General features: G+C 42.2%; 2 protein-coding genes and 1 pseudogene across 6 annotated transcripts; all 3 read right to left on the bottom strand.

The window, feature by feature from the left end:
- Window positions 1-34,004: 34,004 nt before the first annotated feature.
- CHRM1 (cholinergic receptor muscarinic 1) lies at window positions 34,005-181,209 on the bottom strand. Of its 5 annotated transcripts, XM_069968302.1 has the most exons (5): window positions 181,063-181,209; window positions 167,032-167,091; window positions 105,058-105,170; window positions 37,348-38,985; window positions 34,005-34,503 (listed from the first exon to the last, which is right to left on the bottom strand). In XM_069968302.1, the coding sequence occupies exon 4, from the start codon at window positions 38,915-38,917 to the stop codon at window positions 37,352-37,354; it is 1,566 nt and encodes a 521-aa protein (XP_069824403.1). In that variant the 5' UTR covers window positions 38,918-38,985; window positions 105,058-105,170; window positions 167,032-167,091; window positions 181,063-181,209; the 3' UTR covers window positions 34,005-34,503; window positions 37,348-37,351. The 5 variants fall into 5 exon arrangements, with proteins under 5 accessions (XP_069824403.1, XP_069824402.1, XP_069824405.1 ...); XM_069968301.1 differs by lacking the exon at window positions 105,058-105,170; XM_069968304.1 differs by lacking the exon at window positions 167,032-167,091.
- Window positions 181,210-207,273: 26,064 nt separating this feature from the next.
- On the bottom strand, window positions 207,274-226,125 carry LOC138789581 (solute carrier family 22 member 6-B-like). The gene is made up of 10 exons (XM_069968300.1): window positions 225,751-226,125; window positions 220,905-221,008; window positions 218,579-218,733; window positions 217,177-217,345; window positions 216,382-216,505; window positions 213,405-213,523; window positions 213,104-213,318; window positions 210,702-210,810; window positions 210,424-210,624; window positions 207,274-207,603 (listed from the first exon to the last, which is right to left on the bottom strand). The coding sequence occupies exons 1-10, from the start codon at window positions 226,123-226,125 to the stop codon at window positions 207,540-207,542; spliced, it is 1,635 nt and encodes a 544-aa protein (XP_069824401.1). The 3' UTR covers window positions 207,274-207,539.
- LOC138790184 (U2 spliceosomal RNA) lies at window positions 218,334-218,542 on the bottom strand (annotated as a pseudogene).
- Window positions 226,126-260,693: the final 34,568 nt, after the last annotated feature.

Below are 260,693 nucleotides of genomic sequence, written 5' to 3'. Positions count from 1 at the left end.
GAGAGTGAAAACTTATGTATAATTATTCGCAACTAATTTATCAAAAGCTGTCAGCCTCTTCCCGAAAATTGCGACCTTCCAGTGCCATATATCTGCTGCATCCTCTGGGCCTGGAACCTACACTCTTATTGCTTACTAAATGCTTTCAACATTGAAAAAGTTGCAATATTCATTATTTTTCTAGATACATATATATTTTTTTAAATACCTGGATAAAAGGGGAAGTGGCTGATGGGCATTAAGATCAATGATCCCATTTCAGTATCCAGTTATCAGTATAGCATAGGAAATTTTAACTTAAAAAAATAAAATCATTGTATTTAGCAAACTAGATATCATCATTTTTTTTTTCTCTCCTTTTCTTGGTGAACAAGTTATGAATTGTACTCATGTCAAAATGTCTCAGAACTGTCACTTCATGTTGCATGTTCACCAGAATAAGTGGCATTTAGCACATGATCATGGGCTCTTAGCAGGAAAGTGTCAGATTAGACCTTTCAACCAATTCCATGGAAATAAAGGGAATCTATTGTGAAAGAAGAGTATTTTTGTAATGTCAGTTTATTTTAGTCTGGGGGGGAGGGGGGTTGTTTTTGTTTTGGCCTACAAAAAGGTTTTGGTTTTTGGCTGACTTTCATTGTAAGATTATATCAGCAATGCCAAGCACTACTGGTTACAGAATGGAAACTGGGGGTATGGCCCTTCATTCATTATAAAGTATTGTCTCTGATATAGTGCTCCCGAAGTTCCTATCTTGAAGGTTAACACTGCAGCTATAAGGACTGGTTTACACACTGAATGCACTGCTATTATCTTTTCATTACATATAGGAGTAATTTACGAGTTGTAGACTATGGATTGCTTTTCTCCCCTTTTTGTTAGCAGAGTATTTACAAAGAGGGAACATATAAAGTTGCTGCATTGACTGCAAGGTGATACGTGAAGAGAAATTAAATCAGCAAGCGCCTCACAGCAAGGAAGCAAGTTTCCGTACAAAGCAGCCCTGGTCTAAGCAATAAACTGCAGACAAACTAAAGGTAGAGGGAATTACAGAAAGTAAGGAATTATATTACAAAATCAGCCCTGGTCTAAGCAGTGAACTGCTGCTGATGATAAACTAAAGGGAGAGGACTACAGCAAGGAAGGAGTTATATCACAAAAGTGGTGAACTGCTGATGGCAAGCTACGAACAGGACGGCTGTCTAGAACACGTTATAAATAAGAATGGTTTGATTTTCCATTAAGGCACGGTATGGACCCTCTGGAGGAGGCAGACAGACTCAGTATGAACAGTCTTGTTACTTTCCTGCACCTACCATTAGATAAGCTCCCCCACTGTTCTGACTGCATGTCATTGCTACCAGACGCTGAATTCTCCTAACAAATAGTGGGCAGGAAAATTAGACACCTAGTAGCCAAGACTTAAGAGGAGTAGTCATTTTTGGTTAACAAAGTGATTTACAAATATGTTAGAAGTCCCATAAATGAAGAGAAGAATTTGGACCAACAGTGACCTAAAATTGTTCTTTTCCTAAGAACCCTCTGCCTACTAATATGCTGCATGCAGTTACTTTTGGGGATTGGAGAGCATATACGATATAACTTTTACCCACCCTCCTCTTTTCAGGAGCCCTCAACTACAATGCTAGGTAGTGAGTACAAAGCATCTTTCACCAGTACTTACTTTTTCACTGCTGCTTTTGCCACTCTATCACAAATACTAAAAACACTGGTGCAGATTTAGCCAGAATTTGCAGTAGTCAATCGGACCCATTCTTGTCTGGCCCAAGTGCTAAGTGTTAAAGCAGTTTGGCGTCTCAGGCAGCGATCAAATGACCATACACATTTAACAACTGGCAGCTATTTCCTTACTCACCTTACTCCTTACTCACATGAACCCTAAGCAGTTGAAATAAACATGTTCAATCCTTCTCTTCTCCAATAGATGCTGTTGGGAGGCTGCCTTAAATATCATATACTGTAGAATGTGTCAAGGGAATATTTCATTAGAAAATAACCTAAGTTTTTGTGCTGAACATATTTAAGAATTTTTGGTGGGGTTTTTTTCTCTCGAAATTTTCCATTTTACTGTCTATATAATGAAAGCTATAAAATCTCTCAGCTGGGTCTAAAACTAAGTTGTAAATAGTGTAAAGTAATCTATATAGTAACAGGTGACACCAATAGATGACACCACTATTAAGGGCCTTTGACACGGCCGATTATCGCAAACAAAAGTTCCTAGTTATAATGTAGTTTATAGGCTTTAAAATGCTTTAAAATTGCTTTAAAAGACCTACCATGTAAAGGTGAACATTTTGTTCTTCACATTTTGAAGGGCCCTATAAGAGCGCTAGCCAGGAGCAAAGACTTGGAACACTAAACATGGTAGCACATTGACAGAGATTGAGGTCCAATACTAAGTGGCTTATGCGACTAACATGTAACATATTTTAATACATTAAACTCTTAGTTATTAAGTTACAGGAAACAGGTCAGTTTTAATCTGTTGTGGCTTTACTTTATTAAGAACTAAATGCTCTGTGCAGGGTTTTTTTTTTCCAATTGCTGCTGGTTTCAAATCCCAAAATGAAAAATTAATCTTGGTGGATTTATCTGTATTACTTAATATGGAAGAAAGTGGCCAGGGGAAAATGTGTGTAAAATCTCTGGATATAAATCATTGCTGAAGCCACTATTTGTGGACGTCAATGCTTTTAATACTTAAAATGAGCTATTGAAGGCTGTTTGGCCATACAGTAATTTAACTCATAGTTCCTTGTAAAGTGGCCACATATTCCAAATATTTAGTCCAAACTTTGAAGGAGAGGTGGTGTCAGAGGTGGACCTATCACTTGTGCAGCCTGTTCAGCTGCACAGGGGCCAAGGACAATAGAGGGGCCCGCCGGGCTCAGACTCTAAAGTGTCAGCTCAGCATGGTACTTGTCTGTAGTGGGCCCCCCAGGACCCGGGCACAATGCTCTTGGGGGGCCAGTTTAGTGACTGGATGCTGTGTCTGAGCTGGTTCTCCTTTCCTCCTGCACGGTGCTGCTCACACCCCCTCCTCTACTCCACTGTCTGGCATACCTTGTATGAGGAGGAGAGAGCATGTAATGACAGACCCCCCAAACCCCCCCCCCCCCCCCCCTCCTGTACTCCACTTTCCGGCACACCTTGTGTGAGGAGGAGAGCGAGCATGTGATGACAGGGGCTCGAGCAGTGGTGTCGCTAGGCATTAAGATTCTGAGCCAGTGCCCCGAAAAGGAAATTGTCTGCCCCGAATCTTTTGCCTTAGGATTTTCAGAGTCTGCACTCTGGGGCTTGATCCATCCGGGTGCTGTGCTCAGTTGCCACCCGTCTTTTCAGGAGGGGGGTGGGGGTGAGGAAGGATTCAGCAGCCCTGGGCACAGTATGAAAAGAGAGGAAGAGAAAACCTGCGCGCTCACCCTCCCTCTCTCCCCGTCACTGTGAGGAGAGACTCCATTATCTGGCCTCTCTAATGACCTCTGACCCCCCTCTCCTGACGGGACCTCTGACTGCACTTCCGTAAGTATATGCAGCACATACAGCACACTATCACTGATACAGTGAATTTCCCCATATTACCTTATCTGATTGTATAAAACACAGAAAACCGACCAGTAATTTACCCCATGTACCCCAATATGACACCTGTATGGCGCTGTTATCCAGTTACAGTATGTTGGTATTGGTTAGGTCTGGTGTGGCGGTGTTATTCAGTCACAGTATGGTGGTATTGGTCAGGTCTGGTATGGCTGTGTTATTCAGTCACAGTATGGTGGTATTGGTCAGGTCTGGTATGGCCTTGTCATCCAGTCACAGTATGGTGGTATTAATCAGGTCTGGTGTGTCACTGTTATACACGCACAGTATAGTGGTATTGTTCAGGTCTGGTATGGGGGTGTTATACAGTCACAGTATGGTGGTATCCGGTCTGGTATGATGGGGTTATCCAGTCACAGTATGGTGGTATCAGGTCTGGTACACGGGGCCTATACTATACAGGGGCACAGCAGGGGCCTATATTTTATCTAGGCACAGAGGGTGCCTAATACTATGTGGGGGAGAGAGGAGGCCTATAATATATGGGAGCACAAAGAGGGCATATGGGCACAGAGGGGGACCCATTGTATGTGCTGGAGCAAGCATCCTAAAATGTTTGTCTGGCAAATTTTGCTAAAAAGAGTTGTGGCTTGGGCCGAATGGAAAAGAAATGTGAGGCAAGAAAAGATGTCAACTGTGAGTCCCTGGATATGTCACGATTTCAAATACTAGTCTGTATGACCATCTGTTTAAAGGGAACCTGTCACCCCCCGTGCTGGGGTGACAGGCTCCCGACCCCCTGTTAGAGCCCCCTATACTCACCTAATCCCGCCGGGTCCCGCTTCTGGAGGTGGTCGGGTGATGAAGATCTCAGCCGCTGCAGCCCGACGCGCGCGCTGAGAGATGAGTCCAACACTCATAGAGAATGACGGAGCGCTGGACTCTCCTGTCATTCTCTATGGGTGTTGGACTCATCTCTCAGCGCGCGCGCCGGGCTGCAGAGGCTGAGATCTTCATCACCCGACCACCTCCAGAAGCGGGACGCGGCGGGATTAGGTAAGTATAGGGGGCTCTAACAGGGGGTCGGGAGCCTGTCACCCCGGCACGGGGGGTGACAGGTTCCCTTTAAAAACATAAAATAAGTTCTGTATCTTACAGATGGGGAAGTCCTGTAGTGAAGTGTTTCTGTAATGACAGATTCAAATAGTTTCCCTGCTCCCAGTGTGATATTGATACATTATGCCAGGTGGGGCAACACTCCACTACAGGGCTTCCCCATCTGTAGCATCTGTAAGATACAGGACTTTGGATTAAGCCCTAAGTAAAAACACATATACACATACATATGTATATATAAATAACATCAGTGCAGACATCTCCCCCATGATCTACTTATATCAACTCAGAGGGCCCGTGCCCCGGATGTTTTAGGACCCTAGCAATGCTGCTGGGCTGGAGGGATTCTGCAGGGTTATGGTTGCCAGGGACAGGACTATGAGGAGGAGCAACAGCAGCAGCTCTGCCAGTGAGTAATTGTCAGCGTGTCTGTCAGGCTGCTAGAAGTTGTAAGATAGGGGATGGACTGTGTAAGAGAAAGCACAGAGTCCCCCACCCCCTCTCTGGTGCTGTAAGTTTTATTGTAAGTTTATGCCTTTTAGCCAATATCTGTGCCCCCCTCCCCCCTGCAGCTTGGTTGTTTTTCTCTTTCATCTCCCCCCTAAGCAGCCACATATAGTACATGTGTCCCACCTGTGCAGCCACGTACAGTACGTGTCCCACCCGTGCAGCCACGTACAGTACATGTGTCCCACCCGTGCAGCCACGTACAGTACATGTCTCCCACCCGTGCAGCCACGTACAGTACATGTCTCCCACCCGTGCAGCCACGTACAGTACATGTCTCCCACCCGTGCAGCCATGTACAGTACGTCTCCCACCCGTGCAGCCACATACAGTACATGTGTCCCACCCAAGCAGCCACGTACAGTACATGTCTCCCACCCGTGCAGCCACGTACATTACGTCTCCCACCCATGCAGCCACATACAGTACATGTCTTTCACCTGTGCCCCAACAGTAATTAAGGGCTTTTTGTTCTATCCCCTATTACTGCTGTTCTGGGGTCACTTCCACACTATAAGCTATATATTCTCATCCCCCCACACAGCATCCAGTGTATAATGCACCAAGGACCCTCCAAGTACAACAGCTGTAAACACTACAACTCCCAGCATTTACTGCAGTCTGAAGTCCTCAGGATGTGCTGGGATTTGAAGTACAAATGAGCAGACAACTCAAGGGGTTGTCCTCTCGGAAACTACAACTCCCAGCTTTCTCTGAGAGCTTCATAAGTGTAAGGCATTCTGAGAGTTGTAGTTATTGTTATTCTGGAAACTGTGGTCACCGATACATCAGTCCAAGATGGGACAAGGTCAGCATGTGGCTTCTGACTGGTTCTTTATTTGGGTGCCCCTATGATCAGTTCCTGCACAGACTGCAGTACAGTCCTATAGTGAGCCCTGGCATCTGTGCTGTAGGGCCCTCCTGAGAAACCAGGACACATGTACCGGATACCCGGGCGTACATATATGTGTGCGCCTTGAAGGCAGAAAGGTGGAGAAGCGGATAGGTTATGGGGGCCCAAACACATTTTTTGCACAGGGGCCCTTTGCAGTCTGTGTTGGTATCTGTATAGCTAGAAGCTTTACCTTCAAGTTACTTCAAAGTTTACCTTCAAGTTTCTTCACAGTCTCCAAGCTGAAATCCATTTTGGGGTCCTATAACTAACACAGTTGCTATTGCAGATGAGTTTAGAGTGTTGCACTGTCAGTGACCACATGTTGCATGAAGGTGAACTTCACTGAAGAACATTTCATTTAACCACATAATATTTCAGGGCTGAACCAATCCGGATAAACAACAGACTCTGTACATAGTATGTAAATGGCAAGAAGTTAACATCATGTAAAATATCCTATTGTATGGGCTTAAAGGTAATCTGTCAGCTCCCGGGCCCTACCTAAGGTGCTGACATTGTGCTCTACCTGGCTGTCCCCTTGTGAGCATGGTACCTTTTGGTAATTTGTTAGTGCAGCGGATTATAAAGAGTCAAAGTATTGTTCTGTGCCCCACTCTGGCACACCTCACCACTCCTTCCTCCTCCTCCCTCTTTTTCATGAATAATCAATGCTGCCCGGCCTCCTGCTCGCTCAGCTGTCAGCCAGTGTCTCTGATTGCAGATCAGTCCTCTGTAGGCAGGTTCTGTCTGAAAGAAACACTCAGATATAGTTAAATCTCTGATCCCAAATGTGTTGGGGCTGCGGCCTAGGGGTAACTCACTTGTCCAGAGACCTTCCAGCAGTTCATTCTTTGGTACAGCACACTGTCAGCACCTTGAGTAGGGCTGGGGAGCTGACAGATTCCCTTTAAATATGGAGACTTTTCCAATTGTTTGTTATTCATGCTGGCTAGAAATCAATTCACACAGTTAGAGTGCCTTGTATGCTGGCGACTTCCCATCTACGGAGAATCGGCTAATATTTACTGTAGATGATATCACAGCACACCGATTTGTGGCAATAAATCTCTTTCTAATCAGAAATATTATAAAACAGCATGGCCTATTAGATAAAGAGAAGAAGTGTTTGCTGAGACAACAATCTCCTGTTCATGGTGTAGCTTAACATAAACCAGATGTTATTGGGTTGTATACAACATGGCAAGTTCATTTCAGATGTCACTAAAGATAATTCAATATTATAAGAAAAAAGTCTGCACATTAATCTCCATCCAAAATAATTCATATAGCTGAATATGAGTCACCTATAAATAAATTATTACCTGAGATTGGCATTTCCTATTCCCTTGTGGCATCCTTATTTGCTGAAGTGGCAACAGGAAGCGCTGCTGTTTGGAGTGACTGCTGAATTTGTTTCTTGATAGAAGAGTAAAATAAAGAGTACCGTGTTAGCCAGAAAAATCCATATGGTGGTTAATGCTTTTGATCAAAGTATTTTAAGAGTGATACCTTTATTGGCCAACAAACAGACAATTTTTTGTTGGCCAATAAAGGTATCACTCCTGATATACTTTGATCAAAAGTATTTACCATCATATTGATAGAAAAGCAAAAGTTTAAAGGGGTTATCCATCGCTACAAAAACATGGCCACTTTCCCCCCTCTCTTGTCTCCAGATTGGGTGGGGTATCAAAGTCAGTTCCATTTAAGTAAATGGAGCTTAATTGCAAACCACACCTGAACTGGAGACGAAAGGGGGAAAAGTGACCATGTTTTTGTAGTGCTGGATAACCCCTTTAAAAGTTAAGGTATGCAGTCTGTGTAGTAGGCTGGTGCTGGAGATCAAGGGTGGTGGAAGAGTCCGAGACCTGGTATCCGTAAGGCCACATTCACATGTCCGTTATTTTGTCCGCAATTGCGGATAGACCATAAAACCAATTTTTTTTTCAATGGCACCGTTCACACCTCCGTACGTGTATATAGGGCCGCGATCGATGCTGCAAAAAAAAAGGACATGTTGTAATGCGGACTGTTTTTGTGGCACGGATTGCTAGGGTAATGAAGTGTGAATGTACAGATGCACACTCGTAGTGTGGGCCATGTCCGCGGGCTGCACTACGGATGTATGAATACAATGAAGCTGGTCATGCGTTTTAGAGTGCTATCTTTCCAGATAGATAGATGTATATAGAGAGAGCATCTGAATTGCTATATACCTAGAACAGAGGTGGGCAAGGTGAAATTTACCATGCCTAACTTTTTGAGTTGTGGGCGCTCCCATTATTGGTTGGTTGATCCTGCTAAAACAGCTGTTTTTACGACTTTAATATTTATGGTCAGTTCAAGATTTGAGCAATTAATGCTTGAACATAGTTATATTTCCAATTCTGGCATGGAGGTGTATCTTCAGGTACATTTTGATCCCATGTTTTGTCTTGATTCAAATGTGAACATATTTTAAGAGTATCAGAATAGAAAGCATGGGCCATTGCAGCACCGCAAATGAGCGGCAATCAACACTTATTTGCAAAGCCTTTAGGGTATGTTCACACAGAGTTTCATTGCAGTTTAATGCTATGAAGGACGACAAAATAAAGATGCAAATAGGTTAAAGGTTAATAGCAAATATTCTTGTGATCTTGAATGAGTCACTAGGTTTATAAGCAATAGTCTAGGATAGAGGTGGGCGAATCTCAAGCATGCTCGAGCGTGCAGGATTCGATTTACAGTGGCAGCAGAAGGTGGCTGCAGCCCTAGCTAGTCCTGGAAAACATGGATATGGCATATGGCTGTATCCAGGTTTTTTAGGCAGCCGTAGGACTGCACCCAACTTCTGCTGCCAACGATAATCAAATGCTGCACGTTCGGGTTCAGATTTGCTATCTCTAGTCTAGGGAAGTTCATGTTCTCACAGCATGTTGCAGGAACCACAAAGAAGATAATTAGGAAAATAGTGGTGGCAGGGGAGTGGGCCAGGTGAGTATGCTTCTCCCTTCCCACCCGGACTACCCAGTTTAAGGCAAAATTGTATGTCTGGAGTCAGTTTAATCCAAATACTGTAGATCTAAAAATTAATGCTGATGCTAATGAATTCCCTGAGTAATTTCATATTGTTATAACCAGTCTACTTATTCACCCTTACAGTCTTTTTACAGTCTTCGTAGTCATCTTGTAGTCTTTCAGCCCTTCCAGCCACAGCAATATTTGGTGAGTGCTTTACCCCATTTTATTAAAACCATAACTTTTCACTACTTTCTATTCTATTCTTCTATTTCTCCCTTCTTAACACACACTTCTTAAGGGTTGCCCCTTTTTACCTTATGCAAAGAAACCTCACCCCTCACTATGTAAAAAGAAGCAGAACTTTACAAACCAGAGTAAGCATATTCTGTATATCACAGTGCAAATCAAATAGCAGACAAATTCATTAACCTTATGGTTCGTTTACACAAAGCGATAATTTGCCCAATCGATCGTTTAACGATTTTGAAGCAACTATTTGGTTTTTTATAACGATCAGCGTTTAGACAAATAAATAATTTGAATAATCGGTAGAAAAATAATTATTGTGATCGTTTTTAAGATCGCTTAAGCCCATATGTTGAATCTTTGAAAGACTGTTTACACAAAACCATCTGCAATTTTTTTGCGAACGGCCAACGACGATTTGAGAACATGTTGAAAGATCACAATGAACGATTTCTCGCTCGTTGCTTGATCGTTTGCTGTGTTTGCACAAGCCGATTATCGCTCAAATTCGTTATTGCGAAAATTCAAACGATAACACTGGTCAACAGCCAAAAAGGTTCCGACATGAAAACAGTTGAACCCAACTAATTTTGGGGTGCTGAGATCGAAAATGATGTTCAAATTTAGAAATTGGCTCTAATTTTCAAGATATAGACGTACTTTCTATACTGCTCACAGCCTGTGATACAATACTAGGAAAAGTTTGTATCATCAGTATTGCATCATCAACTGGTATATTGCATCATCTTAGAATAACCAATAGTTATGGTATAAGGCTAGGTTCACGCTGCGTTTTTGCTATCCGTGTTTTTCATCCGTTTTTTGCGAAAAACTGATGGAAAAAAACCCAGATGCATTTGTGTGCATTCATTTTGATCTGCTTTTCCATTGACTTCCATTGTAAAAAAAAAAAACATCAGTTTTTTTTTATTGGACATAAAAGTAGTGTCAACACTACTTTTGTGTCCGTGAAAAAAAAAGGATCCGTTTCGATCCTTTTTTTTTTTTTTATAATGGAAGTCAATGGAAGAACGGATGCACACAAATGCATCCGTTTTTTCCCCCAAAAACGGATGAAAAAAGAAACGGATTGCAAAAACGCAGTGTGAACCTAGCCTAAGGTATCGCGGTAAATGGAACCCATCAATGCTTCCAGATTACTGTTGGACAGTTATCAGCGACAATCCCATGTATGAATACAAAAGACATGTGTAAATGCACCGAGTAGCCATTGAATTAGGACCTACATTCCAGAGTTCAATAAACATAATTAATTTGTAAAAATTCTTGGATATGCCTGTAAATTGTAGTTCATTTCAGATAGAACTAAGTTTCCTATGAATATATTTCAAAAGTTTATGAACAGTAAACTTGCTTCCTTATGATTGCAGAAGTAATAAAAATGTCGGCTATTATACTGTATTCTATACAATTCACAAAACAGTAACATGAGAACTCTTCCATATCATAGAAACTAGAGCCAATTCACATTTTTCCTTTTGATATTTGAATTGAGCACATAAAAATCATTAAGAAATGGATAATTTTTAATAACTTTTGAAAATTTATTGACCAGTGTAATCGTTCTGTGTAAACGCACCATAACATTATAGTTACTAATATCTATGTCCACATACACACCACTCAACACTTACGGATACAATATAGAAAATTCCCTGCTACCCAGCATACATGCAACTAACGTGCCTACATGCACACCTTAGGAGAGTAGAAGGACTATAGGATAGGGATACTTATCAGCCTGTTGGCTACAGCTCTTCCCCTCGCTCCTGGTCAGTGGTGGTTTCTGCTATAGACTCTCTCAGTTGGTCATGTATCTTCTATATCCTTTTTGTAACTGCACACATAAGGTCCTCCTCCTGCCCCCTTCCTGTCTGCAGACACCTTTATCATAGAAGTCTTTGATCAATCTACTATGCGCAGGAGGAATAAGGAGGCCATGCCTTCCTCATTTGCACACTGTACACAATCACAGGCGCACACCATGGCCGTCTGTTATCACACCAGGTTATCAGCTGAAAGAAAACTATGCGCCCTCCAGCCTATGACTAGTGGTGACAGGATATACCTGTTTCTACAGCACACACATGATATACAGATATACACCTATACAGAATACACACATACTAAAGGCCCTATTCCACGGAACGGTCCCGTGGAATAGAGTGCAACGATCAGCCGACATCGTTCGTGTCGGCTGATCGTTGCAGTCACTTTTTTTTAACATGTTGAAAAACAAGCGACTGATATAGCAGCAATCTGCTGTCGTCGCTCCGTTGAATAGGAGCATCGGCAGCAGAGGCATCAGCGATCACCAGGCAGCCCTCCCGCACTCACCCGCTCGCTGCTGCCGCATTGCATAGCGGCAGCAGCGAGCGGGGAACGAGGAGCAAACGAGCGCTAACAACGCTCTTTTGCTCCTCTATGACGACCCGTGGAATAGGGCCATAATACTAGCAGCAGCATATAATGTGTTAAAGCATTCCTATCATTCCTCTGCTTTTTTTGATCTCTCAGGTAACCATAGATACGTCCACGCCGGGTAAGTTTTGTACACTAACTCTATTCTGATTTAGTAGGGTTTGTGCAGGGAACTCACCTGTGGACGTATCCATGGTTACCGATGTTCTGGCAGCATGAGCCAGTCAGCGAAAGCAGGTCCGCTTTAAGACACATACTCAGGGATGGGCAACCAAAGCTTTGGCTGTCTGGGCATGATGGGAATTGTAGTTTGGCACCCCTTCTCCACCCCTGCCGTAAATGGTCTATGGACTAGTGTGGCACTATGTCTGGTTTTTATCTGATAGCAGCCAAAGTGTTCTGTCAGGATTAGGCAGAACAAAAAACAACTTCTATACAAGGAGCGCAGGTAGAGGTACCACAAGTCTCAGCTAGACGAGTTGATCATACACTGTAGGTAATAAGGAGAATCTAAACTCAAAGACCATATGGGTGGAAAACGGAAAAATGTTTATTTGCGGCAACGCGTTTCTGCCCCCAAATGCAGTGGGGCCCTTCTCAAGCACATCCTTGAGACTTGTGGTACCTCTACCTGCGCTCCTTGTATAGAAGTAGGATTTTGTTCTGCCTGGTTCTGACAGAACACTTTGGCTGCAATTGTCTCATCCCCAACGCTGCTGGGGTCTTCTTAGGAGCTGCGATACACCTAAATGCCTTCATTAGAGTTGTGCCTACACTTGCAAGGTGAGTAAACCTTCACTCTGACTCACTCACTCTTGTTCACATTGGATATATTGCACTAGGAAGCGTCCTTCTCCTTTTTGTTTCTTCACTGTTTTTTTATATGGACTTAGGGCCAGGCGCAGAAGCATCTGGGATAGCAATCACCGCTTTTATGACCCCAGAAGATGCATGATGGCACCTTCATTGTGGCATCAGCCAAAAACTTCTTAAGTAGAGATGAGCGAACCTCGAGCGAACCTACATCATTGGCTGTATCCATGTTTTCCAGACAACCTTAGAGCTTTATCCAAGTTCAGCAGCCCCAGCTAATCAAATGCTGAACGTTCGGGTTTGGATCGACTCGAACCCGAACCCGGTTCGCTCATCTCTATTCTCAAGGACTTCACCTCTTTTATCACCACTTGTTTATTTTCTTTTTGTTGTACTCATGAAGATCTTTCCGGTTACAATTCCTTTTTTGTTGCTTCTCTGTGTTTGGCATAGCTTATTTTCCGCTCTTCCTTTGTAGTGATATAAATTTTAATTTCCTGTCTTGGGAAGATGTTTTTTTTTTTTTACTACGCTGTAAACATTATGCAGAATAAAAGGTTTTGTCACGTCAAGTGCCAGATCTAAGTCAGAGATTACAATTTACTTTGACCTCCTATTTACATCTTTTTCTACATGTCAGGCTATAAAAGGTTTTTAAGGAATCATAAAATGCGCATATTATGTCGTAGTCGAAGGACTTCGTTCGTTCCTAAACATAGAGACCCTTGTGTCTATATAACGAAATGCTATATGTAGTGTTTGTATTGAGTAATAGACTAACTTATTAGAGTGCTTATTCCTATTAGGACAACCCAGTTTCTAACATCAAATCCCCAGTGATCGGCAAAGTCAATGCAGTTCAAAGTCAAGATTTAGAGCAGGGATGAGGAACCTTCCGTCCTCCAGCGGTTGCAAAACTACAATTCCCATCATGCTTTAGCTTTGGCTGTCCAGGCATGATGGGAATTGTAGTTTTGCAATAGCTGGAGGGCTGAAGGTTCCCCATCCAGGGCCGTCTTACCCATTGGGCATGGTAGGCGGCTGCCCGGGGGCCCTTGCGTCCTAGGGGGCCCCTGCCCGCTGTGCCATCTATAAGGGGGGAATACGGGGGAGCCATCTATAAGGGGGGATACAGGTGGGAACCATCTATAGGAAGGATACAGGGGGGAGCCATCTATAGGGGGGGATACAGGGGGGAGCCATCTATAGGGGGGATACAGGGGGAGCCATCTATAGGGGGGATACAGGGGAGAGCCATCTATAGGGGGGATACAGGGGGGAGCCATCTATAGGGGGGAATACGGGGGAGCCATCTATAAGGGGGGATACAGGGGGAAGCCATCTATAGGGGGATACAGGGGGAGCCATCTATAAGGGGGGAATACGGGGGAGCCATCTATAAGGGGGGATACAGGGGGGAGCCATCTATAAGTGGGTAATACAGGGGGAGCCATCTATAAGGGGGGATACAGGGGAGCCATCTATAAGGGGGGGATTACAGGGGGAGCCATCTATACGGGGGGGATACAGGGGGAGCCATCTATAAGGGGGGGGGGATACAGGGAGGAGCCATCTATAAGGGGGGGGATACAGGGAGGAGCCATCTATAAGGGGGGGATACAGGGGGGAGCCATCTATAAGGGGGTAATACAGGGGGAGCCATCTATAAGGGGGTAATACAGGGGGAGCTATCTATAAGGGGCCAATACAGATGTGCAGTGTGTAGAGAGATGAGGATGGTGACAGAGTGTGGAGCCTAATATGTCTGTCTGGCAGATTCTGTGGATTCGTGGCTCGGAGAAGTTCTCATAATGGCACAGGGCAAATGGAAAAGAAGATGAAAAGGGAAGAACTCCGATCAGAGAAGACGTCCCATGTGAGTCACTTGATGTATCTGCACTGTAATGTATATGGTGTACAGAACCTGTGTAGAGCTGGGTACCTCTATATGACTGGATGAGGTGATAGTGATCTGTGTACAGTGGATTAGTCAGTAGCAGCGGTGGTGTTAGTCAGTATGCGGTGGTAATATTTGTTGCTTGTTATCTGGCATATATATAGAGAAGGGCAAAACAACATGTCTCATATAGACAGAGGAGCAACAACATGACTATTATATTATATATGAACCATGTTGTTTCCCTGTATTCTGTATACAGGGAAACAACATGGTTCATATATAATAGTCATGTTGTTGCCCCTCTGTATATATGAGACATGTTGTTTTGCCCTTCTCTATATATAAGCCATGTTGTTTCCCTGTATATTGTATTATACAGTATACATACAGGGAGACAACATGGTTCTCATATATAATAGTCATGTTGTTGCCCCTCTGTATATATGAGACATGTTGCACTGGTGTGACAATAAACCCTGCAGATTGCTGTTGGAAGTGCTGTCTCCATTGCGTTTTTTGGATACTGGGGCCCAATTCGCACCTCTGCCCAGGGGCCCATAATGCTGTTAAGATGGCCCTGTCCCCATCCCTGATTATATGATGTCTTATGAGTTACAAAAACTGGTTTTCTGTGGCTATATAGTGTATTCCAGTATATAATGTGACAGGTCTATTGACTTTAATAGCCCAAATGTTATCTACTAGTAACTTTTTGTCTTTTTGACGCATGGAAACTGTTTTGAAATCCGTTGATGTTGAAGCGCCCCAAAATGGTAGAGCAGGTTTACTGATAACATAGTACATTTAATAGATGTGAACATAGCTTGACGTGTCGTAGATCCTGTGATATTAAATATCTCTTTATGATACTTGTTGCCTGATGTGGCTGTACAATGTGCACTGTTTACTTTGGCAAGGTTTTATCTCCCATCAATGTCCTCATAATCAGAATGTGTCTGAGGTTGCGGAGTTGACTGTTCTCATTGTTAAGCATACTGAACATATATATATATTGAGTAAGGTTACTATGGTATACAGGCTTGTGAGCTTATTCTAGGCTCTGTCTTTGGACTTTGTATCACACAGGCAAGTACTGACGGTTCTGATGTTTCAGCCTTTATTTTGCACTGCAATACCAAAGTTTAACAGTAGAGGTCATGCACTGCCTGCCCTCTGTATTATGTGTGCCAAAGTCCTGGTAGCGATTAGATTACTGTTAACTATTAGAATTTAACAAATTTTATTGGCCACTGATGGCTGAGAACAGTGTATTTCACTGCCAAAAGAAGGCATCCCCAATCTGGTATAATTGTATTACAGGCGTCAATAGATATTTATAATTGATTGAAATATGATTAATGTAACATAACAGGTTATACCAGATAAAAGCAAATGCGCACATGCGCACATACACCTGGGCATGCTTGTGAGCAGCATAATGGCTAGCACTTTTGCCTTGCAGAACTGGGCCCCTAAATGAGGACAGGCAGGTGCTTCCAAACATCAGAGGTGCCAAATTTATTAAGAAGCACTTATGTCTTAAAGGGGTATTATGGTGAATGAAAGTTTGGGATGTTTTTTTTTTTTTACATTTCTGTAAAAAGTTATATAACTGTAATATAAATTTATTAAAGAATGAGAAGCAGCAGTAAGGAGCTCTGCTGCCACCAGTGGCTGTGTCAGGAACTGCAGAGCTGCTGAAGCTCTGGCCCTGGAACAGCTACAGTACTGCACAATAAGAATTGTGGTGAATGGAGAATGATACATAAGTGATCTTTTCATTAAGTCATGCTAAACTATGAAGAAGGCTCCAGTGTGAGATGGAACATAGGCTGCCTCTGGAATCATTGCTGCATTCTCTGAAAATCCAGGCGTATTAAGTTGTGCATATATAGAGAAGTGCATGCCAGTGACACTGGAGCAATCACAGCTGTGATACAGGAACACAGGGAAAGCTATATGTCAGCTATGCGGAAACAGATGGAAATCGGAGTGACTGGAGCAAGGATAATCCAGCCAAGTCTTATGCAGGTGTACAGTGACAATGCTCACAGACATATACTTAAAGTGACTAAAAAAAAATTTAATTAATTTAAAGGGTGTTCGGATGGAAGCACCCCCTGATCTACTACATGGAGTGCATAACTGAAGAGAATCACATTGCAAAGATGTAATGTCTCTTCAGCTACCCATGCATTACTTTATTTTGGGGGAAATATGATGATGGACTCTGTAGAAGATTTCTATGATCGTGTGCATACTGGTGGAGCTCCATTTTCTCATACAGTCCTCCTAATGTCGTGATAGACATAGATATAAATAATAATACACACGCTGCCTGCAGCCAAGAGGAGGGGTTAAGAGCTCACTATATATTCCTTTATATTTTCCTTGTAAATTAAAAATTATATCCAGGATTAGAAAAACATAGCTCTTTTTTTTCCAGAAATGGCGCCACTCTTGTACTCAGTTTGTGTGCGACATTGCAGCTCAGTTCCCTTTAAATGATAAATAAAGTTGTAATTTCCTACCTAACCTGAGGACGGGGGTGGTGCTGGTTTTGGAAGAAAGAAGCTATGTTTTTCTAATCATGGATAACCCCTTTAAACTCATTAATAACAGCATGCAGTAGGCTCCTAATCTCAACACAGTCCTTTTAATCCCTTGTGTCACTTAGCTTCACATTACAAGTAGTTTAGTGATCATACTTGCTAAAACAAATTATATATGATGTGAAATAATGCTGTTTGTAGACACTTGGTACACCATTGGATACAAATTAGCCATCCTCCAGAAGGAAAGAGTATAGTTTTAATTTGCGGAGGTCTCCAAACTGGAGGTATCATTTAATGCTTAAAACATGACTGGGACTATAAGCCAAGCCAGAATCTCCTCCAGAAGGAAGAATTGCCCATTTGTTGGCGTTACCCCTTTGGTCCAACAGATAATGTTTCTCAGCCAACCAGCCAGAACCCTGCTCTGTATCTGAAATAGCTAAGGTAACTCTTCCTTATTGAGGAGCATCTGACTTGCTAATGATGCCAATGATGTTTCAAGCAGGGCCGTATTTACCACTAGCCACCCGTGGTCCGGTGCCTAGGGCAGCACCTCGCAGGGGGGCAGCACCAAGGAACAGGGGAAAGCAACTTTTTTTTTTTTTTTTTTTTTTTTGTCTCCCACCTCCCATTCAGACTTGCAAGTAAATCTGGTGTCTTTTCGAGGGTGGGTAGGGGGTGTATGGTGGAATTGTTCAGGTCTGGAATGGCGGTGTTACCCAGTCACAGTATGGCGGTATTGTTCAGGTCTGGCATGGCTGTGTTAAATGTGACGCCTGGAGCTATTACCTACCAGTCCTGTGGTGAGAATTCCTTTAGACAATATGCAGGCTGCTCTAATCATTGATTTAATGTGGAAATTTGTTTATGTTTATGTAAACACAATTTAAACAATATTTCTACATGTAGGGAAATGCATGTGAGCGAAACCACTCTCCCCCATGCTCCCCAAGATGGGGCGTCTTCAGGTTTAGTGCCTAGGGCAGCAGCAGCTGTTATTACGGCCCTGGTTTCAAGGCTCTTAAACTTAGCACCCTTGTCCTCAGGTTGTGTGTGGTGTGACAATTCAGCTCCATTCAATTTAAAGGGGTACTCTGGCCCTTTAAATTTTTGCTACATATTGCTGCCCTTATAATAAACATAATTAAAGAGCCTATTCTAACCTAACCACACTCACTGGGGGTCTTCCTGCACCATCTTGACTAGACACACCATGACCAATGATTGGCTGAGAGGGCTGTCGCTGCCGACTTGGAAGTGCCAGCAGGAGTGCTTAGCAGCGAACCCAAAGACTCCTGGGGATGTGTGTTTAGGTAAGAATAGGTTCTTTAATATGCTACTGTGGTGTCCCACCACGGGTGTTTCTAGTATGGGCACCTGTTGTAAAAGTCCTGTACTATAGGGTAAAGTGGTAATGAAGGTGCATTCTCAGGTTTTACTATGAGATGTCACTGTATATATTTATGTATGTTGCACAGCTGTAGTAAGTCAAGGGTTAAAGGACCCTTTAATGCGGCTGAACTGCTAAACCACACCTGAACTGAGGATAACAGTGTTGCTGTTTCTGAAAGAAAGCTGACATGTCCTTATAAGTCTCTTTAACCACTTAAATTCGACCACTCCCCCAAAGGTAAACCAATTTATGACATGTGCTTCATTCCTGAAAAATTGCAATTGAACATCACAACTAACCATACATTGTGAAGTACGATATGAATGGCCCCTAAATGAGCAGTACAATAAGGTGTTAGAAAGAACTAGAAGGATTCATATACAACATACCAAACCTAATTTACAACTACTCAGATATGAAACCTTTTCTAAAATCTCTATTCTAATACACAATTATTAAAATCTGCTTTGTGTGGGGGCGAGGCATGGCCTAAACTCTGTATGACCTGTGACCCTCCAGTGTTAGGATCCTGGCATAGAGATGCCTGTCAATGGTGACATAATCTTATACACTGCCAATGATGGTAAATGACTGGTATATAATTTATCGTTCACATTGTAGCCATTACTCCAGTGTGACAATGGGAAATTCTCGGAGATGATCCTTCATTTATCATGTTCAGATGCTAAGTGGATATTACAAAATCCTTTGTAATTGTTTTAGCAAAGCAGAAATCTATTATTCTATTTAGTAAAGCAGATACATTGTCTTTTTTTGTTTGCAAGTCATACAGAACACTAATATGTCTATTACTAAGGGCCCTTTTACACAGCCTGATGTACGCCGCACAACCAGATCGGCGCTGCTTTGCAGAGTCCAATAATGTGGTTGTATGAACAATCACTGCATTTTTTGTGCGGCCTATTCACCTCATGATAGTTGCCCTCAAATTCCCGTTTACATGGGAAGATGTGTGGGAAATGTGTAATTCTTGTAGTATTTGAAATAGAATCCTCTTTCACATGTTCAGTGATTTTTCTGGCCCACCAAAACTCCCGCTATTTTTTTCTCCGTAGAAAATCATCTGTAATTGCATCTCTTTCCGTTTCTGTATCCGTTTCCGTAAAATGTGAATAGTACTAGTTTTCATAGATTTGATCTGTGTTTTTTTACAGACGTCATGGATGTCACATCCGTGACGTCCGTAAAAAATATGGATCCTATAGACTTCTATTGGTAATCCGTATTGCAATCACAATCCGCACTAGGACATGTCCTTTTATTTTTAAGGAACAGATTACGGATCAAAATTAACACGGACTGTGTGAATAGCCCAATATAAATCAATGTGCTCTAAGTTGAACCGTGATTAAGGATCCGCAATCACGGACAACTTTACGGGACGTGTGAATAAGGCCTAAGTGGAATTGCTATTAAAAACCTAACTTCTAATGGATATATATAAAGAATCACCGCAAAAAAGTGTATGGTCCCTCAACCAATATCTACACAGTGAAACCTGTGTACTGGACTTCACAGGTGCCACCCAGGGCCCAAAATGAGCCAAACAACGGTTATATATGAATGTATTCCCGCCAATTTGTAGTAGTTACATGTAGTCAGTATGGTCTGCGGCACAGGAAGCACTCTATGATGGAGTCGTGGACGTCTCTCATGATGGGGCTAGTTGATGTTTCGCCTAGCATACATCCATAATATGAAAGCATTTCCTGTGATCAGTTTCTGGTTGGTGCTTCTGAAGTAAAGTCTTCTAATAGCCAATATATCATGTCATAGCTGGAAGGGCAAACCTCTGCAAAGTTGCAATTGCTATTAGCTAGATTCATTGATGAATGGATGTATACATGAATAATGTAGTCTTTTGATTTCCCAGTAACACTTATTTCCACACATAGTGCTTCCATCAGTCTACCGGTCAGTATTTTTTCAACCAAAACCAGGAGTGGGTTAAAAACACAGAAGCTGTGCACATCTTTCCTTTATAATTTTGCCCTGTCAGTTCCACTCCTGGTTTTGGCTACGAATACTGACCAAAAGACTGACAGAAATACTGACCAAAATACAATGTGTGAACATAGCCAATACCTGTTATTCTTACAAACATGATAACCATGAATTTCATTGCCACTCTATACAATTTTACGCACTAGTAATGCCCTCAGGCATGGTGTATGTAAGAATTTTTATACTGAGACTCCATTTTCACTAAGCCTTCTCCAGGACCTTAGTTACACACACACAAACACGCACTCAAACATGCACAGATCCGAGAGCAAACACTCAGTCCCTTGTCCCGTGTGAAAACTCTGTTTCCTGACACCACCTCCTACCTTGTGTTTGCAAAGTGAATCAAGGAGCCTACCAATACTAATGATTAAGACAATTGCCGGGTCACTTCATGTAAATAGCTTGTTTCTGTGGGTGTGACTGCACGCCCCATCTGGGGGTAAGAAATGGTGGAAGTGATTTACAAGTGCAAATAAATATGGTTGTTGTCCCTAACTACCAAAAACTACCTGTGTGTGATTTTCTATGGGAAATGGTATACCTTGGAGTATAGGAAGCTTTGTCTGTGAGTTTCTCCTTAGCCTTTATCAGCATCTCCATTATCGGTAAAGATAACTGACTGATGGACACAGTTTTCCTCTGACTGTTGTCCTCAAGATGTTTTAGTCTCATGCAAAAACAGTACACAGGCTTTCATGGCGGGGGCCATTACCAGCATGGCTGTTAAATCCCACAAAAAAATCCACCAAAACCCTTTACGTTAGATGGTTAAGAGCAGATTTTGTGCTGAAGACACAGAAAACTATGTGAGCTGCTCTCTCCATCTCCCTTTCCCTTCTAAAACCGCTGTCTCTGGCCGGCTGTCTGCACTCTTGACCTCAGATTAACCCTCCCAGAATTACAGACTGCAAAGACAGCAGGCCAGGGACGCTGTTTACGTGAGCCATCTCGTTGGGAGGGGGGAGGAGGGGGTTCAGAGTGGAACAGCTCACACACAATTTTCTATGTCTTCAGCAGAAAGCAGCAGGTTTAGAACTGGGGGAAGGAGATAACAGATAAGTATGAAACAAATTATTAGTCTCCAGGATTTACAATGTATTTTACCTGAGCAAAATACCCCTTTATTGCAAAATTTGTAATAGGACCAACATGTCTTGCTTCAATTTATTGCAATAAATAGAACTGGTATCCTCCTATGTGGCAGAGAAATCATTGGGCCTCTAAAACCCAGTTCTAGGTTAGAACTTCATATATTACTGCTATGACATTCACATGCTTAAACAGGGGACGTGAAAGGTGTTGGCCCTAAAGATACATGCAGTGATGTCATTACATGTGAATAAACTTATATCACAATCACAACTCGCAGGAATAAAAAGAAAGACCTCAATCCTCAGTAGTTAAAGACTTTTTACTTAGTAGTTAAAGACTTTTAAGATTCAATCAAATTCACGCAAGCTTTTAAGGCTGCCCAGGTCTATTCATCAGACATGGTTTATTATAATGTCTGTATTGTAACAAATGTATACATGACAGAACATAGTGAGGCAAAAAAAAAAGTAATGTAAAGCAGAACCATCAGGATGTAAAGATTGCCGTATACATGAGACTTTGATCAGCCACACATGACCAATTAAAGTCCTTTGGCATCATTCATACGAATGATAATGCCCGCAGCACTAAACTGACAGATCGTGTCTTACACTGTCAGACATGTCAGTCATCATAATCAATCACTTATGCATCATTTCAAAGTGATTGTCGTTACCCCCCTTTCTTTATCTCGTTCAATCCCTCCCTATCCCAGTACCCCGTACCTATTTCACATCTGCTCAACGTTTGCTCTCTAACTTCCTATGGTCCAATAAGACACCAAGACTGGCGCATAGACACCTGATCCTTAAGCGCAGAGATGGAGGGTTTGGCCTTACAGACCTGCAGGCTTACTACAAGGCCTCTATCCTAAGTAGGTGTTGTGGACTAGGGAAATCTTCTGGAGTAAACGCACCTCTATGGACAAATACAGAATTGGCACTGATGCCTCGCGCCAGCCTCGCATGCCTTTGGAAACAAGGCCCAACCCCACTAGACCTCCTCCCGCACTACTCCATTCTGAGCGCCTCGTTCAAAGTAGCATACGCAGTGTTTAAGAGCCTGTCGCCCTCGCCACTTCCATCTCCTGAGATGCCAATGAATTTAGTACCAGCATATATGGTGGGAAACACTACTCAACAGCCTCAGCTATGGAACCACCTCCCTACTGATCCCATTAGGGCCTATCCAGTCCAAGTCTCATCTAAACTGGAGTCTCTCATACCCTCTACTCTGAGTAGACGTATAGCTCACGCAGTAGCTTTAGACGATCTCTCATCCTTTGGTAGACAATTTGCGACTCATTACTTGCCGTGCCACCCACAAAATTGGCCGGACACCCTAATCTCCAACCCCGCACTCCCCAAGAAACTGCTCTCAAAAATTTATTCTTCTCTGTAGCCCCCCCCCCCCCCCCCCGACTACCTTTAAACCCTCATATATCCTAGCCTGGGAGAGGGAGCTGAGAAGAACCTTTTCCCCGCAAATGTTAGCTGCTATAGGAGTGAGTTCCCATGGGTACTCCTGCTGTGTAAAAACCCAAGAGAGCTCATATAAGCTCTATACTAGATGGTACTCCCTCCTTCCTCTTCAGGGCAGGTATCGCCCCCACCGACACTTGCTGGAGATGCCATCAGAGCACAGGCACATACAAGCATATATGGTGGGGTGAACTCTGCTTTATGAAAGGACTGTCGGATAGTGGTCAGTGTACACTGTTTTGGTTTGTCATCCCCCCCCCTCCCCCCCTTGACCTCTTATGTATTACTACAGGCTGTGCGAATTATACGCTGTTTGCATAAGTACATATCCCATGTTCAACATTGTCGGCTTTTAACCTGTACTTACTTATATGCCATACTTCTTCTCTGTACTGGATAGTTGAACCCTGTATTTTTCTGATAAAACAATAAAATTTGATTTGAAAAAAAAAAAAAATAAATAAAAGTGATTGTCATTTAAAATGGACAAAATCGTCCATTTCAAGTGGCTGTTATGTTATGGGTATGGCTGGCTTAAAGGGAAACTAGCAGCAGATTAAACAAATCTAACCTGCTGATATATCCCTATTGTGCAGGAGATGCTGAGGATGAAGGTATGTGTCTTACCTTCATCCTTGGTACTGCTCCGGTGCAGTTAGTCGTTTGCTTCACCGTATGGTAAGACCATAAGGAGCACTGCCCTGCCTACCTAGCCCCCAGTGGGCCCACCCCTTTCTAATGAAGAAGGCCAGCTCTGGGCAGTGCTCCTAACAGTCTTACCGCACCATGGAGCAAATAACTGCACCGATTGAGAATAAAGGTAAGAGACATACCTTCATCCTTGGCGTCTCTTGCACAATAAGGGGCAATTAGCAGCTTAGATTTGTCTAACCTGCTGATAGTTATAGCAGTAAATACTTGGAGAAATTCATAGTCATGAATGGTGGAAGTTTGGTCTATAGTTGTGATTCTGCTATGAGGGTCACATTCCTATAGGGTGCCTTCACACCTACCGGATCCACAGCGGATCTCACTTCTGCGGATTTGAAGCGAGAACCTCTGCGGATCCGGTACCATTCACCCCTATTATAGCACATATTTGCAGCGGGATTGACATCCCGCTGTGAATATGTGCTTTAACTCCCTGGTGCCCGCAGCCCTGCCGGCGCATCCCCCCATCCCGGCCACATCCCCCATCAGCCCACCCCCAGCCGCCCGCATCCCGCCGCCGAGAGCATACAGTACCTGCTTGGCGGCACGGCTGCAGTGAGGCTGCCGGCTCTGGTCCCGCTCAGATCAGCTGAGCAGGACCGGAGCCGGGAGCCTCACTGCAGCCGAGCAGGTTATGTATGCTCGCCGTGGCGGCGGGCCGGAGATGGGCTGATTGGGGGATGTGGCCGGGATGGGGGATGCGACGGCGGGGCTGCGGGCACCAAGGAGTTAAAGCACATATTCACAGCGGGATGTCAATCCCGCTGCGAATATGTGCTATCATAGGGGTGAATTGATACCGGATCCGCAGCGGTTCTCGCTTCGAATCCGCAGAACTGAGATCCGCTGTGGATACGGTAGGTGTGAAGACACCCTAAAGGGAATTTGTAAGCAGTGTATGACATACAAACCTACTGACAGAGCCAAATAGGGGACATGTTAATGAGGTCCCTTACACTCAGTACACCCACCAACTCTTCTGGTAACACCCAATGAATTTTAAGGCCACCCCTCCACAGTGTCGGCTACTGCAGAAGGGTGGCATTGGCATTCATTAGGGGTGTTTCGAGAACAGTGGAGAAAAGTACTGCCCCCCAGTGTACATTAACATATTAATAATATGCTTATTTCATACAAACAGTGCACCAGAAGATCGTATTAAAGGTACTATGTGCCTCTTATGTGTCATGTTCCCTATTAGGCTCTAAACTTTTAATAGAGTCTTTTTAAGTAGAATGACTTGAATCCATGAAACACATTCATTCATGTTCTGAATCTTTTCCAGGGATATAAAAATGTTTGAAAAGGGCTCAGGCTGGTTTTAAAAAAAATAATTTTTCTGCCATTCCTACAGTGCATGGTCCCTGCTGTTCTGCGCTCATTTGGACAGGCAATGCTGACTCACTGGACAGTCACTGACCACTGTGGGGAACTGCTTTAGCCACTGATTAACATTTTAAGGTACCTATACACGTTATCTTAACATTAATAACAATGGCCGATTTCTACCAAAAAGAAAATTTTTTGCAGAAATTCAACAACAAGCTATTGTTTTACACCGCTGTATTGGCCATCATCAGTCCTCTGTGCTTGGTATTGTTGTCCGATAATGGGTAGTCAATGGAGGACTTTTACATTCCTAAAACAATCTTATATAGATTGTCCATCTTTGCTACAGTGTCAGTGATCATGTATGACCAAAATGGATTGCAATGTGAATGGCTGTGTCTCCAAAATCATTGTTCATTATATATGTGTTCATCTATTCAGTGGTTCGGCCATCAGCCTACTAATATGTATGACCACTTTTACTGATGCGAATGTTCACATAGATTTTCTTATTTACCATGTTAAAGGAACATACACACATGTGAAAGCTATGGGTCAAACATCCATTTAGCTAACCGCTATCTTATATGATCCCTCCATACGCTTAAAGTGTTCAGCTTGGTCTTATCACGCAAAAAAAACAAAAGGATCAGGCAGGTGAAATCCGATTTGCCTGATCCTTCAGATAATGTTGGGGAAGAGTCAAGGCCTCAGGGCCTATTCCCTTATTCCATGAAACACAGACTCCCTGTCGTGGAGTCTTTCCCTGTGCGGCATGATGTATCAGTATCATGCCGGGAGTGGGGAAAGTGTTTGAATATTCGCGGCACTGTTATGACACAGCCGCGTGGCTGATGGTACAAAGATGTATTTTGTCTTTTAGGAAAGCGATATTGCACATCTCATAGTATGGAAGTAATGTGCACCACAGTGAGGGGGGAATTTATCAATGGTTTTTGCGTAGGCTTTGGTGTAAGATTCTTGCAATTTTTTGAGCAATTGTTCCTAAATTTGAGATGTTTTCTGCGTTTTGCACAAACATTTGACACTAGTATTCTGGTGAAAGCATTGATAGATTTCTCTCTGCATTTTCACAGCACTGATATTGATATTAACTTGAGGTGTAACTTAAAATTCCTGGTTGGCAAAGCAAAATATAAGACAGGGCCCCCAACTATCATGCGTCATGTATAATACTAGCATCTTCTTAAGTGGCAGCGAGTTATTTGGTCTCCCATCGCCATCTGTGCACTCCCTTACACACCTTAGGGCCCTCGTTCGAATCTAAACGATAATCGTTTGGTTAAAATGCAGTATACGATTAACAACCGAACGAGAAATCGTTGATCGCTTTATAAGACCTGGACCTATTTTTATCGTTGCTCGTTCGCAAAACGTTTGCAAATCGTTCGCATTGAATAAGACATCGTTCGGTCGTTCGCAGTAGATACGAACGCAATAGCGAAGAAATAGCGAAGAGAAAACGATCACAAATACGATCATAAGTAACGATTATCGTTCCATGGAAATGAATGAACGTTTTCAGGTCTTTCGCAATAGCGGTCGTTTGAGATCATTAACGATTATGCAAACGATAATCGTCTGGTGGAATAGGGCCCTTAGACCCTGGTGCAACTGTGACCCATGCATCTCCTATAGCTACACCTCTGGCATCTTGATGTCAGCTCTGCACTGCAGCACTGCATGGACTCTGTACAACCTCATGGCTGGACTATGTGCATGAGATCCTAGAGAATTGCTTTAAATAGGGCCCTGAATACTGTTCATTTATCTTCACTAAGGGAGAGTCAGTTTATTAAACAGTAGAGCATGTAATAGATTATCTGAATACATGGTCAACATTTACAGTGCCTGCACAGGCAACGCAAGAATAAATAAAGAGGCAAATAATGTAATGGTGCTGGTACCTGTAAAAGGACAACATGGGCCCAATATATAACAGCTGTGGGGACAGAAAGAATAGCCGGTGTTCTTAGCAATGTATCTGTTACTTAGGCCTAGGATAGGTCAGGGGAAGACCTCCCCCCCCAGGGTCCCCCCAGAGTGCCTTCACTATAGGGATGGCTTATCTACTGGCAGCCACTAGTACAGTGGAATCCCCCACCTAGTTTACCACCAAAGTAAGGATGGCTTATCTACTGGCAGTCACTAGTACAGTGGAATCCCCCAAATCCCACCAAAGTAGGGATGGCTTATCTACTGTTAGTCACTGGTAAAGTGAAATCACCCACCTAGGTTACCACCAAAGTGGGGAGGGCTTGTCTACTGGCAGTCACTAGTAAAGTGAAATCACCCACCAAGGGCACCACCCAGGTGAGGAGGGCTTCTCTACTGGCAGCCCCTAGCACAATGGAATCCAGGCCAACTGCATCCACATCCTCATGAAACTCTTTCCTCTGACTTGGGAATTGGGAGTCTTCAGCAGGAGGCCCTCTTTATGTCATCCATATGGACCTAATATGCGATTCCCGCAATGAACTTGTTCAGGTTTACGTTCATGTTTAAGGAACAGGTTTCCTTATTACAATTATGTACAATACACTCTGAAATGCTGCTGTGCAGGTTCCCTTTAATAGTCAAGTATTAGGTTATACTTCCTCCATTAACGCTACACAATATGAAGTGGTCTATAATGAAAACATCTTATGAGCAGGATATGGCGTCTTGAAGTACTGTATGCTGGATGTCACAATTGCCATTATTCACAGCAGTGACAATGTTTAAGCACAATTGTCAGAATAGTGAAGGTCAAAGTCACTCTGTATCATGTAACACACCGTGTATGTTATACTTGTCAGATTTACCTCCTAACCTAACATCTTACTCTGTCCAGACATTTTTATACATATGTTTCTGTTAGTGTTAGAGCTAAAGAATTTTTGAGCTACAGAAGTTCAGGAAATGTTGCTATTTCATGAAAAGCGTCATTCCTAGTAATGACTGGAGCTAAATCCAAGTTTTTAGTATTTGGCAGATATGGTCATTAAGAAGCCATACTACTACTACTACTAGTACTACCACTGAAAATACACTGTCAAATTAGTTTATCAAAGGATTCAGCTACCCCATATCTGCTAAGACCTCCACACTGATACCAAGAATGAAGAATGGAGTGTCAGCACATATGCCCAGCCACCACTGTCTATGGAGTTTCCAAACATGAGTTCAGCAACGTTTAGAAGTCCCACAGAGAATGAATGGAGCAGTGGCCTAGCATGTGCACACCCGCTCTATTCACTAGGGGGACAAGTGACCCTCGTTTTTGTTATCAGTGGAGGTCCGGCCACTGAGATCAGTTGGTAACCTTCTATTCTTTGGATAATGGGATAACTTTTATACTTTGGAACTTTGAAATTTTTAGTCCAATGCACATACATTGAAAAATAACCCACAAAGATACAATGCTCTCCTGTGGCTAGACTCTGGTTCCCAATGATGGGGCACTATAGGAAGCTGGGACTGGGTACACCTGATGCCACCAATGCATTGTTACATTTTTGCACCATTTAATTGAAAAAAGTTGTTTTATAGAGTAGGAGGAGCTGAGTGGTTTAATACAGATTTTGGTTGGGCATACAGGGATAACTGTCAATCACAAAGTAGCACTTCCCCAGTAGAGCTTCAAATGTACAAATTACTAGTTCTCATTTATTTTCCCTAAAAAAATATATTACATTCTTATTTTTCCTTAAAAACAAAGAGGGAGATTTATCAAACATGGTGTAACAAGTGAAACTGGCTCAGTTGCCCCTAGCAACCAATCAAATTCCACTTTTTATTCCTCAAAGACTTCTTGGAAAATGAGAGGTGGAATCTGATTGGTTGCTAGGGGCAACTGAGCCAGTTTCACTTGTTACACCATGTTTGATAAATTTTCCCCAGAGTGCCTGTAGATTGGACTACATATTTAACTTCACAGGTTGGAACAAATATGCATTACTCCATATGAGGCATCAAAGCACCTTCTAAAGCATTGAAATCCTTCCTTTCTTGATAATGTCGCCATTGTTCCTGAATTCCAAGGATGCCCTGAATATTTCGTTTTCTTCTCCCAGACCACCAGTTTGAGTATGATAACTTTATTCTTCTATTACGTCAATAATTTGTTCAGCTAGAAAAGTAAATAATTTTTTGCTATCCATAAATTGTCCATTTATTGAGGATGATATAGTCATTGAGAATGGCACAGTCATGGTAGCAAGAAGCATAAGGTGACAAACTTGTGCCTGTATTGGCTAGAAGTGGCTTTGGTGCCTCCACCACTAAGCATCATGGTCCCAAAAATATAATATCTTCTCTACCACGGTAATCTCCTCAGCACACGGAGCACAATGACCTGCTGGTTGCGATTGATGGGTTGCTGACCACTTGTTAACACCACAGGACTTACTAGCTTTTACACAAAACAACATAGAATATAGTGCCATATAGTGCTGCTGATAAATCTGCTGTACACATTGACAGATGTCCATTTTCGGTGTTGTGGGGTAGGAGGACTCATGGTCCTACTATCAGTTTGCTATATTCTTTTTTTATTGGCTACTATACATACGACAAGATATACTTGTGCTGTTTAGTATAACAGCTACAGTAGTCATTATCAATGGGCAGGGTGCTCCGATGACAGATCCTCTTTAAGGATAGCTTCACACATACCGCATTGCAGCTAATTTTCTGCTGCGGATCCGCAGATTTTGCTAAATGAATAAACACAGCATTAAATCCACAGCGGATCCGCAGCGGATTTTACAGTGCGGATTTAATGCTGTGTTCATTCATTTAGTCAAAACTGCTGCAGATCTGCTGCGGATCCGCAGCAGAAAATACGGTATGTCTGAAGCTACCCTTAGGCTATGCTCATACACTGTAAAGTAAAGGAACAATACAGCCTTTTTTTCAATATAATAATGCACTCTATTGAAGTCAATGGGAAATGGAGTGTCAGTGGATAGAATAACAGCTGTAATTGATTACAATTGTCCAAATAAGAAACATGCTCATTATTTACCACCTGCTTTTGCAAAATATATATTTTTTTCCACCTCCTGTTCATTTTCACTCAATATCACTATATTTTGATATATGTTTTACTGTGTGTGAACATAGCCTAAAAGTTATCACCTCCTTCAGACATCATTTCACAATTTCTATATAGGATTAATCTGTTTCCACATAGGATTATTCTATAATTATGTAAGAACATTACACTACTTTTGTTTTATTGTCCAGAGCGGCATTTATAATTCTGCCGCCTTCAAAGAGAAAATCTTGTCACAGTACAGTCTGGTACTCTTTAGGCAATAGGATGATGAGATTGTAGATGATTGATGTCATGAAGTGTAATGACACAATACACACAAGTTGCAAGGTCAAACTCAACTGACCCTGATGATGTGTCAGGCCATTTATTTAAAGTGTACCTGTCGTTATAACTTTACAAAATCTAAATCAACAGTAGATGTGATATACAGCAAGTTTGCAATTTACATTCTTTTTTTTTTATCATGGAAAACACGGCACTTCCTGTGTTCTGACAGTTTTTTCCCCAAAAGAGTCAGAAAACAGGAAGTCCAGTGTTTTTCAGCTTCTACACTGGCTGGGACTTCATGTGTTTAGTCTGTTTTTTTCAACCAGCACAAGCCTAAAAATCTGCCTTCAGGAGACTGGACCTGGATTTCTGGTAAGTTCAGCTTTGTTTTACAGCATGTTAACAACAAAAAATAATGAATGTAAATTGCAAACTTGCCTTATATGACATCTACTGTTAGTTTTATATTTTCAAAGTCATAATGACAGTGACACTTTAAGCAAAATCTTATCATACTTAGGCAGGTGCAGATAGTGTCAACGTACCTTCTTTGTGGTCACCCACTTTTTGGAATTGGCAAGGCGTCTTCAGAACATCATCCGGACATCATTTAGGCGCAATTTATTTTGTAATATACCCAATATATTTTCATATACATCACACATTTTTTGATGATTTGTGACATGTACAGTACATAGCCTTTAAGGAGCGATGTAAGAATTTGGATGGTATTAAGGCGAGTCAGTTTTTAATGCTAACCATATTACGCTTCGGTTGTTCATATCTTTTAGCTGCTTTTATTATTTAATTTTGTGCAGATTTGTGCGGATTATCTCTGTAGCAATGTAATATTGCTGTAAATTTAATAAGCATATGTATATTTAGCCAGATATTGTGTAGATCCCTGTCCTTTGTATATTGCCTTTTATCCCTCATGTTACATTAACATCAAAGGGATCCAAAAGAAAATTGCAATAATACAAGACTGACATACACGTTAGTCCCTCTCATTCCAGGGCTGAGCCTTTGTTTCTGGACTGCTTGGTAACTTGTAGTGATGATAGAAGCCTTCATGATGAATTAGGCCGTATACTCTAGAACATGGCTGCGTGCGCCTAGTAATGCTGGCCAATAGGTTTCATCACATATTTATTTGAGATGCTTTTACTTACGTTGTTCCTTACATATTTAATGCCCGTGTCAGTAATGCAGTAATCCTGAGTGTAAAAGGTCTTTCATGTGTCACAACAAGTTCTGCAAAATATACGTATACCTGGTTACCTTTACTTAGTAGGATCCAAGCTATATTTTATGGGCATTCTGGAGGTGTCATGCCGGTCCGCACATAGTGACTGCTTCTCTGCATGGTCCATTCAACAATGCAGGCTGCCATATAGAGGCCCTGTCATCTCTCCTGACATATACATCTGCTTTACTAAATTGTTTCAATGCTGGAGCACATTTTATTAGAACTCAACTCTGTGTTGTATCGTTCCTCTGTTATTTCGCCAGGAAATATAGGAATACATTGACAACTGGGTGTTACCATGTTAGGGCAAAAACAACATGGCCACGTGTGGCCCAATTGCGGCAGATGGTTAATGCACTAGTTTGCGGGCTGTCTCATTATGGCCATATGTGTCAAAAGATCATGTATTTTCGTCCTTAGGGTATGTTCACACTGAGTAAAATAGGCACAATCTCCGCGGCGGAATTACGCCTGTCTCAGTGTGTCATATCATCTCAATGGCAGAGCGCGCGCCCTCCCATTCACTCACAGCGGGACATCAAGCACGTCGGGATTCCGCAGCGGAGAGGTTCGCTGCGGAATTCAGCCGTATATGCTCAGTGTGAACATACCCTTAGGGTATGTTCCCATTACGGAATACACTTGGAAATTTGAAGCAGAACCACGCGCCAAACCCATTGACTCAATGATATGACCATGCTTGAAATTTTCATGCATATTCCATAGTGTGAACATACCCTTACATTTCAACACACCTGATCTTTTTGTTCTCTGAAAGATAAGCGGTCACCAGAGGAATCCAGCAGCTTTCTCTCTCTGTACCCACAATCTACACCCTAAACCGCTTGTACCATCAGATAGCTGCTTTTAATCCAAGATCTGTCCTGGGGTCTGTTCGACAGCTGATGCAGTTATTGTCCTAAAATACAACTTTTAAACTTGCAGCCCTGTGTCCAATTGGCCTGGCCTAGAGTATCTGTGCCCTAGGTCAGCAATGCCTCTCTGTCCCTCCTCCCCAATAGGAATGCCCCAGGCAGGATTTCTCCTATTCATCACTTGTCTAAACACTGCAACTGTGCTGGATCGTTAAGGCCCATGTGCAGTGTTCAGATGAGTGATGAATAGGAAAAATCCTGCCTGGGGTATTACTAATCATGAGGAGGGCGGGAAGGAAGGACGGAGAGCACGGGCACACACACTCTAGGCCACGCCAATTTGAAACAGGGCTGCAAGTTTAAAAGTAATTTTTTTAGGACAATAACTGCATCACCTGCCGAACGGACCCCAGGACAGATCTTGGATTAAAAGCAGCTATCTGTAGGTACAAGTGGTTTGGTCGGGGGGGGGGGGGGGCAGATTGTGGGTACAGAGTCGCTTTAAAGTGTCATTGTCGTTCTAACTTTCAAACTCTAAATCAACAGTATGGGGGAGATTTATTAAGAGGTGTAAAATTTAGACTGGCGCAAACTGGCCACAGCAACCAATCACAGCTCTTCTTTCCTTTCACCAGAGCTCCAAGCTGTGCTGTAAAACAAAGCTTAACTTACCAGAAATCCAAATCCAGTCTCCTGAAGGCAGATTTTCTGACTTGTGCTGGTTGAAAAAAATAGACTTAGCAGAGAAATTCTGGCCAGTACAGAGAGTCACGGCTAGATGGCCTGGGATACACAGGACTTTCTGTTTTCTGACTATGTAAATTATAAACTTGCTTTATATCACATCTACTGTTGATTTAGACTTTGAAAGTTATAACGACAGTGACGCTTTAAGAATACATCCATACTTGGTTGAACTAAGTGTATGTGTACATCAGTAAAGATAGGAAAGTATCTGAAATGTCTGACCAACTTTAGAGACCATGGGGGGAGATTTATCAAACATGGTGTAAAGTGAAACTGGCTCAGTTGCCCCTAGCAACCAATCTGATTTCACCTTTCATTTCTCACAGACTCTTTGGAAAATAAAAAGTGGAATCTGATTGGTTGCTAGGGGCAACTGAACCAGTTTCACTTTACACCATGTTTGATAAATCTCTCCCATGTCTGTAGATTATGTGTAAGGCCTCATTTACACAGCCATATTACAGCCACATTTTATTGTACCTGTTATGGCCATAAGGCTTAGGCCACCCATCTTAGATCACCATAAAATTTTATTGAAATGCTGAAACCCAGGTCTTGCAGCCATAATACAGGTGTTTAGTGAGGCCCCCTTAATGCCATCTGAACGACAACAAGTGACAACAAATACAAAGTTAAAACATGAAAAACTGATGATGTCACCAAGACAAATGGATCCATAGCTTTAGATTACAATTGTAGGAGCTCCAAGTCGCAGTGAACGTTTGTAGATGGAAGAAATGGCAGAGGCCATCACGTGCGCTTTTTGTAGTATCCGGTTTTTTTTTATTCACTTGAAATCAGAATAAATACACAGCCCTTCCCCTTAAAACTCTGTTTGTAAACAATAGAAAACCTTACCATGTTCTTTGGCCTGTCTCTTTGTTTGATTTGGCACAACAGGGATATCCCGTGAGTAAGAAAATGGAATATTATCCCTGGTACATTAAGACTGGCCTTCCCTAATATCCCCTCCTTCCCTTAGTTCAGAATAACATGTACAAGACGTGTTAAAGCCCAAGACAGCCAGACTTCATTTAGGAAAATTCAAATGGATCAGTCATAGAGTCCTTGGTGAAGGGCGCACTCCATTGCTTCTTCCTTCTCTGTCCCTATTTTCATCACAGGGATAGCATGTTCTTTGTAGTCCCACTTAGCCACACATGCAGGGGACGCCATGTCATCCTAGGACCTTATAGCAGAACTTGTGTCTGACAAGATACTCTGTGTCCTAAAGAAAAAAATATATTATTAGGATAACAACATAATAGGGCAAACCTGTCATTAAAAATCTGCAGGCATCATATTACAGACTTGGAGGAGCTGAGAAGATTGATGTCTAGTTTTGTGTGAAAAGTCCCAAGATAACTTGTCATTTATTAACAGAAATCTCGGCTCACTTTTGGCTTTGAAGTCAAGTGGGCGGTCCTACTCAGTGTATAAGTGACAACTATCTCTATACAAGTGTGCATATACAAAGCTGTACACGGTGATTGACAGCTCTCTAGATGCCTACTTATACACAGCTGCTAATCACTGAGTAGGACCACCCACTTGACTATTTAACCCTGAATGAGGAGCAATTTACATAAATAAATAACAAGTTATCCTGGAACTTTCCACCCAAAATTATAGATAGATAGATAGATCAAGCCACCTGTTCTAAAACAATAACATAAAGCCTGCAGATGTAACAATCTGCCATAGGGCAACACACATGGGCATGTTAAAGATCCAGGATATCCAACATACAGATTCCTATCTAAACTACTATCAAACTGTGCTTACAATTCTAAGTTTGAATGAGAAGAAAGGTCATAGCATATATAAATATATATACAGTGGTACCTTGGTTTAAGAGTAACTTGGTTTAAGGGTAAATTCACACGGGCGGATCCGCAGCGAGTTTCCCGCAAAAAAATCGCTGCTCAAATCACACAGACATCCTATGGTCAACAAAAAACGTTACAAACACGCTGCGAGTTTTAATCTGCGGATTTATCGCAACTTTAACTCGTGGCAGATCCACCTGTGCAAATTTACCCTAAGAGCGTTTTGGTTTAAGAGCTCACATTTTTTCAAAATTGTGACTTGGTTTAAAAGCATTGCTTTGGTTTAAGAGCTCCCTGTACTGGGTGGGAGGGGGAGTGGGGGAGGGGCATGGTCTGCACTGTAGGGTCTACAGCCCTGTACTCTGACCCAGGAAGTCTCCCTCACCTTCCAAATCATAGCAGATCCATAGCAGGCTGGGGCTTACATCAGGGGACAGGACTGTGGAGGTAATCTCTTCATAGCTGTAACCCCTCTCTCACCGGACAGAGAGTGCTGCTATACTGTACCCACATCTGTCCTGCTCCTTCCTTCATGCTCCCTGCAGTCTCTGTCAGCCCTTGTGTTTCCCATCCTCTCCATTACTGTACAGTAACTTATAATATCACATATTCTGCTGTTTCTGAATGTTTGTTTCATCTGTTATTATGTTACATGTTATTCAGGAAAAATTAATCATTATTTTTGTGGTGTGGAACCAATTGTCTGCATTTCTATGACTTCTTATAGGAAAATTTGCTTTGGATTAAGAGTGAATTTGGATTACAAGCTCGGTCCCGGAACGAATTATGCTCGTAATCCAAGGCACCACTGTATATATATATATATATATATATATATATATATATATATATATATATATATATATATATATGCCTATGGCTCTATAATATTGTGCCATAGTAACTCCAGTTGCTGTTGTACATAGTCTATGCATATGGAAGTGAGGGTCTGTGGTAGAATTGCTATAATGCGTCTTATAGCATGTATTTATTATAAATTACAAACAGTGGTGGTATTACACACAAACAAAAAAGAAATAACATATAACACACAGTAATATGATGCATATAGTTTCAGAACCATTGGACATTCAGAATAATTGGACATACCCGCACCCACTCTCCCAGTGTAGGGTGAGTCCCTCCTGGAATTTAGGGACGCCTGAACCAGGGGGTTCCAAACTAGAGATAGGCAGGGCCATATAGGGACAACATATGACCTATATGCATCATATTACTGTTTGTAATTTATAATAAATACCTGCTATAAGAGGTATTATAGCAATTTTACCACAGTCCCTTCACTTCTTTTGAATACTTTCACTATAGGACTGTGGGGATACTTACCCTTAAACAATCTAAGATTCCATAACCCAGTCAGTCATAGTTGTGTAGTGATCAGCATTTTTTGCGGATGGTGGTGGCTCTAATACATTTCTATAGGGAAACGTGCTCTAATTGCGGTCCGCAGTACAACACATTCACTATTATTTTTGGGTAACACAAATGCAGAGACAAACAATGCGGAGGTGCGAATAGCTCGATTAGAGGCAATGTAATCTATCTTTGCCCACAATTGCGGATCCACAAATTCGGACACTTTTTGCAGCTGTGTGAATGAGGCCTTAAATGCAGGTTTCTTTATAGGTTCTTAAAGGGAATCTGTCAGTTCCCTACCCGGTGCAGAGCTGCAGATACAGGCAGATAGCGGTTGCACTTTAGCTTCAGGCCCTATTACACCAAAATATGTCCGACAGATTATTTTACAGATTTTTTCAGCCAAAGCCAGGAATGGATTTGAAAAGAGGAGAAATCTCAGTCTTATCTTTAGGACCTATTCTCTGTTTATAGTCTGTTCCTGACTTTGGCTGAAAAAATCTGTCAGTTAATCTGTCAGACATCTTTTGGTGTAATAGGGCCCTTCCACAGAAAAATGCAATTTTACAACTCTGCAAATGGCTATCGCCAAAGACAAAGGGATAGTTTGTTTTATCTCCCTATCACCTATCTTTCTGTGTCTGCAGCTCTGTACCTGACAGATTCCCTTTAACACTGCAGGCAGTAACACAGCTTCCACACATCATCAGGCTGTACTGATGGAAATGCCAAAATGACGCCTCTTCTCTTCCATCTTTACATTATTACAATATTATTTAAAAGGTTCTCTTTAACAATTCGTTATAGTAGCTTTGCATCATCATATAAGCTCATTGTATGACAATAATCAGACTTATTGCACCCACCCATTCACTGTGATGGGGTCCTGAAGAAAGCTGCTGTGTGCCTGTGTGTCCTCCATTTCCGCTTGTCCCACCGGCAAAGTAGAAGCATTTTGAAAGTGCGCCTGAATGAGCGGTTGCAGAGTGCATAACACATGGGGTTGACAGTACTGTTAACATAGCATAGCCAGTAACCCAGCTCCCACAACGTTGTTGGAATACAGTCTTTACAGAATGTGGACACTAGCACCATGATATTGTAAGGAGTCCATGTCAAAATAAAAGCAAGCAATATGGCACTTAATGTCCTTGCTGCTTTCTTTTCCTTGATGAGTGAATTACTTTTCCTCTTTACATGACGTGTTTTTTCCACTTTAGCTCTTATAACTGTTGACGGCAAAGCTATAGCCAGGGATCGGGATGATTTCCTAGATACCTCCCTCTTTCCTCCATTGGCTTCATTCTCTAAATCGCCCCGCTCAAGGGTGTCATTGGAGCCATGAGAGCCTGTGGGTGTCGCAACAACAGTGCTGACCATTGGTAGTCGTATGACGGCTGAGCAGATGCTCTTCATTTCATATGGATGTTCATCTCCATCAGAAGAAGAGGAGAGGGAATCTGCAGAGGCAGCATCTTCCATAGTATTCCAGCTCCCGTTACTTCGGTGTTGCGGATAGCTTCTTAGTGATGGACTTGCAGCAAGTTTACCTGGAAAACAGCATGCTCTCTTGACCCTTGGCACTGTCATTTGGGATCTGGACAATCTTTCTGATTCTACCATCCCACTACTGCTACCACTTCTGACACTCCCCAAGGGACGAACAATGTTTTCTGTCTCCGAGCCTTGCAAGCCGGCCAGTTCTCTGCTTCTATTCTCTGTTTCTCTGTAAATCCTCCAGTACAGTATGATCATGATAGTTACTGGCAAGTAAAAGGCAGCAATGGCAGTGCCAAACGTGATAATAGGTTGTGACAAGAACTGGATGTAACATTCGTCAGGTTCTACTGTTCTTTCCCCAACAATATACTGCCAACACAATATAGCGGGTGCCCATAATATAAATGATATAATCCATGCCAATCCAATCATAATAGCTGCTCGTTTTGGTGTTCTCTTAGCCCTGTAGGTCAGTGGCCGAGTAATTGAAAAATAGCGGTCAAAGCTTATAATCAATAGGTTCATCACAGAAGCGTTACTTGTGACATAATCTAGTGCCAGCCACAGGTCACAGGAAATACTACCAAGTGCCCAACGGCCCATTATAATGTAGGTTGTGTACAAGTTCATAGACACCGCACCAATGACGACATCAGCACATGCTAAGCTAAGTAAGAAGTAGTTATTGACAGTCTTTAGGTCACTGTTGACTTTGAAGGCCAAGAGAACCAGGATGTTTCCAACTACAGTGATAAAAGAAAGGATTCCTGTTGTTAGGACAATAAGCACCACCTCCCATATGGCGTGGCCTCCAAAGGGGTCACGGTATGGATTCTCCGTAGCGTTAGGGGTCAGCGGGTCAATAGTGGAATTGTTCATGATTGGAAGCCAGTTGGTCACCGATTCTTGCCCAGCATTCTGATGCAGGGCTAACATGAAATCTTGGGGTGCAGGGGTGCAGTCCCCTATAACCAAGGTGTCTTGACCCTCTTATCCACTGTGACCTGCAAGTACAAGAAAAATAAGAGTCAGTGGCAGACAATGCCAATATATTTTGACAGTACAGCTAACACGGCTACAGGCATAGTATAGAAAGGTGCAGCACTTTGCTTTACCACCTGTTGCACCTCGCATTACACCGAGGTGTCGTGGTATCTCTTTCTGTCATGTCTTCTCGTTTGCTACTCCTAAATTTTTTTTCTTATTCTTTCATCCCTAGTTCCTCCCCTCTCCTGCTACGTGTGTCTCTAATCTATAACTAAACAAAGCCGGATTTATGTTTTCTGTTGTTCATTGCTGAAGGAAGAAGTTGTGTTACGGTAGGAGGGACCCCTCCCCACCCGCGTGTTACCTAAAGTAAGGAAGGGAGAAGTGGTTGGACAGGTTTAGTTTTCGCAAGCAAAATGAATAAAAGACTGAGGAAGTGAAAGAAGAAAGAGATATGGAGGGGAGAATTTTAGAATGAACCATATGTTACCAAAACGGCAGCTCGTCTTCTGTAACACCTCCTCTAGCTACGCCTGTATTTCTGCTCCTCTGTCAGTACGCTGCTCCAAGTATCCTACCCTGTGACTCATTCCATAGAGCTATTTTAATTACTTTATTGCTTTAACTAATGTTAATTGGACCTAATCCTCCTGATATCCTGCTCCACTTGTCTGATTGTCATAATTATTATTGCTGATATATAGTCACAGTCTGTGGTCTAAAGCCAGATTAGGGAGATGTCTTCAGTGGGACTGACCATCCATCTATTGCATATGGTAGCCTCTTGACTCTCCCCATGGCAGATTTTGGGTTTCAAGTGCCTTTTGTTCTTGAAGAGAGCTTTCTCTCTTCTCCCCGCTGAATACATGCACCCTCTGCTAAGGTGAGTCAGGTGAACGCGTCAGGTGAGAGAACTATTTGCTCAACAGCCAATGTTATAACCCTGAGTAGGTTCTATTCACATCTGCATTGTGTTTTCCAATTCTAACAGAAACCATAACACATTGCTGGATCCATATTTTGAGAGTTATCACTGGCATGCCATGGACCCTAATATTTTATTATGAGGGTTTGGGTTGGTGATGTGAACATAGCCTTATTTGAATAGTAAAACATTTAGTTAAAACATTTTGTAACTAATATATATAAACTTCACAACGTAAAAAAAGGTCAAATGAATGAAAACACAATATAAACTAGAAACATCACATGACAGAGCACAGCCCTACTGAGCAAGCACACCGTCTGTAAAGTAAGGTTACAAATAATGACACAGTCATAGACAGTTGTTTCATCCCTGAGGTCTAAAAAGAGTCGATAAAGTTTGAAATGCGTTGGGGTTTTTCCTGTGTTCTTATTGTGCGTTGATATGACAAATCTTTCTGTGTTTTATTCCTACCTGTAGCATTCTACAATAGTAATGTTATTTTTAAATGTATAGCCTCATTCACATGTCCAGTGTTTTTCAAGGACTGTGAGTCAGCTTAGTGAACCTTGAAACACAGAGTTGATTGTATCTGTTTGGATGCGCTGGGTTAGGAGGCACTGGTGTTGTCCGGGGGAGGAGTGGGGGGCTGACAGGAGCGGGGGGAGACAGGAGCGGGAGAGATGGGATCGGGGAGAGACAGGAGCGGTCACAGGAGCACAATATCGTGCCACAATACGTACTATGACCTGTCCTATTTCTTCACGGGAATGATCACGGCACGGATGATGGCACGGATGGTGTGAATGCGCACATAGGATTTAATGGGCCCTAAAATTGACAGTGGTCACAGATCTGCGTGTGGGACGGGACGTGTGAATAAGGCCTTAAAATTGACAGTGGTCACAGATCTGCGTGTGGGACGGGACGTGTGAATAAGGCCTATCTCTTTTACTTCCTTGCCATTTTCACTATTTGCTCTCAGCAAAGAATTTAAAGCTGTCCATAGATTTAATGTATGCTAAACTCACTGATTTTAATCTAATGGCCCCCTATTCTCTCACAAGGGCAGATGACTGAGGATAGAGGAATCAGGATGTTGGATTTCGACATACCTGATCCTTTTGTTCCTGGGGAACTAAGTTGCTGGCAGAGGAATCTGGCAGCAGCTTCCTCACTCCTTCCCATTCAGAATACACACATTCTCAGTTAAGCAGAGCATATATGTGTGTGTATGTAGGGATCAGGAGTGACAGCTGATAGCTATCTGAAATACATTAAGATTACAAACATACCTGAATACGACTGCATACATTAAAGCAAAAACTGTGAAACACATTAATGTACATCACATGGGTAGCCTCTAAATAAGTCCCTAAAACACCAGAAAAAAATCCCTTCCTATTACAAGTAAAAGTTTAATCAATTTACTCCATTAAGTTAAGTCATTCCTACTATAGGAGAAAAAAATAGTGTTTACAGAAACAGCGCCACTCTTGGTAATGGTCTGTGTCTGGTACTGCAGCCTTTCTACAGGACATCAGATTCAATCTATTTGTACCCTAACTGGAATGTAATCTTGAAGTCTTGCCTAGATTATAAGAATAGGATGACATCCAAGGTCAAACTTTCATAGATACCAGCAGGGAGTAAAAATCTAGACCTTTATTTCCTATTGCTATTAAGGCCCGGTATTTCCACAGTAGTCTTATTGGCCAGCAGAAGCCATTGAAGGAAGAAACCTTCCTGCTGGAGGCGATGAATGGCACAGCAGGGTCTACGCTCTACAGACTAAGAATAACAAGCCATTCCCCGACTACGGTGTGCCTAGTTATATAAAGAGAAACTTCTGGCATAGTTTAAGCATGCTATACTGTTTCTATGGATCATGGAGTTTGTATTTGTATCTCTACCTATCTCTATCTTTTCTCTATTGATATATACTACAGGGATTAAGGTATCTAGTAATCAAGAATGCAGAGTATCTGCTGTACATTCATGGCGAAGCCACCTTCATCATCATCATCATCATCATACTTATAAGGATGAGGTGGCAAGTGCAGTGATTACTCATTCCTGTCAGGGCCATCTGCTTCACTCACTTCCCCTGTATCTTCATACCTTGACGAAACAACTCCTCCTCTTCAAGTAAGTTTAGGTGACACCTCTACTAGTTCCCAACAGTTCCTGGAAGGGAAGGAGTTATGAAGAGTTCTTGTTGATTCTCCACTCCCCGTCCTCCCCCTTGAAGTCTGTAGGTAAATAGGTGATCTTGGGGCAAACAGCGATACGAGACAGGTGTACACAGGACAGGCACGCAAACACCCTGTAACTACAACACTCAAATCTATAAAGCGTTGTGCTTAACCCCTAAGTAGCCAGATCATTAACTCTTAATATGCGGCATCTGGCAATCTACAACTCTACAAGCGCTCCTATAGGAACAGCCAGCCCTATTACAACCCCTATCATTGCATCAGCTGGGTGGTAGAGCTATAGCAGAAGAACATCATATACTCCCATACATAAAGACAATGGCGATTCGGTCATAAAGACAAAGCCATGATGAACTTGCATTAGGGCAAAGGACTTAAAGAATAAATTAGAAACTATGTATGGAACCGTTCCAGTGCATAACTATTCGGTACAAGATCATGAAAACGCGTTTCTGTTTCATGAAACTATTCCTGTGTGAGCTGTAAAACCTATGAGAGTCCTGGCTGGTTAAATTATTCATCCATCATCGTCAAAGAAATAGGGTCAATGTTTTAAAGCTGGTATGTTGTAGTCTTGCGTCTTTCTAGGTGTTAGACCACTGGGCAGCTCAACGGTTAATGACAGGTCGATTGACATTGATGAATTGCAACCTAAAATGGGTTAAGTGGTAGCCTGCAGATACATATATTGGAAAGCTGCCTTATGATAAATGCAAGACATGGTCGTGGGGGGGGGCTGGCTTGGGTGGGCTTGACCGATGTGAGGATAACATGGTGCTGATGGCGTCAGGGTGTTCTTGCAAGTGATATTAGATGAAGGGTTAAATGAACTTCTCAAGAGAAGGGTTAAGTGATGCTCTGTTTCACACAATGACACAATTCTGCCAAAGCGTATCTTGTTTTACATGACAACCCATGTCAGCTTTAATAAGAGATACAAAGACAGGGAGAGGGACAGTGTCACCCAGCAGTGGGAGGAATGTTCCCAGCTCCATTCTCCCTATCGCTGCTGACTGGCCCAGCTTTCTCCCCATTATGTCACTGTCACCTGCTATAAAGCACCGACTGTCCTCACAATCGTCACCAGATCACTCATTGCTGCTATTTGTGAGGCCTATACATGGATGAGGCCTATACCATCTTGTATTACACCCCACTTACCTACACCATAAGGGTTAATCCATTTCTCTTACCACACCAACGCCACGTATAACTTATTAATGAAGATTTCAGTTTGTATCAGCCTTCGCTTAACTGCACCGTGTAATAACTTTGTTCTTTTCAGACGCTATATGCTAAGCAGCGACTTAACACGCTTATCAGCGCTCTCTGAGATCACTCGGCCATGCAACAGCTACCATAGCATCTTAATGGCTATTTCATAATTCAAGCCAAGAACAGTACAATACATTTTTTTTTAACCAAGCTAAGGTGTTATTGTCGTATAAAAAATGTAAGTGAATAGAAATCTAGTAGGTATCATGATAACTGGGAACTAGACAGACACTATGGGTGTTGGTTACTGGTTACTGGTTACTAAATGTTGAGTCTCATCCTGTGTGTGGAATTGTTATTGAAAGAGAAAATCCTGCTAGAAGTATTGATGACCTGATCACTGGATAGAAACTGATAAATGCCAATCTGGTAGGGTCACTGGGACCCACACCCATCACCAGAATGGGGCACAGGTTTTTTTTTTCTGTCTGACTTTAAATGGAATCCATTCTGGGACTAGGGGAGTAATGTGTTTCCTTAGGAATAGTGTGCATACAGAATATTATAAGCCATGCCATGCTCCATGGGAAAAAGGATGCAAAGTAGTTCATTGCCAGAAGGAAAAGAACTTGCTCCATACTGCTACCTAAGGTTGTATTGCAATACTCTTATTACTCTTATTGTATTGTCATACTCCTGTGGTGCCACTGCAGGAGAACTGAACACCTGGGGGGAGATTTATGAAAGGGTGTAAATATACACCTGGTGTAAACTGCCCACAGCAACCAATCACAGCGCCTCTTATATTTTACCAGAGCTGAAAGCTGAGCTGTGATTGGTTGCTGTGGGCAGTTTACACCAGGTGTATATTTACACCCTTTCATAAATCTCCCCCCTGGTACTGCACAACACAGATCACGCTGATCACTGGGGGTTTTGGCAGCAAGATACCCTGTGATCATCTTGTTGTCAGGGAATGCAAAAGGAAGGAATGGTCCAAAGTGAACAATCTTAAAAATAATCCTTATGCAGATTTTCAGTTAAAGGAAAAGTCCGGGGTCGCACTTTTTTCTTAAACAGCTGGTAAGGAGGAGGATGAACATAACAACAGGCACTTACTTCCTGTACACCAGCGGGGACACACCGGCTGTTTTCAAAATAATTTCCGACTCTGGACTTCTCCTTTAAATACGCAGCAATATACTCAGCATTTTATTGTCCTAAAAATAAAAAGACCATGGATTCTTAATGTATCAGTAAAAGCTGTTTCCACAAAGATGACACTGAGGCAGACTTATCCTGCATACAACTGGGCATCTGTACAGGAGCCTAATGGGCAAAGGGGCCACAGCTACTGTAATAAATAATGCTCTCTACTACATGTATAACACTGAGACTCTTAAATGAGGCTCCATGGGCTCTTTTTTGCTTATTCATATATCCCAGGTAGCAATGCACCTAGGATTTCACTGTACTGAGCTCTTTAGCCGGCAGCCGACAGTGTTATTGTTTGGCTGGTCTCCCTGAGATCAGCGATCTGTTTCTCTTATGGCTCTACTAGGCATTGCTCCCACCTAGTCAGAATCCTGCTCCACACTGATAAGGGGCAACACCCCAAACCAGCTGTCTGTGGATGGATACCTGGCCTTGGTTTTTCCCTTGTCATTACAATGACTTATAGGGCCACTTAATATGGTAGTTTTCTTACAGGAGCCATCCCTCGGCTGGGTCCTTCCCAGAGGGATATCCAGCTAGTCCTGTGTTTTGAGACTCTTAAATGAGGCTCCACAGGCTTTTATTTTTGCATATACATGGGACTGGCCCATAAGTGAGGCAAGTGGTATAGCACCAGTAGTTGCTGTTATCAATTTATAAATTGAATTTGGAAAGTCCTCAGACCCTTTCACTTTTTCCCATTTTATGTTGTGGCCTTCTGCTAAAATAAAATTAAAAAAATAAATTTTCCCCCATAATTCTGCACTCGGTACACCATAATGATAATGTGAAAGTATGGGACCTACTAAAAAAGTCTGATTCATGTGGAATTAGCCTTGAAACTTTTGTAGTCCATGGATCACTGGAGCAGAGCTGACCAGTGGTGGTGGTGGGGGATATACAATATTAGTCTGGTGTTTTTTTTATTTTATGGCTTTTAAGGCCCTTTAGATATCAGTTCAGCAGTCAGACCTAATATGGGAAATTTTGCCTTTCTATAGTAACTGCAGTGCAACTCCTAATATCAGGCACAATGCCAGATGGCATGATTCCAGAGCAGCAGATTTGAGTTTTGGTTCTCCTTTTGTTGTTCTCCTTATATATTAAAGAATTAAATAGGAACTCCAGGATTCCCCATTACTTATGTTCATTTAACTTAGTATGTGAATCAGTTACTGAACAACCTTCTTGTTCTTCATACAATCTAGCTACTGTAATGTCAATCAGAAATCAATGCTACAACATCCCAGTTGTCCTGTGAAGATATAGAGGAATCAATATAAACAAGAAGCGCTGCAGGGTAATGTATGGAAGATAGACACACCGCAGCCCGAGGCACTAATGATGCAAGGAGTCGCGGCAGACATGGCGACTATGCTGGTATACTAATCATAGACCAAAGGGCAGAACTATCAGACATGGCAAGGGGCAGACATAACCCATCAATGTGACATATGTATTTTTTAAGCCAACAAATGACTATCAGGGCCAAAATACCACATTTACAAGGCTCCTGCATAACGTTTTCCAACATGTCAGGCAATGCATTAGTGTTAATAAATCTTTCTCAGTATTTTTGTTCTTAAAGGGGTATATATAAAATATAGGTCCGTCTCTTGTCCTCATGAAAAAAAAAGAAAAAACTTCACCTGTCACAAACCCTCTACAGCTCTTGTGTGCACTCCTCTCTCAGAGACACTGCTTGCCATGGACGTCCCTGGCAGCCTCTGTTCTTCCAACTGTATTAAAGGTCTTAAAGGTGCACATACAGATAAAGGCTACGCTAGTCCAAGAATTCAAGACGTGTGTCCTGGATTCCCGCGGCCTTGCAGCACAGGAAAGATGTTGGTGCCCACGGAAGGATTCTCTGGTGGAGCCCTGACATCTGTGCTGCAGCCTCAGTGGGCCACTTTGCCCCCACGGCCTCAAGGCAGGTGAACTGGGTGCACAGGTGATATGTGCACTTAACCCCAGAGGTCAGTTTTCCCCTACAAATCTCTATAATTTTTTTTTGTTCTTCTTTTCTATGGAGCTCTATGGGTACTTGTTTTTAACAAGTTGTTGGAATGTTGTTTTTATTAGTATCTTTTTTTTTATTTAGTTTTTGCTTTCATCTTTTGGGATAAATAACATATTTACACTTTTTTAAAAACTGTTTTAGTCCCTCAGTCGACTCCTATGTGGTATCTTTTGATTGCTTCTACTATATTTGAGGCCTCCAAAAGACCTCTAGGGTAGGGCACCAATTAAAATCCTAACAGATCACAATCACTGCGTGTGAACAGAACTAGGCATGCATGCAATATCGGGAACATGATGCGGCCGTTTTTGCCATCATGTAAGGCTTTTGATGCGGTACCCTCCCCATCTCAGAAGTTGGACTTCCAAGAATGTAGGGAGGCTGAGGTAGAGCCCTGGGACTGAGGAAAAAGTTTACTTTTCCTCCTCTTGGATAACCTCTTTAAACCAATTTCTCCTAAGGCCTTATTCACACGTTCAGTAAAGTTGTCATTTTTTCCAGATCCGTAATGACGGTTCATCTTAGAGCACACTGATTTCTTTTGGGCTATTCACACAGTCCGTGATAATTTTGATCCGTAATCAGTTCCATAAAAAAAAGACATGCTCCAGTGCGGATTGTAAGTACGGATTATAAGTCTATGGGATTCATGTTTTTTACGGACTTCACGGATGTCCGTAAAAAAAAAAGGATCAAATATATGCAAACTAGTACTGTTAACCTTTTACGGAAACGGAAACAGATGCAAATACGGATGAATTTATACGGACCACGGAGTAAAAATAGCGGGAGGTTTTGTGGTCCAGAAAAATTACTGAATGTGTGAATGAGGCCTTAGTCCCGCCTTGGAGAAAGTCCCGCTTGGGGACGGAACGCGTGGGGTTCTGTGGACGCCGACATGGATCCTTTTATCTGGTGATATACATTTCTTTAAGCCTTGGCTTCTTTTTCTCATTTATCATGCGTTACTCTTGTACTTGTGTCTATTTCACTTTACATTATTTTGACCAGTGAAGATCTCTTATACACATATGTCGGCTTGTCCTTGTGCCATGCCTATTGTACACGGTACAGTGTTTGGTTCTGTTTGTGTATTTTAATTGCTTTTATCTAGTGTGTCTCACTTGCTTCTTTGTACCAATAAAGTATATTTATCTTCACCTTAACTGATTTATTTATTAATATCTTTTATTGGAAGTGCCACCGATGCTATTGGCATGCTCTTTCTTGCAGTAGTATATTGTGTTTCTCTATGCCTAATCGGGTTTCAGCACTCCAGGATTTATTGTTCAGTTTTTTATCAGTTATGTTATTATTTCTCATGGTAGTGCCTTGTCTGCATTTGTAGTCCAATGAGGCCTTAGTGCACACCTCCTTTTCTTGTTACTTTTCAGTAAAACAGGTAGGCAATACCTGTTGCGATTTATGACTGAATAAGAAATTAGACTGCACCATGAGAACACAGTCCTAGTATATATGAGCAGGTTGTGATCACACTTTTTTATTCTACTGTGGGAATGGATCCAAAAGAGAGAAGCATGAAACTCTCAATGATACCTCTCTGTTTACTGACAGGGTTTAGCTTTATGTAGTTAAAAATAAAATTACGACCATTGGAATAAAAATATGCCACAAACATGCCTGAAATATCTGAAAAATGCTGATTGCCAAAAACTTCAATTAAACAAAGAAAACTGAGAATAGCTTGGCTGCTGTAGATGCCTCCTCCAAGGGTGACAACAAATGAAATCTAAATACTTTGCTGCATAATTCCTAATACGGTGCGCCTGGCAAAGATGTAATAACTTGTATAGTGTAAACATTGTCACATATGTAGCATTACAATGTTACATAGTCTGCATCTAGTCAGCGCTGAACATGTGTGCAATATATTTAAGGGGTCTCCAACAATACAATGGGCCAATCTAATAATCATTTTTCTCAAAAGGATCATGGAAATGTTCCTGCTCCTACTGTAATGTAAGCTATATGTGTATATGAAATATATATATATATAATGTTCAATTATATAGCAGATTTTATAGCCTATGGGTGGGACTGGAAAAACAACTAATATATATGTTGGGAGAGGAAAGGATCCGTTGAATTTCGAATGCCTGATCATTTTGTTCTCGGGGAGATATGCTGCCACCAGTGGAGTCTGGCAGCAGTTTTCCACCCCTTTCATGAATGCTCAGATGTGTAACTGTAGTAACACGAACACCAAGCTGTTTGGAGGTGGTCTTATATCCTTTACCTTTAACATGATTGTCTATAATTTTCTTTCTAATTATCAACTATGTAAGGGTGGGTTCACATTGAGGAATTCTTGCGGATAAACTCTGTGGAATTCTGCCGGCTGTACGCGCGCCTTTCCGCCGGCTCCATAGACACCATTCTATGGGCCGGCTGATTCCGTATTCCGCCGAAAGAACTGACATGTTAATTCTTTCGGCGGAATGCAGAATCAGCCGGCCCATAGGATGGTGTCTATCGAGCTGGCGGAAAGGCACGTGTCCGTGAGCGCGTACAGCCGGTGGAATTCCGCAGAGTTTATCTGCGAGAATTCCTCAGTGTAAACCCACCCGAACTATGTAACCCCCTGATACTCTCTCCTTAGATTTCTCTGGTCCCTGTTCAGTACGGTACACACCTTTATACTAAACAGCACAATGTCAACTTTTCATCCTATAAATAGACAGAATGACTGATCACAAGTGTGAAGACACCTGCAGTTATTGTCCTAAAGAACAACTTTTAAACTTGCAGCCCCGTGCCCAACGGCCAGGTCTTAGAGTATCTGTGCCCTAACTTGGCACCACCCCTCCGTCCCTCCTCCCCACCCTCTTCATCATTATGAATGCCACTGGAACATTTTCTCCTGTGTGTCTCCTGTGTGTTTTCTCCAGGTGCCTTAATGATCCAGCCCATGTTCAGTATTCACACAGCTGATGAATAGGAGACAATCTGCCTGGAGCATTCCTAATGATGAGGAGGGAAGGGAGGAGGGACAGAGAGGGTGTGCCAGCCTAATGCATACGCAATCTAGGCCACTCCCATTGGGCACGGGGCTGCCAGTTTAAAAATTGTTTTTTAGGACAATAACTGCATCACCTGCCAAACGGACCCCAGGACAGATCTTGGATTAAAAGCAGCTATCCGAAGGTACAAGTGGCTTGGGGGGGGGGGGGTCAGATTGTGGGTACAGAGTCGCTTTAAGGTGGCCAAACATCCTCAATAACTGTCAGCTGAATAATCGTTAGGTTGTTAGTTCTCTCCTATGCTCCAGACATTTACAGGGACATGCGGCTGATTCTCTCTGGGAGGGGTAAACTCCGACTGCAGCTTATCTTTCAGAAAACAAGGGAATCAAGCAATGGTTTTCAATCAACCCCTATCTCCACCACAATTAACAATGGTGTAGAGAGCTCCAGTGGTGTAAAACATTCTAAGGCTATGTTCACACTACGTAAAAGTATGGCCATTACTTTGTACGGGTGAACACACCGCATGTTCTTTTATGGGATCCCAGCCGGAGCGTATGTACATCCCTCGCGGCGCCACAAAGAACTGACATGTCAGTTTTCTGCGGCCGCAATTCAGTGAATAGGGGCTGTAGAAACCCATGTCAGTTCACACAATGAAGCGTAATGTGTGCTGTGAGAAGTTCTGATGAGGACGCGTGCTGATGCGCATGCATCAGAACACTGCGGCCGGAAAGATCATCCGGCGGGTACTTAAGTACCGGCCGGGATGATCTTTGCAGAGACCAGCCGTTCCGTTTCTCTTACGCCGTGTAAACATAGTTTAAGGGTGCGTTTACACATACAGGATCAGTAGCAGATTTGATGGCGCAGATTTGAAGTTGGAGATTCAAGGCAAATTAAATCTTGGCCATCACATCTGCTGCGGATCTGCTGTGGATCCTCTACGTGTGGATGCACCCTAGGGTAGCTTCTCACACACACACACCGTATCACAGCGGATTTTCAGCAGATCTGATCTAAATACCTGAACACAGCATCACATCTGCTGCAGATCCTGTACATGTGAATGCACCCTTATGCTCAAATTACTTTCAATCTCTCTTAGGGAACCATCATTTTTGTCCTGGACTGTTTCATTAGTTTGTTTATTAGGGGTCATACACACGTCCGTAGAATTCTGTCTGTACAAGGACGAGGTTCTGAAGAGAGGACCAGGGAGCTCCAAGCATCATAATTATTTATAATGTTTAAAGGTTGCGCTAGTGACACAGTTACTATTTTAGAGACTATTGTGGGGTATTTTTTTTTAATGAAAGGATACCAAAAAATGTGTCCATGTGTGTACATATTCATAGACCTTAATACACCTGATAGATGTCAGGGCAGTGCATGTTAGCATACTTAGCACAGTAACAATGAAGCTCTACGAAGCAGAGGCTGCGGAAACAGGACCAGCAGGAAGCATCACCTTATATATGTGAACAGTATTGTCAGTGTTCTTTTACTGGCATTCCTGATCTGTGATATGTTCTTATTTATTCACTGAGATTGTACCAATACATGTATTATGGAACCATCATTCCAGAGCAAATGTTTCTCTACTGGTTGCTAGGTTTTCAAGGTCTCTCGATGAGTGAGCAGACCATAAGAGATGACGTGAGTAACGGAGTAAAATTTCTTTATTTTATTATGTTCTAATAGCATATACACTAATGTTTGGTTTTGGGTGGAAAGAATCTTTGTGTGAAAAAAAAAACATTATATTGAAAACAACTAAGAACACAATAAGAAACAAAGAGCGGAAATAAAAAGGTTCAAGAATGAACATACAGCGAAAAGAATAACTGCTATATAAATGCTTTTTACATAAACCTATGTGTTAGAATTGAAACTTTCCAGTCTCAGAGCCCTATTGTTTTAGGTTTATATACATATACAATTGTGCATTGTGCGGTCATACTGTAAAAGGAAACATTTTACTTCTCACAGTTTCAATGGAAAGAAATGGTGGAAAAGCAGCAATATACAGGTCGCAAGGGATCCATGAAAAAAGCAGACTGATTATCGGAGATCACCGGGAATACGAGCTTGGACGAGAGGATGAAAATAACAAAAATGGCAGCTTTTTTGTAATGACATAGACAACACCTTTCTGGAGGCAATGCTCTTTTCATCAGGTCCGTAACAAATAAATACAATCAAAGAATGTATGTGTAGAAATGGGGGGAGATTTATCAAACATGGTGTAAAGTGAAACTGGCTCAGTTGCCCCAGCAACCAATCAGATTCCACCTTTCATTTTCCAAAGAGTCTGTGAGGAATGAGAGGTGGAATCTGATTGGTTGCTAGGGGCAACAGAGACAGTCTCACTTTACACCATGTTTGATAAATATTGCCCCTTGGTGTATAGATCCTTGGGGATAAACAGGCATGAACCAAAGTTCCTGGGCTCCAATGCAAAATTTGTAGCAGGTCTCTCCACCATGTGCCATTAATAATACTAGTGTCTCCTATCTATGGACTTTTGAGGCAACGGCTAATGTAACAGCAAAGAAAATCTAATAAATCTCCCTGACATTGGTTTTAAAGGGGTTTTCGAATCCAAAAAAAAAGTTTATATGTTGCTGGAAATGACATGGAAAAAAAGTAATACTCACAGCTCCCAGTGTGATGCCATCCTGTCCCCCACTTGTTGCTCTGCTTCACCCAGCAGTGATGGTCAGCCATTGACTGATGGGAGACACTGTCATGGTCAGCGACAGGCTTTGCTGCCCTTTTTTCCAAGATGAGTTGGGGACCAGATCAAAGCATACTGGGGAATATAGGGGACCCAGGTAGGTAAGTATGGCTTTTTCTTTTCTGGTCATTCCCACATATATATCTTGTTAGGATGAGGTAATGGATGATGGTGCCAGTGAAGAGGTAGGTGTAATAGTTTGGAGGATGATATGTGATGAAGTGTGAAAGTGTCCATATGCGTAGGCCTTGAGAAAGGGCCAAGCGTCCAAAAAAGAAATCACTCACCATGTTTTTGGGTGTTCACCTACAAATGGTGCCTAATAAAGCTCAATAAAGCTAAATTGAGCTTTATTAGGCACCATTTGTAGGTAAACACCCAAAAACATAGTTAATTGGTTGAAGGCCGTGTTTGCTGTGTTGTACCTCATGTATTTTTCCCATGTGGAATAATAAAAAAAGTAATTATGTAGAACTTATCATTTCTAGCAATGCTCCTTGTCGATAATCGACCCGTATAAAAAGGGCCTTTAGGCACTATTGAAGATGATGGTGCCATATAAGTTGTTAATAGTAATTACAATAAAAAGGGGACATTTATTTCACATAGAGTTCATACCAGCTCTTAAGCTGGAACATAAATGAAAACATAATTCTGTCCATAGTTAGAATTTACAGTCCCATAAATGAACAGTAAAGTAGAATTTACAGGGCAAGGAGGCCATGTCTGTCCTAGGAATTATCATCCATAGATGGCATGCACGCCCAGATGGCTGCCATTAAGATGTCTCAATTTTATGGGAACAGGGTAATAATGAATTACTTGTTCACCCATACAAAGAATCAAGGTGTACAGAGCACCAGTATCTATGGAGAGAAAAATATTATATATATATATATATATATATATATATATATATATATATATATATAGGTATATGGATAACTTTGTAACAGGACAAACCATGGAAATGCCACGTCTCCTTGCAGTCTATGACTTTGATTTTTTCCTGCTAGTTTCCAAGTAGTTGTAGACAAGAAATGAGGTCTAATAGTAGCAAAGGGGTTAAAATGGTATGGTAGCTCAGATGTTCTTATAACATTTCATATCTATAAACAGCCACCTAATAGCATTTATAGACCTCCTATATACGTCCTCCAGCCGTACACAGACGGTTTATAACTACTCATAGACCAGTCAATCCAGCAGTAAAATATTAGAAATTGGTGCCTTTCCATGCTAATATACAGAGAAAGGTGCCAGGCTCTTTGTCACTGTGCCCATTTACAGAACAATATTTCCTGGAAAGTGCCAAGCTAGAAGTTTCCGTGCCTGTTGAATAGGTGTTTATCCCTCGAGGCGCCTTGCTATGTATTTCTAAGCCACAAAGTACAACTATGGACTATTGAGACTGTAGCCCCCCTGACTATTTTTGTTACTGACATAATAGGCGTGTTTGCTTTGTTCAGAGACATGGCACGGCAGAAGGGGGGGGGGGATACTTCTTGATTCTTTTATCTTTTTCACAATGGGGATAATTAAATAGTATTTTGTAAAATAATATACACATTTCTGCATCAGATACCATTAACCCCTTCATGTACAGTGGCAACTGAATTCTTTATGGTCTGATAACACCTCTTTGGTGCTTTTCATAGGTTTTACTTTTAGTAGATAATAACCATATAATATTGGAAATACCCCATAAGACTTGCCTTTATTGAGATCCTCTAGATGTTTGGCTCTTTCAGACCCCTCAGATCCAACACTTGCCCTTTTTTCCTTTTTCCAAGGACTTGCCACCTAATATGCCTTACCCCTACAAATGGATCCACATAATCTGTTATTCACTGCATCTATCAATGTAATGTTATGCCTGATCCATAAGTATTCTGTATGTTCACAATTTTTCTAAGCCTTTTTAGTTTAAATAAGCTTTTACATTTCCCTAACCTTCAGAAAATCACCCACACATTGCACGCTTTACTTTTATTTAACCTTGGTTTTTCTTTTCTACATTTTGCTTTCAATATGATAGACCTTTATGAGTCACAGTATTTTATTATTACTGATGCATCCATTGCAGATATGATTTATTACAATAGAGGCTTCAATGTGTTCGCCAGTACACAATAGCTCGGGAATGTTTGCATGCATTAGGGAACAGTTCACTAAAACGCTCTAAACACGTACATACCTGCTTGATGAATGGTGGCTATGGCTGCTATAGAGATACTATAGATGACTGTTGAGGAGGGCATTGTGGCTGGCTAGTCTGTTGGGCTCTGTTGAGGGCCAATGACTGGCATGGTTTTGGGGGCACTATGACTGAGAATTTTATAGGGCATTTTTTCAGTTATATCGGGCACCGACTGGCATTATGATCAACCATATATGACAAGAAAAAGCAGAACACAAATCACAAACAACATAGAACAAATAAAATATTAGCGCAAAAGGACAGTAAGAACCCATCTCTGCATGGACATGAGTAATGGGTACATAGAATGACAATAGTATGTAATATCAGGAAAAAAGAAGCGTTGAAGGAAATTCCCATAATCTAACAAAGGAGAGGGAGAAAGAAAGAGGGAAAAAGAAAAAAAGGGGGAACGAAGAAAAGGAACAAAAATAGGGTGGGGGAGAAAAGGTGGGGGAGAAGAAGTCAATGGACTACATGTCAGTCAGCAAAATAATGTCTAAGATTCAAGTAAGACCTGAAAGTCTATCTGGGGCTCCCATATCTGGAGAAATTTTAAGGTCTTCCCAGCCAGGTTGGCAGAAAATTCCCCCATATGGTACAAGTGGGCCATCACCTGTTGACACTTTGACAGATTTAAAATTGAAGTGTCATCAAGCAATTCTGATAGGAGCAGGAAACACAGAATCCAATTTTAGGTGTGCTAGGCACCCTCTTCTGGCATAGGGTGTGTTAAGGGAAAAAGCTCCCCTCCCAGGCTATGGACATTTTCTGTATAAAGGATTTTTGCCAATCCGGAGGGGAGTCTCTTCTCCAAGTTCTTGCTCCCAATGCTCACATAAAGCCGGCATCACCTCCACCTGTGTCTGGCAACAACAAAATGCAGATTAAAGAGATAGAGGAAGAGGAAGAAGAGGCCCACGGGAAGTTGAAAAAGAAGTATGAGTAGAGTGAAGGGGGGTTCTTCTCCCTAAAACTTAATAAATGATTTAAGATGGGTATTCTCTGTCCATGATAGCCTAGCTGTATGGAACAGTGACTGAATGTGTGAAGAGCAGAGTAAGGGAGAAGGAAGAAGGAAGAACGTGGGTTCTCCAGTCCCTTTCGTCCTTGGCTGTCCTTGTGAAGGGTGTGACAGCTTTAGGCCTAATTGTGGGCCTAAGCATCATTCACAGAGAGCATCACACTCAGTATATGAGTGTAGTGTATGAGTATATGAGTGTAACATAAAAACTTGATGATTTGCTTTAAACAATGGCTCATTTGCTGATGACATTCCCTTTAAAGTATCTGATGGTAACATCTTGCCATCTGATACCAGAGGACATCATCACACGTCTTACACAGTTAGAGCTGTTTATAAGGATGATAGGAGGACCTTCACATTGATAGCGGTTTTAATGATATATAGAGAGATGGTAGATATAAACAAAAATGGTATAAACAATATGACCATACGCACATTTACTTTCCTACTACTTTCTGGATGTCTGCAGCTGTAATGCTTCTACCCACCCATAAGAATTTGAGTCCAACTCTTAACTCAGTTACTCAGTTCTTGAATTACTATGACACGACGTGTTTTTAAATGTTGTTATTTTATCTTTTTAATGCCCAATAAAGTTTTTGCTACTTTTCAAGAAGCTGTGGATACTGCACCTATTCTTGGATGGCTGCCTATAACACTTGTCCAAACTCATGACTGCATCAGTTCACTGTCCATAATCTGTTCTCCTTCCTATATAAGACAGTAGTATTTTATCAAGTGGATGAGTTTCTGAGATCCGCAGACCTATATGTAAGAGGACAAGATTCTATGACCTTCTGATCTATCTGTAAGAGGACAAGTTTTTTTATGATCCTCTAATCTGTATGCTGCCTTAGGCTGGGTTCCCACTGCGTTTTTACGTGCTTGACCAAGTCTTTGTGTACGCTTAAAAAATGGATAAGTTTTGATCCATGTTTTGATTCAGGTTTTTTTTTATAATGAAAATCAGTAGAATTATGGATCAAAATGAATTCACACATGCAGCAGTTTTCATAATTTTTTTTATTTGCATAAAATGGATGGGAAAAAAAACACATTGCAAAAACGCAGCCTTAGTGAGAAGAAGAAACTGTACTAGCAGTAAGTCCACTAGGTGTATAGCTCATAGACTGATAGTAATTGCCAAAATGTAAATGGATCAGTTCCCTTTAACTCCTACTGATACTCAGAGAGCTCACAGCTCAATAGCTGCCTACTAGTATGGCGGAAACCAATGTTATCAGCAAAATACCACAGTAACGGTATTGCACATTAAGTGATTTAACTGTATATTGATCCTATATAGTAGAGCAAGGTAGCTGATACAGTGATACTGATCCCAAAAAGACACTCACAGTTCTAATTTATGGTATCCAATCTCTTAATAATCTGGTCTAGAACGCATGGGTCATAAACACATTTTTGATCTCGGCATCTAAACCTAGCTTAACTTTTGAGTCATAAGTAAACTGTGCTTTTTAGTAATCGGGAGGGGTTCTATGGAGTGAATGATGAGATAATGGGTGTATTTATACACTTGGAGAAATGAATGATGAAATAATAGAAAGCCCAGCAAGTCTCCGAGACCCACCCTTCAGCAGCAGCACTGTTTATGAACCAGGCTTTGTGAGCAGTGACGTCCTTATAAAGTCAGCACTGGCAGAATCTGTTTTATGAGTCTGCATCGTTTAGAATAGGAGGAAAGCATTATGGGTACCAGCCAAAATACCACCAGGGTACAAGTAACATAGGAAACCGGCCTCTTTAACCATTTAATGCCTACCTCTATTGAAAACCTGAATATCCAGGTGTAACTAAAATAAATCCCAGCATGCCTTATGTCATAAATATCCAGTAAGCTAAAAATGTTGTAGATGATTTAGTTGTTTCTGTGCCTCTCCTAATAAAATAAGGACAGAAATACTATCTTTGCCGCAAGAGGGTTCACAGCTGGGTTGGTGGATCCACTGGAAACCTCCATTGCAGACAGAATAGTGCAACCTGCTGCATATTATATTATATTATATTGCCTAGTAAAATGTTGACTACCATATTGAAAACTTGATGGTCTCCAATAAAGTCAATGTGGTCTATTAGTATGTGTTGGTGTTTGCCATGCACCAGTTCTGCTACAGACATTTTTTCTTACTCCTATAACGGAGCAGAACAATGGCACAAAATTATTGATGGTTTGAACCTAGCCTTAACCTCCAAGAATCAGTACCTGAACCGGAAAAGTAAAATAACTGGCAACTACCTTGTGTCCTACTTGGAAGCAGTCAAGTGGAGAAGTATAACTTAAAGCTTCTGGACCCCTGTGCAAAATCTGTAACACAGTCCTTAACTCTACACTATTTGGGTATGTTCAGGCAGAATTCCACGGTGGAACTCTCCATGGCGGAATCCCGCCTGCCTCAGTGTGCCATAGCCTGTCTATGGGAGGGCTTGCAAGCTTCCGCTTCCTCTTGAAGAATTGACATGTCAATTCCGTAAGCGGAGAGCGGAGGCACGCCACATCGACAGGCTATGGCACACTGAGGCAGACTGGATTCCGCCGCAGAACTCCTCCTGATTTACTAAGTGTGAGCTTATCCCTAGTGTTTCCTTATGTGGCAGAAGCCCTTTGGGTACCAGAGCCTGGGTGAGTACTGCCACTAACACTCCTATAGCTATGCCCCTGTCTACAGTGGACACCATCAAACATCTTACAATAGCTCAGCCTCTTAGATCACAGTGAGTATAATACGAGAGGGATGTTTTTCGGTTTAGTACAGAAGTTGGCTGCTGGATTGCGTATACAGTCAGTGTGGCCATGTGACCTCTTGTAAAGCATAGTCTCATTTCATTTCTTTTATATAAATATGCCAGCATGTTTGTTTATCTCGCTACGTGTTTAATTAGAAGGAAACGCCAGCTAGCTTATACTGTAAATTAGAATGTTTCTATCCGGATTTACACAATTATTTTTGTTCTTTTATAGTCTATGAAATGTTTATTTTTATAAGGTGCAAAACTATGGTTTCGTTTTTTTTTACTGCTTCATTTATCCCATCAACCCACTTCAGACTCTTCTATAAAACATTTGTAGTAGTGGAAGGTGAATAGTTTGTATAATAGTAAAGATATCATGTTGTCCAAGAAACCCTCCCCTAGGCCTCTTGTCTGCCTTACTGCCAATGCTTCCAGTGACAGCCCCGTTCTATTAAGGGGGTGACAGAGATTGTTAATCCTCCTTGTGTGTGACCGCAGGAACTGGGCCTACTGAAATCCAGTTGTGGGACAGAAGACAGAGGGTAGAAAGTGCTTTATTTCTCCAGTAGTACAGCCATCTCTTTTTTTTTTTTTTAACTAGGGAAGCGAAGATGGGTAAATTCCAAAAAAACAGTGCAGCACGAGTAAAGTTTTGAAGATAGGAGTGAGAGGTTCGGAGGTTCTTAGGTCATTGGCAAAATGTAGAGCACAGGTGAGATAGTAGACAGAGATGAGGGCGGAGATGTGGGGAGAGCTTTGTGGGTGAGAATGAAGATGTATAGTGAATTGGATGGGCAACTTCAGCAGTGACTGGCATGGGTGGGGGTGGGAGGGATTGGTGTAACTGCCTGGATGGACTGAAAAGGGGAGGGTTTAGAGAAGGGAAGACCAATGAGTAAAAAAAAAGCCGTAGATAAGACCATACCTCCCAGATTTTTAAATGGCCAAATTGTGGTTCAATTTAGGAAAATTTTACAGACATTTCTATACTTTTTGATTCAAGGATGCATTCACACACACAGGGTTACATTGACATCTGCAGAGCTGCAGCAGATCCTGTATGTCTGAATGCATCCTTAGGTCCAATTCACACATCAGTAACCCTGTCTGTAATTGTGGAACGCCGGACAGGATTACAAACGTTTTAGTAACTGTCCGCAATTGCAAGAACCCACTGTCAAATAGGTGACATGGACGCTCAATGGCTTATTCATATTTTGAAGCACGGATCATGTCCCTAGGACAGATCCGTAGCATCTACAGATGTGTGTATGGGGCCATATGAACTGCATGTGTGAAATGATTTGTGACAGGGGCCATAATGTCTCATGATTCATCTGAATTTATCAATTTTTAAGATTCAACTTGCACCACATGATGGAATAATATGCACGTTTGGGTCTATTATAGAGTAACCAGACACATTCTAGAGCAACATAAAAGTTTATTAATGCAAATCTAATTCCTAGGTCAAATAGAGGGACATGTAAAGGGAAAAGAAGGACAGAGGGTCTTGACTCAAAAGAGGGAGGTATGGACTAGCATGACTCCAAGATAGCAGGAGTGTCAACAGTGTTGAATACAGTGTTGAAATAGGTTGGTAGATGGAGGAAGCACAACAAGATAACACTATAGATATCCATGTCCTCTCTCTTTGACTTTGCCTAAAGGCCCTATTCCACGGAACGATTATCATCCGTATTCGGCCGATATCGGCCACTACGGACGATAATCGTCCCGTGGAATAGAGTGCAACGATCAGGGCAGTTTCTAGGTCATTTTGACAACAGGGCGAATATTGATAAAAGCGCCCTTTGAATAGGAGCGTCGGCAGCAGACGCTGCTATATCCTATGGGCTGCCCGGACGATCAGCGATCCTCCGAGCAGCCCCCCCGCAGCTCCCCGCCGCCCCTCCCGCACTCACCTGCTCGCTGCAGCCGCGTTGAATTGCGGCGGCAGCGAGCGGGCAACGAGGAGCAAACGAGCGCTGAGAGCGCTCGTTTGCTCCTCTAAACGACCCGTGTAATAGGCCCTTAAGTTCTGTTACAAGGTTTGTTGCTATAAATCATTAATATTATAGGGATTTCTATGGTTTCTCTGAAGATGCTACATTTCCAAGAAGTATTCACATTAAAAATGCTTGTGGTAGAATATGTAAATAGGTCTTTAGAAAATCAAGTCATAAATAGGTTTTGTACTTAGAAATATCTGATCAATATCGGTCTGACTACTGGGACCCCCACTGTTCACAGGAGTGATGGAGCAGCAGCGCTTTGGGAGGAGAATCCTGTCGCTCAGCAGCTTACTTCAAATAAGTATAGTAATTGTGTTTTGGAGGAGAACTACTGATTTACATTGCTCTGTTTCTTAAAGTCATCTTTACAATGGGTCAGTGTGTCTTAAAAATGTAAACCAAAGCAACTACCTGCCTGATACCCTGCTGTTGCTATTGGGTTCCTGCTGCTCCCTGCCTTCTGGGGATGCTTGCCCGGGACCAACTTTACTAACATATTGGTCTATGTAGGTCAATCTCTGCTGACCGAGACAGGAACTGTCCAAAGTAGGAGAGGCTTTCTATGGGAATCCCCATTAAAAACCTTTCCTTCTCTGGACAATTCCTGTCTCAGCCAGAGATGGCAGCAGAAAGCACTGTGTCAGACTGAAAATAAAACAACCCCTTCTGCAGGATATATATTAGCTAATAAGTATGGGAAGACTTGAGATTTTTAAATAGATGTAAATTACAAATCTATATAACTTTTTGTCACCAGTTCATTTGAAAGAAAAAGATTTTTCGCTGGACAACCCCTTTAACCCCTAGACGACCTAGGACGTACCGGTACGTCCTGAGCTATGAAGCGCGCTCCAGAGCGGAGCGGGTGGGGGCAGGCTGCAATCCGAAAGGGACTTAAAATGTATTTAAAAAAAAGTTTAAATTACCAACACACAACCCCAAAACCCCTCCCCCAATAAAAGTCTAAATCACCCCCATTTCCCATTATATAAATAAAACATATAAAAATAAATAAATAAACATATTATATACCGTAGTGTGCGTAATTGTCCAATCTATTAAAATATAACAAGCGTCATTGCGAACGGCGTACACGAAAAGAGGGAAAAAAGTGCGCGGATTACCGATTTTATGTTATATTATTATACATTATTGCATTACTATATTATATTATACATTATTATATATTATATATTTTAAAAAATTAATAAAAAGTGATCAAAACGTCCGATCTTCACAAATATGGTATAATAAAAACTAGAGATCATGGCGGAAAAAATTACACCCCATACAGCCCCATAGGTAAAAAAATAAAACCGTTATAAGCGTCCCAATAGGCCCATTTTATTAATATTTAATTGCCAAAAAAAAAATAATAATAACATTAGAGAATCTGTGTAAACCTGCATATGGTTATGTTCGGACTGACCAATAGAATAATAGTATCATGTCGCTTATACCATATAGTGCAGTACGTAGACACAGGAACCCCCCAAATGTTACCATATTGCATTCTTTTTTTTACGATTTCACCTATTTATAACTTCTTTTTTACGATTTCACCTATTTATAACTTCATAAATAATATATTTGGGATTCCGTCATACATGTTATAGTAGAATGAAAGATGCCATTACAAAGTACAACTGTAAACTGCAAAGTATTCCTGTAACAAACAAGCCATTAAATGGCCCTGTAGATAGAAAACTGAAAGTGCTGGAGCTCTTAGAAGGGGAGGAGGGAAAAACGAAAGCGCAAAGATCAAAATTTGCGCGGTCCACTGAGTCATTTTGGGCCTGGTCCTCAAAGGGTTAAGTGCACCCAATTAAATTCACCAAAAGCAAAAGGGGTAAACAACACTGAGATTCCTTCCACTGCTGCTAAAAGTAGGCAATGGCATAAAAAGCAGTGGTAAACACTGTGGACTGCCACCGATCCAGAGGATAGGCTATCAATTCCAAAAGGTTGGATCACCCTTTTGAACCTGGCAAATCATTTTCGCCAATGTGTCCTGTTGGTTAAACCATTAAAAGAGCTTGTGATTTTCTTTTTTTTTTTTTTTTATTGCAACCAGTGTCAATTTGTCTCTGTTATATTAAAAATTCAACAATTCTGCAGTCACCTGCATGTAAAAGCTCTGACAGCTGCAATAAAATACTCGGAGCCTGGCTCTTCTCATGAACATTTTACGTTATTGGGAAAGCATGGTCTACAAATGCGGTGACCCCATTTATTTCACTTACTAAAAAAATAAAGAAAAAATTAATGATTGCTCTTCTCCTTCTGTTTGTGCAATGCTCACATAAATCTTGCGTGTGTTTACACTGAATCTAGTGCTTGTTTTAATTTACTTCAAAAATAATCCAGTGCTTCAAGCAGAAAATCCAAGTGAAGCGTCTCCACTTATTGTTAGGCTATTCCATAGAGGTTTAAACACTGGGGTATGGCAGCTGGGACCCCCTTCAATCTCAAGAAAAGGGCAGCTGTTACCTGTTCCTGCCTGAAAAGTGGCTGCACATGCAGAGTTTATGCCCATGACTATCATTAAAGTCTGCGAGAGATATGAAAACAACTGTGTTTATTTGGCTGTTTCTTGTGTCCCATAGAATATAATGGAAAGTTACCTGCATTTGTTACCTGGATGCTTTAACAACAGTCAAATAGAAGATGCTTCCAGGAGTGAGCGCCTTTTAGTATTAACAGCAAGGGCCAAATCACACGAGGAGACATACAGTTCCTTAATCCCTGCTTATCTCAGGCAATCCCTAATATAAAACATAACCTTTAATAATTTTGAAGTTTATGCTAGGCCGATGGAGAGGAATGCCATGTTCTGTTGTTCATTGCTGTTGTTGATCGTTGTTAGGCTCAGTCTGTCTCTAGTAACAGAAATACTAAGACAGAAATCAGACAGTGGGGTGGAGCTTCACTTATGCTATATGTACAGGAAAGAGGGAATGTGTACCCATAGGCTGGGTTCACACTACGTATATTTGAGGCTGTATTTTTGAGGCTGTATAGCAACCAAAACAAGGAGTGGATTGAAAACACAGAAAGGCTATGTTCACATAATGTTGTAATTGAGTGGATGGCCGTCATTTAATGACAAATATTTGCTGTTATTTTAAAACAACGGCTGTTATATTGAAATAATGGTAGTTATTTACCGTTATATGACAGCCATCCACTCAATTTCAACATTGTGTGAACAGAGCCTTTCTGTGTTTTCAATCCACTCCTGGTTTTGGTTGCTATGAGGACCTGACATGAGGACCAAATACTGCCTGAAATGTACGTAGTGTGAACATAGCCTCAATCTGTAAACCTGTCTGCTTCTCCAGAAGATCCACGCTGTGCTGAAAAGGTAAATCAAGGTTTTTATCTCACCTTGGACTACCCATTAAGCTACAAATACCAGTGTTCCTACTATTAGGCATACACAGTGCTGTTTCCTGAATTTAATCTTCCCTTCCTCTCCCTTTAGTCAGAAAGCTTGTCACGATCATTGTCAGCATGTCTCAGTACATAATATTACCCATTCTTTGCTGTGCAGCTGTTTCCTTTCTGCTCATGTAGCAACTTACAAACCCTTTCCCCCTCCCACATGCTATTTATTATATGCATACTGTAAATCATCCCACAGCATAGTGCAAACCTGGCCAGTGCACTTTTGTCAGAACTATGTCATGGAACAGCATACAAATGCAATTGTTTTTTAGTGACTGGCCAGACAAGTAAGGGACAGGAAGTACCTGTGTGGGTGCCAGTGGCAAACAACCCAGCTCTAGCTCTATGAAATAGAGAGAATAGAAATAGTTGTGCACCACAGTGGCGACTCAATAACAGCAATGAAAGCACTATAATCATGTTGTCACCTCTCTAAGGGGTTAAATGTAACAAAACCAAGATTTTTAAACTTTTTGAAACTACAGATATGCTTTAAAGGAGAAATCCGGCAGATTATGAAATCCGGCAGGGGAAAAACTGATTACAGGTAGCTTCACACGCACCATATCGCATCAGATTTTCTGCTGCAGATGCGCAGCAGATCCGCAGCAGATTTGACTTAATGAATTAACACAGCATTAAATCCGCACTGTCAAATCTGCTGCGAATCCGCAGCAGATTTGATGGTGCAGATTTGATGCTGTGTTCATTCATTTAGTCAAATCCGCTGCGGATCTGCTCCGCATCCGCAGCAGAAAATCTGGTGCAATACGGTTACCTGTGAAGCTACCCTACAAGTACAGTGGTACCTCGGTTTTCAAACTTAATTGGTTCCAGAAGGCAGTTTGAGAACTGAGCAGTTTTCCCATAGGACATAATGTAAATGTGTTTAATTGGTTCCAGCACCCATCAATGATTACCTACAGTACCCATATATTATATTGAAAAGTGCCCAGTGTAATCCCTACAGTACATTACAGAACAGAACTATATTCTGTACAGTACATTACAGAGCAGCACTATATACTGTACAGGACATTATACACAGGAAACATTTAACAAAACCAGCAATTATACTATAGTAGTCACTAACTCCTCACTAATTCTTTACTGTATAGAGTCCCCCCCCACCCTAGCACTGTAACATATGGGAAATAGAGGTGCACTGACTGTACTACTACTGTATATGCACTCCAGCATATGTGAAGCCTCACCAGTGCTAAACTCACCAGGTACAACCCACCATTCACGCTCGCAAAAATGTTCAGATACCGAGCAAAGTTTGAATTCTGAATGTAACTTGCAGGTAAATTTCCGGGCGGTATAACTGTACTTCAAGATTGGGTGCCCTGAAAGTGTTCGAGAACCAAAGCAAACTTTCCTTGAAAATACAGTTTGAGAACCGAGGTACCACTGTACTAACTTACCCTACCACTGGCATGGAGAGAGGTAAGTTAGTACTTGTAATCAATATTCCCCCTGCCCCTGCCGACTGTCAGATTTTATAACCCGCCGGACTTCTCCTTTAAGCAATAAACAAGGTCGGAATGTGAAAAGTATTACACAACAAAATTCACAGGGAGACATTTAGAGAAGTTGCAAAATCAATGACAGGATTTAAGATACAAAGACAATCCACCAGTTCCTGCACATCCGCACCAGGACGCAGTGCACAAATGCTAAGTAAACACATTACACCAGGCAGAAAGCGCAAACAGAAAGAAGCTCACAATGAGCTCAGGAAGACTGAGTTTCAGACAAGTCCTTCAGTGGCAATAACATTTATACCTGGCATATACATATAGTTCTGACTTTATTCCCTAATTACAATTAATGGAAATAAGATACGTAAAACATTTTTTTTTTTACCTCTACTTGTTATTTGTATGGTGGGTTCTTAATGACAGCCGGATACATTCTGTGTGCCCTCAATTGTTATCATGACTATTCTACTACTTCAAGTGAAGAGTGAAATGGCACCAACCACCCAACCAAGATATTGAAATGGGTTTTATTAATGCATTATAGGTTGCCAGAAGTTAATATTGTTCATGCAAGATTAGCCAGAACAGGAAGCCTAGTTCCAGGTTTGGCCTGAAAACTTTCCACTTGAGCGATAATTTTGCAGTTAGTCAGAATTGCACAATTTCAGCCTTATATTCCAGACTGGGTACTTTGGTGTAAAGCGCAATTTCACCGCAATTAGAATTTACACAAGATGCTTGTAAATAAAAGGGATGATGTCATTAAGTGTGTTGTAAACTTCCTTTATATGGAATTAGCAGAGTTTTGTGTATTCAGTGAGATTATAAAACCACCAGCAGAGATGAAGAATAGTATTGTGTAGTGGATCAGAGCATTTTTGGCATTGTGGCGAGCTCGACAAACCACCTTCCACATAATTCATTGTGTTTGACATGAAAATGTTGAAATATTCCTACAAATAAACCAAGCTTATTATCATATCAGGAATAGTTCATATACCGTACATTGGCAGCACAATTGGCTATAGACCAGTCTTGTTAATGGATAACATGCAGAAAATATCTGAGGCCCCTTCAGTACCACAACTCTGTAGTAACAGGAGCTATATAAGGAAACATTCTAAATGTTCTTGGCATTCTAAGTTTTTAGCAGAACATTAATGACCCCTTAGTATGTGTTTCTGTTTATATGAAGAATGCTCCATTGAGTGGTAACATGTCACATATTTGTCACGAACTGCCCATGGACCTAGACCCTTGTTACATGGCGAGCGACCAAGGAGTTGCACTAGCCATACAGGTCAATTCACCTCACAATGTACAGTACTTTGATTACAACAGATGGTTAAAAAAAACACATATAGTACATGTAACAATTAACAATCAAAAGGAGAAAAATAAAGTTTAGATACTTAGCAGTAGGTCTGCATGGTACATGTCCTTCCTTCCCAGGGGACTGGGCATCGAATGTGGTGCACAAACCAATTCCAATTCGATCCCCAGCTTTGTGACACTCATATTTTACATAACTCTCATTTTTATCTAATTCCTTAAGGGGCTGGCCTGAGGGGCTTCACCTCATATCTCTGAGTCAGCCCCTCTGGGTAGAGCTTCATTACACATGCGGCCTCCCCCTTAGCTATCAAGAGAACAAGCATGAAAATAGAAAAAAGATACTTTTCCAGGTGGGCCGGCAAAGATACGGGCCCCAGCTCTTCTTCATAATTCATATCTCACCATTCTGATTCCGAGCATATCAAACATTACATGCCCCAGACATTCAGAACCTAAGATACCTTATGACGAGGAGGTAGACAGACCACGTTCGGACTCCCTGCAGGGTCCCTGTCAAACCCAAAGCTATGTATTAGTTTCTGTAGCTGATTTATGTGGAGCAAATAATGGAAGAATCCATATTCTTGTCCAGGTTCTACTGATGATTCCCCCCGTGCTTATATTGGAGTCAGCAGGTCTGTCCAGAAGGGACTTCCCCAATGGACACTGCCCTGTAACTTGGTCGAACCTCTTTAGCAGCTCTATGATAATTGCCCCTTGAGGAAAACAGTTGGACTTCTTTACAATGTGAAAAGATGGTCGACTCCATGCTAATCAATATCAAATATCATTCCCGGGCCAAAAAGTTCTACAGAGGCCTACAAAAAATACCACACCAAAAATATAGATATAAAATCACACCACATATTATATCACTTTACACATTATTTGAATGAAGAGAAGGCTGTCCGTATTCCTCACAGTAATATTTTAACATTCTGAGTTTATAGCCCCTCAGTATGTGTTTCTCCACAATGGGACTACATTCTTTACGAGTTATTAGGAATATCATGCAATGTCCTAATATACTATTTATATGAAGAATGCTCCATTGATGCACAGTCCCCATAAATTTCATGGCATAGTGGTGACATGTCACGTATTATTTTAACATGACACACATTTTAAATCTGTGTCTAAACAAATATGTCCCATACTAAGAATGTTAATCTGTTAACACAGGGGCGGCAGGGCTGCTGATCTTTATTATATTTTCCCTGTTCTGCTCAGTAATTGTATTGTGTGTGTCTGGTGCTGAGTGTCAGACTCAAATACACAGTGAGCCAAACTGGTGTGTGGCTCCTGGCACTGTGCACTATTATAAATGATATAATAAACTGCTATGACATGACAAGTATTGGATAGGAAGGTAGAGGTGAAGGGTGAAGGAAAGGCAAGCGTCCATGTCACTTCTGCACATACCACCCATGGCACACGTACGGCCATCCTATGGTGGCTGGGCTGTGGCCTAATATGCTGATCAAGTGGACACCTGTGGCAGAATAACTGAACCATGGGACACTTGTTCCCCATTTTATATCTATAGTTTACCTTAGGAACTGCTCATATCTAGCACCTCTGACCCAGATATATACACGCTCCCCATCCATAGTGCCCAAAATGGTAATAATGCCCCTTCTGTTGTCCATGCAGTATTAGTTTCCTTATTAGAACCTCCTAATAGTACTACAGTAGTTACCCCATTATTTCCCCCACACGGTAGGTAATGCCAAAATAGTGCCCGATATAGTAGTTAAATTCCCTAAAAGATCCCCATTTAATAGTTAATCCCCAATAGTTCCCCATATAGCAGTTAATTATCCCAAATAGTTAATTCCTCCATAGTACCCCAGAAATAGTTAATTTCCCAACAGTGCTACAATAGTGCCCCAGAAAGTTAATTTCCCCAATAGTGCCACAACAGTGCCCCACAAATAGGAAATTTCCCCAATAGTAGTACAATAGTGTCTCACAAATTGGGGATTCTCCCAATAGTGCCCGGCAAATAGTTAATTTCCCCAATAATGCTACAATAGTGCCCCACAAATTCCATATAGTTTCATATATATATATATATATATATATATATATATATATATATATATTGTTTAGGTTTAATATTTCCTCACAATCTATTACGACTGGGCTCCACTGAAAATCTTTACATATAATACTGATCAGTAGCGGTTAAAGTTTTTTATTCTCAGGCGGTACACAGCACTGCCTTCAGCAGCGTCCATTACTCCTTTAGGGTACAAACCCACTTGACGTATTTGCTGCGTGAATCAGTCTTAAAAATAAGCAGGCAAAACGCAGGTTGGCTTTATACGATTGTTCTGCGTTAAAATATGCAATTGCGTATTTTTGAAGCATGAAGCTTGTTGTTAGCAAAGCATCAGTTGTTAACAACCTGTGCGAAAAAAGCATGTAGCTTCACGCTTCAAAAATACGCAATTGCGTATTTTAACGCAGAACAATTGTATAAAGCCAACCTGCGTTTTGCCTGCTTATTTTTAAGACTGATTCACGCAGCAAATACGTCAAGTGGGTTTGTACCCTTACAGTATTTGTACAGGAATGCGATCTGCATTTGTATCTAAACAACATTTTATCGTCTGAGCTTAGAGGTGTATCACATTAAAACACATTCTGGTGTGTGACGTAGGTCTCTACCTGGTTACAAGCTCTGCCCATCTCTTGCAGTTCCGTATGACTGAAACATAATGCAATATGAGCATTATTTTAGTAGTGGTCAACTCTTTGTTTAACCCTTTAATGACCGTGTCAATGTAGCCATTTTTACCTATTTTCCCCTCAGTTTTTCATTGTCGCTTTTATAACTTTTAAATTTTTTTCATCAAGATTGACATTTAAAGGCCCTAATAATCGCTTGGTGTAATAGGGCTTGTTGAAAGGTCATTATCAGTCGATATGCACAATGCCGGCTAAAACAAAACAATCAGCACAGCGACGATCTGCTGCACATTGCTCTGTGTAATAGGAGTGGCAGATTGCTGCTCTCTCTCCTATGGGGATCCTATCAATCTAAAGATCTCTGGGCAGACCCCCCTGCTCAGCTTCCAACGCTCCCTTCGCTCTTCCTTGCTTCCCCTGCATAATAGCACAGACAGCGAGCAGGGAGCGAGGAGGAAGCAAGCTCTGACCTAACAGGCAATCGCTTCCTCCTCAGCAACGGCCTGTGAAAGGGTCTTTTACATGTGATCTTCTAAGTGCTCTTATAATAAATGCACTACTGTTGTATATAGTGTAGTATGCCTGTCAGCATGACCCTGATAGGCAAACTATATGGCCATGCCTCAGCTTTATGCAAAGAAGGATATAGAAATATTTTCTCCCATTGCACCTTTTGGAGGTAGCCTTCTCTTTAAGTCATTGTTTCACTTCAACTAGGATTCCTAAAATTTATGCCAAGGCACAAGACAGCTGTTTTGGGGTTATTGCTCCTCATCAGTGAAAAGCAGGCTGCTGTCTGCAGGAGGGCCTATCGTCATCGGACCAAGTGGATATTGTTTCTCCTTGAGGACAGCGTCATAAAGACGCATGGAGACAAAGTCATTCATGCTCCACTGGGAATTCTGGTAAGAAGAATATGCAAAGCAGCTCTCTAATGCCTCCTTTTCAAGGTATAAGGCACAATCATGACACGCTTTCAGAAGACCCCTGGCTGCCATGGAAACCCACCCAAAGATGGGGGAGAAGGGCTGCTAATAGGCTGACATTTGCAGAGGTCATGATTTGACTACAGTATGTCAGGGGTTAAACTGCCAGGATCAGTGGTTTCTCCAGTTGTCAGGTCATGTCATGCTGACAGCCGAGCTCCCACAATCCCGCTGATGCGGGGAAAGGCTGCAGCCTACCCAAAGTCCCCTTAGTGGCTGCCGTAAAAACACATACAATTAGTCACTAAGGGGTTAAAGGAAATGACTAAGACTGTATAGCGTGCAGCTATCTGTGTTACATGCCATAGAAATATAAAGTGTCATTTTAATAGCATAAAAAAATCTTAATTTCTGCACGCGACTTAAAAGCTACAGATGCCTTTGAGAAGACTTTATTCTATTATTATTTTCTGCAGCTAGCATGTTATCACATATTGTACAGGCTGCTTTATACCTTTTAGTAAAGTGAAATCTGGCACAAAAAGCTGTCTGATGGCTAACGCAATCTTCAGTAATTCAGACTTTAATGGCTACCTGAAAAGATTATAACAAATTGCAAGCTTTCTAGACTACCTAAGTCTCTTCATCATGCACACCCAATGAAGAGATCTAGGTAGCCTAGAGAGCTTGCATGTCTGATAAAGAGACCTTGGTAGTCTAGAAAGCTTGCATGCCTGATTAAGAGACCTAACTAGTCTAGAGAGCTTGCATGTCTGATGAAGAGACCTTGGTAGTCTAGAAAGCTTGCCTGCTTGATGAAGAGATCTAACTAGTCTAGAAAGCTTGCATGCCTGATGAAGAGAACTAAGTAGTCTGGAAAGCTTGCATGCCCAATGAAGAGACCTAGGTAGTCTAGAGAGCTTGCATGCCTGATGAAGAGACCTAGGTAGTCTGGAAAGCTTGCATGCCCAATGAAGAGACCTAGGTAGTCTAGAGAGCTTGCATGCCTGATGAAGAGACCTAGGTAGTCTGGAAAGCTTGCATGCCCAATGAAGAGACCTAGGTAGTCTAGAGAGCTTGCATGCCTGATGAAGAGACCTAGGTAGTCTGGAAAGCTTGCATGCCCAATGAAGAGACCTAGGCAGTCTAGAGAGCTTGCATGCCTGATGAAAATACCTAGGTAGTCTAAAAAGCTTGCATGCCTGATGAAGAGAACTAAGTAGTCTACAAAGCTAGCATGCCCAATGAAGAGACCTAGGTAGTCTGGAAAGCTTGCATGCCTGATGAAGAGACTTAGGTAGTCTAGAAAGCTTGCATGTCCGATAAAGAAACCTCGGTAGTCTAGAAAGCTTGCATACCTGATAAAGAGACCTAGGTAGTCTAGAAAGCTTGCTTGTCCAATGATGAGACCTAGATAGCCTGGAAAGCTTGCATGCCTGATGAAGAGACCTAGGTAGTCTGGAAAGCTTGCATGCCTGATAAAGAGACCTTGATAGTCTAGAAAGCTTGCATGCCTGATAATGAGACATAGGTAGTCTGGAAAGCTTGCATGCCTGATGAAGAGACCTAGGTAGTCTGGAAAACTTGCATGCCCAATGAAGAGACCTAGGTAGTCTAGAGAGCTTGTATGTCTGATGAAAATACCTAGGTAGTCTAGAGAGCTTGCATGCCAGATGAAGAGAACTAGGTAGTCTAGAAAGCCTGCATGTCCGATGATGAGACCAAGATAGTCTTAAAAGCTTGCATGCCTGATGAAGAGACCTAGGTAGACTAGAAAGATTGCATGTCCATTAAAGTGACCAAGGTAGTCTAGAAAGCTTACATACCTGATAAAGAGACCTTACTAGTCTAGAAAGCTTGCATGCCAGATAAAGAGACCTCGTCTATTAAAGTGACCAAGGTAGTTTAGAAAGCTTGCAATCCTGATGTAGAGGCCTAACTAGTCTAGAAAGCTGGCAATCCTGATGTAGAGGCCTAACTAGTCTAGAAAGCTGGCAATCCTGACGTAGAGGCCTAACTAGTCTAGAAAGCTTGCATGCCTGATGAAGAAACCAAGGTAGTCTAGAAAGCTTGCATTCCTGATGAAGAGACCTAGGTAGACTAGAGAGCTTACATGCCTGATGAAGAAACTAAGGTAGTCTAGAAAGCTTGCATGCCTGATGAAGAGACCAAGGTAGTCTAAAAAGCTTGCATGACTGATAAATAGACCTAGGTAGTCTGGAAAGCTTCCATGCCTGATGAAAAGACCTAGATAGACTAAAAAGATTGCATGCCTGATGAAGAAACCTAGGTAGTCTAGAAAGATTGCATGCCTGATGAAGAAACCTAGGTAGTCTAGAAAGCTTGCATACCTGATGAAGAGACCTAGATAAAATAGAAAACTAGCATGCCTTATGGAGAGGCCTAGGCAGTCTGTAAAGCTTGCTTGCCCAATGAAGAGATCTAGGTAGTCTAGAAAGTTTGTGCTATCATCTTTACTGTTGTCTATCAAAAGACATCAACTACTGACTAATCTTCACTATAAGTACAATACAACACTAAAAAGTGCGTACAACAGTGTCTATAGCCTTTAAGACAACTATTATTTTGCAGGCAGATCATTTCTTTAAATGGTTTCAAACAGTTTCACTCTAGTACATGGGCTGGAATTGTAGCTCTGCGCCTCTCAGAATGTATTTCTGCTTACTTATCTGTAGACATTTACTTTGAATAGCTATATATGGGCCATGCAGTATATATAACAGGTGCATACTGCTGTGTGTATAGAGGCAGATTTCTGCTCTCTGTATCCACATGCTATTACCCAGTCGCAGAGATAGTGATCTTATAAACTCATCTTGTTACAGAGTATCAGGGTAATAATAATAAAGAGATTATTTTCAACAGATGGAGACTGCTGAGAGGGAAACGCAAAGCGCTACTGTGTAAACCAGTCATATAAATCACTGCCAGTGAGATGAGATGGCACTATTAAAGTGGCAAGGCAGTAATACTACTCATCTGTACTGAAACAGCAATCCTAAGGGTCCATTTACACAGAAAGATTATCTGACAGATTATCTGCCAAAGATTTGAAGCCAAAGCCAGAAACAGACTACAAACAGAGATCAGGTCATAAAAGAAAGCCTAAGATTTCTCCTCTTCTCAAATCCATTCCTGGCTTTGGCTTCAAATCTTTGGCAGATAATCTGTCAGATAATCTTTCTGTGTAAATGGACCCTTAGCCTGCTTCAATCATATGTAATAGTATGCGAAGGGTTTCATTTAATTGGTAGATTGGTGTGCTTGAGGATACTGTCTGCATGCTTACATCCATAGATAGGATTTGGTCAGTGCTTCCTGGTTCACAGGAAAATAACAGCCAGTTCAGTGAACCGGGTACAAGCAGGATCCACAAATAGGTTCCCTGCCAATTGTAAGGGTATTTACTAAAAAGGTGCCAATACACATCAATGGAAAGTCAACTATATTCACTGATTGGCTGTCTTGCTAATGTGTATGATGCCTCCCAACTCTCCCTTGACATGTTGGATTTTGACTACCCAACCCTTTTGTTCTAAAAGAGCTAATCTACTGCCAGAAAAACTTGGCAGTGGCTTACCCCTACTTTTTCCACTGAGAACACCTAAATATTTGGCCGAACTGAACATTCAAGTGTCTGGAGGCATCAGGAGTGATAGCTGTTTGGCTAAACAAGGGTTTGGCCCACAGCTGTTGAAGGTTTATGGCCGGCTTTACTCAAAAATTGTAAAAAATGTGTTGTTTGTCAAGGGACTTTGTAGTGGAAATGGTGGTGGTGGTGGTGGTGTATCACATTTATCTTAACATGCAGCCCACGCTACATGCACTGTACATGTACCGCAGTTCTCCAGAACTCCCTTCCTGCAACGTTGGAATGTGTCGAAAAGCTGTTAACCCCTTAAGGACAGAGCCAATTTCGATTTTTGCGTTTTAGTTTTTTCCTCCTTGTGCTTAAAAGGCCATAGCACTTGCATTTTTCCACCTAGAGACTCACATGAGCCCTTATTTTTTGCGTCACTAATTGTACTTTGCAATGACAGGCTGAATTTTTGCATAAAACACACTGCGAAACCAGAAAAAAATTCAAAGTGTGGTGAAATTGAAAAAAAAAAAGCATTTTGTTTATTTGGGGGAAACGTGTTTTTACGCCATTCGCCCTGGGGTAAAACTGACTTGTTATATATGTTCCTCAAGTCGTTACGATTAAAACGATATATAACATGTATAACTTATATTGTATCTGATGGCCTGTAGAAAATTTAAACCATTGTCAACAAATATACGTCACTTAAAATGGCTCCATTCCCAGGCTTATAGCGCTTTTATCCTTTGGTCTATGGGGCTGTGTGAGGTGTCATTTTTTGCGCCATGATGTGTTCTTTCTATTGGTACCTTGATTGTGCATATATGACTTTTTGATCGCTTTTTATTACAATTTTTCTGGATTTGATGCAACCAAAAATGCGCAATTTTGCACTTTGGGATTTTTTTGCGCTGACGCCATTTACCGTGCGAGATCAGGAATGTGATTAATTAATAGTTCGGGCGATTACGCACGCGGCGATAGCAAACATGTTTGTTTATTTATTTATTTATTTACTTTTATTTATAACCTGGGAAAAGGGGAGTGATCCAGACTTTTATTAGGGGAGGGGGCTTTTTACTGTTAACAACATTTTTTTTTTAACTTTTACACTTATACTAGAAGCCCCCCTGGGGGACTTCTAGTAAAAGTGCTTTGATCTCTCATAGAGATCTCTGCAGCATAGATATGCTGCAGAGATCCATGAGATAGGCAGCCGGAAGTAAACGAGTGCCGAGCCGGGGACGGCGCCATCTTGGAGCGGTCCCCGGCCGGCTTCAGAAACGGAGATCGCTCCTCCGGGATAACATCCCGGGGGAGCGATCTCCGCCACTAGACACCAGGGAACAGTTGAATCCGGTAATCGGATGCAGCTGTCATGTTTGACAGCTGCATCTGATTACTGTATTAGCGGGCACGGCGATCGGACCGTGCCCGCTAATACCTACGGTCCCGGGCTACAAGTGGCACCCGGGACCGCCTCGGTTCAGAGCGGGGGCGCCGCGCGGCCCTGCTCTGAACGTCCTTACCGGCATCAGGGCGTAAGTATACGCCCGATGTCGTTAAGGGGTTAAAGAGTCACTGTCACTTCAGAAAACTGTTGACAAGTCATAGAGACATGCCAAACGTTTTGATCGGTCCGGGTCTGAGTGTTCAGATTAGTACCGATCTGGAGATAAAGCCGGGAGAAGATGGGCTGCAGCGCACGCAATCAGTCGGACTTACAATGGAGGTCTATGGAGCCCGACTGATCAGTCCGACTGATCACATGACTCAGAGCTGGGAGAGGATGCGCTGCAACACACCTTCTCCCGGCTTTATCTCCCGATCAGACCTGGACCGATCAAAATTTTTGACAGTTTTCTGTAGTGACAGTGACGCTTTAAACTGCTCTAATGCATCTAACATGAAAAAGAGGAGCGAGTTCCTAATTACTTAAGCTACGAAGACCTATTTGTTAATTTATTATCGGGGTATATTATTTTTAACCTTCTGGGAATGTTGGGAATAATTTACGATCATAATTATCAAAATACAGCCGTAATTTCACCTCAAAAAACTTGTAAACATACTCTCTGACTGTAAATAGGGGAATACAATATATACTGTACGCAACATAGATCTGTTAGGAGTCTGTATGTTCTCCCTGTGTTTGTGTGGGTTTCCGCCCAGTAGTCCGGTTTCCTCTTCACTCCAAAACATAGGGGGGGAGATTTATCAAACATGGTGTAAAGTGAAACTGGCCCAGTTGCCCCTACCAACCAATCAGATTCCACCTTTCATTCCTCACAGACTCTTTGAAAAATGAAAGGTGGAATCTGATTGGTTGCTAGGGGCAATTGAGCCAGTTTCACTTTACACCATGTTTGATAAATCTCCCCCATGGTGAATTTTTAATTTAGATTATGAACCCAAAGAGGGACCAGGGACTGATTAGAAGTAAAATTTTGGGATAACTTGGCGCTATATAAAAAAATTATTTTAAATTGTTAGGTTACTTCACATTTGGAAGGGGGTATGACTACAGGATAAGACTACACAATGTTTGTCAGTAGTCTGTAGCCATGGCAACAAAAAGTTCTTTATAAGATTTGTAGACACAAAGCAGTTTTAATTAGAGTATTGAATTTTTTTTTTTAATTTTTATTTTATTTTCTTCAATAAAATCACTTTCATTTTTTTTATGTGTGTAGATTGTTTTATGCCTAATAATGTGGAGATTATAGTGCTGTTTATATAGCGGCTTATATAGTTTACTGCTAAGAAAAGTACACTAGCCAGTATATAAACAGTGCTGTAATCTGCACAATATTAAGGATAGAACAAGGTACATACTTTTTCTTTATTCAAATGCAATTTTAATAAAGAGATAAAGCCGGAAGGAGAATTAAATATAATGCAATACAGAGATGTATTTATCTATCAAAATGAAAAAGGCATCAGAATTACCTATGCAGGAATATCAAAGACGGAATACATATGGTGGACTTTGTCAGCGGGCCATGAGATGTTACAAGGAAAGGAAAAAGAGTTCAATGTAATGGAAATATATCATTTAGACAAGTTGAATTGTACTGTAGGACGAGATTTGCTCCATATAGAGAATAATTTATCGGGGACTCTATAATGTCAGTACACAAGGGATGTACTTATACTATCAACCAACTGTGCAAAGGACGGGATAGGGTCATTCATTCCCCAAATATAACTTATGGGTCAGAGGGACTAGGAGTCCTATTGTATTGTTTAAGAATCCCCAGTAGCCTTGTATACAGAATACGGACTTTGCATTTTATATTTCAGAGAAGTATCTGGCCACTTTGTAGTCAGACAGACACTGTATATGATGTATAGATGAGCCATTCTCTCAGGTTATTTAAGAAGAGACCTTCTATTAACAGCGAGAATGTCCTCCCAGTCACCCTTGGGAGTATCACCACCATCATGTCTTACTTGGTCTCATGTGGAACATTCACATTGTCTTGTCGAAAAGAAGTCCTACTTTTAGAGCTGCTAGAGGAAGGTTGTCATGAAACAAATGATAATTTCAGAGTCTGAAATCCATTTGGTATGGCAATCTCTTTTTTTAAAGTGTACCTCTTTTCTTTTTTTTGGGGGGGGGGGGGGGGGAGGGGGAGCATTGTGCATAATTTATGTGTTATTTGTGTAATGTAAATCTATTTTAGGTCTGACATCGGAATAGGCTTCCAAGTGCCCATACTTCCCGCTCCCCGCCAAATACAGCTATACCCTATGGGACAGAGCTTGCTGCTGCATCTCTATAGCTCTTGTCTCCAGCGTAAGACCTTAAGCACCATAGACTTATGGCCTATAAGACCTAGGCATCTGAACTGTAAGTAGGCCTTTGTCATCGGAAACTGTTAAACAGCCAATACACTATCCACAATGAGTAACTGGATAGTCATATAGTGCAATGTTTCTAAAAGTCAGTCCTCAAGGACCCCCAGCAGGTCATGTTGAGGATATATTAGTCTTTATAGGTGATATGATTATTGGTAGGGCATCAGGTATTACCACAAGTGTTATCTATAGTTAGGGCTTGCGTGAATGTGCGTATACTCAGTCATCCATCAGGCCACTTTCCCCAGGGAACACACATTTAACTAACTGGATGCACCTCTGACCTATATGTTAATATGGAAACCTAATCTATTTTTTAGTTCTATGGAAGTGGACTGGTAGTAAAGCTTGCTCATACTCAATGGCATTCCCACATGGCTTACCTCTGTTTAAGGTGTGTGAAAAACAAATAGAGTACACTAGAAACAAGCTATCAATAACGGTGAGATAGACGTACTGTACATGATCACCAAGTGTGTCTTACCATAAGTAATACAAAACAATCTAGTAAAAATACTCATTAAGTAAGAATCAAAAAGTTCTTTACATGTCTTCTATACAGTCTATTTCTTACTTTATGTCACTAAAAGCTAGGTTATATCATAGTATAAATGGGGAGGACAAAGAATCCAAAATATTCTTATCTATATAGAAGTACAAACCTCTATATGAAGTTTATTTATGAAGTTTTTCTAAAAAATTATTTTAAAAGTCAGTTACTCAAATATTTATCATGGTTCAATGTTACTCACAGGTCTCTAAGAATCTGCAATAAAAGAACAATGTTTCTCAACATCTTTTTGCTCACATTACAATTTATACTGAAGCCTTGTCTCTTGTCCTTTATTACACCGATCACACTTGTGCTCAAGATGTCTGCTCAATCAATAGTACCGACATGAATAATTTTAAACAGATATTGAAGCTTCTGATAAATGGAGATACCCAATACAGTTAAATCATGTTTTTCTGTAATGCTGAGCTTTCCTATATCCTGGTAGAAATTCACTTAGTTGACTTAGGCTATGTTCACACTACGTACAATAACGGCGGTTATTTTCAACGGCCGTTATTTTGAGGCCAAAACAACGGCCGTAGAATTACGAACGTACGGGCTAGTCGTGAAACTACGGCCGTTGTTTAATTTTGATTCCTAGCATGTTTATAAACGGGATGAAACAGGTCATTTACTTTAAATACTGCGCCCAGCTCGAGAAACCACTCAGAAATTTTTTTTACATCAAAATCAAGTTTAATTCGGCAGATATAAGTTTTACGTTCGCGGCCGCATTGAAATTCTTGGCCGTTGTTGCAGTATTAACGGCCGGAAATAATTGACATGTTCATTTTTCACGGGGCCGTATAAACAACGGCTGTAATCTGATACGTAGTGTGAATTCAACGGCCCTAGTTACATTACATTACAGTCATTATAGGGAACCTCAAAACAATGGACGTAGTTTTGCGGCCCGGACAACGGCCGTTATTTTACGTAGTGTGAACCTAGCCTCAACCTGTATTTAAATTGGCAATGGCAGAGTGACTGGTTGGTGCCCCAGCACCCTTTGGCAACCCAGCACCAAGGGCACATGCTCCACAAGCATCCCTATGTCAATGTGGTTCCATATGGAGACAATGGTGTTGTCACGGCCGCGGCGGCGTCCCGTGTTCCGGGCCGCCGCCGCGACCTCCTCCTGCCCCATGCAGCCGCCGGGGTCCTTGTGCAGGGACCCGGCGCTGCTGCTAGTTCGGCCCCTGGGGGCGCCTCACCTCTCCTCCGCTCCTGTCTCCATCTGTGCCGGCCGGCGCGCGCGTCCCCGCCTCCTAGGGCGCGCGCGCGCCGGCTGTCTCAGATTTAAAGGGCCAGTCCGCCCTTAATTGGTTAGTTGCACCAATCACTCCCTATAAATCCCAGCCTGCCCTGTCCCCTGTGTTGGAGCCTCTACATGCTTCCCATAGCGTTTGGCCCAGCCCCCTGTTGTTCCTGATTCCTATCCGCTACCTGGTCCCTAGTCCTTGTTCCTGATACCTATCCGCTACCTGGTCCCTAGTCCTTGTTCCTGGTTCCTGCTCCCCTGTCACTCCATTGCTCCTGTGTTCAGCCTGTCACCTGCGGTTACGCCTACAGACCTCTGCCAGCACTATCTCCTGCCTACTGCTCCTGCCACGCCTCGCCTGCCGTCACTAGCAACCAAGCCAGGGGTAGCGACCTGGGGGTCGCCTGCCGCAGCAAGTCCATCCCGCCTTGCGGCGGGCTCTGGTGAATACCGGCGGCCCCTTAGACTCCGCTCCCTGGTGAGGTTAGTGCCATCGCTGGTGACGGTCCAGTGGATCCACTACTCCAGGCGTTACAGGTGTTATAGGTCATATTTGTTCCAAGTTAAGCCATTAACCCAAAAAGCTAAATGAAAGCCTGAGTTAAAAGCCTAATGGACTCCAGCATTTCATTTCTTATATGGTTGATCAGTAAAATGTTTACACACTTGAGGTGATAAATGACACATTCTCAATTCTGAATTCTGGGCTGAGATTTTGAAACCCTGAAAACATAGTCTAACATCACTACAATCGATGAATAAAATAATATTCTGCCAAGTTGGTGACTCTAAGGTTAGTTTTTCTTAAATATTTGAGGGATTTATGTATAGTCTACATGAAAAGCATGCAGTGATAGCCATGTTTCTTGTTGTATAGCTACAGCTAAGATAATCTTAAGGAAATACTGAGCTCCTTAGAGAAGTACTAGACACTTAAAGGGGTTGCTTATTTTATAGTTAAATTGTTCAATATACAGTATTAGTGAACTTACTGGCAGCCACTCCCTGTGTGCCCCCTAGCGTAATCAGATGCCCCTCCGCTAGGCTGTGCTGTGAGCTCTGTATGCTTTGCATGTGACCCAGTCCATGGATGAACATGGAGGAACATGTGACCATGCTCCTCCTAACAATCTCTCATTAAGAAATACATTACCCAAAAGTAGCCTCTGAGAGCTTTTTTTATAGTGATATGCAAAAAGGAAATGCCTGTGGAGCCTCATTTAAGAGTCTGGAAATCCAGGACTAGCCAGATATCCCTCTGGGAAGGACCTGGCCAAGGGGTGGCTCCTGTAGAGAAACCACCAAAACCACCATAGTGAGTGGCCCTATAAGTCAATGTAATGACAAGGGAAAGATCAAGGCCAGGTATCCATCCACAGACAGCTGTTTCAGGGTGTTGCCCCTCAACAGTGTGGAGCAGGATTCTGGCTAGGTGGGAGCAATGCCTAGTAGAGCCATTTTTTTTATAGGTATTGCCCTCTTGTGGCAAGACCCGGTGTCTAATCAATTTTGTTTTCAGTATATAATTTGGTGGCCACATAAGGGCACTATAGGCAGGCACAGTGGCCATCGTACTGTAAGACCTCCACAAGATTCACACAATGGATGTTTGTGTAAACAAAAGTGATTTTACACTTTTGTCTATTCTATTTACACATTCACTGGGGGAGATTTATCAAACATGGTGTAAAGTGATACTGTCTCAGTTGCCCCTAGCAACCAATCAGATTCCACTTTTCATTCCTGACAGTTTCTTTGGAAAATGAAAGGTGGAATCTGATTGGTTGCTAGGGGCAACTGAGCCAGTTTCACTTTACACCATGTTTGATCAATCTCCCTCACTGTTTCTAGATCTTACTCTCTCCCTCATATGTCCTCTAATTCTTAGTGACACCCTCAGGTAATATAAACATGTCCCATATGTACGTATAAGGCCCTTTGTCTTTATCCTGAAGTGTCTCTTCTAAGCCTCTCAGGTTCTGTTCACAGCCGGGTTCCACTTTCACACTTGTGAGAATTGGACATGGACCAGAGAAAACAGCCAGCATGACATGAAGTTCCAGGACTGTGTCACTTCTGAAGTACACAGGTCTACTTTGTGCATTGTTGTAGAGTGCAGGATATTAGTGCTGAGGCTCTATGTTTCGAGTATCCGCTTCTTGAGGGGATAGTGATATTCTACAAGCTTTTTTTTTTAACGTCATACTGTTCCTGAAATACTTTCGAGTATATTTACAAGATCTCGTAGAAGATATTCCACCCGAGATTTATCTGATACAGCTTCACGTAAACCAGACACTTTTTGCTACACTAATCTTGATTTAATAAAGGTCTTTCCACTATAACACTGTTGTGTTCCTATTACAGAAGGGAGTAAATCTTTACCCAACACCACTGTTTAGCTATGTAGACAGGGAAAAGAGGATAACATTTTAGAAAGTAAACGCTGTAAAACTGCTGGTATTTTAGTCTGTCCCTGGTCCTGCAGAAATATAATACACCAAACAGTAGGTTAAATAATATAAGTATACAGTGCTATTCTACAGCCTGTGACCATCACCGGTGCAGAAATCCTGTGCAGCAAAAAAAATTACTGACGGTGATGATTTCCTTACTGACAAGGCAGACGGTTATAGTCGGAAGTCATTGCTTCTACAGAACAGCAAGAAAGATTTAAATGTAAATTAAAAATGAACATTACACACTTCATTTCCTATACATCACACCCTATTTACATCGAGGGTATTATCACACAACCTTTTTTTTCCAGATGTATTATAGGACAGCCGTCATTCAAAAATACCGCTGTTAATAAAAAGCATGATCATTATTTACGGCTGTAATTATCAAAATAGCTGTATATTTGTCTTAGAATGATGCAAACGAAAAAAATATTGTTTGTATTCCAGTCAGGTAAAATACATGTTGAATCATCCCTCCTCCTGGAGACTAACAGTTCGTTTCATACTTGTCATTACATTTTCTGTCTCCTTCCCCTAGTTCTGAAGTTGCAGCTTTCTGCTGAATCATCCCTCCTCCTGGAGGCTAACAATTCATTCCACTCATGTCATTATCTTTTCTGTCTCATTTCCCCAGTTCTGAGCCTGCTGCTTTTTGTTAAAGACACAGAAAACTGTGTATGAGCTGTTCTCTCTATTTCCGTCTCTGCTCTGATCTTCCTCTTCCCCCCTCCCTTCCGAGACGGCTCATGTAATCATGTCACTGCCCAGCTGTCTCTACACTCGGGTGTAATGCTGGGAGGGTTAATCACAGGGAGGTCACCAGCAGTTTGACTTCAAATTACCCTCCCGGCATTACAGAGTGCAGAGATGGCCGACCAGAGATACTGTTAACATGTGCCATCTCAAAAGAGAGGGGGAGGAGGGAGATCAGAGCAGAGACAGCTCATACACAGCAGAGAGAACAGCTCATATACAGTTTTCTGTGTCTTTAACAGAAAGCAGCAGGCTCAGAACTGGGAAAAGGAGACAGAAAAGATAATGACATGAGTGGAATGAATTGTTAGCCTCCAGGAGGAGGGATGATTCAACATATATTTTACATGAGCAGATAACACAGATAATTGGTTTTCTGCTACAGTGGTCTTCTCATGGAAAATGGCCACTATGCATGATGTATGGCAGGACTAAAAATCTATCATTGAAAATCTGGATATGTGGGTTGACTTCTACAATAAGTGGTCTTTTGGTCTTGATGTGCAAAACCCCATCTTCTATGACAGCACTAGACAAACCATAACAGATGCCAGGACCTAAGGGCTTTAGCGGGTCCAAGACAATCTGGGAAAACATCTAAGGCAGGGCCAATTCTGGGTTTTCCGCCGCCTGAGGCAAACCTCAGGTGGACGCCCCCTCACTAGCGCCCCCACACCCGGAACAAGCCTAATACCGCCGCCAACCCCCAACCACCCCAGCGACCCGATCGTCACAGCGTGCCCCCCACCGACCCCGAGCACTCACCACAGTCTGGAGGGGGATGAGACCTGGCTGCTGGGTGACATCGGGGGAGCCTGGCAGGACGTGGGGGACAGCGGTGAGCGTGGACGGCTGCGGCGGGACAGATGAGCAGCTGCAGGGCTGCTGTCATTTTAGTTAAGTAAAACTTAACTAAAATGACAGCAGGGGGAACATTTTGCCGCCCCCTGCAGGACCAAAGAATCTGCAGTCTGAGGCTCATTCCGCCTCATGGCAGAAGCGGCCCTGATCTGAGGTATAAACAGAGGCCCACTAGGTCTCTTCCCCCCACATATGCTAGAAACGTGCTTTGCTGCTATTTGGTGTCGGTCTCTAATACCTTGTATAGTCTGGAGGAAAGAAGGTAAAGGGGAACATGAATGAAACCTTTGATATATTAAATGCCAAAAGAAAGTGTTTTTAATAAAAACTGAACACAAGAACAAGGGGGGCACAGGTGGTCTTATCTGCAGACAACCTTCTATTTTTCTAAATACATTCAATACCCACAAAAAAATCCCACACAGCTATTTTCCTATTCTTTATCATATTTGCCAATAGTTCAGATTTTGGCAGGAGGGTCCTATGAATTGGGTGGCAAAGAGAGGGGTTTATGCTAACTCCTTCTAAAGGTGGGTGCTTTGGAGCAGCTCCAAGTGACCTCAAGGAGGGGCTTAATTTTTCAACTGGAATCATGACTTCCATTATTACTGGAGCCATGATCGCTATGCCTGATCCTTTGTGTTGCTTCAAACCTGATAATCCATCAGGATCTGTGTAGCGGAATCCACTATTCAGATCATCAGAGAGCCGCAAAAACAGGACTGTGCAGACGTCAATGAGTAAACGCAGTCCTTCTGGTTTTAATAAAATACTGGTAACAGATTTTCCATTATTAAACAATGAAAATGCCAACTACAGTGATACGATAAAGTGTTTCCAGATGTTCCCTATTACAGTATATTAGTCAGACTCACCAGTTTCTGATCGGTAAACATAATGTAATATTAGACATAGGGAACTTGAGTAACTTCATAGGTTCTTAAATGATTCCAATATTGAACATAATCCAATCAGTCCTGAGAAGATTCACCACATGTCCAAGTCTTTTCCAGGTAGAGCTAATAACTCTGAGGCTTCATGTAATCCTTTCCAGAGGAATATATATCAATAGCTTTACTATTATCTGTCCTGGAATCCATGCTGTAGTCACACTATGCTGAAGAATACAGCTGAACCTGGCTGCAGGTATCTGCAAATTAGTGCACCAATAACCAAACTCCATACAAGTCAAATGTATGCTAATAGTACATTCTATTGGCAATGAATTGATTATTGAATGTTATTCTATAGACACCTCAGCCTATAGATTGAAAGCGCTTGCCAATGTATATGCTGATCTTCAAATGCAGTATGAACAGAGCCTAAAAAACTCTGTTGTGACTACTTCATTCTGGTAAGGTACAAGATATAGTAAGGTTATCAATTATAAATGGATAACAAATTGGTTTGTACAAACAGTAGCTGATGTTTAGAGGAAATTTAAAGGGCAGATACTTCCGTTGAAAACCTGCAGTTATAGAAGAAAATGTTCTTCTATATCGGTGGTGTCTAACCAGCGACTTGGGAGCCACTTGTGGCCTACAACACCCTGCTGGTATGATCATATGCACTGACAAGTGATATTATCCCAACCATGAGACACTGACAAATTGGCATAATAACAGTATTAAAAAGTCTGAAATATGCGCTACAATGTATGGTTTCTTATCTCTCCACACTGAATACATATCCCCCACTTCAGAGTTGGTGGAGCATACAAGAGACAAATGGCTGGGGACTTTTCTATTATATTACACTCAACCACCAATGTATCTGAATAGTGTAATATTTTTCTTTGCAATATGTATAAAATGTGCCCCAGGCCACAGCCCTCCATGTTATAGAAGGTGTTACTGACCACCAACTTAGTTTCCAATGTAATATGATGAATACTATCTTATGGAGAGCAGCTGAAGTATAACCTGAATTTGCTGGGACGCAATGTGCATTCCTCCCAAGTGTCCCACTTTTGAAGAGACAGTCCCTATTTGTGACCCACGTCCCTCTGTCCCTCTTTGCCCCTTACATGTCCCTCTTTTTGACCTAGGAATAAGATTTGCATTAATAAACTTTTAATCCTGCTCTGGTTTCTAAGGCTGCATTCCCACGTTCCGTGATCCTGACGGATCACGGACGTGGAATGCATGTACCGGAGTCCCTCCGCGCTCGGACAGCATCTGTAATTAGATGCTTGGAGCGGGGGAGACTGTATTCATAAGCGCTGGGCTGTAATGAATCAGCCGTGCGGTGCTGTTACTACAGCACGGCACTTATGAATACAGTCTCCCCCGCTCCCAGCATATAATTACAGATGCTGTCCGGGCGCGGGGGGACTCCGGTACATGCATTCCACGTCCGTGATCCTTCCGGATCACGGGACATGGGAATGCAGCCTTACTGTATAATAGACCCAAACGTACACATTATTCTATCATGTGGTGCACGTTGGTTGCTAAAAATTGTTATATTGAGATGAATTATTTGACATTATGGCCCCTTTCACACATCCGTGATGTCCCACCACAGGTGTTTCTTATATACACCTGTCGCAAAAGCCCTTTACTCAAAGTCAGGTGGTGATGAAGGTATTTATAGGTTTCACCAGTAGATGTCAGTGTTTTGTACAGTATGTAAGCTTTTATCTATTGCACAGCTGTAGCGAACAAGGAGTTACTGTTCTATATATATTATGTATTTTGTTGTCCAATGGAGATACACTTCTTATGTAACCTATCACTTTCATTCTCTTCTTGCACACATTCCTTTCCACCACTCCCAGGGGCTTTGACATTTCCCGGTAGGAGGTAGTCATTTGGTGGGAGGAAGTGTAGCAGCAATTCTTCTCAGATTCTCATGGGAGGAAGACGCACAGAGTAGGCATCCCTGCTGTAGTTGAGCCAGGGCCTGGCTCTGCCAGGACCCCTGTCCAGGACAGTCCAGCTGTGTTAGTGAGTCAGTACACACACGTGTATGGAGCAACCAGAGACTCTCAGTTTCTTTACGCTACTTCCATGATGCATTTCTAGACACTTCAAGGAGGAGGACAAGTCGGGGATAATCTCATCCCATGCCAAGAACCACTCTACAAAGTGCAGGGCAGTATCCTAGTAGAGAGGAACTAGCCTGGATAGAGCAAAGTTACTGTAATGAAGGTCTACATACTCTATCTCACAGTGCAGGTGAAACCGGGAAGGCTCGGACACTTAGCTTCACCCAGGTAGATACAACTGGGGCTTGTGTCACCCGAGTTAGATGGGTAACTTGACACTGTAGGGCAGCAGTTGGTCAGACAACACAGTCTAAACACAGCACAAATAACTTCTCTCTCTCAAGTATCACTCAAGTATTCTTATAATGTTCTGGCAGTACTACTTTGGGTTGAGACTCCCTTAACAAACTCCTCTCTTCTTTACTGCTCAACTCTCAACTATCCAAGCACTACTACAGCTACCCCTCTTATATCAGCACTTACAAGTATCTCTCAGCACAGATGCAGTGAAACACTAAAGTCTGTATCGAGATTATCTATCTACTGTCAAAGTGTTTATATTGTCCAGCGACTATACAGTAAAGCTGTTCTATTTATTTCACTGGTACTCAGTCATCTCTTCCATTGCACAAGCACCTATACATCTCTGATACATACCTTGGGTCACTTTCACCTTTCTGTGGATGTCGGTACCGATAGTTGGGGTGGGTCATTTGCCACTCAAACTACCGTGACAGGAGCCCAAGGGACCCATCACAGCCCGGCAGGTCACCGACCATTGGGGAGCAGTACAGTCAGCCATAACATAAAAGCAGGAATACCACACCTGTGTGCTAGACTAGAACTGGCGTCATGACACTACCATCACAGGCTGAGCTGTACCACTACACAGACCAACCACCACAAAAGTGGCGTCACCAGTAACAACTTAGCACGTCACCGGTCAAGCAGTAGTGCATCACCACACATCATTTCACACATGGCCCAATACACACATCCTAGCCACAAATCAATGATTAAAGGGGTTGGCCACTGAACCAAATTGTTCAGTATATAGTATAAGTAACTGTTCTCACTGCACTTACTGACAGCAGCTCCCTGTGTACCTCATGGAGCTAAAATCAGACTCCCCACCCTCTGTGTCCTCCATTAACATATACAGGCTCAGTGGTGGACACTGGTGGTGGTGCATGGTCACATGCTCCTCCATGTCGGCCATCTTATGGACAGAATCACCACAGAGCAGGGCAGCACACGCTGGAGGAGGGGAGTCTGATTTTAGCTCTATGAGGTACATAGGAAGCTGCTGTCAGTATATACAGTGAATACAGTTACTAATACTGTACACTGAACTATTTTACTATAAAGTGGCCAATCCCTTTAAGCCAATGTGCATCTGTGTCACCTATTTGACAGTGGGTCCCTGAATGCATTCTTGAATTAAAAAGTATAGAAATGTCTATAAAATTTTCTTAGAGTGAGAACCACAAGTGTCTCTCTTTATTGGAAGGTATGAATGTGTAATCTGTAACATGATATTCTTCACGTCATGTATAATACTCATCTCAGCCTATGAGCCAGACAGGCTATCGGCCCCCATATTGCAATGTCTGGATGTAAAGCACCAGGCACAGTCTGGATGTAGGCACAGGAATCCACTTTACAATAAATAATTGTGTCAGGATAGTGTATTACCATGTACCTATTCAGTGACAGAATTATGGATGGGGGGGGGGGGGGGTGAAATGATAATTTAATAACCTTGCTATGTATTTACTCAGGAAGCATTCAGCGTGACTATTATACAATGAAACAGAGCGTCTGAAAGGCAGAAAATAGTGTCTTATTTTTATGCTTCAGGAAGAACTCATTTAACCAATTTCCATAAATAGCAAAACCAGAAAAACTGCAATTTAATACATCATTTATGTGGACTAGGACTTAAAAAGCGGAACTCTGGGCTCATTTGGCTCAGTACATGTGTGGAAATGACCTGATAATCTTCATTTTCTCCCTGGTATAATTACTTGTATTTTATAATCCTTCTGTCCTTGCTGTAATGGAAATAAGCGTTCTATATACTGACACCATGGGGAGCTTGTGCTGGGCTTATGTGTATACACAGCAGCCAATCTATGGCCATAGAACAGCAGTATGAGGGATGCCGAATTGGAGAAGCGGCACAGGAAGCCTCTGGTGACATATGGTATGGTATGGTTCACAATTTTTCACATATCCTTTTCTACTTATGTTATAAAACATCAGATAAATGAATAGGCCAACTATCTAATGTTTATGGAGGTCTTCTGACTTTCGCCATTCAAGAAGATGGAGCAGTGGTAAACAACTACCTTATAAGAGACACAAAACCACATAGCAGAAATTTAGAAGCCTCACACAATGATACACACATCATTGCATATAAGCCCCATCTTAGGCCTACCCCAGTATCTAGGTCTAAACCCCCCAAACCAACTATGGTTATATTTCCAGGCCAGCATTGTGTTCTTTAGACAAGTGGTGCAAACTGAACTGCGGACGCAGTGTCGGACTGGCCCACCGTAGGATCCTTCGGTGGGCCCCCATCTTTAGAACCTGCACTAACACTGACTGATATGTTGTTTCTCACTGGTTCTTCATTGGTGGGCCCCCCGGATCATTTCCTCTGGTGGGCCCCAGATACCCCAGTTTAACACTGTGCAGACCCCACAACTAGTACCTACATAATAGTGCCACTTTTTGGACATTTTACATAACAGTGTCTATACAATGTTTTAGGGAGAAGTATGGGTTGCAAAATGTACGGACTTCTGAAGATATCCCACGGCACTCTTATTGACTTCTTCACAAGAGAAGGCAGAAATTTATTCAACAAGATGAAAGTAGCAACTTAAAAAAAAAAAAAAGACATTTGGCCCTCCCATGCCTCCTAGTTGTAACTAGAGATGAGCAAATTTGAAAAACCTGGAACAACTGGCATTTGGCTTATTATGGCTGGCAAACATGGATATAGTCTATGGTTGAAATAGGGACAACTTGGAGTAGGATTAAAGGGGAACTGCAGTGAAAATTATTTTAAATAAACTGGTGTCAGAAAGTTATATAGATTTGTACTTTCTACCCTGTCTGTTGGTTCTTTTCTGTCCGAAAATGTGTTTGATAAATAAAGAATTTATTTAAAAAAATAGATTTGTAATTTAATTCAATTTAAAAATCTCAAGCCTTCCAGTATTTATCATCCTGCAGGAAGTGGTGTATTCTTTTCAGTCTGACACAGTGCTCTCTGCTGCCACCTCTGTTCGTGACAGGAACTGTCCAGAGCAGTAGTAAATTCCCATAGAAAAACTTTCCTGCTCTGGACAGTTCCTGTCACAGACAACGGTGGAAGCAGAGAGCACTGGGTCACACTGGAAAGAATACACCTGCTGATAAGTAACAAAAGACTTCAGATTTTTCGGTAGAAATAAATTATAAATCTATATATCTCTCTGCCACCAGTTGATTTGAAAGAAAAAATTATATTGCTGGAGTTCCCCTTTAAATATTTAAGTAAGAATTTTTAAACTTAAGAAAAGCTAACAAAATGTATCTGCATGAGCTGCAGAATGTAGGTTTTATACAGCTATGATGTCAGGCAATAAGGCTGTAAAACTCTTCTAAGAGTCTGTCTCTGTGTATGTTTGGACATGTTTTCATTTACTATAAAAAGTAGGTGCCACCAGAAATATGCTGCTTGCCATCAGACATTCTTCAGCTAGTAATTTCCCATCTCGATGTATCCTTGTACTTGCTTCAAGGAACTTCATATTATATTGTTATTTTGCAAAAAAAAGTTTAAAAAACCCCTCCCCAGCACGTATTACTAAAATAAGTGTCATTCACTGTAATATTAATTCCTTTAGGGCCCTATTATACCAAATGACTAGCAGCGATACTTGGCCGGTTAAGACCAATGATCGCTTGGTGTAATAGGTCATGTTAAAAGGCAATGGTCAGCTGACATTGCTTTGTCTTTCAACATGTTCTAAGAAAAAGTTGCTCTGTGTAAAAGGAGTGGTGACAGCGGACCGCCGCTCTCTTCAATGCCCGAAGCTCCCTGTCCCCCACCTTGCTCCTCCCACTCGCTGTCTGTATGTATAATAGCACAGGCAGCAAGCTGGGAATGAGGAGGATATCCTTCCAGTATCAGGCCAGAACGGCCGGTGTTACTGCAGTACCGGCCGGATGATCTTCACTACTAATAAATTCGGATGCGGGCGCATCAGTGTGCACACACATCCGAATTCCCAGCTGTACACAATGGAGCGTACGGCCAGAGCTGCACACTCCATTGTGTGAACTGACAGGTTCTCTGTGACCGCTTTTTATTGAATAGCAGCCACAGAAAACTGACATGTCAGTTTTTTGTGTGGCCTCTAGCGATCTCAGCCGGAGTGTATACTATATGTATACACTCCGCCCGGAATTTCCTCTAGTTGCAGCAAAATGTAAGTTCAGTATTGATCATGGCCGTTGACGAAAATTGTCAACAACGGCCGTGATTAATACTGAACTTTCGCTGTGTAATATGGCCCTTGCTCTTTCTATGGATGTTAAAGTGCAGTCCCATTGCTACCTATGACAATAACCAAGGAATTAGCAAAAATAAAGTCGAACTACATGAAAGACATCATAAGGACAACCCCATTCCATATGTCCTTTTACAGTGTAAGGCCGGTGTCAGATAAGATCATCCCGGCTGGTGATGCAGTACTTGCCGGATGATCTTTAGCACCGCTGAATTCTGATGCGGGGGCATCCATGCACGCCCGCATCAGAATTCCCCACTGCTCACAATGAAGCGTGCGGCCGGAGCCGCACGCTCCATTGTGTGCACTGACAGATTTTTCTGCAGCCACTATTCAATGAATAGCGGCCGCAGAAAACTGACATTTCAGTTTTCTACGGTGCCACTAGGGATCACGGCGAGAGTGTGCCTTCAGCACAATGTAAGTTCTGCACTAATCACGCCAGTTGCAACGACGGCTGTGATTTATACAGCACACACGTTGGACTAAAAGCATAGGATCCCGGCTGGATCGGTGTAATAGAGGGGTCTCCCACTGAAGTAATTATAAAGTTTCCCATTCATTTCAAGGCAACTCTGGTTATTCTACATTGTACTGCAATCCAATGTATGCCAAGCCAGCATCTGATCTCCGAGTGTTCCAGCTAACTGGACTACAGGGAACTGGACTTTATAGCTCAGCCTATTTATAGTCATATATAACTAAATAATACATCTATAAAATATATTAATCTCCAATTACTCCATCTCAGGTAGGATGTACGCAGCAGCCGCAGCACCTGGGAAGTCACATGTAGGAGACCCAAGGGCCACATGTGAATATATGACACACTAACTTATTTCATTAACCACATCCTTTGATGAAGACAAGAATTTTTTTTTTTTTTTGAGGTCTCAAATAATTTTCTGTCTTTGCTTTTCCAAGAAGAAGACAGGTCTGTTTCTGTCTGTCAGGTTTGGTTGTATCTGACATAAGATAATACAATCGTTCTTCGAGACATTCAATTATTCTGACAAGAAGTCTCAAACAATATTAATAAACAATGGTGACGTCTCCTGGTAAATATCAAATATATATGCCCCCTAACTCCTTGTGTTTTAATAAATTGTGTGTATAACCCATCATGTGCAGAAATATACTGCACATGATGGGTTGTATAACCAGCTGAGTAAGTTCGTATTGTGCAAAACATGTCGGCCAGGCATAGGGTTCTCTGGAGTAAAAATTGCATTTTTAATTGGATATTCCACTGTGTTGCTCTACTGGGCCTCTTGTTTTGTTGGAACAATTTAAAACCAGTTTAAGGCCAGCTGGGAAGATGTGTTCTTATGGGATTCCTGGAACATTGCCTGCTTGATCTGGGTGGATTACAAGTAGGATAAACTGATTTAGGTGCAGGCTACAATCCTACTAAAGATCCTCAATTAAAGCTAATACACATCTGTAATTTTTTACAACTGGCTTAATTCCTTCCTGTCTTCAGGATAACAAGAGAGCATAGTATACAGTGTCCATGCTGCACAGCTTCACGCCCACCCATAATCTTCAGAGGCATCACTGTGTGTCTTAAGTAACCCATCAGTATAGCCACATTGCACACGGCATATCTGCAAGGCGACTTTCATACCATGACCAGGTTAGATACCATACATGGAGCTGAGCCGTTGTATTATACCACTAAATGAGTTATTGTATGATGGTCAGAAACCAACCCTTCGCATTGAAGTGAATAGGATATATTTACAATCAGTTACTCATAGGTGGTGTTTTCCCTGACTGTAGTCGCTCCCAATCTTTTTTACTCTCTATCCAGGTCACTGACCTCTGCTGTAGTGAGCACAAGACCAATGAGGCCAGCAATTGCCTGCAGGGTATATGGGCAGGATGCTGGGAAGTAGACAAAGCCATTGGGGAGCTATGGATACAATGGGCATCTAACACATAAGTGGTGCTCCTTTTTTATTTTAAGGCATTAGGTTATATATACATATATATTAAGTCCAACTGCCCCTTTAACTATGTAATACATGAATGGAATGGGTCCTTCAGAGCCATAGTCTCTATAACATCTATAACATCTACAGTATGTTCCCTTTGCTTACTCTACGATGACTTTAGGATATTGATTTTTGAAAGCAATTCTGAAAACCTGGACATCATAATTCTACTCACCTATTTAACTGCTTCTCAATCGACAAACCTAAAAAATCAATCAGATCCCAGGAAAAGACCTGAGGAAATTTTTCAAAACAAGACGAATGGCTAGAAGGGTTCCCTTGATGGCACGTCCATGCTGGTTGCATAATAAGAACATCCATCTGGATCTAAGATGTGGTACATATGAAATGCCTTTGATCACACACACTGTGTCTTGCCAATGTCTCGGGTGCATCTCTTAAGTAAGCAGAATCTTATGTATTTTCTCAATCTGAACAGCCTTGTGTGTTCTCACTGGGGATATTACATTTTTAAAGAATATGTGATAATGTTATGTAGAGGGGAAAAAAAACATTCATGCACGAAATAGCCCAGTTGGGAAGACAACTATGGTCATAAAGGACAAGTATGTACAATATTGTCTACTATAGTTCCGCTAAAGGGAAGTCTCAAGACAGGACAAGCTCCTCTCTTTCCCTCTATGAAAGCTGTAGTCTAACACATATAACCGCTACATATAACCACCCTAAAATGGTCACTAAAGGAAACATTTAAAGGGGTTGTTCAAGAAAAAAAAATTCTTACAAATCAACTGGTGCCAGAAAGTGCCAGAGTGTTGTAATTCACTTTTAATAAAAAATCTTGTCTTCCATCTGCTGTATGTCTGCTGTAAGTCTGACACAGTGCTCCCTGCTGCCACCTCTGTTCATGTCAGGAACTGTCCAGAGCAGTAGCAAATTCCCACTTCCTGTAGGACATAGAGCAGCTGATAAGTACTGGAAGATTTTAGATGTTTTAATAGATAAAAATTACAAATCTTTGGCACTTTCTGGCACCAGTTGATTTAAATTTTGGGTGAACGACCCTTTTAAAGTGTAATATCACACGGTTTCTGTTTAAGTAAATGGGCAGTCATGTTGCCAGGTCGCCAGGATTTAAAATGGTCTGTCACCTCTCTGGCTAAAAGCCAAAGCTTTGGCTGTCCAAGCATGATAGGAATTGTAGTTTTGAAACAGCTGGATGCCCGAAGGTTTCTCATCCCAACCTAGATGCTGCCAGATATTATACATTTGGAGGTGAAGATAAAATGCACATATGTAAATATACCTATATAGTTCTATAGCGCCTTTTATAAAGCTCAATGACAAGAGAAGCCTTTCAGACTTCCTCAGTTATGGTTATGACTTCTAACAATGATGTGTTGATTTTCTTATCCAGTTCTGGCAGAAGGTTTGGAGCCGTTCTAATTACGGATGAACGTTTCTTCTGTGCATTGAGATGTTGCTAAAAGAGGCAAAACTCTCTTCAGAACCTGTCAATCACTTCCCCCAATTGTACTGTTACACAAATATAGATCACATCACCATGAAATCTTCTCAAATGATTTCCTATTGTTTCTGGAGTGTTCCCAACCAGGTTCTTGTCCTTCTTAAAGGAAAACTTTAAAGGAAGTCAAAGAGGTTGGATTTAGTGGCCATAGAAGCGGTTTATTAAGAAAACACTAAAGATGTTTTAATGTCTAAAGATATCAATAATTAATCCTTAACACTTGCACTAATCCCCAAACAAACCAACAGGAGTCACAGCTGATCCGTCACACGGACAATGACGACATATTGGATGGGGCGGTCCATGTGGACACGAAATGCTGGCAGCAATCTGTGCACATTAGTTTTACACCCATCATGTTTTTATCTCCCGTTTTAGTAGTTGCCAGGAGCAGGTTTGAGAATTATTCATGACGCATTTTGGCTGAGTTCACACTACGTATATTTTAGTCAGTATTGTGGTCCTCATATTGCAACCAAAACCAGAAATGGATTGAAAACACACAAAGGCTCTGTTCACACAATGTTGAAATTGAGTGGATGGCCGCCATTTAATGGCAAATATTTGCTGTTATTTTAAAACAACGGCTGTTATATTGAAATAATGGCAGTTATTTACTGTTATATGACGGCCATCCACTTCAACATTGTGTGAACAGAGCCTTTCTGTGTTTTTAATCCACTCCTGGTTTTGGTTGCAATACTGACTAAAATATACTGACTGAAATATACATAGTGTGAACGAAGCCTAAAGCTGTATCTGGCCTCCAAGGTTGTATTGGACCTCCAAGGTTGTATTGGACCTCCAAGGTTGTATTGTACCTCCAAGGTTGTATTCTCTGGAATACTGCCTGTGCCATGCGCATCGCAGGAAAGACAGCGGGAGCTTAGGGAGTTAAATGCATGGCTCAAGTCGTGGTGTAGAGAAGAAGGGTTTGGGTTTTTAGAGCACTGGGCTGAATTTTCATTGGGGTACAATCTGTTTTCCGCAGATAATTTGCACCTTAATGGAAGGGGGTCCGCTGTGCTGGGGGAGAGAATCCTAGAAGGGGTGGAGAGGTTTTTAAACTAGGGATGTGGAGGGAGGACAATGTAGTGTGTAATATAGTGGCGGATAGGTTAGAGAGGGGACAGAACATTGAGGTGGGAGGAGGAGGGTCCTGTGAGGGGAGGATAAGACCAATGCATAGGGAGATCCATATGTTGCGGATGAGCAGTGGGGATGATTGTAGCCACAGCACAGTAATAAATCCTAGTTCTTATAATGTAGCGGTTAAACTCAATGGTAATATAAAGTGTATGGTTACTAATGCCAGAAGTCTAGCCAGCAAAATGGGGGAGCTAGAGGCCTTGGTTCTGGAGGAGTCCATTGGTGTGGTTGGTGTGACTGAGACATGGCTGGACTCCTCACATGACTGGGCTGTCAATATTCAGGGATTTGCGTTGTTCAGAAGGGACCGGGTGGGCAGAAGGGGAGGAGGAGTATGTCTGTATGTCAGAAATGATATTAAAGTGAGTGTAAAAGATGCAATAGTGGGTGATGACTGTGATGATGTGGAAGCATTGTGGGTAGAACTACAGAAGGAGGTAAAGAGTGAAAAAATTATTCTTGGTGTAATCTATAGACCCCCCAACATTACTGAGGAGGTAGATGGGCAGTTGAATAGACAAATAGAGCGGGCTGCCCGGGAGGGGACAGTAGTGGTAATGGGGGACCTCAACTACCCAGATATAGATTGGGGTCACGGTTCAGCTAAAACCACAAAGGGGAGGGAATTTCTTAACCTCCTGCAGGATAATTTTCTGGGCCAGTTTGTGGAGGAGCCAACTAGAAGTGATGCCTTGTTGGATCTGGTTATTTCTAACAACGCTGAGCTGGTTGGGGATGTCACTGTCCATGAACACCTGGGGAATAGTGACCACAATATAGTGACTTTTAGCTTAAAGTGTAGAAAAGAAAAACATGTTGGGAGGGCAAAAACTCTTAATTTTAAAAGTGCCAATTTTCCTGGGTTAAGGGCTGAACTTCAGGGCATAGACTGGGAGCGGCTGCTGTCACATACTGATACAGCTAATAAATGGGAAATCTTCAAATCCACATTAAATAACTGTACTGCCAAATATATTCCTATGGGTAACAAATATAAACAGTTAAAATCAAATCCCACATGGCTTACAACCGAGGTTAGAAGGGCTATAAATGAGAAAAAAGGGGCATTCAAAAAATACAAATCAGAGGGGTCAGCTTTAGCCTTTAAACATTACAAAGAAGTCAACAAAACCTGTAAAAATGTAATAAAAGCAGCAAAAATTCACAATGAAAGGCAGGTAGCTATAGATAGCAAAAGAAACCCCAAAAAATTCTTCAAATATATTAATGCAAAAAAAACAAGGTCAGAGCATGTAGGACCCCTAAATAATGGTGACGGGGAGTTAATAACTGGGGATCAGGAGAAAGCTGAGTTACTTAATGGCTTCTTCAGTTCTGTATATACAAAAGAGGATGGAACTGTGGTGGGTGGGGCCAGTACTGAGGTGGGTGGGACCAGTGCTGCGAACACATGTAATGTACTGAACTGGTTTACTATAGATATGGTCCAAGATAAATTAAATAAACTCAATGTAGCCAGAGCTCCAGGGCCTGATGGATTACACCCCAGAGTTCTTAGGGAACTCAGTTCTGTAATTTCTCTACCCTTGTATGAAATATTCATTGATTCTTTGCTTACTGGTATTGTGCCGAGGGACTGGCGTAAGGCAAATGTAGTGCCGATTTTCAAAAAGGGCTCTCGAACTTCCCCAGGTAACTACAGACCTGTAAGCTTAACGTCCATTGTGGGGAAACTATTTGAGGGGCTTATAAGGGACTACATCCAGGAATATGTAGTGGCTAATAGTATTATAAGTGATAACCAGCATGGTTTTACTAAGGACAGAAGCTGTCAAACCAACCTGATATGTTTCTACGAAGAGGTGAGTAGAAGCCTGGATGGGGGCGCAGCTGTGGATATCGTGTACCTGGATTTTGCTAAAGCGTTTGACACAGTTCCTCATGGACGTCTGATGGGTAAGTTAAAGTCTATCGGTTTGGAAAGTTTAATGTGTAACTGGATTGAAAACTGGCTTAATAATCGTACCCAGAGAGTGGTGGTCAATAATTCCTACTCCGAATGGTCCCCGATAATAAGTGGTGTACCCCAAGGGTCAGTACTGGGCCCTCTTCTGTTTAACTTGTTTATTAATGATATTGAGAATGGAATTAACAGCAATGTTTCTATCTTTGCAGATGACACCAAGCTTTGTAGTACAGTACAGTCTATGGAGGATGTGCAGATGTTACAGGATGACTTAGACACACTGAGTGTTTGGGCGTCCACTTGGCAAATGAGGTTCAATGTGGATAAATGTAAAGTTATGCACCTGGGTACTAATAACCCGCATGCATCATATGTCCTAGGGGGAGTTACTCTGAGAGAGTCGCTGATGGAGAAGGATCTGGGTGTACTTGTAGATAATAGACTACAGAACAGCACACAATGTCAGGCAGCTGCTTCTAAGGCCAGCAGGATATTGTCATGCATTAAAACAGGCATGGACTCACGGGACAGGGATATAATATTACCGCTCTATAAAGCCTTGGTGCGGCCTCATCTGGAGTTTGCCGTCCAGTTTTGGAACCCGATTCATAAAAAGGACGTTCTAGAGCTGGAGAGGGTACAAAGACGGGCAACTAAACTAATAAGGGGAATGGAACATCTTAGTTATGAGGAGAGATTAAAAGAATTACATTTGTTTAGTCTGGAGAAGAGACGTTTAAGGGGAGATATGATTAACTTATTTAAATATATAAATGGTCCCTACAAGAAATATGGGGAAAAGATGTTCCAGGTAAAACCCCCTCAAAGGACAAGGGGGCATTGCCTCCGCCTGGAGAAAAAAAGGTTCAATCTCCGGAGGCGACAAGCCTTCTTTACCATGAGAACTGTGAATCTGTGGAACAGTCTACCACAGGATCTGGTCACAGCAAAAACAGTAGAGGGCTTCAAAACGGGGCTAGACAAGTTCTTAGACAAAATAATATAAATGCATATGTATAGAACCTATCACCCCTCCCCCTTCCCTGTATCCATCCCCTCCTTGGTTGAACTTGATGGACATGTGTCTTTTTTTTAACCGTATTAACTATGTAACTACTATGTAACTATTTGGCTGTTGGCTTGGCTTATGCCTTCCAAGGCTTATTTAAAGATTTCCCTATGTGCAGGTGCTTTGTCATTCAACGTCAGTGCACTCCTGCTTGGTTGCTGTAGCCACTATGTAGTTTCCTACCCCTGGTCTGCTGCTTGCTTGCCCTTACCTTGTTTCTGTTTCATTCTGATGGCCAGCACATGTGGGTCTTGCCTGCTGATTTTCATGAATCAGTTTGAAAGTACTACAACTCCAATCCTCTGCAGTATTTATCCTTGTGAGTAGGCGCTGAGCAGGTAATGTATGCTGGGGGCAGGGCCTGCAGGCTGCGGACAGCCGGCGGTGGGGGGGGGGGGGGGGTTAAAGGGGCCGGGCCTTTTCATCACGGCTGACCCTTATCACTACCTACATCATCTGTTGGTGTTTTATCGCTTGGGCCCCATACACCACAGACTGACAGCTGAATCTAAGTCTAAGGTGTTAAGTCTAAGGTATGTTAAGATAATAAGAAAGGAGATAATAGAAGGGTAGGCTAGACCAGATGGTCTTTTTCTGCTGAAAATCTTCTTTTTTTTTGTCCTCAGTAGACTATAGGTCCCTATACACTTTATACCTATGTCGGTCGAACCTGACATATAGGGGTCTTCTAAAGCCCCTATTTCACGGGTCGTTTACAGGAGCAAACGAGCGCTCTCAGCGCTCGTTTGCTCCTCGTTCCCCGTTTGCTGCCGCCGCTATTCAACGCGGCAGCAGCGAGCAGGTGAGTGCGGGAGGGGCGGGGGAGCTGCGGGGGGGCTGCCCGGGTGATCGCTGATCGTCCGGGCAGCCCATAGGATATAGCAGCGTCTGCTGCCGATGCTCCTTTTCAACGGAGCGACAGCAGCAGATCGTTGCTATATCAGAACGATGTCGGCTGATCGTTGCACTCTATTCCACGGCACGATTATCGTCCGTAGCGGCCGATATCGGCCGAATACGGAGGATAATCGTTCCGTGGAATAGGGCCTTTAGACTCCACCAACAGATGACATCAGTAGAGATAAGGGTTGAGCATGATGGACTTTCACTGCCCAAGCTACCTGGCGACGACTTACTTCTCCCCATAGAAAAGCCGAACCTTTATGTGTATGGTGAGAACAGGAGAGATAACTGGTGGGCAAGTTTTTTTTTTCTTTTCCGATAGTTATTAAAGGTGTATGCCCACCAACACCATCATTACAGTCAACTTGGCTATAATACTATGGTGAGAAAATGTGAATAGAGTAGTTCCATTTCCTAACCCCAGAAAGGCATTTATTGTATAGGGCTAATCTGTGCTAGACACGACTGAAATCCCATCTATACTGCTATTATAGAGACGACTCCATAGCTTGAAACCAAATGTGTTGAAATTAGAAAGGTACAAAGAGCAGCTGAATGCTCTCATTGTGATATAGAGCAAAAGCAAATCTGTTTTACTGGTAGAAAACCGAATGTAGACCCTTCTCAGACTGACTGCTTCTTCTGTTTGGAAACAAGTGCTGTCCAATGAGTTTAAATACAGTATATACGGAACATAAAGTTGATTATATATGAGCCATGAGTCACTGCTAGGTACAGCGTGTGAGGGCGTCCTTGGCTAATGCGGAAAGCAGCAACAGGAATAGTTCCCATAGCTTGCTGTCGGATGTGCATAGCGAGCTAATTTAGCCTTGGGGTCAAAACTATTGAAGAATTCTGTGTTCACTGCTGTGTAAAATTGTGTGCAGTGTGATAACAATAATAAATACGTATGTATAATACAGCGGCTTTCTAATTGGCCAGAGCTGTTCTACACTATTAGCAGATTGTTGCCTGGACCGAGCTCTCCATGGTTAAATAACACAGTGCTCCATACAGATACCTCCATATAGCCGCCGAAACCAAAGACCTTCAACAGCATTAAAATTCATTCCAAAAATACAGCACTAACTGAGGTATAATTTTATGCAAATATCATTTCTTTAGCTGACTATACATTGCAGGAAATTTCCTACATTGTGGTGATAAGTGTATTCTAAGCCTCCTCTTATTATATCCTGATCTGTGAGCACCTGCAGATTAATATTAGCTCCTATTAAATATTCCCGGGCAGGAAGTCACCCGTATTTTCCATGCTCGTGTCTTCTAGCAGCACATACTATTCTCTGATCAGTCTATGTATTTGTTTGCTTGGTTCCAAGTACAACAGCATTTCTTGCCTGTGCAAGATAAAGAACCGCATTGTTTTACATGGCTGTTTATCAATATTTCCATATAAAACAATCCTTATTGTTGTCAGATGATAGATACAGCAATGCAATAAAGCTTTTTTTTCAGGCCCTGTTCTTCAGCTCATGCATTGCTTGCTTTTGTTCTAGCCGATATGGGGTGTAGACCGTATTTCAACATTCATAGTCATCTTGTTATGTGTGGTTGAGGATTTGCATGTGAAAGTCATCTGCAGAGTCTCCTGGAAAACCTTCCTGCCCGGAGAGCCGACGCACTTCCAGAAACACCAGTGTGAGATGTGTGCCCTAAATCATGAGAATATGTCTACCGGAGTGTGCCTTATTTGCATCTTTGCATGTATTTATCTCCAGTGAAGCTTGATAAAAAGCTGTCATGTTAAACGCAGAATATGCTACCAAAATACAAAAAACATTACGGGAGGGGGACTTTGTACGGCATCATTTACATTTTAGATTCTCCCAGTTTTAACCCCTTCTTTGGAAAAAGGAAGGATATATTTAAGTGAAATGTGTTAGACCTTGTAATTCTACAAAAAAAAATAAATCATGTAATCATGATAAATGTATTGTAAAAACTTTTCTCATATACAGTGGTACCTTGGTTAAAGAGTAACTTGGATTAAGAGCGTTTTGCAAGAGCTCACAGTTTTTCAAAATTGTAACTTGGTTTAAGAGCATTGCTTTGGTGTAAGAGCTCCCTGTACTGGGTGGTAGGGGGAGTGGGGGAGAGGCATGGTCTGCATAGCGGGGTCTACAGCACTGTACTCTGACCCAGGAAGTCTCCCTTACCTTCCAAATCATGGCAGATCTGTCAGTCCTTGTGTTTCCCATTCTCTCCATTCCTGCTATAAGTTGCCAGCACTCACACTCAGCTATTCACACTGCTGTATATAAAGTTTCTGTCTCTGTCCTTCTGCACAGCTCTGTGATTCTCACTTCCTGATTGGTCTATGCTTAACACACACCCCTCCCCCATTGCTGTCCTGTGACCACACAGACCTCTGACAGCAGCCCTGCTTCTCTAGTCTAGCCTACTACTGCATTATGGGGATCTGCAGCTCCATCCTATATCTACAAATTGCTGCCGTTTTTTCAGGTTTATGCACTTACTATACATTATACGCCACATGCTGATGGCTATACTGTACAGTAACTTATATGACATTTTCAGCTGTTTCTCATTGTTTGTTTCATTTGTTTTACATGTTATTCAGAATAAAAAATCATTATTTTGGGGATGTGGAACCAATTGTCTGCATTTCAGTGATTTCTTATGGGAAAATCTGCTTTGGTTTAAGAGTGTATTTGGATTACAAGCACGGTCCCGGAACAAATTAGGCTTGTAATCCAAGGCACCACTGTATCTCAATGGCTTTGACAATGTCTAGGGAAGGGTTAGGGTTAGGCTGGCTAAGAGGAATTCTGAAATGGGAAAAGGGGAGCATATCAGCTATTGTGAATGGTGGATTCTGTGTTATCTATACACTAGCATCACCTTTCACCAGTTGTAAGGTGGAGTGAAATAAAATGTGTCTAAATGTGGCCATATACCCAATAGATAAAAGTAGGCTGATGGTTAAACAACCCTCGAACAAATGATTGTCCGATGAAAAATTGTTTCTAAGACACAGTCATACACATTTAGCATTATTTAGGGTACTATTACACGAATCGATTTTTCGGCGATCAACGATTAACGATAAACGGACTCCAACGACCGCTTTGGCGAACGACCTGAAATCGTTCACCTAATTGCACGGAATGATGATTGTTACTTATGATCGTTATTGCATTTATTCTGTGGCCGCTACTTCATTCGCTGCTACTGCGAACCACCGAATGACCTCTTATTACATGCGAACGATTTGCAAGCGATCAACTATAAAAATAGGTCCAAATTCTATTAAGCAACCAACAATCCGCAGTGTACCCCTCCCCTACTGTGCTGTGCCAAACATTCCTATGTATGGGGAGGACGGGAAAGGTAATTGTCAGCCAAACTGTTGAGAACTGTAAGTCCTACCAGCATTAATGTGAGATAGGATTCAAAAAGTAATTTTAAATCTACGGGGTAGATGATGAGTTTGCCTAAAGCTTGTAGCATCTGGAAACAATAAAGACCCTAAAGGCCCTATTACACAGAGCGGTTATCTGCCAAATTAGGCAGATATCCCCCCCATGTTATATGCTTGCTCGCTCATCGACTGATTGCTGTCTTTCAACGTTTAAAAATAATCTTCTATCAGAAGCATATCTCTCCGTGTAATAGAAGATGCGCAGCCCATGGCTGAATAAAAGGAAGGGCTGGGTTGCTACCCTTCCGTTTGAAACACTTATCAAACCAGATACCTGTTGTGCACCCCTATCTTTTCTCATAAAAGGGAGGGCTGCACGGACATTGATGGCTGCACGATTATCACGCCGTCTAATAGGCTCCGTAAGCACGTGTGGTGTCCTACCACGGGTGAAGACTAATTCAAGTGCTCTTCTTCTTCTTCTAAGTATTCTACTCCATTCTCCTCCAGCAAAGCACAGTACTACATGGGTTGAGAATCTCACGGCACCCTCCTTTCTGCCACTCTGCTTCTTATATCACTCAGCACAGCTCAACCAACACGACTATATCCTACATCGCACTTCTTCTACAGATCAGGTTGTTGTATTGTCAAGTATTTTTTGGGAACTTTTGCAAAGTGTGTTCTCAAGTGCTTTATCCAGAGAAACCTCATATCTTTGACTCTGTATTACCTGCTGCATGTTTGCAAATAGTAAACCGTCTTAACTCTACACAAAAAAAAGACTCTGTGATTATTCACAACCCACTGACACAGCACACACCGCAACCTTGGGACACTTCCCCTTTCTGTGGGTGGCAGGTCCTACCATCCGGGAGGGTCACTACACCACTCTGGCCATCCATAATATTATCCCAAGGGACCCAATAGCAACTCAGCAGGACACTGACCACAGGGGAAATGGATACAACCGACCTTGTCAAATAAAGGCAGGCGTGCCATCACACCTGTGTGCCCAACCGGCACTGGCATCCCAAGTTAACACCTCAAGGTCCGGCTATATCTCAGCCATCCACCATCGGAGTGGAGTACACCACACACGCTTGTTTAAACTGACACTGTCACCTCCTTTTTGCATTCTGACATCTCTACACAGGTGTAAAGGGTAAATTTAGCAGTTTTTATTCCTTATTTTTATCATACATCATGGTGCTTGTTCAAGTAAAAAGTCATCTTTTATCAACTGCAGATTGGGTTAAGTGGGCGGGGCCTCGCGGCATTAGCGCCACTTAGCCCCGCCGACAACGCCACAGTTGGCCCCGCCCCCTTGCCGGCCATTGGAACAGGCTCTCCGAAAGGTCTAGACCCCACGCCCTTTACCTCGACCAACCAATGGGCGTCAAGGGGGCGGGATCAACTGTGGTGTTGTGGGCGGGGCTAAGTGGCGCTAATGCCACAAGGCCACGCCCACTTAATACAATCTGCAGTTGATAAAAGATGACTTTTTACTTGAACAAGCACCATGACGTAAGATATTAAATAAGGTATGAAAAACGCTAAATTTACCCTTTACACCTGTGTAGAGATGTCAGAATGCACAAAGGGGGCGACAGTGTCACTTTAAAAGGCTTTTCCCTCTTATGAATCTAATCACTTCCTGGTTTCCTCTCTGAACTGTGACCCTGTTGTTGCCGTGCAACAGTGCACACTTTTCTACAATTCACCTTGCTTGCAGGCTCAGTGAGACTCACTGCCAGTACTTCCTTGAGATTGCAGCTGATCTGAGCATGCCCATCCCAGCTTATTGGGCCCTAACCAAGGGCAGCGGGGTATCAAACAATGCAGGCACATGGGGTATAAGTAAGGCAAAGTTCACACTCCGTGTATGCCTTCCATCACATATATCAGCTGATCCTTCTGCTGAGAACAGAACACTGACGCATACTGTGGTGTATAATAGTGACGTCCGTTTATTCAGTGGCCCGAATGGCCCATTTCTGCTGATATCTATTAATTTTATTGGAGTCCTAAAGTAGGGCTTACCAGCTGAAATCAGGCTGAGCGTCACTAGGTCACTCTGTTTGGGCCTTTGAAATGAATGGGCCCCGCTGCTGTATCCCGATGTATCCCATCCTTGGAAGGATGCTGACAGATACCTGTGACATAAGACACAAACCTAAGTTTATTACCCCTAAACATTTTCAGAAATGCTTGTAGGTCTGGAATATGTTTAATTTCACATAATGCATCAGTCTAGACTTCAGTCCTCCATACACATTAGACAATCAGTCTACACATTAGACTGATTTTGGTGGGACCAGCCAACTGTCTGGTGTATAGGTGGTCACTCGACTGCCTAATCCTTTTTGTCTGAGGAAGATAAGCTGCTGGCAGAACAGTCTGGGAGCGGCTTACTCCTCCTCTTTTCAGGCAAAACACATGAACGCTCGGCTGAGCCAAGCACTCATGTATGTTCAGAAGAGATAGCTTTTGGCTGGACAAAAGGTTTGGCTGACAGCTATGGTATGTGAAGGACCCCCACTGATGCTGACTAGAGATGAGCGAACCGGGTTCGGGTTCGAGTCGATCTGAACCCGAACATTCGGTATTTGATTAGCTGGGGCTGCTGAACTTGGATAAAGCTCTAAGGTTGTCTGGAAAACATGGATACAGCCAATGACTATATCCATGTTTTCCACATAGCCTTAGGGCTTTATCCAACTTCAGCAGCCACCGCTAATCAAATGCCGAAAGTTCGGGTTCAGATCGACTTGAGCATGCTCGAGGTTCGCTCATCTCTAATGCTAATGCGATGGCATGTTCTAGTGATATGCCACCATTTTAGTGGGAGTACCTTTTCAATCACCTTCTAAACTGTTGTCCTTTTTTTAGATGAAACATATAGGTCAAAATACTTACAAGAGAATTATGGAGCAAGCTGAACGGCCTACCTTTATGTACAAATCTGAAGGACAGAGTAGTTTAGACTTAAAAGGGACGGACCACCCCCGCATGTAAGAGTCAATTCCATTATTCACACACTTGGCTTAAACTACAGACACCGTGCAGCAGCCTGTTCCCTGGCCAAAGAGTAAGTCATCATGATTGAATGTGATGTTCACTATCCATTAAGTGCCGTTCCCTTCATCCAGGCTTGCACTGCTACATGAGATTGGCTTTTCCAGGGTAGAATCATATGGAGTATCAGAACAACTGATGATACCTTTTATGTTATAAACTATCTAGTTTTAGCTGGAGTTAACAGCATTTACAGCAAGCACATGGAGCACATGAAACTAGTCTCTGGAGCTGAATCATTGACTTAAATGGGAGAGTGTTGTGGTCATGCTCTATGACCTATGCAGAGGTCATTGTGCAGGGATGGGGAGGAAGGGAGCTATGCCCTTATTATGAATAGTGGATCCACATATTGGTATCCCCTTTCATTGTAATCCTGGCAGTGACTGCTGAGAAGTGATCACTACAGTACAGAACGTGTAAGTTGCTAAAAAAAAACCCATATGTTTAACATTTTCTAACAATCCCCTAAAATATTTACTACTTATTAAGGATTATATAACAGGGCTAACTCACTAATGCTGGGCATAGCACGTCCCCACACAACCCTTTGTGCCCTTTCCCCTATCTCTGCTTTTTCTCACAATTTTCTGCCATCAGGCCTTAGGTTAGAATGCAGAATATGAATAACTTATGCTCTGTGCCCTAGCTGTCTTGTCTATGTTGTGCTATAATCTTTAAAATATTAATTTATTTGAGATTTAATGGTTTTGTTTTTTGTATCTTCAGAAATATAATATTCAAAACTGGAACAATGACTAAAAGTACCAATGTCATTTCAAAAAACTTTTATTATGTCCGCGAGACTTGTCAAAATTTTTGATCGATCCGGACCTTGACTGATTGTGAGAATGAGCCTGGGGATGTCCGCGCTTAGAGTGGTCCTCTACTGCCCCTCCAGCTCACGTGATAAATCAGACTCAGTCTATGAAAGTCTATGAGGCCATCTTTTCTCACGGACACAGAGCGAGAAGCGGACCATCACGATCAGTCAGGGCCTGAACACCCAGACCAATCAAAACTTTTTACATGTCTCTCTGAAATGTCAAAAATTTCAGAAACAACACTAACATTAAGTACTAATCAAGATTTTGTAAAGACAATAGCTGAAAAATATATGGACAATAGAGATGAGCGAACCTTGAGGACGATGGGGTTTGTCTGAACCCGAGCGTGTGGCATTTGGTTACCAGTGGCTGCAGAAGTCGAATGCAGCTCTAGGGAGTCCTGGAAAACATAGATATACAGCCTATGGATGTGGTTTGGAGGAACCCAAGCGTGCTCGAGGTTCGATTAGTTCTAATGGGTAATATTATGTACAATGGTATTTTGTGTAGGACAGTGGGAAATCCAGAACATGCCTGAGTGGAGCACAAGATGAACCTACTGAGTCTCAAAACACCATAGTATATTATAGTCCCAATAAAATAGATGTATGTATAGGAATCTTCTCTGCATTCTGTGGAAAAATTCTACAAATACACTGGTACCTTGGTTTAAGAGCATTTTGGTTTAAGAGAGTTTTGGTTTAAGAGCTCACAGTTTTTCAAAATTGTGACTTGGTTTAAGAGCCTTGCTTTGGTTTAAGAACTCCCTGTACTGGGTGGGAGGGGAAGGGGAGAAGGGGCATGGTCTGCATAGCGGGGTCTACAGCCCTGTACTCTGACCCAGGAAGTCTCCCTTACCTTCCAAATCATAGCAGATCCACTTCAGGCTGGGGCTTACATCAGGGGACAGGACTATGGAGGTAATCTCTCCATAGCTGTAACCCCTCTCTCCCTGCAGTCTCTGTCAGTCCTGATTGGTCCATGCTGAACACCCACCCCCTTCCCCATTGCTGTCATGTGACCACACAGTCCTCTGATAGCAGCCCTGCTTTTCTATTATAGCCTGTTGTACTACGCTCCTGCATTATGGGGATCTGCAGTTCCATTCTGTATCTAGAAACTGCTGCTGTGTTATCAGGTTTATGTTCTTACTATACATTATACTCCACATGCTGATTGCTATACAGTACAGGTACTTATAATATCACATATTCAGCTATTTCGTTGTTTGTTTCATCTGTTCTACATGTTATTCAGAATAAAAAATCATTACGTTTGGGGTGTGGAACCAATTGTCTGCATATCAGTGATTTCATATGGGAAAATTTGCTTTGGTTTAAGAGTGGATGTGGATTACAAGCAAGGACCCGGAACGAATTATGCTGGTAATCCAAGGCACCACTGTAGTGTATTTTTGTCTTTTTTCTTTTTTGGTGTGTTTTTTTTTTAATTTATTTATTGTATTTCCTTTAAAATGCATGATTTTTTAAGGCATTTTACTTAGGCTTCTATTTAAAAGAAAAAAAAAGGATTTTGCATGTCTAAATTAAAAATGGAAATGCTTGTATAAAAACTTTTTACGGACCAAAAATTCAACACAATAAACAACGTATAAAGGAAGTCTAAAGCACAAGCTGGAAACCTCATTTGCAAAAAACATTGAGGTTGCAGATTTAGTGCCTGTTTGATGGCACGAAACCCTTCTCATAGCGGCCTCATTCCCTACACTGAGAGTATGCCAAACAGCAGCTGAACAGAATGTAAAGCAGGTCCATTATCTCGCAACCTTTTGGGTCGTGCAACCAGACAATGCTTCAAATATTCTGGGAAATCTACCACAGGAGATCACAAAAAGTAAATTCCTATGCCTGGCAAGGTCAAATCCCGACCAGGACTAAATCCAGATGAAACGCTAAGGAAGGATTTCAGGCAGGTTGTCTATGCTAAAACCCTTAAACATGTCACAGAAGAATTCCTCCCATTCAGAGCAAATGGCAAACAGAACAAATGTTTATGTGGAATTGTTTTTGCCAGAGGGGAACGAACTATAATTTTGTATTCTGGAAATGTAATTTTGGCTGAATTTTGCACAATAAATAATAGAAGGATAGAGTGATTTTCTTAGCACAGGCATGTCATGGATATGGTGTAATAGTGGTGGTTTTTACATAAGTGGTATGTGATTACTAACAGGGTGCTTATGTCTCGGCCGCACTAACATAATGCTTTATTTCAATGGTGTGTATAATGTATAAACTTCATAACATGATGAGGACAGGCAAAGCAAGGAGAAAAGGCAAGCGACCACATGATCTAATGAATAATTGATTCTCATGTTTGCTGTTTGTAGTCTAATATAGGCCAAAAACCAATGTTCCAATATGCGGATTATTCTCAGTTGCATCCTGTATGTAAAAATGTGTTGATACCAGAAAGTGAGGATGTTCCCAATCTCTTGGTGTTAATCTCTTGTTGATGGGACAAGTGTTTATATTAGTCCTTACACGGAGTTTTAAAAAAAGTATTTCCATCTAATTAAGGTGTCCACTATCCACAGATCGGTGGAGGTCTGACCAATGGGACCCTGCTGATCCTGAGAACAGGGAGATAGTTGTCCTGGAATGAATGGTCTGGGCCACACCTGCACAGTCACCACTCCATTTATTCTCTAGTTCTAGCCAATCAGTGACCAAGGTGGGAAACTGCTTCAGCCACTGATTGGCTGGGAGGCCTGCATAGTCATGACCAACTTCATGACACAAGGACCCAGAAGTGGCTGAACACTCGGACAGATCAGTAAGATACTGGAGGCGTTGCAGGAGCCAGGGAGGTAAGAGCACTTTATTATTTTCAAACGACCTATCCCTGGGCATGTATTCAAAAAGATCACTGCCCTGAAGTACCCCTTGGATTACAGGAATTGCATGAGTTATGTGTGGATTTTGTTGCAGATTCACTGAGGATTTCACTGCTATAGGCTATGTTCACACAACGTTTAACAGTGTCTGTTGCATAGCAACGGAGGCTGTTAAACTGCCGGCCGCGGGGGTGTATTCAGGACTCTGTATTGGCTGCAGGAACATTCTTTTTTTACAAATGACTTGCGGGCACTGCAAATAAAGTAACCATTCACTTCAATGCAAAGTGTAGCCATCAGCCGACTTTACATCGTGTGAACAGCTATTATTTTCAGGCACTGTTTGGTAAAGAACGGGCGTTAACATAATGATGTGTGCATACAGCGGAAGAAATTGCATTGACTTCAAAAGACCGGACGCTGATTCCATTGCAATCATCGTCCGTTCTTTACTCAAAAAGAATGTAGTGTGAACATAGCCACACACAGAAAGCAGTGAAATCAATCACAAATCTGCAGGGAAATCTTGCATCAGTTTTCATCTATGTGTATTTAACCAAAATGAGAGGAAATCATGTAATGCTGATTTTGAACAAAAATGTATAGCATGTTCTAATATATATATATATTTTTTTAAAAGAGTGTATGCTGGTTGTGGTGCAGGTCAAGCTGATCTGTTAGGATCAGGATAAGGACACACTCACTACAGATGCGCCCTTCAAAATGAAAACTCCACTATGTATGTGTTCATGTCCAAACCTAAGTTGATTTAATGACTAATATTTGCACAAGAAAAAATGTTTCCTCTTCCGAGCTGCTTGTACAAATTACAACCGTTGGAAGAATTCACGATACGTGCAACCCAAGTTAACACAAGGCTTTGTAGTCATTAGATGGTTGTGCGCCGGCTTTTGCTGTTTAGTAAGTGACATCAAGTAAGAGAAAGGGTGTGTAAGGATTTGCAGCAAGAAGGGGTTAAGATCTTCTGTGTGTCTCATTGCCAAAGCTCCAAAGGCCCTGGGGAACTGAGAATAAACAGAAGCCGCTGTTCTCATTTATCAGCGTATATATACATATATATATATACACACACACACAGGAATATCAGCCCTCGTCTCACTAGGCATGCCGCCTGCCAAAAAAATAAGAGGGGAGAGAGAGAGCATGGGGGCGCCAAGCGTACTACACCCAATGGACAACAAAAAGGTTATGACACCGTACCACAGTCTCTTTAAAAATCGATCTTGGCAATACAAGAAAGATGTAATAAATGGTCAGTGACAGGCTGTCGGTGCCCCCCCCCCCCCCCCTTGTCACTGTTATTGAATACACATTACTACATCGCTGCTACTCTTTTTCACTGTCATGTAAAAACTGTAGTACAGGACCTTGGAAATTCGGAGTCCCTGGAGTAATGCCATATTCTACACCCTTGGCCTCGCACTTCCGCCCCATGTTCTCCGACAATCTGGGACCTCCCCAGCTACTGTTTTCCAGCTGAAAGGGACAGTCTGTTTCTCAAAGATGTTAACCATTCCAGCTCTCCAGTGACATCATATATTTAGCATCATATATTTACCTCTAAGCTTAGCACATTTTATTGTACTAAGATATAGATAGATAGATAGATAGATAGATAGATAGATAGATAGATAGATAGGAGATAGATAGATAGATAGATAGATAGATAGATAGGAGATAGATAGATAGATAGATAGATAGATAGATAGATAGGAGATAGATAGATAGATAGGAGATAGATAGATAGATATATAGATAGATAGATAGATGATAGGAGATAGATAGATAGATAGATAGATAGATAGATAGATAGGAGATAGATAGATAGATAGATAGATAGATAGATAGGAGATAGATAGATAGATAGATAGGAGATAGATAGATAGATAGATAGATAGATAGATAGATAGATAGATAGATATCTTAGTAAAATTAGGTAATCTTTATTTACCAGAAACTATAATGGGGAGACTAGGGACCTATTTGATATATACCTATAGGTATACCTGTATACCTTTTATATATATATATATATATATATTATATATGTATTAAAAAGGTATACAGGTATACCTATAGGTATATATCAAATAGGTCCCTAGTCTCCCCATTATAGTTTCTGGTAAATAAAGATTACCTACATTTTATTTGGCCAAACCTCATTATTAGAAGTCTAGAATTAGATGGCTTCCATCTCAAATGCTCCTTCTTTTGCACATGACCCTATATTATACCTAACACACCTGTACATCTCCCACCCTTTCTCATAAAAATGCTTTCTTGTTTCACTAATAAACAAGTTATTTAGTTATGTTAGTATACACATCCCCTCTGATCTATCCACCTTTGGGCTATGTTCACACTACGTAAAACTACGGCCGTTGTTGCCGATGGCAACAACGGCCGTAGTTTTTGTGCAGTGGAAGGCTATGTTCACACGTCAAAAATGGAGAAAAAACGTCCGATTTCGTTATTAAAAAACGTCCGATTTCGCTATTTAGAAAAACGTCAGTTTTTGCAGCAATATAACTGACTTCAATGCAATTGCATTGAAGTCAGTGGGAAGACGGACGTCCTATGCACACAATGCATTGAAAATCGGACATTTTTGCCGCGGACGTCAAAATCATGAACATTATTTTCGGACGTTTTTTGCAAATAGCGGACGTTTTTTATTAGTTGTTCACACACAGTTCTTCTTTTGTCACCATTCTTTCTCCGTTTTTACTATTAAATTCAATGGATTTTTCAATTAAGTCACAACCAAAGGCCAATTAGTAACCCCAAACTAAAATAATGTGCAAACACCCGTCATTCCACTAAGGGGATGCCAGGCTTCAAAAAACGTCCGTTATTTTAGACTCAAAATAACGGACGTCATTTTAAACGGAGCTGAAAAAAACGTGTGAACATAGCCAAACACAGCCTATTAAGCAATGGCATCAGTGAATTCCGGCCGCAGAAAGACCTGTCAGTTCACACAGTGAAGCGAGCGGCTCCGGCCGCTCGCTTCACTGTGTGCTATGGTAAGCTCTGATGAGGGCGCACGCTAATGCGCCCGCATCAGAGCTCTGCGGCCGGAAATATCATCCGGCCGGTACTTAAGTACCGGCCAAGATGATCCGGCCGGTCTCAAACGTAGTGTGAACATAGCCATAATTAAAGGTAGAATTATGATATGTTCCCACTGTTGAACATATGTTCAGTCAGATTCCACACTGATTTCCACATGGATTCTCCCTCATAATCTGCCTGAACTGTGGTAGAAAAATACATCAGCCCCTTTTATTTCACTGTGGATCTCGGAGGTGAAGATAAAAGATTTAACTTCCTCCCCTCACGCAACCAGTGTCAAATTCCAAAAAACATGCTTTGCCTTAATAGAGTTCAAAAATATGCCTTGATAAGTGGTGCCAGTTTTTCATTTGAGGACACTAAGGGTACTATTACAGGAAGCGTTTTTTCGACGATCAACAATCTCAAAGGACCGCTATGGCGAACGACCTGAAATCGTTCACCCAATTACACGGAACGATAATCATTACTTATGATCGTTCCTGCGGTCGTCTTGTCGTCGCTATTGGGTTTGTCCCTACTGCGAACGACTGAATGACGCCTTATTCCATGCGAACAATTTGCAAACGATAAAAATAGGTCCAAATTCTGTAAAACTACTAATGATTTCTCGTTGGTCGTTTAATCATTGCCTATTACACTAAACGATTATCATTCAAATCCGAACGGTCTAACGATTTTTCGAACGATAATCGTCCCGTGTAAAAGGAACCTTAGGACCCCTTCACACTTCATGAAAATCTGTCAGTTTTTCTTATCAGGAATTCCTGTCAGGATTTCCTGACCAACAGGGTTACATTGAACACTGAAAACCTTCAGGATTTTTTCTTAAGGAAATTAGGTCAGGAACTTTTAGAACCTGTCCTGTTTCCATCAGGATTTCCTGAACGGATGCTCCCATAGAAGTCTACGGGAGCTTAGGAAATCCTGATGGCTTCTTCAATGTAAAAACTGATTACTGTCAGGAAATCTTGTATTTTTCTCCCATTTTTCCTTACCTTTTACCTGCTGTACCTCTTTACTTTCTGCCTTTTTGAAGGCTGCAGTGGAGGAGGAGATCCAATCACACCCTGTACCATTTACTTTTTTGAAATGTATGTGTTGGCAAACCCACAGTATGTTTTATTATGCTTCACTATGTTCTTGTAAGTTTATGGATTGTTCCAGAGACTTTGTTATATGATATTATACCATTGTGAAACGATTGTGGGTACTGTTGCTGTGTTTCCTCTGAAATTCCAAAATAAATAATAATAAAAAAATCTGCCTGGAATTTAGGACCCACTGATTTTAAGAAGTCTGGCAAGAATTTAATTTCTCATTCAAGAATTCATGCCAATTCTTTGATGGGAATTGATAAAAAATTTTTTAACTTTAGATGAAGTATGAAAGTCTCATTTCTTTGCCAGCCATTCCACCAACAAGCCATTCCACTACCAGCTATTCCTTTACCAGCCATGCATTATTACCAGCCATTCCATTACCATCCATTGCATCACCAGCCAATCTATTATTAGCCATTCCACTAACAGTTATTAATTTCCGGCCATCCATTATTACCAGCCATTCCACTACCAGCCATTCTCTTGGTTTTCTAAATTGTCCAAGGATCTTCCCAGTTTTTAAGATAGACCTTTAGGGTGCGTTCACACGTACAGGATCTGCAGCAGATTTGATGGCCCAGATTAGATTCAAAGAAAACCTGCAACTTCAAATCTGCTGCGGATCTTGTAGGTGTGAACACACCCTTAATAACTCACTACATTGCAAACTGTCCTATCCAGGTAACCCAAAATCTCTCCTGGCCTGCACCAACACTTTTTTTTAAGAGTTTTCACCTTCCCAAGGATTGTGCTGGGATTGTGGTATGAATGTAATTTCTTTATACCCATATGGTGTTAATGCCGAGCCTCTTCACGCAGAGCCTTTGATTCTTTACAACCTAAACATTACTATAACACACAGAAACATTTATTCTTTCCTCCAATCTTCATCTTACTCGTCCTCCACAGCTTTAGTAAGAAGCTGGAAAAAAGCTGCTTAAACATTCCTTTTCTTTAAGTGACTGGAACAAATGTTCTAAATCTAAGTACAAAGTCTGAGACACAAATTACATAATGTTGTGTTGGTGATATAGAGTAACCACTCTACTCCATATTTTATCTCCACCAATGATCTCTGCAATGTGAATCTTGGTTCTGAAAGTCTTTTAGTGTAGTGTCATTTCAAACAACTTCAGAAATCAATAGTACAAGTGATTATGAGAAAGTCTGTAATAGGTTTTCTTAGGCAAAAGAGCTTCCTTCTGTGCTCACAATGCTGTTTTCCCACCTCCCCCCCCCCCCCACCACACACACACACTTATCATAGGTTCATTATCAAGGCAAAGTCATCTAAGCCACAGAGAAACAAAGTGAAGACAGGTTTGAACTGCCCATTAAAGTCTATGGAAAGGGGAGGGGCTAAGGGGGATGAACGAGCAGGAAGAGGAGACAAGCAGTCTGTAAAATGTGCAGATTTTTTTGGCCAGAGTAAACTTTGGATTCAAATGTTAGGCTATAATATAATGTAATAATATATTTCTCTGGCGGAGCCCACTTCAGGGGAAGTTTTCCAACCACTGGTGGACCACTTCATCTCCATGACCTTGCTTGGGTCATAGCAGAAAAGCATAAGAAGCCATGAAATAAACTTCCCTGGACATGGACACATGAGTATTCGATGATGAATGGTAAGCTTTGTTAGGTAAGGAGCCAAGTCTGTGTGTTTACATATAATATGTGTTGTTTCCTAGAGATCTGTACCCTTGTAAATGACAAATTGCCACGTCGATTGTTACTATTCATTGCCTATCTATTGACCTGTTATCTGTGCGAGAAGCAATTATGATCCAAACAATTAGTAGCCACAGCTATGACTGGGTGGTTTGGAAACTGCTCCAACTGGGGACAGTCCCCTTTCTGTCGCTGAGTGACACTCATGGACTCTTTGTCCCAAGGATAACAGAGTGAAAGACAAGGGAAGACTTAATGGCCTGGTATTTGCCGAGGGTAAACAGCAGAGTTTGCTCACAAAATCCCCTCCTACCTCCTCTCTGCACCCTTTAAGCACTATACTGCTAGCCTGTTATGCAATGTGTTATGCGGAAATTACAAGGGTTAATCAGCATTTTTCTGTCCTCCCCGCTATCTTTGCTACATGTCCTCTTTACACACACCAACGATTTTACATGAAAAGATGTACAGATGGGTTTCATCCGCTTTTATTGTCCGACGTTCTCCACAGTTTGGGGATTACTGACATTTTTATCTACAGCATCGACAAACACCTGATAGGTGCAAAGTCACTAACCACGGAAATGAGGTTATCAGATCCGCAGGAAAAGCTGGCCAAAGCCGGAGAGTGACATTCAACCAAGGGTGACAATGCTATAGGTGAGAATGGCATTGCTATAAAAAAAACATGTTCATGACATATACTTTCTGCAGTGATTGTTGCATTGGATCTGCTTCCATAGGGTGCCTTATATGCAGTTCTGCAAATGGACGTGTTTTCAGTTGCAGTTTCAGGCAGCTGCAGTTTGTAGTGTGTTTTTATTTTAAGGAAAATTCCACTCAAACATAACTCTTGTTTCTACCCATGGTAAAATTTTCATGGTGACAATTCATTCCATACTTGTTATTATCTATTCAGTCTCCTTCCCCCAGTTCTGGGCGGCTGCTTTCTGCTGAAGACACAAAAATCTGTGTGTAAGTTTTTCTCTCTGTCTCTCCCTCCTCCTCCTCCTTCTGAGACAGCTGATGTTAAAGTCCCTGGCAGGCTTTGTAGTTTCTTTCATCTGTGATCAAGTTGCTGATAAACTATCTTGTGATTATCTCTCCGACATTAAAAAGTTGCAGATAGGTACTTGTTTATATCAGCCATCTTAAAAGGGAGGGGGAAGGAGAGAAAAACTTACATACAGTTTCCTGTGTCTACAGCAGAAAGCAGCAGCTTAGAACTGGGAGAAGGAGACTGAATAGATAATAACAAATATGGAATGAATTGTTAGTCTTATCACGGGCGGTAACATATAAAAAGTTACGTTTGAGTGCAATACCCCTTTAAGTCTATGTTTAGGCCCTTACAGCTTGCTGTAAGCTATAATTTTTTTTTTACACCCACTTGGTGCCCTTTTTTTTCCATAAATCGCCATAGTTTTTTTTACAGCTCAAAAAGTTTACATGCAAATGTGTGTTGCATTTTTCTGTGGTGTCTCAGAAAATCGCAACCAAAACCACATGAACTAAAACAAAAAAGTTAAAAAAGCAAGAAGCATTTTTTTTGCAAGCCATAATTATGCAATAAAAAAGTGTGCGTGAAGGAGGTCTTAAAGCTAGTTATTCCACAAACAGCTAGGTCATGAATAAAAATGCATCTGCCTTGCATGAGTCACATGCAGAACTTAACGTGGTGATAGTCTCCGATCCACTGGCACCCCACTGATCCGATACTGATGACCTATCCTGAGGATGGACCATCAATATGTTTTTACCAGAAACAATAAGGATGTCAGACATTTACTTTTACTTTAACTTATTTATGGACGTGCACAGATAATACATGTACAGGGTTGGTAAAATTAAAATTTCCCAACTCAGATGGCTTTTGAGAGTGTTCTTCTGCTTCAAATGAGACAAAAATCAGAAAACAGGCACTTTAGCTGATGGGCTTGCTGATAGGTGGTGATGTACCTATGCAAATCACGCTACAAATATGCCCCCCTTGGTTTTCAACAATGCTCTCCATTCGCAGAACAATTTTTCCACTGCAGAACGCACAGGGTCAGCTTTAATTGGTACAAAATGCCGAAATATGCTGTCCTTTAGATCTGATTCAGGTCTGTCATGGTTGACAGGGTCCTTTAAGAAACCGTATAACCAGAAGTCACATGGGGTTAGTTTGGGTGAGAAGTGAGGTGTTAAGAAATATTGGCGGATCACCCAATTCAAGCAAATATTATACTGTTATTGCTACAGCACCACCTATTGGTTAATTTTTGTGCTAGAATGTTTCACTTTTGTCTCATTTACAGTCCTTTTACACATACAGATAAATCGCTTAAGCACTCGTTTAGACATGAAGATAAAGTTTTAAAAAAAGTGGTTAAAACCATCGTAAATAAGATTGTGATTGGTTTCGTATTTACCATGAATTTCCGTAATTGTGTTCATATCCACATATTGTGAACGATGAGTGTTTACACAGAAAGACTTGGGAATGATTAACAATGATTTTGAGGTCAGTTTAAAAGATGCGATCAACGACATTGGAAGGCATTTTCATTCATTGTTTGATTGCCGCATGTACATTACCGCTTACATTAGTAAGATCTAATAATTTTTTTGCATGATAATCAGCCTGTGTAAAAGGCCCTTTAGAGAATGTGAGGTCATACATGACTTGGCTTCTATTCAGTATTCCTTGACTTTTTACACTGCTTTATATACCTGAAAGCACGGAAGCATAGCCGAGTTTATTTATAGGAATTAGAAGGGACAGATAGGATTCCACCTCGGAAATAGAGGGCCTCAATGTTCTGCACAGGGGAAAATTTGGTGGTAATATACAGCAAGCTGAGACTGTGCAGGACAGACCGGAATGCCGGGCATGAAGGGGAAAACTATTACAATATGAGACACAGAGATCATAAAGGAGAATGAGAACTCTAACATGTATATGCACTACTAACAGATGGACATGGATAACGCAAGGAAAGAAAAGTAAAATAGGTATGGAAAAGCCAATAATGTATCAATAAGGTCATACTAATAATGGCAATAATAGGGAAGTATGGCTACAGTGGGGCATATTATATACAGCACTGAAACTCATTTGATTCTCAAGACACCCCTTATATCAATGCGAATCTGGACAGAAAACACATTCGGCCATGTTCAAACAATGTATCTTTTACAGTTTGCAACAATGGCCATGATTAATGCAAAAGATACGTTGCATTTGAATGAATGGGATCCCGGACGAAGTGCATATACATACACGGCCAACCGGCAGCACGAAAAACTGACATGTCAGTTTTGTGTGGCCGCTATTCATTGAATAGCAACCGCACAGACATGTCAATTCACACAATGTAGAGTGTGACTTCAACGGCACTCTCCATTGTGTACAATGGTGAATTGGGATGCGTCAGCTGTTCGTTGCCATTTATTACACAAAGCCATTATTGGGTGTAATGATCGCTAATCGGCCAAATACGGTTCATAATCGCATTGAGTAATAGGGCCTTAAAAGTCTAATGCAAACGATCAGCTGATCAGCTGATCACCTGATCCAAAATTGTACCAAAAATCCTGACCACATTGCAACCTGTATTACATGTTTCCATCGAGTGAGAGAAATTAAGTAAAGCAAATTGGAAAAAGAGTGACTATAGCTTTTTTAGGAGTTTTTTTGGTGGGCGGTCCTACTCCGTGACCGACAGCTATCTCTAACCCTTTTTACACAAAACTGTATATCATCTCATCCTGCTCTATAGCGTAATTCAGGTAAATTGGAGAGCACTTTTATTGGTTCAATGGTGGCCAACCAGACAGAAAATCAAGTGCTTACTAGATAACTGGAACATACTAATTACACCACAACAAAGCTAAAGTTTAAATATCACAATTTTATTACAATTAAAATTCACATAAAAAATCTTTTTAGTGCCAACGGAATCCAGTAGTAAGTGACAGCCAAGACACCTCGATCTTACAAAATGTTGGAATATACCACTATATTGTGTAAACATCAGAAAAAATCAATGAATGTAACCATGCAGTGTATCCACATAGCCTCGCAGGATTACTAAATGCACTATCCAACTAATCCCACAATTATATGAAATGAATATACAAGATGCTTACCCATCATGTGTCTGGCGCCAATAACCCCGACGCATACTGTAGTTTACAACATTTAATTTTCATGATGATCACTTAATGTTTCGACTATGCCTACTTTATTATCATCCTCTTCAATACTGTCATCATCAGCCGTGAAGGTGACAATAACATCTGCTTAGTTCTCTATACTGTTTATTATGCTCGATGAGGGCCTGATGTAGCGTCATAGCTCATTTATCTAGCTAGTCCTCTATGACCCGCATCTAATGGGTCTCTCGCAGTTGCTGAAGCTCATTTAAAAGTGACAGCTAATATTTAGATCTAAATTCAGTATCAGGATTCTCTGGTGGGCCTAGGGGTCTGACACAATAAGCCATAAGGTCCGACAATAACCAAGCCCATTAGTAGCAGACTGTCTATCTAATCACATGCCACCAAGGTGTATTTCTTATGCTGTGATTCACAAATAACCTACTAGATCTTACTGATGTTTCGTCCTGTGCGTGCAATGATGACAAGGGAAATCACAGTGAAATTATTAGTGAACAGATCCATCTTCTTATGTTTTAGTGATGTGCCGTCTGAGGTCTATTAGATATACCAAGTTCTTTATGTCACTGAGTGATAGATCTGTCAATCTTGGAGGCCAGCATAACATTGTTTAAAAAGTTCTGTTAAAGTTTCATTCGGGTATCAGAAAACATTGCAAAAAAGGGGTCTGTGGAGCCTCAGTTGCAAGTCTCAAAACACGGGAATAGCCAGATATACCTTCAGGGAAGGAAAACCCATTGCCAAAGGGTTCTTTCAGATGGTGACATCACTGAACCACCCTGATACATAGCCCCTTAAGTCCCAATCGGTTGCGAGAAACATAAATGGTAATAAATATGGAACATAAATAGGGAAACACCAGGGTGGCCCCTTTTGCGTCAAAGTCTAACTCAGTTGCGAGTATTGCGACATGACAAGGGTTTACCAAAGCCAGGTATCTATCCACAGACAGCTGTTTCAAGCATTTTGCCCCTCATCAGTGTGGAGCAGGATTCTGGCTATCAGGGGCAAAGGAAATGGTAATGTGGACAATCCTACTAATAGACTATGTAGATCTCTACCTGTGGCATAATCCTCCTTTAACATGTCCAGATATGAGTGGACAGTGACAGTATACTTGCCATTGCACAGAACACATTATTTGCACTTGATAGGTGCATGTGGGTTTTGTGAGCCCCAAATTCTATCATTGTGGGGACTGACCATCACACTGAGAGAAAAGGTAGTCTCATCTTTGAAAAACATTCTGAGACAACACATCACTGATACAGTGGAGTCCATATCCAAGTATATATGGGCATGGGCCTAAACAGGACTGGACTACCGTATAGACATCAGCCATCAATGACATTTTTTTAAAACATTTGTAGATTACAGATAAAACTTAGCTAGTTTGTCTTTTGAAATTAATAAATGTCTCTTATTTTCTCTCGGTTGTGAATACCGAGGCTATAATTCTGCACTGTCCCATTTTTAATCACCCTGTATAAATGAGACTACTAACCCTAGCCTGCATATACAGTCTTGCCTTTGTATACAAAGCACTAGCTTAACTAATAAATCATCTGGTCATTTTTATTAGATATGTAATATAACAGCAAGCATTGCATAGCAGGTATTTAGATAGGAAAGGTCCATAAAAGTGGTCTTTCCTTTTTGTATAAGACACATTGCATTTGGGAACACTCCTCGTATTTAAGAATTATGGCTCTATAATGACTGGATCAGTCTTATGGTCTTACGGTATGAAGGGTCATCATGTCAAATAAAATACTGTAGTTCACATGTGGTATCGCGTGCAATGATATAGAGGTATGCTTCCCCTAAAAGAATGCAGTGCTTTAGGGAAGATGCGGTGCTTCAGGGCGGCACCATAATTAAGGAATATGTGATACTAATGGGGCTCATACGCTCTTTGTCCAATCACCCTTCCACCCTATACACTGGGCTCAGCTCTATGTCTTTTCAATGGGTACAGAGAAGTAGGTGGCCATACCACTTCAATAACTGATCATTTGGCCATCAGTTATCTTTCAAATCCGCTGCCTGTCCTCCCCATATGCAGGAAAGTTCAGCAAACCCGAGCATTCCTGTGTTCTCTATGGGGAGGGGAGGGTTAAGCCGCAGCCAGAGAGTTTTTTGACTCTCTGGCTATCTCCCTCAAAACAAAGGGGCCAGGCAGTGATTTTCCCTCATGGCCAACCCTTATTCCCACCGACATCATCTGTTGGTGGGGGGTCGGGAGAGCCCCATACACTAGTTAAAGGCCAAACCCACCGCTAGCAACGGGTATGGCCATCAGAAGTCTAAAGTGTATCGGGTCCTTAAAAGAGAAGTTCCATGAGACTAAAAATTAACAGAAAGGTAGGGGTGTGCAGGAACATAATAAAAAAAATTATACTTACCTGTCCCCGTGCCTTTGCTGTGCCACTCTAAGGTCCTTGACTGCCGTTGGCTGTCCTCTTTGGCCGTCATTCAGGTACAAAACTTGCTCCTACAGCTGATGCCTCACGGCCCAGCTGATGGACTGCCCACTCAGCCAGTCAGTGCCCCGCCCCAATCACTGATTGGCTGAGCAGGCAATCCATCAACCGTGATGTAGCAACCAGATAAGCTGCAGGAGTCCGGCGGCTGCCAGCCAGACCAGGTTGTGGTGCTAGGATAGGTAGGTATACTTTGTTTATTATGTTCCCATACCCCCTGCCTTTCTATCATTTTTTAGTTTCATGGGACTTCTCCTTTAGGCTGGGTTCACACACTGTATACTTCAGGCAGTATTTGGTCCTCAAGTCAGGTCCTCATAGCAACCAAAACCAGGAGTGGATTGAAAACACAGAAAGGCTCTGATCACACAATGTTGAAATTGAGTGGATGGCCGTCATATAAGGGTAAATAACTGCCATTATTTCAATATAACAGCCGTTGTTTTAAAATAACAGCAAAAATTTGCCATTAAATGACGGCCATCCACTCAATTACAACATTATGTGAACATAGCCTTTCTGTGTTTTCAATCCACTCCTGGTTTTGGTTGCTATACAGCCTCACAAATACAGCCTCAAATATACATAGTGTGAACCCAGCCTTAAGCTGCAGTCAGACACCTCTGTCCATAGTTTATCTCTAGGAAGAACAAAACAATTTGATGCAAGAATTTTACCTGACTGACTCAGCTATCCCTTCACCTTTACCTGTCAGAGAGGGTTCAGATGCCACCGTATGCATAAAATAGCTACCGTAGCTGGTCATGGCAATCTGTGGATTTGGCTCAACTTTCTCCAATGTGTATGGGGACGGTAAACACTCTCTGTGCCACCATATAGGCTCTATTGCATGTGCATAAGGCTTCTTTGCCGAAAAAGGAACAAAAAAACTATCTACACTTCTGATGTTGGAAAGACACTAAAGAAGAAGTTGTAGTATGATCCTAGTAACAATATAGCAACATTAAAAATACAAACATTTTTGGAACCAATAAACTCAAAAGCCCATTTCTATCTTTTCCGGTGGTCTATTAACCCAATCTCTCCGTTATCACTATCTTGGATGGATATAAGGAGATCCTTTTCATTTCCCTGTTCACCTACCACTTTTTGTAGTCCAAGGGTGTGCACCAACCAATGAACCAACTTTATATTTAAGCAAATAGATGGCAACACAAAGTATGTTACAGTCATAGTAAACATTGACACCTGCAGTATGCCAGTCCACATACACGCAATAAAGGTTTACTGGGAAACAATGATGAGAAATCTCACCTATTTATAGCAAGTTACTTTAGACTTTATAGGGAACAATTTTCCATTGGAAAAAAAAAACAGATTTCTATATAATTTGCCGATTTGCTTAATGAGACGCTGGAGGACCTTGTACAGATTATTATAAGTGTATTATAATTTTAAAGTTCACAGTTAAGACTGATTATATCAGTATTCTGGCCTTTCACCTATAACCTTTATGATTTATTATAGATTTCCAATAATTTCCAATAATATAAAATATCAGCAGTCTGCGATTTTTGGAAAAGTTGTCCAGAAAAAAATGGTCATGTCGGCAACCCCGATTAAAAGGTAAGCGCCTGATTCAAGGTGTTATACGGGTGCATAGTGAATTAGACAGATATTGTTTAAAGGAGCAGTAAAATTTAAGTTCATGTCAGATTGATTCTTCAAATGTTTTTGGGAAACCTGCACCAAGCATTCAATTCCCCTGCAGCACCTCCAGGGGGAATAAATTATTATGTTTGGACTTGCATATCCTCCACAGTAAGGGTCCTTTTACAAGGTCCCTTTCTCCTACCTAGCCAGAATCCTGCCCCACAATGATGAGGGGCAACACCCGAAACAGCTGTCTTTGGATGGATACCTGGCCTTGGTTTATCCCCTTGTCATTACATTGACTTATAGGGCCACTTAATATGGTGGTTTTCCGACAGGAGCCTCCCCTGGCTGGGTCCTTCCTGGAGAGATATCTGGCTAGTCCTGTGTTTCGAGACTCTTAAATGAGGCTCCACTGGCTCTTTTTTTTTTTGCATGTTCATGTTCTACAAGGTCTGTGCAAGGACGTGAACGAGCGTCAATCAGTGAGATTGTGGCTCATTTGCAGTGCCTCTAAGGGGCACCATAAACCTAGTAGCCATGCGATCCGTGACTCGTTCATGTAGCCATGGAAAATGACAGCATTGAAATGTATATATCCGTGCTGTCAGTTTCCAGATCACACAAGCAGTGGATAATTACCATCAGCACTGCTGTGTGATCCAGCAACCTTCTCTCTGGCTCTCCCGTCTTGCTCTCTGGCCACATCCTTATATATATATATCAGTGCTGTCAGTTTCCTTTTACTATCAGCCACACATTACTTGTTTACACAGGAAGATGTGCGGCCGATATCATTACAATTTAAAGCTAGCTCAAAAGATGCAATTAGCCGAGACATTAGCCTGCTCCTCGGCTGATTGCTGTCACTTTTACATGGCCCCATTATTGACTAAGGAGCATTTCTAGCAACACTCCTGGCCGATAATCAGCCCATGTAAAAGCCCCTTAAGAAAAGTGCTTTTTTTTCTCCTGTTATCAATAGAGAATGGTCCTAAAGGGTGTTAAAAAGGGTGCTTGAAAATAGGTATTCCAAATCACACAATGACTTTCTTGATAAAATAAATAAATAAAACAAATGCTTATTAAATGTAAAACATTCTAAAGCCCTCATGAGGGATATGCCTACTGCCCTATCCCAGGGAGAAAAAAATCCTTCCCAAATGAATGAGCCATGACAACATTATGTGACAGGAAGTTCCATAGTCTCACTGCTCTTACAGTAAAGAATCATTCATCTGTGCTGGTGGTGAAACCTTCTTTCCTCTAGACGTAGAGGATAAAAGAATCACTAGAAAGATCTTTGCACTGTTCATTCATATACATGTACATTGTGATCAGATCACCCTCTAAGCTACACCATACTTATAATATAATTCTTAAAATATTTTGTTAGCAACATTTTATATCCAGTTTCAAGCATTTTAATACTTATCATTAATATATGAGTGGTCTGTCAGGTATCATTGAAGCTTACTTGCAAAAAATTTTAAAAAGACACGCTCACCTAATGGGCACATGGTTTTGGCTGAATGTAGCCTGTAGCGTGACTCGACCATTGCCAGGGTAGTTGTACTCATTGAAATATTTAGGACTGAACCATATAATTTACTCTGCATTTCCTCTCCTTCTTAGGGAAATACAAAACCAGAAATGGGTCCAAGTGAAATAAAGTCAGAAACTAATTCTATTTTCAGACCAGCACAAACAAAAAACATAGGCAAAAAAATGTACCGGTAGCACCAAAGGTACTGTATATTAGTGGTATGGAAAAACTTTGGTTAACTCAAGGCAGAGATAGTCATTTAGTTAAAGGCAACCTGTCAAGTTAAAGAAGCGACCTGATCCACCAGCAACATGTTATAGAGTAGAATGAGCTGAACAAACTGATAAATAATGTTGTGGGGAAAATATTCAGTATAACTATTATTTTATTCATTGAAATCCCTGCTTATTCTAGGCTTAAAGTGAACGTGTCACCTGGAAATGCAATATCAAAGTGCTGACAATGTTACTGACATGTCAGAGAAGCCCTAACTGAACCTGACCCTCTGTCCCTGCCTACTTGACATACTGCCTTAGGCGGCAGACCCCAACTGACCAACTGGGTCATCGGGGGAGAGTAGTCCACAGTCAAAGCTACTGGGAACAGATAAGCCACAAAGCAGAACCAGAGAAGAGTCAGATAACAAGCCAAAGGGTTAGAACTGACAGAGCAATGAACAGGACAAAAACAGCCAAAGAGAAACCAAATAACAAGCCGATTTTAGAAAACACAGACGGGAGTGAAGTACAAAACCAAAGCTGAGGTCAGGAAAAACAAGTAAAAAGTTCAGGTGCACAGTAGTCAATAGAACAAGAACGCTAGTGTAGTGAGGTTAACCAGGGCCAGTGTCAACACTGGGCTTACCCGGGCAAGTGCAGGGACACTTTACAGTGAGGAGAGCAGCCTGAGAGGAAGAGGGAGAGGACTGAGCTGTAAGTGCTAAATGTTAGTGTCTAAGTGTGTCACTGTCAGTCAGTGTCAGTCAATAAGTGTCAGTCAGTGTCTGTGTTAGTCAATCAGTCAGTCAGTCAGATGATGGGTGCATAGTGGATGTTTGAGGGGCCAGCTGAGGCTCTGTCGCCTGAGGGCCTGCAAAAACCTGGAACAGCCCCTGAGGTTAACTGCCCCCAGCATCACTGGAAAGTCTTGGCTTTATGCATATAATATAAGGACCATTGGAAATTTATGGGAAGATAAGAGAAGGTCACTGCTGGATAACAGAGAAGGTTTTCGGAAATGATGCTTGTCAATTTGCATTAAATCATGCTGTACATTGTAAACCCATCTATCAATCTTTATCCTTCAGTAGCTCCATTTGATTCCTTTATGCTGGACAAGACTTTAATAATAAATTTTTTGGTTCCCTTCCAGGATCGTGATGTGATTCATGCCTTAGAATTCTGACTTAACAAACAAAAAAAGACTTTACGTTACTGGAAAGAGTTCAGAGCGGTGCAACCAAGTTAATAAACTGGATGGAAGATTTTCTATGAGGAAAGCAACGTTTATTTACTTAGAGAGGAAAAAAAGAGTCTACAGGGGAATATGGCAACATTATATAAATATATTCACGTTCAATACAATGGACCTTCCACTTTGTCATCACCATAGATGCCCAAAAGAGAGAAGGTCACGACTTGAGGTTAGAGGGAAGAAGCTGTCACCTGCAATGACTAAACATTGTTCATGGCAAGAGAGTGCAATTTAATATCAGGGGAGGTTTTAGTTGACAACACGGCAGATTGTGTTGAAAAGCTTAATGAGATAAGAGGACGAGAAGGACTCCATAAATGAAAACAGTAGAAAGTTCATCCAGGGAACATTTGGAAGACTGAAGCACTTTCCTATATTAAGGCAAAATCGAAAATCCTTAATTCATGTTGTTTCTCCTGGATGAGTAACAAGTGGATGTGTGAGAGGTTGATAGCCTTATAATTCACCGTTGGCAATGAAATACAATATTCTCTACACTCGTTTATGTTTTAGCCACTTTACTTCATTAACTGTATAGTTTACAAGAAAGCAGGAGAGTTGGAAGACAAGCAGATATTGTACCGCGAAACATGCTAAATATGGGATGAACGTGGTGGAATTATATGGAACCCATCAGAAAGGGATTTATTGAAAGTGAGAATGTGCATAATTCATGACAACGTCTTAGAGTAAAGTAAAGAGCCGGTGCAGGATTGTCCTGGAAATGTCTTGCACAGAAGAAGCCATGTGAGAGATTACAAGTGGAGGATAAGAAATGCAATGTAGACATCAGAGAAATGCCAGCCACAATGGGAATGACTTTTCATGGCTCATGTTAAGTGTCAAAGCCTAACTCCACTATACTCTTTTCCTTAGAAACTTGTTTAACACACCTGATATGATGGGGATTTTTTTTCCTATTTTATTCTTCTTTTTTATAATGAGCTATTCCTAGGTGCTTAGCAACAAAATGACATCTTCTCCCTGTAACCACCAGTTCTTTCTATTACAACAAAGCTCAGAAAGATTGCGCACAAGCTAATGGAGCTGCAGGGATGTTGGTAAGACTTTTGCAGAGGAAAGTAAATCCCATTCCTGTCTTCCATATTCCATATAGTGCAAGAGACCCTGTAGAAAAGATCTCTTAGAAAGAAATGTGTACTATCATCACCCACGTGGCTCCACTGCTCAATAGAGTTAGGTGTTTTTATTTGAGGCCACCATTCTCAAACAATTGGTTCCATTAGTTTCAGTGGCCGATATTCTAATTCTAATTCTAAGTCACTTGACTGTCATCTGGACTGTCCCCAATGCGCAATTCTAAATAAGCGGAGTGCTCAGGTTTAAGCCCCATTAAGAGAGGTAGTGACTGCATCCTCCGCAATCTTATTGCATAGTGGCAGTCTGCATATTGCCAATGGGGCGGTCAGTTGACCATTAATATATTGCTTTTGGTGGTAAATAAGGACCCAGGGAGAAAAAGAAAGCGCTGGAACCTTAGAAGCAGTGATTCCATATGGATTTGTACTTTCTAAAACGTTTAACACTCCTCCCCCTGCTCTTTTTTTTTTCAGTTTAAAAAAAAAAACTAGAAAGGAAAACATTTCCAAGAGAGAAGAGCAATGAGGTAAGATCCTACTTTTGGTCAAAAAAGAGGATCTTATATGATGTGAACGATGCTATAGTAATAAAGGGCATTATGGTTCATAGCTGTAAATTTGGGCATCGTTAACACATACAGGGTCAATTATTAAGACTGGCGCACTTGTATACCAGTCTGAAAACCCGCACCCCTCCCCCCAATGGATTTACTTAATACAGTCGGCCGCCCCTGCGCTAAGCGCAGGCATTGCCATTGCCTACTCCTAGATAGATTAGGCGCAGGGGGAGACCATGCCTTCTGACCACCCTGCCCCCCCCCCATCCTTCAGGTGATCGAGGGTTATAGCTGGCATATGTTTGTAAGAAGCCAAGAATCTGCGCCTTCACCCTGGTGGACACAACCTGCCCTTGACAATACCATGCACTATAACTATACAAAGTCCAACAGCACTAAAATGGACCAAGAATATCAAGCACCAAGTTAATCTCTCATATACTATATGCTTAAAGGGGTATTCTATCTGCACAGGATAGTGGTCCCAGAGATCAGATCCCCAAAAATCCTAAGAATGGAAGACAGATGTCTTTCAAATGAATGGAGCTGCAGCACACATGAGTGACCATCGGTCTGTTTATTCTCTTTGGGACTTCCAACATTGCCGCTCCATTCTTTCAGAGGACATTTGTCCTCTTTTATTGAGTTTTTTAAGTCAGTAGGGTTCCCAGCAGTCAGACTCCCCACTGATCTGCTAGCTATCCCCTATCATGTGAATAGGGGATAACTTTAGATAGGAATAGCCCTTTAAATTCACTTCTACTATTCATCATAGCCCTCTTATTATACTTGCTGAAGATCTAACATGTTTACCTCCAAATAGAACATTTCTGACTATTTTGTGAATGCTGATTACTCTAGCTGTTGGGACTTTTTCATGCATGCTGAAATGAGTAATGCTGGGATGAGTAATGCTGGAAAAAATTAGATTTTAATTAAAATAATGTCAGGCTAAAGCCAACCATAGACAGAACGATTATTGTTAGCTATGTGAGCGATTTTACAATCATTAACCATAATCTCTAATACTAAAAACAAATTATCCATGCCTCAAAAATGTGAATATGTCCAGAGCCTATACAAACAATTTTGGATTTTGTAAAAGAACAAATCCTAAATGAACGGATACAAACTGATGCTTTAAATCCTAAAGAAATTAATGGAATCTGTACTAAGTTTTAGTCAGGGGCGGATTACCTTTACCATAGGCCCCAGCTTTGGCCCCCCACCCCCACCCCACGGTTACTACGGCAGCACTAGCGTGGTGTTCATAGTACGGGAAAGATCATTTCATATTTACCAGGTACCTGTAAAGTTTTATGAAAAATGATTATCAGGCAGCCCTGTGCTCACTTGAATTTGGTGCCAAAATACCTTAACAGAGGCGCCATTATCTCCGCTCCCTGCTGTTTGTACCTGTGAATTAGGAGGCAGAGCTTCCTCATCCATCTCCAGCTTGAGCCCCAGTGTAATGTTATTCTATGGCACAAATCTGGAGACAGGTGTCATCAAGGGGTTAAAGTATAAAATAATGCACTAACCAACTCCCTCCCAGTTCAGTTAACAGCATTATACCAGACCTCAACCGGACCCCTAAATACAGAAACTGAACCCCAAAATTTATTCAGACCCCAAATTACACCAAAATACCTCACCCATTACTCACACACGCACACACTCACACTTTTTCCATAAACCTACTGTCTTGTGTCCCTACCCTTACCCCACAGACTGGTCACCCTGTATCCCCCTGCTCCCACCCCAGACTGGTCACCCTGTATCCCCCTGCTCCCACCCCAGACTGGTCACCCTGTATCCCCCTGCTCCCACCCCAGACTGGTCACCCTGTATCCTCCCGCCCACATCCTAGACTGGTCACCCTGTATAATCCCGCCCCCACCCTAGACTGGTCACCCTGTATCCTCCCGCCCCCACCCTAGACTAGTCACCCTGTATCCCCCTGCTCACACCCAAGTCTGGTCACAATGTATCCCCTGCTCACACCCAAGTCTGGTCACCATGTATCCCCCTGCTCACACCCCAGACTGGTTACCGTCTATCCCCCTCCCCTGTCCTCCCCTGCCCCTTTTCCACATGCCTGTAGCTTTGGTATTCTTCCTCCATAGTGCAGACTGTACAGGACCTGTGGTGACATCATAGTCACATGTTAAGGTACTTTAGTTTGTCCTCTAATGTTAATAAATTGTCTCCTGGCTGCAGTTTTGCCCTGATTTGTGCAAAATCCCTGTAAAAAACTGCTTTTTTTGGAAATTATGGCAGAACTTTGAGAGTATGTTTGGGTGTCCATGGGCCCCCAGGAGCAAACAAATGGGTAGGTAAGGAGTGGGTTACATTACCTATTTGCCAACATCAGAGCTCTCCTAAACTATACCCCTGATGGAAGGTTGCATTGGATCTGGTTGTACACAGATAAAATTAGCTACATTCCCAAATATTCCTCCCCCTCTCTTTGCAGCAACTTTGCAGTTGGTAATCTCTGTGGTCTGGTGCATCTACTCCATCCCCTTGCCCCAGCACGGCATCTACATGTATGTACAGCTCACGAAAGGGAAATAAAATCACCAAAAACTTCTGTCCTGGTTTGCACAAGATACATAGCACATCAGCCCTGCTCCTTATATTTTATGTGTTTTACTGGTTTATTATATAATGTGTGAAGCTTTCATTTACCTTACTACTAGCTTACTGGTAATGACAACCCCAGTATGTCACAATTAGTATCTGGTCTATATATATATACTGAAGCTCACATAAAAATATGTATCTATTACTCATATGCTCTAAATTTGCTGACGACTTCATTGTGCTGTGACAGGTTTTACCTAGAGAATGTAACGTTTAGAACACGTTTAACGGCATTATATTATAGCTGTCAGCACCCTAATGCTGCAGAACAGTCCTAGAGAATTCATTCAGTCCTTCAAATGTTCTTTCTTTTAAAGATAGCTGAAAGGCAAACTACAATGGCTGCGCTTTCAAATACATAACATATCAAACATTTGGTAACTACAATTATTAAGAAATAAAGGGCCCTGGACCCCTCATTCATGACTAGAATGAGCTACAATCTGACCACCAAAGATTCCGGAGTGAAGAACAACTGTAGATGGCATTTACTAGCTCATAATAGATGGCATTTTGGGCTATGTTGCCAGGATATGTTGGGATACCAGCAAAAAGGTATTATAACTAGAGATGAGCGAACCTGGAGCATGCTCAAGTCCATCCGAATCCGATCGTTCGGCATTTGATTAGCGGTGGCTGCTGAAGCTGGATAAAGCCCTAAGGCTATGTAGAAAACATGGATATAGTCATTGGCTGTATCCATGTTATCCAGACAACCTTAGAGCTTTATCCAACTTCAGCAGCCACCGCTAATCAAATGCCGAACGATCGGATTCGGATGGACTCGAACTCGAACCCGGTTCGCTCATCTCTAATTATAACGTACAGTGTGAGGTACCTGGAATATGTGAGGTAAATGGGGTCTTAGTAACTGCAATAGGATCTTGGGGTTAGTAGACATGTGAGCAGAGAGTGATTACTTCATTGCTAATAAAATATTCAAAGAATTCGAAGAAGTTTTATTTTTATTTTGGGCTTTGACATTTTGACAGGGAATTACATGTGTGGACGTTCAAACTACCCCAACGATGTCCTGCATAGCAAAAGTCCAGCTACTGGCCAGACCTAAATTTGCATCAATTGTAGTGTAGCAGCTGCTGTTTCTTCCTCCAAGGCTGTTTCTGCTCAGTCCCATAGGGTGTGCATGTGTTCTCTCTTCCCCTTATCCCCTAATAATAATAATAATAATATTTGTATAGTGCCAGCAGATTCCCTTATGGAGGCTTTAGGGCGCATACCAAAACCTGTCCCACACTTGTTCAGGCTCAGCAGTCTCCATTTAGGGCTGCCATGCCTGCTCTGTGCGTTTACCTAGGTCGATTATTGGCAGTGAGTGCTCCTGTCTGACTGTGTCAAAGTACCTTAAAGGAGAAGTCCCATGAAACTAGGAGGCAATGGGTGGGGGAAAATAATAAACAAAGCAAACTTACCTCTCCTCGTGCCCCATAGCGCTGCTCCCAGGTCCCATTGACAGTCGCCAGTAACCTGCAGCTCTCCTTGCTGCAACGTCACGTACCCAGCTGACTGAATACCCACCCAGCCAATCATTGACTGGTGTGAGACACTGCCCCATTCACTGACTGACTGAGCAGCAATCGCTCAGCCGGACCGTGATGTTGCAGCTACTGTAGGAAAGCCAGGTGACAAACTCGGTTCCCAGCTAAAGATAACATCTGGCGGCTGTCAACCCGACCCCGGAGCATCACAACGCAGGCATGGGGACGGGTGAGTTTACTTGTATATTATTTTCCCGCACTCCCCTGCCTCCTTGCTGTTTTTCAGTTTGTTGGAACTTTTTCTTTAAGCAATAGTGAGGTTTTCCATAGAAAAGGTCTGTACTACTGTATATTCTGTACTATTATCCTATGTTCTGATCTCCTGACTATGAACCCAAGCTGCCTGCCATGATGCTCCTGCCTATTTCTGATTTTCTTACTTCTCCACTTGCCCATGATCAATGCCTGGACTAAGATCTGTCTTTGCCGGATTCCTTGGTGCCTCTCTTGGTTCACTACCCAGCAGCTATCCACAATTGGATTACTCTTGGGAAGTGAACAATTAACCCTTACCAGCTAAGTGTAGCTACCACAACATGGGGTGTGATAAAGGGTAAAAATTTAGAGGGTACTTAAATTCTGCTCCTGGATGTGGCCCAATGCCATTACCTATATGACTACAGAATCAGGCTACACGTACGATTGTAGTCGGTTGTAACCACTGAACCACATAGGTATGCATTAAAGATGTACTTTTTTTTAAGCTGACACATTGTATACTTCAGATGCATTAGAGCAATTAAGTGGCAAATGTGCACATATCCTTTCAGATGCAATTAAAACTGAGGAAAACAGACTATATCCTATGATGGCATAAGCACTTACAGGAAAGGTCATACATTTATTCCAGAGCTTCTGGAAAGTGGATAAGAGCCTGAGACTAGCTCTGAGGTCCAGTGGGATCTTTAGACCATTGAGACTCATGTTTATATTTATATATCTATCCTTGTTGGAGGTTACGGAAATTAACTTTGAGATCTGATTCTCATTCTTTTGATCATTTTTGGAATGTAATCCAATGTAATAATATTCACTGTGCATCATTTATTCTGTTATAATTTAAAGGAGAAGTCCGGCCAGAACCATTTTTTTAAGTGCTAGGGAGGTTAAAAGAAATAACATGCTCTCCCCCCCCCCCCCCGGCCCAGTGTGAGGTCCGCTCAGCCAGTCAGTGGCCGTAGTAGGGTCCCGCCTCGGCTGCTGACTGGCGGAGTGGACCTCACGCGTCTCAACCCAGGTAACCGCTCAGGTGGCGGGGGACCAGAGCGTCGGTATGTGGCCACCAGTGCTGGAGCGGGGAAGTTAAGAGCACATTATTTCTTTTATCCTTCTTCTTTAATATTACAGTGATGACCATGCCAAAGAGTGAAACCCTATATCTGGACAGTCTAATGAACTTTAGGTCAACACTGCTTACTAGTAACTTTAACTAACTACAAGGGCCGACACCAGACGTGAAATAAGAATATTGGAGGCAAATAAATTATTTTGTCTATTTAGGCACACAGTGGCACATATAAGCCACACCCATTTTAATTAGGCCACACCCCTTTGTCAAGTAGTGCACACATGCTTTTCTTTTTTGTGGTAATTTACTGTAAAAATGTGCTTCATATGGCTATGTTCACACAACGTATATTTTTGTAAAACCACAGCCGTTGTACGACTGTGATTATTACGAGAATATACGTTACCTTGCCAGGGGCGGTCTTGGCATTTCTGGGGCCCCAAGCGAAGATATGTCTGGGGCCCCCCCCTCGACACGTGTTCCAAAACAATAGACCGCTGTATGTTGCCCCCAGTAGTATATACCCCTTGTGCGCTACCGCCAGTAATATATACTCCTTGTGTGCTGCCCCCAATAGTATATACCCCTTGTGTCCTGCCCCCAGTAGTTTATACCCCTTGTTTGCTTCCCCCAGTAGTATATATACCCCTGTGTGTTCCCCCAGTTATATATAGCCCCCAGTGTGCTCCCCCAGAATTATATAGACCTCCTGTGTGCTGCCCCAGTTGTATATAGACCCCCTGTGTGCTGCCCCTAGTTGTATATACCCCCTGTGTGCTCCCTCACTAGTATTTAGCCCCCCCCCCCTGTGTGCTCCCCCACTTGGATATAGACCTCCTGTGTGCTCCCCCACTTGGATATAGACCCCTGTGTGCTCCTTGAGTAGTATATAAACCCCCTGTGTGGGTCCCCCAGTAGTATATAGACCCCTGTGTGCCCCACCAGTATTATATAGACCCCTTGTGTGCTGCCCCAGTAGTATACAGACCCCTGTGTGCTACGCCAGTTATATATAGACCACCTGTGTGCCTGCTGACCTATTACATCAAAGAGCTCTTTTTGGTGCTTCTCTACCCCCCCCCTTCTTTACTCCCCCCCTTTTCTTTATGTCACCCCCCCCCCCCCTTTTTTTTTCTTTTTCCCTTCTGTGTCTTGTCCTTGTGTATATATGTGATGTCCTTGCACTGTTAGAGCTAACGGTTGTTGTCAGGCGCTAGTTCATTATTGTTTTCTCTGCATGATTCACAGATGAGTTCAAAGGGGCGCATTTGTCCCGCGGTTTTCATTTCGCATGTTTCGAGTTAATGTACCTGACTAAGATAATATGCATAGATATGTTGCGGTTCCATTGTTGATTGTTTACCACTTAAGCTCTTATGTGTAGAGCATATTGGCCTTTATATTTTCTTTTGTCTTCTGTAAAATATGAAAAACTTAATAAATTCAGAGTAAACATATATAGACCACCTGTGTGCCTCACAAGTAGTATATAGACCCCCTGTATGTTCCCCCAGTAGTATATAGACCCCCTGTGTGCCCCACCAGTAGTATATAGACCCCTGTGTGCTCCCCAAGTAGTATATAGCCCCCCTGTGTGCTCCCCCACTTGGATATAGACCTCCTGTGTGCTCTCCAAGTTGTATATAGACCCCATTCTGCTGCTCCAAGTAGTATATAGACCCCCTGTGTGCTGCCCTTAGTAGTATATAGACCCCTCTGTGAAGCCCCAGTAGTCTATAGCCCCCCTGTGTGCACCCCCCATTTATATAGACCCCCAATGTGCACTCCCCCAGTTAAACAGACCCCTGTGTGCTCCCCCTCCCATATAGTATATAACACAATAAAACAAACACTTATACTTACCTGGGTCCGGGCGTCTCCTCTTCTCTTCACTCTTGTGGCCACAGGAAGGGTTTTCCCTGCGATCACAAGAGGCCGCACTCCCCTTGTCCTGGCGCCGATGCTCCAGTGATATCACTGGAGCGCCGGCACCACAAGGACAAAGCTGCCACTTGTGACCGCAGGGAAAACCCTTCCTGCGGCCACAAGAGTGACTGACAGGAAGGGGGCCAATGTCTCCTGCCCTGTCAGTGCTGCTGCATGTAACTATGAGCGCTCATTACGAGTGCTCATAGTTACAGTTCAGATGGCAGCAGCGAGCGGGGCAGCGGCCCTGTCCAGCGGTCTTGAGCACAAAAGCAGGGCGTGGGGGCCCCCCTGTATGTTGGGGGCCCCAAGCGATCGCTTGGGGTGCTTGGTGCCAAAGACCGCCACTGTACCTTGCCTTATATGGGATCCCAGGCGGAGCGTATACACATATACGTATACACATATACGGAGTATACGCTCCGGCCGGGATCCCTAGCGGCACAGCAAACAACTGACATGTCAATGCAAACTGCGGAGCGAACAGCTCTGGCCACACGCTCCATAGTGTGCTGTGGGGAGTTCTGATGCGGGTGCGCACGGATGCACCCACATCAGAACTCTGCGGCTGCAAAGATCATCCGGTCAGGATGATCTTTTCAGAGACTGGCCGTTCCGTGACCTGGTCTCTTACATAGTCTGAAAATAGCCTATAAGTGCGCCAATTCTTTTTGTACAAACTATGCCAAAATTCGGGTGCATACACTTTTACTTATCCCCCCTGTGAACTTAGTTATATACTCAATATAAACTAATTTATAATATGCAGAGAGGTAAAGAACATTCATACACTGTAAGGGGGAAATATGTATTACTGTCACAATAGCCAAGAAATGGTTTATTGTGCTGTATCTATACTACCAATCAGAAAAATCCCACACTACTAACTCAAATACATTATATTGATTAAAACATGATAAAATATGACAACATGATAACTACCAAAGGATGGTCCACGACTGATAAACAAACAACAAGGAGGGAGTACAACTCTGAAACTGGTACCGTGTAGCAGGTAGCACGTTACATAACAATTTATAGCAAATTGCATCACAGTACAAAATGCATAGTAGTCATTAGGTACAGGAATTTATACCCTAAAGGGAGCATGTGCAAATCCGCAATTAAAGTGCATAGTATATGCCTGTAGCTGAGTAAACAGTACAGTAGATGGTCCAGAAATGGCCCCTGCCCTGACGCACATTTCGGCCTCATCCTTTCCTGTACCTGAAGAGTAACATACACTTTATCTGTACAGTGATGCAATTAACTATACATTGTTACGTTACGAGTTAGAAGCCCTCCTTGTTGTTTATTTACCAGTCGTATGTATTTGGTATTTGTCATCTTAACATATTTAATCATGTTTTAATCAATAAAATGTATTTGTGTATAATCTGTTAGTAGTATGGTATTTTTCTGATTGGTGGCTTAGTTATATACTCATACTGACTGTATGAATATAATGCCTATAAAGAGTGGACTTATTGTGTACTTTTTAAGGTTCTGTGCTACTGTCTTCGCAAGAAGTTTTTTGGTTATCACTTGGCCATCTGTATTTACCGCAAAGCCCCCAAAAATAGCTACATAGAAAATGAAAAGCCTACAACAAATTATAGGGAAAGAGAGTAATTCATATTTAGACCTATAGACTAGTAGACAAAGTGCAGGACAGGTCTGGGGATACTGCGCATATATAAGGAAACATATACAGTATGATAAGAATGTGAATGGAAGCCAAAGAGCAAAATGGGATCTAGATCCAGTGATAGAGAAATTCCAGACTGTTAGAGGTATCTACATTTCTAACCTTGCAGGACTTGCCCAGGATTTCTAAACACAGCATATATATTCGACGCTATGGCGCTTGCCATGGTACAGCCATATAATGAAAGAATAATTACCCTTCCGGCAATTTTTACATTTTTCATTTTATGATCTACAAAAGTTTATTGTGGAAACTGAAATACCAGAACAAACTTAGCTAACAATTGAATTACTACCAAGAGTTTAAAAGGTAACATAACAAAAGGTACTTACATGGGGCTGTTATTCCTTGGTGCTATGTATATTTACATAGAGTACTATTCTTTATTTTGCTCTGTCTCCCCATAAGCATATTATTTCAAATGAAGTTCTGACCAGTTCTAAAGGGGTTGTCTTGAGAGTAATTTTCATGTGTATATATGGCCAGGCTTTGGCTAAAAGGATAAAACACTTTGTACTCTCCTGCCCTGATCCCCTGCCACCACCATTCAGCAGCCCACTGCTCAGCACTTCCTTGTTTCAGTATTGACTCAACAACACTAAGCCAATCACTAGATAAGGCAGGTCACTGCGTTTGCCAGTGATTGCTTAAGACTCAGACCCAGAAGTGCTGAGCAGTGGGACTGGACACTATCCAAACAGCAGTGAAGGGGGACAACAAAAGTGAGTACACATTATTTTTTCCTGAGCCCAGTCTGACCACATTTACACCTAAAAAATAAGTCCCCAGACACTTTCTTTAAAGGCAACAGCAAATAAATTAATTTTTTGCTAAGTTTTGTCTACAGCATCTATGCAGACCGATGTGTCCTCATAGTTACAGACCACATATATACCCTCTCTGTGCTCCATCTTATTGATAAATGGGACTCTACTTTCTTAACTCAGCATACGATTTTGGAAAATAGGTTTTAAAGCAAGAAAGGCCCGTCAACTGTGGATGATACCTGTTTCACTGTGTGTTTTAGCAAACCTTTTAGGAATTAAGGGTTAAAATCCCTGGATTAAATCACGCTTTTACCAATGACATGGTTAACATGTCTGCACAGGATAGGTGACAGGGCCTATATACAAGTACATGGGATAAATGAATGTGCTGTCTAGAAACCTAGAAAATAATGAATATTTTCACTAAGCGTTGTAGCCCAGGCTGCCCTATAAAAGAACTGCGCACCATTAATATTTCCTCTAACTGTTATAGATTAGCTGTTAGTACACATTCTTCTATGGAAGACATGGGCAGCCACTTAACATCTGACATCTGCAGAATTATAGATTTACTGTGTTTACATACATTGCTCGGAGCTTTGTACGTTAACAAGTGTCAATGTATGTATTAAAAATTTCCTTTTGTCAAAAAGTATGCTAACTTACCTAAATATGCATCATTCATTGTCACATACTCTATAAAGGGGTTATCCAGCGCTACAAAAACATGGCCACTTTTCCCCCTACTGTTGTCTCCAGTTCAGGTGCAGTTTGCAATTAAAGGGGTTATCCAGCGCTACAAAAACATGGCCACTTTTCCCCTACTGTTGTCTCCAGTTTGGGTGGGGTTTCGAAACTCAGTTCCATTGAAGTAAATGGAGCTTAATTGCAAACTGCACCTGAACTGGAGACAACAGTAGGGGGAAAAGTGGCCATGTTTTTGTGGCGTTTTTGTGGCGTTTTTGTGGTTGTCCACTTGGACAGTTCATGTTTATTAGAAAAGAGCCACTAGGATGAGCTGGTGACATAGTGACCTGATGCAGGACCCCCGGTGATAAGTAAGAGATAACTAAAGAAAACAAATAGGAAGTGTTTAAAAGGGGAGAAAAAAATGTTTACAAATTAACTGGTGTCAGAAAGTTATACAGATTTGTAAATAACTTTAAAAAAAATCTCAAGTCTTCCAGTACTTATCAGCTGCTGTATGCCCTACAGGAAGTGGTGTATCATTCTGACACAGTGCTCTCCGCTGCCACCTCTGTCCATGTCAGGAACAAGCCAGAGCAGGAGAGTTTTTATGGGGATTTGCTACTGCTCTGGACAGTTCCTGACATGGACAGAGGTGGCAGCAGAGAGCATTGTTTCAGACTGGAAAGAATCCACCACTTCCTGCAGAACATACATCAGCTGATAAGTACTGGAAAATTTGAAATGTTTATATAGAAGTAATTCACAAATCTGGATAACTTTCTGACACTATTTGTTTTGAAAACATTTTTTCTTACTGTAGTACCCCTTTAACTACCCAGCAGTTGCCACCATGGCCAATCGAGGCATTATACAGTACACAAGCAATAGGCTTCCAGATAATGATTTCTAATTATTGTTACTCATATCATCATTTTAATGATAATTAATTGGTCAAGAGGTCCACATAGAATCAGATTAGCCTTAGTTGCCACAATCAAGACTGCATAGACATACAAAGCACATCAGTTTGCATTCACGTAAAATTAGCATTCAACCATCAGCAGACTCAGTATGGCTCAGCAGCCAAAACTGAAAAACTCTGGAAACCCGGTAAGCCCAATAATAATCTCAGACATAACAGTCTTTCTGGTAAATTGCAGACCTGTCAGATTGCCAGTCCAGGCCCTGGAGAAGCAACAGTTGTCTCATGTGTAAACCTGGCCATACACTTCAAAGAGCTGCCCGCCAAATGCTCATCTGGCCAACAGCGATTCCTCCCGACTCCCCCTCTATCCATCAGCATCACTAGCATCCTATTATAGAGCACATTTCTTATATGTTGTTAATATGATGTCACTCCTCTCCATCTCCGTGACTAGAAAGCATACCTCGAAGCTTAGAATTCACTGGAAAAAATTCTATGTTAACATGCCCCTGAATTCATCTGAATATAACAAATCATATGTAAGTAGGGGCCTGATATACCAGCCTGGTAAAAGAGAGAGATACATTAGAAAATCAGACACCCCAAATCATTAAAAGGAAATTAACATAAGGTTAGAAATATCTAACCTGCTGATACGTCCCTATAGCCCAGGGGGCGCTGAGTATGAAGGTAAGCTTCTTACTTTGATTCTCTGCACCATTGTAGTTTAATCCATATGCTAATTTGGTGGTTTGGTGCCCTGGGGGGAGAACAACCACCAACAGTGCACTGATGTGCCCCGTCAGGCCCACCCTTCCTAATGGATACTGGGTGGTGCTCTCTGGCACTCATCACTGCAGAGCGCTGGATGAATATTCATTAGAAGGGGCGAGCTGGCCACGAAAAGGGCACTGATAAGGTAAGAAACTTACTTTCATCCTCGGCGCCCTGCGCACTATAAGGACTTATCAGCAGGTTCCATGCTTCTAACTAGACATGAGTAAAGCAAAACTGGCAAAAAGGATGGGATAGGAGGGTGGATTGTGGGTTTGTTGTGATTTTGGGTAGATTGTGTGTGATTTTTTTGTGCGAGCTGTCAAGCCAGTATCCAGTTTACTAAGTAAGTGGTTATCTGTTGTGCATAATACAAAGCCACTGGGAGCAGTGAAGACAAAGTCCATATTATTAACTCATTGGGCGCTGTAAACTCATAGTGTGTTATACCAATTCGTTTGCATCAGTAAAGACGGCTAATTTAACTTCTGGGCTCTGTAAACTTGTAGTGTGTTATACCAATTCACTGGGATCAGTGAAGACAGTGTCCGACAGTGTCCTTACTGGAGTAAGATTCAGAGTGCTCCAGATGTCTGTTCTAGAGTCTTCTAGGACTAAGACATTGCCCCTGATGGAGCTGCTGCTTTAGAATGTCTACTGCTGTCCTGGGAGAAAGTGTCATTTGATGCCGCTAATCCACCGGCGTCCAATAATGTCAATGGAGAAAACCACGGATTCACCAACCGTTATTGCTGCCCTGGGAGTAAGCTTGATTTGATGCTGCTGGTCCACCAATGACCACTGCTGTCCTGGGAGAAAGTGTCATTTTACGATGCTGATCCACTAAGGTCCATTGCTGTCCATGAATGATTGACTGGCTGATTGACATTTTTTTAAATTGTCATTTTCCAATTTTTGACACAGTTACAACAATATCTGTTCAAAAAAATCGCTGCACTGAAATAGTCCTAGTACTGTAGCTACTATAGTTTGGCTGTTTTAATTAAATTCGTTTGGATTAACTTCCAGAATAATCACAAATCCGAACCAAAATTAGCAAACCTTGCGAAACTGATTTTCAGCTGCTTCGCTCATCTCTACTTCTAATCTGCTGTTAGTTTTACTTTAAGAATCTGCTTCCATACTGCACCTACAATAACTTTTTTATGTACACATACACATACTTCTCTACTTTGTGCAGGCATTGCTTTAAAGAGGACCTGTCACCCCCCATGTCGGGGTGACAGGCTCCCGACCCCCCGCTAGAGCACCTTATAAGTACCTGATCCAGCCTGGTCCCGCTTCTTGATTCGGTCGGGTGACAGAGATATCAGCGCCCGAAGCCCGGCGCGCGCTCCTGGGATGAGTCCAACACACATAGAGAATGACTGGTGAGTCCGACGCTCCGTCATTCTCTATGATGCGCGCCCGCCCGCTGGGCTTCGGGCGCTGATATCTCCGTCACTTAACCGAATCAAGAAGCGGGACCCGGCTGGATCAGGTACGTATAAGGTGCTCTAGCAGGGGGTCGGGAGCAAAAACTTTTGACACATCAGACATTGTGATCGGACAGACTCTGGATGTTCACCCCCTGACCTATCATTAGAGTGAGTGGGAAGAAGCATGTGGCTCTGCGCTCCACTCCTGACTCGCTGTGATCTTTGTTTTACTGCAGGAGATGGACTCCACAGACTTACAGTGACAGCTGTCTCCTGCAGTGAGACGAAGATTGCAGCGAGCTGGGGAAGCAGACTGCCGCAGGCAACTGGTTTCCATAATTGTTTAGGGTCTGAACACTTAGACTAACTGATCAGAATATTTGACAGGTCTCTGTAACAAGTCAAAAGTGTTTGGAAAAGACGGACAAATTACCTATCCATAGGACAGGTAATATGTATCTGATTTGTAAGGAACCTACCACAGGGACTCCCAATGATCACGGGAAAGAAGTCTCTTTTCCCTTATGTGAATATGTTCTGCTACACTATGCTATGAGATTGCCAGAGATAGTCAAGCACTCTACTCAGCTATCTCTGCCAGTCCCAAGGATAATAAAGGAATGTGCATGCTCTACCACCACTCTGTGGTCAAGGGACCCTTAATCTCGTGATCCGTGGGAGTCCCACCAGTTGGACTTCCACCAATCATATATTTATCATCTATCCTATGAATAGGTGACAAATAGATTACAAGGGATTATCAGACTGATTACCAGAATAAAGATAGATTACAAATTTAAAGGAGGAGTTCAGGCTCAGATTTTTTTTTCCCCAATAGAGTCAGGGAGGAGGTGGCTGAACATAACAATGCACCTACGTCCTTGCTCAGACCAGGAAGCAGCCGGGGGATGGCAGACCTCAGCGCTGGAGTCAGGGAGGTAGGTGCATGTTGTTCAGCCTCCTCCTTGACTCTTTTGAAAAATAAAGTCTGAGCCCAGACTTCTCCTTTAAAACCCCCAAAACTGAGCTCAGGGTTGAGGATACGGGTGTGCTTCTGTAAATCACAGCATCCGATCGCCGTGCCCACTAATAAGGTAATCAGATGCAGCTGTCAAAGTTGACAGCTGCATCCGATTACCGGACACAGCACTTCCCTGGTGTCTAGTGGCGGAGATCGCTCCGTCCCGGAGGAGCGATCTCCGTGACTATTACCTGCCAGGGGCTCCGCCAAGATGGCGCTGACCCCGGACCGGCACTCATTTGTTTTCGGCTGCAGCAGCCGAAAGCAAACGAGTGCCAATCTCATTGATCTTTGCTGTATAACTATACAGCAAAGATCTCAATGAGAGATCATGGGGGCTTCTACTATAAGTGTAAAAAAAAATAAATAAAGTGTTGTCAATAGAAAGCCTCTTCCCCTAATAAAAGTCCGAATCACCCCCCTTTTCCCAGGTTATAAATAAAAATAAATAAATAAATAAACAAACATGTTTGCTATCGCCGCGTGCGTAATCGCCCAAACTATTAATTAATCACATTCCTGAAGCACCAAAAAATCCCAAAGTGCAAAATTGCGCATTTTTGGTCGCATTAAATCTGAAAAATTGTAATAAAAAGCGATCAAAAAGTCGTATATGCGCAATCAAGGTACTGATAGAAAGAACACATCATGGCGCAAAAAATGACACCTCACACAGCCCCATAGACCAAAGGATAAAAGCGCTATAAGCCTGGGAATGGAGCGATTTTAAGGAACATATATTTGTTAACAATGGTTTGAATTTTTTACAGGCCATCAGATAAAAGAAAAGTTATACATGTTATATATCGTTTTAATCGTAACGACTTGACGAACATATATAACAAGTCAGTTTTACCCCAGGGCGAATGGCGTAAAAACAAATACCCCCCAAATAAACAAAATGCGCCTGTCATTGCAAAGTACAATTAGTGGCGCAAAAAATAAGGGCTCATGTGGGTTTCTAGGTGAAAAAATGCAAGTGCTATGGCCTTTTAAGCACAAGGAGGAAAAAACGAAAACGCAAAAATCTAAATTGGCTCTGTGCTTAAGGGGTTAAAGGGAGATCAATGTACACAGCTTGTCCTCGTACACAGACACAGGGACGTAAATAAATTCAGCTGTGTCCTTAACCCAAGTCCCTCTTGGGGACAGAGGTTGTTCTACGTGTGTATTACAGTGGAAAGCCAATTCAGGTGCTTTGCCTGTGAAGCTTTATAAAAGGATTTCCCTTTCAGGATATCTATTTTTTTCATTGTTACAGCATAACACAAACAATTCATTTTGGAATTTAAAAAACAGTAATTTCTTAGATGTTCTGAGTCGGAAGACTCCTATGACACAAGTGCTGCTCGCCACATGTTCTATTTTACAGAAATGACATCATCATCATTCCTCTCCAAACATCCCTGATAACATTACCCCTTACCACATAAAATGAGGCAGCAAAAAACATAAACACCATCCTGAACTACGCGCAAGAATGAAATGAATCACCCCTTCTACAAGACAAGTGGAACAGTCTCTGGGAGACCTGCAATGTAAACGGTAGTAAATAAACTGCAGGTTATGTGCGCCCTCCGGTCAGGAATTTATATCATGTTGACTTTATCAATACTTTAGTGCCTTATTTTAGCTGCTGATTTCTCTCTGTAGTTGTATGCAGATCAGAAAAATAGGCTACAGTTTATGCATATTTAAATCCGGTGAAAACGAGTCATTACTAATGTAATAATTCATCATGCCATCCAAGTGCTGTGTTTACTATGAAGAGTTGTTGCCTGGCAACGTGCGCTACTGTTAGTGGGTGACTACCCAGGAAATCAATCAATCAATCTGCTGGGACCGCTGTAATAAACTCCTGCCTATAGCAACACTGGTGGTGTGTGTTGGTGATGTACCTTCAAAAACCGGCACCTGAAATTTCTCTTGGAATGATGTTAATGTTGCTGAATTAATCCTAAAGGGGTACTCCAGAGAGTAAAGTTTTGGGGGGAGATTTATCAAAGGGTGTAAAATTTGGACTAGTGCAAACTGCCCACAGCAACCAATTACAGCTCAGTTTTCAGCTCTGGTGAAAGGAAGGAGGAGCTGTGATTGGTTGCTGTGGCCAGTTTGCACCACTCTAAATGTTACACCCTTTGATAAATCTCCCCCTTTATGTTGATAATTACATTACTTTATTAAAGTTATATTTTTTTGTCATATAAGTTCATTAAAAAAAATATATACTTTTTGTTTATATATCATATTTCATTGAGTGGCAGCTGTAAGGGGTGACCTGGCCCATCTGCTGCCACCAACATTCGTGCTGGGAACTGCAGGGCTGTCTAAGCAATAGTGACAGGCATTCTTCTGTCACTGCCTCACTGTCCCTACTTCCTCTCCTTCCTGTCACTGCCTTACTATTCCTACTTCCCTCCCTCCTGTCACTTTCTCACTGTCCCTACTGCTTACTTCTGGCTCTGCCTCTCTGTCCCTACTGCTCACACCTGTCACTTGCCTCACTGTCCCTACTCCCCCTTCTCCTGTTACAGAGCTCACTGTATCTACCTCCTCCTCCTCCTGCCACATGCCTTAGGGTTCTATTCCACAGTAACGATAATCGGCCCTATTTGGCCCGATTCGGCCGATTATCGTTCGGTGAAATAGAGAGAACGATCAGCCGATGATCGTGTCATCGGCTGATCGTTCATTTAGGGCCAGACCTAAAATCATCGTTCCCCAACTGCGCATCGCTACGGTTGAATAGCGATGCGCGGCGGGCGACCGACGATTTGACAAGCAGCAGCAGCATACATTACCTGTCCAGGCTTCTTCTCCGCGCTATCTTCCTCCCCAGGTCCCGCACGCTCTATCTTCATAATGGCCGGTCAGCTGACAGAGCGCCCAGCCAATCACAGGCCGGGACCGCCGCGGCCTGTGATTGGCTGAGTGTGGCCTGTCAGCTGACCGGCCATTCTGAAGATAGAGCGCGCGGGACCCGGGGAGGAAGACAGCGCGGAGAAGAAGCCTGGACAGGTAATGTATGATGCTGCAAGGGCTGCAAGGACATCGGTAACGATGTCCCTGCAGCCCTCGCTCAACGATCATCTGGCCGTGGAATAGGCCCAGTAAACGAGCGGCAATCTAGCAGATCGCAGCTTGTTTACATCGTTGATCGGGCCCTGCTCGGCCCGTGGAATAGGACCCTTACCGTCCCTATTGCTGCTTCTCCCATCACATGTCTCACTATTCCAGATAATGGCCTGGTATAGTGGTATTTGGTAGCTGTGTGGCTATTATATAGAGGTGTACAGTACAATACATAGGTGTACAGTATACTATACAGTATTATAATTTGGGAGGGGTATAGTATATTATATTTAATTAAGTGGGGCATAGTATGTTATATCTCAGTAAAAGGGGCACACAGTGCATTAAAGAGGCACAGTGTATTGGGGGGATGTGAGTGTATTATACCTTATTGGGGGGCCCAGTGCATTATACTTCATTAAGGGAGGCACAGTGCATTATACCTAATTAAGGGGCAGTGCAGTATACATCATTAAGGGGGTAGCACAGTGCATTATATGACTAACCTCTATAAAATTATTATACTCAACCTTCTTCCATGTCTCTTAAAATTATTAAGGTTGCAAACAAAGTGTTGTGTATCTCTACAGTACTGTCCTGCCAAATCTGACATTGGGTGCAAAAAGATGCAGGTGCTCGCTGGACTGCTATCCTACTGTTCTAACAACCCACTCTAATGAATATTGCACCACCTCTCTGCAACAGTCACCACTCAATATTCATTAGGGGGTGTTGTAAGGTTAGCGGACAGGTGACTGTTTAGGTGCTTCGAAGGGTAAAGTACTGCCCAATGCACCGAATGGGCTAATTAGCCTATTAATAAATCAATGCTTATATACAAATGACACATTAGAATGCCATAGTAAAGGTAGCATATTCTTCTTTGTTGTGTCCCCTATTAGGATCCCCATTAAATAACGCTCATTACCCACTGTAGGTGATGATAAACTGTTGAATGTCTATTGTGAGGACTTCATTACTGCCAGAGTACATGAATATTGTATACTGTTAATATGTTCTACATATTAGAGGTTGTGAATGTAATATAGAGAGAGAGGCAGCATTAGATGTTACCATTATGTATTCAGAATACATAGGTGGCGTGCATGCTTAAAACCAGCAGGAAACATGCATTTCCAAGTAATTTCCCTTCTTGTTCCCTCTGCTATTCCTGCACTCATCCCCATGGGATGCTACATAGGAAAGCATGACCTTGTGTGCGCACACAGATAGCACGAGTTTAGGGGGGCTATTATGTTAGTTTTCCGGATCCCCTCCTAGAGTGAGGTCATCTAGTGGAAACGTAACATCTTTGGTGCAATCTACAAGGTAGAGTTCCAAGTCTCAAGGAAAATAAATACAGAGAACAAGAGACCAAGTATAATTCTGAATATTATGATTTATTAATACTACATATTCCGTACTGATGTAGTGACGATATATGTGTATAAGTCCTCAATAGAGCTCATGAAAATCTAATTTCCTTATCTCATGCTCTCAGATACACTAGGGTCAAAGTCAATGGAAGTCAAATAACCAAGCAATATGTTTCTTGAATGTGTAAGGAAACTAAAGTATTTGGAGGTGAGTCATGCAAACTGTGTTGAGTGTTTCAATATCTGGAATGAGGTTGGGGGTGGGGGGTGTCAGGTAAAAGGGGTATGGCTTGCAAGTAGCATGCAACATATTTACAAAATATTTTATCCATAGGGAAAGTGTCTGGTGACCCACATATGCTGAATCAAAGAGCTTGTTTGATTTGAGCCCCTGAACAATAATAAGATCATAATGTATCCCTCCACTAGGACTCCCAGCAACTAGCACTTAGCAACTTAGCTGGCAATGTTCAATTTCCCTTTAGCATCTTCATAGGAGAAATGAAGCGTTGCACAGATTGAATGCAGAACAGGTCTAGTCCTCCAGTGTGAGAGACACGCTTTGTAACTGCTTTTCACTCTGACCAATAGATACTCAATAGAATTACCCATAATTCCTTAACATAGTAGGTTAATGGGTTTTCTAAATTGGAGAACTCCTTTAATGGAGTTGTCCCATTTAGGACTAGGGTTGAGTAAAAAAAAAATAACACATACTTACCTCTCTGGCTCCCACACTGCCACCAATACTATACTGATCTGGTCCCCATTGTGTGGTCAATACTGAGTTCAGAGATGTGACGTAGCAGCACTTTGTTAACTTCACTCAGGATAGCTGTGGACAGTGGTGGATCACTTGCATGCAATAAGTCAACGTCCACGGCTCTTCCATTTTGATGGTGGTGGATCGTATGGAACTGCCTTCTTATCCCAGCCAGACTCAATAGCCTCCATGTAGCTGGGTGGTGGTGACAAGGGCGTCGTTTCCCATGACTCCATTTCCTCTTCATGCCCTGCCAAAAGCACTCATGGACGGCCGGACTGTGGGTAAGTAACTCACTCAGGAGCACCTGCACCATGCTGCACACTGCTTGCCATACTTTTCTCTACTGTACTTTCAAAGTCCTAGAGGGCAGGAAACAAAGGGGCAGTGACGCAGCTCCCTAGGGGCAGAAACACACGGATCGAGAGGCTTTTTTTTTGGTGTTCACAACGCTTTTCTACTCCCTCTATAGTCCCGCTACTATCGGTTAGCTGTTTTAGTGCAGTTGGTTTGAGTTTCAGTTCAGACAAATCCAAACTTTACACCAAAGTTCAGTGAACTTGTCGAAACGAACTTTTGAAATGTTCGCTCATCTCTGGCCAACATTTTGATCCACTTTGTAACCATATCTCCTACTGATGAAACTGAACATTTTTACCGGTGTCTACAGTTATTTCAATGATATATAGACAATAATTTTGTCATCTGGTTTCACATAGTGATACTAACCACAGCTTCAGGCAGAGGTTATAAGCACCTTCAGGCTATGTGCACCCACTGTTTGTTAGGTACATTTTGAAATTGATAAACTGTCTGTTTCAGGCTGAAAAAAATTGGAAAATCTAAAAAGTCTGAAAATGTCAGATTTTTGTTCTTAATTTTGCTTTAGGGCGGTAATAATAAAAGATAGTTAATTTGAATAGCATAATCCTAAAATAAAGAGCTGGTACAAGATTTTTGGCACATTTACATTCAAAATAGGACTCAAAGTATATATCAAAAATAAGGCTGTATTTTGGCACCTTTGGCTGAAAAAAAGCCTCAACACCAAATTACTGTGTGTGTGCACAGAGCGCACATGGACTTAATAGAATCCTATGCGGCTATGGGAAATCTCCAACCTTTTTCCCATTTTGGCGTATTTTACAGCCCCCAAAATGTCTAAAAAACTGTCTGTTTGCTTAGCGTCAAACTCAAACCATTTAACAATATACAAGCTTTTAAAATAAAAAGCAAGTGTCCACAAGGTGTAGTTGATCCCCTCAAGTTCCCACAAGGTGTGGTTGATCACCTCAAATGCCGACAGAATGGAGCAAATTGCTCTAAGTGGCCAGAATTTCCAATCCCTACAGCACACAGCCCAGAGGTTGTTAATCAAAGCTGCTATTGGGCACCTAAAAACACCTACATATCCCAGTTACATTAGTTACTATATAAAACCTTCTGTCATATTCCAGGAGAATTCATGTGCCTTATTCGATCTAAACACAGGTTCTCTGATTACAACCTACCATGACCTGGAAACACTACATTGTGTCAGAGAAATGTAGATGAGTCAGGAAGGGGTTGAGTCAAGGACACTGGCGTTCTAAGGGCTTCTCTCTGTCCTTCTTGGCTTGATTGACAGGTCTCTCCCTTTACATAAATTGTGGAAAATGTGTCAGTCTCAGTAACAGCTCAGCGGGTGATGAATAGTCGGTGGAGAGCTGAACCCTTTGGGGGTTATTTATCAAGACTGGCGTACGAGTATGCCAGTCTTAAATAAAGCCCTGCCCCCAGTCTCCTAGACTGATTTACTAAGAGGTGTATGCCTTCTAATAAATCCATCTGGCCCTGCGCCTGGTGCAGGCATTGCGCAACAAATCTACACCTGCTCGGCTTTGTGCCATGCTCCTCCCTGGCTTGCCGCTCCTGCCCGCCCACCAGTCAGGTGGGAGAATAAGCCCTTTTTTATGGAGTATGCCTGAGTTGCATTTTCCACCCTGAATCAGCCTTAAACTTTGATATGCTACAGTGTGCTCTTTGTAATGGGGGAGCCTGTGCTTGTTTCATTGTAGCATTGGGCAGCATGACATACCTGATAAGTTCCCTTTGGTTTATGCATGGGCCTATGCCCTGGATAAAATGTTGGTTGCCTTAAATCTTTTGATGGGTGTAAATGCAGGGAAAAAGAGGAAAAACTTCTCTTCCTGACCTAGAGGTTAATCACTGCACTGCCTCACAGCTCTGTAGGTGATGCACTGCTTTCCTTCTAGAATCCAACATCAGACAGTGGGTGGTCAGTGTCTCGGCTGGCCGCCAAATCCACTTACTACGCTATGGATATGGGATAACATTTATGGGTATGTCATGGTATATGTTGGCATCAGGGCTGGATTAAAGGGAAAGCACCCTCCACCATTTAGGGGCCCCCACCAGCCCTAACCCTAGCAGAACGGTGCTGCTTATCCAGGATATCAGGCCATGTAAAAGGGCCCTAACACAGTGGGCAACAGCGCACAGAAAGTGCTATGTTCTCACATTGCGTTATTAACACAAACACAATGTGGGAATACACTCTGATATTTAGCCCCTCCCCCCTCCTGTCTCTAGGGCTTTGCATCTTCCTCTGCACTGCAGCCTCTAGTGACCATCACGTGCGCAAAAGAGGAGGATGCTGAGCCAAACAGCCAGGAGCGAGGAGGGGTCTGTGCTAAGTTGCCTACAGTAAGCAGCCATCTGTATAGATCGCGGTATAGTTTATTTATTTATTTATTTGGGGAGGGGAATTGTCTCGCGGGGCCTCCACCAACCTTAGTCCGCCCCTGGTTGGCATATTTTATTTGTGGTATCTCAATGTATACCTGTCATAGAAGAAAAATTGAGAGTGCACTCACCATAAAAACTTTATTGAGTCCTTTAAAAATCGCAATCCATAGCAGACAGCGGCATGGCGCGCCAGCACCCTCCACTGATCGTTACAGCTGTTTCGTGCTAATCACAGAACTTCGTCTGTCGTCAGAGGAAGTGCTGTGATTAGCACAAAACAGCTGTAACGATCAGTGGAGGGTGCTGGCGTGCCATGCCGTTGTCTGCTATGGATTGCGATTTTTAAAGGACTCAATAAAGAAAGTTTTTATGGTGAGTGCACTCTCAATTTTTCTTCTATGACAAGTATTGGATGGACTATGTTTATTCGAGTAGTTTGCACCACCTGAACTGTGGCCACAATCCGTTCCCCTTACTACCTGCCCAACCTGATAAGAATCCCGTCCCTAGTATCCCATAGTGCCGACTACTCTATCTACACTTTGAATGTATAGCTCTAACATAAGCGAATGTAACGCAAAACCACCCTTAGAAAAAAACAAATATATACAGTAAATTCACAGGACACATAACTATCAAACACATATACAGCACATACACATACAATATAAACATGTCATACACACACACACACACACACACACACACACACACATATATATATATATATATATATATATATATATATATATATATATGTGTATATATAATATATATATATATACTGCACGTTCACAAACTAACTGTCTACCTCTAACTAGCTACTGAGGAAATGACCTAAATGGGGAAAACACCTATTGGGACAACCTTGTACACCTTCCCCCAACCCAGAAAAGTGGGCATTATTACCGTTAAAGTAAGCCCAAAATGTTTCTCTGGCAGCTTCTGCAGAGATAAGTTGTGGTTGAAGAAATCATTATGACTGTCTGGGCCAGATGGAATGGAAAAGGGAAAGTGAACTTCTCAGACCAGAGACATCACCTGTGAGTCAAGGTTTGTATTTGCACTGTTATCACTTATATGGTCAAGTAGAGGACATGCAAACTCTTTGTACTTGGTTACATTTGACCCCATACAAATATTTTAAGAATTGTAAAAAAAATAATTATATATATATATATATATATATATATATATATATATATATATAAAAGACATAAAAAGACATGCATCATATTCCTCAAATATATCAAGACCCTATGCACCTTAATGGCACTACTGAGATGTCACGGTTTCCCTGCATTTACAACATTTAGTAATTTTTTTAAATTATTAGGATCACCAGAAAACTCTCATCTGCATTTTCAAGGCACTGCCCTGTAATATTAGAGCAACTCTTGCCCTGCAGAGCTTGCTATCTAATAAAAGTCTTGCCCTGGAGAGCTATACATTACAATGTATCTACAACAGTTAAAGCTTTGTCTCTGTGGATAAATATAAACATGTGCGACGCTGTTGTTATGAATAATAACACTAATTATACTCCTATTATTAATATCAAGAAGCAAGCGTTTATTGTCTATTGTTGGAAGTGGAAACGTCACTACGCACATTCTTGGCTTCCACACTAGGTAGTATATGTGAAGATGTAGACAGACGGATACAATACAATCTAATATACGAATCATAAATATTTTTATTTCAATATCACCATAGAGAGTACAAAACCTTCCACAATGAAGAACAATAAATAGATAGAAAAGAATATTAAGAGATAAACTGTCTGCCAAAAAAATTAATCTTCTAGAACGGAGATTAAATCACTTTCAAGAATAAAGTGAATGTACTGTATCAACTAGAGGTTTTTTTTGCTGATAAGAACCAGATGCTAAAACATATATTTTTTTCTTTAATCTGTTTAAGTTTTCTGATTATAGCTTTTTTAGATTTAATTTGTAGTACATTATCATGTAGGCAGCCATCTCGGCAGAGCTGCTTGTAAAAGCAGTATTTAAATATACTGTGTTTCCCTGAAAATAAAACACCATCCTAAAATAAGACACCCCACCTACTCTAACCTCTAACCTAAAGTAAGGCATCCCCCCAAAAGTAAGGTAACACCTACTTTAAACTAGGGCACTCCCCGAAAGTAAGGCACCCCCTGAAAGTAAGGCCAACTATTGCCACCACCGCCACCACCCAGGACTCTCATCTAATCCTCTTGTGGACCCCCGAAACCGGTACCACAGTCAGCCTGGTCCATGGCCCCCACGTCCTCCGCACATCCCGCCACACGCTGCCACAACACGCCTGACCCGCCGTTGACCCCCCGCCACCACTGCACACTTGACCCACCGCACCCAGAGAAACAGAATAGAGGGAAGACCATTGATTTACAGAGAGTATTCTAGGCATGCTCTGTGACCCGTGCAAAGAGGGACTGGACTGAAACTGTGATTAGCACTGATTGTTATTGACCTGATCTCATTGTATCTACATACCCGTGCTAGCCTTCACTGTAATCCTGCCTGTGATGATAAGTGAGGATACGGCTATTAGCTACAGAAATGTCAGGTTATTATTATAGATTATAAGATGGAAAACTAAAAAACCCTCAAAAACTTGACTTAAAGAAGCATTCCAGTATTTTTATAACTCCCCCTGCTGCAGGCTGGCACATATACTTACCATTGATGATCTGTTTCTCGCGGCACAGCCTCTTTCTGGTCCTACAGCGCCATCCAAATCCCACTGGCATCTATGTGACTTCTTCGCTGCCTGGCCAGCAGCTAAAGAGGCTGGAAGTCAGGGACTCCAATAAGAGCGCTCTCATAGAGATGCAATGGAGACCCTGACTTCCAACCTTAAAAAGTGCTGTAGAAAGAAGAGGGTCAGAAGAATTGTGATGTCACTACCAGCGGGATCCGAACAGCGCCATATGGGTAATGGGGATGGGAAAGACAGCCTATCTGTAGGCAGCTTTTTAAGAATTGTTGCCCCTCTTCAGTGCAGAGCAGGGTGTTGGCTGGCTATTGACGTGGGTCCAGGGGAATTCTCCTTAAGGACAGACATGTGAGACATAAAGACGTGAAGACTTACACGCTATTCCTGCTCGACTAAGAATTCTGGGAAGAAAGGATATGCAAAATAGCTCTCACACCTCTTAGGCAAAGAGAAGTCCCTTTAATTCAGTGTCTCATTCTATCTAGGAGTCTTAGAACAAGTCTTATACCAAGCCAAACAATCCCAAGTAAAAAAAAAAACAAAAAACTTCCCATCTGCAGACAGCTGTTTTGAGGTTGTTGCCCCTCTTCAGTGCAGAGTGGTGTGAGAGCTATTTTGCATATCCTTTCTTCCCAGAATTCCCAGTAGTGTAGGAATGGCCTTTAAGTCTCAACCCCTCTTTATGACAGACTGTCCTTAAGGATAATTAATATCCCTAGACCTATGATGTCTGTGAGACATATATATATATATATATATATATATATATATATATATATATATATATTTTTTTTTTTTTATTTTTTTTTTTTTTATTTTTTTTTTTTTATTTTTTTTTCTTCTTTTGTGATAAATGTGAAATGTATTTATATACCCCAGCAATGCTGTCACATGAAGTGGAGCTGAGAGTTGGGCCCTCTGGTGGGCCAATATTACTCCAGTCCACCACTCCTGATGACATTACTTTAAGTTGGCCATACACATTATACAGAAGCAAGGTGATGGTTGCACAACCATTAAACAAGCGATTCTTGGCTGAATGTTTGTATCCCCAACACAGTCATATACATTTTAGTCCATATTGGCAGCTACAGTTGTTTAAATGGCCCTAGATGATCAAAGGATGAATGATCTTCAATTGTGAAAAATTCTTTCACAGAAAGACAGTTTGTTTAATGTCTGACTGCACTATACACAGTCACAGACTAGCGACTATCCAGGCCCCCAGGACTGCCAGGATAGTTCTCCTATTGCAATGATGTACAGTGCAATGCATTAGTATCAAGGTGTACTGTAGATATGATAATACGTTCAATAAAAACGACAGCTAACCCATATAAAACAGGCCGCAAAAAGCTCCATATACAAAAACAAAATAGGGGTCAGTCCTTATGGGGTTAAAATCAAATTACTAGCAAATTTGTGCCTTCTGACAAGGTGCAGAGACACATCAGGAGGTAATGGCCACTGATCATTTGCTTCAGTCGGCACAGAGGCAGAGCTGTCACCCAGAAGCTATTATATTGTCTCCACCATAACATGCTAGCCTGTCTCTGCTCATACTATTTGCTGCTTCAAATGGAGGGAGATAAGCAGCTGCCAGGCATCTACGACATTGCTTATCTCCTCAAAGAAGAAAGGCTCAGGCTTGGTTAAAATCCAATTTAGCCGACCTTTGTTTTCTTAGACAGAAGTTTTTGCCGAAACCTCCAAAAACAAATGAGGTTATCTGCATATCCGGTTGTGAAAGAATCCACTGACATGACTTACGATGACTACATTCTTATAGTTGTTGTTGGCTTACTGATCCCTCTCATCCTCCCCATACACATGAAGGGTTGGCATGGCCAAATGTTCCTGTGTTTTCCATGAAGTGGGTTAAGATGCAACCACACAGCTCTAGAGGTGGCTTATATTTTCGAGAACAAAGAGGTCGGGCAGTGAAGTTCTTTATCTTCAGGTTTTGGGAGATTCCCATACACTTTATATTGACGGCTGAATCGGCTACAAATCAAACAGTAAAGACTAACGAGCACACAGGAGCTGACACACATGGCGCTTTCCTGTGCCTATCGGCAGCCTTGGCCAGTGTTGTACCCTGCACAGCGCCCGTCAGACACAGAAGGGTGCTATCACTGGCTGCGGCCTCCATGCCAGAGGTTCCCCACCGCTGTCCCAGTGTGACATCGCTGTCCCAGTAGGGGAATCACCCAATCCTTCATTATATTTCATTGCATCAGAGTGGAATGATCTCTATTTCATGTGCTAAATCTTACAAATGACATAAATAATAAGCTGCCACATAGACAAAAACTGTATTCATGATCCACTTGCTAATCTGTTAAAATAACATAATGAAACCCTTCCTAAGTCTTCTCACCAATACAATAACAATGATCCCCAAGTTGTGGGATGGAAGTATTGAACAGCTGGAGAGCCACAGATTGGTGAAAACTGCTTGACTAACATATGTAATGCCGATACTATGGACTATAATGAGTAATTCTAATGTCAGCTGCATGTTCTCCTATTTTTGTAAATTGTGCAGTAGCCTCCCACATGCACAGACCCTGCATTGCATCCTAAGACTGGCGCAATTGCTCATCACCAGATTCCGGCTGAGGCTACATATGTGCCTCTCACTGTTGCAGGGAATTATGTAGAAGTAGACGTGACTAGCAAGCTATAAGTAAATTGTATGAAAGTTACATTTGCCGTTATTCTATTGGGGAAAAAAGCTGTGAAATGTTTTTAAAGGGAACCTGTCACCAAGGCAAAGCTATCTAATTTATGGTCATCATATTATAGAGCAGGAAGAGCTGAGCAGATGGATATATACTGTATCTTTGAGGGGAAAATATTCAGTATAACTTGAAATCTGTTGATTGAAATCCCTGATCATTCTATGTTAAAGGGGTTACCCAGCGAAAATCTTTTGCTTTCAAACCAACTGGTTTTAGAAAATTTCAGAAAAAGATTTCAATCAATAAAATTACAAGTTCTACTGAATATTTTCCTATAAAGACATATATCAATTTGCTCAGCTCGTGCTCTGTAAAGCTAGGTTCACACTGCGTTTTTTTCATCCTTTTTTTTTTTTTAAACGGATGAAAAACGGATGAAAGAAACGGATCCGTTTTTTTTAACGGACACAAAAATAGTGTCAGCTACGTTTTTGTGTCCGTCAAAAAAAAAAATCCGTTTTGATCCGTTTTTTTACAATGGAAGTCAATGGACAAATGCATCAGTTTTTTTCATCCGTTTTTTTGCAAAAAACGGATGGAAAAAACGAATTGCAAAAACGCAGTGTGAACCCAGCCTTACATGATGCCGACTTTCATGGTAACAAGTTCCCTTCAAAGTATGGAAATACCTTGCCTGTGCCAAAACTGCACAGTAGTCACATACAGTCATGTAGTCATCTTGGTCCAGACCAAAGTCTTTGGGCCTAATGTTGCTTATAGTTCCTGTAAGAGGTTTTAATGTTGTGGCTGACTATATATATATATTTATGTGTGTGTATATATACATGTTGTTGCAGGTGTCTGTTGCCTCCCCCGCGTTCTCTGGAGTAGTTTCCTTACTATGTTACTATGTAATTACACATGATCTCAGTCTCTGTATGTCTGTTTGCGGGGGAGGCTGATTACCATTTATAAGGACCAGTCTCAGAAAGGACATTGTACACTGTCACCCTTCCCAAAATTCCCCCTGTTGTGTTTATTTATGCCAGGATACTGAAGGAGTTAAGAGCTCTGTTCACACTTCAAATGTTTCTAATTTTCCCCTGTAACCAATGCAGCCAAGCAGAATTACATTTTCATAAAACATTATGTATAGGAGGGGAGGTCTGGTCCATCTGTATATCGCCGCACTCTAAACGTATCCCTCAGGAAGTCATTGGCGACAATCTCTGAAGTATTGTGACCTCATTAAGGGCTGATCCCATAAGTGCTTCCAGCATGTAATTTAATGTGTCGTGTTTCTGTTTGGGATTGAGGATTATTTTTTACATAAAACAGAAAAGAGGAAAATCCTATAGTATAAATAGGATATAGAGATTAATCTCTATTCCACAAACAGAGAAAGGCACTTCTGTGAAATATCACTAGCTCTCTGTGACTGGGCTCAGGCTCTACAGCTTTGTCCTTATAATGGACTAGTATTTTATATGTTATACACAACGAAATAAACATAAAACTTTGTACTATTTTGGTGTCAAACTTAACCAAACGTAAAGTAAAATAATAATACACATTCAGCACAAATTACTGAGCGTTTTTAACATTTTCTAACTATTTTAATATATATATATATATATATATATATATATATATATATATACAGTGGTACCTTGGTTTAAGAGTAACTTGGTTTAAGAGCGATTTGCAAGAAGAGCTCACAGTTTTTCAAAATTGTGACTTGGTTTAAGAGCATTGCTTTGGTTTAAGAGCTCCTGGTATTGGGTGGTAGCGTGAGTGGGGGGAGGGGCATGGCCTGCATAGCGGGGTCTGCAGCACAGTACTCTGACCCAGGAAGTCTCTCTCACCTTCCAATTTATAGCAGATCCACTTCAGGCTGGGGCTTGTATCAGGGGACAGGACTGTGGGGGTAATCTCTTTATAGCTCTAACCCCTCTCTCCCCGGACAGAGAGTGCTGCTATACTGTGTCCACATCTGCCCTGCTCATTCTTTCATGCTCCCTGCAGTCTCTATCAGTCCTTGTGTTTCCCATCCTCTCCATTCCTGCTATAATGTGCTTGCACTCACACTCAGCTATACACACTGCTGCTATAATGTGCTTGCACTCACACTCAGCTATACACACTGCTGCTATAATGTGCTTGCACTCACACTCAGCTATACACACTGCTGCTATAATGATTCTAAAATGATTTTGAGGTGTGGAACCAATTGTCTACATTTCAATGATTTCTTATGGGAAAATTTGCTTTGGTATAAGAGTGGATTTGGATTACAAGCACGGTCCCGGAACGAATTATGCTCGTAATCCAAGGCACCACTGTATATATATATATATATACAGTGGTGCCTTGGATTACGAGCATAATTCGTTCCGGGACCGTGCTTGTTATCCAAATCCACTCTTAAATCAAAGCAAATTTTCCCCTAAGAAATCACAGAAATGCCGACAATTGGTTCCACACCCCAAAAATAATGATGTATTATTCTGAATAACATGTAAAACAGATGAAACAAACATTCAGAAACAGCAGAATATGTGATATTATAAGTTACTGTACAGTAATGGAGAGGATGGGAAACAAAAGGGCGGACAGAGACTGCAGGGAGCATGAAGGAATGAGCAGGACAGATGTGGGCACATACATGCAGTGCTCTCTGTCCGGGGAGAGAGGGATTACAGCTATGGAGAGATTACCTCCACAGTCCTGTCCTCTGATGCAAGCCCCAGCCTGACATGGATCTGCTATGATTTGGAAGGTGAGGGAGACTTCCTGGGTCAGAGTACAGTGCTGTAGACCCCGCTATGCAGACCATGCCGCTCCCCCACTTGTGCTCCCACCCAGTACAGGGAGCTCTTAAACCAAAGCAATACTCTTAAACCAAGTCACAATTTTGAAAAACAGTGAGCTCTTAAACCCAAACGCTCTTAAACCAAGGTACCACTGTGTATATATATATATATATATATATATATATATATATATATATATACTGTATATATGGATCCAATGAAATTAATGGGAATTGTAGGAATCGTCAGCCGCCAGCCGCGCATCACTACTACACGTAGTGATGTGCAGTTGGCACACAATAATTTTGGATCAGGGCTAAAGAAACGATCAGCTGATGATTGTTTATTGGCTGATCGTTGTCTCTATTACACGGAGCAATTCGACCAATTATCGCTCCGTGTGATAGGGCTCTTGGTTCCTATTCAGAATGGAGCAGCAGTCGTGTGTGTGCACCATTGCTCATGGTCTATAAGAGCTGCCAGAGATAGCTGAACATAGAAGCTCTTATAGACAATAAATGTAATGGCAGCGTGCATGCACCACTACTACAACAGAAGCCTGTTCTCAATATCAGGGATATTGTGTTAATGGCTAGAATATGGATTGGATGTAGGTTATGGTCGCTAAATGTTATTAATGGTCATCTTCCTCCTCAGATACATGTTGCATACTCAACCTCATATGTGCAAACAGCTCATCTTCTATTATGTCTTTGCTGTCACACAATAAACAGGGAATGTTTTCTTGTATACAGTGATAACACACTGCATTGTCTCATGTGGTTGCTTTATAGTGTCGGGGGGATGTGTTTTCCGTCACAGAATCCTTATGGCTACTTTCCACATAGAGCGCTGCATTCAGCTCCAGGCTGACTTATGGCAGATCAGCTCTCAGTACACAGTTTACAGTTTAGAATACAGTTCTTTACAGGAAAATCGCCTCACAGAGCTCCATGCTCAGCCTTTCACACATAAAACAGTTCACGGTTTCTACCCCACTAGAGCTGCCTTTACCCAGTGGTATTATTGCTCTCAGGGAGGGGACCTCTCCCTATCTAGTTCCTTATAAGCTCCAGGGATAAGGCTTATTATAGAGATTTGACAGTAGAAAAGCTGGATTTTAGGCATGAGCTGAGGTGCTATACAGAGCTATTGGGGCCTGCTCCAGCTCAGTCTTCATAGGCCTCTCCAAAGCCACCAGCAACCTCCGCAGCACTAACTGCTTTCAGTAAGTCTTCCCTTCAGCTAGCAACACTTATTGGATACTTTAACTAATGCTTGTGCTCCTGTTCCTTAAATGGTACCAAAACATAGCATTTATGGCCTATCCTAACCAGACCTTACCACAAGGGCTGCTAGGCCAACCAGTTCACATTGCACAAAAGGACACTAAAACCAATGCTCCTGTCACCACTACAATCACTGCCATGACCTGCGGTGTGCAACCCCTGTGGGTTCAAGCTCCTTAATGCAAAGATGGACCCCCAAACAGTAGCCTAGATTGGTCATTAGTTGCATCTTCTTGTCCCTAGCTACCCTGAGAAGAGGACTTCTGGAAAGATTTATTACAGGGGGTTTCAAACATATATGCCTTGCTTAGGCTAGCAAACAATCTAGTATGCTGTGTATACTTATAATTGTTCTGTATGTGTGACCTTTTTAAAGTTTGTACTCTAACTTAAAGTGTACCTTGTCATGATGCCCGCTGCAGCAAGTTCCTCTGTTAGGCCATGTTCTCACTCTGTAAGACACCGGCTGTTCTGTGACCCGGCCAGATAATCTTTACCGCTGCTGAATTCAGATGCGGGTGCATCCGTGCACGCCCGCATCCGAACTCCATACTGCACACAATGGAGCGTGCGGCCGGAGCCGCATGCTCCATTGTGTGAACTGACAAGGTTTTCTGCGGTCTCTATTCAATGAATATTTACCGCAGAAAACTGCCATGTCGCGACTTGTGGCGCCGCTAGGGATTCTATGCTTTCACATACAACGTGTGTGCTGTAAATCACGGCCGTTGCAACAACGGCTGTGATTTCTACAACACATACGTTGTGTGAACATAGCCTTAACCTGGAAGTTCGGGTTCCTTGGATTACTTGGGATAATGCATCTTACAGTCTCATTGCATGCTGTTATCCAAGGGAACCTGAACTTCCAGATTAACAGAGGAACTTTCTGCTGATCCCGCAGCGGGCGCCATGACAGGTACACTTTAACTTTACCACACAAAGTTTAATACTCTACAATTTACTGGCCACATGAAAAGATGCATGGTGGTAAGAGCCAAATGTCACTTCAGATTCTACCATCCTAATAATACATGACTACCGTATTTGACAATTTTAACATGTATTTCTCTTGAAGACATTCTTGGCCTTGAATCATTTTCAGCTTATTTGGACTATGATCCTAATTTGTGCACTGTCACTTCCATGTGAAAAACGTTTTCCCAAAGCATGTTTGTAGTACTGCAGTAGTGTGACTAGTACACTACAACTGGTAATGCCATAATAATGGTATAATGGTGGTTTTAATGTACTTTATTCTGTTCTTATGTATTATGCACAAACAAAATGGCAATGGTTCTGCAACATGGGGTGTTCAATAAAGCTGGGGTTGTAGCTTTAATTGTATAAAGGTACAGTTTGTATAAGGTACAGTTTGTCCAGTGTGTGCACCAGTGCTCATCATACCTAAGGGTGCAGGTTATGGAGTGTTGGATCCCCCTTGACCCATTTAGAACCTTACTCGTGGTCATTTAAATGAGTGGGAGCTATGGAGATCTCTGATCAATCATATTTACCTTATCATTTAAATGGAAGTGCATTGCACATGTATGGCCACTAGAGATGAGCATGAATCAAGCATGCTCAAGTCCGATCACTCGGCATTTGAATACCGGTGGCTGGACATAGCCATAGGCTGTATCCATGTTTTTATTGACTCCCTAGAGCTGCATCCAACTTCATCAGCCACCAGTAATCAAATGCCGAAAAACTGGACTCGAGCATTCTCAAGTTGTGCTCATTTTTAATGGCCACCTCTTCATTGACAACTGGGAAAAGCTGACTACTTTTCAGGATATGCGCTACTCCACAGGTTAGTCCCACCTCCGTTTCAGAAACCCTTTAAGGCCAAAGTTCCACAGCTATTTTTTTTTATCTTGTATCAAAGTTTGGTTTGCACCATAGAGTTCTTGTGGACTTTTACTTGTGGACTATGGGGGAGATTTATCAAACAAGGTGTAAAGGGAAATTGGCTCAGTTGCCCCTAGCAACCAATCAGATTCCATCTTTCATTTTCCAAAGTGTCTGTGAGGAATTAAAAGTGGAATCTGATTGGTTGCTAGGGGCAACTGAGCCAGTTTCACTTTACACCATGTTTGATAAATCTCCCCCATGAGTGTGTGTTGGCACCACATACAATCTGGTATCTTTGCACTATTTATGGCAAATCACTGAATCTGAAATAGGAGAAACTGGTGAAATATGCCATATGCTGATTATAAAACGGCAAGAAACAGTGTTATTCCTCATGTATGCATATAAAAGCTTACCCTTACACCTAAAAGAGCAGGCTGAGTGGAATATTATTTTGAGAATTAAAATCAGACTCGGAAAAACTTCCTGACATCAATTATAGGATCACCAAGTAGCTTCTTAGCTGTACAATCTACTCTGTCAATGCACCAACAGTTTCCTGACATCTTTCATCTGAATGTACTCTGGTCTCTTGCTGAATTTGTTGTTCTTAAATCTAATGTCATCCTAACATAACATTTTTTTTAACATACTTTATTAAATTTTATTATTTAAATAACAAAATAATAACTTGGACATATGTATAGGAAGACATGAGTAAAGTACAGTTCCGCTTTGAATGCTGCACAGCAGATGATAGATAGAATATGATTCAAACAAATACCTCTAGTTCAGGTGCATAACAAGATTTGTTCTAATTTTGATATCTTTACTTACATGAATCTATATCAAAATACAGTATAGTGCCCACGGCCATGCCTCGGATCCAGACCCACCACCCAAACATCTCATGGGAGACCATAAGTCTACTTGTTTGAAGTACCCTCAGTGCTCCCAAAGAGACAGTCACGATACCCTTATACTCCACTTTGTGTATTGAAAGTTCTTCAGTATGGTGAGCTACAATAACGGTTTTCCATTTATAAATAAAAAGGATCTGTGTCCAGTATGTAGGGATATGCGAACTTTGTGTTTGGCATTTCGGGCAATCTGTTTTTATGTCCGGAAAGGTGGGTGAGGGTCTAATGTTAAAACCATAAAGAGCTCCATGAGCCAGTTTGAAATACTTCCCTTTGGACCTTTCATTGAGAATGCATAAAGAATTGTCAACCAATGTGCTAGGGGACATGTTCATGGACATCTTGATCCTGTGCCCAACGTGATAATGTACCAATTATATCATTTACAGTATTTTGGACACTTTTGTCCCATCTCGCAACCTGTTGACACATAAATGATGGGCCTGATAAATGTAAAACATATGGGAATCTGGAAGAGAATATTTTGTTTGAATCTCACCCAGAGACAACCACTTTTCCACTTCGGAGTTCCCAGCTGTCCGGAGTCCCCTCTCCCCCCAGTCATCTAAATAAGGGTCCCTTTAGCGGCGAGTCTGGATGACCTGTCAGAGACATCCATTTAGAGAGGGCAAAGAGAGATTAAGGATTTTACATATCTCTTTCCATATTGCTAAACATAACACTTCTAATGTCTGGTTGACTGTTCTGTTATAACCATAACATCTGATAGCATGGCGCTGTTACATAACTGTCTCTAATAGTATATCTGTAGTCTCTCTTTATCACTTTTTGAAATTTTTGTTCTCTAATCTTGAAGACGTGTCAGGAGAAAACAAATTAAATTTCTCTCACGCTCACAAAAAATATTACTGTTCCAGATAAAGACTCTTGGCTCTTGATGTGTAGCTGTTTTTCCAGGATCGGGCATCGCGCTCACCTCTTCTGAGTTTTAACATTTATTGCCACAGGATTAGAGGAAAAGTGGCAAAAAGCACCCTGGTAGACAAGACTGAACCAATGAACTACTGGACTGGATACTGTTTACCAGAGATACAATGACCACAACTAGGCCTACTATAGGCTATAGTGATTTGCGCTATATATTGGTGACATTGACTAGATTTTTTTAAAATATAACCAGCGGGAAGTTCTATCTATTTATCGGAGATACTGGGAAACAGAGAAAATAAACCAGGTACATATCTGCACTTATTACCGATACTGCGCTCATGCTAGGTTGTTACGTGAAACTGATAGCAACCTTTGGTTTTGATTTACTTTTTTTTGGACATCATATGCGCTGAGTGGCACATTTATATATTGTGATTAGAGATGAGGGAACCTCGAGCATGCTCGAGTCCATCCGAACCCGAACTTTCGGCATTTGATTAGCGGTGGCTGCTGAACTTGGATAAAGCCCTAAGGATATGTGGAAAACATGGATATAGTCATTGGCTGTATCCATGTTTTCCAGACAACCTTAGAGCTTTATCCAACTTCAGCAGCCCCAGCTAATCAAATACCGATCGTTCGGGTTCGGACCAACTCGAACCTGAACCCGGTTCGCTCATCTCTAATTATGATCTTAAGGAGAGCTGCCTCTGATACAATTAATTGAATTTATGAGGTGCTCCCTTATGACCACTGACGGATGATATAGGTTGGGTGTGATAGAAAAGCACTGCCTAACCCCTTTGTTTCAGAAGAGATAGGCGGCAGCAAATTCTCTGGCTGCAGCTTATCCCTCCTCTCCTCATAGAGAATATAAGAATGATCAGCTGTTCCGAACATTTCTGTGGATGGGGAGGATGGGGGGGGGTAGGAGCTATAACTGACTGCTGGACGATCATTCAGTTGTCAGGTATTGATGGTGTTAGACAGCAGTTAGCCAATAAGTATTCCAGAAGAAGTTATAGTATAGGCTAGATTTTTAGAATATGCCAATAATATCTGAGAGGGAGTCTAACTCTCAGCATCCCTTCTGATCATCCTCATCCATACACTGAGCTCCAGTATCAGGAACAGCCATGACTGCTGGAAGGCAATGGCTTCTACAGATGCTGCTATATCACTTTTCTAATAAACAACTGAGATGCACGTAAGTATACCAGAAAAGAACCAACCATAAGCATATTAATATAGGAAGAAGCCGTCGAGTGTCATGCATTCTGAGTTATTTGCCACCTCCACTAGAACAATGGCAATTTTACTGCAATCAGCTGTTTCGGATGGAAAACTAGTACAAGCCTCAGCTCCATGTCAGGCTGAGACTGAGCTTCCAGCAAAAGCTATCCTGACAGAAAGCACCAAATGACAACCACTGCTTTCTGTCACAGCAGCTTCCAGACACTTATGTGTTCCACCGATGCCCCCTGGGGTATGCTCTGACCTATTAACAGCCGCATGCCCAATAGACAGGTAAAGTCATTTATAAAGTTGCATAAATTAATAGGAGGAATTAGGTATGGTCTATATATACAGTTCACGTCGACGTCAGTAACTGTACACATCCCAGCAGAAGGAACAGGACATATAGCTTCAACAGAATTCTAATGGAAATGTGCGTCATTCCAGAGACGACTGGAAATGAGGGAACTTTCCTCTCAGCAATCTGCTTTTGGAGGGAAAAATTATCTTTTAAATGCATTGCATATTACTGACTGTCTGGTTAGAAAAGAAAATGAATATGTCCGTGTTATTTGACGTATTAAGTAGACCCTAAGGGAACTTTCCAAGAAAAATATATATTCCCAGCCTAAAAATCTATCTGTCTTTAATGTGCAATGTTCATATGGTAACTGCATTTATATAATCCAGTTTTATTAGTTTCTAAAGCTAAAGTAACAATGTACCATACTACGCTTGTATTTACATTTACAGAACAATATTTATTGTATCACCACTTCTTAGAAAATAGGGGTTCTCTTATAAAGGGGTACTCCTCCTTATAATTTTTTAATCAACTGGTGTCAGAAAGTTATACAGATTTATAAATTACTTCTATTTGAAAATCTTCACTCTTCCAGTACTTATCAGCTGCTGTATGACACAGTGCTCTCTGCTGCCACCTCTGTCCATGTCAGGAACTGTCCAGAGCAGGAGAGGTTTTCTATGGGGATTGGCTACTGCTCTGGACAGTTCCTGACATGGACAGAAGTGGCAGCAGAGAGTACTGTGTCAGACTGAAAAGAATACACAACTTCCTGCAGGACATACAGCAGCTGAGTGCCAAGTGCTGAGACACCCTCTGACTGTTATGGTCCTTTTACATGAAGCGATTATCGTTCGAATTTTCACCATAAAAATTTGAGTGATAATCGGCTCATGTAAACACAGCAAACGATCAAGCGACGAGCGAGAAATCGTTCATCTTGATGAACATTAATCTAGCTGGTAACCCAATGGCTCTGCGGTAATAGAATCAGAACGACCCAGTATAGGCATCCCAGTATTCTAAGAACTTACCTTCTTCTTCAGCAGCCTATGCATTATAGCGTCATGTCAGCAGGTTAGATTCTTCTTTACCTTTAAATACATACAAATGAAGCCTATCAGATCTGACAGTGTAATACATCATATAATTCTTTGCCATAATGGGCACAAGCCAGGATGACTTGTGGGTTGAAAAATCCTTTCACTTTGTACCCACAGTCTTTATTAGGAGTGGACTGCCAAACTCTCCTTCAGTTTGCAATTTTTTTTAAATGTTTTTCCTCTAAGCTTAAAGCTGCAGTTCAAAAAATTTTAATTCCTGCACACTGCCTAGTATACTCACCAGCAGTGATCGGTGTCCCCTGGTGCGGCTTTGTTCCGGTCCCGCGGCCCTGTTCAAATCCAGCGCGCATTCACGTCACCTGCTCCTGTGACCCCTCTTCTGTCTCCTGTAATTGAAGGCCGGAAGTCTCTCTCTCCCATAGAGAATGCATTGAAAAGCGTGACATCCAGCCTTCAATCACAGGAAGAATCTAACCTGCTGATATGACTCTATAGGGCATAGGCTGCTGAAGAAGGTAAGTTCTTAGAATACTGTGATGTGTATACTGGCTCATTCTGATTCTATTCCCACTGAGCCCTTGGGTTACCAGCTAGATTAATGCTCATCACGCGTTCACGTCATCCGCTCCTGTGACCCCTCTTCTGTCTCCTGTGATTGAAGGCCGGAAGTCACGCTTTCCATTGCATTCTCTATGGGAGAGCATGACTTCCGGCCTTCAAAAGATAAGCACAGGAGCAAGTGATGTAAACGTGCGCTGGAATTGAACGGTGTCGCGTGCCGCGCCACTGCTGGTGAGTATATGTGCCAATGCTGCGTGCGCGGGGGTGTCAGCAAATAAAGTTTTTTTTTTGTGAACTACTACTTTAAGTTTCATAGAGGAGGTGCTAAACTGTATACCTCCTTCTACCCCTTCTTCTTCCTCTCCTGCATCACTGATGTACAAGGTGTGGCTCCCAGCACTAAACCCTTTCCATTAATCATGCAGGGCAGGGTGGGGGAGGAAGCATACATGCTGCAGCTTAGCACCACCTCTATAATACTTGAGCTTAGAAGGAACACATGATTTTATGACTTTACAAACAGCTATCAGCTAAGAGACAAGTCATTTGTTTGATTTGAAACACAAAATGGATTACAACGTAGTTTAAATTATAATATAGAATAAATGTATTTTATTTACATAAAACCAGACAACCCCTTTAATAATAAAGATCATCCATTGCTATTAATGACTCTTTCTTTTAGGGCCCAATGGCAAAAATAATAGTGATTCATACAATATAAATGAGGACTAACTGTAATCTACATAGACGGGTCTGTAAGCTGCAGTTCAAAATTTGATGCCCAGACAAGGAAAGACAACATACACTTCATATTGTGAAGATTCCCAGGTCAATTCTTTCCTTCTACGAGAAGTTTGTAATTCTTGACGTAGGTGACATTTACACACATGAGGCCACAGACACAGTGGGAGGAGAGCCAAAGCTGCCTACCACAGACTGGGGAACACTATTGAACACCAGGCAATCTGACCCTAAAGCTGGGGCTATGGTTTATTCTAACCACGCTTTTTTCTAAGCCTGGCCAAACACATAGGACAGAGTCTGGCTGAGTCCCTTCCAAATCCCCAAGAAACATACATGCTTGAATTTGTCTATTTCAATACACCTGACACACATTAGCCTATAATCTGATGCACCAAAACCAGCATTCAGACATATACCTAATGTGTATGTCCAGTATAAAGAATTACAAGGGAATGCAATACTGATATGCTGGGTATCTAAGGGCCCTATTATACGAAGCGATCATCAGCCCGATTTGGACGATTATCACTCCATGTAATAGAGACAACAATCAGCTAATGAAACGATCATCAGCTGATCATTTCTTTGGGCCCAGGTCTAAAATCATCAGCCGCCAACTGCGCAACACCCCAGGTGATAGTGATGCACGGCTGACGAATGCCCAAACAGTTAATACTTTACCTGTCCACGCTCCGGGTGTTCTCCTGTGCCACGTGCTGTGGCTTTAAAGTGGCCTCTCTGAGCTGACAGGCCAATCAGCCAATCACTGGCCGTGACCGCCGTGGCCAGTGATTGACTGGGCAGCCTGACCGCTCAGAGAGGCCACTCTGGAGCCACAGCACGTGGTGATGGGAAGCTTACAGAGCACAGGAGAACACCCGGAGCGTGGACAGGTAAAGTATTAACTCTTTGGGCAAGGGCTGGTACTTAAGATCATGGGAGGCCCCATAAGTCCAATCCCTGTGATCTCTAAATTATGCCCACAATATGTGGATATTATGGATAGAGCATAACTTGTCCAGATGGAATACCTCTTTAGGCTGGGTTCACACTACGTATATTTCAGTCAGTATTGTGGTCCTCATATTGCAACCAAAACCAGGAGTGGATTGAATACACAGAAAGGATCTGTTCACACAATGTTGAAATTGAGTGGATGGCCGCCATTTAATGGCAAATATTTGCTGTTATTTTAAAACAAAGGCTGTTATATTGAAATAATGGCCGTTATTTACTGTTATATGGCGGCCATCCACTCAATTTCAACATTGTGTGAACAGATCCTTTCTGTGTTTTTAATCCACTCCTGGTTTTGGTTGCAATACTGACTGAAATATACTGACTGAAATATACGTAGTGTGAATGCAGCCTTTAAGGTGTAGTTCAACAACAACAAAAATTTCTTTAACTCAACTAGTGCCAGAAAGTGACAGAGATTTGTAAGTTAATTCTATTAAAACAAATCTCAAGTCTTCCAGTACTTATCAGCTTCTGTATGTGCTGCAGGAAGTGGTGTATTCTTTGCAGTCTGACACAATGCTCTCTGCTATCATCACTGTCTATGACAGGGACTGTCCAGAGCAGCAGTAAATCCCCATAGAAAACCTCTCCTTAAAAAAATACACCACTTCCTGCAGTTGATTTAAAATAATAGATTTTTTGCTGAACTATCCCTTTAAGGAATTGCAAAGGATTAGAAGAATATGGTTGCTTTCTTCCAGAAATAGCACCACACATGTCCATCTTCAGTGAAGAGCATAGGACTGAGCTGCAATACTACAAACACCCTGTGCACTGTGTCACTGTCTTCTCTTTCTTATAGACCCCTGTAATGCCTGTCATACCGGTGACATGTACACTAGCGGTCACAAAGACATGCCTGTCATACCTGTGACATGATGTATGCAAGTGATCACAAAGCCAGCTCCAAGGGCTTACAATCAGAACCCAAATATGCACGGTAGCTGGAGCATCCTTCTATAGATCCATTACTTAAAGGAACCTGACAAAAGAATATACACGTCTTATTAATGTAAACCGCTGAATGGAGAGCCATCATCAATTCACTTTTTTGTCAGTATCACTAGGCAAATATTTTGGTGTAGATCGCTTACTGTTAATACAAAGACCTCTACATCTGTCAGGCACTTGTAGTTCGGGCTTATATTAACACCGCATCCTGCTCTCCTCCTCTTCTCTCCCTAGGCAGGGTGGGTGCATACCCCTACATTCCTAAGCACTGGCAGGACTCATATGTACCTTAGCAGCAAATAGGGTCAAGTATGTTCAGTATCGCACGTTGTTTATGGAATCAAATCCCAGCAATGACACATTGTAACCAAGCCAGCACAACTCGACTCAACAGTACAACAATCTGGACTAATCCTTCCTTCAGTTCTCACAATACACAGAGACTGCACCTCTTGCTATTGCCACAGTACTCTTTCAGACCTGAGCCAATGCCAAAGGTGCCCATTATTTAGGGATGGTCAGGGTTGTTTTGTGTACACAAATTGTTCAGGATGGACGAGGTCAAACCAAATCTTGTATGTAATTCCTTATATTGTAGTTTCCCTATGCTGCACTGTATGTATCTTCGTGCTCTCACATCATTTCTTAGTATATCTTACCAACCCCATCTCACTATGTAGTATAATATAGCAGTGACCTGATAATTGTATGTCTACCGGAAAAAAAACTTGGCCAGCAAATGCAGTTTTACAGTTTGTAATCTCAGTTTCTTCCATACTTTCGCCCAATATTTCTGTACATTTCTGCACCAAAAAAGGGATGGAAATTCAGCAGAAGGAAGAGACCATATATTTTTGGAAATGTTTCCCCTTCTGTTATCTTTAAATAAATGGAGAAGAGAATCTTGACTTGATATTAGCTTGCACAATATATGTAAATAGGAACACAGACTTGTCACAGGGTGCCGGGCACTCTATGGGGGTCACACCATGGGTAACACTGTAAGTAGGAGGCACAATGTTGGGGAAACTGTGTGGAGGACCCACTGCGGACAGCAAAGCAAGATGGGCCATTCTTAGCCGAGAAGCCTTTTGGATATTTAGGGCCTGTTCACACTGAGCAAAATCATCGGAATCCCACCTGCCTCAGTTCCAAACAGTGTGTCTATGATAGGGCTTGCACGTCTCCACTCTCCGGCCCTCCACTCAAAGAATTGACATGTCGATTCATTAAGCGAAGAGTGGAGGAGCAAGAGCCCTCCCATAAAGACACTGTTTGACACTGAGGCAGGCAGAATTCTGCCGATTTTGCTCAGTGTGAACATACACTTACACTAGGGTATACGATTTTCCTTTTGTGTGCATTTTCTTTTAGGCTATGTTCACATTACGTATTAGACCGGCCGTTCCATGACCCGGCCGGGTCACAGCACGGCCGTTCTCTGCCCGGATCATCCCGGCCAGTACTGTAGTACCGGCCGGATGATCTTTCTGGCCGTAGTGTTCTTATGTGGGTGCATCAGCGTGCACCCGCATCAGAACTTACCACTGCACACAATGAAGCAAGCGCCCGGAGCCGCTCACTTTATTGTGTGAACTAACAGGGTTTCCTACGGCCGCAATTCACTGAATTGCGGTCACAGAAAACTGACATGTCAGTTATTTGCGGCGCCACACAGGATCCTGGCCGGAGCGTATACCATGTGTATACACTCCGGCCGGGATCCCATAGAGGAATAGGCAATGTTCAACACTGCATAAAGTACGGCCATTGTTGCCGATGGCGTAGTGTGAACATAGCCTTAATATGATTATCTGATGTTATATATGCATGTCTAATGGGTGTCCCCACAATTAGTCCACCTGCTGAAGTTAGTGAGAGGAAATGAGGTCACTAGTGGAAGCAGCACTATAACCCATTTAGTTTTAAAATAATGCCTGAGATATGTATGTGTATACTATGACTAAAATTCTTTCATAGAAACACGTCGGTTTTTACCTACTCATGGAGTCTGTTTTTATTGTGAAGTTTTGGAACTAATAAAAGAATTTGGACCAGTCCCAGAACTGCTGGCATTTTTAAGGGTCTACTAGAGACCATGATGTGTCCGGCAGGGTATGAGGGACCCACCATTACTGGCATAGTAATACATGCCTCTGAAGAAGTGGGTTATATTATTCATTCAGTCACTCACACTTTCTCTTTAAAATTAATGAAAAACGTGGTGTATATGGTCAACGAACTCTTAACGAGTCTATTATTCATTCATTTATTTATAAGGCCAAACTGATAAAAACTGTCCTTTTGGCCTCCATTTAAATGAAAAACACAGCTACTTTCTTGCCAAAAAAGCAGCACCTCTGTCCCCAGGTTGTGTGGTATTACAATTCAGCTCCATTCATACAAAACCCACACCCAAACTGAGGACAAAAGTGCTGCTGTTTTTGGAAGAAGGCAGCCATGTTTTTGTAAGCCTGAATAACGCCTTTAAAAATGATACATCTATGATATTTGTTTTGTTTATTTTACAGTTGATTAATAGGTATATATAGCGTTGCTGATGAACTTCTTGTAGGTGAATATTATGTTTTTATCTGCTATTTTTGGTACAGTGTAGGTTTATGTGTGGTGAATACTAGTATACAATGTATGCTTTTCACACTGAACAGTAAAATATATTATTTATTTTACTTAGTAATTGTATCCTTTCTCTTTTTCATAATTTCTCTTTGATCTTTGCCCTATGAATGTACAAGTAGATTTTCACGGTAAAAACACTAGGGGGCTTTTAGGTTGACGGTAAAGATGAGTGAACCTGCCGAAACTAACCTGAACCTGAACATTCGGTAGATTTGCTCATCTCTAGTTGAGGATTGATCATACTTGAGTTTAGATGATGGCTCAGGAGAATGTAGTGGTGATAGAAGACCAAGCCGTGAGATTTTACATAAACAGCTCCAGGTTTTTGCAGGCCCTCGGGCAACAGAGCCCCAGCGGGCCCCTCATCCATCCACTATGCACCCATCATCTGACTGACTGACTGATTGACTGACACAGACACTGACTGACACTGATACACTTAGACACTAACACTTAGCACTTACAGCTTAGTCTTCTCCCTCTTCCTCTCTGTCAGGCTGCTCTTCACACTGTAAGGTTAAGGATCTTTGGGTCATGTGATCAGGTCCTTCACCCTTTTCTCTCTCTCTGCAGGTCCTGCTCTGTCTTCTGTGTCTTCTGATGTTCAGCGCTCACCCTGCACTACAGTGAGCGGGCTGAATATTAGAACACAGAGGCCCTCTCCCTTACTGGGCCCTAGAGGCGCTGTGGGCCCCAGCACTTGCTAGAGTAAGCCCAGTGCTAGCGTCGGCCCTGTAATAAAACCCAAACAGTTCAAAATATTCAACAAAACTTTTTTTTTATCACAAAATGAAAGCATTTAAGCTTTTAACATTTCTCAGCAATCCCTTGGTTCTGAAATACCAGCGTACATCAGGCCCATGTGTAATCTGGAAGAGTCACATAATAAATTAGCAAGTGACAACAACGTGATACTGCGGTGATGCCAGCGAACACCATGTGACCAATCTGTGCTCATATCTGCGCACTCATTAATCACTGCCAACTTCAATGAGATCCCACAACTACGCTATGGTAGAAATCAAGCGGATGAAACTTTGGGATACAAGGACAGTCGATAAATTAATAGAATAAGATAAAAAAAAGATACTAATTAATCTGAGGCCAAGTTGCTAATGAACTCACCGTGATTACCCCCCCCCCCCCCCTTGCCCCCAGCGTTACAAAGCTACAAAGTTGCAGATAGGAGCTTGTTTACATCAGTTATCTCGGAAGGGAGGGGGGAGGAGGGGAGACAGGAAGAGATGCTCACACACAGATTTTTGTGTCTTCAGCAGAAAGCAGCAGCTCAGAACTGGGGGAAGGAGATAGATAATAACAAGTATGGAATGAAGTGTTAGTCTCACCATGGGCAGCAACATATGAAAAGTTATGTCTGAGCGGATGACCCTTTAACTATGCTGCCTTGTGAGAGAATGACCCACCCCCTCGACAATAATAAGTCTCCTTAATGTGTATAAAATTATCCATCATTCTTACTGACAGTAAAAGAAGAAATTTGAGAACAGATTTGGAATTTGACAAGAAATACATTTTCGCTTTCTCTGTAGTTTGTTGCGATTTATTTTATAATGTGATTCAAAGAAAGTGGTTGAATTACCACACACACAAAAAACCCGTAAAATACTCAAAGGCCAGTATAACCTAGGGACAGACATGTATTTTGGGGTGGTCTGTGTCTTACGCTGGGATGTAGTATAGGTTCAGAGAGGCTAAATATAAAAGCAGGGGGTGCATGACCAGAAAAGAGTCACTGTAGTCACTGTAGTGCTGATGATTGAAAGATTTCTTCCTGTGTTAGGGAGCAATCTGTCATTTATCAGGGCGTGGGGATAGAGACAGTGGTGACTCTTTACTACCTGCTTTTGGGTGTAGATTCTCTGAAAGACATAATGAACAGACAACTTAAAATGGCGTGTCTGTCCAGCAAGCGCGGTGCAGTGTGAGTACCTTAACTGAAAGGTTTCCTTTAAAGGGGTACGTTTATAAAAAAAAAAAAAAAAAAAAAAAAAAAAACGCACGTCTTCCAGTACTTATCAGCTGCTGTATGTTCTGCATGAAGTGGTGTATTCTTTCCAATCTGGAGAGCAGGAGAGGTTTTCTATGGGGATTTGCTACTGATCTGGACAGTTCCTGTCACGGACAGAGGTGGCAGCAAAGAGCGCTGTGTCAGACTGGAAAGAATGCACCACTTCCTGCAGGACATACATCAGCTGATAACTACTGGATGACTGGAGATTTTTAAACAAAAGTCATTTACAAATCTATATAACTTTCTGAGACCAGTTGATTTTGAAACATGTTTTTTCCTACTACTTTCTTATGGTGTTATATGATGGTATATTTATGTTTTTTTACTAGCTGGAGTTGACCAATGCCCACATGTGAAGCCACACCACTCTCATTTAATGCTTGTAATTTTTACATAGAAAACCCTTCAAGGCTGATATTTATGTATTTCAGCTCTTAGTGCAAACAGGCGTATATTCTAACAAATATAGCTTCTGGTTTGCAGGTGACCAAGTACCTTGTAGGTAAGCAGTCTGTCCTGCAGATATCTGGCATCCTCAGATAGCTGGTTATTTAGATTGTGAGCCCTAATGGGGACGGGGACCTTTCTGAGTGATGTAAAGCGCTGCGGAATAGGTTGACTAGGCTATATAAATAAAGGAATTATTATTAGCTGTGGCTACTTTCTCTAAATAAACATGAATATAATTTGTCACTGTTTGGGTGGCGCCTTACTGGAATATGGTGAATGTTGCCACTTCTTTGATACATCAGCTTCTAGCATTGTTATAATGCCTGATCACAGATCTAAATGCCTATGCATATACATAAGAGATTAAAGGTGTATTCCACTCAAACATAATTTTTGAAATGTTGCTGCCCATGGTGAGACTCTCAATTTATCCCATACTTGTTTTTATCTATTCAGTCTCCTTCCCTCAGTTTTCAGCTGCTGCTTTCTGCTGAAAACACAAAAATCTGTGTGTAAGCCTTTGTCTCTGTCTCTGTCTCCCTCTCCTCCCCCCTCCCTTCTGAGACAACTGATGTAAACAAGGCCCTAACTGGTTTCATCTGCAACATTGAAGCATCTTTGTAATGCTGGGAGGGTTCATCAGCAACTTGACCTCAGATTAACCCTCCCAGCATTACAAAGAAGCTAAAATGTTGCAAATAAAGCCAGTCAGGGACTTGTTTGCATCAGCCATCTGAGAAGGGAGAGGGGAGGAGAGGGGAACAGAGAAAAAGGCTCATACACAGATTTTTGTGTTTTCAGCAGAAAGCAGCAGCTGAGAACTGGCGGAAGGAGACTGAATAGAAAATAACAAGTATGGAAAGAATTGTTCGTTTCACCATAGGCAGCAACATAAGCACATTATGTTTGAGTGGAATACCCCTTTAAGAGGGAATGTATCACCTGCAAAAAAAAATTTGTAACAAACTTTTACAGTTTTTGCACAAAATAATATAAGGCACAAGTGCCTTGAAAATTTATGTGCAATTATTTGGGGTAAAAAAAAACAAGGCTCGAGTAGCAGTGGAGTACTGCTGCACAAAAAATTTAAAAAATCCCAAACGATAAATCAGCCAAAAAAAGTAGCTAATCTGAAACCACACCCTTCCTGGTGCAAAAACACGCTGTAAACATGGCGACAGGGTGAAACCTAGAAAATCTAGCTAATTTTTATTTTAAAAAATGTTGCGCAAAGAAGTACATTTCTCCCAAGGTCTTTACAATGGTATCACGGACACACCTGTACAGCAGTGCATTAAGACACTACAGTCCCATAGTCACTCTGTGTGCTGCTGCCTGGTTTATCTGCTGATGAATCAAAGAAGTCCCATCATCCACCATATTGCAGTAAGGGTGCCTCCCAAAATGATGACAAATGATATTCCTGGTTTCCCAGGAGGATGGCTTCTAGCGGAGAACACTCAGATCATCAGATATCCCTAGGGCTTTAGTTTCTCATCCCGCTAGATTTATTATGTGTCTGACTGCTGCTAGTGTATGTGGCTGTTTTTTCTTGTGCGACACTGCACCATTTTCACGCCATACGGCATCACACCATCACATCACTAATGTCACGCCACTTAGTTGGTCAGCTAAGTGCAAAGTATGTTGGGAAAATTCTGAACATACTAAAAAAAAGGAAAAAGTCCTGCAAAATTTGTCATCTTTCTGTTAAAGAGGTTTTCTGGACGGAGAAAAGTCAGTTACTACTATATATTGGCAAGTATATAAAAAATAATAAAGAGCTTATACTTACCTCTCCACCATCCCCACTGTCCTCCCATGGGTCTCAGGTGTCTCACTGAGATGATGCTGCGCCACTTCCGAGACAGACATGTCTCTGGGGTGACAGTTCACTCAGGAAATCACTGGCCACGTGGGACAGCACCACAGGCAGTGAATGGCTGAGCTGGCTATTACCCCTGAGATAAGGCAGAAGTGGGGGCGAGACACCAGAGACTGGAGACCCGTGGGAGAACACCAAGGGAGCGTGGAGAGGTAAGTGTAGGCTCTTCATTGTTTTCTATATACTTGCCAGCATATGAAAGGACTTTTCCCTAACCAGATAACCTCCTTCAATAAATCTGGACCATTGTATGCCTCCATATGAAATTAGTAGTATAAAGAAGTACATATAGTATGGATCCACAGATATCTGTGACGGGACAACTCCTATAATTCCAGAATGGAGCAGACCGGCAGAGCTTACAAGGAACTGGCTGGCTGCAGGGCCTGTGCAGATTGTCCTGATGAAGCCAGGAGTAAGGGTGCGTATACACAGAGAGATTATCTGACAGATTTCTGAAGCCAAAGCCAGGAATGGATTTGAAAAGAAGAGAAATCTTGAATCATTTTGGGGTGTGATTTTAGGAGCTGGGGTCTGACTTATGTGTCTGATCTGGAGTCTAATTCATTTGGGGATTTTGGGTCTCAATGAATTTAGAAGCCTGGTCTGGGATCGGAGAATTGCTACCAGAATTCTGAATTCATTTATGGGTCTGATCTGGCGTCTAGTTTGAATGTGTTGCCATTGTTACCTCACTACTGTTCATACTATTTATATATTATGTCATTTCACCATTTTGTATATTATTTGCTTCATACCTTTTTTCACTTAAAAAAATAATAATAATTGTTTACTTCCTCGAGAAAATGTTTTTATTTCTGGTGATCTGCAATGCAAAAAGGTTGGGAAATCCTAACGTGTGGTGGCCATACTGTCACCAGTCCCACTTTTGTATTTCTGCCACATCCTTTCTATCCACACCCAGGCACGCTATGTAGGTCACTCACATTTTAACAGGGGAACAAAAGATTCTGATAAATTCCGGTTTAAATTTGTAAAAATTCCAGCATCTATCTGTAACACAGGAAAGTTGTGTCACTGTATCCCCATCCTATTTAATTACCCCCAGTCACATACAGGGGAGGATACCATGGCACTCCTCATATAGCGCCTCCTTGTATGTTTGCTTACACCTTAGTAATACCACAATAATACCATTCTCTATGTATCTATCCCATCATGGTAAATGACATGATTCCTCGGTGCAGCATCTTTATGGCTCCCACCTGTGAATGATCCAATATTCAGCTGGACTCAGGGGGCCATATTTTTATCAGCACCCAGGGACCCTATGCTTAGCTGCTTGTGCTTGCTGCCATGACTCTTGGGTTTTATAGTGTGCTTTGGTGTAAGGGAATAGTTGGTTCTATCTATAAATGGAGGTTCTCTCGGCTTCTCATTGAAAGTGAACAGGTGGACGGCTTCAAGTAGAAAGCAAAAAATTTTGCAGTTGTAAACTGGAAAAAAATCTGCTTGAGGCAGAGCCCTTCCCGCTGCACCTGCTCTGACCCCACGGCCCCTCCATTATCTGCTCGCTGTCGTCTCTGCTTCCTCTGCTCGCTTCCATACAGACCCATGAACAGCTTGATATTATGCATGTCCTCTACTACTCATGAACCTGCATTCCATGCCATAATTGTGTACAGATTCATTCCCATTGCTCCTCTCCTTTTTTTTTTTTCCTTAGACCCATAACATTCCATTGCTGACTGTGTTGCAACCAGGATTTCATGAGCTCTGTCTCCTCAGATGCATTTACATTTGCACACAATGACAATACTCTTCCCCTCATCACTCACATCTGTCACATGTAAAGGGCTAGGATGAGAAAAAACATGGCTACTTACTTTCAGAAACAGCACCTCACCTGTCATCAGTTCGTGTCTGGTACTGCATGCAGCTCAATTTGAATGATGTGGAGCCCAGTTGTACTACCAAACACAACCTGAGGACAGGGGTGGCGCTGTTTTTTGCATAATTTTTTAAAATCATTCTGTATAGCCTGTTTAGGATGTTGCCATGTAAACCTAGGCTACATGGAAGATAAAGTCGCTTTAACCCGATTACGGACAATCATTTCAGTTGCTATGAGCAACACTACCTCCTTTCTTAATGAATAAAATAAGTCAATTTCAGGATGACTTTGACACCTTTATAGAGCGTGTATACACGAGTCAATATTTGTTCTTCAGAGATGTATGTGTGCTGAAGTTTATTACTGTGGCACCAGGTAATAGAAACAACCCAACCAACAAAGTAAAATAGAAACAACGTCCCTCCCTGAAGGGTGCAGAAGCCACAAGGGCAGCAGCGCTGAGTTGGTTAGACGCAGCAGAGCTCTGTTTGTTACCTGGCACAGTGCGATACCACATTAGGAGATCTCCTTTATGGTCTTAAGTACAATTACAGGTAAATCTGGTCAATTATCTCATCTTAAGGTTGTCACCATCCCCAGTGCTGCATCATACAGTGCTCTGCCACATGTGTGTGTATAATCTGGCATATTGCATCTATTATTTATCACCTCTTCCATGATTTATATAGAGAAAAGTACCTGTATTCTGCCCCGACCCCTATCTAACAATTTGTCCGTCACTGATCTCACCCCTGTATTACAGACTAACTCACCCCCTAATATTCGGCATATCTTAAGCAATTCCTGCACCCCCTACTAAGCACAGCTGTGCCGCAGCATCTTCATGGTCGCCCCAAGCCCCCTCTTCTAGTTAAGCAGAAGCCGACCTACCACACCCATCTGTCACCACGGTTCCTGGCAGCACCCACCCCTCCTATTACCCTCCACCATTGCAAGTATCTGGGAGTATAACAGGTGCCATTCCTGTAGCCATCACCTGAGCTTATGTAATGGTGTGTTTACGCAGAGAGTTATCTGACAGATTTTTGAAGCCAAAGCCAGGAATGGGTTTGAAAAGAGGAGAAATCTCAGTCTTTCCTTTATGACCTGTTCTCTGTTTATAGTCTGTTCCTGGCTTTGGCTTCAAAGATCTGTCAGATAAATCTCTCTGTGTAAACGCACCGTTAGGTAGAATGGGCAGAGCAGCACTCAGGTGTATGGGCTACCTTGACACCTGGACACTTGCCAACTAAATCATCAGTCAAGACGTCTTGCTTCTTGATTCATTCTGAAAGGTTTCTTCATAATACACTATGGGGTAACTACTTCAATTGTTTGTGCACTCACCCTGTATCTATAACTATTGGTATTGAATAGGTCTATGGGGAAACTGGTCAACACCAACTAGCGCTTTGTGAAAAAAAAATGGCGCCAAATAGCTATGAAATGTTATGTGTGATCTATAGGCGCACCATTTTATCCTATCCAACTGTTGAAGTAAAATGTTGTCAGGTATTATATGGTCCATGTCACTAGTGCCATCATGTTATGGAGTCTGACACATAGATGATGGCGCCCCCCTATACTGGAGAGGTTCTGCCATGTTACTTTACATGCACAATATCCAGTGATCCAACATATGATGACTTGGTGCTACCTTACTATATTCTACAACCTTAAAGGGATTATGGCAAACAATGCAAAAAATCTTACAATACTAATAGGGTGCCAGCTATTATCCTCTCCTCCAGTTATATAGACTAGACAAGTGGTAAAATGACATTATAGGGTGTATGAGCAAATGTAAGTGACACAGAGACAACAAAGGTATCCTGAAGCTAAAGGTTACAGGGCTCTCACCTTCAGCAGTGTGGAGGCTGCAGAGTTCTCCAGAGTTATAATCCCATTGCTACTTGTATTCCAATGAGTGGAGGTGAGTGCATGGCTATGCGAATATAGCCGTCTGCTCGGTGTTCCTGGATATATAGGACCGTGATGTGCGCTCCTGCTGCATGCCCTATATACAGTGACAGCGACTTTCCAAGACTCCTACTACACACCAGCCACAAGACCTATGCGCCCTCTGGTGGTGGAGAGGGGAACTGCGGGCAATCGCAATCGCTTTGGTGATGTCTCCTGGCGATGAGAGGAACAATGTGTTAGAGGAGGAAGTGTATATTTATTATGCTATCATGTTTTTATGACTTTGCAATAATATGACATCTAGTACAAACACAGGGTTTCGTTTTGCAATAGGTTTACACATACACTGTACATCTGGCATTTAAGCTACCGTTCAGACTGGGCTGAGTCAGTGCAGAAAAATACTGCAGCTGAAAAACCCTTTCCTTACATCTGAATGAGGGATGTTTTTTCAATATGTATGTGGATATTTGGAATCACACAAATGCGGCTGTGTCTGGGGTCTGGAGTGGGGTCTGTTTATGGGGTTTGTATTTTGTTGTCAGTTTTTATTTATTGCGTTTTTTTTATTTGTTTTGTATAAAGGGGGAGGGTCTGTATATAATTTTCAGGGTTTATATGTAGGGGACCTATTTTTGTATTTGTAGGGATCTGTATTTTGTTGGTCTTTTTAGTTTTTTAAGGGTCTGTATTTTGGTAGTTTTTTTTTATTTATAAGGGTCTGTTGTTATTTAGAGTGGTCTGTATTTAGGGGCTTTGTATTTTGGTGACCTTTTTCTATTCAAAAGAGCATCTTGGTGATCTGTTTGTATTAATAGGGTGTTTGTATTTTGATGCCTCTTTATTTGGTGTTCTTTTTTATTTAGGGGGTTTGTATTATGGTGGTCTGTTTTTATTTGAATTGGTCTGTATTTTGGCGATAAGTTTTTATTTACAGGGGTCTGTATTTTGGTGTTTTTTAATTTATATGGTCTGTGTTTTGGTGTTTATTATGTTTATGGTCTGTATTTTGGTGTTTTTTTATTTATATGGTCTGTGTTTTGGTGTTTTTTTATTTATATGGTCTGTATTTTGGTGTATATTATGTTTATGGTCTGTATTTTGGTGTTTTTTTATTTATATGGTCCTTATTTTGGTGTTTATTATGTTTATGGTCTGTATTTTGGTGTGGTTTTTTTTCCATTTATATGGTCTTTATTTTGGTGTTTTTTATTTATATGGTCTGTATTTAGTTTTTTTAATTTTTTTTATTAATTTGGTCTGCATTTTGGTGGTCTGTTGTTATTTAATGTGGCGAGAGTATGAGGCTTTTTCCAATATGGAGAGCAGTGGTGACCGCCCCCTTAAAGACTCACAGACTAAAATGATACTCACAGACTGTCAATAGGATGGGGACCTTATAGTTATATGTGTTATAATTATATGTGTGTTGCAATCTACATCCTTCCCTGTATATTGTAGAATTTGGCCGTTACGATTTCCCATCGTAATATAAATCATTAAGGATTTTCAAGCTATTTCCAAAGTGATTTTTTCCCCCCTGCTATGTGAGCACTTAGCCTTTATTGGATATGTTTTAACATTGTCATTTATCACACTCATGTAATCATGACATGTATTTGATGATAATTCACATTGAGATATATTGGATATACTGCTCATTTCATTTTTAGTAGATGATCAGATATGTCTGTGCAGGCTTGTGTGATTGTGATTGATTCGGGTATGGGGCACCCATGTGGCTGGAAATGATTATTTACTGACCCAAAAAACGCATTATATTTCCATCCTAACATTGGTATTGGTAAAATGGATGGATGGAGAAGAGTCAAAATGATTCTGTACCCATAACTCTAATCTCTGTGGAGGGAAAAACAATAGTACAGGATTAGAGGGTTTTCTAAAAAAAAAAATCTTCATATGCACCTTGCTGCTTCCTTGAATAGGATACACTTTAAAGGGCAACTCCGGCCATTTTTTTTCTCACAGCAATTAAAGCACATTACAAAGTTATATAACATTATAATGTGCTTTAATTATCTGTAAAGGGAGGCTAGCCTAACTAGCGTCACCAGATGACTGACAGCTTGCTTGGCTCTGATTGGCTGAGCCAGCTGTCAGCCATCTGGTATACTCCAGCCCCCTCTGCAGCCCCAGCAGATGACTCACAGATTGCTGAGCCTCTAAACGTAAGGGCGGAAATTTTGAACGGCCGAACCAGGAAGCGGTGAAGAACAGAAGAGGGTGACTGGCGTGCAGTAGGGTCCGAACACATTTTTGAGCACCGACATTCTCTACAGTGAGGGTAAGGGGACCTTTTTTTAAAAAAAAAAAAATCCCCACCAGAGTTGTCCTTTAAATACAAGAAGGAAAATAAAAGTGAAACACAGAGACACCTAGTCACATGCGTACAATTACTCTTTCAGCCAGGAAGAAGTGAAGTGTATGCTACTGATCAGATGCCGTCACAGGCAGAATAAAATACAATAGAAAGGAAAACTAATAAATCTTCTGCTTCTCAGGTGACAGCTCCCTTGATAGTTGTCATTTATTTTTCCCTTTTTCCATTTTCTCTGCCATGAAAAGTGTAAAGTACTGTATTTATATTACATAGTGCCCCCCCCCCAATAATGGGACTATAACTACAGTTTCCTTAAAAACAATAGTGCCACAAATATAGTGCCACCTAAAATGATAGTGCCACACTTAGTGCACTAAGCAGCACAAGGTCCTGCTTAGCCATCTTTAGTTGTAGCGCAGTCACTGACAGTTATAGAGCGGTTGTAGGACGTGTGCAGGTTGTGTTAGTGTAGCATATGTGTCCTTCTTTGGTCGGCCAAAAAGTTTGGAGGTCTGTGCTGATTACAGAGCCAGTCTCAGACATATCATATCTACAACTACCTGTGTAATCTCATTGTCCTTAGTGCCCGAATCATAAGCTGCTTGGTCATAAGTGTGTTTAATGACCCCTGCAGTAAGGCAGATCTCCAGTCATTACAGAGTTAATACATCAGATCACAGTTAGTGGCAGTAGTCACCATGGCAACAAAGAACTGTGAGGACAATCGCTTATGTCATACAAAGGTTCCATATAATAAGGCACACCGCCTAGATCACTACCATCTTGGATGCGCCAGAGGACCTTGAGCTTGACTACTTTACCCTCTCCTACCCTTGATGTAATTTGGAGGTTCTAGCAGGGGAAAAGTGGTTTGTCTGCTTTAGACTACCCCTTCAACGTCACCTTCTTGAGAGGTGGGCCTGGATCTGTAGGGAAGAAAAGAGACTTCTGCTTAGCCATTATTAAAGTGACAGATATGGCAGCCAGTGTAGTACCAGTGTAGTATATTTATTTATATGTTGTTTATTGTAAATCATGTAAACTGTACTAATTTTTAAACTATGTTCTATTAGTATTACCCTCTAAACCCAAGGGAGGGGCAACTCTCCAGCCATGGCTCCCTTGAGGTTTCCTCCTCAGAGGGTTTTTCCTCGCCTGAGTGCTGGAAGGTGACTCTCCTTGAGTCTGGGGTCTGTTTTTTTCCAATGTCATGTTATTTTAAATAAATTTTGGCCATTTGACATCTAATTACAATGTGTCATGTCTTTATTTTGTGTGTTTTGTTTTAGTTCATTTTGCTTGGGGGTTTGGAGTTGGGGCATCTCTATCACCATCAAAACTAGAACTTCAGGGAAAGGATCAGCTTATTCGATACCTGCATGGACAGTGCCCCTGGAGAAGGCTGTTTAGGACACGTTACAGCTTTATCTGTATATGAGTATATATGCTATATAGTACTGGTGAAATTGTTAGTTTACACTTATTGTGGCAATGCAGACCAGTGTCCAATGCAGACCTAGAGAAAGTATAAATCTGTTTTCCTAGATGCCTGAATGTCAATATTCCCTATTCAGGCAGGAGAGATTTTTCACTGACAGTCTAGGCAAATGGGACAGACATAATGGATTCCAAGTCTTGAGGAGCTATACACTTTTTATATAGATAGCCCGTGTACATGCAGTGTCCCAGAACAGAAGGTTTTTCTCTATATCCGTGTGTATCTCTGTGTATATCTGTATTTCATTTGTCCCTGTACTGGTAAGGGTTAATGGCCACTGCAAAAGGGTTGTGTTATGTCGCTCCCCCAGTGTTCAAGTCTGGTATTTCTCATATTTCTCTATGTATATTCATTTGCCTGTTATTTAATGGTGCGATGATGCAACTGGCCAGTGTCCTGTGACTTCCCTGGCTGCCATAGTAACCCCAATAGTTGTCGAGCTTTTGGCCGGGGTCAGTTAGTCACTTCTTTTTTACCTCAGTAGTCTCTCTACCCTCAAGAGAGGAGGTAGTGTTGTTCTCTCCTCCACTTTCAGGAGGGAGAACGTGCTCTGCTGCTTCCAAACAAGGCCGCAACTCAGGGTGATTGGCTCCCCTGTTCCAGAGACAGATTCCGGTCCAGTCCTGACCAGTCTCCTCTTAAAGATTCTTCATTATATTCAAAGATCTGGGTGTCATTCTCAAGTCACTACTTCTCTCATCATCACCAACAGCAAGTATTCTATTCAGTCTATTCCGCCCAGCATCATTCTTAGGGAACTACTACCCTCATTCTCAGTTAAGATTCCTGTTATCCAAAGTAACTCTGTCACACCACGGCCTATTGCAGCATCACCCATCTGCTTAGTTATATTCAAGTTTACCTATTCCTGGTTGCATCCAGAGAGACTGTTGCTATTGACAATCACCGTGTTAATAAACGCACAACCACCGTTGTTTCTGAACCCTGGCATTGGTCTAGTTATTGGTGCCTTGACTAAGGGCAACGAAGAATTGTTGGGGCCCCGCATGGTCAGGTTCCCGTGGGTTAGTCAGCTCCCCTCGTGCCATAACTGTGACCTAACATCTGGCAACTGGCTACCCGGGTCCGACCTACCACCGCTGACAACTACTACTCCCAGCGGGTCACCCCATCACATACATGTTACCTAGCTTTCCTGGGTTCCTAGGAGGCTAATCTGCCTAGGTTTATTTAATGTTCAGCTATCTCTATTACACCTCTACATGGTTTGTTACCAGCTTTTCTGGGATCCAGAAAGGTAAATCTGCCTAACTACGTAGATTAAAAAAATTGCAGTTTTAGCAACATGTTAAATTTGTCCAGGGGAAGACATAGACTGCATAGGGCCCCTGTGCAAAAAAATGTGCCTGTGCCCCAGTTATAATGGCCCCTGTATAATAATAATGCTCTCTGCTGTGCCCCCATAGTAATAATGCCACCTGCTGTGTACAGTACCCCACCCACAGTAATAATGCCCCTATATAGTAATAATTGTCCCTGCTGTGCCCCCATAATAATAATGCTACCTGCTGTGCCCCCATAGTAATAATGCCTCCTGCTGTGCCCTTTCTCCTAATAGTAATAATGCCTCCTGCTGTGCCCTAATAGTAATAATGCTCCCTGCCGTGCCTACATAGTAATAATACCCCTTGCTTTGCCCCCAAAGTAATAATGGTTCTTGTTGTACTCCCCCAGTAATGATGCCCTCTGCTGTGCCCTCCATATAGTAATAATGCCCCTGCTGTGTACAACTCCCCACCCACAGTAATAATGCCCCCTGCTTTGTACAGTTCCCCCACCCACAAAAATATTTCCCCCTGTTGTGTACAGACACCCACCCATAGTAATAAAGTCCCCTGTTGTGTACAGCCCCCTCACCCACAGTAATAATGCCCCTGTTCTGTACAGCCCCCCCACCCATATTAATAATGCCTTCTGTTGTGTAAAGCCCCCGCACTCACAGTAATAATGCCCCCTGCTGTGTACAGCCCCCAACCATAGTAATGACCCACTGTGCAAGGATGTCATATCTTTGTGCCTGCTGGAGAGATCACGTCCCGGCCTCTCTGCAGCCTATGACAATGAATAGAACAACAGGACACTGATAGGTCCTGCTGCTTTATTCCATTTCTTATGTTCTGCCTGCTCACCATGCACTACAGTAGGCTGAACATTAAAGTGGAGGGGCACCCCTAGAAGCTGTGAGGCTGCAGCTTCTATGGATGCTGAAACAGGACTTGAACAAAGGAGTGTGCGGTGGGTCCTTTTCCCTTTCTGGGCCCCTGTGCAGCCTAACTGGCTGCACATGTGGGATGTCCACCACTAGATTTGTCATTTATTGGATATTATATCTGACTAGTTAAATTAGGAATTTAGGCAGATATTGCGATTTGGGAAAACTGGGTAACAACCCATGTGGAGCTGTGATGAAGGATAAATTGATCATGTAAAACCCCCAGGATACATCAGTAAAATACTGTGTATCTATCAAACAGTATCAGGTCTGTGGTCACCATTGTAGCATTGTAGGAGGAGCGGCACTGAGTTAAACAGAAGCTTTTCAAAGATAATGAAGCTTTGCTTAAATAATACTGTAAATTTGCTCATGTTTAATTGCCGTGTTTCACTAAGATTCCTCCATTGTGCCTATGAAACTCCAGGAAGCTCACATGTGATCTAAGGAAATTAGGGTGAGATGTGTGAAATCTAGTGTAGCAAGCTATTCTTAGCAAGACCTTAAGAAATCCTGTTTTTGGGCCTGGTTTTATATGGAACGTCAGACAAGTTGGTAGTGGGGTTTGTCATTCCCCTCCTGTACAGGCCAGGTTCTTGGTTTAACCTCAGTCAGTCCAGGTGCCCTGGATGCCGCTTATTAGTGAGCTACAAGCTAGAAAAGATTCTGCAGTATCCAAGATTAAAGGGGTTATCTATCTTTTTCTCCATCCATCTCCCATCCCGTAGTGATCCTCCACTCAGACTTGGCATCCTGGTCTTGGACTTGGTCACATCACTCATTCAAGTTAATAGGGCAAATTTCCTCCCAACACTGTTAGGGGATAATCTGCATTAGTGGACCCCACAGGTCCCAGTTCACCACCCATTCCACTGTCTAGTAGGCTCAGCCCACTGCTTCCAGCACTGTCTAGGCACATACAAACTTTCCAGGCCAACAGGCAATTCGTTATCATTGTAGTTGTACATTGGTTCAATAGAACTGGGTATTTCAGCTCAGCTCCCAAAAAAGAACCCAATACAGTCTTCTCCAGGTTTAACCGCTCTACCTTTAACCTCCTACAGGTTGATTATCCTACAGCACCATTAAATTGTCTAGAGCTAATTATTCACAGGTTAACTCCTTAGTGACCAAGCCAATCTGGGCTGTAGTGCCCCAAAAATGTCTATATTTTTTTTCATCATCATATTCTAAGAGCAAACCTTTTTATGTTTTCTTTGACATACTGAAGCCATATGACAGCTTGTTTTTCTTCCGGTCAATTTGTATTTTTAATGGAATAATTTTGGGGTTCATGCTGATTATAAATTTTTTTTTTTGTGGGGGGAGGGGGTTTAAAATGCAGGCAATGTATACGGGACATACATGGCAAACCTAGGGGATCATGGTTAGACCATGGCATGCAATTGGTTAAACTGGCAGTATTGTAGGACCTTTGCAGTTAGGCCCCATTGACACATTCAGTGATTTTCCTGAGCCGAAAAACCTCCTGCTATTTTTATTCCGTGATCCAAGGAAAATCATCCGCATTTTGCATCTGTAATTGTATCCGTTTCCGTAAAATGTGAACAGTACTAGTTTGCTTAGATTTGATCCGTGTTTTTTTTACTGACATCTGCAACGTCCGTAAAAAAATACGGATCCCATAGACTTCTATTGGTAATCAATTGGCACAATCCGCAATAGGACATTTTACAGAACAGATTATGGATCAATATTAAAATGGACTGTGTGAATAGCCAGTATAAATCAATGTGCTCTAAGCTGAATAGTGATTATGGATCTGTAACTATAGACAACTTTACGGAACGCGTGAATAAGGCCTTAGTGTAGGAGCCCAGCTGTCATACTAAGAACTGAGGTCTCACAATGCCTGTATGGTAGACTCCTGCTGGGTGGCTAGGCTGCCACCGTGTAAAGGCTTCGGCCTAGCCCAAATCTCCTTGGTGATTGTTGTAAAGAGTCTATGACTTTTCAGTGACAGCTAATTCAGCACAGTATCAGATCTCTGTAAACCATTGATTCCACATTGTCCCGGCCCTGCTTGTCAGAGCAGCCCTAATGCTCCTACTATATTACAAAGAATCAGCCTCACTCAGTAGATAAGCCTTCTGATTATCTCCATAGTTCCTGGCCTCTAGTACCCAAGCACCTTCTGAGCCTCCTGCCACTTTGCCTCTCTGGCAGAAGGACAGGTCAGGGCCTAGCCCAGCCCTATGTTCCCAGGTACTCAGGCCAACCGTACTTTCACTGCATCTCTCCTCAGTTTCGGTGCCAGAAGCCATGCCTTTTTCCCCTTTCTCAGAATCTCCCTGAATGTGTGAACAATCCAGCACTGTGAATACAAAATTAATAGGAAAAATAAGCAGGAGGCGGTATATTAAAACATAGGTAGCAGATAAAGGCGCATTGCTGTTGTTTCCTTGTACAGTAGAACACAGTCATAAAAATATAAAACAAGTAAAATAAATAAGTAAAAACGTGTTTGTCTAAGTAAGGCAAGGCTTAGCTTCTAAGTAGTAGAATGAATGGAGGACGTTTACCTCCAGTGTCCCTGTGCCTCACATTATAAATTGCACAACACCATCAGACCAGTCTCCTCTCTTCAGCGCTGCTGCTTCTCTTCTACATAGAATCTGTATTCATTTAGACAACCTAACAGTTAATGTGGCCTATTCATTTAAATAAAGAGCCTGTCGTATTCTGCATTCTTTCTAAAAACGGATTCTAAGGAAGCTCAAAGAGCACTTCGGATCCAAGAAATCCTGGGGATTTGGGGATCAATCAGGTTATGTCTAGTATTAACATTTTAAGACAATAGAGACTACATGTCAAGGTAAGGAGTCACTCCCGTAATACTATAGTTCTTATATTTTATTTAAAAGGGAGTTGCAGAATTGTAGCTTAGCCACATTAGTCCTCCCCCCCCCCCCCCCCCAGAATAAAAAAACAAAGAAATGCCAAGACCACATAATGGCTTTTATTGGCCGTTTGCTGGCCTTTTTTATTTATTTATTTTTTTGGGACAGCCTTCATTTTGAGCCCAAATAATGTCCATTATATTGAAATAATGGACATTATTCCAAATCATGGATGTTATTTGCTCTCAAAATGACGGCGGTCCAAAAAGGGCCTAAAAAAGACATTGTGTGGTCACAGCCAAAGCCACAACTTTTTTTTTGGCTGTTTGACAGTCGTTTTCTTTTGGACTGTTTGGTCTGTTTTATGCTAACTTCAGCCATAATTTGGGCTAAAAATAACGTCCAAAAAAACATCAGCCAAGCAGAAAAATATAAGACATTGTGAGAACATAGCCAAATTGTGCATTATAATTTTGCCCAGTCAGTTCCACTCCTGATTTTGGTTGAAAAAATACTGACCAAAAGACTCACAGAAATACTATGAGTGAACATAGCCCAACACTGGGAGTGACACTTTATGATCAGGTAATTGATATGAAATCTTTATAATACGTGAGCATTGTCAAAAGTAAAGAATGTGTATCAGAAGACCTGGACGTGGTACATGAGGCAATATGGTTTGGCCAAATTATATACTAACTTCTGATGTTGGTTTTAAATGTAGCTAAATAAGCTTTCGTGTCAGCCATGGGTGCGATGTGCAGCCATTTCTGTCTTTTTGGCTTGTGCATATCAAAAGTAAAGAACACCTTTAACAGTTTCATGCTCTGCTCTTTCCTCACTTGTGCTGTTCCCTTAGAGGGAAACTATCAGTATATACCCTGTTTCCCCAAAAATAAAACATCCTCTGAATATAAGGCATAGTGAGGGATTTACAGGATAGCTTAAAATAAGGCATCCTCCTAAAAATAAGGCATCTCCGAAAATGAGACCCCCCACCACCACGGAGGTTGGTATTGTCTGGTTATGCTGGTTTGCGATTACAACTACTATACAGTATATAATAAATGCTTTCATTTATGTTCAACAATAAGTGTGAATTTTTCTTTTTTTTTCCGTTATCATGGAGAACACGGCACTTCCTGTTTTCTGACTCTTTTTTTTCTCAAAAAACAGGAAACAGTCAGAAAACAGGAAGTCCTGTATATCCCAGGCCATCTAAGCGCTCACAGAGAGAAGGCAGTCATGTGATTGATGGGCATATTGAGCCGTGACTCTCTGTACTGGCCAGAATTCCTGTGTTTAGGGTGCCTTCACACCTACCGGATCCACAGCGGATCTCACTTCTGCGGATTCAAAGCAAGAACCGCTGCGGATCCGGTACCATTCACCACTATGATAGCACATACTCGCAGCGGGATTGACATCCCGCTGTGAATATGTGCTTTAACCCCCCGCTGTCTGCAGCCCCGCCGCTGCATCCCCCATCCCCGGCCGCATCCTGCAGCCCGCATCCCCCTATCACCGGCCGCATCCCGCAGCCCGCCGCCGAGAGCATACAGTACCTGCTCGGCGGCGCGGCTGCAGTGAGGCTCCCGGCTCCGGTCCCGATCTGAGCGGGATCGGAGCCGGCAGCCTCACTGCAGCTGCGCCGCCGAGCAGGTACTGTATGCTCTCGCCGGCGGGCTGCAGGATGCGGCCGGAGATGGGGGTATGCGGGCTGCTGGATGCGGCCGAGGATGGGGGATGCGGCAGCGGGGCTGCGGACAGCGGGGGGTTAAAGCACATATTCACAGAGGGATGTCAATCCCGCTGCGAGTATGTGCTATCATAGGGGTTAATGATACTGGATCCGCAGCTGATCTTGCTGCGAATCCGCAGAAGTGAGATCCGCTGTGGATCCGGTAGGTGTGAAGGCACCCTTAATCTGTTATAATAACCAGCACAAGTCAGAAAATCTGCCTTCAGGAGACTGGACCTGGATTTCTGGTAAGTTCAGCTTTGTTTTACATGATAACAACAAAAAATAATGAATGTAAATTGCAAATTTGCTTTATATCACATCTACTGTTAATTTAGATTTCAATAGTTATAACGACAGTGACACTTTAACAATAAACAAGCACAAACAAGTGCTTTTGAGAACCAACTGAAATCATTCACCATAATACATGGAACAATGCCTTTCTGGGGTTCTAATAATGGCTTCCCTTGCTCAGATCCCAGTCCTTATGGTTGGGAAGGATAGGAAGACCCTCCAGTAGTGGTGCAAGAATTAAAGGGGCTTTCCCATATTGCAAACTAACTGATATCAGGGGATCTGACAGCTGGGGTTCCCCATGATCTTGAGAATGAGACCCAAGTTTCCAGTTAAAAGAGTGGCCAGTGGCGCATGCGCATTGCCACTCCATTCATTCTCTACGGGAACAACGGAAACAGCAGAAAACAACATTCAACTGTTTCCACGGCTACTTTAATGGAGCAGCAATGCATGGCGACCTGACTCTCCACTCTAAGAAGAGAATTGGGTGCCTATTCTTGAGATGTGCTCCCCCACTGGAGATAATGTCCTGGTCAGTGTGATTCACACTGTGTTTTTTCCTTTAACAAAACATTAAAAGACCAGATTTAGAAGAGTTATCTGACCATACTACATTACCTATATGTAAGGTAAACCAGGGCTGGGAGTTTCAAATAGAATGCATCACTCATTCAATTCCTTATAAAAGGTTATAAGCGGCAATGTTGTGGCCTCACATTACCTTTATCAGTCCAAACCATATGTAAGTTTTGAGTTCTTATTAATGTGTAGAACTGGGACAGATTCTCTTTAACCGATTAAAAATCACACAAAGAAAGAAATGACGTGGATGTCATCTCTCCTGAGGTCTGATAATCTTGCGTGTTGTCAGCGGATTGTTTACAGGCTTATAGGCTCAGTTGTACATAGTAACTAAGTGGGTTAATGTCAGACACACATTTAAGGGATTACAAGCCTAGTGTATTCCCTAGGCGTGGTGGACAGGCCTGATAATAGTGATCAATTATACATGTATACACTGCTACCTGGCTTCAGTAAGGCATCTGTCTAATATATGTTTGTCTTATACCTCCCAGAGTTTTGTATGGTCAAAGCTGAATGCTGGCACACTTAGCAGGTAAATAGCCCCCCTCCCCCCAGTAAATAATATTACCCATGTATGTAATCCCTCAGTAGTTAGCCCCCTATGTAGGTATCCCCTCTCTGTAATATAAAAAAGACAAACACCCATACCCACCTGGCTCCCACGCAGTCTCCGGCATCTCCTCCTTCTTGTGGCCGCAGGCATAATGCTGTGGGCCGTTGCTCAGAGCACTGAATTTAACTGGCTATTGCCTTGGTTTACTAGGTACCGAAGCGACCCTGTAAGCATAAATATTTTTCATTTAAATATTGAATCTCTGAATTAAAATGGAGATAATTTCAACATTGCAATAACTTTATTTCTTGTTTCCAGAATGAAAATTTTTTTAAATAGCCATCACTAAAAATAATTTACCATTAAAGGGGTTGTCCAGCGAAAATCTTTTTCTTTCAAATCAACTGGTGTCAGAAAGTTATTTTCGCTAGACAACCCCTTTAATAGTTGGAAATACTAATCTAACATTAATAGGAGATAAGTTTGTCAGCCATCCTTATAAAATCTGACCAATCAGAGCTGCGTGCACTGGTTGGCTGTCTAGTAGCACCTCACTACAGTACAGTGCGGCACTACATGTTCTGTAAGGCTCTTTATCTGTATCAGGATGAGCTGCACCTTTAGACAGCAGGTGGGGGAAGCTCTATTTTATTTTTCTGGTTCACTGTATTTAAGACTCTTCCTGACCTTTAATACAGTATGTAATGACGTACTATATTTGTATTAGTTATCTGCTCATTTTTTTCAAACCTAATTTTTTTTCTTCCCTGAACCGTAATTTTTTTTCTTATTTTACACTGACATTTTGGGGGCTTTTGGACCAATTACTAGTTTCCCATAGATTTATATAATTTCAGCTTTCAGCGGTCATCCTGCAAACAATAAATATTATGACTCAAGGGGCCCCGGTATGATTTTTGTGTTGGCCCCAGCCAAGATAGAATGGATAAATTATATAAAATCAACCTTGCTATTAAAAACAAAACAAAACGATATGTTGATATAAACTAAAGAGGACAGTATTTCTGCAACTCTGAAAGCACTGGTTATCCACTTATGCAGAGATGCTGGTGGAGTGGATACCAGGAAACAAGGCATAGGTCTGTGCTAGCGTGTGCAAGGGGGTCACCTGGGCTGTTAAAGGAACGTCTCTGGAGTGGATGTGGTAGAGCTACTTTGTGAAGCAGGGCACAATTGGGTGGTGATGATGGGCAGCTATGGCAGCAGGTCTATTATAGATGTCAGCCTGTCAGGCCCTGCCCATGCAGGACATAACAGGCTAATAAAGTCCAATACAATTTATTGAAAATAATGAATTCCCAGTTAAAAAGAAAAAAACTTTTTCACCTAACAAAATGCTTTAAAAATGCTGTGTTTTTTAAAAAATTGATCTTATGAAATAAATCAATGTTTAAATCCCATTGTGACAAACTCTTAAAAAAAAGTCCTTTAAGGGTGTGTTCACACCTACAGGATCTGCAGCAGATTTGACGCTGTGTTCAGTTATTTAAATGAAATCTGCTGCAGAAAATCAGCTGCAGATCCTGTAGGTGTGAACGCACCATAAAGGTTACAGAAAAAAAATGAAGTTTTTGTTCATCTCATAGAATTCAAATTGATGTAAAATTTGCTCATACCTTAAAATGTAACCAATAAAAAATACTTCTCTGGAAAAAGTTATGGGTCTAGGGATCCGAAGACATAAAAAAATAGTAAATTTTTTCACTGTAAAAATTGAAAAATATACAGCTCGGTTCATTCTGTAAAAACTGGTTATATTGTATATGATATGTTACCCAAAGCGGTTAATCTCACACCGAAACTTGCCCTGCAATAGCTATGTTAAAGACAAAATAAAAAGTTACTGCCTTGGAATTTGATCATAAAAATAAAAAAAATAAAAAAGGGATGCCAAAAATGTTTGTATGCCCAAAAGTCGTGTAGTGCTGTCAAGCAGGGAGCACTGCATTGGATTGCAATAAACGTTGTGGCTTTCTCCGGGGCAGACAGCAGCTGATGAGTACTGGAAGGCTACGTAAATATGGATTTATATACATCCTTATGTACAGAGGGATATTTCAGGGTACTAGTACAGTACATGTAATAACATTGAGACTGAATGTAGGGTTCTTGAGTGCCCTAGGCCTAGTTGCCCTGTAGTGTTTTTATGTTATTTACTTGAATTTACTCAGTAGCCCAGGAGTCACAAACCATTGTAGGTTACGCCTGATGATCATTTAGACAATATAATTTTATCCCACTATTGCACACATCTAAAAAAGAAACATTGAAATCAATAACATAAAACCACAGGAAGTCCTGTAAAATAGCAGAACAAATCATTTGTAGGTACTGAAGTATGAATTGTAATTCTCCGTAATGTTCTGCAAGTGTGAATAGAAAACTATGAGGAAAGAGGATAAAGATGTTTCTTGGTGTTTAAAATAGGAAGCTTTGTAATGCTCTGCATGTGAAGTGGAACGGCTGTGTATTCTGGATGGGGTAGAGGAGAGGCGGTGTAATGCTCTGCAGCCTGTGGAAACCCCAGGGTCTGTAATACTCTGAAAGAGGGTGAAAAAAGGCCATGCAAGGCTCTGCATGTAAAGAGGAATGGAAACGTAATGCTCTGAATGAGCATCGGGAGAAGCCCTTATAATACTCTGCATATAAAAAGGGAAGTCAGTATAATGCTGGGAATGAGGCCGAGAAGGGACTATTTAAAGCTATTCGTATAAAGATGAAAGGCTGCGTAATGCTCTGCATGTAAAGAAGAAATGTTACATAATGCTGTGGCTAGGGGTGAGGAGAGGCTACTGTATGTAATGCTCTGCACACATCAGGTTACGAGATGCTCTTTTGGTTTCGCACTCAGCATTTCCTTTTCCTTCTTCTGTTAACACCTTAACAATTAACCGTTCTCTAAGGACTCACCATGAATCAGCAGCAAAGGGTCAAAAGTCTGCACCTCCCCTGTTCTGCTTCTTGATTTTGCATTCTAGTTTTTAACTTTTTGATGCTTAAAAGTAATGTATCACCTAGATTTTTTTTTTACTAATTGGAGACACAAACTGAATATATTTTTCAAATCTGTTCTAGTGCTGAGTTATGAGTCTCAGCCTAGGGTTCTTTTACACAAGCTGATTATTCCTACAAATGCTCGCTGCCAACACTTGGATTTATCTTGATTTAAACAAGTTTAAACGTTAAACTTTTTGCCTGGGGTTAAAAGGACTCACAGTCACCACTATGTCTATAAAAGTAAGGATATTGCATTGTTTTTCATAGAATGAGCACTCTATGTTTCGCTTATTATACTGTACCTACTTCATGTGAACTAGAGCGGACCACTGCTAAGCACTGCGGCTAATGGTTGGTTGGTTGGATGGATGGATGGGCCTAACTAGAACCAGAGCTGTTTCCTGATTGACACTTCTCTTTTGCCTTGACAAGGCCTTCTTGTCTATATGGCTCTCCTCTGGTTTAGGGCTCACAAACCAGAATGCTAGGATGGGCAGAACATGCAAGACTTACAGGGTCGCAATGTTGGCGTGGCGCACGTCCCTGGTGGGTATAGTCCAAATTCCTGCAAAACAACAGTACAATGGTCAACGATGTAGAGGGACAGCACTAAACTTATCATATACAATCTTTTGTATATCACCAGGTCTTTCATTAAGCACTTGTCCTTGATAAAGGCCAGGTAATTGGCCATAACGTTGTCATTATCAAGAAGATTACATATAATTAAAGAGTCCCTCTAGACCTTTGCTTATTGTATTAAGGCTCTCTAACCAAGTGTCCTTATGGTGCGGAGAGCCCTCCTCCACTGAGTCTGTCCCTGTTGATTGTACGGCTCTGTTCTCACCCTTCATACCTGCAGTCCCTTCTCATATCACATACTCCAACAGCAGAATCAACTTCTCCACAAAGCTCAGTTTGCCATAAGCATCTCACATCTCTCTTTATATCTCTACTTACATTTCAGAAATTATCACTAGAGATGAGAGACCCGAACCTGTTGAACCTGGGTTCGTTTAGAACTTCGCCAAAAGTTCGGTTCTAAAAGTAACCAACTTTCGCCCAAGTTTGATTGAACTTTTAACAAAATGGAGAGGTAAAATTCTTTTCGTGTGTAAGTATACCTGTCGTTTAATTTAAATTTTTTTTTGCAGAAATCAATAGTATAGGCGATTTTAAGAAACTTTGTAATTGGGTTTATTAGCCGAAAAATGCATTTTTACCATGAGAAAGCAGTTTGAAGCCCCCCCCCCCCCCCCCGTCTTCATTGTTCTCTATGGAGAGGGGAGGGGTGGAGGGAGATTAGGCACCACAACAGGACAACAAAGAGTTAATTTACAGCTACATCACTGGGCTATCTTCTCTTAAGTCAGCACTGACCCTCGCGCTATGTAATCCTTTGTTCTCTGCTCTCTTCTGCTGACTAATCTCCCTCCTTCCTTCTCACCCCTCCCCTCTCCATAGAACAGACAGGGAAATGTCTGATGCAACAAGACATAATTTCCTGACAATGAGCAGTAAATGGAAAAGAGTAGGGGGGGGGGGGGGGGCTGGGAAAAGTCTTTTTGAATGAAGATAATGGCATATTTGCCTAATAAAACCAATAACAAAGTTTCTAACAATCGTCTGTACTATTGATTTCTGCCCCCCCCCCCCCCAAAAAAAAAATATATATATATATATAATACAACAGTGACACTTTAAGGACAGTGGCTTGAACAAGGGATTATCCATATTCCCTGTTTGGATATATTTTGGCACTGACATAAGTGTCTTGTTAACAAATAACATCCTTTCTGGCCATCTTAAGTGAAGTTAACCCACAGAGGCACGTGGCATATTACATCCATTCCCTGTTTGGATATATTATAACACTGACATAAGTGTCTTATTAACAAATAACATCCTTTCTGGCCATCTTAGGTGAAGTTAACCCACAGAGGCACGTGGCATATTACATCCATTCCCTGTTTGGATATATTATAACACTGACATAAGTGTCTTATTAACAAATAACATCCTTTCTGGCCATCTTAGGTGAAGTTAACCCACAGAGGCAGGCATATTACATCCATTCCCTGTTTGGATATATTTTGGCACTGACATAATTAACAAATAACGTCCTGTGTCAGATATGGTGAAAGTTTGCACTATATATAGTGCTGCATCAGAAACCTTTTCTGTAATACTACCACTAATATAGCTGCAATCCTTCTCCTGTTATAATGCGGTTTGTTTAGGTTTGGTTCGACTTGAACCCCAACTTTGCATTAAAGTTCGACGAACTGTTCGAACCAAACTTTTCAAAAGATCGCTCATCTCTAATTATCACCCAGAGACATTCACAAGATGGTAGACCAATGTAAAGAACAGACATCAGAGACCACAGATGGCTCCTTCTACAATGTTTGGGATCCCCTAACATATCTCTGCTATGTCAGGCAGCAGAGCTGCGGCAAGGGTGGTCATTGATGGAACATATTCAGATTGGGTTTTAGTTACTAGGGGGGTACCACAGGGGTCAGTGTTGAGTCCACTTCTCTTTAATATTTTTATTAATGATCTTGTAGAGGGGCTACAGAGTAGAATCTCCTTTTTTGCAGATGATACTAAACTGGGTAGAGTAATCAGCACAGAGGAGGATAATATCATATTACAGAGGGATTTGGAGAAGCTAGAGGCTTGGGCAGTGAAATGGCAAATGAAGTTTAATGTGGATAAATGTAAGGCTATGCACTTGAGCCGTAGAAATAATAAGTACAGTTATGTGCTAAATAATAAAACACTGGGTAAAACTACTTCCAAAAAGGACCTGGGGGTATTGGTGGACAGTAAACTCAACTTTAGTGATCAGTGCCAGGCAGCAGCTGCCAAGGCTAATAAAATAATGGGATGCATCAAAAGAGGTATAGATGCTTAAGATGAGAACATAGTTTTGCCACTTTATAAATCACTGGTCAGACCACACATGGAATACTGTGTACAGTTTTGGGCACCGGTATATAAGGACACAGCTGAACTGGAGCTGGTGCAGAGGGGGGCCACAAAGGTCATTAAGGGAATGGGTGGGTTACAGTACCAAGACAGGTTATCAAGCTTGGGGTTATTTACGCTAGAAAAAAGACGTCTTAGGGGTGATCTGATCACAATGTACAAATATATGAATGGACAGTACAGAGATCTTGGTAGTGGTCTTTTTACTCCTAGGTCTGTAACCATGACAAGGGGGCATCCTCTACGTCTAGAGGAAAGAAGATTTCATCATCAGCATCGACGCGGGTTCTTTACTGTACGAGCGGTAAGACTGTGGAACTCTCTGCCACATGATGTTGTCATGGCCGATTCATTAAATAAGTTCAAGGGAGGCCTGGATGCTTTTCTTGAACAATATAATATTACAAGTTATGAGCATTAGATTTCGGTGATACGTTAATCCAGGGATTGTTCTGGTTCCCATTGGAGTCGGGAGGGAGTTTTCTCCCTGTTATGGGGCAATTGTCGTCTGCCTCATAGGGGATTTTGCCTTCCCAGGATCAACACAGTAGGATTTCCCTAGGTTGAACCTTATGGACTCTTGTCTTCTTTTAACCTTATTTACTATGTTACTATATTAACGATAATCGCTTCGTGGAAGAGGTCTAAACGAGCTAATGACAAAGGCGAAATCGTTATATTGTCGTTCAAAATTGTTTTCAGCATGTCGAAAAAAAATTGTTGGTCTTTGAAAGATAATTCGCTAATCGGTTCGTAAAATTAGAAATCTTTCAGTCGTTCGTAAAAAGGTTTAAAAAAAGTAGGTGTGGTGTATGGTCATGATCACCCCGGCGAACGTTCTAAACGACCATGTAACAACCGCAAAATAATCGTTACACTACATATATCGTTCACGTTCCCACGGTGTTATGTGTTATCGTTCGCAAAAAATTTTTTAGTGATCTATAACAAGCGGTCGTTGGAACGAGTTCATGAACGATAATCATTCCGTGGAATAGGGCCTTTAGGCGACTCTATGCATTTTAGTTTAAGCCAGTTGTTAAATTCTCAGCTTTTTCTGTAACTCTATATAATAGAGATAGCGATGTGCACCCGCCTAGTCTTTACATCTCTGAAGTGCCAAGCAGAGGAGAAAGACACCACCATTTACTAAATAAGTGCAAGCCCCAGAAGTGGGACCCCCTTCTATTAACATTTATAGTAAAAGGTTCTACGCCCTTCTTCTATGCCCATTTTCTTTATAATGCTGTTGACCAATCGCTTATAACACTTTTAGGTTGCCTAGCCCTCACTTCTTGTGCCTCACCACCTAGTTTTGCTGGGAGCTTTGTGGAGATGCAGAAGGGTATTCTGCCTAGGTGCAACCTCTGGAAATTGCTGATATTGCCATCATTGGGGCCTAGTTGCCATGGGTGTTAGTTCCTGGAATAGTATTTTAGTATTAAATAAACACTTTCTGCATCAGTTCTCCTACTAATGTCTCAACAGCATATATGGGGCTCACTCTTTATTATAGAACATCTAGGGGGAGATTTATCAAAGGGTGTAAAATTTAGACTGGTGCAAACTGCCCACAGCAACCAATCACAGCTCAGCTTTCCTTTCAGCACTGCCCAAAGCTGAGCTGTAATTGGTTGCTGTGGGTAGTTTGCACCAGTCTACATTTTACACCCTTTGATAAATCTCCCCCCTAGTGTTATACTGGGATCCTGATTGGGGCTGCCATGTTCAGGTGCAGAACACATCTGGAGTAGAGAATGTAGTTCTTTTCTGATGTTCTGTCTGGTGTACTGTGGATGACTGGTGTACTTCAAATGACAGTCCAGTGTTCTGTGGATGACTGTCTGATGTTCTGTGGATGACTGTCTGATGTTCTGTGGATGACTGTCTGATGTTCTGTAGATGACTGTCTGATGTTCTGTGGATGACTGTCCGGTGTTCTGTGGATGACTGTCTAATGTTCTGTGAATGACTGTCCGCTGTTCTGTAAATGACTGTCTGATGTTCTGTGGATGACTGTCCACTGTTCTGTGGATGACTGGTGTTCTGCAGATGACTGTCCGGTGTTCTGTGGATCACTGTCTGATGTTCTGCAGATGACTGTCCAGTGTTCTGCAGATGACTGTCTGATGTTCTATAGATGACTGTCTAAAGTTCTGTGGATGACTGTCCGGTGTTCTGTGGATGACGGTCTGATGTTCTGTGGATGACTGTCTGATGTTCTGTGGATGACTGTCCGGTGTTCTGTGGATGACTGGTGTTCTGCAGATGACTGTCCGGTGTTCTGTGGATCACTGTCTGATGTTCTGCAGATGACTGTCCAGTGTTCTGTGGATGACTGTCTGATGTTCTATGGATGACTGTCCGTTGTTCTGCAGATGACTGTCCGATGTTCTGTGGATGACTGTCCGGTGTTCTGTGGATGACTGTCTGATGTTCTGTGGATGACTGTCTGATGTTCTGTGGATGACTGTCTGATGTTCTGTGGATGACTGTCCAGTGTTCTTTGGATGACTGGTGTTCTGCAGATGACTGTCCAGTGTTCTGTGGATGACTGTCTGATGTTCTGCAGATGACTGTCCAGTGTTCTGCAGATGACTGATGTTCTGTGGATGACTGACTGTTGTTCTGCAGATGGCTGTCTGATGTTCTGTGGACGACTGCTTGGTGTTCTGCAGATGATTGTCTGATGTTCTGTGGATGACTGTCCGGTGTTCTGTGGATGACTATCCGGTGTTCTGCAGATGACTGTCTAATGTTCTGTGGGTGACTGTCCGGTGTTCTGTGGATGACTGTCTGGTGTTCTGTGGATGACTGTCTGGTGTTCTGTGGATGACTGTCAGGTGTTCTGTGGATGACTGGTGTTCTGCAGATGACTGTCAGGTGTTTTGTGGATGACTGTCTGATGTTCTGTGGATGACTGTCCGGTATTCTGTGGATGACTGTCTGATGAACTGCAGATGACTGGTGTTCTGTGGATGACTGGTATCTGTGGGTAACTGTCTGGTGTACTGTGCATGACTGTCTGATTTTCTGTTGATGACTGTCCGGTGTTCTGCAGATGACTGTCTGATGTTCTGCAGATGACTGTCTGATTTTCTGTTGATGACTGTCCGGTGTTCTGCAGATGACTGTCTGATGTTCTGCAGATGACTGTCTTGTGTTCTGTTGATGACTGTCTGGTGTACTGTAGATGACTGTCTAATGAATTGCAGATGACTGTCTAGTGTTCTGTTGATGAATGACTAATGTTCTGTGGATGACTGGTGTTCTGTTGATGTCTGTCTGGTGCTCTGTTGATGAATGTCTGGTGTTCTGTGAATGACTGTCCGGTGTTCTGCAGAGGACTGTCCGGTGTTCTGCAGAGGACTGTCCGGTGTTCTGCAGAGGACTGTCCGGTGTTCTGTTGATGACTGTCCGGTGTTCTGTGAATGGCTGTCCGGTGTTCTGCAGATGACTGTCCAGTGTTCTGCAGATGACTGTCTGGTATTCTGCAGATGACTGTCTGGTGTACTGTGGATAACTGTCTGGTGTATTGTGGATGCCTGGTGTTTTGTTGATTACTGTCTGGTGTACTGTGGATGACTGTCTAGTGTTCTGCAGATGTCTGTCAGGTGTACTGTGGATGACTGTCTGGTGTTATATTGATGACTGTCAGGTGTACTGTGGATGACTGTCAGGTGTACTGTGGATGACTGTCTGGTGTTATATTGTTGACTGTCTGGTGTACTATGGATAACTGGTGTTCTATGGATGACTGGTGTACTATGGATGACTAGTGTTCTGTGGATGACTGGTGTACTATGGATGACTGGTGTTCTATGGATGACTGGTGTACTATGGATGACTGGTGTTCTGTGGATGACTGGTGTACTATGGATGACTGGTGTTCTATGGATGACTGGTGTACTATGGATGACTGGTGTTCTATGGATGACTGGTGTTCTATGGATGACTGGTGTTCTATTAATGACTGGTGTTCGGTGGATGACTGGTGTACTATGGATGACTGGTGTACTATGGATGACTGGTGTTCTATGGATGACTGGTGTACTATGGATGACTGGTGTTCTATGGATGACTGGTGTACTATGGATGACTGATGTTCTGTGGATGACTGTCTGGTGTACTCAGGGCCGGCGTCAGCACCCGGCATACTCGGGCAAGTGCCGGGGCCCACGGCCGCTCAGGGGGCCCCCGACACTTGCCCGAGCAGTGATCCAGACGCCCGCCGCATCACCGACCTCCGGACACCTGGGGGGAGGGTGCTGCTGACCCTGAGTCCGGGTGTGTGTGTGGGGGGGGGGGGTTGCTAGAAGAACCTGCTGTGTTTGCTGCAAAGCAATGGGGAAGGACCTGCCGTGTTTGCTGCACTGGGGAAGGACCTGTGGTGACGTCATAAGGGGGCGGGGCTGAGAACGGGAGAGGCTGCATATGGATGAAGGACCTGTGATCATTGTCATGTGACATGAGGGGGCAGGGCTCACTTATACCTTCTTTCTGTATGCTGTGAGTTGTAGTCCTCCTCTTATACCTCCTCCTGTAATGGACTCTGATCTCCCATAATAACAGGCTGTCCATGCTGGGAGTTGTAGTCCTCCTCTTATACCTCCTCCTGTGATGTCCTCTGATCTCCCATAATAACAGGCTGTCCATGCTGGGAGTTGTAGTCCTCCTCTTATACCTCCTCCTGTGATGTCCTCTGAACTCCCATAATAACAGGCTGGACATGCTGGGAGTTGTAGTTCCCCCTGGAATACTTCATGTAATGAGGACTCGTCCCCCGCCCGGATTAGTGAGTATGGTTTTATTTTTTTATTTTCTTGTGTTGAGGGAGAGCAGGGGGCATTTCTATGGGGGCAGGGGGCATTTCTATGGGGGCAGGGGGCATTACTATGGGGAGCAGGGGGCATTACTATGTGGACAGAGCAGGGGACATTACTATGGGAGCAGGGGGCATTACTATGTGGACAGAGCAGGGGACATTACTATGGGAGCAGGGGGCATTACTATGTGGACAGAGCAGGGGACATTACTATGTGGACAGAGCAGGGGACATTACTATGGGGGCAGGAGACATTACTATGGGAGCAGGGGGCATTACTATGTGGACAGAGCAGGGGACATTACTATGTGGACAGAGCAGGGGACATTACTATGGGGGCAGGGGACATTACTATGGGAGCAGGGGGCATTACAATGTGGACAGAGCAGGGGACATTACTATGGGGGCAGGGGACATTACTATGGGGAGCAGGGGATATTGCTATTGGGGCAGGGGACATTACTATGGGGGCAGGGGACATTACTATGGGGAGCAGGGGATATTACTATGGGGCAGGGGACATTACTATGGGGAGCAGGGGATATTACTATTGGGGCAGGGGACATTACTATGGGGGCAGGGGACATTACTATGGGGAGCAGGGGATATTACTATGGGGCAGAGCAGGGGACATTACTATGGGGACAGAGGGCATCTTTACTAAATGGAGGGCACAGCATTAGGACATTATTACTATATGGGGGGCACAGCACGGGACCTACAAACCTCCTTACTTTACTGCACATGACACCAAACAGTGGAGTTACTACTGTATGGGAGTCTATGGGTGGGAAAAAGGGAAGGAAGTGGCTGGAAATGTGCGGAGCCTAACAGGTCTGACAGGTCCCGAAGAGATGAATTGTAGCTTGAAGATATCATCATGGAGGTCTGGGCAAGATGGAGAGGAAACAGAGAGCGATCGCCTCAGATCAAAGAAGACGTCACCTGTGAGTTACTGGATTACGTTTTTTCAGTATTTTGTCAAACTTTATTTGGTAGGTGTGCCCCGAAGTGTGCTATACAAAGGGGCCCGCTGAGGCTCTCTCGCCCAAGGGCCCACAAAAACCTGGAGCCGGCCCTGGGTGTACTATGGATGACTGGTGTTCTGTGGATGACTGTCTGGTGTACTGTGGATGACTGGTGTTCTGTGGATGACTGTCTGGTGTACTGTGGATGACTGGTGTTCCGTGGATGACTGTCTAGTGCAATGGATGCCTGGTGTTCTGTGGATGACTGTCTGGTGCTATGGATGCCTGGTGTTCTGTGGATGAATGTTTGGTGTTCTGTGGATGACTGGTGTTCTGTGGATGACTGTCTGGTGTACTGTGGATGACTGGTGTTCTGTGGATGACTGTCTGGTGTACTGTGGATGACTGGTGTTCTGTGGATGACTGTCTAGTGCAATGGATGCCTGGTGTTCTGTGGATGACTGTCTGGTGCTATGGATGCCTGGTGTTCTGTGGATGAATGTTTGGTGTTCTGTGGATAACTGATGTTCTGTGGATGACTGTCTGGTGTTCTGTGGATGAATGGTGTTTTGTTGATTACTGTCTGGTGTACTGTGGATGACTGTCTAGTGTTCTGCAGATGTCTGTCAGGTGTACTGTGGATGACTGTCTGGTGTTATATTGATTACTGTCAGGTGTACTGTGGATGACTGTCTGGTGTTATATTGATTACTGTCAGGTGTACTGTGGATGACTGTCAGGTGTACTGTGGATGACTGGTGTTCTGTGGATGACTGTCTGGTGTACTGTGGATGACTGGTGTTCCGTGGATGACTGTCTAGTGCAATGGATGCCTGGTGTTCTGTGGATGACTGTCTGGTGCTATGGATGCCTGGTGTTCTGTGGATGAATGTTTGGTGTTCTGTGGATGACTGGTGTTCTGTGGATGACTGTCTGGTGTACTGTGGATGACTGGTGTTCTGTGGATGACTGTCTGGTGTACTGTGGATGACTGGTGTTCTGTGGATGACTGTCTAGTGCAATGGATGCCTGGTGTTCTGTGGATGACTGTCTGGTGCTATGGATGCCTGGTGTTCTGTGGATGAATGTTTGGTGTTCTGTGGATAACTGATGTTCTGTGGATGACTGTCTGGTGTTCTGTGGATGACTGGTGTTTTGTTGATTACTGTCTGGTGTACTGTGGATGACTGTCTAGTGTTCTGCAGATGTCTGTCAGGTGTACTGTGGATGACTGTCTGGTGTTATATTGATTACTGTCAGGTGTACTGTGGATGACTGTCTGGTGTTATATTGATTACTGTCAGGTGTACTGTGGATGACTGTCAGGTGTACTGTGGATGACTGTCTGGTGTTATATTGTTGACTGTCTGGTGTACTATGGATGACTGGTGTTCTGTGAATGACTGGTGTACTATGGATGACTGGTGTTCTGTGGATTAATGTCTGGTGTTCTGTGGATAACTGGTGTTCTGTGGATGACTGTCTGGTGTTCTGTGGATGACTATCTCTGTGTGTCTTACCTTTGTTCTGCAGTGTACTCATTGCCCCTTTTTCTCTTTGCCATGTGGGACTCTCTTCCCATGCCTGCATGACCCTGTCCCCTTTGGTCCCTGGTCAGCCAGTCAGTTTTTCCCTCTACAACCCTTCCTCCAGATTGTACGTTATGTAAAGCAGTGTTGATGCTGTTGTGCTGACCTGTTAGTGTAAAGTAAGCCAGTCAAGAGGTGTCTAATATGTCTAGTGAGTTGTAACAAAGTTATACAGCATAGGCCATTGTAATGTCTGTCTGGTTTATGCTGGTATGCTATTTCTGGGTGTTGCAGTCATTGCTGGCAGTGGTAAAAACAGTGGCTTGTGGTATTAAAAAATAGTATACTTCCAATGTATCTGCCAAATGGGGCTTAAATCTGTCAACAATCCATCGTTGACTCATTTTGATAAAGATAATTCTTTCCACCCTGGCATTTGATAGCCAAGTGCACTACAGGGACATAAACCCACTTGTGCGCTTCAAGACCCTCTTTGAAAAGACACTTTCATATTCATGAGTAATGTGAGTTTGAGCTACTGCTCCAGTCTGATAACCAGCAAATAAATTGTGTAAATTTACATACTTTTGAAGGCCTATCGCCAGTATTAACCGTGCAAAAAACTCTTATAGATGATGAAAGCGGCGACACAATGTATTCTGAACAGTAAAAGAAAGAAACAACAGGTTAAAAGACTGCATTTTTTATTTCTTATGATGTAAAATCGTTTTATATGGGGAAAAAAAGTCTTTGGCGCTGATAACCAGATTCCTCTTAATGTGATGGTGCAGAAAATGCTTAAATATAATGACCACAATGCACTGCTTCCTAATGGCGAGAATGAGCTGCAGCACATGAGTAATGAGAACAGGTCTCTGGGTTACGGCTCCAGTTTCTTCTGCAACTGTTTTTGTTAGTTGTGTAATGGAAGGGGAATGTAATAATATTAAGATTTTGTTTCCATCAGATTAAATGCTATCTTTCAAAGTTATCTCTTCACTGGACTTGGAAACCTTCTTCTTATGTGAAGGACTGTAAAGAAACAAAATGTTAGTTTTTAGTCTCTAAAGCAAAGCATAGGAAATGGTCACAATACTAATTTACACCTCCCTAGCCCAGGGGTGGATTAACTTTACCATAGGCCCCGGGCTGTTCACCAAGCCTGGGCCCCCCCACCCCACTGTAACTATGGCAGCACTAGCCTGGCATTCATAGTACAGGACAGATAATGTCATGATGTCCTGATTTGTGCAAAATTGCCATTAAAAAACAGTGATTTTTTTGCAAATCATGGCGGAAGTGTAGCCAGGAGACAGTACACCACTGAAAGTAAGTCTTTTTGGGTGGTCATGGGCCCCCCCAGGAGCTCAGGGCCCCGGGCTGCCACCCGAAACGCCCCTATTATAATCCACTACTGCCCTAGCCTCATATTCACCTTTTCTGCACCCCTCAGCCCCATAATTACACCCCCTGATTCACTTATAAATGAGATTCCCTCCTATCTGACTACTCAGGTGGTACAGTAAAATGGAAGAGTCCTTATATCTTGGGAGCAATGTTAGAATCAGAGCACAAAAAGGCTACAAAAAAAATTAAATGTGGAAGGCAGTAGACACCAAAAACCCCTGAGAGGTGGAGGCATATGATAAATTAATATCACAAAATTCTATACGTAAACATATATATTATTTGGTTGGTTTTGAAAACAATATGAGGCCATTGTAAAGCATCACTGTAATTTGGAGTAACTTTTGCCATGTCAAAAGTTACTGACTGCTCGGTCTCATTGCTGAGACCTTCTGCAATCCTGAGATACAGCCAGGCGGAGGGGGAGGAGGGTGTGTTGCGGTGTTACATCACTCCTTGACCAGCAGAACACCCGACTCTTGTGCAACACAGACAGAAGTGAACATGTTGGATTCCATTCTGTTTGGTAATACCATCTAGGAACTCTTACAATTACATTGTTTCTTGTTTATTCTGGATATGTTTAGGGGACACTCCGGGTGCACTTACCGAAACATTCTGCTAGTCTTTAGAAATTATATTTTTGTTTATGGGGTTAGGGTCAGAATGTGAGAGTGCATATATGTTCATTCAGATCTACTAGAAATGTGCCTCATTTCAAGATATCACAGAAAACATTTCTCCAGAGCTGTCAACAATGCCTTAAAGGAATTGTATACTAACATAAAAGTGAGGTAAAAAGTGTTATCACATAAAAAATTTATACTTGTTAAGAAACACTTAGATTAAGTTTAGGGAAAAGGAAGGCAGAGAGCCAGACGTGAAGTAATCACATCAATGTCTGAACCTCTCCGCAACCGTTTTTAACATGAAAATCTATGTACAGAGGTATGTCCTGAGAGACGTGAGCAAGGATGTGACTGCAGCAAGACAATGATCTCTGCTTCCACATTTATCCCTGATCATTCATAGCTGCCACTACTGGCTGGCCACCATTAGTCTCAGTTCTCAACAGGAAGAGTACTTAGGGTCCAACCCTGTTAATAGGTGATCAGAGGTGAGCGCCCCCTTGACTGTCTGAGCACATTGCAGTTTGTGGATTGTTAACACTGCTCTCAATAGAGTGTGAACCAAAGTGCTTTTTTTATTGAGAACTTGGTGGTGATGGTCCCATCCTACTGTATTTATCGGCAGCTGATCTCATAGACCTAATAACTGTCCTGATGAACATGCCATTTGTTACCATGTGGATCATTTTATTTTGGGGGATTTTAAAATGTTAAAAGGGTTGTCCAGTGAGCAGAAGATGGCTGAAACCTTCTGCTCCCTTTAGTTCACTTTCTGTAAATCCACATCTTGGATTGGACAAGTAAGCTCTCTGTCATGTGGAGGAGGACGGTGTATATCCCGCTCATAAGATTACAGAAAGTGTGCCCCGAACAACCCCTTTACAGATTTCCATATAGTAAGTCTTCCCTAATGGTAGGTTAGTAAAGGCTGAATTACATGGCATGATTTTCCGGGGGAAGCGAGCACCAACCTGTCATAGTGCATGTCAGCTGATTACACGGAATGATTTATGGCCCGAACGGTTGGTAATCAGCCAAGTAAGGCCAATATTCGTTAAGTGTAATAGTGCCCTAAAAAGTGGATAAGGGGAACTGCAATGACTGCAAAATTAGGTGATAGCAGTTTTTGGAGTTTTTGGCATAGGTTTATCTGGATTGTGTAACCATGGAGACTAACCACTGAAGAACTAACATAGGAGAAAATTTATCAATGGTTTTTGTCTAGATTTAGGTGTAAAATTTTACCAAAGATTTTCCTGTTTCGCGCAAAAATTTTGATTTTCATTACACTGGTTTTTTGCTGAAAGCATTAATAAACTTCTTCCCCAACTTTATAATGACTTTTATTTGCATAATGTATAATTTTAATCTTAGATGTATTGGAGGAGTAAACGAAACACGGAAGCAAAGGCGGTAACTGCCTATAAATACTGACTGTGTGTATTAATAATCTGGAATCCAAGTTATTAAAATGGAATCAGATAAATCTTACAAAAGTTGAACTATATTGTAAAGCAACAAAATATAGAAAACAAAATAACCATGATCATGATAAAAATAAGAGTTTTTATGATAAGATTAGAGATGAGGGAGCCCGAACGATCGGCATTTGATTAGCAGGGGCTGCTGAACTTGGATAAAGCTCTAACGTTGTCTGGAAAACATGGATACAGCCAATGACTATATCCATGTCTTCCACATAGCCTTAGGGCTTTATCCAAGTTCAGCAGCCACCGCTAATCAAATGCCGAAAGTTCGGATGGACTCGAGCATGCTCGAGGTTCGCTCATCTCTAGATAAGATAGATAATACCAACCTCTCTACTTCTTGTATGGTCTCAGGGAGAGGTACACCAAGGGTCTCTGGGAGAAAACATGCAGCAATGCCAGAAAGTATAGGACAAAGGCTGTAAATGATGAGTGGTAAATGAGAGTAATAATCCGCTGTCATCTGGATAAGAGGAGCAACGATTCCCCCAAGCCTAGCCATCATGGTGCCCATTCCCATACCAGTCTGCCTGCAATAAACGTTGTAGGTAATGATTAGACAAAGGCATCTGTAGGCTTCTCCTTCTCACATCGGCCTCTTGCTCACCTGATGACAGTCGGGTACAATTCACCAGTATATAGATAAACACAGTTGAAAGATGCTGCAAGACACCCCTTCCCGAAAACAGTTACTATCGTTCTCCCAGTGTTATACTCTAAAAAACAAACAAACTGCATTTTAGTAGGAATTCAGACCAGAATACACAAGTGGTCACCCAGATAAAATATAATGTAGTCAGAAAGACGCAGGGGGAGATTTATCAAACATGGCGTAAAGTGAAACTAGGTTAGTTGCCCCTAGCAACCAATTAGATTCCACTTTTTATTCCTCACAGACTCTTTGGAAAATGAAAGGTGGAATCTGATTGCTAGGAGCAACTGAGCCAGTTTCACTTTACACCATGTTTGATAAATCTCCCCCATAGAGTATAAAGCTGAACAAATCTGAAATTAGATTCAATAAAGCAGAATCTAATGAATTGGCCATTGATTCATTTATTTTTTATTATATCTCTTTTTATTTTGTTTTTATTAACAAGGATCATAACAGGATAAGATGAGGTAACACTTACCACAGTTTAAGGCTATGTTCACACAACGTGAGAGACCGGCTGTTCCGTGACCCCAGCCGGGTCACAGAACGGCCGGTCTCTGCACGGATCATCCCGGCCGGTACACGGATCATACCGGCCGGATGATCTTCTGGCCGCAGGGTTCTAAGGCGGGCGCATCAGAGCAGGCCCGCATCGGAAATTCCCATAGCACACTGTGAAGCAAGCGGCCGGAGCCGCTCGCTCCATAGTGTGCACTGACAGGGTTTCCTACGGCCACAATTCATTGAATTGCGGGCGCAGAAAACTGACATGTCAGTTATTTGCGGGTCCCCATGTAATCCCGGCCGAAGCGTATACAATATGTATACGCTCCGGCCGGGATCCCATTGGAGTAAAGGCAGTATTCCACCCCGCATAAAGTACGGCCGTTGTTGACGATGGAACATAGCCTAATGTTGTAACATTGTAAGCAATTACATAGGAACATAGCGAGCTAGTAAAATTAGACAAAAAGACATAGAGCTCGAAACCATTGTGTGCTTGTACTACCAAGATATGTAGGGGAAAGGGGAGAGTGAATGTGGGTAGGTGTGGGGAAGGCAAAAAGGAGGATGGGGTGAAGGAAAGGGGGATTGGTCAATGATCTACTGTGTACAAAGAAGGCACTCAGAAACAGTAGTGGATTATAATAGGGGCGTTTCGGGCAGCAGCCCGGGGCCCTGAGCTCCTGGGGGGCCCATGACCACCCAAAAAGGCTTATACTTTCAGTGGTGTACTGTCTCCTGGCTACACTTCCGCCATGATTTGCAAAAAAAATCACAGTTTTTTTAATGGCAATTTTTCACAAATCAGGACATCATGACATTATCTATACTGTACTATGAACGCAAGGCTAGTGCTGCCATAGTTACAGTGGGGTGGGGGGCCCAGGCTTGGTGAACAGCCCAGGGCCTATGGTAAAGTTAATCCGCCCCTGCTCAGAAATAGTAAACGTAGCAGTATGTTATTACGTATAAGATAACGGCACACACTGCCGAGAAACATCCTGAAAGGGGAATAGGCAATAGAAAGAGCTAACAAATCTCACACTCCAGTCAACAGATCCTAAGGTCTGCAACCACTATCAACACCAGGGGGTATGGGGTGAAAAAAGGGGAGAGGTGTAACCAGGAACCCAAAGGGACCTAGAACTCATTGACCAGATTTTTTCCTGAAGGTCCTCCACAGAGACCAAACGTTACAGATATGAGCGTGGGATCTATTCGCCCAGCTGACAAGTTCTTCCATTCTTCAGATGGAGTCAACTTTCTCCAGCAAGTGATCATGTAAAGGGGGATCTGTCGATATCCATTGCACAGGGATAAGCAGCTTTGCTGCCATCAGCAGATATGTCGCTAGATCATACTTTTTTGGGGTGGAATGTGGGGACTACACAGTAATTTTAAGGTCTTAGAGAAGGGCATACATTTTCCTGTGGTCTGGTGTACAACAGACATTACAGCATCCCAATATACCTCGATAGAGGGGCATGACATTCAAACATGTGGAAGGCTGCCCGAATCTGAACCATGCCACCAGCACCTATCATTGTCAAAGTCTATGGCTCTCCATTCACACACCAGCTCCCAACACCATGCTTACCTATCCACGTTCCCTCATATGGGATTTCTTTGATTGGGGTTTTCCTGAATTGTAGGTGTATTTATTTATTTTATCTAGTCCCCAAATGCCCATGAATTTACATATGGATGGCAACTTACTGACTACTGCTCATGTGTACTCTATCGTAATACTTTTCCTGAAACATTTCTGTTCCTGGAAGGCTACTGAGATATATTCCCCTCTATGAAGCATTGTCATGAATCGAAAAAGTAAAGTTCTCAAAATGGCTTACCTTCAGGAACAAAGATATTTACTAATATTGTAATTCCAGCTAAGATTAAACTAGAAGCTTGCAGAACACGACGTCCTATATATGTCATCACAAAATAGGAAAAAAACTTGGCCGGTATATCAACTGTTCCAAAGATAATCTGTACAATGTAGATGCTCAGCCCAAACTTCTGAAGGTCCATAGCTAGACCATAGTAAGCAAAGCTGGTGGAAAACCTAAAGGTAAGAGCACAAAAAGGAATTCATTACACGTCAAAGACTGAGAGGTTTAGTATCAGAATACAATCTTTCTTCATGCTTACCATGTACAACTTATGCAAAAAGATATCCGCCGCACCACAGGTGTCTTTATAAGGTCCAGCACTGAATAATTGCTCCCACGAGAAGCTTTAATTTCTCTTTGCATTTCATATTTTATCGTCTAAAATGAAGAGAGAGTCAGTAGAGTAACACATTGATCTAATATTACTTTACAATTAGCTCTTCAAGGATGGATGGCATGAGACATCGCTGGTTAAAAAAAAAAGTGTAAGAGCAACTTATTGATTCATATACAGTACATTTCAAAATTACTCCTAGTGCCAAGGAAAGGTCATGGTAAGAAAGCTGAAGTCAAGCTCATAGAGCATAAAGGATACCTGCTGTATGGGGGGGATATGGATATTTATGCCTAGGATGCCTGGGAGGCCATGTGGGTATACTACATGTGTGCTAATAGTGATCTTCATGCTTACCTTTATGGATATATACTAATATGATCTATTAAGCACTGTGGCAAGTTGCTTTTTCCTACTGGATTATTCTTGCACTATATGTATATTTTTTGTAGATTTTAAATCATGCTAATAAACGTGTTGAAATATTTTTAAATCATAGCCTTTAGCAGAAAGTAGCATGCTCAAACTGAGGGAAGGAGACAGATAAGGTAAATACATGTATGGAATGAATTGTTAGTCACCAGGAGAGGAGATGATTTTTCTGTTTTCATTTCGACACACAGCCTCAGCCAATAAGTAACAGGTGGGTGTTTCCTGAACTCAGCCATGACAGAAAGGATTTGGCAGGGAGAGTATGTTTTTTATAATTTGTTCCCCAGCCCAAGTCTGGACATAAAAATTTGTTTGATCGGACAACCTCTTTAATAGGTTATACGAATAATTTGTTCCCCAGCACAAGTCTGGACATAAAAATTTGTTTGATCAGGCAACCTTTTTAATAGGTTATACAAATTAGTAAATTACAAATTAGTAGCAGTTAAAAAAAATAAAGAATATATAATGTTATTTCTAACATAAAGCTTTCAAAAATGACACATCTGAAGAACACAGATGAAAATAAAAATGCGGGAAGGGTTGCTGCTGTAAGGTATATTTTTAATTTTGAAGCAGTTTTATTGGATCAAGTTACTTTTATATAACTTCTTTATTAAAAAAAGAAAAAAAACACATAGGCTCAATATCCCTTCTCTATGGGCACTTTTGAAATCAATTTTTGTGGACCAATTTGCTGATATTAAAGCTCTAGGAATATGTGAATGTGTGTTATTAGTTCGATAAGAACACTCACACCCATATATATATTTATATATTACACCAGACATTATATAAATCTCAGTAGGCATAACTGTATTGTATTACATGATTAGCTAATTTGAATTATGGCAGAATAATCAGTCCTCCTTATTGTCCCACTGCATACCTTTGTACCTGTGTTCACAAATTTTGTATTGTGCAAAAGTCAGAAATCATCCATCCATCTAAATTCCAAACAATTAAGCCATTACATAGAAGTACAATAGTTGCAGACACTGCAGCTGCCTGAACCCCCCCCCCCCCCACACACACACAAATAGTGCAAGTATACAAGTTTTTCCTTCTTCAACCTAACAGAAAAGTAGAAAACGTATATTTTACAGGCAGTTGTCCAAAAGCCTTAACCACTCAATATAATATCACAATTTTTTCAAATTTCATTTGCCTACTTTATGTTTTTTTTTCCAGCTTCCATCTTTTTAGTAAAATTTGGTTTGAATTGATCTCAGAAATCTGCAGGGATAATTTCCTGCTTCATGTGTAGTAAACTTAGAAGTTGGATGCCTTTCCATCTTGCCAAGATTCAAGCAATCTTAAACATTTAAAGACATTGATTTCTGAATTTGGGGTTGGAGAACATTGACCTGTGAATGACCAGCAGCCTCTTTATTTGATTATCTTCATGCCCAAGCCCTGAAACCTGCTGCGATTGTGAATTATTACTGGGTCCTGTTACAAGTGGAGATCTTTGGCAATCTTTGGCACAAACAAGTGCCGATCAGCAAGATCCGCACTCGTTTGCAGCGCTTTTAGATGGCACAACTAATCAAGTATCCAGGCCGCATGAATGATCACTGTATCATTTGTGCAGTCATTTAAGCCTTATTGCTATGGGTTTACACAGGGAGACAGAGATCGATTTAGAAGGCCCTTTAGCACAGGCCAATATTGGTCGAGAGTGTTGCTAGAAATGCTCCTTTGTCCGATAAATGGCCAGTGTAAAAGAGGCAGTGAACAGCAGAGTAACAGATTCTCGGCTGATCGCATCTTTTATGAAGGCTTTAAGATCTACTGATGAACCGATGTTTACACAGCTACTACCTCCAGCGACAGGTAATAGGCTTTTCTATCCAACTCAAGAGTGTTGAGTACAACTTGCCTCCCTACAGGGACGCATGTAGGAGGCTTTATTGTAATATTTAATATAATTCTATGGAGCCCAACTCCTGCTATCAGATCGGCAGGGAGTGAAGTCCCAGCTATAACTCACAATGGCAACAGGTCTCAGAACAGAAACAAGGCACCAGAAGGTACAGAGTTATATATATAAAAAAAAAATTAAAAAACCTGTTTACTGACTCAGGGCCTCTCCCCAAAAATAGCCCCTTTCTAATATGCCCTAGTAATGTACATGAAATCATAAGGGGGTACCATGTTTGGGAACCTTTCTTCAAAGAGTTCCAAAACATATAGGTGTTCTGCAGAGATTTTTAATTTTAAATATTAAAAAAAAAATTATTGGTCCATTCATAATGGAGTTGCCTATGACTTGTGCTCAGTAATGTACATTCAGGAGGTTCAGCATCTCACATATTGGTTTAAAAACATTAAAGTCTAGGTTTTATTGGCTTTGATAATGGTGCCTTATTAATACTAGAAATCTCTGTCTTTGAGGCTATGTTCCCACTATAGCCTAAAACTGTATTATTTTTTAAACCGATCATTTCCACTGGTGTGTTGAGTTTACCTCCACTGTAAGTTTTTCTCCCTCTTCCATCTTTCCATTAATTCTGGCCACTTTCTTTAGGTCTTTTATAGCGTGTTCATATTTCCCACCTAGTACCAGCCAGCGGCTAGACTCTGGGAGCCACCTATGGTCCACAAACAGCGAAAACATTAATTGATGCTTGAAAAGTAAGAACATACTAATTAAATAGAACTATAGAGATCACATGAATGCGTTAAAGTATTACTGCCCAATACATTAATTCAAAAAAGCCAAAGTAGATAAAAAAATGCATTAAAAGACCCAATAATTTTCTTGAAACAAAATACATTGTTCAAATTAGAAGAACAGTGTTTCCATTCAATTGCAACAAATATATCTTGGTGGAGGAAACAAAATACTTAGGGGGGAATTTATCAAGAGTGACATTTAATATGCCAATCTAATCTATAACTCACCACCACCACCTCCAACATTCCTGATAAATCCTGTGCATCTACGGCGCATACTCCAGCTGTGGCGTAAATAATAACAAATATTGTGCATGGAGAAGCCATGCCTCCCTTCTCACAATGCCTCCTTCTATCCTCCTTCACAATACCTCCTTCTATCCTATCTACTTGGCTGTTGGAAGTTGCAAACATTTTTGCGCAAATTTTTGAATGCTCTCTAAGAATATTAGAAGTCATATAATGTCCACTATGACTAAACATTATTTACCAGAAATGCTCTGCAGAATATTTTCCAGTTGGAGCTATCATGGGGATAATATTGACATTGAAAATTTGTTTTAAACGTAGAAAACATATACTTTACCATGTATATAAAAAGTAGAGAAAGAAGGGAAGAGATGCAGCCATCTGTAGCATACGCCAGTTTGGAATCATAAATGCTAGGCCCACCAGCACCAGCTGGCCAACTGTGTAGCAGTACCCAGTAGCTGTACTGGTGAAAGCCCGATTCTCTGTCGGAATCCATTCTACAACTATAGGAAGAGCACACACTTAAAAGGGTGATCTGTAGATTTTTTTTTATATTTAAAGGGGCTATCCAGCGCTACAAAAACATGCCCACTTTTCCCCCTACTGTTGTCTCCAGTTCAATGGAACTGAGCTTCAAAACCCCACCCAAACTGGAGATAACAGTAGGGGCAAAGTGGCCATGTTGTTTTAGCGCTGGATAACCCCTTTAAAACCTGCCTGGTCCCCCAGCGCTGCCATTTTGATGGTGCCCATGTGCTCACTTAGTGACCTGTCTTTGTCAGCACTTGGCTGAGCAGGACGTTTTTGCAAGGTCACCACAGGAACCAGGAAGCAGCTGGGAGCAGCAGGGACCAGCAATATTGCAGTCGCAGGGACCAGGAAGCAGATAGGAACAGCAGGGCTCAGGAATATTTGAGCAGCAGGGACCAGGAATATTGAAATGGCAAGGACCAGGAATATTGGAGCGGCAGGGACCAGGAATATTGAAATGGCAAGGACCAGGAATATTGGAGGGGCAGGGACCAGGAATATTGAAATGGCAAGGACCAGGAATATTGGAGCGGCAGAGACCAGGAATATTGAAATGGCAAGGACCAGGAATATTGGAGCGGCAGGGACCAGGAATATTGAAATGGCAAGGACCAGGAATATTGGAGCGGGAGGGACCAGGAATATTGAAATGGCAAGGACCAGGAATATTGGAGTGGCAGAGACCAGGAATATTGAAATGGCAAGGACCAGGAATATTGGAGCGGCAGGGACCAGGAATATTGAAATGGCAAGGACCAGGAATATTGGAGCGGGAGGGACCAGGAATATTGGAGCGGCAGGGACCAGGAATATTGAAATGGCAAGGACCAGGAATATTGAAATGGCAAGGACCAGGAATATTGGAGTGGCAGAGACCAGGAATATTGAAATGGCAAGGACCAGGAAGCAGCTGGGAGCAGCAGGGAACAGGGAGCAACTGAGAGCAGCAGAAACTAGGAATAATGGTGCAACAGGGACCAGGAATATTGGAGGAGCTGCTGTAGGGGAACCAGCTGTAGTATTGTTTTCATGTCATCCTGGGGCTGGACAACCCCTTTAAGTTGGCATTATATTCATTTATCATATAATAATCCATATTTATTAATTTATTATTAAACTGATAAGAACAAATACTACGCTTGATTTTATCCAAAAGGTTGAGAAGCGATCTTCATTTTGTACTTAAGTGAATTTTTTATACTTACTTAGAGAGTAGGAATTAAGAACAATCCCCGAGAGAGCGGCACCAGTCAGGAAGCGAAAGACACAGTACACAATGTAGTTAGGAGCAAAAGCTGCACATATCCCAGCCACAAACATCTGAAGGTTTGACCAAATATACAACGGTCTACGCCCAAGCCTGTGAGAAAAATCAAGGATAACATTTTAGAATCTTTGTATTTTGTTAATAAAATTCTGTTGTGTTTGATGCGGCAAGATGTTTAATTGCATAGATTGATTTCTTGGAAGCCATTTCATGGGCAACAATCATATCATGGGCAATAATCTAACTGCTCCCCACCTAACAGCCAGACACTGGTCAAAATAGGACATTGTTGTGGTCATTGATGGCTGAGTGGGCAAACCCTGCATTGATGCCTTGTTTTAGAAGCAGGGAAAAGCGATGAGAAGTGGGCGATAAAAGTAGCTGGAACACGAGTTTTGGGCTAGGTAAGTATGACTTCTCATACTACTTTTATACCACACCCAATTCAATATTCTGGAAGACCACTGTAAGAAGGCTGTACAGCATTAGAAAATAACGGCTGCAATACCAAAGAGTGGCATCAGTGTCGGACTGGCCCACTGGAGGATGCAAATAGCTGTGTGGTGACAGCCTCCCAATATGACAATGATAACATATCCCAAAGAGAGTCCGTACATTAAACAGTTGTTGAAAACCTCTTTAAGGGTACGTTCACACTTACCGGATACGCAGCTGATTTTCTGCTGCGGATCCGCAGCGGATCCGCAGCAGATTTCATTTAAGTAACTGAACACAGCATAAAATCTGCACCATCAAATCTGCTGCGGATCCTGTAGGTGTGAACGCACCCTCTGGACATATTCACCTCAGGAACAATGCGTCTAGGGGGGTATACATCTATAATACAGAATCTATTGACACAATGTTTATATAAAAAAAGCATAGTCTACCATGCTTGTGTCCGTCAGATAAAGCTTCTTAATCTTTGTATGCCAGAGCGAACATCACAAGTAAACTACGTTTGTTTTATACATTGGAATCTTTACATCTGTTCTATACATTTGGCGTATAGCCAAAACATGATGTGACCGGCCCCTTACAGTACCTTGGACTCCTGTAGAACTGCAAAGTGCTGTACAAACATAATAACCTGCTCCTCTACCCTCAAGGCAAGAATCTAACTGACTAAATAAGAAAGAAAACAGATGCTATTCTGCTGAGTATTAACATTGTGTGACTTTTCCTTTGTGGGAAAGTTTATTGTATGAAAATTACATTTCATATGTTTAACTTAGTTCTACACTTTGCATTTCTTTATGGTTCTGTGGATTATGTAGGCACTGGATAGACAATCATATGGTTGGATGTACTCTAGTATGAAGCTACTTCTTCTTCTTCTACTATCTTATAATCATCCAAGGGTACAGGTACCACAGAGCAATAATAATAAAAATAATAAACCTGGCTCTTTAATCTATAATTTGTGGCCGGAAAAGACCACCTAGTCCATCTAGTCTGCCTTTTTAGTATATCCTTACTTACTGTAGGATAGATATGTTTATCCCTGACAGCTTTACATTCGGTTCCACATCTGCTGGAAGTTTGTTCTAAGTATCTACTACTTTTTTAGTAAAGAAATATTTTCATTTTGCTTCTTATGTTTCCCTCGACTATCCTCTCATTATTTCCCCATGTTCTTGTGTTCAGCTTTTTATTAATACACTTCCCTCTTATTTAGCTTATTTAGTCCTTTAATTTATTTAGTCCTTTAAAATATTTAAAGGTTTTCCTTCTTTCCTCCAAACTAGACAGACTTAGATCTTTAAGTCTTTCCTGATATGGTTTATGCCTGACACCCTTCACCATTTTTGTAGCCAGTCTTTGGACCTACCCTTTTTTCTCTATATCTTTTTTTAGGTGAGGTCTCCAAAACTGGACTCAGTATTTCAGAATCACAATCTTTCTCCTACTACTGGTTACACCTCTAGCTATACAGCCCAGCATACAATTTGCTTTCCCTACTGCCTGGTTGCACTAGTGACTGTTAAGGCTGTCCGGAATTGCTACCCCTAAATCTTCCTCCGCTGAAGTCTTTGTTATCACAACATTGCCAATATAATACCCAGAAAGAAGATTCCTCCACCCCAAGTGCATTACTTTACATGTAAAAACATTGAAATTACAGTTTTCATTGTTCTAACCCTCCCATACAATAGTTTTTGTTTTACAGAAAGTAATCTGTTTGTGAAAATACGTTCTTGAAGTGACTTGTAGGATTAGACAAGTGGAAATCAAAAGCTTAATTTTTTTTAAATAAATCTTACTTGTCTGACAGACCACCAAACACCACGGATCCAACCAGCACTCCTGCCATGTAAATGGATTGAGCAAGCTGCCTCATTCTTCTCTGACTACAGACCAAATCCCACTGAAAGAATGAGAGAAAAGTAATAGTAGTAAATATTGCTTCTAGCTCTTGTTTCCACTCGTCTGTAGATATGCCCTCATCACTATTAATTTACTTTTATTCACTGATATTTGGTAGATTTCAAGTATTCTACAGCCGCATTTATAAGATGTATTAGGAGTACAGATCGCTGACATACTGTAGATATAGACTCATCTGAGCGCTCACAGAGAGAAGGCAGTCATGTGAATGATGGACACATTGAGCCGTGACTCTATTCTGGCCGGAAATCTGTGTTTAGTCTGTTTTGTTAAACCAGCACAAGTCAGAAAATCTGCCTGCAGGAGACTGGACCTGGATTTCTGGTAAGTTCAGCTTTGTTTTACAGCATGATATCAACAAAAAAATAATGAATTTACACTGCAAACTTGCTTTATTTCACATCCACTATTGATTTAGATTTTGAAAGTTATAACGACAGTGAGACTTTAAGTTATAACCATGTGTATTATTATTTCAACACTGTTACTAGGATTGTTCTACTGTTCGTACTTTTTAATTATAATGGGGAAGACTTATCAAACTGTAAAAGTAGAATTGGCTCAGTTGCCCCTAGCAACCAATGAGATTCCAGCTTTCATTCCTCACAGGTTCTTTGAAAAATGAAAAGTGGAATCTGATTGGTTGCTGAGCCAGTTCTACTTTACACCAGTTTGATAAATCTCCCACATTGTAGCTGCCCAGATTTCAGTTGTTACAGTTTTTTAACTGGTTTGCTTCCATTAAAAAAGAAATGTAATGGCCCCTGATATTGTTTTGCCCAGTTGCCTCCACCCACATTTATCTAGTTTTCTATACACTAGTTTGATGACATGAACCTGCCATTGTAATTGTGGTTGAGTGTGGAAGATGTAAACACCCAGAAAGTATTACCAAAAACAGTAAGAGGTTTATTATTGACCTGTTATCATGGTGCCTGTGAGCGGAAGTCACATTCCACACAATTGGTTACATTTGCACTAGGTGGCACTGGTTACACACTGGTTACACACAGTGGGAAGAGGTTTACATACAATATTTTGCAGAACATCGAGCATAGCTCTTTTCTAGGGCCTAGAGGACAGTGCACCACACAATGTTCATGTTGCACCCAAGAAAACAAACTATTCTTGCCTGAACCAACAGTGCCTTTGTAAGTGTCTTGAATTTTTTTTCCAGATAATTGTGACTCTCTTCTTCTTTAGTTTGTCTTACCACTTGGTATCCAGGGGCGGATTAACTTTACAATAGGCCCTGAGCTGAGAAATTATTAGGCAGCACTGTGCTCACTTTTCATTTTCTAAAGTACTTCCATTTTGAATTTGGTAAAGGACCTGTGGTGACATCATAGTCACATGATAAGGTCCTTCAGCATGTTCTCTAATGTTACTAAATTGTCTCCTGGCTGTAGTTTTGCCCCGATTTGTGCAAAATGGTGTTAAAAAAAAAACAGCAATATTTTTGCAAATCATGGCAAAATTCTAGCCAGGAGACAATACACCACTGAAAGTATAAGTCTGTGTATCTTTGGGTCTTTGGGCAGCCAGCCATAGGAAGATACTTTTGGTTGTGTGTTTGCTGCCTTTAATGGGATACTCTGGCCAATATCTTTTTCTTTCAACTGGTTTCAGAAAGTTATATAGATTTGTAAATTACTTCTATTTAAAAATCTCTTGTCTTCCAGTACTTATCAGCTGCTCTATGTCTTACACGGTGCTCTCTGCTGCCACCTCTGTCAATGTCTGGAACTGTCCAGAGCAGGAGAGGTTTTCTATGAGGATTTACTACTGCTCTGGACAGGTTCTGACATGGACAGAGATGTCAGCAGAGAACACTGTGCCAAACTGAAAAGAAAACACCATTTCCTGCAGCACATACAGCAGCTGCTACGTATGGGAAATACTTGAGATTTTTAAGTAGAAGTAAATTACAAATCTATATATCTAAGATTTTCCCCCAGATAACCCCCTTAAATAACAGCCACTGGCAACCCTAAAATATCTCTTTCTTTGTCAGACTTAAAAGCCCTAATATTCTCTCAAGTGGCTCCACTAATTTCACTTACTTTATACCCTTCCCAGTTGCCCAGACTTCCCCTGCTCCCATAGTAAAGTGTACCTGTCACCAAGAAAAAAAAACTTTTGGCGTGTTGTGTTTGAATATTTCTTATAGATTTGAGTACAAAGCATTATTTTTACATGGTGGCTGAACCTTTCTTGTGACCTTTGTGAATAGCTTTTCCACAGGTCAGTACCAATATTAGTTTATTAAGGGAATATACAAAGTAGTTCATATGTATGTAAATAGGATCTTACCAACTGGGTCTCACATATGTGTTCAATTAGGCAGCTCCACAGCCCACATTCAGATTCCGTATAAAGCAACAAATGAACACACGCTACACCAAACAGTGGTTTTCAATTGCTTATGACTTCATTTTCTCATTCGTATTTTTCAAGGACAATTACATGTCTCATAATGAATAAAGTCACTTAAATTTTACATCACCCAGTGGCAAACGGTAGCAGAGTCTTAGTATGCGTCCTAATTCAGCTTGTAGCCATCAGGACACACTTCCCGGACGGGAATGAAATGTCCAACTTCCATGCAGGGTACGCGACGTTTCGAGAGCAGCAGCTCCCTTTGTCAAGCCTAACTCATGTGTGACCCATCACCAATACATATACCCCGACCTCTCGCGAGATCTGAGATCTGTTTAAAAATAGACATAAAATAAATTAGACAACATGGAAAAATAACATATTTCTAACGGAATAAACCTCCTTCTAGTTACTACATCATAGTTTTTATAAGAAGACACTGAAATTACATGCTTCATTTAACCCTTTTGGGTTCAGTGCTTCCATCTTACTAATCCAATACACTTCACGTTGTAGCAGTTTACGCTGTGTCTGTCCACTATCAGCACACTCTACCTCTTCTAATATCATCCATCTTAATTCGCAACACTGGTTTCTCCAAAATTTTGTTCTTTCTCATTTTTTATACTGATTTTTTGGGCATAATTTCTTATTGCACTCCGATGCTCATTCAATCTTATTTTCACCGGTCTCATCGTCTGTCCAATATAGACTTTCCCACAGGGACATTTTACCATGTACACTACCTGTTTAGAATTACATGTATGCCACCCCCGAATTTCAATTGGGTAACCCTTTGTGGGATGCATAACTTGATCCCCTTTCAAAATTTTGGAGAAACCAGTGTTGCGAGACATTTCCATCAGTGTAAACACCAGGTCAGCGAATTAAGATGGATGATATTAGAAGAGGTAGAGTGTGCTGATAGTGGAAACTGCGTAAACTGCTACAACGTGAAGTGTATTGGATTAGTAAGATGGAAGCACTGAACCCAAAAGGGTTAAATGAAGCATGTAATTTCAGTGTCTTCTTATAAAAACTATGATGTAGTAACTAGAAGGAGGTTTATTCCGTTAGAAATATGTTATTTTTCCATGTTGTCTAATTTATTTTATGTCTATTTTTAAACAGATCTCAGATCTCGCGAAAGGTCGGGGTATATGTATTGGTGATGGGTCACACATGAGTTAGGCTTGACAAAGGGAGCTGCTGCTCTCGAAACATCGCGTACCCTGCATGGAAGTTGGACTTTTCATTCCCGTCCGGGAAGTGTGTCCTGATGGCTACAAGCTGAATTAGGACTCATACTAAGAGACTCTGCTACCGTTTGCCACTGGGTGATGTAAAATTTAAGTGACTTTATTCATTATGAGACATGTAATTGTCCTTGAAAAATACGAATGAGAAAATGAAGTCATAAGCAATTGAAAACCACTGTTTGGTGTAGCGTGTGTTCATTTGTTGCTTTATACGGAATATACAAAGTAGAACATATTGTATTCTTATACAGGCCATTTTGGAGACTTTAGGTGCCTTTAGTCCCATGGTCACCAAGCATCATTAACTGATGTGTTGAACAGCTGTTAAGGAGAAATTTTATCTCTCAGAAAATGATCAAAAAACTCACAGCAGAGAGCATGGACCATGGGTTCTGCAGATGCTGTGGGCACCCAAACCCCCCTTATTGTAATCTGCCACTGTCCCAAACATATGAACAACCCAGGTGCCACCACAACCAACTCAAAAACCTGGTATTAACCCCCTTAGCACAGCATCATATATAATACAAATTTACATGGCATATTATAACGCATATTCGGGTATCACACATTATAATAAAATCACACATTATGAACAGTGTAATAAAAAGGCACATATGAGATACCTCAACCAGGGAACTATGTTACTCATGGGAACCAAATTAGATATCTCAACCTAGGAACCCCAATATTCCTCATGAGGGATCACCAATATTACCTATGGGTACCAGATTCGATATCTCAACCAAGGAACCTCAATATTCCTTGTGAGGGAACCCCAATATTCCGCATGCGAACTAGAAATCTCAACCAAGGAACCCCAATATTTCTAATGGTAAATATATCGCAACTATGGAACCCCAATATTCCTCTATATTTTTATCATTTTAATGTCGGTGAACAGAATTTTTGTAACCATGTTCACGTACAGCAGGAAAGAAAACACACCTCTATTTGTGGCAGAAATCTGAAAGTACAACATGCAAATACAATATTCTTGAGTAAAATGGAAATAGGGAAAAGAAAACATCAAAGAACCAAGATGGGACAAGGTATTCATAATTAACAAAAAAAAAGTTCTTACCTGGTTTATAATAGTTGAAGAATATTCGCTGTCATCATATATGTAGCCATCAAGGCACGTCTCCGTCTCTAAGTCACTAGTATTATTTGTGAAACTATAATTAAGTAAATTGGGATGGGGGCTTGTGTATCTTAAGCAGCTAGAGGGTTTGCCATTAGACCCATATGGAATATGAGCATGTAGCCAAAGTCCGCTAAAATTCCCTTCTTCCCGGGATTCATTCAGTTTACACCGATGCTTTGGAATAGCAGCAGTAAAGTTCTGCATGAGATTGTGGCTAGCCAACATGAAAACTGGCAAGGACAGCAGAATGACATGTATGATCTGGTACTGTCCCATGCCACCTATTCTCTCCAAGATCTCTTGAAAGCCCATGGTTGATCACACTATTCACAATCTTTACATGAACATCAAGAAGCATTGAAGTTCTGGGGCAGATAGCTGGACCATTTGCGTAGCCAGTGGATGGTACGTTGGGACACTAGACGGCAGCCTTATATAAGAGCGCAGCACACTGTACTTTGAGGCCGCGAACATTTATGTTGGCGTAATTGTGTGTTAAACTTTTACTGGTATATGGAAGCATTAACTTGTAGCAAAAAAAGAGGAATTTTCCCTGTATTTAGAATAAAGGGCAATGTTATTATAGGGCACGGACTAGTACGAAAAATAAGAATAACTCATTAACTTGGGCACTTACTTACAAAAAGAGCTAATAAGCAATACATATAACAAAAGCAAGGTTCACATACAGTATGCTGTGCGGGGAAGGCTGTATATTACTAGTACATCATTGTTGTACAATTGATGGATTTTGTAGAATTTAGACAACAGACTGTAATAAAATTGAATATGGATTACTGACAGAACTGCAGGAAGGCCGCTGGGAGTTTTATTATCCCCACAACCACATGTATAATAATTAGAACGGTACATCATATCTAAGTGTTTCTCTAATACATTACGAAATGAAGACTGTTTAGTGGTGTAAATGCTTGGTTATTCACAAGCTTAACTTCAAAAAGGAGTGTGCAAGTCTCTCAGGATAGTTCATATGGTCCTTCAACCTTCCCCACCTCCTACTACAAGGTTCTACTTTTTCCCTCGTAACAACTTGGGGTCACCTTTTGATCCTACCCTGTCATTCAAATGACACATTCAGACCCTGACCACCTCCTGCCACCTCCACCTAAAAGAAATTTCTTAAATCTGCTCTTTTTTCAACCCTGACTCAACAAAACTGCTGGTTCATGTTCGCAATATCTTCTACGTGGACTACTGCAACATTCTCCTCTCTGACCTTCCATCTAACGTCCTTGCTCCCCTCAAGCCTATCCTCATCTCTGGTGCCTGGCTAATCCAACTCTCTCTCCTCGTTCTGCCTCTCCCTTTTTCCAATCCCTTCACTGGCTTCCCATTGCCAAACAAACTAATTTTAAATTGTTGTTGATGACATACAAGGCCATCCATAACATGTCCCCTCCATATAGCTCTGACCTGATATCCCGCTATGTTCCCTCACATAACCTTGTCTGTACCTCACACAACCGCCTCCAAGATTTTGCCCGACCCTCGCCCATACTCTGGAACTCCCTACCCCAACACATCCGGCTCTCATCCACCATCAAGATCTTCAAGAGCAACCGGAAATCCCAGCTCTGTAAACTAGGGTACAACCTACAATAACTCTGCACCACATTTTGACTACTGTCTCCCTCCCCTTACCTTGTAGATTGTAAGACATCACAGGCAGGGTCTTTTGTCCCTATATACCAATCTGTCAGTTACTTTATTTGCGTAATTTGTTTTCTGATGTTTAAACGTTCTGTATGTTAACCATTTATCACTTATACAGTGCTCTGGCGCACTTGCTGTGTGTGTTTTTATGTATCTATGGCCACCGGTTGTAACATAATGATGCATTTGCCATTAAAGTATTTTGGGTGGACTGAGAGCATTGCCTGTGACAATGGGGGGAAGGGGGAGGGGTATAATGTACCTTAACTTTGCAAAAGCATTTGACACTGTCTCTCATGGGCGTCTGATAGATAAATTATGATCTATGGGTTTAGAAAGTTTAGTTTGTAACTGGATTGAAAACTGGCTTAAAGTGTCACTGTCGTTATAACTTTCAAAATCTAAATCAACATTAGATGTGAAGTAAAGCAAGTTTTTTTTTCATCATGGTGTAAAACAAAGCTGAACTTACCAAAAATCCAGGTCCAGTCTCCTTAAGGCAGATTTTCTGACTTGTGCTAGTTGGAAAAAAAAAGACTAAATACAGGAATTCCGGCCAGTACAGAGTCACTGCTCAATGTGTCCATCAGTCACATAACTGCCTTCTCTCTAAGAGTGTTCAGATGGCCTGGAATACACAGGACTTCCTGTTTTCTGACTGTTTCCTGTTTTTTCAGAAAAAAGAGTCAGAAAACAGGAAGTGCCATGTTTTCCATGATAACAAAAAAAAAATGTAAATTGCAAACTTGCTTTATATATATATAAGGTTACGTCATGGGTCGTCTGGGGACAGACTTCCATGACGTAACCCTACGTCCAGGGTCGTCTAGGGGTTAATTAAAAATGCTGCTCCAAAATTTATGAATTATATTTAACCCCTAGGCGACCCTGGACTTACCCGTACCCACCGTGGTCCCGGGTGCCGCTTGTAGCCCGGGACCGCGGCTATTAGCCCTATAGACCAAAGGATAAAAGCATTATCCTGGGAATGGAGCGATTTTAAGGAACATATATCTGTTAACAATGGTTGGAATTTTTTACAGGCCATCAGATACACTGAAAGTTATACATGTTACATATCGTTGTAATCATAACGACTTGAGGAACATATATAACAAGTCAGTTTTACCCCAGGGCGGACGGCGTAAAAAGAAAACCCCCCAAATAAAAGAAATGCGTTTTTTTTTCCAATTTCACCACACATTGAATTTTTTCTGGTTTCGCAGTGTACTTTATGAAAAAATTCAGCTTGTCATTGCAAAGTACAATTAGTAACACAAAAAATAAGGGCTCAAGTGGGCCTCTAGGTGGAAAAATGCAAGTGCTATGGCCTTTTAAGCACAAGGAGGAAAAAACGAAAACACAAAAATTTAAATGGCCGGGTCCTCTAAGGGTTAAAAATATTATTTAAAAAGGGATTAAAATTAAGTGGTGGAGTAAAAAAAAAATAATTGTCCGTGATTGGTTCTCTTTAATGACAATGCCGAGAGAGTGGTGGTAAATGATTCCTACTCTGAATAGTCCCAGGTTATAAGTGGTGTACCCCAAGGTTTAATACAGGGCCCCCTTCTGTTTAACATGTTTATTAATGATATTGAGGATGGAATTAACAGTAATGTTTTCAACTTGCCTTAGTCTATCCCCTCCTTGGTTGAACTTGACGAACATCTGTTTCTTCAACCATCCTATGTAACTATGTATGTATCTGAGAATTCCACATTGACTTTACATCTGTTTTCATAATTTTTCATGTTATATATCCTACAACCTACTATATATTAAAAACATTTTAATACAATAGAGGTAGATAGGTGTTAAGTCTTTTTTTCCTATGACATTTCATGTTGTACATAATAAAGGTTAAGTGCACATGAAAACTTTCCCTATGTTGTAGAGACATATGAAAAGTTTTGATTGGTCAGATTTCTAAACTCTTCTGACTCTAAACCATGTGACTTGGGGTCCTATGTTATAGCCCCATGCCTCCTGCAAGCAAGTGCGAATCTGCTAGATCAGCGCTCGCTTACCGAGCCTATTAAATGGTTTGACAATCATGTAGCAAGGGCTGCACAGACATCCTTAGCGATGTCCTTGCAACCCTTCCCCTAAACTTTATACATATTTCTCCACGGTTCCTGGTCTTCTGACCTCTCTGCTCGCTTTCAGGAGCCACCCCTGTAGCTTTAGATCGGGTCTCTGAACTGACACACCGCTAAGCCAATCAATGACTGGGACCATAGCAGCCAGTAATTGGCTAAGCGGCCTCTCAGTTCAGAGACCTGATCTAAAGTTACAGGGAGGCAAGCAGAGGGCAGAAGAAGATCGGGACTGAAAAGCAATGTATACATTTAAAAAAGAATCATCAGCCGTGCGTCGGGGGCCCACATTGCTATTACATGTAGTGATGTACAGTCGACGGACGATGATTTTAGGTCAGGACCAGAAGACTTAAGCGTCAAAGGATCGTTTCCATCGGATTATTGTTGTCTCTATTACACAAAGCGATAATTGACCGAATCGGCCGCATTTAGCTGATTATCGCTCTGTGTAATAGGGACGTAAGTCCATAGGACTGTATGAGTCCGACAGACAGAAGGTAGAAACAGAACAACTCAGTCGCACTCTTATCTCCCAGCTAGTTCTAGTGATCATTTTGGGTCTGAATACTCAGGGACATGTCTGTGAGAAGGATAACAGAAGCTGATCAGTTTTTTTTGTTTTTTTTTTGCTATACAATTTCTTTCCCAAAGTATTTTAGTGAAAGATCTGGTGAAAAATTGGATTTTGCTTAAACTTTTCATAAGTCTGTTATTATTAGGGAGCAAGAACCTTGGTGAAAATGGCAACCTTTCTGTCAGTGCAGCTCATAACTATCGAACAATTGCAAATTTGTATGTGAAATTTGTATATCAAATGCAGAATAAATACAATTTTAAAATCATAATTAAATGTAATGAATTCCCCGGATATGATTCCCCTTTAATGAATCAGGAATGCTTCCCATGAGTAAATATGCTAATTTGTACAACTGTTTATTTTGGATAAATGAGTCATCCGTCTCATTAGTCAGGCGCTGTTCTAATATGCTGTGTGGCTGAATACCTTGCTGTGCCGATATGTAGCTTCATTAGGAGCTACGAGAAGCACATCCGAACCATCACAAAAAGATGCCAACATAGATGTTTGAATATAAATAAGGGTATAACATCTTTATTTATAATGTGATGTTTAAAACATAAGAAACATTAAAAATAGCAACGTTAATGTTATGCGCTCAAAAATTTCAGTGTCATAAAACTGTATTTGCAATTGCATATAATTACTGTGTTTGACCCTTTGACACCACTATTCCAATCCCGAAGCGACAAAAAAAAAAAAATCATATTTTTTTGTAAACATCCATTATTCAGAAGAGCATCAACCACTAATATGTTCTTTATACTTTATTGTTATGTGTTAATTATATTCAAGATGGTAAAGTATTGGAAACAAAACAAACATCTGCCGTATAATAGGAATATTTTTGTATGCAGAGAGTTAGAGTCTATAACTCCTGAAACTTTAGCTTGGTGACTTGTCTAAAGGTTTTTCATCCATTCACATTAGAGTTGAGCAAGTAGTAAAATGCTTGGGTGCTCATTACTCAAGTTGAGTATTTTTCAATACTTGAGTGCTCGATTCAAGTAACGAGCCCCATTGAAATCAATAGGAGACCAACATTTGCCCCCTACTGACCTGATAACCTAAGCCGTTATGTTTCGACAATTGACACTGAACGATCTATAAGCCCTACCCCTGAAAATAAGCCCTAGCTTAATATTGTAGGGTTTTGGAGCCGGCTTGGAATATGAGCCCTTTTCCAAAAGTAAGCCTGTTACAGCCAGCTCCTCCGGCGCTAGGTTATGTCACGGGATGTCTCCTGACAGAGTCTCAGAGACACGGTATAGGCATACTGTTGCATAGAACTGTCCTACAAAAGTGCCCCGCTACGCTGTCCTTGGAGGACATTCTGGTACCATTCTTTATTCATGGCTGTGTTTTTAGGCAAGACTGTGAGAGAGCCGGTTCCCTTGGCTGAGAAGCAACCCCACACATGAATGGTTTCAGGATGCTTTACAGTTAGCATGAGACAAGACTGGTGGTAGCGCTCACCTCGTCTTCTCCGAATAAGCTGTTTTCCAGATGTCCCAAACAATCGGAAAGGGGATTCATCAGAGAAAATGACTGTACCCCAGTCCTCAGCAGTCCACTCCCTGTACCTTTTGCAGAATATCAGTCTGTCCCCGATGTTTTTTTTGGAGAAAAGTGGCTTCTTTGAGACCAGGCCTTGCTCCAAGAGTCGTCACCTCACAGTGCGTGCAGATGCACTCACACCTGCCTGCTGCCATTCCTGAGCAAGCTCTGCACTGCTGGTAGCCCGATCCCACAGCTGAAACCCTTTTAACAGCCGGTCCTGGCGCTTGCTGGTCTTTCTTGGGAGCCTTTTTGGCAACAATGGAACCTCTCTCCTTGAAGTTCTTGATGATGTGATAGATTGTTGACTGAGGTGCAATCTTTCTAGCTGCGATACTCTTCCCTGTTAGGCCATTTTTGTGCAGTGCAATGATGATTACACGTGCTTCTTTAGAGATAACCATGGTTAACAAGAGAAACAATGATGCCAAGCACCAGACTCCTTTTAAAGTGTCCAGTGGTGTCATTCTTCCTTAATCATGACAGATTGATCTCCAGCCCTGTCCTCATCAACACCCACACTTGTGTTAATGGATCACTCTTTATAACATTCTGGAGTATATGCAAATTGCCATTTTAAAAACTGAAGCAGTAAACTTTGTCAAATCATTCTCAAATGTTTTGGCCATGACTATATCATTGATACTGGTATTTCACCATAATTGCGCGTGCACAGGAGCTGGGCCTCTGCAATAAGCAGCAAGGACCCAGTAGTGACTGAAAGCTGGGTCCTGCTGTAAATGCTAAGAACAGGAAAAGCTCTAGATTTCTGTTTAACCCATTATGGACTACAGTTAATAAAAAAATGCAGCTTTCAAGGAGCTAAACAAAGCAAAGAACTCCTGTCTGCTTAGCGGCACCCTGAAGAGAAAAAGAAGCATACACATTTTAAAATGAAACAAGAACATAACATTTTGTTAACATAAAAGTAAACAATACAAAGTAATATTTGATAATGAGTCATAATGACCCATATCATAAAGTTAGGTTAGGTTCACATTGCGTGTACACAAAAATGTGTGTGACCACATTTTTCTGTACATTAAGGCTATGTTCACACTACGTAAAAGGTTAGTTGCGGAGCGCAACATAACCTTATCTGATATGGGATCCCGGCCTGAGCGTATACACATCGGCCGGGATCCCATACAGGGCCACAAATAACTGACATGTCAGTTTTCTGCGGCCGGAATTCTGGCCACAGAAAGCCCTGTCAGTTCACACAGTGAAGCGAGCGGCTCCGGTCGCTTGCTTTACTGTGCGCTATGAGAAGCTCTGATCCGGGCAAAGACCGGCTGTTCCGTGACCCGGCTGGGGTCACGGAACAGCCAGTCTGATACGTTGTGTGAACATAGCCTAAGGCTATGTTCACACTACGTAAATCTACGACCGTAGTTCTCGCCGCAGAACTACAGCCGTAGATTTGCAGGGTGGAACATAGTATTGTTTGCTATGGGATCCCGGCCGGAGCGTAGACACATCGTATACGCTCCGGCTGGTTCCTATGCGGCGCCGCAAACAACTGACAGGTCCATTATTTACAGTGAAGCGAGCGGCTCCGGCCGCTTGCTTCACTGTGGGCTATGGGAAGCTCTGGTGCGGGCGCGTGCTGATGCACCCGCATCAGAGCTCCACGGATTAAAGATCATCCGGCCGGTACTTAAGTACCGGCCGTGATGATCCGGCCTGAGACCGGCCGTTCCGTGACCCGGCCGGAGTCACGGAACGGCCGGTCTTATCCGTAGTGTGAACATAGCCTAAAAGTAGAAAAGATTTTTAAAAAGGCCCATAAACAGACAGCAGAAACGCAGCGTGAACATAGCCTTATGTGATATTCTACACAGTGCATGCTAGAACAAGAAAAAACATAGACTTGCCATTTTATCCCATTCACTCATTAAAAATTATAAAAAAAAAAAATTCATAAAGAATGCTTTTCCCATATAGTGCCAACTAATATTTAGTACAGAAAAAAAACCTCTTTGGATACAGTGACACAAAAATTGCTTCTTTTTAAAACATGCTTTTATTGTACATAAATGCTAAAATATGAAAATCTGGATTTATTGGGTATTGCTGTGTTCATGCTGACATGCAGATTAAAGTTAATTTGTTATTTTTACTGCAAAACAAGTTATATGTCAACGAACCGACAAACAATTACATCAATAATAGAATGAAAAAGTTATGGTTCTTTGAATGTTGCGGTGACAACACACAAACAACATATTAACGTTGTGCAACTAAATAAACAAGTTTTTCTTCATCCGCCTGGTGAATTGGATTTTCTGGCAGTGAGAGGGCTGGTAATGGTACCATTTAAAGATGAGCGAACCTCGAACATGCTTGAGTCGATCCGAACCTGAACTTTCGGCATTTGATTAGCGGTGGCTGCTGAAGTTGGATAAAGCCCTAAGGCTATGTGGAAAACATGGATATAGTCATTGGCTGTATCCATGTTTTCCAGACAACCTTAGAGCTTTATCCAAGTTCAGCAGCCCCCGCTAATCAAATACCGAACGTTCGGGTTTGGATCGACTCGAACCCGAACCCGGTTCACTCACCTTTTTTTTGGATTTTTCTTTTTACTCTTAAATCCAAAGGTGGGGTAACTGTCACCTGGGTTAAAGGGGTAGTGCGGCGCTAAGAAATTATTCACAAAATAACACACATTACAAAGTTATACAACTTTGTAATGTATGTTATGTATGTGAATGGCCCCCTTCCCTGTGTTCCCCGACCCCGCCCGTGGACCCGGAAGTGTAGTGCTTTATAGATACCTGATACGTGTAGACCCCCATCCGCCGTCTTCTGACAGTGATGTGATCTTCGGAAGGCAGGCCGACCCGCTCCTGCCGTCCCTCATGCCGCCCCCCCCTCTGCCGCGACATAACTGTGCTCAGCCGTGATTGGCTGAGCATAACAGGAGCGGGTTGGCCGGCCTCCCGAAGATTTCAGAAGACAGCGGACGGGGGTCGACACATATCAGGTATGTATAATGCACTACACTTACGGGTCCACGGGCAGGGGTCGGGGAACACGGGGAAGGGGGCTATCCAGATACATAACATACATAACAAAGTTGTATAACTTTGTAATGTGTGTTATTTTGTGAATAATTTCTTAGCGCCGCACTACCCCTTTAACCTTGCCTACGTCAGGGATTCTTCCAAAGTCAGGACAATCCAAAGCCAGGATTGATCCGCAGTAGAGCAAATAACATAAGCTGAAGTACTCCAGTGAACAGTGCTCGGCCTACTCGTGTAATCTTGAGAGGTTAGCTTTGTCCAGTTGTTCAAGCCTTGGACTCGTTTTACCAAACCTGACATTCGCTGGACTTGTTTTGCAAAAGATGATCTTCTACTTCTGTCTTCTGATTCTAACCGTGAGCACAAGAGTCTTCTTCTACACAAATATGCTAGAAAACCATCCCGGCAGACTACTGTCTACTTAGGCAAGGTTCCCAAGACAGCTCCCTAACCTACTCAACTCAGCTAACCTACTTTACTTCCTCCTGCACTCTTAGCACCCAAAGCTAACCGTTCTTGGGGACGTACAGCCGCTTAGACTGTTTTGGGTTTTGGGAGGCATTCGCACAGGCAGGGCCGCCGATAGGGCAGTACAAGTGGTACTGCCGTATGGGGCCCGGACCCTAAGAGACACGGGGGGGGGCCCGGCGGGCCCGCCGGCCGCCGCCCCCCGACCGCTACGCTAGGGGGGCCCGCACGGCCCCCCTTGCCAACTGTTTTTGAGCATCCCGAAAAGCTGCGGCCACGCAGCTTCTCGGGATGCACTGATCGCTTTAATGTTCCGCCCGCACAGCGGGCGGAACATTAAAGCGATCAGAATACAGGAGAAGGACCTGTCAGCGTCCTCCTCCTGTATTCTATCCCATAGGCTGCCGGCACTTCATACCAGCAGCCTATGGGAGGCCGGGCCGTGATCATGTGCCCCTCCGGCAGGCGTGATGATGTGACGTCATCACGTCTGCCGGAAGTCCCGTCCCTGCGGCTCGCAAGATGGAGCCCGAAGAGGAGGAGGAAGAGTTGCTGCCTGCACAGCGCGGATTAGGTGAGTAGGATGTTTGTTTTTTTTAGGGGCACCTCTGGGGGCGTTATTAGTGTATGGGGGCACCTCTGGGGGCATTATTAGTGTATGGGGGCACCTCTGGGGACATTATTAGTATATGGGGGCACCTCTGGGGGCATTATTAGCTCATGGGGGCACCTCTGGGGGCGTTATCAGTGTATGGGGGCACCTCTGGGGGCATTATCAGTGTATGGGGGCACCTCTGGGGGCATTATTAGTGTATGGGGGCACCTCTGGGGGCATTATTAGTATATGGGGGCACCTCTGGGGGCATTATTGGTCTACGGGGGCACCTCTGGGGGCATTATTGGTGTATGGGGGCACCTCTGGGGGCATTATTGGTGTATGGGGGCACCTCTGGGGGCATTATTAGTATATGGGGGCACCTCTGGGGGCATTATTAGTATATGGGGGCACCTCTGGGGGCATTATTAGTATATGGGGGCACCTCTGGGGGCATTATTAGTATATGGGGGCACCTCTGGGGGCATTATTAGTATATGGGGGCACCTCTGGGGGCATTATTAGTATATGGGGGCACCTCTGGGGGCATTATTAGTGTATGGGGGGCACCTCTGGGGGCATTATTAGTATATGGGGGGCACCTCTGGGGGCATTATTAGTATATGGGGGGCACCTCTGGGGGCATTATTAGTATATGGGGGGCACCTCTGGGGGCATTATTAGTTCATGGGGGCACCTCTGGGGGCATTATTAGTTCATGGGGGCACCTTTGGGGGCATTATTAGTATATGGGGGCACCTCTGGGGGCATTATTAGTATATGGGGCCACCTCTGGGGGCATTATTAGTATATGGGGCCACCTCTGGGGGCATTATTAGTATATGGGGGCACCTCTGGGGGCATTATTAGTATATGGGGGCACCTCTGGGGGCATTATTAGTATATGGGGGCACCTCTGGGGGCATTATTAGCTCATGGGGGAACCTCTGGGGGCATTATTAGTATATGGGGGCACCTCTGGGGGCATTATTAACTCATGGGGGCATCTCTGGGGGCATTATTAGTGCATGGGGGCACCTCTGGGGGGCATTATTAGTTCATGGGGGCCACCTCTAGGGGCATTATTAGCTCATGGGGGCACAGCTGGGAATCCTACATACAGGGGGCACAGCAGGGGATCCTACATACAGGGGGCATCCCACACAGCGCAGTTACTATGGGAGCCTACAGGGGGGAGAAAGGAAAGGAAGTTGCTAGAAATGTGCGGAGCCTAAATTGTTTGTCTCGCAGGTTCTAAGGGGATGAAACATATCTGGAAGGAATCATCATGGAGGACTGGGCCGGATGGAGAGGAAAAGGGAAAGTGACGCCTCAGATCAAAGAAGACGTCACCTGTGAGTCCCTGTATGACACTTTTCTTATTTTGTAGAACATCATTTAGTAGGGGTGCCCTGAGGTGACAGCTACTACATTATCTGTACTCAGAGATATCACTGTGTTATCTGTTGTGTTACATAGGACTGCAGGTGACTACTACATTATCTGTACTCAGAGATATCACTGTGTTATCTGTAGTGTTACATAGGACTGCAGGTGACAGCTACTACATTATCTGTACTCAAGAGATATCACTGTGTTATCTGTGGTGTTACATAGGACTGCAGGTGACTACTACATTATCTGTACTCAGAGATATCACTGTGTTATCTGTGGTGTTACATAGGACTGCAGGTGACATCTACATTATCTGTACTCAGAGGGATATCACTGTGTTATCTGTGCTGTTACATAGGACTGCAGGTGACATCTACTACATGATCTATACTCAGAGGTATCACTGTGTTATCTGTGCTGTTACATAGGACTGCAGGTGAAATCTACTACATTATCTGTACTCAGAGATACCACTGTGTTATGTGGTGTTACATAGGACTGCAGGTGATATCAGGTGATTTCTCCAGGTTGCAGAAGTTCAAACTTCATCGTGCCCTGGTGTGCTGGTGTCTGTATGTGTGTATACATGTGTGCTGGTGTCTGTATACATGTGTGCTGGTGTCTGTGTGTGAGATCAATTCTAGAGAACTGGCTCATATACCCCATTTTCCCCAGTGGCTTAAAATGTAACCTCTGTTATACAGTTATAAAATTGTAGAAATTAAATGTGAACAAGGTGCAATTCAAATAGACACTTGCTTGTATAGCTGCCTCTTGTGCTCTGTATGCAGTGCATTATATTCACCCTTGCAACGTACAATTTATAGCGCGTCTACAAGCCCAGCGGGGCTCATTATGATGGAGACTAAAACTTATACAAGAGTGGGGTAGGGGTTCCCCTGTATTCAGAATGCTGTTGAGTGCTCGGCAATGCCCCGTTTGGGATTATTGAATTTCGAGGGTCTATGCAGAGCAGGATAAAGACACCTCTGCTGCACAAACAGGATCTCCTAGAAAGCGTTCTCACCGCCATGTATTCGCTATCACTGGCTTGGGTGAGCTAAACTAGTCTGCCTGGGGGTGTGTGTGATTTGTATATGCTCACTAACATGGAACAGCCTCATTATATTAGCCTTATCAACATATTCTATGTTAGTGAGCATACCGGGGGGGGGGGGGGGGGGATATTGGTGAACATATACAAATCAAACAGCCCCCCAGACCCTCGAAATTCAATAACCCTAAACGGGGCATTGCCTAGTACTCAACAGCATTCTGAATACAGGGGAACCCCTACCCCACTCTTGTATAAGTTTTAGTCTCCATCATAATGAGCCCCGCTGGGCTTGTAGACACGCTATAAATTGTACGTTGCAGGGGTGAATATAATGCACTGCATACAGAGCACAAGAGACAGCTATACAAGTAAGTGTCTATTTGAATTGCACCTTGTTCACATTTAATTTCTACAATTTTATAACTGTATAACAGAGGTTACATTTTAAGCCACTGGGGAAAATGGGGTATATGAGCCAGTTCTCTAGAATTGATCTGAACCAAATTATACCTCCCAGCAAGGCGTGGGTCGAACACACAATTTTTTTTTTTTTTTATTAATGTGGGGGGCCCAGACACTTTGGTTGTATGGGGCCCCGAAATTCCTGATGGCGGCCCTGCGCACAGGCATGGATATTGTAGGCATAATGTGTTTTCCCTCTGTTTTGCTTCCTGGTTCTCGGTGTGGTGCTAAGACTGCCTGTGCTGCTTCATGAGGGGTCAACCAATGGAAGGCGTCTATATTCCCGCCAAGGGAGTCTATATATCCCCCTCTCGCACTCACCACTTCCTCTTGTTGTTCCGGAAACGAGCTGTCCCTCCCTCCCTTGTTGTTAAAAAAAAAAAAATCTATATATATATTGTCATATGATGTTCATATGTCTTCTGTGTTCTGAACTATTTCTCTTTAAGTCACAGCTGGCGGCTTTGGTGGATTTAAAGTTATGGAGCAGTTATGGTTTAGCCAGTAAGAACGATGTGCCCATTGGGAGTCCAGCGGCCGGCACACCGCTTCCGGCTCGAGTTTGGTATCTGCAAGTTGAAGTTAAGTTAATAAAAGCTGTGGCCGAACACCGTCCAGCAAAGATTTAACCTGTGTCGTTTCTTCATTATGCCTACCCGGGTTTAAGGGGTTATAGCTCACCTTACTGCAGTCTATGTTGTCCTTTAAGAGAAAGAACACTATATTGCTGTGATTATTTTTGGTGCACTTCTTTATGAAAGTATTAAGCTGTATTACTGTCAGGACTGGCGTAGACAAGACAAAAGACAGTGGGCCCTAGATCTGAACCCACCCACTGTCACCTGCCTACTTGCCTCAGTCGACCCTAAACGGTCGCGGACAACCACGGAGTCGGTCCCTACACTGCGTAGGTGGATACACAAAACGTAGACAGACAAACAAAACACAATGGAGGATAGTCAACTAGCAGGGTCAAAACCAAACAGACAACGCAGTACAAAATCAGAAGGAGAGCGGATAGTCAAAAGTCAAGCAAGAGGTCAGAACACGGGCAGAGCAATAGCAAGGGGATTAGGACAGGGAACGCTGGGAAAGGAGCAGGGGAGCTGGGACTAGTAACAACTAATAACCAGCAGGGAACAGAGGATCTGACTGCTTTTTATCCAGGAAAAAAGACCAGGTCCAGCAGCTGATTGGAGCAGCCCAGATCCCAGCATCAAGCTCAGCTGAACAGACCTAGCAGTGCAGTAACCCCTACACTGCCAGAAGTCTGACAGGCCAGGCAGGTGTGGCTGAGAAGTGAAACACAATTCAAACACAAAACCAGTGCAACAGCAGACATAAACTCAGCGCTTCCTTGGCCGCCCGACATGGACTGAGGAGCGCAAAGTCACATTCCTAACAGTACCCCCCCCTCTTATGAGGGGCCTCAGGACCCTCACCCAAAGGACCCGGCCTGGAAGGGTTACGCATGTGGTATTGTGTAACCAGACGAGGTGCATGCATGTCTTTGCTCGCCACCCAAGTCCGTTCTTCCGGACCAAATCCCTTCCAGTGTACAAGATATTGTAGAGAACTCTGGACCCAACGAGAATCCAGAATTCTCTCCACCTCGTATTCCAGTTCACCTTGGACGACCAAGGGAGCAGGGGAAGTAGACGGCAACACAGGGTTAACATATTTCTTTAACAGTGATTTATGAAAGACATCATGTATTTTCCAACTCTTAGGTAATTGTAACTGATAAGACACAGGGTTAATGATTTTCATAATTACATAAGGACCAATGTATTTTGGAGAAAGTTTACCAGACGGGGCTTTTAACCTTAAGTTTCTAGTGGAGAGCCATACCTTATCCCCCACCATATATTCTGGGCCAGATATACGTTTTTTATCAGATTGTTTTTTAAAACTTTCTTGGGCTTTAACCAGGTTCTGAAGAGCCTGGGCCCAAACTGTGCACAGTTTATTGTAGATTTTTTCAGCAGAAGGGTTAACAGATTCGGCAGCATGTACTGAAGAACATCTAGGATTAAACCCAAAATTACAAAAGAATGGCGACATCTTGAGGGATTGACTTTCTCGGTTATTAAGTGCAAACTCAGCTAGAGGCAAGTACTCTTTCCACTTGTCTTGTGAACCTGCAACAAAACATCTTAAAAATTGTTCCAGTGATTGGTTGACCCTCTCGGTTTGACCATTGGATTGCGGATGAAAGGCGGAGGAAAAAGACAAAGTTATACCTAAGCGACCACAGAATTCCTTCCAGAATTTCGATACGAGGGTACGAGCGTTAGGGAGTTTACTAAGAGGAATGAGGTGACACATCTTGGAAAATCTGTCAATGACGACCCAAATCACCGTTTTCCCCCTGGAAGGGGGCAAATCGGTGATGAAATCCATAGAGAGATGAGTCCAAGGTCTCGCAGGCAGTGGTAAGGGTTGAAGCAGACCCTCGGGGAGTCTGCGAGGTACCTTGGACCTGGCACAGGTCTCACAGGCTTCTACAAACAACTTAGTATCACGAGCCCACGAGGGCCACCAATAATGTCGTGATAACAGATACTGAGTGCCAGCTATGCCAGGATGACCTGCCAACACTGAGCAATGTGTCTCCTCCAGTACTCTTAAACGAAGGTTAGGAGGAACAAAGAGCTTATTCTCAGGGGTGTTCTTAGGGGCCAGGGACTGAGACTCTACCACTTGGGCAGCAAGATCGGGCTGTAGAATGGCTACCACAACCCCGGGAGCTAAAATAGTCTCTGATTCCCCACTAGGGACATTGCTGGTCTCAAAGCTACGGGACAAGGCGTCAGCTCTTACGTTTTTGGAACCAGGTCTGAAAGTTATTTCAAAATCAAAACGTGTGAAGAAGAGAGCCCATCTAGCCTGGCGAGGAGTAAGACGCTTAGCCTTGTCTAGATACACCAGATTTTTGTGATCAGTTAGGACCTTGATTTTGTGCTTAGCCCCCTCTAGAAAATGTCTCCATTCATCAAATGCCCATTTTATGGCAAGGAGCTCCCGGTTGCCTATGTCGTAGTTGCATTCAGTTTTGGAGAATTTCCTAGAGAAGTAAGCAATAGGTCTGAGATTGGTGAGTGTCTCTGGACCCTGTGAAAGAACAGCTCCCACCCCCACCTCCGAGGCATCCACTTCAATCACAAAAGGTTTTTCGAAGTCAGGTTGAGTCAAGACCGGAGCCACCGAAAAACATCCTTTAAGCTTGTCAAATGCCTGAACGGCTTCAGGAGTCCAGTGTACCAAATCAGCCCCTTTCCTAGTTAGATCAGTTAGGGGTTTAGCAATTACAGAAAAACCCTTGATAAATTTTCTATAATAGTTAGCGAACCCCAAGAATCTCTGTAATGCTTTAAGACAATTAGGGCGCTCCCATTTTTCAATAGCTGACACTTTTAGAGGGTCCATACAAAAAGAATTGGGTGTGATTCTGTACCCCAAAAATGAAACCTCCTGAACGCCGAACAGGCACTTTGACAATTTTGCAAATAAATGATTTTGTCTTAAAAGTTCCATAACCTTACGGACATGACAAATGTGTGAGGACCAGTCAGGAGAGAAAATCAATATGTCATCCAAATACACCACTACAAATCGTCCTAGGTATTCACGAAATACATCATTTACCAAGTGTTGAAAGACCGCGGGCGCATTGCATAATCCGAAGGGCATAACAAGGTACTCGAAGTGCCCCTCGGGAGTATTAAAAGCGGTCTTCCACTCATCACCCTCTCTTATCCTGATCAGATTGTAGGCCCCTCGCAGGTCAATTTTGGAGAACCACTTAGCCCCAACAATCTGATTAAACAAATCAGGAATAAGAGGAAGAGGGTGCTGGTTTTTCACTGTAATTTTATTTAGCTCACGATAGTCAATACAGGGGCGCAGGCCCCCATCTTTTTTCCCCACAAAGAAAAATCCCGCACCCATAGGAGAAGAAGAAGGGCGAATGTGGCCTTTACGTAAACTATCTTTGATGTATTCACGCATTGCCTCTCTCTCAGGCCTAGACAAATTAAAAATTCTTCCCCTCGGATACCTGGACCCTGGAACCAAATCAACAGCACAATCATATGGGCGATGTGGCGGTAAGACATCTACTGCTTTTTCATCAAACACATCTGCAAAATCTGACAAAAACTCAGGGATCTCTCCTTCAACCGGAGAACAATCTGCAACATTCAGCGCAACACAATGCGAAGCACAGTTAGATCCCCATTTGACCAATTCCCTGGTGGACCAATCAAATGTTGGGTTGTGTTGTGCCAACCAAGGTAACCCCAGAATAATGTCAGAAGACAAATTATCCATAACTAAAAATTCCAATGACTCGAAGTGAATAGAACCCACCCTTACATCAAGAGAGGGAGTTATATATTTCACCTTACCCTGAGCCAATGGGGTAAAATCCGCTCCAGTAATACTCAGCGGGCACTTAAGCTGAAGCGGACATACCCCCAGAGAGGACCAGAACCCAGAATTAATAAAATTAGCAGATGCCCCAGAATCCACATGGGCAAACCCAGAAATACATTTTTCACCTAAAAATAGTGAAATGGGCACCATTAATTTATTTTTCATATCGAGCGGTACCTGTGCGCCTGAATGACCCCCTCGACAATCATTCAGGCGCTGGAGTTTTCCGGCGGTGATCCAGGTCTGGATGTACATTCCTGTACACGATGTCCGGCCTTGCCACAGTATAGGCACAGATTGTGCTGTAGTCGATAGGCCCGTCGGGTCTTAGCATCTGTCGCTCCAATTTGCATAGGTTCTTCTTGAGATAGTGACAGGGGAGAAGAAGACTTAGAGAAGGAAGCAACAGATGATGGGGCTTTGAACGAGTCAGAGGTTCCCTTTTCCCTGCGTCTGTCCCGCATACGTCTATCAACCCTTATAGCTAAGGTCATGGTTTCCTCCAAGGTCTCTGGAGGGGGGTAGGCCACTAGCAAGTCCTTCAACTGGTCCGCAAGACCCAGCCGAAACTGATACCGCAAGGCAGAATCATTCCAGGTGGACGGGATACACCACTGCCGGAACTCTGCGCAGTAGTCTTCTACTGGTCTCTTACCCTGACGTAAGGAGGTCAGTTGGCGTTCGGCCACCGCAGTCCGGTCAGGGTCATCATACAACAGCCCTAGGGCTGAAAAAAAATAATCAACTGAAGTCAACTCAATTGCATTGGGAGGTAAGGAGAATGCCCATTCCTGCGGTGGGCCTTGCAGAAGGGACATGATAATTCCCACTTTTTGGCTCTCATCCCCAGAAGAGCGAGGACGGAGCCGAAAAAATAGTCTACACCCCTCTCTGAAGGATCGGAAATCCTTCCTATCTCCCTTGAATTTTTCAGGGAGCTGAACAGGTGGTTCTGGAGGTGTGGGGGTTGTCATGGTCACCTGACGGGGTGTAGCCTCTTGTTCTTGAACCCGCTCAGCAAGTCCCTGAACCAAAGTGTTCAGGTTTTGCATCTGTTCCATCAGCGCTTTCATTGGATCCATGGGAAAAAAAAAATCCCAAATGGTATGGCTGGTTATTCTGTCAGGACTGGCAGGCGTAGACAAGACAAAAGACAGTGGGCCCTAGATCTGAACCCACCCACTGTCACCTGCCTACTTGCCTCAGTCGACCCTAAACGGTCGCGGACAACCACGGAGTCGGTCCCTACACTGCGTAGGTGGATACACAAAACGTAGACAGACAAACAAAACACAATGGAGGATAGTCAACTAGCAGGGTCAAAACCAAACAGACAACGCAGTACAAAATCAGAAGGAGAGCGGATAGTCAAAAGTCAAGCAAGAGGTCAGAACACGGGCAGAGCAATAGCAAGGGGATTAGGACAGGGAACGCTGGGAAAGGAGCAGGGGAGCTGGGACTAGTAACAACTAATAACCAGCAGGGAACAGAGGATCTGACTGCTTTTTATCCAGGAAAAAAGACCAGGTCCAGCAGCTGATTGGAGCAGCCCAGATCCCAGCATCAAGCTCAGCTGAACAGACCTAGCAGTGCAGTAACCCCTACACTGCCAGAAGTCTGACAGGCCAGGCAGGTGTGGCTGAGAAGTGAAACACAATTCAAACACAAAACCAGTGCAACAGCAGACATAAACTCAGCGCTTCCTTGGCCGCCCGACATGGACTGAGGAGCGCAAAGTCACATTCCTAACAATTACACTGAAGAATGTTCAAGTAAAGTGTTACCCTTGTTTAAGTGCTGGACTCTGCTAATTTCTCTGCCGCACCTGCACCCACACATTGTGCTACCCTTTTAAACCCCAGTGCCTGTATACTCGGGGGTGGGCATCACTACTCCTAGCCACCATGACAAGTGCTCATTCAAAACACCAACTTGCCCACTGCTAACAACACCTAGCAACCCCAGGTTGTGGCACAGACAGCAGAGGCAGAGAAAGACACACAGGGTAACTGCTAAGAGACAGGGTTTGATTCATAGCTTAGACTGCTCACTACTGCTCTCTATGATGCTGCTGCTTTTTAGGGTGAGAGTATAGGGACATAGAAGGGCAGGATCCACTTCATCCGTTAGCTCATTGTTGCAGCTTAAAATTAGAGACAAAGGGCTTCCGGTTCCGGCGCGCTCATGGCAGGACGCGTGTGAGAGCTGCTCCGGTCCTGACAGGTGAAAAACCGCGTCCCCCCCAGTTAACCTTTGCCAGATTTAGGCTAGGATCGGCTTAAGTTCCTACCTACTCACCAGCTATATGGACAGGTTCATCCAGAAGACGGGGGACCGAGTATCCACACCGGCGCAGAGTCACAAATCCGGCGGGAAGGGAAGCCAGCAGACCAAGATGGCGGCGGCAGCCCCCGTATCCCCTGACACGCAGGAGACGGGCATCCCTCTGTCGCAGCAAGCCAGCCAAGACATGTTTGCAGCAGAGTCAGGAATCGAACCGGTTATCCCGGGACTACAGGTATCGTGCAAGTCAATAGCGCTAGAAGTAGCCCGGATACTTGCCCCTGATCTAATAGCTTCCCTGGGCTCCACGGTCACCGCGGCCCTAACCCAGATACAGCAGGAGGTGAAACAGCATGCTGCTCAAATCTCTCTATTGGAGCAAAGAGTGGTCACCCTTGAGGAGGAACTGTTTGAGACACAAGCCCAGCTGGGTGACTTGGCTAAATTATCTAATGACTTACGAGATAAAACGGAAGATCTCGAGAACCGCTCCCGCAGGAGCAATTTAAGAATTGTTGGGCTCCCTGAGTCTATACCACAGGCCCAGCTTGCACAAATATGCGCCACTGAACTTCCACAAGCACTGGGCTTGCAGCAACCCTGCCCTGTGGAAAGAGCACACCGCCTAGGTCCGCCATTAACTCGCACCGCGGGAAAAGACTCACAAAATCTGCGGGGTAAAAGTGATCGACCGCGACAGGTCATAGCCAAGTTTTTAAACTACGCAGACAAAGCGAACATCTTGTTCCACTTCAAGAGGGCCACTACGGAAATCCAGATCAGGAACCATAAGGTCCTCCTGTTCAGCGACTATTCTGCAGATGTTTCCAAACGCCGCAGAGTCTTCTCATCACTGTGCTCCGAGCTATTCAAGCAAAAAAGGAGATTCTACTTACAGTTCCCAGCGACCTTGGTCATCTACAAAGAGAACGGTTCTTCTACATCGTTTAAGTCCCCGGAGGAAGCCAGGCATTTTATGGAACTTTTGTCCAAGAATCCAGCGCAAGTCCCGGACTCAGCTAAAAGGAGACGTACAGACAGTCCCAAGACGTCGGCAGACTCCATGGACTGATTGGCGCTACATGGCTGTGGCTGGAGGAAAATTCTTAGTATGCCCTATGAGGGTGTCCTTTCTTTACATTTAGTGTTATGACCAGGATGGTCTAGTTAAGACTTACCTATTCTTCCTAGTTAACAGTTAGCGTGTTTAGGATAAGTATACATGACTAGGAGGTGAATAACGATTAGGATTAGTACTGTGTTCCGTGTGTTATAGCTCCCTAGTAGTTAAGCTCCAGCAGATACGAGGAACCGCTGAAATCTCATAGAGAATGACACTTGTCCTTTCTCCTTCTCTTCCCGCCCCCTCCCTCCCTCCCTCTACGTTCCTTCCCTTCCCTCTCCCCCCTCTCCCCCGTGTATTGTCTTCCCTCACTTTTCTTTCCTCCCCTTCTCTTCCCTCCTGTCCCCCTTCCCACCCCCCACCCCCCCTTGATATGGAGGTCTTAATGGGTACGGTAAATTTTGCCGGGCCACATAAGTTAGAACGCTGCGCGGTCATATAGCAGCGTGGGCCTGATTGGCTCTCCCACGGGTTTTGTTGGTTGGGGTTATGCGAGGGCCCCGAAGTGAGCGAAAAAAGAGAAGCTCATTACATGTATCTCTCGCAAGTTCTACTTGGTTTTCTTCTGTAGGTACAACACAGGTTATTTTTTGTGGGTATTACTGTTTGTTATATGTGTGTGTGAGTGGCCAATGGATCTATATGTGTCTTTGTCTGTGTCTTTGTGTTGTCCGGGAGGTCAGCCGATCTTTTACTGTATGGTACCCTAATAACCGTGACATACGCCCTGCTCCTTTGCTGGCACATCTATGAAAGTCACCACTTGGAACGTAAAAGGGCTTAAAGCCCCCACTAAACGCCTCATGGTGCTTAGACACTTAAAGAAACTTAGGACGGATATTGCACTGATACAAGAATCTCATCTTGAGGAGAAAGATTTCTTTAGGATGAGACGCCTGTGGGTGGGTGCTGTAGTGGGTTCGCCAGCAAAGGAGGGTAAAGGTGGAGTACTGATCTTAATTCATAAACGCTTATCGCATATGTTCCTTGATTCCTGGCATGATGAAGAGGGGAGGGTCTGCAGGGCCACTTTAGATACTCCAGGTGGTAGACTGAATGTTTATTCGGTGTATGGTCCAAATTCCACTAATGCCCCCTTTTTTTCCTCCCTTGAGCAGAAAATACTAACGGACGGGGAACGTTTCAAACTGGTAGGTGGGGATTTAAACATAGTCCTGTCTGAGGAGGAAAATCGGAAACGCACGATGCCAAGAACTAACCAACCCAGACCGTCTCGCCCTCTTCTTTCCCAGTTCCTGGAAAACACTGCTCTCACTGATTCCTGGCGATATTACCACCCAGCGGACCGTGAGTACACCCATTTCTCGCACCCTCACCAATCTTGGTCAAGGTTGGATTATATCCTGACATCTAGCCCCCTCCTAGCTAGGGTAGAGGCCTCCGATATCCATGACATGCTAATCTCAGACCATGCATGTCATGTGGGGGAGCCAATACTTCTATGGGAGACGGCTAAAGCAGTGATGCGAGGGAAAATTATATCCTACTGGCTGGGAAAGAGGAGGGCGAATCAGAAGACATTCCATGAGGCTACGGCCAGACTACGTACCACATATACCACTTTCCTAAATAACCCGACAGACCAACACAGGCAACTCTGGGTGGCAGCTAAACAGGACATGGACAGGGCGGCGGAGGCAACAGAAACTTTCTTTTGGGATCAAAAAAAAACTGACTTATTCAAATACGGAAATAAATCAGGCAAACTATTGGCCAATTTGGCCAAGGGTTATAGGGACCCCAATAACATCTTGGAGCTGCGAGACAGAGGAGGGAAGGGGAAGCTTACTAGAGACCCCAGGCAGATTAACCGTATTCTGTAGGAATACTACTCACAGTTATACAAACAGGGGGGACAGAACCTAGAGGAGGGGAGAAGATTCCTGGACGGCATAAATCTCCCGACGGTAGATCAAGACGACCTGGAAATGCTAAGTGCTCCCATCACCCCCGAGGAGATAAGTCAGACTATTAAAGCTCTGAAGCATCATAAGGCCCCAGGCCCAGACGGATACACGTCTGAATTCTACAAACATCTCCAGGACGACATAACACCGACTCTCTTGTCTGTTTACACGGCCATCCTGGGGGGTGAGGGGACCATTTCCTCGAGCGACACGGCCTATATAAAAGTCCTTAATAAACCCGGCAAGGACCCCACATTGCCTTCATCTTATCGCCCAATTTCTTTAATTAACCTAGACCTAAAAATTCTTTCTAAGTTTTTCTCTAATAGACTAATGGGGGTCATGCCAAAACTTCTAGGACCACACCAGGTGGGGTTTACCCAGGGGAGGTCGGCGGTTACAAATATTAGATCCATTCTTGCCGTCCAGGATGCAATTCAGTCCAGGCACCATGTCGGGCACCCTCCAGCTTTCCTGTCGGTAGATGCCTGTCAGCTGGGGGTGGCTCGACATGGTCCTGGATAAGTTCGGGCTCAATGGATTGCTCAGACAGTACCTGAAGGCCATATACACAGGCCCCAAGGCCAAAGTCTCCACACCGGGTTTCTTGTCAGATGCTATACATTTAGAAAAGGGTACAAGACAGGGGTGCCCACTATCCCCCCTGCTGTTTAATTTATCCCTAGAGCCTTTGGCAAGGCACCTGCTGTCGAGCCCACTTTATAAAGGGGTCCAAGTGGGGAAGGAGGAGATAAAATTACTGTGCTTCGCTGATGATTTACTGCTCTGCCTGGGGTCTCCAGAGGACCAACTAGCTCCCACGCTCCAAACACTAGAGTATTTGGGTTCCTTTTCGGGATATAAAATAAACCCCACTAAAAGCCAACTCCTACTCCTGGGTCCCTCTAATCACGATGTCTTGCGGTCAACAGGGGTGGAGGTACTGCGTACCTCCATCACATACCTGGGGGTTAAAATAGGCCCCACCTCTCACTCATTATACAGGCTCAACTACCCTCCTCTCTTCCTAAAGATTATCAAGGAATTAGATAAGTGGAAAGAACTCCCGCTTTCACTTGCTGGTCGGGCGCATCTTATTAAAATGATAAGCTTTGCACGATTACTGTACCCCTTGCAGACTTTACCATTATTACTTAAACATATGGATGTACGCTGCCTCCAATCAGCCTTCACGCGTTTTATGTGGAGAGGCAAACGTCCAAGGATTGCGTACAATAAATTATGCTCCCCTAAACCCCAGGGAGGTCTCAACATGCCAAATATCAGGCTTTATAACCTGGCATCCCTGCTCCGCCACACTAGAGACTGGATCCATGGGACCAGCTATTTTTCCAATTATCAGCTGGAAACAAATTTAGCCTACCCATGGGCACTGCCCACATTATTACATATGAAAATCAAAGACCTGCCTAGTCATCTTAAGTCCTATGTAGTACTCAGAGATACCATGGCGGCTTGGAAGGCAGCGAGGAAAATGTATAAGCTTCCCTTTTCTCTCTCTAGATATCTTCCGCTATGGGGAAATCCAACCTTTCGAGGTGACGTTCCAGCGCCAGTTGAAACGGTGTGGCGGAGTAGGGGGATCAGGGAGGTGAACCAACTCTTGAAGCCGGGAGGAGGAGCCTTGCTTCCTTGGGAACAATTCAGGGCGACATTCCGATTGCCAGGGGGTCACTTCATCTACTACAATCAAATGATGTCGTTTTTGGGAGGCCTAGTGTCTAACTTTGCTAAAATTGAGGTGGCCGGGAAATTTGACGAGATCATGGGTTCCCCCACGACCCTTGAGTCGTTGGCGAACATATATCGGGTCTTGAACACCCAACACCTAACACCACTGATCCAGACTATGTTTAGCCATTGGGAGTCTTCCCTGCGGGTGGAGGATCTCTCGCTTAAACTGTCGAAAGGGATACAGTATGTTAGGGCGGCAATGGTAAATGAAGTATGGAGGGAAATGCACATGAAACTGCTCCATAAAGCCATTTATGCATTCCAGTTCTCATATAAGGAAGCCCCTGTGCATTACTTGAGAGCCTGCCCCAAGTGCTCCCTAGAGAAAGCAGACCTGTTCCACTGTATGTGGTTGTGCTCTCCGGTACAGGAACTGTGGAAGGAGTCTTTGCAACTGATTGACAAAGTCTGGTCAATTCAAATACCACTCCAACCTATCGGCTGCCTATTCCACTATGTCACTAGAAGGTCTGGAGAGGATTCTCAAGACTTGGTGGCAGTCAAAGGTATACATGTGGCGTTGTTAGCAGTTAAAAAGTGCTTACTCAAACGCTGGCTAGATCCTTCAATACCATCAATCTCAGACGTGACGGATCAGTTGAGAACGCTCCTTCACATTGATAGACTGGACACGTTACGATCCATGGGGAGGATCACTAAACAATTCTTTCATAAATGGAGACCGTTTCTAGAAAAAGTATCTTCTTCGGACGAAAGGAGGGAGATTATGCTACAGTTTAGGTGCTCAGAATGGTACTGTACGGAAGATCTTAAAGGCACATTGGGTGTGCTAAAAGTCACTTAAGTGTTATGTCTTGGTCAGGCTGATTTTCGTTGTCTCTGTGTGTGTGTTCTTTGTTGGGTACGTCTGTTGTTGGGTCTGTGTGAGTTGTGTGTTTGTTGTGGATCCATTGGTCACCAGTTGAGACGCTATAAACTGTCTCGTAGTTGTTTAGATAAGAAGGTTCGGTTTAAGGGCCAAGTTCAGGTTAACACCTATGTCCGACATGGAATTCGAGAGACACCTGGGGGAACAGAGGGTCATGGATCCCGGAGTCGTAATATCTTCCCCTTCTTCATACCCTGGGACTTGCAATTGACTTTGTATATGTAGGTGTCTCCTCTCTTTCATATTTCATATGTTATATACGTGTACAACTCTCTATTTCTTTTGTATTATATATGACATGGCCTGTACACTTTTCGAAAAAAGTCAATAAAAATTATTGTTTTAAAAAAAAAAAAAATTAGAGACAAAAATTTCAGAGCAGAAATACGGTTAAAAATTCCATATGGAAATTTTAAAATGGCCAAAAATAATGCTGCATCTTATGTACGCACACATGCCAGGTTATCCTGAAGCGACAGGCATGTTCTATCTGAGGATATTTATATAACTTAGATTGGGGCAGCTTATTTTAAAAGGTTCTCCAGTTAAATTCAGGAAATCAAAATCTGTCAACAACATTTTAGGTTTAATTAGTTTAATTTCCTTGGAACAGGATATGTGAAATACACAATAAAAGCCTCAATAAAATTCTAAACCATCTGGCCACTATCTATACATAGATCGTTCATAAGAGGGTCAGAGCCTCAGTTCATACAAGTCTCAGTTCTGTTATCCTTCTCACAGTATTGTGGCTCGTGTAGCCATGAGCTTTTTCTATTTTTCGATCAAGAAGAAGGGCTCCTTTGCTATCAGCTATTTTCAGCAAAAATTGCATGTTTTACGAGACAGTTCTAGGGACAAAATGGAAATAACCTTTTCACTGTTAACATGTTCTCCCTTAATTGCTTATAATGGCATTTTATATCTGAAGTATATTAATAGTTTCTTCCATCTTCTAGAAATCCTACCTCAGAAGGGCTGTATCCACAACTCGTGCTGCCCTTTCACCCATTTGGGAGAATCCATACGCATCAGAATTTTTCAGGCACATCTGTCACAAAAATGTGATATGTGTAGATTTGGTTGCAGATTCACTGTGGATCTCACCCTTATACACAGAAAGTGGTGAAATCTATCACGTCTAGATATACCAAAGCAAATCTGTTCTGAGAGTGCCCCCCCCCCCCCCCCCCCGCCTGCAGAGCCTTTTTCATCTCGTGTGCTAAATGCTATCTGTTGCAACCTCAGATAAACTTATTGTATGCATGTTACAGGTAGGTCTTTCCTTAAGGCCATATTAAACAGTACAATAATAAAGGGGGAGCAAGTTCCGATCAGCTCAGTGCCCGCTTTCCCCCTCGCTGCATAAATGCTCTTTCAGCATGTCGAAAGACCACGATCAGCCGACACTGTGCATGTCGGCTGATCGTGGCCTTTTAACATGTCCATTGTGCATGTCCACAAAAGAATTATCAGTCTTAAAGGCCAGTAATTGGCAATGTAAGGCCGATTAACATTTTGGGTAATACAGCATTTAATCTACTCACCACACAGGCATCTTCTAGAAGCTTTCAGAAGCATATGAAGTAGACCCCTAGTCCAGCACTCTGTACCCAGTTGGCAGGAACAAACTAGTTAGTCCCAACTTGACCAGGGAAGGAGGAGAAGGTATAGAGAAGCCTGACTCTGCCAGAGCAAAAGTTTAAGCTTAGTTAGACCTGTGGTGCCCCACCACGGGTGTTCTTTTCTCTTGTGCACCTGTTGCAAAAGTTTTTACTCCAGGTTGAGTGGTGATGAAGGTAGAGTTCTATGGTTTCACCACTTTTTATATATATACTTTATATATATACTTTTTTATATATATGTGTTGCACAGCTGAAGTTAGGAGTTGTATGTGTACCATGTGCTTTTGCTGGCCTGAAGTAGATGCTCTCTACTTCTGACCTGTGGTCTTTTTTCTTTCTTTTGCACACATTCCTTTCCACCACTCATGGGGTAGATTACACATCCCCTGTAGGTAATCACTTGGTGAGAGGAGGTGTGGCGTCAGTTTTTACCCGGATTCTCTTGGGAGAGGGACACACAGATTGGACGTCCCTGCTGTGGCCAGGTCAGGGCTTGGGTTTGCCAGGACCCTCGTGCGGGACAAGTTAGTTGAGTGTAGTTGGTTGAGAGTAACACACTTGTGTGCAGATACAGCTAGAGACAACCAGTTCTTTCAGTATTCCTACTATATCTATTATGCAGTGCTAAACACTACAAAGGGAGAAGAATCCGGGAACACCCTAGTCCACACAGTGAACCAGTCTAAAAAGTCCAGGGCAGTACCCTGAAACACAGGAGGAACTAGCCTGAATAGGACAAAGATGCCAGAAGGTCTACTTATTATATGTCGCAGTGCAGGTAACTGGGAAGGCTCAAGAGCTTAGGTTCACCCAAGTAACCATGACTAAGGCTTGAATCTCTCTAGGAGGACAAGTCACTCAACACTGTAGGGCAGAAGGTGGTCAGACTAAAGTCTATACACGGGTACAGGTAAACTTCTCACTCTAAAGTATTCTCTCAAGTTCCGGAAGATTACATTGCTACATTGGGTTAGGACTCCCTTGACAAACTCCTCTCCACTCCACTACTTTCAACTCCTCAAGCACCGCTACAACTACCTCTACTCTACTCTACTTCTTCAAGCATCTCCTCAGCACAATTGAGTTCAAGCACTGAAGTCTGTGTAAAGATTTGTCGGTTTGCTGCAAAAGTCTATTTTACTACTAAGAGACTATACAGTAAAGCTGTTATATTTTTCTAACACTGGGACTCAGTCTTCCTTTCCTCCGCACCAGCAACTGTAAACACTAGCCACACACCTTGGGTTATTTTTCCCCTTTCTGTGGGTGGCAATATCGATAGTCCGGGTGGGTCAATTGCCACTCCGGACTACTGTGACAAGAGCCCAAGGGACCCATTACCACCCAGCAGGTTACTGACCATTTTGGGGAGTACAGCCAGCCACAACATAAAGCAGGTACCAACATCACACCTGTGTGGACCAGCACTGGCGTCACGACAATACCATCTCTGGCTGAGCTGTACAACAAAACCGACCAACCACCATAGAAGTGGCGTCTTAGCACGTCACCAGTTGAGTACCACAGTCCTTGTTCTAGTTCCATATCTCCACTTGGAGCTAGGGGAGACTAGCTTCCTAAGTACCCTGCCTGGAACATAATACAAGGTGGAATATTCACTACTTCATTCACTACTTCAGATATTTGTATCCGCTTTGGAGAAGGAGGGAGTTACCTCCCTAAGGATGTACCACTAAGAGAAAGTATAGTGTGCCACTAAATATTTATTGCACCTGGTCAAAGTAACTTGTTCCAGTTTCCCACAGTGGGATATGGCCCGGTGTGTTCTGTGTTTTCCCCAATTGAGGTCACTACTGTGTTTTTGTGTGCTGTGTATCCTGAACAGCTGAAGGTGTTATTGGATTAACTGCTGTTTGTCATGTGTTTTTTTCCCAATCACAGGTGCAGGCCTGTTTCCCTCCTGTTTTTTACCTATCCTCTTTATCCTCGCTTTACACCACACAGCCCCACCAATCACTAGGAGGTTTAGTTTCCCCTTTAAAAGGAGGTTAGTTCCTGGTGTGTGTATGTGTGTGTGTGTGTGTGTGTGTGTGTTTGTGTGTGTGTGTGTGTGTGTGTGTGTCAGAGAGAGTAAAAGATACAGTTCCTGCTGCAGTGAAGCCAGGGCCTGGCTTAGGACCCTTGACAGGGACCAAGAGACTCAAACAGGTTTCTCTTTATCCGAGTTGCCACTGCTGGAATACAGTGCTTGACCACTCAGAAGGAAAGGACGTCCTCTGGGGATAACCTTGTCCGCGCCAGGGATACTCTCTACAAGATACACGGCAGCATACCTGAGTTTGGTACAGACCCCAGCAGTACAAAGCTGCAACTTGCCTACATATCCTGCTGTAACGCACGGCTGTTCTGAATAGTTTTACAAAGTCTGCTTCACCTTCACAGGGACCTGGGACCTTGTACTACCCTTATAGGATGGGTGTCCTGACACTGTAGAGCATTAGATACGTGAGCATGAGTTTCTTCTTCTGTTCTCAACCACGCTATCCTGACAGAGTGCACAGCTACATTTGACAGGGCCCTTAAGACGCTACTCTACTCTCACTTCTGCTTCCTCTTGCCTGCACCTGCAGTTACTGAAGTCTTATTTTTCCTGTATAGCATGATTGAACTTAAGTAAATGGACGTTATTCTGGTTAAGCTACTGGACTCATTCTGCACCTACACACCAGGTTACACTTGGGTTATCTAAACCTGCAGAAGCATTGCCTGTCTAACCAGGGGGGTGTACCAACGCCACTTTGGGCTACCGTAACAAGTGCCCAAGTGACCTACGCCAACCAAGTAGCCACAATACCGCCAAAGCTACCCTGGCCAATGGCACCCCATACTGCTTTGCCGCAAGAGTAAATGTAGAAGTGGAACAGTGGAGTAACGAGTTATCAGGTATTAGAAATATTTTGATATTTTGCTGGGGAGGCAGTAAAAATAACAAATAACATATACACCTAACCTGATTCTTTGTACGTCCCATTCTAGTAACTTCTGGTCCCCAACTCATTACTGCTTGATGCCACTTTAAAAACATGTTCACACAATGTATCTTTTGCATAAATCACGGCCGTTACTGCAATTTGCAGCAACGGCCGTGATTTATGCAGAAGATACATTGTATGTGAATGAATAGAATCCCGGCCGGGATTCCAAGCAGCCGCACAAAAAACTGACATGTCAGTTTTGTTCAGGCCACTATTCATTGAATAGCGACCGCACAGACATGTCAGCTCACACAATGGAGCGTACAGCTCCGACCGCACGCTCCATTGTGTGCAAACGTGAATTGGGATGTGGACACACACTAGTGCGCCCGCATCCCAATTCAACAGAAGTGAAGATCATCCGATCAGTACTGCAGTACCGGCCAGGATGATCTTAAGTGACAGTCACACAATGGCTGGTGTCTTACATAATGTGAACATGGCCTATTACTAGACCTAGTACAGTGTCTAAGAGGGTGCAATATATTTTTGGTGTTCTTGGTATCTGGGAGTAATGTAGCCTCTTTTTAAATCTTGCACCAGACATAGAACAGTGTATTGGCTGTTTCTGGAGTATCTAAAATTATTTTAGATACTTGAGGATCCAAAAGTAAATCTGTGTAACAATCACAAACATAAACGTGCTGAAATATGCCAGAAAATAGAAAGATTTATCGGGATGCCGCTGTGCGCCAATGTGTGAATAGCAGTGCTGGCATTAGGATTTATAACTTTATTGAGCCTTTACTATGATTTTCTTTTGTGTATTTTGTGTAACACCAGGCCTGCCTTATTTATAGTTGAATATAGTATTATTACATGGTGCTATACTTTTTCTGGTAAGATATATATCTTACCAGAAAAGATTCATTTATTTTATGGGAAAAAAAGTAAGTCACCATGTAATACCACCTAATATATCATATATTTAGACATCTTTGTGAAGCAAGGTTGCAACATTCAGATTTGTTTTCACCTAAAGGAGTATAGAAAAATGCACTTTTTGAACCTAACTCTAGGAGTTATCCAAACTTTAGACGAGGCTGTAAAAGTTCACATGAGCACCAAGGCCCTTTCAAACAGTTGCTTTCTTGCTTTTTCCTAATTCTCCCCTGTTGCATAAAGGTTTAAAAGCATTAGTCATGGTCACCACCTCTAGGTTTTTTTGCTCAACAAAGTTGTGATTCATGGCCAGTTTTGGGATTAGTCAGATTATTTAGTTACCAGATTAACTATGATAATGACCTAAGGCCAGTACCCTAAGGCCTAATTCGCATTACTGCCAGAATACCATACATTAGTTCAGTTCATCCATTTATGAATTCTGCCCTTCATAGGAACAAATGGAAAATGAGTGGAGCAGGTAGAATATAGGAATTTAAAGAGAAAAAAAAATCCATAATATCAATTTCTGTAATTTTCCACTGGCCTCTATTAGGGGCAAAATGCATTACGGATTGCCTAAGTGACACCATCTATGCTATTCTGTATTCAATTTAATGTATAAAAATGTATGTACTAATTATGAAAAATGGGCCTCACCACTGAGATCTCTGTGCTGGCGCTGACCACATGATGTAAGAAATGTATCACTTTAATTATTTCTTCATTAAAATAAAGGTACAATCAGTGGCAAAACTACCAGGAAGGCAGACCAGGCGACTGCTATGGGGTCTGTGCAGTAAGAAGGTGTGTGTCAGTATGTGTGTATGTATCTGTGGGTATTCAGTATATGTCAGTGTGTGTATGTATGTATCTGTATGTATGTATGTATGTATGTATGTATGTATGTAGCTACGCCCCTGGGTACAATCCTCAGATTGTGTGTATTATTGCAACTTAACTTTACTGAAATTATTGGAGCTGAATTGTAAAACCACACAAAACCTACAATAGTGGTGCTCTTTTTGAAGAAAGCAGCTAATTTTTTCTAGGTCTGTATTACCCTTTTACATTCTGAAAAATACATGCGGGTATGGGGTCAAAATTCTCACTACCCCACTAAATAGATTTCTTGAGGGTTGTAAATTACAAACTAAGGTGAATTTTCAGGGTTCCCCACTGTTTTAAAACCATTCCAGCAAAATCGGTACTAAAAAGTCTTATTCCTTTCCTAGAGTATGACAAAATAGGAGTCAAATATAGCATTAGCATAACAAATGGGGGGCATATATCCCATATATACCATGTATCCCAAAGCCTTTGAGCTAATGTACATATTATTAGAAAAAAAAGCTAATTCTAAAAAGTTCTTAACACACCTGTAGAGGTCTAAATTGTCACTACTCCCCTGGATGATGTCTCTCAAATCTGTAATAAAAATGGAGCACCTTTAGCAGCAGTTTATGGTCACATGTGGTACTTCTTTGCTCGGGAGAATTGCATGTCACATTTTGGTGTGGTTATACCCCTTGGTCCTTGTAAAAAATATTTTTTCATTTTTAGGGCCCAATACTAAAAAATATATATATATACATTCTTTAAGCATCTGTGGGGTCAAAATTCTCAATCTTCCTTGAGGGGTGTAGTTTCCAAAATGGGGTCACTTCTAAAGTACTGTATTCTACCATGGTACCATGGGCTAATACACAAAAATGGTTCCACAAAAATCTGTGCTACATTTTCAAAATGGCGCTCCGTCCCTTTTAAGCCCTGCTGTATCGCCAGAAAGCGTGTAACAAATTTTGTATTGGAATTTTTTTTTACTTTGATAATATAATACTAAAAACATTACTCAAATATCTCTGGCATCAAAATGTTCACTACACCCCTGGTTGAATTCAACTCTCTGAAAAACCCAATATTGAGCAACCTCTTCCCACAAATGGGTGTAACTGTACATGTATTTTGGATGCCATTCCCACCAATTGGTGTACAATTACTCCCACATAATGGTAAGGGCTTTATGAGCAGTGCCTGTGCTATCCATGGTGTGACAAATAACCAGGTTCTTGTTGCCATTGTCCAGAGCAGGACTGGACTCCGATTCTGACAGTTAACCTTTTAGATGCTGCAGTCAGTCTTCCATCAGTGCCCTGTGATGGTACATGAAAGGCTCAGCAAACTTGAATAACTCCTGAAAAATATCCAAATATAAAAAAGCCTTAACATTTATAAGTTGCTCCTCCATGTCTGAGGCCTGAGTGTAGGTCATTTAGCACTTTAGGGCCACACATGAGATAGTTATAAATACTGGAGAATTAAGGGAAAAATATTGAGCTGCATTGTTCTATCAACACCTGCTCTGTTACAGGAAAACTAGATTAAAATGAAATATTAAAAAAATGAAATTTTTAAGGAGTCCCATGAAATAAAAAAAGCAGGCAGGTTGGGGGGGGGGCATAAGGACTGGTAAGTTTACCAGGTTTATTAAAGGGGAACTCTGGATAAGAAAAACTTGTTTTTTATTAAAAGTACATTAAAAGTTATATAGATGTGTCTATACAATGTCTTCCTTAATGTCACTTTGAGGAGTGCAGTTTTATAATAGGGTGAGTTAAGGGGGGTTGTTACATACAGGGCCCTCAGATCTAATTCAGATCTAGCCCCTAAAATAAAAATTGCTGCTCAACGTCTGAGCCATTTAACATTGTAAAAATTTAAATTATGCCAATTAGAGATGGTTAATGCAATTTAATAACTAGAGATTTTCAAATTGAGAAAAATGCTATTTATTCAAATTTTTCACAAAGTTTTGGAGTTTTTACAAAAAATGCTGACTTCATTGACCAAAGCTTATTATTAGCATAAAGCAAAATGTGTCACATACAAACAGTCTCAGAAGTTTTATATTTCACTTCCACTTTGCTTTAATTCCTACAAGCCACCTAAAACTTTAACAAAGTTCCTTAATTCTGTTTTTTTATTTTGGAAATTGTCATGAAAAATTTAAGCCCTGTAATGCCCTACAAAGTGCAAAGACAGTTACCAAACTATACTCACATTAAATACACAAATTGTAAAAGTGAATGATCAACTAATTTATGTAATTCCACTATCTTACTTACATGCTCATTTATTTCAAAATTTTAAAAATTCAAATTTGTGCTGAATGTTTGAGTTTTCTACAAAGAAAGTTGTCACCCAAATTCACTATTAATATAAAATATAATGTCTTATGAGAAAACACCCAACACTCTTATGATCTCAGAATCCTAGATCTATTAAAGCATCACAAACCTACTAGCGCATAATGTGAGACAGGTGTAATTTGAAAACTTAGGTCCTTTAGCAGCCCAGAATTGCCTTTGTCATTAAGGGGTAAACCATACGGAAACATGTGGATCCATTGATGTTTATTATTGAACAAAAAAGAAATAAAACAAATGGGAGATGAAAAAGGATAAGAAAATTACTTTCTATCCATCTAGAGCAGCAATTCATTTTCAATGTTGATGCATGTGTTGGTGCTGGCAGTGAGCCGCTGTATTTTTTGTGTATGTCTGTCCTTGACATGTAATGCTGCCTGCACACTGATGCGATACTCTATACTGAGTTATCTTACTGAGCACATGTAAAATCATTGGAGTGAAAACTACAGTTTTCTCAATTTATAATACACGTGAACAAGTAAAAAAAAAACTTTAATAAAAAAAAAGTCCTACTTGTGGATAATATATTTGTTTATTTTGTTAAACATGAATACTAGTATAGGTATAGCTATACATCTTTGAAGTTTAAAGTCAGTTACGTACAGAATTACAGTTTATGTTTCAAACTGATTTTGTTCCTTATATGTTTATATACATTGACCACATACCTGAATAATACAGTATGTGCTTTACATCTACAACCTCTTTTACATAGTGTGCGGCAGCCATTGTTTTATTCTCCCAGATACATTTCTCAGCAGAATGTACCAAATATCTGACAATAAGGAGTGCTTCTCTAAGGAACTTATATCCACCTTCATTTACCATGTTGACCCTTAT

Source organism: Dendropsophus ebraccatus, chromosome 4 (assembly GCF_027789765.1).
Source record: "Dendropsophus ebraccatus isolate aDenEbr1 chromosome 4, aDenEbr1.pat, whole genome shotgun sequence".
Taxonomy (NCBI): domain Eukaryota; kingdom Metazoa; phylum Chordata; class Amphibia; order Anura; family Hylidae; genus Dendropsophus; species Dendropsophus ebraccatus.
This window is presented reverse-complemented; position numbering and strand designations above follow the sequence as displayed.

Bases quoted from the DNA above. Each gene is read 5' to 3' on its own strand.
- LOC138789581 (XM_069968300.1), bottom strand. From the start codon at position 226,125: ATGGGCTTTCAAGAGATCTTGGAGAGAATAGGTGGCATGGGACAGTAC. The intron at 213,524-216,381 runs GTAAACTCAACA...TCTTCATTTTAG, and splicing joins GAGAAAAACTTACAGTGGAG to ACGATAAAATATGAAATGCA. The intron at 207,604-210,423 runs GTTGGTATTATC...GTTTCTTTACAG, and splicing joins ACCATACAAGAAGTAGAGAG to TCCTTCACATAAGAAGAAGG.
- CHRM1 (XM_069968302.1), bottom strand. From the start codon at position 38,917: ATGTTAGCCCTGCATCAGAATGCTGGGCAAGAATCGGTGACCAACTGG.